Below are 288358 nucleotides of genomic sequence, written 5' to 3'. Positions count from 1 at the left end.
CCTGCATCCAACACTACACTGCTCCAGGCTGGCTGGAGGGGCAACATGCAGAGTGCAGCTGCTGAGCCCTGACCCTGGCTGGAGTGGGGGAACCCAAAGGTAGGGGGAACTAGTAGTGGGTGTGGGTGGAGGAAGTAGTTAGAGGGAGCACTTTGGTAGGAGTATAAAATAGGGAAGCCATCTAAGGAGGGCAGATAGATCAGTTAGGTTCAGTGAAGAGCAGATCAGAAGAACAGCTCAGGACAGTTCAGAAGAACAGTCCGGGGGGCAGAGTCTCATTAGGAGCTCTGCTCCACTAGTAGAGCCAAGTCTGGAGGCCCAGGAGAATGCTCTATTCTGTCAAAAGGGATCCTAGGGGGTATGGCGAGTGCAGGACGGCACCCGGACGCCCCGCATCTGTCAGAAGACAGAGGGATCGTATGCCGCATTCTAATCCCCAGGAGGGTCAAGCACGTCCGGGATCCGACGTACAGGAAAGACTTCAGAGCACCTGAGTAGGATTGAGAGTGGGCAGCGCAGGGCAGGAGGGAGAAATACCCAGTGTGAAGTCGGTCTAGAGAGGAACACGAGAAAGTGGGGTTCTGTCAGGCATTCCTAAATCCCCTGAGGAAGAGCTGAACCCCTGCCTGGTGAATGCAGCGCGACGTGGGATGCTGTAAGCTGACAGTGCACCCTGTGGAACTAAAGAACTGTGAGTAAAGACACGGATGACTGCACTGCACCGCCTTTGTCCAATTATTTCATCTGCGCCATCATTCCCTCCCTGCACTACAACGCCCAGCGCAACCACCATTCACCTACACTGCCCTGGAGCTAGCTTTACCCTTGGAGAGCCACACCATCCCTGATGCCGTAACACCAGCTCCAGAGGACTGCTCCAGAGCGGCTGCTCCCTCTAGCCACAATCCACGGGTGGCATCACGAACACTTTAAATCCCTTATAAATATTCCCCCTTTTGAGTGACCGCCCTGGGCCACGGACCGGGCCAGCCACCGTGATATCCCCTGGCAACCAGAGGCCCGACTGACGAGTACCCCATGGCCCTGGGGGCGTGTCATCTTCTGGCGTCACGAACAGGATGCGTGACCAGCCCGTATCGGGGGGTGAAGTGTGTCTAAAGAATTGTGTTATGTTACTGAATGTGGCGCCGGCCCCAGAAGAACGGGCGCCATTATGTGCGTGCTAAAGGACAACAAAATGGAACCTCCCATCGTGGTCCGGGTCCCGGAATGGCGCCAAAAGCCAACCCTGCCCCTTGAAATAGTGACTGTCCGCATAGATGTGTCCGTCAAGGCAGGGAGGCCATCACAGGGAGTGACCGACAGCAGATTGCCATGGGACTGCCCCCGAAAGAAGAGAGGAGGAGGAGAAAGGAATGGAGACTGGGTGTGGTCTTAACCAGTTTAGACAGATCGCACCTGGCAGCCTGAATGGAAGGAAGCAAAGGTCCAGCCACCATCTCTGGCCTGCCGCAGCGTCAAGTGACCCCCCTCACCCTGGAGGGAGAAGCTGAGAAGTTGTCCCCGAAGGACGTGGAGTTCCTCCAGAGCGAAGTCCTAGAGCTGGGCCAACAAGTGGAGCAAGCCCAGCAAGCAGTGATCGCAAAGTGGAGGAGTGAGCTGCTGGAATATTTGGCAGCACGGCGGAAAGCGACACCGGATGCCAGCAGCGGCACCCCAGCCCCGGTGGAGCTCGCGGAGAACCAGGAGGCCGTATGGAGTACAGGAGCCCCTATCCCGGGCGCTGCCAGTGCCGACCTGCTCCTGGGCCTCTTTTCCCAGCACTCCCCATATGCCGCCATGCCCTCGCTGGAGCAGCTACTCAGCCCGGAGCCTCCACCCCCGAGCGCTGACCCCGAGGATCTGCCATCTAGTGCCCTCCCGGAGCCTCCACTCCCAGGCACTGAAGCCACAGGCCTGCTACTGGATGCCCTCCCGGCGCCTCCACCTCCAGCACCCGAGTGGGTGTGCGGCACACCGGCCTTTGACTGGTCCGCCCGGATGGAGGACCAGCAGCCGTACTTGCTACTCCCGACACCAGCGCCCCCGGTTGCCTATACCAGCGGAGTAGAGTTTTGCTGGGACAACCAGGGGGGGACCTGATGGGGTTCCCGCGGGAGACCCAGGCCGAAGTCCTGCAAAGGTAGGAGTTCTGCAGGCGGGAGCTCCAGCAGTTGGAAAGGGAGTGACGTGCGCGGCAGGCACGCTGTGAACGCCTGGAGGCCCGGAACAAGGCTGCAAAGGCACAGGTCCGTCAGGCGGAGTCGGCCCACCCCAGGCCCCGCGAGGAAGGCTTCGTGGTAAAGTTTAACCTGCAGGCTGGGTGGGGCTTTATCCACAGTCCCGACTTTGAAAGGGACATATTCGTAAACCGGCGGGATGTGGAGCCCGAGCTGGAGGAAGGCCATCCCGACCGGAATCTGTATCCGGGGGACCGTGTCACGTACACACGCCACCACGGGGAACGTGGGTGGTATGCCCTGCATGCGTACCGCGTCATCGAGGACACGCCCCTGCAGGACATATCTTATGACCCGGCTGGGTCAGGGAAGAATCAGAAATACCCCAGGGGGGACCCCACTACTAGGCCAGTAGTTGGGACTGAACGTAATGTAAATAATCACCCGTAAGGGTGCAGTATGTGAAGGTTGAAAATAATGTGTGATTTATAGTGTGTGTTTATAGGATTACCCGTCAGGGTATAGAGAGTCCAGGCTGGGGACTGTGAACAGCCAGAGACTGACTTTGTAAATAGTTCTGCACTTCTTAAAGTGCACTCTATTAGTTTTATATTAATAACCATGACCACAGAACAAAAACCCGTTTGGCGTGGCGGAAGCCGTGGTCCAACTCCAGGATCATCCATGCCCTGCAGCCACGCCCAGGGCCTACATTGAGGGTTTGCAGATGGGCCCCTCATGCTGCTACTTATTGCACCTGTTTAAAGTAAAATGGACACCCGTTTACAGTATGAACTGTAACCTATTATAAGAGACGTTTATGGGAAAAGTGTTTTATAGTGTTTGAAAAAATGTTACCTGCAACGTTAAAGTGATGTGCCTCCCATAAAGGGAAGAAATGTAATGTTTTATAATCTTATATGCGAATGCATTCTTAAAAATTTTGCATGTCATGTATACCATGTTTTACTCTGTTCCAGCCCATGGATGTGCTGTGTTTTTCCAGGGGGGAGTGCAGCGCCCCTGAGGGTTCAGTCGCCACAGAGGTACTGCACCTCACCCAGAGGTGTGGTGTCTCTCTTCTCTCAGGTAAGGAGGGAGTGCTGCCCGGAACCCCAAACTCCTGCATCCAACACTACACTGCTCCAGGCCGGCTGGAGGGGCAACATGCAGAGTGCATCTGCTGAGCCCTGACAATGGCTGCAGTGGGGGAACCCAAAGGTAGGGGGAACCAGTAGTGGGTGTGGGTGGAGGAAGTAGTTAGAGGGAGCACTTTGGTAGGAGTATAAGATAGGGAAGCCATCTAAGGAGGGCAGATAGATCGGAGTTAGGTTCAGTGAAGAGCAGTTCAGAAGAACAGCTCAGGACAGTTCAGAAGAACAGTCCGGGAGCAGAGTCTCATTAGGAGCTCTGCTCAACAAGTAGTGCCAAGTCTGGAGGCCCAGGAGGGGAGCAGGGAGAAGGCTCCGTTCTGTCAAAAAGGATCCTAGGGGGTATGGCAAGTGCAGGACGGCACCCGTACGCCCCGCATCTGTCAGAAGACAGAGGGATCGTATGCCGCATTCTAATACCCAGGAGGGTCAAGCAGGTCTGGGATCCGACGTATAGGAAGGACTTCAGAGCACCCGAGTAGGATTGAGAGTGGGCAGCGCAGGGCAGGAGGGAGAAATACCCAGTGTGAAGTCGGTCTAGAGAGGAACGCGAGAAAGTGGGGTTCTGTCAGGCATTCCTAAATCCCCTGAGGAAGAGCTGAACCCCTGCCTGGTGAATGCAGCGCGACGTGGGAGAATGTAAGCTGACAGTGCACCCTGTGGAACTAAAGAATTGTGAGTAAAGACATGGATGACTGCACTGCACCGCCTCTGTCCAATTATTTCGTCTGCGCCATCATTCCCCACCATCATTCCCTCCCTGCACTACAACGCCCAGCGCAACTGTGGCACCCCAGGGGGTCTGGTTGCCACAGTGGTAGTAATACCATGTCTGGGAGCAAAACAGGAGTTTCCTGGTCAGGGAACACACTACATGCAACACCTCCTGCTCCAGACCAGAAAAGGGGAGGATCTTGCCCTAGATAACTGGATCTGGAGGCGGGGTTAGTCAGTCTAGTCAGTGTCCGGAGTCAAGCAGGACACAGGAGTAAGAAGCCAGGGACTGAAGCTGGAGATAGCTCATCCTGGCCAGTGTACACAGAGGACCGGACACCGGAGTCAGAGGCTGTGGGACCCTTCAAGCCCAGCAGTAGATACCGCTAGGCAGGAGATTGCAGATCTCCTGGCCCACAGAACCCCGAAGGCTCAGCCACACGAAAGGACCAGTACTGCCACAGAGGAGCGAGGAATGCACGGGATCCGAGTCGCCAGCCATATGGGTGAGCACAGCACGTCACACTCAGGGACGTGGCCTACAACACGACTATAAGCGGGATAGCCAAAGAGTACAGTCAGAACGGCAGGCCTACAACTCCACCTGGCCAGGGGAATTCTAGGATTGCTCCCAGACTGACCAGGCCCTCATCCCTAGCAAGTACTCCCGTTGGGGCTTATATAATTGCCACAAGTAAAGACCCTAGGACTGCACTGCAAAGACTCTGTGTTATCATTACTGATCCCGGCACTATCACCACCATCATCCATACACACTGCCCTGAAGCTCCACTCTTCCTGTGGGGAGTCACATCACCTTGCTGCACACACCATCAGCTTCAGTGGACTGCTACGCAGCGGCGGTTCCCAATAACTGCATTCCACAGGTGGCGTAGTCGGACTATAAAAACAAATTCACATAAACTACCCTGGTTTGACCGCCCTGGGTTACGGACCGGGTCACCGCCACGGTGACTACAACCCCCAGCATCTACAAGGCCCGTCTCCGGGTATCCCGACAGCCCAGGGGGCACGTCAAAACCACCATTCACCTAGACTGCCCTGGAGCTAGCTCTACCCGTGGAGAGCCACACCATCCCTGCTGCAGTAACACCAGCTCCAAAGGACTGCTCTGCAGCGGTGTCTCCCTCTAGCCGCAATCCACGGGTGGCGTCAAGAACACTTTAAATCCCTTATAAATATTCCCCCTTTTGAGTGACCGCCCTGGGCCATGGACCGGGCCAGCCACCGTGACATCCCGCGGCAACCAGAAGCCCGGCTGCCGAGTACCCCACGGCCCTGGGGGCGCGTCAATTATTATTTTTGTATTTGCTCATTTTGCTTTTTTTGTATCCTGACAGCCCTCCTGGTGATGATGCCTGGCCTCTTTTCTCTTAGGAACATGACATGGGCATTCCTGAAGGCTCTATACACCTTAGGCTGCAGTCATCTGTGCCAGCAGATATTGGCAGTGTTGGCTGACAGTCAATAGTTCATGGTGGCTTCCCAACTCTTCCCATGACTGATGTTGGGAGAGAAAACAATCTGGACTACTACATTGGGTCATTTTATTCTCCCTTGTCAAACTCTTCTGGCTGTGGTTTTCTTGAAGAGAAAACACAAGAGCGCTTGGCCGAGCATTCTTGTGTATAGGAGAGTAAGGAACGATAGCTGTTGACCAACATCATTCAGTCAACAGTCATCTAATGTGTATGGTGGCATTTAGGCGCTGCAGCAGTGTCCACAAAGTGACAAATTGCATTTAGGATCCACTTTTTCAAGAAGACCCAATCATTGATGTATAATAGGAAGTCAACCTGCGCTCGTTTAGTTCTGTTTACATATAACATTAAAAGGAAAGGTGTTATACCAATGAGTTTTCATTGGTATGACCTATCATGTACTTTACTTCATTGATTGCGGCACATCACCTATTTACCTATTCTGATGAGCTATGATAATTTGAGGTGCAGCAAGGTATTCTGTGATCAAATCAGGAATAGTAAACCTTGCTGCACTGCCCTGGAAGTACAAAGCAACCGCGCATGTGCAAGATCTGAATGAGTCAAGTGGTAAATATACAAGGGCTGGGGAAATGAAAACTGGATGGGTAAAATTGGACACTGAACTTCAGAACTCTTACATACAATGTAAATGCCCACTTAACTCTTCATAGGTCTCTAGCTCTAGCGTATGCAGAGTTTGAATTTTTTTTTATTGCTTTTGCTGCTTCTGAAAAAACAAACAAAGCTTATCTGTACCGGCACCATGTAGCCATCGTCACTGATTGTTAATTAAAAAACTACTCCATTACCAGACTCCATAACCAGCTGGGACACTCCACTCTCATGTCGTCCACCCATGGAACCAGACTCCGAAACCTGTCAAACTGAAAACGGGACAATGCATCAGCTACCTCATTGAACACCCCAGCACATGTCTAGCTATAATGCACACATTCCATTCCAAACAACCCGATACCAGATGGCGCAAATAAGCTATTATAGGAAGTGATTTAGAGAATTAATTGCTCAAACCACAGTCAGGTTATCACAATGAAAACAAACCTTTCTATTTCTGAATTCCAAACCCCAAAGTTCAATCTCTAATCCACTATAATCGGAAAAACAAGTTTTTCACAAAAACAGTATCGCGCCAAGATGTAGGCCACTGCCCTGCGCAGCAATGTCTTTGAAAAAATGCCCCAAAACCAACCGATACTGCCGAATCTGTACACAGCTGCAAGCCACCATTAGCCACAACCTTCTCCATCCACAATGACGTCCGTTATATTTTGGCAAAAAAAAATCCCAGACCTCCAAATCGGCCCTAACCTCTTGACTGATTCTCACAAAATGTGCCGAAGTTTTAATACCGTCCCTGGCAGCTGCCAAACGCCTATAAACATATGGCCCATAGGCATAATACGACACGCAAAATTGAGCTTACCCAATAATGACTGAACCACCCTCAAGTGAATCTGCTTAGCCCGCCTAAGCGCAGCTACTGCCAACTTCAAATACGCTTACTTATCCACTGGGAGCCTTCATTCCATCACCACAGAGTCAATCTCAATTCCCAGAAAACACATAACTGTAGCTGGGTCTTTAGTCTTATCTGGGGACAAAGGAATCCCAAATGCTGAGACTACTTTCTTCAAAGTGAGCAACAAGATTGAATAAACTGCCGAACCAGAAAGGCCTACAAGGAAAAAAATTATCCAAGTAATGGTCCTGAAATATGAACAATAGGTAGAACAACCATTGGTAAACAATAGTGTTGAGCGAGCATGCTCGACACTGCTCGGTACTCGCCCGAGCATCACGCTACTCGGGATGTTCGGCGAGCACAGAGCATTTCCGGGTTACTCGGGCGGGAGCTTGGGTCTCCGCCCTGCATGTTTGGCGCTCTTTACAGAGCCAATGAACATGCAGGGATTGCCAGCCAGTCACTGTAATGCTGCAGCCATGTTGGTTGTGGGCATTACAGTGATTGGCTGGCCACACAGCGTCACCTCGAGTATTTAAAACCGGGCGCCGCCATCTTGGACACAGTCGCTCCGGATTAGACAGTGTAGGGACAGCGCTGCTGATTTAGGGAGAGATATAAACTGCAAAATAGTTAGTGTAGGGTCTGTAAAGGCTGCCAGAACAAACAAACAGTCCTTTTCAGGACTAATATCCATCCCAGATACCAGGCAGGCAGGCTGTATAGGAGACACAGTGGTTATACCAGCAAACGCTGCATTACAATCCTGTGTGCTCCTGTTGCTGAAATTGCTGGACTTAGCACCAGGTGTCGGGGGCCAGGAAAAATCCTTTTTTTTTATCTAAATCCTTCTTTTTTTTTCCTCCTTCACACTGTACAAATACCCGTCTTATTAACCTTTTGGTGTGTCCCCCTCCCCAAAAAAAAAGCGTGTCTCTGATTTTTCAGACACAAATATAACTGTTGAAAATAGTCTGGTGTAGGCTAGAGAAACAGAAGTGTTGTTTTGCACTTCCATGGTTCAAACATCTGTATTATCCATTTTGGGCCATTTGTATCTAAAAAAAAAAAAACTGTTTGAGTGTGTCACTCACTGTTCAGCCGCAAATATCTCTATTTAAAAAAGTGTGGTATACCCAAGTAAACAATAACTGTGGTTTTGCCATCCCACGGTAAAAAATCTCTATTTTTCAGCTTTTGGTAGTTTTTTCCGTAAAGAAAAACAGTAGTGTCTCCTGACTGTGGTGACACAAAAATATATCTGTTGAAAATAGTCTTGTGTAGGCCCGACATCCCAGTGTGGTTTCGCAGTTCCACGGGTCAAATCGCTGTACTATCCAGTTTTGGGCCTTTGGTATCTAAAAAAAAAGCAGTTTGAGTGTGTTGCTCACTGTTCAGCCGCAAATATCTCTATTTAAAAAAGTGTGGCATACCCCAGTAAACAATAACTGTGGTTTTGCCATCCCACGGTAAAAAATCTCTATTATTCAGCTTTTGGTAGTTTTTTCCGTAAAGAAAAACAGTAGTGTCTCCTGACTGTTGTGACACAAAATATATCTGTTGAAAATAGTCTTGTGTAGGCCTGACATCCCAGTGTGGTTTCGCAGTTCCACGGGTCAAATCGCTGTACTATCCAGTTTTGGGCCTTTGGTATCTAAAAAAAAAGCAGTTTGAGTGTGTCGCTCATTGTTCAGCCGCAAATATCTCTATTTAAAAAAGTGTGGTATACCCCAGTAAACAATAACTGTGGTTTTGCCATCCCACGGTAAAAAATCTCTATTATTCAGCTTTTGGTAGTTTTTCCGTAAAGAAAAACATTAGTGTCTCCTGACTGTTGTGACACAAAAATATATCTGTTGAAAATAGTCTTGTGTAGGCCCGACATCCCAGTGTGGTTTCGCAGTTCCACGGGTCAAATCGCTGTACTATCCAGTTTTGGGCCTTTGGTATCTAAAAAAAAAGCAGTTTGAGTGTGTCGCTCACTGTTCAGCCGCAAATATCTCTATTTAAAAAAGTGTGGTATACCCCAGTAAACAATAACTGTGGTTTTGCCATCCCACGGTAAAAAATCTCTATTATTCAGCTTTTGGTAGTTTTTTTCCGTAAAGAAAAACAGTAGTGTCTCCTGACTGTTGTGACACAAAAATATATCTGTTGAAAATAGTCTTGTGTAGGCCCGACATCCCAGTGTGGTTTCGCAGTTCCACGGGTCAAATCGCTGTACTATCCAGTTTTGGGCCTTTGGTATCTAAAAAAAAAGCAGTTTGAGTGTGTCGCTCACTGTTCAGCCGCAAATATCTCTATTTAAAAAAGTTTGGTATACCCCAGTAAACAATAACTGTGGTTTTGCCATCCCACGGTAAAAAATCTCTATTATTCAGCTTTTGGTAGTTTTTTCCGTAAAGAAAAACAGTAGTGTCTCCTGACTGTTGTGACACAAAAATATATCTGTTGAAAATAGTCTTGTGTAGGCCCGACATCCCAGTGTGGTTTCGCAGTTCCACGGGTCAAATCGCTGTACTATCCAATTTTGGGCCTTTGGTATCTAAAAAAAAAGCAGTTTGAGTGTGTCGCTCACTGTTCAGCCGCAAATATCTCTATTTAAAAAAGTGTGGTATACCCCAGTAAACAATAACTGTAGTTTTCCTCTTCCACGGTTCTAATCTACTCTTTATTACCCTTTTTCCATTGATAGTGCAAGTGTAAGCTATTTTACTTCATTTACAATGGGCAAGGCGCGAGGCAAGGGACGTGGAAGTGGACGTTCTGGTGATGGTTCGTGCAGAGGACGGGGCCGTGGCCAAGGTGAAAATGTGCCACAACCAACAGCCACATCTTCTCGCTCCCACTTCTTGAGCGAATTACTAGGGAATTCGCTCAAGAAGACTGGAGAAGAGCAAATGTTGTTCCTATCTTTAAAAAGGGGAAGAAGGTGGACCCAGGGAACTATAGGCCGGTGAGTCTGACTTCTATACCAGGAAAGATCTTTGAACAAATTATTAAACAACATGTAGGTAAGTACATGGATAAGAATGAAGTGATTAACCAGAGTCAGCATGGGTTTGTAACTAACAAGTCATGTCAGACTAACTTAATTTCCTTCTATGACAGAATCACTGACTGGGTGAATCAGGGAAATGCTGTAGATATAGTATATCTTGACTTCAGCAAAGCATTTGACAAAGTATCTCACACCATCCTTATTGAAAAAATGACCAAGTATGCAATGGACCAGGCAACTGTTAGGTGGATTCATAACTGGCTTAGTGATCGGACTCAAAGGGTGGTTGTAAATGGCTTCACATCCAGCTGGATGAATGTCTCAAGTGGGGTACCACAGGGCTCCGTCCTGGGACCTGTATTGTTCAACATCTTTATCAATGATTTAGATGAAGGAATTGAGGGTAAACTGATTAAATTTGCTGATGACACAAAGCTAGGAGGGATAGCTAATACTAGAGAAGAGAGAGAGAGGATTCAAAAAGACCTAAATAAACTGGAGCAGTGGGCAGCAACCAACAGAATGGTTTTTAACAGGGAAAAATGCAAAGTACTACATCTGGGCAATAAAAATGAAAAAAGCATATACAGAATGGGAGGAATAGAGCTAAGCAACAGTACATGTGAAAAAGACTTAGGTATACTAATAGATCATAGACTGAACATGAGTCAACAGTGTGATGCAGCAGCAAAAAAGGCAAATACAATTCTGGGATGTATTAACAGAAGCATACAGTCTAGATCACGTGAAGTCATTATCAGACTTTACTCCTCTTTGGTCAGACCTCATCTGGAATACTGTGTACAGTTTTGGGCACCACATTTTAAAAAAGACATAGACAAACTGGAGCAAGTTCAGAGAAGAGCAACCAGAATGGTGACTGGTCTGCAAACCATGTCCTATGAGGAACGGTTGCAGGATTTGGGAATGTTTAGCTTGCAAAAAAGAAGACTGAGAGGAGACTTAATAGCTGTCTACAAATATGTCAAGGGCTGTCACATTGTAGAAGGATCATCTTTATTCTCATTTGCACAAGGAAAGACTAGAAGCAATGGGATGAAACTAAATGGGAGGAGACACAGATTAGATATTAGAAAAAACTTTTTGACAGTGAGGGTGATCAATGAGTGGAACAGGCTGCCACGAGAGGTGGTGAGTTCCCCTTCAATGGACGTCTTCAAACAGAGGCTGGACAGACATCTGTTTGAGATGATTTAGTGAATCCTGCTTTGAGCAGGGGGTTGGACCAGATGACCCAGGAGGTCCCTTCCAACTCTACATTCTATGATATGAAGCACAGAACAACACCAGTATTGAGAACTGATCAGTGTGAACAGGTTATTAATTGGATAGCAGATAATACTTCCAGTTACCTGGGCACCACCACCTCCGGTCTGTCTTCCACACGGTCAACTCTTAGTAGCCGTGAGTCTCGACCGCATACTCCTCCTCACCCTGATGCTCCTTCCTCCCACCATGCCGAGTGTCGTCAGACAGCAAGTGATCCCACACTTGGACACTCTGAAGAGCTGTTCACTGGTCCATTTCCATATTTGGGCCCCTCGCCTGAAACGCTTGAAGTGGTGGAAGAGGAGATCTCATGTTGCCATGCCCAAATATTTGAACAGCCACGGCCACAGGAAGTCGACGTTGGCAATCTGTCACAAGAGGTGGACGATGACGAGACACAATTGCCAGGAAGTGAGGAGGAGGATCGTGGTGCGCAAGTGGAAGAGGAGGAGGTGGTGGATGATCTAGTAACTGACCCAACGTGGAAGGAGGACATGCAGAGTGAGGCCAGCAGCACACAGGGGGAGGGAGGCAGAGTACCCCAACAGGCAGGAAGAAGCAGTGTGGTGGCCGCAGACAGAAGGCAGGCAACCAGTACAAGCGGTAGGTCTTCCAGAGTCTGGAATTTTTTTAAAGACTCTGCTGATAACCCCAAAAAGGCCATATGTTCCACCTGCCATGCCAGCATCAGCAGGGGTGACAAAACTACCAGCCTGACCACCAGCATGATCAGGCACATGGCAGCAAAGCACCCGACTTTGTGGGGCGAAACCAAGGGTCCACGACCAGTGTCAGCGGGTGTCACCACTGCTTCTTCCACTGTTGTGCGTGCAATAGAACCCCCTGTTGTGTGTGCAAGGCAATCCCCTGTCCATACTGCATGTAAAGATGCCCCCTCCTCTCAGTCTTCACTTGTTATGGCAGTTTCTCAAGAAACAGCATCAACGTCCACGTCCACGTCCCACCGCAGCGTTCAATTGTCCATATCCCAGACCTTTGAACGAAAGCGGAAATTCGCAGCTAACGCCCCACAGGCCACAGTCCTAAATTCGCACATTTCACGACTGCTTGCATTGGAAATGCTGCCTTTTAGGCTGGTGGAGACGGAATCCTTCCGCAATCTTATGGCGGTGGCCGTCCCTCGGTACTCAGTCCCCAGCCGACACTATTTTGCCCGGTGTGCCATCCCCACACTACACTAGCACGTGTCCCAAAGCATCTGCCGTGCCCTCAACAACACAGTTACTGGGAGAGTCCACCTGACAACGGTCACGTGGACAAGTGCTTGTGGCCAGGGACGGTACATCTCTCTGACGGCACACTGGGTAAACATAGTGGAAGCCGGGACCCAGTCAGACCTTGGGACGGAACACATCCTCCCCACACCGAGGATTGCGGGCCCTATGTCAGTCAGAGTTGCCCCCACAGTGTACAGCTCCTGCGCATCCTCCTCCTCCTCATGCTCAGCCTCCATCTCAGATATCACCACATCAGTTACAAGCTGGAAGCATTGCAGTACTGCCTCCGCCAAGCAGCAACAGGCTGTGCTGAAACTCATAAGCTTAGGTAATAAACCTCATACTGCTTGGGAGTTGTGGACAGCTGTGAAAGAGCAGGCAGATCTGTGGCTGAGACCGCTGAACCTACATCCCGGCATGGTCGTGTGTGACAATAGCCGTAACCTGGTGGCGGCTCTGAGGCGAGGTGAGATCACACACGTACCATGCCTGGCTCATGTGCTTAACCTCGTGGTTCAGCAGTTTCTTAAATCGTTCCCCGAGTTGCCAGATCTGCTCGTGAAAGTACGCCGCCTGTCAGCTCTTTTTCGCAAGTCGGCTACAGCTTCCGCCGCCCTTGCTGTGTTGCAGCAGCGTTTGCAGCTTCCGGCACACCGACTGGTGTGTGATGTCCCCACACGTTGGAACTCTACCCTCCACATGTTGCGAAGGATTTGTGAGCAGAAGAGAGCCGTTGTGGAGTACCAGCTGCGACAAGGCCGTCGATATTCAAGTCAGACTCCACACATAAGACCTCAGGAGTGGACCTGGATGTCTGACATATGTACCATCCTGACAAACTTTGAGGAGGCCACCAAGATGGTGAGTGTCGATGACGCCATCATTAGTGTCAGCATCCCACTTGTCTGTCTTTTGCAACGCTCTCTGCAGAGAATTAAAGAGGAGGCATTGCAGCCAGAGTATGATGAGATGGATCAAGAAGCCATAGCGGGCGATTACACACAGCCCAGCCTCATCTCATCCCAACGTGCATTGGGGGACAATGAGGGAGAGGAGGAGGAGGAGGAAGAACAGGAGCTGCTATCATGCGTTGTAGACGGTAGTACCTGTACAAGTGTCATACCGTTGGTTCAGCGTGGGTGGCCTGAGGACAGGGGGGAGGAGGAAGAGGAGGAGGAGGAGGAGAGCATGGTCAGTCGTCATCTTGGTGAGAACACGGAAATCTTGCCCGTTACCAGTCTGGCACGCATGGCTGACTTTATGTTACGCTGTCTTAACCGTGACCCTCGCGTTGTCAAAATGTTGGGTGACAGTCATTACTGGTTGGTGACACTTGTAGACCCTCGCTACAAGGAGAACTTTCACTCTCTTATTCCTCAGGTGGAGAGGTCTACAAAAATGGGGCAGTACCAGAAGGCCCTTGCTGCAGAAATCTTAAAAAAATTCCCATCTGAACACGCTAGCGGCAGAGGTCACAGTTCGTTGCCCAACCAAGGCGTACAGGCGAGAGAGATGCAACTCCAATCCAGCAGAGGCAGGGGAACACAGTCAACGTTCTGGGACAGTTTTCTGACACCCGCCCAGCTTACAGGCCCTGAGGCGCGGGGTACTCTCACAAGGAGTGGAAAGTTTCAAAAGATGGTGAGGGAGTACCTTGCCGACCGTACCAGCGTCCCCCGTGATTCCTCTGTGCCTTTTAATTATTGGGTATCCAAGCTGGACACTTGGAATGAACTCGCTCTGTACGCCTTGGAGGTCCTGGTCCGCCCTGCCGCTAGCGTGTTATCGGAGCGTGCTTTTAGTGCCGCTGGGGGAATTATAACTGATCAGCGCACTTGCCTGTCAACTGACAATGCTGACAAGCTGACCCTTATCAAAATGAACAAGGGCTGGATTGGGCCAGACTTCTCATCACCACCAAATGACAGCAGAGTAACATAAAGTCAAATCCACTGTGTTATTTCGGGAGGTGTATTCCCATGCACCGCTTCACACCCACACATGGGTATACGCTTCCTCGTTTCGGCTGTTTTATCTTCTTCTCCTTATCCTCAGCCTCCACCACCACTATACCACCAGGGTGCCAGCATTGCAAGTTCCTCCGTCCTTATTTTTGGCAGCTTTTGCTTGCAAGGCATAAGCAAATACTATGGGACACCCACTCCCCAATAATGGGACTTATGTTTGTAATATGCTGTACTGCATGGCTCTTGTAAGGGGCATTGCAAGTTGCTCCGTCCTAATTTTTGGCAGCTTTTGCTTGGAAAGCATAAGCAAATACTATGGGACACCCACTCCCCAATAATGGGACTTATGTTTGTAATATGCTGTACTGCATGGCTCTTGTAAGGGGCATTGCAAGTTGCTCCGTCCTAATTTTTGGCAGCTTTTGCTTGGAAAGCATAAGCAAATACTATGGGAGACCCACTCCCCAATAATGGGACTTATGTTTGTAATATGCTGTACTGCATGGCTCTTGTAAGGGGCATTGCAAGTTGCTCCGTCCTAATTTTTGGCAGCTTTTGCTTGGAAAGCATAAGCAAATACTATGGGAGACCCACTCCCCAATAATGGGACTTATGTTTGTAATATGCTGTACTGCATGGCTCTTGTAAGGGGCATTGCAAGTTGCTCCGTCCTAATTTTTGGCAGCTTTTGCTTGGAAAGCATCAGCAAATACTATGGGAGACCCACTCCCCAATAATGGGACTTATGTTTGTAATATGCTGTACTGCATGGCTCTTGTAAGGGGCATTGCAAGTTGCTCCGTCCTAATTTTTGGCAGCTTTTGCTTGCAAGGCATAAGCAAATACTATGGGAGACCCACTCCCCAATAATGGGACTTATGTTTGTAATATGCTGTACTGCATGGCTCTTGGAAGGGGCATTGCAAGTTGCTCCGTCCTAATTTTTGGCAGCTTTTGCTTGGAAAGCATAAGCAAATACTATGGGAGACCCACTCCCCAATAATGGGACTTATGTTTGTAATATGCTGTACTGCATGGCTCTTGTAAGGGGCATTGCAAGTTGCTCCGTCCTAATTTTTGGCAGCTTTTGCTTGCAAGGCATAAGCAAATACTCTGGGACACCCACTCCCCAATAATGGAACTTATGTTTGTAATATGCTGTATTGGGCCGTGTGTACCCGTATGTGGGATACCCGGTGCTGGGTCTCTGGGGTCTGTAGTCTCCGTGGCGGTGACCCGGTCCCGTGGCTCAGGCTGGTCAAACCAGTGGCAGTCTTTCTTAGGTTTTGAGGTTAATTGTCCGACTGCGCCACCCGTGGATTGCGGTCAGGGAGTACCACCGCTGCGAGGCAGACCGCTGAGGCTGGTGTTGTGTGCGCAGCAGAGAATGGGATAACTCCTCACGGGAGGAGTATAGCCTCAGGGCAGTGAGTGTGGATGATGGGGGTGAAGGTGCATGAGCGCAGCAGGAATGACTCAGAGTCTTTGCAGTGCAGTTCAGGGTCTTTACTGATGATCCCGGGATTGCTGGCTAGCATAAGAGGCCTGGTCAGTCTGTGAGCAAGCAGGAGTTCCCCTGGCCAGGTGGAGTTGTAGGCCTCCCCGTCTGTCTGCACTCTTCCTGGCTACCTTGCTGTAAGCGGGTAGAAGTAGCCCACATCCCTGAGTGTACCGTGTAGTGCTCACCCGTATGGCTGGTGACTTGGAGCCTTCTGTTAGCCTCTGCTCCACGACGGAGGTGCTGGTCCCTTGCTTGTGACTGAGTCTCCGGGCTTCTATGGCCAGAGGACCAGAAATCCCCTGCCGGCTGGTTTCTGCTGCTGGATATATAAGTCCTCACAGCCTCGGACTCCTGTGTCTGGTTCCTATTGTCTTCTTCCAGGGCGAGCTCTGCTCAGCTTCCAGCCCCTGGTCTTTAGCTCCTAGCTCCTACAGAGCTCCTTGCTGTTACTTTCCCTTGCTCTCACTCTGACTCTGACTGTTCTCTGTTCTCTGACTCACTCAACCCCGCCCCAGATCCAGTTTATAAAGGCAGAATTCTCCCCTCCCAGGACTGGGGCAGGAGGATGTTGCATGTTTAAGGGATCCTGACCAGGAAACTTCCCACTTGCTCTCCGACGTAATATCTCTAATACTGTGGTGACCAGACCCCTGGGGTGCCACACATGGCTCTTGTAAGGGGCATTGCAGTTCCTCATAATTTTTGGAAAGCCTTCCATTCACTGCTTAGGCCAACAGTGCACAGGAGACCCAGTTGCTATAAATGGAAAAAAAGGTTTAGTTAACGCCCTCTGACCTCCATGTCATTTCCAAGGGGCATTGGAGTGCCTCGAAATTTTTGGTAGGCATTGCACTCACTGTATGCCCTATAACTGTGTAGCCGAACCGCTCCTTTTGTTACAGAAACATATCCTACAAGACATATCTGGTTGACTGGCCTGATATTGATGTGAATGGTCCCTGTTCCTCCTGCTCTTTCTCCTTTGCCACTACCTCATCCATCATTTATCACCTGAAGCTTTGTTTTAACGGGAGTCATAGAACTTGGATAGTAGCAGGAAAACATCCAGCAATCCTCGGAGGTAGGATATGCGCCAAAACGCTGACCACCTCAGGCCTAGCCGCTACTACATACATGCGCTTGCATTACAACAAAACAAAGCAGATGCTAACTTCTATCATCCTCATCATGCTCCTCACCTTGGCACTCTCAACTCCCCTGATGGAGAAGCCAGGGCCCACCGGACGAGTCTGATAGTCCGGTGGGCTCGGCCAATGCTGCCCTAAAGCAGGCCAGGCTAAGAAAAGTGTGCAAAAGGTTACCGGGACAAATAGGGGTGGCTGGGGACCGAGTATGGACACCCAGCCACCCCCTGGAGGCTGGGGAGCAAGCGGGGACACCGGCCACCAGGCGGCTGGGGACTGAGTATGGATACCAGGCCGCCGACACAGCCATGGCGTGGTGGCCAGATTCCGCCTCCGCATGCCTAAAAGGCCCAATTTAAAGTGCAAGCAAGCAAGCAGTATGGTATTGCAGCCTGGGGGTGGGTGGGTGGCAGGCTGCATACTTGCGCTTGCATTGCAAGGAATGGGAGAGGTACAATTGAACACTGCCCTGGGACAAGGACTTGAATGGGGATAATTGCAAGTCTGCAACGACAGGTGCAAGGTGGGAGGCATCTTCGCATGTACCATGAACAGGGGTTTGGCATGCACACACTACAGCGGAATAGGCTCTCCTTCCCACTAAATACACTGGGGAGGGCACAGGTAATGTTTTGGTATACGCGCTTAATCTTATGTATAAGGCACACTAGGACAAATAGGGGCGGCTGGGGACTGAGTATGGATACCTCACTGCCGAAGCAGCCATGAGGTAGTGGCCAGCTTCGGCCTCCTCCAAACTAAAAGGCCCCATTTCAAGTGCAAGCTAGCAGTATGGAATTGCAGTCTGGGTGTGGGTGGGTGGCAGGCTGCACACTTACACTTGCATTAAAAGAAAACATAGCAGATGCTAATGACGCGCCCCCTGGGCCATGTTGTGTAGCGTTGCGCACGCGGGGAATACCCGGAGCCGGATCCGATAGGGGTAGTAGTCCTCGTGGCGGTGACCCGGTCCGTGCCCAGGGTGTCAAACTAAGTGGCGTTATTGGTATGATGGTATTAGTGTCCGACTACGCCACCCGTTGAATGCGGCTATGAAGCCGCCGCTGCAGGGCAGTCCGCTGAGGCCAGTGGTACGGATGTGCAGCGTGGATGGTATAACCCCCAACGGGAGGGGTATGGCCTCAGGGCAGAGGATGAGAATGATGTTGGGAGAGATGGTGTGTATGTCCCAGCACTGATGGTACCGGTGCGACAAGGAATCACTGAGACTTGCAATCGCAGTTTTCACAGCTTTACTCACAGTTCTTTATCAGGTCCCTTGTGCACAGTTAGGACCACCCGAGCCGTGCTGCGTCCACCAGGTGCGGGACTCGGCCAACTCCCAGGCAGTTCCAGAGCGTGGTCCTGAGCTCCCCTCTCTTCCTTCCTACTGGCCGTCCCCACCAGGGATCCACCTTTGTCCAGCTCCCTCGGGCCTTCTAGTGGTGAAACCTTTCCCGGTTTCCCTGACCCTATATGGTATGCCTTCCTGATAGATATGGCGAGGGGTCGCGCCAAAACTTGTCCACGACCTCCGGTTCCTGGCTAAGGATAATTGGCCTCCACCAGTTTGGGATCCGGCACCCTGTTCTGCCAACCCTTCACCCGTTATTCCTTGGGATCTTAGGGTTCCCTCTTTTCCTGCGTCTCTGGGCCTTTCCTGGTGTTTCTGTTCCTTCTTCCTCTTACTTCTCTCTCTCTCTGCTTCAAGCCTCCACTCCAGGCCTGGCTCTGGAGCTGGGCCCAGACTGAGCCACAGCTCCCTGTCAGCCCTCTCTGGCTGAGCTCCTCTCTGAACAGACCTTGATCTAAGATGGTGCCCACCTTATATACTCCCTTCTGACACCCGAGCCCAGGTGACCAGCACCCAATGGGCTCCTACCTATGCCCAGAGTCCCTCCCCTGTCTGCTCCTACACCACTGGGATGTTCCTCCCCCCCCCACTCCAGCCAGGGACAGAAGCTGTCGTACCTGCACATCTATCTGGTGGGAGTACCGTTGATCTGTCCCCCGGAAATGGGGTGAGTGTAGTGCATGCAGCTAACTGAGCCCAGTTCCACACTCCATCCTTACCCGGGAGTGGAATACCACACCTCTGGTCTGAGGTGCAATACCCCTGTAGCAGCCGAGTCCTCGGGGTGCTACATTAACTTCTGTCATCATCATCATGCTCCTCACCTTGGCACTCTCAACTCCACCGATGGAGAAGTCAGGGCCCACCGGAGGAATCTGGTTCTCTGGTGGGCTCGTCCAATGCTGCCTAAAGCAGGCCGGGATAAGAAAAGTGTGTGGGGGGATGTTCCAAGGAGAAATAGGGGCGGCTGGGGACCATTTATGGACACCCTGCTGCCCCCAGGTGGCTGGGGACCATGTGTGGACACTCGGCCGCGGGGCGGCTGGGGACCGAGTATGGACACCTGGCCACCGGGCGGCTGGGGACTGAGTATGGATACCAGGCCGCCAACACAGCCATGACGTGGTGGCCAGATTCCGCCTCCACATGCCTAAAAGGCCCAATTTCAAGTTCAAGCAAGCAAGCAGTATGGTATTGCAGCCTGGGGGTGGGTGGGTGGCAGGCTGCATACTTGCGATTGTATTGCAAGGAATGGGGGAGGTACAATTGAACACTGCCCTGGGACTAGAACTTGCATGGGGATAGTTGCAAGTCTGCATCTTCTGATGCGGCAAGGATCACTTATGATGGGCACACTTTTAGACAGTGACCTGGGAGTCAGAGATGCTTCCAGGGGTCTTCCCCATGCTGTTCCCATGTCTTTTCAGCACTTTATGCATGTGTCACACAGCACATGGCCAGATAAGGTTGTAAAATGTTAAAATGACATTTCCCGGTGAATGCATTTGTCATAGTTGAAAGCAATACAAAAGTGCAAAAACGCATAAAAAATGCTACTTGTGAACATAGCCGAAGGTGTGGAGGAGTATTTTTGTTTTTGGTCATTTATTTTAACTTATACACAAGTCTTTTCCCTGGAAAGGATGTTCCTTAACATATTTCACAGGAAAAAAGTTTCACTTTCGTTTTTGAACGTTTTATTGTGAGCCTGTAAAAGTGGCTTAATACCTTTGACCACGTTGTTGACAGCAGTGACCTGGGGGTCAGAAATGCTTCCTGGGGCGATCTCCATGCTGTCCCCATGTCATTTAAGCACTGTCACTATCGTTTTGGGCACTTGTTAGGCTTTTAAAAGACTGCCGGAGGTGCCACCGCAAAAATGCTCGAGTCTCCCATAGACTAACATTGGGCTCGTTGCTCGGGTCGAGCACCCGAGTATCACGGCGAGCTCGGCCCGAGCTTCGAGCACCGGAGCATTTTAGTGCTCGCTAAACACTAGTAAACAACAGTCTAAATACAGTGGGGGAAAAAAGTATTTAGTCAGCCACCAATTGTGCAAGTTCTTCCACTTAAAAAGATGAGAGAGGCCTGTAATTGACATCATAGGTAGACCTCAACTGTGGCGCCCCTGAGGGTTCGACCGCCACAGGGATGCTGCACTTCTCTAATGGAGTGTAGTGTCCCTCCTCTGAAGTAAGCCCAGTGTGATAGTCCTGACCTAACCTTTCGCATCCAACACCACACTTCTCCACCAGAGGGAGCTCTTATGCACTAGGTGCTGCTCCCCTGGTTACAGGGAGAATGGGGAACACAAAGTGGTAGGAACCAGTTAGTGGGTGAGGGTGGAGGACTTACAAGTTAGTGACACTTTAAATTTGATATTTAATTGAAAGCCATCTTTGATCTTGGTCTTTTTGGTCATCTTCTTTGCCTATCAAGCAGGCTATTAGCTAGCCTGTGGTGCACCTTGGCACAACCTGGCTAGTCGGCCTTGGTTGCTGTGAGTTGTCATGTACTATGTGTTAATGTGACCTCCCTCCGGGAGCGCAGATCCTGTGTGGGCCTGCACCGGCAAGGGACACAGCCCTCGTACCCTGGCCTTGGGACGAGAGGTAGGTTGCAGACGGGGAATGTCTCAACCCGGCCAAGGACCAGGATCAAGAAGGCCCGGAGCTTAAGAGTGTGGCTCCACAGCAAATGGATCCCAGGCAGGATGCAGACGGAGCGGTATACGCCACCTGTCCTCGCCCACCTGATATATTCAGAGGGACTCCGGCTGCAAATTGGGGTACCTGCCCCCGACACCCGACCTTGCTACTCTACGTCCTGGACGGGAAAGCCCTGTTAGGCCCAGAGGATCCCACCGGGTATCGGACGGAGCGGAGCTGCCACCAGTATCCTTGTTCTGAGAGGAGTTCAGAGGGAGACCCGGCCTATTTGCACACACACGGACAGGAAAGGATTCGGTCTGTAGTTTAGGAGCACTCTGCTGTAGGGTCGCGACCGAATGCTGGACTTACTCAGAGGTTGTCGGACCCCCGTCCCTGGTGACCGCAAGACTCTGCGAGGAGCAGGGAGTCGCCTTCCTTCTGCCATCTCTAAAGTGAGTAAAGCCTTGGAAGTTCACCCCTATGGCCTCCGGACTGTTTATTCTGCGCTACACCGTGAGACGCGGTGCCCATCCTCCTCAACTACTACCCCCCTCCATCCTGTCCCTCTGCCCTGAGGCCACGCTCCGCCTGTGGGGAGCAGTAATAACCTTGGCCGCCATGACACCGGGCTTCAGTGGACTGTAGCGGCGCTGGTGACCCTTCACCAGGCACCACAGGTGGCGTAGTCGTTAATCAGCCACTCAACCCGGACAAGCCCATACCATCTCTTTTAATGTGACGGCCCTGAGCACGGGTCGGGCCCGGGCCACGGCTGCATCCCACCTCTCCATCACAGGGCCCGACACCAAGTCCCCCAACACCCAGGGTAAAACACGGGCTTTACGAGTAGAGGACGTAACAACCTGGCGTAGTCGGCAGGATCGCGTGCCGGAAGCAAAGGAAGAAGTACCCATTGGTATCGGGTACTGTGTGCCTTATACCTTGAACTGTTGTTTTACACTTAAAATGGCGCCCGCCCAAGAAGAACAGACGCCATAACACTGTGAAAAGACTGTCTTTGAACGCCTCCCATCGTGGGCTGGGCTCCCGCTTGGCGCCAAAAATGTGGACTGCCCCTTCCATCAGAGACTGTCCGCGGGGTAATGCCCGTCAAACTGGATGGGCTGAACGAAGCCGGGCCTGTCAGCATTTCGCCCAGGAACCGCCCCGAAAGAGGAGGAAGAAGAAAAGCAACAAGGTGCGGCCATTGCAGTCGGAGCTTGGAAATCAACAGAGGCAGACATGGATGCCTCTGGGGAGCAAGTCCACGCATCAATTGAACCCGGTTCAGGCCCTTCACCCGGCAGAGAGCAAGGCGGCAGCGTGTTGACACCGGGAGATTTTGCATTTCTCTGGCAGGAAGCTCCGGGACTCTTAAAAAGGCAAAGAGAGGCCCAGGAGGCGGCGACGGCTGCATGGCGGGAGGAGATGCTGCTGCGTATCCGGGACCGCCGCCAAGGAGTTGAGGTTCCAGGACAAGTCGACTCGGTGATAGAGGTCGAGGGCGGCCCAGTGGCGGGTGAGTGTGCAACTCCTGCTCCGGCTGCAGAGCCTACCGTGACTATCCTGGACCTCATGACGGAGTACCTAATCCCCCACGCAGTCACCTGGGAGCAAGCGTTGGCTCCAGAGCTGCAATCGGCAGCTATGGGTGGGGACCTGCGATGCCGCCCAAACCCTGACTCGGAGGTGCCTGAAGCTGCGGAGGAAACTACCAGCTCCAACCCGGACTGGTCCGCGCCTACAGAGGACTCGCAGCAACCCGTTCTTACCCCGCTACCCGCACCAGCAGTGACTTGGCCCGAGGCTGAGGAGTGGGCCTGGGAAAACCAAGGGGGTGACCTGATGGGCTTCCCCTGGGAGACCTGGGCTGAAGTGCGGAGGAGGAGCCAGTGGTGCAGCGATCAGATCTTCCAGCTCGCTCGGGAGCAGCATCAGCGGGAGCAGCACTGCGAGCGCCTCGAGGTACGGGCCAAAGCTGCTAAATCTCGGGAGCGTCAGGAAGAGGCCACCCATCCCAGTCCCCGAGTGGAAGGCAAAGTCGTCCGTTTTCACCATGAGGCGGGGTGGGGGTTCTTCCGAAGTCCCCAGTATCAGGACGATGTCTTCGTCAGCCGGCGGGACGTCGAGCCGCGTTTAAGGAGGGGACACCCCGGTCGAAACCTCTTTCCGGGCGACACAGTGACTTTCTCTCGCCACCAGGGGGAGCGTGGGTGGTACGCCGTGGACGTACACAAAGTGTCCAGGAACGACGCCACCCCGCGCTCAGCCTCAGGGGACCAGCTAGCCTCCGTCGGGAGGAATGAGCCCTTTCCAAGAACAGAGCCCGAGGTTTAAAGCAGCCCCCGGCTGTTTCTGTTTATGTTTACAAGTTTGAAAAGTTTACTTTTTTCTATTATTGCTTAATTTCTTACCTGGTTTTCTAGAGACATGTGTCCCTGCGAACTGGCAGCAGATAGACTCTTTACATTGTACATAGTTTGCATCTCTTTAGGTGCTCCATATTGGTTTTATACAAAACCGCGGATAATGTCTACCTCAAGATCTCAGACGAAAAACCTGTCAGGGTGGCTCTCCGGGAGGTCCAACTCGGGATCTTCAAGCCCTGCAGCCACCCCAGGGCCCACGTGGAGGGTTTAGGGCAGGTCCCTCGCACTTCTGAACTGACTCTATATCCTTGCACTTTTACCTGTCTGTTTACACAAAATGTCTCTGGAAAAATGCTAGCACTTTTATAATTTTATACTTTTATACTATATACTTAATTATGCAACTTTTAAGAAATGTGCCTCCCATAAAGGGATGATAGTTTTTTTGTCATGTTAAAAAGAAAATTTCCTGGGTGTTACTTCTTTTGCAGCCCGCGGACATGCTGTGTTTTACCAGGGGGGAATGTGGCGCCCCTGAGGGTTCGACCGCCGCAGGGATGCTGCACTTCTCTAATGGAGTGTAGTGTCCCTCCTCTGAGGTAAGCCCAGTGTGATAGTCCTGACCTAACCTTTTGCATCCAACACCACACTTCTCCACCAGAGGGAGCTCTTATGCACTAGGTGCTGCTCCCCTGGTTACAGGGAGAATGGGGAACACAAAGTGGTAGGAACCAGTTAGTGGGTGAGGGTGGAGGACTTACAAGTTAGTGACACTTTAAATTTGATATTTAATTGAAAGCCATCTTTGATCTTGGTCTTTTTGGTCGTCTTCTTTGCCTATCAAGCGGGCTATTAGCTAGCCTGTGGTGCACCTTGGCACAACCTGGCTAGTCGGCCTTGGTTGCTGTGAGTTGTCATGTACTGTGTGTTAATGTGACCTCCCTCCGGGAGCGCAGATCCTGTGTGGGCCTGCACCGGCAAGGGACACAGCCCTCGTACCCTGGCCTTGGTACGAGAGGTAGGTTGTAGACAGGGAATGTCTCAACCCGGCCAGGATCAAGAAGGCCCGGAGCTTAAGAGTGTGGCTCCACAGCAAATGGATCCCAGGCAGGATGCAGACGGAGCGGTAAGCGCCACCTGTTCTCGCCCACCTGATATATTCAGAGGGACTCCGGCTGCAAAGAGGGGTACCAGCCCCCGACACCCGACCTTGCTACTCTACGTCCTGGACGGGAAATCCTGGTTAGGCCCAGAGGATCCCACTGGGTATCGGATGGAGCGAAGCTGCCACCCGTACCCTTGTTCTGAGAGGAGTTCAGAGGGAGACCAGGCCTATTTGCACACACACGGACAGGAAAGGATTCGGTCTGTAGTTCAGGAACACTCTGCTGTAGGGTCGCGACCGAATGCTGGACTTACTCGGAGGTTGTCGGACCCCCGTCCCTGGTGACCGCAGGACTCCGCGAGGAGCAGGGAGTCACCTTCCTTCTGCCATCTCTAAAGTGAGTAAAGCCTTGGAAGTTCACCCCTATGGCCTCCGGACTGTTTATTCTGCGCTACACCGTGAGACGCGGCGCCCATCCTCCTCAACTACTACCCCCCTCCATCCTGTCCCTCTGCCCTGAGGCCACGCTCTGCCTGTGGGGAGCAGTAATAACCTTGGCCGCCATGACACCGGGCCTCAGCGGACTGTAGCGGCGCTGGTGACCCTTCACCAGGCACCAAAGGTGGCGTAGTCGTTAATCAGCCACTCAATCCGGACAAGCCCATACCATCTCTTTTAATGTGACGGCCCTGAGCACGTGTCGGGCCCGGGCCACGGCTGCATCCCACCTCTCCATCACAGGGCCCGACACCGAGTCCCCCAACACCCAGGGTAAAACACGGGCTTTACGAGTAGAGGACGTCACACAACTATGAGAGACAAAATGAGAAAACAAATCCTGAAAATCACATTGTTTGATTTGGAAAGAATTTTTTTTCAAATTTTGGTGGAAAATAAGTATTTGGTCACCTACAAAAGTTCATCTTAATACTTTGTTATATATATTTGTTGGCAATGACAGAGGTCAAACGATTTCTGGAATTCTTCACAAGATTGGCACACACTGTTACTGGTATGTTGGCCCATTCCTCAATGCAGATCTCCTCTAGAGCAGTGATGTTTTGGGGCTGTCGATGGGAAACTCAGACTTTCAACTCACTCCAAAGGTTTTCTATAGTGTTTAGATCTGGAGACTGGCTAGGCCTATCCAGGACCTTTAAATGCTTCTTACAAAGCCACTCCTTCGTTGCCCTGGTGGTGTGCTTGGGATCATTGTCATGCTGAAAGACCCAGCCACGTTTCATCTTCAATGCCCTTGCTGATGGAAGGAGATTTGCACTCAAAATCTCACGATACATGGCCCCATTCATTCTTTCATGTACACGGATCAGTCGCCCTGGTCCCTTGGCAGAGAAACAGCCCCAAAGCATGATGTTGCCACCCCCATGCTTCACAGTAGGTATGGTGTTCTTTGGATGCAACTCAGCATTCATTCTCCTACAAACACGACAAGTTGTGTTTCTACCAAACAGTTCTTCTTTGGTTTCATCTGACCATATGACATTCTCCCAATACTCTTCTGGATCATCCAAATGCTCTCTAGCTAAGTTCAGACGGGCCCGGACATGTAATGGCTTAAGCAGGTGGACACGTCTGGCACTTCAGGATCTGAGTCCCTGGCGGTGTAGCGTGTTACTGATGGTAGCCTGTGTAACGTTGGTCCCAGCTCTCTGCAGGTCACTCACTATGTCCCTCCGTGTGGTTCTGGGATTTTTGCTCACCGTTCTTGAGATCATTTTGACCCCACGATGTGAGATCTTGTGTGGAGCCCCAGATCGAGGGAAATTATCAGTGGTCTTGTATGTCTTCCATTTTCTAATTATTGCTCCCACAGTTGATTTCTTCACACCAAGCTGCTTGCCTATTGCAGATTCAGTCTTCCCAGCCTGGTGCAGGGCTACAATTTTGTTTTTGGTGTCCTTCGACAGCTCTTTGGTCTTCACCATAGTGGAGTTTGGAGTGTGACTGTTTGAGGTTGCGGACCGATGTCTTTTATACTGATAACAAGTTCAAACAGGTACCAGTACTACAGGTAATGAGTGAAGGACAAAGGAGCCTCTTAAAGAAGAAGTTACAGGTCTGTGAGAGCCAGAAATCTTGCTTGTTTGTAATTGACCAAATACTTATTTTCCACCAAAATTAGAAAAAAAATTCTTTCCAAATCAGACAATGTGATTTTCAGCATTTGTTTTCTCATTTTGTCTCTTATAGTTGAGGTCTATCTATGATGCCAATTAGAGGCCTCTCTCATCTTTTTAAGTGGGAGAACTTGCACAATTGGTGGCTGACTAAATAGTTTTTCCCCACTGTAAAACTCACCATCTCATATGCAACCCAACAAGTGAAAAATTGTCATTGTGCACTAGAAGCAAACAGAAAGCCACTTTGATGTGTGATATTGCCGTCATAGCTCCATTCCCATTTGATTTTAGTAAATCCACTGACACATATGACACTGAAGACAGTCCAGGAAAAATGCCGTCATTAACTGACGCACCAGCTGAATAAGACAAAAGATGAATAAGCCTAAACTTATTGGGTTCACATTTTGGAACCCAACGGAGACACCCTCAAATTTGGCCATGGGGAGGTCTGAAAATGGACCCGCCAAGCGTCCAACTTCCACTTCCTTGGCTATTTTTTCATTCACTACCTCTGGATAGTCCCTGGCTGATTTCAAATCACCTGGCCTAAAAACTGAAGTGGATGCTTCACTGACCTGCCTCCTATTTTATCTAGCCCCGCACTACTAGATGCATTATGTAAAATAGGAGACAGGTCAGTGAAGGCACAGTGAGCTGTCATAAGAGAATACAGATGAATATGTAAGCAGAGCACCAGATAGAGCGCCCCCCACAGGCCGCCCCAAAGCACGAGCATATCATTATCTCAAAACTGAAAGTAAAGATTACACAAGAACCACAGGACAGATTTCATCAACCAAAGTATCATTTTAATCAGTATAATGTCGCCCACCTGACAGTGTATGTAGTTTCCTGAGCACAATCCTGCTGACAGGTGTGCTTTAATATTTGGTGGGGTCACAGAAGAGCATATCTCACAACTTTTAAGCCCTTATAAAGTAATTTTCCCCCTATTGAAACCCCTATTTCATTGCTCCTATGAAGTATGATGCACCCAAAGATAGTATGATATCCCCCCAGTAAATTCCTCCACAATACACTCCACACGCAACGTATGATGATCCTACTGTACCCCTCCCCCCTCAATTCTCCTGGCAAAGTATGGTGACCTCAACACAGTATGATGCCACAACTGTGATCCCCATACAACTCTCCATACAGTTTTATGGGTCCCACATAGTCCTCCATCTATATATATAATCGTCTTATCCCGTCTGTCTGTCTGTCTGTCTTGGAAATCCCGCGTCGCTCATTGGTCCAGCAGCGGCCAATCAGCGCCGCGGGATTTCTGAAAAAAGATGGCGGCCGTTAGCGGCTCATCTGTGGGACGGAGATGCAGCCGGGAGATGACCGGCGCGAGGCGCTCATCTCCCGGCCGGTAGCAGCAGAAGGACCTCGACCATCGGCGCTGCTGACCTCCATGCGGAAGGGAGGACCGGGGAGCGGCGCTGCGGGTCGGGATACTTCTGCTGCGAGCAGCCGCTCATCTCCCAGCTGCTCGCAGCGGAAGTAGCCGCACAGGCAGTGGCGCTGATATCCATGCGGCTAGGGTGTCAAGGGAGGACCGGGGAGCGGCGCTGCGGGTCGGGATACTTCTGCTGCGACCAGTCGCTCATCTCCCGGCTTCTCGCAGCGGAAGTAGCCGCACAGGCAGCGGCGCTCCCCGGTCCTCACTAATACAATTCAGCTCCCCGGTCCTCACCAATACGATTGGCTGATTGGTCGCGGGCGGAGAGCACGACCAATCAGTGATCTTGGCGCTAAAGTTAAACACCGCTCTGCTGATTGGTCGCGGCCGCTGCCCGCGACCAATCACCGATTTGGGCGCCACATTTAAATAGCGGCCGCGACCAATCACCGATCTTAGCACCACATTTAAACACTGCTGTGCTGATTGGTCGCGGATGCTGCCCGCGACCAATCAGCGATTTTGGCGCCACATTTAAACACTGCTGTGCTGATTGGTCGTGGACGCTGCCCGCGACCAATCAGCGATCTTGCCGACACATTTAAACACTGCTGTGCTGATTGGGCGCGGACGCCAGCCGCGACCAATCAGCGATTTTGTCGCAAAATTTAAACAACGCTCTGCTGATTGGTCGCGGCTGCCAGTCGCGACCAATCAGCGAGATTGGCGCCAAATTTAAACAACGCTCTTCAGCGAGATTGGCGCCAAATTTAAACAATGCTCTGCTGATTGGGCGGGGCTGCCAGCCACGACCAATCAGCGAGATTGGCGCCAAACTTAAACAACGCTCTGCTGATTTGTCGCAGCTGCTAACCGCGACTAATCAGTGAGATAGGCGCCAAATTTAAACAACGCTCTGCTGATTGGTCGCGGACTCCAGCCGCGACCATTCAGCGAGATTGCTGCCAAATTTAAACAACGCTCTGCTGATTGATCGCGGACGCCAGCCGCCACCAATCAGCGAGATTGGCGCCAAATTTAAACAACGCTCTGCTGATTGGTCGCGGACTCCAGCCGCAACAAATCAGCGAGATTGGCGCCAAATTTAAACAACGCTCTGTTGATTGGTCGCGGCCGCCAGCCAACCGCAACCAATCAGCGAGACTGGCGCCAAATTTAAACAACACTCTGATCTCCCGACAGCAAGTGTGAACGGAGGACCAAGTAGCGGCGCCGCCGGTCGGGATGCTTCTGCTGCGAGCAACCGCTCATCTCCCAGTTGCTCGCAGCAGAAGTACCCGCACTGGCAGCGCCGCTCCCCGGTGAACAATCAGCGATATGGGCGGCAAATTTAAACCCCGCTCTGCTGATTGGTCGCGGTCGCCGGCTGCGACCAATCAGCATTATTGGCGCCAAATTTAAACCCCGCTCTGCTGATTGGTCGCGACCGCCGTGCGCGACCAATCAGCGATTTTGGCACCAAATTTAAACAACGCTCTGCTGACTGGTCGCGGTTGCTGGCCACAACCAATCAGCAGTATTGGCGCCAAATTTAAACCCCGCTCTGCTGATTGGTCACGGACACCGGCCGCGACCAATCAGCAGTATTGGCGCCAAATTTAAACACCGCTCTGCTGATTAGTCGCGGTCGTCGGCTGCGACCAATCAGCAATATTGGCGCCAAATTTTAACACCGCTCTGCTGATTGGTCGCCGTCGCCGGCCGCGACCAATCTGCAGTATTGGCGCCAAATTTAAACCCCGCTCTGCTGATTAGTCGCAACCACCGGCCGTGACCAATCAACGATATTGGCGCCAAATTTAAACACCGCTATGCTGATTGGTCGCGTTTACCGGTCGCAAATAATCAGCATTATTGGCGCAAAATTTAAACACCGCTCTGCTGATTGGTCGCGGCCCTGACCAATCACCATTATTGGCGCCAAATTTAAATAACGCTCTGCTGATTGGTTGCGACCGCCAGCGGCAACCAATCAGCATTATTGGCGCCAAATTTAAACCCCGCTCTGCAGATTGGTCGCGTTCGCTGCCCGCGACCAATCAGCATTATTGGCGCCAAATGTAAACCCCGCTCTGCTGATTAGTCGTGACCACCGGCCGTGGCCAATCTGCGATATAGCCGCCAAATTTTAACACCGCTTTGGTGATTGGTCACGGTTGCCGGCCTCGACCAATCAGCGATTTTGGCGCCAAATTTAAACACCGCTCTGCTGATTGCGCCCTGTCGGCCGTTTACATATTCTAGAATACCCGATGCATTAGAATCGGGCCACCATCTAGTCTATATATATAATTGTCTTATCCCGTCTGTCTGTCTGTCTGTCTATCTGTCTGTCTGTCTGTCCAGGAAATCCCGTGTCGCTCATTGTTCCGTCAGCGGCTAATCAGCGCCGCGGGATTTCTGAAGAAAGATGGCGGCCGTTAGCGGCTCATCTGCCGGACGGAGGTCAGCGGCGATGCAGCGGGGAGATGAGCGGCGCTAGCAGCACAACTACCCCGACCGGCGCCGCTGACCTCCATGCGGCTAACGTCAGAAGATCAGCGACTTGGCCCGCTGATCTCCCGACTAGAGATGAGCGGTGTTCGACTAGAACTGTTCGCCAATCTCAAATTCGAGCTGTTTTGGGCGGTGTTCGAGTTGTTCGACGAACCCGAACGATTTGCAAAAAATTCGGCTGTTCGAGGTTATGTTCGATAACTGTTCGTGCACCAAAAGCGTGTCCTGCATGTCTGGCGCTATTTAGAGCACCAATCATGCAGGGATTGTCTGCCACTCACTGTAATGCCACAGCCATGGTGGTTGTGGCATTACAGTGATTGCCCAAATCGATGGGAACAGTGCCAACAGTGAAACATGAAAAGCCGGCAATTCAGCAGCGGCATACACCGGTACCCGACAATTTAGAACCGAAAGAATAGAGCTTCACACATAGATTAGATAGATATAAACATGTCAGCCACATATATACGAAGTACAGTGAAAGTGCTGCTTACTGTACTTGTCATTTAGCGTAAAGGATTTATCAAAAAAAATAATAGGGTTTTCATGCACCGTCTCTTTAAAAAAGCCGGCCGGCAATTCAGCAGCGGTACCTGACAATTTATAACAGACAGAATAGAGCTTCACACATAGATTAGATAGATAGAAACATGTCAGCCACATATATACGAAGTACAGTGACAGTGTTGCTTACTGTACTTGTCATTTAGTGTAAAGGATTTATCAAAAAAAATAATAGTGTTTTCATGCACCGTCTCTTTAAAAAAGCCGGCCGGCAATTCAGCAGCGGTACCCGACAATTTATAACAGACAGAATAGAGCTTCACACATAGATTAGATAGATAGAAACATGTCAGTCACATATATATGAAGTACAGTGATAGTGTTGGTTACTGTACTTGTCATTTAGTATTAAAATAAAGGATTTATTATTAAAAAAATTGGCGTGGGGTTCCCCTTAATTTTAGGCTCTAGCGGAGGTTAAGCAGACGGCTGGGGCAGATGTTTGAAGCCTGGGAAGGGGGTAATACCCACGGAGCTTCCCAGGCTACTAATATCAGCCCCCAGCTGAATACATAGCCTTTACTAGCTATTAAAATGGGGGACCCCCCAAAAAAAATGACGTGGGGTCCCCCCTAATTTAATAGCTAGCAAAGGCTAGGCAGACAGCTGGGGGCTGATATTAATAGCCCAGGAAGGGAGCCATGAATATTGGCCCCCTCCCAGGCTAGAAACACCAGCCGTCAGCCGCCCCAGAAATGGCGCATTCATAGGATGCGCCAATTCTGGCATTTAGCCTCGCTCTTCCACGCTGCCCTGGTGCGGTGGCAGGGGGTAATAGGGTTGGGGTTGATGTCAGCTTATAATGCCAGCTGACATCAAGCCCAGGTTAGTAATGGAGAGGCGTCTATAAGACACCCCCATTACTAACCCCATAGTCAAAGTTAAAAAAAACACAAACACCCAGAATAAAGTCCTTTAATTGAAATAAAGACACAATCCTTTATTGTTCTAAATTAAACCATACTTACCGTCACGCCCATTCCAGCTGAAGCCAACGATCTCCTGCAATAAAAGAAAAATAACAAAGCAACCTCATCCTTACCTTTCCATGGTTCCCACGACAGCTTCAGCTCTGCTACATCGAGATGACAGGCTGGACCGCAGCAGAACGCTGCCATCCAGCCTCTCATCCCGCAGACACTGAGAAGCGCAGGCTTGCTTGCGCTGCTCAGCGTCTCTCTGTGACGACATCCAGATGAGCCGAGTTCATGTCCAATGAACTCGGCTCACCTCATGCACGTCACTGACAGCGTGGGAAAATTCTCACGCTGAAGCGGTGAGTGCAGGAGAATTCTCCCACGCTGTCAGTGACGTGCATAAGGTGAGCTCATGTCCAATGAACTCAGCTCACCTCCTGCACGTCACTGACAGCGTGGGAGAATTCTCCTGCACTCAGCGCTTCAGCGTGAGAATTCTCCCACGCTGAAGCGCTGAGTGCAGGAGAATTTTCCCACGCTGTCAGTGACGTGCATAAGGTGAGCTCATGTCCAATGAACTCAGCTCACCTCCTGCACGTCACTGACAGCGTGGGAGAATTCTCCTGCACTCAGCGCTTCAGTGTGAGAATTCTCCCACGCTGAAGCGCTGAGTGCAGGAGAATTTTCCCACGCTGTCAGTGACGTGCATGAGGTGAGCCGAGTTCATTGGTCATTAACTCGGCTCATCTGGATGCCCTCACAGAGAGACACTGAGGAGCGCAAGCATGCCTGCGCTTCTCAGTGTCTGCGGGATGACAGGCTGGATGGCAGCGTTCTGCTGCGGTCCAGCCTGTCATCTCGATGTAGCAGAGCTGAAGCTGTCATGGGAACCATGGAAAGGTAAGGATGATGTTGCTTTATTATTTTTCTTTTATTTCAGGAGATCGTTGGCTTCAGCTGGAATGGGCGTGATGGTAAGTATGGTTTAATTTAGAACAATAAAGAATTGTGTGTTTATTTCAATTAAAGGACTTTTTTCTGGGTGTTGTGTTTTTTTTAAATACTTTACTAGAAATTCATGGTGGTCATGTCTAATATTGGCGTGACTCCATGAATTTCGGGCTTAGGGCCAGCTGATAATGCCAAGCTGGCCCTAACCCCTTTATTACCCAGTGAGCCACCGCATCAGGGCCCTGGATGAGTTGGGTACAGCGCCAGAAGATGGCGCTTCTATGAACGCGCCATTTTCCGGGGTGGCTGCGGACTGCAATTTGCAGCGGGGGTGGCCCAGAAAGCTTGGGCCTCCCTGCGCTGCGGATTCCAGCCCCCAGCTGCCTAGTTGTACCTGGCTGGACACAAAAACAGGGCGAAGCCCCACGTCAATTTTCTTTAAATTATTTCATGAAATAATTAAGAAAAAAAGGGCTTCCCTATATTGTTGTGTCCGGCCAGGTACAAATAGGCAGCTGGTGGTTGGGGGCAGCCCGTTCCTGCCTGCTGTACCTGGCTGGACACAAATATAGTGCGAAGCCCCACGTCAATTTTTTTTAAATTATTTCATGAATTTCCTGAAATAATTTAAAAAAATTGAAGTGGGGCTTCGCACTATATTTGTGTCCAGCCAGGTACAGCAGGCAGGAACGGGCTGCCCCCATCCACCAGCTGCCTATTTGTACCTGGCCGGACACAACAATATAGGGAAGCCCTTTTTTTCTTAATTATTTCATGAATTTCATGAAATAATTAAAAAAAATTGAAGTGGGGCTTCGCACTATATTTGTGTCCAGCCAGGTACAGCAGGCAGGAACGGGCTGCCCCCAACCACCAGCTGCCTATTTGTACCTGGCCGGACACAACAATATAGGGAAGGCCTTTTTTTCTTAATTATTTCATGAATTTCATGAAATAATTAAAAAAAAAGTACGTGGGGCTTCGCCCTATTTTTGTGTCCAGCCAGGTACAACTAGGCAGCTGGGGGCTGGAATCTGCAGCAGAACGCTGCCATCCAGTCTGTCATCCCGCAGACACTGAGAAGCGCAGGCATGCTTGCGCTCCTCACTGTCTCGCTGTGACGGCATCCAGATGAGCCGAGGTCATGTCCAATGAACTCGGCTCACCTCATGCACGTCACTGACAGCGTGGGAAAATTCTCACGCTGAAGTGCTGAGTGCAGGAGAATTCTCCCACGCTGTCAGTGATGTGCATGAGGTGAGCTCATGTCCAATGAACTCAGCTCACCTCCTGCACGTCACTGACAGCGTGGGAAAATTCTCCTGCAATCAGCGCTTCAGCGTGAGAATTTTCCCACGCTGTCAGTGACGTGCATGAGGTGAGCCGAGTTCATTGGACATGAACTCGGCTCATCTGGATGTCGTCACAGAGAGACGCTGAGCAGCGCAAGCAAGCCTGCGCTTCTCAGTGTCTGCGGGATGACAGGCTGGATGGCAGCGTTCTGCTGCGGTCCAGCCTGTCATCTCGATGTAGCAGAGCTGAAGCTGTCGTGGGAACCATGGAAAGGTAAGGATGAGGTTGCTTTATTATTTTTCTTTTATTGCAGGAGATCGTTGGCTTCAGCTGGAATGGGCGTGATGGTAAGTATGGTTTAATTTAGAACAATAAAGGATTGTGTCTTTATTTCAATTAAAGGACTTTATTCTGGGTGTTTGTGTTTTTTTTAACTTTGACTATGGGGTTAGTAATGGGGGTGTCTTATAGACGCCTCTCCATTACTAACCTGGGCTTGATGTCAGCTGGCATTATAAGCTGACATCAACCCCAACCCTATTACCCCCTGCCACCGCACCAGGGCAGCGTGGAAGAGCGAGGCTAAGTGCCAGAATTGGCGCATCCTATGAATGCGCCATTTCTGGGGCGGCTGACGGCTGGTGTTTCTAGCCTGGGAGGGGGCCAATATTCATGGCTCCCTTCCTGGGCTATTAATATCAGCCCCCAGCTGTCTGCCTAGCCTTTGCTAGCTATTAAATTAGGGGGGACCCCACGTCATTTTTTTTGGGGGGTCCCCCATTTTAATAGCTAGTAAAGGCTATGTATTCAGCTGGGGGCTGATATTAGTAGCCTGGGAAGCTCCGTGGGTATTACCCCCTTCCCAGGCTTCAAACATCTGCCCCAGCCGTCTGCTTAACCTCCGCTAGAGCCTAAAATTAAGGGGAACCCCACGCCAATTTTTTTAATAATAAATCCTTTATTTTAATACTAAATGACAAGTACAGTAACCAACACTATCACTGTACTTCATATATATGTGACTGACATGTTTCTATCTATCTAATCTATGTGTGATGCTCTATCTTTCTGTTCTAAATTGTCGGGTACCGCTGCTGAATTGCCGGCCGGCTTTTTTAAAGAGACGGTGCATGAAAACACTATTATTTTTTTAAATAAATCCTTTACACTAAATGACAAGTACAGTAAGCAACACTCTCACTGTACTTATTATATATGTGACTGACATGTTTCTATCTATCTAATCTATGTGTGAAGCTCTATTCTTTCTGTTCTAAATTGTCGGGTACAGATGCTGAATTGCCGGCCGGCTTTTTTGAAGAGACGGTGCATGAAAACACTAATATTTTTTTTAATAAATCCTTTACACTAAATGACAAGTGCAGTAACCAACACTGTCACTGTGCTTCTTATATGTGTGACTGACATGTTTCTATCTATCTAATCTATGTGTGATGCTCTATTCCTTCTTGTCTAAATTGTCGGGTACCGGTGTATGCCGCTGCTGAATTTGCCGGCCGGCTTTTTTAAAGAGAGTGTCTTCTGAGCAGTTTGTCAGCTTTTGGACACCTTTGCAGGTGTTTTCTATGTGTTTCTATGTGTTTTTGTTTGCCTGCCATTGGTTTTAACGGTGTTCGACGGTGTTCTAAGGTGTTCGACGAACAGTTCGACGAACAGTTCCTCGAACATCCCGGTGTTCGACGAACCGAACCGAACCCGAACACTACGGGGGTGGCTCAACACTACTCCCGACAGCAAGTGTGAACGGAGGACCGGGGAGCGGCGCCACCGGTCGGGATGCTTCTGCTGCGAGTAGCCGCTCATCTCCCGGCTTCTCGCAGCAGAAGGAGCCGCACAGGCAGCGCCGCTCCCCGGTCCTCACTAATACGGAGCCGCACAAGCAGCGCCGCTCCCGGGCCCACACTAATACGACGCTGATTGGTCACGGTGGCCGGCCGCGACCAATCAGCGGGATGGGTGGCAAATTTAAACGCCGCTGTGCTGATTGGTCGCGGGTGGCCACCGCGACCAATCAGCGAGATAGCCGGGAAATTTAAACGCCGCTCTGCTGATTAATCGCGGCCAGCCACCGCGACCAATGAGCGAGATGGGCGGCAAATTTAAACGCCGCTCTGCTGATTGGTCGCGGTGGCCGGCCGTGACCAATCAGCGAGATGGGCGGCAAATTTAAACGCCGCTCTGCTGGTTGGTCGCATCTGGCATCAGCGACCAATCAGCGAGATTGGCGCCAAATTTAAACAACACTCTGCTGATTGGTCGCGGACGGCAGACGCGATCAATCAGCGAGATAGGCGCCAAATTTAAACAACGCTCTGCTGATTGGTCGCGTTCGCTGGCCGCGACCAATCAGCATTATTGGCGCCAAATTTAAACCCCGCTCTGCTGATTAGTCGCGACCGCCGGCCGTGACCAATCTGCGATATAGGCGCCAAATTTTAACACCGCTTTGCTAATTGGTCGCGGTTGCCGGCCTCGACCAATCAGCGATTTTGGCGCCAAATTTAAATACCGCTCTGCTGATTGCGCCCGGTCGGCCGCATACATATTCTAGAATACCCGATGCGTTAGAATCGGGCCACCATCTAGTTTAAATATATAATCGTCTTATCCCGTCTGTCTGTCTGTGTGTCTTTCTGTCTGTCTGTCTTTCTGTCTGTCTGTCCAGGAAATCCCGCGTCGCTGATTGGTCCGGCCGCGGCCAATCAGCGTCGCGGGATTTGAGAAAAAGATGGCGGCCGTTAGCGGCTCATCTGCAGGACGGAGGTCAGCGGCGATGCAGCAGGGAGATGACCGGCACGAGGCGCTCATCTCGCAGCCGCTAGCAGCAAAAGGACCCCGACCGGCGGCGCCGCTGACCTCCATGCGGCTAGGGTGTCAAGGAAGGACCGGGGAGCGGTGCTGCCGGTCGGGATACTTCTGCTGCGAGCAGCCGCGCATCTCCCGGCTTCTCTCAGCTGAAGTAGCCGCATCGGCAGCCCCGCTCCCTGGTCCTCACCAATACGATTCCGCTCCCCGGTCCTCACCAATACGATTCGCTGATTGGTCGTGCTCTCCGCCCGCAACCAATCAGTGATCTTGGCGCTAAAGTTAAACACCGCTCTGCTGATGGGCAGCGGCCGCGACCAATCACCAATCTTGGCGCCACATTTAAACACTGCTGTGCTGATTGGTCGCGGATGCTGCCCGCGACCAATCAGCGATTTTGGCGCCACATTTAAACACTGCTGTGCTGATTGGGCGCGGACGCTGCCCGCGACCAATCAGCGATCTTGCCGACACATTTAAACACTGCTGTGCTGATTGGGCGCGGGCGCCAGCCGCGACAAATCACAGAGATTGGCGCCAAATTTAAACAACGCTCTTCAGCGAGATTGGCGCCAAATTGAAACAACGCTCTGTTGATTGGTCGTGACTGGCAGCCGCGACCAATCAGCGAGATTGGCGCCAAATTTAAACAACGCTCTGCTGATCGGGCGCGGCTGCCAGCCATGACCAATTAGCGAGATTGGCGCCTAACTTAAACAACGCTCTGCTGATTGGTCGCAGCTGCCAACCGCGACCAATCAGCGAGATTGGCGCCAAATTTAAACAACGCTCTGCTGATTGGGCACAGACTCCAGCCGCGACCATTCAGCGAGATTGGCGCCAAATTTAAATAACGCTCTGCTGATTGGTCGCGGACGCCAGCCGCCACCAATCAGTGAGATTGGCGCCAAATTTAAACAACGCTCTGCTGATCGGGCGCGGCTGCCAGCCGTGACCAATTAGCGAGATTGGCGCCAAACTTAAACAACGCTCTGCTGATTGGTCGCAGCTGCCAACCGCGACCAATCAGCCAGATTGGCGCCAAATTTAAACAACGCTCTGCTGATTGGGCGCGGACTCCAGCCACAACCATTCAGCGAGATTGGCGCCAAATTTAAATAACGCTCTGCTGATTGATCGCGGACGCCAGCCGCCACCAATCAGTGAGATTGGCGCCAAATTTAAACAACGCTCTGCTGATTGGTCGCGGACTCCAGCCACAACCAATCAGCGAGATTGGCGCCAAATTTAAACACCGCTATGCTGATTGGTCACGTTTACCGGTCGCAAATAATCAGCATTATTGGCGCCAAATTTAAACACCGCTCTGCTGATTGGTCGTGGCCCTGACCATTCACCATTATTGGCGCCAAATTTAAATAACGCCCTGCTGATTGGTCGCAGCTGCCAACCGCGACCAATCAGCCAGATTGGCGCCAAATTTAAACAACGCTCTGCTGATTGGGCGCGGACTCCAGCCGTGACCATTCAGCGAGATTGGCGCCAAATTTAAATAACGCTCTGCTGATTGGTGGCGGCTGGCGTCCGCGATCAATCAGTGAGATTGGCGCCAAATTTAAACAACGCTCTGCTGATTGGTCGCGGACTCCAGCCACAACCAATCAGCGAGATTGGCGCCAAATTTAAACACCGCTATGCTGATTGGTCACGTTTACCGGTCGCAAATAATCAGCATTATTGGCGCCAAATTTAAACACCGCTCTGCTGATTGGTCGCGGCCCTGACCATTCACCATTATTGGCGCCAAATTTAAATAACGCTCTGCTGATTGGTCGCGACCGCCAGCCGCAACCAATCAGCATTATTGGCGCCAAATTTAAACTCCACTCTGCTGATTAGTCGCGACCACCGGCCGTGACCAATCTGCGATATAGCCGCCAAATTTTAACACCGCTTTGGTGATTGGTCACGGTTGCCGGCCTCGACCAATCAGCCAAATTTAAACACCGCTCTGCTGATTGCGCCCTGTCGGCCGCATACATATTCTAGAATACCCGATGCATTAGAATCGGGCCACCATCTAGTTTATAAATATAATCGTCTTACCCCGTCTGTCTGTCTGTCTTTCTGTCTGTCTGTTTTTCTGTCTGTCTGTCCAGGAAATCCCGCGTCGCTGATTGGTCCGGCCGTGGCCAATCAGCGCCGTGGGATTTGAGAAAAAGATGGCGGTCGTTAGCGACTCATCTGCAGGACGGAGGTCAGCGGCGATGCAGCAGGGAGATGATCGGCGCGAGGCGCTCATCTCGCGGCCGCTAGCAGCAAAAGGACCCCGACCGGCGGCGCCGCTGACCTCCATGCGGCTAGGGTGTCAAGGAAGGACCGGGGAGCGGTGCTGTCGGTCGGGATACTTCTGCTGCGAGCAGCCGCGCATCTCCCGGCTTCTCTCAGCGGAAGTAGCCGCACAGGCAGCCCCGCTCCCTGGTACTCACAAATACGATTCCGCTCCCCGTTCCTCACCAATACGATTCGCTGATTGGTCGCGGCCGCTGCACGCGGCCAATCAGCGATTTTGGCGCCACATTTAAACACTAATGTGCTGATTGGACGCGGTTGTCGGCCGCGACCAATCAGCATTTTTGGCGCCAAATGTAAACAACGCTCTCCTGATTGGTCGCGGTCGCCGGCCGCGACCAATCAGCATTATTGGCGCCAAATTTAAGCAACGCTTTCATGATTGATCGTGGTCGCCGGCCGCAACCGCTCTGCTGATTGGTCGCCGGCCGCGACCAATCAGCATTATTGGCGCCAAATTTAAACACCGCTCTGCTGATTGGTCGCGACCGCCAGCCGCGACCAATCTGCGATATTGGCTCCAAATTTAAACACCGCTCTGCTGATTGTTCGCGACCACCGGCCACGACTAATCAGCAATAGTGCCGCCAAATTTAAACATTGCTCTGCTGATTGGTCGCGGCCGCGACTAATCAGCGAAATTGCCGCGAAATTTAAAACCCCACTTCTCTGATTGGTCACGCCCAGCCGGCCGCGACCATTCAGCGACTGCCGCAGCACGGCTGCGAATTGGCGCCGGATTTTAAACACGCAGGCCACCTTTTGGAGATCAGCGACGAAGCAGCCGGGAGATGAGCGGTGCTAGCCGCTCATCTCCCGGATACTCGCAGCAGAAGTACCTCGACCGGCGGCTTCGCTCCCCAGTCCTCCCTTCACCCTAGCTGCTGATCTCCCGACTGTAGCCGCATGGAGGTCAGCCGCGATGCAGCCGCTGATCTCCCGACGGCAAGTCTGAAGGGAGGGCCGGGGAGCGGCGCTGCCACTCAGGATACTTCTGCTGCGAGCAGCCGCTCATCTCCCGGCTTCTCGCAGCGGAAGTAGCCGCACAGGCAGCGCCGCTCCCTGGTCCTCACTAATACAATTCGCTGATCTTGGCGCAAAATTTAAACACCGCTGTGCTGATTGGTCGCGGCCGCTGCCCGCGACCAAACAGTGATTTTGGCGCCAAATTTAAACAGCGGCCGCGACCAATCAGCGATCTTGGCGCCAAATTTAAACACCGCTAGGCTGATTGGTCGCGGCTGCTGCCGGTCAGGATACTTCTGCTGCGAGCAGCCGCTCATCTCCCGGCTTCTCGCAGCGGAAGTAGCACTAGCCGCTCATCTCCCGACGGTAGCCGCATGGACGTCAGCACCGATGCAGCCGGGAGATGACCAGCGCTAGCCGTTCATCTCCCGGATGCTCCCACCGGAAGTACCCGCACAAACAAAGCCACTCCCCGTCCTCACTAACATGGTTCGCTGATTGGTCACAGCCACCGGCTGCGACCAATCAGCGATATCGGCGCCACATTTCAACACCGCTCTGCTGATTGGTCGCGGACACCGCCCGCGAGCAATCAGCGATTTTCGCGCCAAATTTAAACACGCTCTCCGGCCAATTGCCGCAGGATTTCAAATAAGTACGCCACCTTCGGGAGATAGCAGGGCTGACTCCGCCCATGTGGTCATGTGACTCACCAACTGGCCATAACGTCCTGAGCATGTTTTCTCAGTCACACTGTGTGAGGGACTTCAGTCACACTGTGTGAGGGACTTCTGTCACACTGTGTGAGGGACTTCTGTCAGTTTTACTGAATATGTTCTGCCAGTGACAGCGCGCTGAAGAGATACTTCTTTACGCTTCCTGTTTTATAATGGGTCGTAAGCGAAAATACGCCACTGAGGATGACAGAAAAGCAGCAGAAGCAGCAAGAAAACGACAACATCGAGAGCAACAGACACCACAACACACTGCTGTCAGACAAGCCGAGGATGCGGAATCTCACAGGCAACGTCGGAAACGGGAGACACCGCAACACACTGCCGCCAGACAAGCCCAGGATGCGGAATCTCACCAAAAAAGCTGGGAACAGGAGACACCACAACACACTGCCGCCAGACAAGCCCAGGATGCGGAATCTCACCAAAAACGCCGGGAACGGGAGACACCACAACACACTACCTCCAGACAAGCCCAGAATGCGGAATCACACCAAAAACGCCGGGAACAGGAGACACCACAACACACTGCCGCCAGACAAGCCCAGGATGAGGAATCTCACCAAAAACGCCGGGAACAAGAGACACTGCAACACACTGCCGCCAAACAAGCCAAGGATGCTGAATCTCACCAAAAACGCCGGGAACAGGAGACACCGCAACACACTGCCGGCAGACAAGCCCAGGATGCGGAAGCTCACAGAAAACTTCAGAAGCAGGAGACACCACGACACACTGCCGCCAGACAAGCCCAGGATGCGGAATCTCACAGAAAACGTCGGGACCAGGAGACACCACAACACACTGCCGCCAGACAAGCCCAGGATGCGGAATCTCACAGACAACGTCGGGAATAGAAGACACCACAACACACTGCCGGCAGACAAGCCCAGGATGCGGAATCTCACAGACAACGTCGGGAACAAGAGACACCACAACACCCTGGCGCCAGATAAGCCCAGGATGCGGAATCTCACAGACAACGTCGGGAACGGGAAACACCGCAACACACTGCGGCTGGACAGGAACACGATGCGGATTCCCATAGACAATGTCGGCTGAAGGAATCTCCAGAATCCAGGACAAACCGAGAACAACACGATTGCCAAATTTATGAAAAATTAATGTTCTACCAACTAAGGCAAACGCAGCAGAACATTCAACAACTTGCACATTACATAACAGACAATGAAACTATAATTATTCAACACTACTGTGGGAATATGAATGTAGTTTGTTCTAAATGCGACTCTCTGAATTTCATCGAGGAAAAACCATCTGACTATCAGTTTACTCAATGCTGTCAAAAAGGAAAAGTTATGCTACCAAGACATCACTACTCAGATCTGTTTGAGCAGTTGATGAAAGGAACGCATGAACACAGTAGAAATTTTATGGAAAATATCAGAAGTATCAACAGTTCTCATGCGTTTGCTTCATTTGGTGCCAACATTGCACCGCCCCCTGGATTTGGCCCGTATTGTTTTAAAATTCATGGCCAGATCTACCACCGCACTGGAACACTTCACCCAGAACTAGGACAACCACCAAAATTTGCACAATTATACATCTTTGATCCAAATGAGGCTACAGAACAAAGGATGAACCTGAAAGAAAATGAAAAGTGTAATGCAGAACTGATGAACCTAATTGCCATACATTTACAAACAATCAGCCCATTTGCTGCCGCATATCGCATGCTAAAAGATGTCAAAGCTGAGGAGGAACAGAGAGCTATACAAAATGGGACGGAAATGCCTTCTATTATCATGGCCATTAAACAAGAACGTCAACAAGATCCCTGATGTTACAACAAACCACGTGTAAGTGAGGTCACAGTTGTTTTTCAAAACGATGGTGGAGAGCCTCCTTTTCAAAGGGATATATTAGTCCATCTTAAGCCAGACCAAAACAACCCTTTTGTTCCTAAAACACAACGAATTATCATTTTGCACAGCAACCTTGATGCTCTTCTGTATCCGCTATTCTTTCCAAGCGGTGATCAAGGGTGGCATGAAAACCTACACCAGCAAGGAACTTCCAGAAGAATTACACAACTACACTACTACACTTTTCTTCTGTCTGTCCGAAATTACTTCAATCCTATTTTAAACGGTGGGAAACTGACACAACAGTACTTAGTCGACGCATACGTTAAAATTGAAGCTAATCGGCTCAATTTCATATGAATGAACCAAAAACAACTTAAAGTTGAAGACTACTGCGTTCTTCAAGAACATTTGCAAAAACAATTCATTCAAAAAGGAATTCCAATTGGAAAAACAGTAATTCTCCCATCGTCATTTGAAGGTAGCCCCCGCAACATGCAACAGCATTATCAAGATGCAATGGCAATAGTAACAAAGTATGGAAGACCTGACATTTTTTTAACAATGACCTGTAATCCTAAATGGCCGGAAATTACCGAAAATCTACAACCCTGGCAGCAAGTTGAACACAGGCCGGACTTAGTTGCATGTGTATTTCGACTAAAACTCAGCAGCCTTTTTAAAGACATCAAAAATGGGCTTTTTGGAACAGTCGTAGCAATAGTACACATCATAGAGTTTCAGAAACGAGGTCTCCCACATGCGCATATACTAATTATTTTAGACGCGGATTCCAAGTTTCACACGGAGGACGAAATTGACAACATAGTGTGGGCTGAAATTCCTAACCAACAAAAGTATCCTGAATTGTATAATATTGTAATCTGTAATATGGTTCATAGCCTATGCGGTGTAGCAAATCCAAATAGTCCATGCATGGAAAACGGAAACTGTACCAAAGGGTTTCCAAAGCAGTTGAAACAGCACACTGTTAAAGATTTGGATGGCTACCCATCCTACCGGCGACAACTGATTGATAACATTGTACACAACAAAAAGATTATAAATAACTCACTGATAGTTCCATACAACCCGTACTTATTAAAACGCTACAACTGTCACATCAACGTTGAAATCTGCGCTTCAATAAAAAGTGTTAAATATGCTTTCAAGTACATCTACAAGGGGCATGACAAAGCTAACGTTGAAATACAACAGAAAACAGTCAATCACGATGAATCATCACGTTTTGTTGACTCAAGATATGTCAGTGCTCCAGAAGCTGCTTGGAGAATATTTGCGTTTCCAATGCATTCACAGTCCCATGCCATTATACGTTTAGCTATTCATTTACCAAATCAACAACAGCTTTATTTCTTTGAAAATGCTCAAGTCGAAGATGTCTCAAAAACTTTAAGCACAACGTCAACATCAATGGAATGGTTTTTGCTGAACCAACGTGACTAAAAAGCAAGGCAGTATTTGTATCGAGAGATTCCAGAGCATTACGTTTGGAATAAAACTTGGAAGCCAAGACAACGAGGACTTAGCAGAATAATTGGATGCATGTATACTGTTAGTGTCAAGGATCAAGAAAGATATTGCCTTCGGCTGTTACTACTGCATGTCAAAGGAGCTAGAAGTTACGAAGATTTGAAAACAGTTAATGGAGTATTGCTCGATACATTTAAAGCTGCAGCTTTGGCTTTAGGACTTCTATTGGATGATACTATGTGGACACTTACTTTAGAAGACGCAGTTACCCTACATATGCCTAAGAAACTTCGTGAATTGTTTGCCTACATTTGTGTCTTTGGACCGCCTACAAATCCGGCTCAACTTTGGAAAAATTTCAAAGAACATATAATTGAAGATTACTGCTTACGTCTTCACAACAAAAGTGGAAATTGTCAAATTGCGAATTTTATGCCATGCAAGATGTCCAAAATGTCCTACTACTGCATGGAAAAACGTTTTCTGACTTTAATTTGCCACAGCCTGCAAGTCAAGTTGCACAAATTCAAGAGTATGACGAAGCTTATGAATTATTGTTGGCAACAGAGAAGAAAAACTCCTTAAATCAACAACGACGGATTGCATATGACACTATTGTGAGCGCTGTAGAAAACCAAGCTGATCCAACGCCAAAATGTTTCTTTATTGACGGTCCTGGAGGCAACGGTAAAAGAAACCTCTATGAAGTTTTAATGCATCACGTTAGAGGGTTGGGAAAAGTCGTATTGCCATCGGCTACAACAGGTATTGCAGCAAACCTTTTACGAGGAGGTCGCACTATGCATTCACTCTTTGGGATACCAGTTCCAGTCAATGAAATCTCCGTTTCCAGAATCAAACAAGACACATTTGCAGGAAAACAGTTAAACAGTGCAAATCTTATGATACTTGATGAGTGCACCATGGCACCCAAATATGCTTTGTGCTTAATTGACAGACTTCTGCGTGAAGTTATGACTACAAATGTTGCAGAAAAAAAATGAAATTCCTCTTGGAGGTAAAGTTTTTGTCCTTGGCGGAGATTCTAGGTAATGCCTTCCAGTTGTACCAAATGGAACAAGAACAAATATTATTGAGTCCACCTTAAAAATGTCTGACCTTTGGAAAGAGTTTAATAAACTCCAACTAATTAACAACATGCAATCTTCTGACCCAGACTACAGCAACTGGCTTCTTAAACTTGGTAATGGTGAACTTAGCAATGAATATAACCTTGGAGAAGACATTATTGAAATACCAGAAGACATATTGTGCACTGACTGCATCGTAAGTGATGTTTTTGGACAACGTGTTGAAATTGATGTGAACGACCCAAAGCAGTGTTGAGAGGGCCTCTTCCTATGCAATTCTCTGTCCCAAGAACGATGATGTAGCTCTGCTAAATTCCCATGTGATGGATAGAATGCCTGGAGAGTATAAATTGTACAAAAGTGATGATTCGGTGGATGTAGACAATGAAGATGAACGATAGCATTATCCAGTTGAATTTTTAAATAGTGTTACGCCATCAGGAATGCCATCCCACAGACTACAACTTAAAGTTGGAGCAATCGTAATGTTGCTGCGGAATCTGAATACAAGAAATGGTCTATGTAATGGAACTCGCCTTATTGTTACTGGACTCCATTCCCACATAATTCAATCAAGAGTGATCACTGGATCTGCAAAAGGAGACGAAGTGTTCATTCCACGCATTGATTTATGTCCTTCAGACACCGGTCTTCCATTTAGGCTTCGACGTCTACAGTTTCCAGTAAAACCAACATTTGCCATGAAAATAAACAAGTCACAAGGTCAAACTCTACACCGTGTTGGCATATATTTACCGGAGCCCGTTTTTGGTCATGGACAACTCTATGTTGCATTTTCAAGAGTTAAAATGAGATCCAATGTCAAGGTGCAAGTTTTGGATACCCATTTACAAGGAAAGTTGCTTACAGATAGTCCAAAAGTATTCACCAAAAATGTGTACAAAAATATTTTAGGTTGATATTGTTAAGAAATATATTCTAGAGTCGTACTTCTTTTGTCCGATGATTTATTGTAAAATATTGTTACATATTCATGGAATGGTTTATATATTTTGATCATCTGTTTAATAATTTTGTTCCGTTGTATTAAGTTCTATAACCAATAATAGTTAATAAAGTATTATTCTGTGTATTCATTGTATTATTGTTAAATGTTCATAGCGACATCTGCAGCATGTGCTACTAAAGTGAATGCAGATTTGTGCCTCTCCACGCACTTAGTCCCGGCGTGGAAAGCAGCGAATCTACAGACAGCAGCTAATCACAGCAGTATCTGAGAGCGCGTGCTGCGCCTCACATCCTGCGAGGAGCTGCTGAAAACAGGACAGACAGCGCTGGAGCAGAGAAAAGGAAACAAGGGGAGGATTAGGGTTTAGTTTTTTGACTGTGCTGGGGGAATGGGAAAATGAGTAGGCCATAAAAAACCAGGATGAGAGGGCCATACAAGCCAGGATGAGGAAGCCGTACAATCCAAGATAAGGGAGCCATACAAACCAGGATTAGGGAAATGATGCAGCCATACAAACCACAATTACAGAATAAGGGACCATACATACCAGCATATGGAAATTGAACAGTAGGTGCTGCATTTCTCACCCTAGGCTTATACTCAAGTCAATAAATTGTCCCTTTTTTTTTGTTCAAAAATTAGAGGTCTCGGCTTCTACTCGGGTCACCGCACACAGGCAGCATGTACCCCCGGCTGCAGCTGGCTCTTGCTTCCGCTTATGTGATGACTGTTTGCAGCAGCAGCCAAGGAGTCTCCTGTTTCGCGTTCCACGGTGAGTGATGGACTGTGGCCGGGGTTATCCTCCATCCCGTCACACCCAGCATTCACCGCACGAGCATTCATTGACAGAGCGCGCGGTGGATGCTGGATGTGACACGATGAGAGATAACCCCGCCCACAGCCCGTCATTCACTGTGGTACACGGAACAGAAGACCCCTGGCTTCAGCGGCAAATACTGTAGTCGTGATGTAAGCAGAAGCAAGATCCAGCTGCAGGTGGGAGAATTACGTGCTGGCTGTGCGTCATCTGCGATGTTGTCACAAGCAGGATTGACAACATGACGTAATGACAAAATTGATTAGGGGCCCTGGGGGGATGCATTGTGAGGTTAATTTAAAGTAGTGCACAACCCATTTAAACACTGCTTCGCTGCTTAGTCGCGCCCGGTCGGCCGCATACATATTCTAGAATACCCGATGCATTATAATCGGGCCACCATCTAGTGTTACATAATAGTCAGTACACAGCTGCCATCATTTACAGTGATTCTGATTAACCCCATGTATAGTTTAGCTGTTTTAGTAGGATCTTCTTAGTTGCATTTTACAACAAAACTTATAACCCATAAACAGATTACAACACAGCAAAGGGATCTCATTGTTAAAAGTTATCAGTCAGAAGAAGGGTATAACATTTTTTCCAAGACATTAGATATGCCATGGATCACTGTGAAGATCGTCATCAAGAAGTGGCTTAAATTTGGCACAACAGTGACATTACCTAGAACTGGATGTCCCTCAAAAATTGAAGAAAAATGGTCTAGGAGGTTGAGACATTTACAGCAACATTGCCATATTCTGAGAACCATGAGTTTTACAATTTTACATCAGTGGAACTGTTTGAGGGCTTATTTTTTGTGAGACAAACTGAAGTTTTTTTTTGCATCCTTTTTTATATCATTTTTGGTTGTAGGCATGGCCAAAAAACAAATCTGAAATTGCTTTTTAATTTAAAATTGTATGGAGTTGACTGTGCAGTATAATTGACATGTTAACATTATTCTGCAGGTTACCAATTGATATATTTTTTATCTTTTACTACTTTTGCACAAGAAAAGCATTTTTTTAAAATAATTTCTATGGTCGTCATATTTTAAGAAACCTAACTTTTTTATTTTTATGAATTTAAAGCTGTATGACAGCTTATTCTTGCATAAGATGATGTAGATTTTTTGGTACCACTATGGGATACGTATGTTTTTTTTTTATCACTTTTTATTGAATTGTCTGTGAGGCATGATGAACAGAAACAGCAATTCTCTCAGAGTTTTATCATTTTTATGGCATTCACCATGCACACTAAATGATAAGATAGTTTTATAGTTTGGGTCATTACAAACGCAACAAAACACAAGTAAAAACACAAAAAAAGCACAAAAAACACAGCAAAAACTCACTGTAAGGTTGCAGCTGGACAGGTTGTGGGCGGGAGGTATGTGTCCCCAAGGGGCTAAGCTTTGGTGATGTAGGACCTGGAGAAGCAGGCTCCAGCACACATAGTGCTGAGAGGTAGTTAATGGGCTCGGATTAAAGGGTTGAGTTTTACGAGCAGCTGAAAGAGCTGGGGGGGATCACCTGCTCACTTACCTCCAGTCCAGGTCTTGGAAGGCCTGATTTAAGACAGCTGCGCCTGTCTGAGTCTGTCTGTGTGTTGTGCAAGGTGAGCAGGCTTGCTTGTGCTGCTCAGACCTTGCTGAAGGCAGAGAAAAGTATCTGCATTTAAAAGGCCGAGGCCGTGCTGTACATGGACTTGTTACTTTGTGTTTTTTTCTGTTATACCATTTTGGAACCTGAAAGAGGCTGTAATATCTTTGTTTCCTGCCTGGTTTATGGACATTTAATAAACCACCAGTTTGTCTGAACCTACAGACTGCATCCCTGTGTGAACCAACGCCTACCACAGATCGGACCCCTTACAGCACACACACTACATTATACTGTTTTTTTTTTCAGCCGACACACTGTCACCAAAAATCTGCTGCAAATACTAATCGTGTGTGCACATACCATTAGGTGATGCAGTAACAAGACAGCTTATCAAACTTGGGGTTATTTAGTTTAAAAATGCAAAGGCTTAGTGGTGATCTTATTATAATGTTCAAATATATGTAAGGTCAGTATAATAATAATCTTTTTATTTATATAGCGCCAAGATATTCCACAGCGCTTTACAATTCAGACATTATCATCACTGTCCCCATTGGGGCTCAAAATCTAGATACCCTATTAGTATGTCTTTGGAGTGTGGGAGGAAACCGGAGAACACCCACGCAAACATGGGGAGAACATACAAACTCCTTGCAAATGTTGTCCTTGGTGGGATTTGAACCCAGGACTCCAGCGCTGCAAGGCTGCAGTGATAATTACTGAGCCACTGTGCTGTATAGATAGCTTTCTGATGATCTTTTTACACCTAGACCTGCGACAGGGACAAGGGGGCATCCTCTATGTGGCGCCCCTGTAGGTTCAGTCACCACAGAGGTACTGCATCTCACCCAGAGGTGTGGTACCCCACTCTCAGGTAAGGAGGGAGTACTACCTGGGACCCACAGACCCGCATCCAATACACTCCACTTCAGTAGGGAAGAGCAAGATTGCTCCTAAGAGCACAGTCCCTGGTCCCTAGCTGAAGGGTGGAACCATGTAGTGGGTGTGGGTGGAGGAAGTAGATGAGGGGAGCACCGTCAGAAGGAGTATAAGAGGGAAGGGAACCATCTAGAAAGAGTTCAGTTCAGTCAGACATGTACAGAGGAGAGAGAGTTAGGAGCAGGAGCTCTGGAGGAGCTTTGCTCAGGAGGAGTGGAGAAAGGAGCAAGGCCCAGGAGGAGAGACTGAAGAGAAGAGAAGAGAGGAGCAGTGAGGAGGGCTCCAGGAGGAACAAAGGGGATCCCAGGGGCACGGTGAGTGCAAGAAGCCACTCGTGCGCCAGAATCTACACGGACATGGAGGGATCAGGCCGCAGAGGGGACCGGCCCCTAACTAGCAGGCTCAGCTAGATAACCGGTGGCTGCTGCATTTTCAAGGTGCTGCAGCGAACAGCCACAATTACATCGCCGAAAAGGTGTCCGCATAGGGTCCAGGGGACTGCACGTTGCCCGACAAGACCCGAGGCTACTGGCTTGGGACACTGATTGTGAGGCACAGGGCAGAAGGGTGAGAGCCAGCACAGGGAAGACGACCGGGAAAGGCACACAGAAAGGGGTCCCGATTAAGTTTTAAGTGCTCTTGAGAGACTTGAGAGATTGCTGAACCCCTTCCCTGGAGGACACAGGATGACGTGGGAGGTTACACACTGGCCCTTGTAATCTGGAGTCTTGAACAACTGTGAGTAAAACCTGAAGACTGCACCCCATTGTCTCCTGGAATTATTGCTGCGCCATCACCAGCCCAGCACTACACAGCACCAGAGACATCTACCTCATAACATCACTATATCCTGCCCTGGAGCTTAGCTCTACCTGTGGAGAGCTGAACCAACTCTGCTGCGTCACCATCAGCTCCAGTGGATCTGCACCGCAGCGGCGTCCCCATATAGCCGCATACCACAGGTGGCGTCACGAACATTATCTCTAAAAACTTTTTTCCTCTTTTCTTTAATCTTTAATTGACCGCCCTGGGTCACGGACCGGGTCACTGCTACCGTGACATCCCCCAGCACCGACTGGCCCGGCTACCGAGTACCTCATGGCCCAGGGGGTGCGTCATCTATGTCTAGAGGAAAGGTTTAATCATCATCACAGAACATTCTTTCCATAGTTTTGATGGATAGTATTCTTCCCCATATTATTCTAGGAGGCTGTGCACATTTCTGATTTTTCCCTTGGATAGAGCCAGTCGGATGAAAAAATTGCTGCATGTCTCAGTTTGATCCGATATTTGGATCGCACTCGGCCATGCAAGTCAGTGAGTCCATGGAAAACATCGGACTGCACTCAGATGACATCTGAGTGCAGTATGAGTGCCACGGACTGACAGAATGGAGAAGATGTAGAAATTATTTTCTCCATCTTCTCATCTGAGAGAATCAGCCCACACAATGATCACGCTCTGATTAGTTTGATCAGAGTGTGATTTGCATAATCCTCCCGATTCTCTCAGATGATAGAAAATACGCTTGTGTGACCCTAGCCTAATATGTAGCAAATAGCATCTGCCTCATGGAGTTAGTGCCTTCCTCTGGATCAACATACTATGCTATAAATTTTATAAACTATATACTTCTTGTCATCCCAGCATACATAAAATACATAACATCTCACCTAAGTTAAGTGGTATTCAAAATCTTTACCAAGCCCCTATTGGTATCTTCTTGTTTGGCAGACAGGCCTTTTGCCCCTTTACAACCATGATTTTACTGCTACCTCTGCAGTTCTATAGTTATGTCCCTAGTGTTATATTATAGTGCCTACTAGGTGGCAGATCATTGCTTCATTTACTCCTCTATGGCCTACAAAACTTATTTTCCTCTCCTTCCTCAGATCTCCTACATTTGTTTCAAGCTGTAATACCACTCTTATCTCAGGCCTCCTATGTCTTAGGCCACCAGACAATGTCTTCCTCCGCTTTCCTATTTGTCTAACAACATGTTTCGGTGATGTATAGAGACAGGAGGGCAGGAGTCCCTCATGTTTCTGTTTGCTGTGTATAGTACTGGAATAAAATGGGTTAAATCTGTGCTGCCAGCTAGAAAGTGATGAGGAGTCAGGAATCCAAGAATGCCGTTTATTGATCAAAGTATCAAACTTCTTTATCAGGACAAACCACAGCGATTGTTCTGATGAAGAAGTTTGATACTTCAAAACGCGTTGACCAATAAACCGCATTCTTGGATTCCTGACTCCTCATTACTTTTCCTCAAGTAGAGCAGATATCATAGAATCATATAATGTTAGAGTTGGAGGGGACCTCCAGGATCATCTGGTCCAACCCCCTGCTCAATGCAGGATTCACTAAACCATCTCAGACAGATGTCTGTCCAGCCTCTGTTTGAAGACTTCCAGTGAAGGAGAACTCACCACCTCTCGTGGCCGCCTGTTCCACTCTTTCATCACCCTCACTGTCAAAAAGTTTTTTCTAATATCTAATCTATATCTTCTCCCTTTTAGTATCATTCCATTGCTTCTCGTGTTTCCATGTGCAAATGAGAATAAGGATGATCTCTCTACACTGACATCTCTTCAGATATTTGTAGACAGCTATTAAGTCTCCTCTTAGCCTTCATTTTTGCAAGCTAAACATTCCCAGATCCTTTAACCGTTCCTCGTAGGACATAGTTTACAGTCCGCTCACTATCCTGGTAGCTCTTCTCTGAACTTGCTCCAGTTTTTCGATGTCTTTTTTAAAATGTGGTGCCCAGAGCTGGAAACAGTATTCCAGATGAAGTCTGACAAAGGAGCAGGGCCTGCTCCAGGTTTTCATGGGCCCCGGGCGAAAGAGTCTCAGTGAGCCCCTTTAGCACATACCACCATTTATGATGCACACAGAAATATAGGTATACAACTCAGGGCTTAGGCTGTCCCCTCATCCTTCACATATGCAAAAATGCACACATGCACAGCATGCAGATATGCACGCACACGCACAGTAGGCTGACATGCACACACAGTACGCAGACATGCACATGCACACAGTACGCAGACATACACGCACACACGCACGCAGTACGCAGACATATGTGACACCCCAGGGGTCTGGTTGTCACAGTGATAGAGATATTACGTCTGAGAGCAGGTGGGAGGTCCTTTGGTCAGGGATCCTGTGCATGCCACACCTCCTGCCCAGCCTTGGGAGGGGAAGAACTTCCCCTGTATAAACCCGGGGCTGAGGCAGGGTTAGTGAGTCCAGGAAGAGTAGAGACAAGAGCAGCATAGGAAGCAGCAGAGTCACAAGGAGTCAGGGGCTGGCAGCTAAAGAGCTCGCCCTGACTAAGAAGATTCTTTACCGGACCCGGAGTCCGAGGCTGTGGGGACTAACTTCTACCCAGCAGCAGAATCCGTCAGGCAGGGGATTTCAGGTCCCCTGGCCCAGAAGCCCGAAGGCCCGGTCACACGCGTGGGACCAGCACCGCCATCGTGGAGCGGAAGCCATTAGAAGGCCCCGAGTCACCGGCCATACGGGTGAGCACCACACGGTACACTCAGGGACGTGGGCTACTTACATCAGCTTCTAGCAAGGTAGCCAGAAGAGTACAGTCAGCTTGGGAGGCCTACAACTACGCCTGGCCAGGGGAGATCCCATCTGCTCAAGGACTGACCAGGCCCCGTTCGCTAGCAAGTACTCCGGGAGGGTCTATCGTTGTTACCAGTAAAGACCCTGAACGCTACCATACCGTCTCTGAGTGGTTCCTGCTACCCCCATCATCCACGTCGGCTGCCCTGAGGCCAAACCCCTCCCGTTGGGGGTTATACTATCACGCTGCACCATCCTTCCACTGGCCTCAGCGGTCTGCCCTGCAGCAGCAGCCCCCTGGCTGCATTCAACGGGTGGCGTAGTCATCAACCATTTTCTACCGCTAACAGACTGCCGTCCAGTTTGACTCCCTGGGCACGGACCGGGTCACCGCCACGAGACTACAACCCTAAACAGATCCGGCTCCGGGTAAGCTCCCGCGTGCGCAACGCAGCGCGACACAGGCCCAGGGGCGCGTCACATACACATACATGCAAACATGTACACACATACACACATACACATGGTACACAGATATGCACACATACAATTCGCAGACCTGCACATACTGTATACAGCCATAACGTATATATTTGAACACAAATTCTTAAAAACATATATAAAATGGACATAAATATATATACACAGTCATACAAATTGACATACACAGACATTTACATCATACATACACACACACAGACAGACACATTAGAAATATTTTTAATATGGGGACTGGGGAAGCTGTCAACAAGCCTCGCTCACCTGCCCCCAGCCTGTGTCCTGTCCAGCTCCTCAGGCATGAAGCTGTGCAGGGCTGCCAGCGTGTCCTTGATGGCCATCACAGACATGGCCCTGGACCATGGGGGGGTCCACTCACCGTCGGGGCCCAGACTGCTCCTCCAGCATCAGTGTAGGGCCGCCGGCGCTGCTTGATTGCTGTCACTTTACTAGACATGGCTGTCCGCAGTGCGCTGCGTCTGCTAGTAATGATGTGGCGGGTGCGACACACAAGCAGAAATAAAGGTGCAGTGCCGACCCTGCAATGTCATTACTACCAGACACAGCCGTACAGAGCTCGGCCATGTCTGGTAAAGTGCCGGCAATAAAGCAGCGCCGGCGGCCCTGCATAGATCCTGGGGGAGTGGCCCGAGCCCTGATGGCGAGTGGGTCCAGGGCCCCGGCACTTGCCTGGGTACGTCGGGTACTGACACCGGCCCTGCCAAGGAGGATTAGAGGGGCATAATTACTTCACGTGATCTGGACTCTATGGTTCTCTTAATACATCCCAGAACTGTGTTTGACGTTTTGCAGCAGCATCACAAAAAATTAACCCATTTTATTCCAGTTCTTCATGTTTCCATAACCATTGGTCTGCAGCAGCCTAACCCTTTTTAGCGGTTGTGAGCGCACAACCCAACCAGGTGAGCACCTTTACCCACATTCTTCTACTTATTTACTAGATAAGACCCTATTGCGGATATTGTCCTTCCAGCTTCATACTTTGCTGTGTATAGGCATAGCGGCAAGTCTCCACTCACTAGCTCAGAGACAGTTGAAAATTTTAGATAGAGCCTGGAGAGGGGAAATTATTGAATAATGAAGAATTCAGGTCATATATTGGCCAGAAATAGTCTTATTCCTCGTTCACACGCACAACAGCTTAACCTGAAAAGTCACCTGAAACAACTAGTGCGCAAACAATAATAATGATAAGTTATATTATTTTGCTATAGTAGGTGTAAGATAAATGAGCAATGCATTTGGTAAATAAATATGTGTTGAAATCCCATCCCACCACTGCAAGAATTCTATGCACATAATGACATTCAGCTAATTGGACAATCAATCCATGAAGAAACTAACATAAGCTCTTCTTCAGGAAAATATAATAGTAGAGAATTTCTGGTCTTACACAAAGAGACAAAGCAATTATTATTTTAATATTTTTTTCTTTGCATTTTTGAAGGCAGCAAATCATTCACAGAAATAAGATGAAGGAAAAAAAGCTGTTTTACAAAAGAATAAAGTCTTTTTACACATTCCTCCTCCCCACCCCCATACAAGAGCAGGATGGATAATTGAGCGCACTGTGGAAGCAGAAAGGTGTCCTCTGTAGATAGCGCGGTACCACCTCTTATCTATGTGGCCCTTTGGTGTAGTGTGTGCATTAATACACTGGGCTTAGTGCTTTCAATCAGTACAAAAATACAGCATTTATATACCAACAGTAGAACTTTGTTACATAAAAATACATTCTCCATGTAAATTACATCGTGCCGTCATTTAAATTAGTTGAATTTTTTTGTCTGCAAGTTTTACCAAACTACACTCCTGAACATTGAAATTTAAAAGAAAAATAGGAAAGGTCGTGAAATTCTGGAAATCACAAGACCGGTAGCAGGGCCAGCTCCAGGTTTTCGTGGGCCCCGGGCGAAACAGTCTCAGTGGGCCCCTTTAACACATACTACCATTTATGATGCACAGATACGGCGGAGAAATATAGATATACAACTCAGGGCCCAGGCTGTCCCCTCATCCTCCACATATGCAAACATGCACACACGCACTGTAGGCAGACATGCACAAGCACACAGTACGCAGACATACACACAGTACGCAGACATGCACACGCACACAGTACGCAGACAAGCACACACAGTACGCAGACATGCACACACGCACACTGTACGCAGAAATGCACATGCACACAGTGCGCAGACATGCACACGCACACAGTACGCAGACATGTGGGGGTTCAGTCGCCACAGAGGTACGGCACCTCACCCAGAGGTGTGGTGCCTCCTTCTCTCAGGTAAGGAGGGAGAGTTGCCCGGGACCCCAACACCCACATTCAACACTACACTACTCCTGGAAGGGCAAGATTAGTGTTGAGCGATACCTTCTGAAATCGAGAAATATCGGATCGGATTGTATCGGACCGTTACCCAAAAAATATCGGATATCGCCGATTCCGATACCAGAAACCAATGCAAGTCAATGGGACACAAATATCGGAATGAAAATAAACCCTTTCTTTCCTTGTAGGTTAATTCTAGATGAAGGAAAACAACTAAGAATAATGTAGAATGTATTGGGGGAGGTGGGGGAGACAATAAAGGCATAGAGGTTTAGCCCAATCAAATGGAATAGCAGGAATTAATATTTTTTTTAAGACGTTCTGAGTTACAAAAATATTGACTATGTTAAGTATTTTTATATTTTGTCAGATATTTATGTTTCACTACGTCCATGCTCTTCACCTTCTTTTTTACTTCTCCCACACTTTCTCCTTCATCATCCTCAGCATCAGCATCTTTTTCATCAACTTTTTCTTCACCTTCTTCATCTTCTTCTTCTTCACCTTCTTCGTATTATTCTTTTTTTTTTTACATTCTTCATATTCTTCTTATTCAACTATTATTCTTCTTCATATTCTACTTCTTCATCTTCTTCATATTCTTCTTCTTCATCATATTCTTATTTGTGACAGGCATTCCTGTAGTTGTTATCTATAAAAGTTTGAAGATTACACCTTTCGTTCTGCCTGTCGCAAAAGATTTACAACAGGATTTGTCCGCGTTCAGTTTGGCCTGCAGCAGCAGGTCTTTTCCAGGGGCACCTCAAGGAGGAAGGACTCACCCCCATACACTGCTTAGTCTTCTTCTGCTTATAATTTAGATAATATCTTTTGCTCTTATTTTTAGTCTTATGCTTTGTTACGGGTCCGGGTGGTGGAACCTCTGTGCCGTGGTGCAAGGAGGGACCCAGAGGGGCGTGACTAAGTATCAACTCAGACCGACCCTGGTTGTACGGCGGCTAACGACTCCGTGACCGAGGGAGGGACCGAGCCGAGGGACCAGGTGCTACTCTGGGGACGACCTTGTAAGAGAGCAGGTGGCTCCCACGGGTCAGATGACTGGGACTGACCGGTATAGTGGGTAGGCACGACAAGCAGGTAGATGTCTCTGGGTTAGCTGACGGGTGGTCACTAGTGTTGAGCCACCCCCGTAGTGTTCGAGTTCGGTTCGGTTCGTCGAACACCCGTCTGTTCGCCGAACTGTTCGTCGAACTGTTCGTCGAACACCTTCGAACACCGTTAAAACCAATGGCAGGCAAACAAAAACACATAGAAACACATAGAAAACACCTTCAAAGGTGTCCAAAAGCTGACAAACTGCTCAGAAGACATAACTAACACATGGAAAAGTGACAAGTACATATAGTCATGCGAAAATAAAAGAGGTGGAGGAGTAAAAGGAGGGGGAGACACAGATATAGGCATGTCATGCCCTTCTAAAATCCAAAAAGTGAGAAGCCGACACGGCCAGTCCGCTCCTGCCCGTGCCACCTCCGTGTCGCCGGGTTTGTGCCAGAGCCGCGGTGAACCCTGATGGCCAGCCCCCCTCTCCCAATACTGGTGCCTGTCCGCTGGTGGGTCGAGCGAGCCCCCCTGTGGTGGAGGCAGCTCTAAGCTTTTTAATTTAAATTGTCTCTCTAATTTGAATGAATACACTTTAAATCCATTTACAAGGATCTATTGGAGGGCAAGTCTCATGCCAGCAGCCGCGTAATTCCAGCTCCAGTAGCGTCCACTAAAGCTGCTGCAGTTAAAAAGCTTTTATAAGGATCGAGCTCGGCTGTCCACCGCAAGGCATCCTACTGCCAGTCCCAGCCCCTATGCCTTGGGGTGCCTCCTGATGCTCTTCACTGAGTATCCCGTGGTCCCGAAGCATTTCCTTTGAAAAAATGAAGTGTCCAAACTACAGGTGGTGTAGCGTGCTTAACAGCCGGGATAATCCGCTGACTAGCAGACCCTGCTACTAGGCACAAAGTATTTCCTGGGCTAGATGCAGTTAAAAATTTGTAATTAGATACTCTCGTTGGATGCTGAGAAAGCATTCCATAGAGTCTCCTGGCACGCCATATATGATTCTCTTAAAAAGCTTGGGGTAGGGATTTGGGGACCCTTTTATAGCCAAAATCACGGCCCTGTATCGCAATACGTCAACTAGGCTGAAGATAAATGGAACTGTAGCACCCTGAGGGCTCGGTTGCTACAGAGGTATTGCACCTCACCCAGAGGTGTGATATCTCACTCTCAGGTAAGGATGTAGTGTGGATCAGGACCCGACACCTGCATGCATTACACCACATTGCCGTGGGGCAGGGCGACCAATATGCCCCTGAGATGGGCACGACAGTCCCTGTCCCTGGCTGGAGTGGGGGGAGGGAACACTGAGGAAGGGGAACCCTGTAGTGCAGGAGCAGGGAGGAAGCAGTTCCTGGGTGCATTGAGAAGGGAGTATAAAAGGTGGGCACCATCTTAGTTCAGTGCAGAGAAGTCTGAGCAGAAGTGGCAGGGAGCAGGGGCTCTGCATGACCTCTGCTCCGGAGGCGGGCCTAGTAACAGAGGCCCAGGCCTGGAAGAGGGAGAAGGAAGGAAGAGGAGCGGAGAAGGCTCCAGGAACGAGGAACGAAGGGATCTCAGGGGTGCGGACGGGCGAGTCGCCACCGCACGCCAGAATCCACCTGCGTGGAGGGGTCAGGCCAAAGGGGGAGACCGGTCCCCGAAACTAGTGGAGGCAGGAAACGACCCTCAGCTAGAAACAGGAGGCTGTGACATTTTATGTGGCGCAGCCCCTCGCTACACCCGCTAGGAAGGCACCACATAGGGTCAGGGAAACTGGCGCCAAGTTTACCAAGAGGAGGCCCGAGGCAGCCGGACAGAAGGGTTGGTAAGAAAGGCCAGACAAAGGACACACAAAGGGGGTCCTGTGAAGCACTCCAAAGTTATCTGGGAGTTGTCTAAGCCCCTCACCTGGTGAGCACAGTACGACGTGGGCAGCCGTTACCTGCAGACGTGGTCTGGATAATAAGAACTGTGAGTAAAGGCCCTGGACTGCATCACTGACTCCGTGTCATTACTGCTGCTGCCCTGCACCATCACCCCCATCCTCCGATACACTGCCCTGAGGCTATACTCCTCCCGTGGGGAGTTATGCTACGCTCTGCTGCATCCACAACACCATCCTCAGCGGTCTGCCCTGGAGCGGCGGTTCACTCTGACCGCAATCCACGGGTGGCGTAGTCGGACATTTAAACATCAAAACCACATAAATAGTTCCGCCACTGGTTTGACTGCCCTGAGCCACGGAACCGGGTTGCCGCCACGGAGACTACAACCACCAGCATCCACCAAAAAGGGTCCGGCTCCGGGTGTCCCAAGGCCCAGGGGGCGCGTCAGAACATTTTCATCACCTTTCACAATCACCAATGGGACAAGGCAGGGATGTTCTCTGTCCCCTCTCTTATACATCCTAGTGACGGAGCACCTGCTCTCATCAATTCGCCATAACCCCAATATTAGGTGGATTGAGGTGGGAGGCACCGAGTACAAGTGCTCTCTATTTGCTGATGATGTCCTAGTATATATCACTCAATCACATATATCCATCCATGCTGTTATGGCTGAAATAGATCACTTTGTTACATGGTCAAATTTTAAAATCAATGCAGCGAAGTCTGAGGCCCTCGATGTCTCCCTCCCCAAATCCATATAGGATTCCATCCAGTCCAACTTTCCCTTTGCCTGGCCCTCACAGGGTATCAAATACTTAGGAATTCCTATTCATAGAGACCTCTCCCATCTATGTTATCTTAATTTTGGGCCCTTTATTGAACAACTCCATACAGACCACGGTTGGCAAGTTAGAACTGTAAGATTCACTACGTGAACCACTGGTGTTTTGTGGAAAAGCACATGTACACTGTGTTCCAAATTATTATGCAAAAAGTGTTTAGGAGTGATAAGGGAAGAATTTGTTTGTTTGTCAGTTAAACTCATTGATGGTGATGTGTGTCAGGGCTCTTTATATCACTGTAAGCAATTGCAGACACCAGTGCTAATTAGTTTGTCAGGTGTGTCCAATGAAAGGCAAGACTACTTAAGAAGGCTCTCTCACATTATTCAGCAGCCTACATTTTCTGCCAAAATGGGAAAGAAAAAGGATGTGTCGGCTGCTGAGAAGCAACAAATTGTGGAGTGTTTAGGTCAAGGCATGACTACAATCAACATTGTGCGATGATCAGGATGAAGTGTCTTGGCAATCAAGAAGTATGTAGCTGATTCACAGTACACACGTGTGCGTGCTGATAAGGGCAAATTGAGGACTCTTTCCTACAGGCAATTACGTCAGGTTGAAAGAGCAGCGGCAAAAAAGCCTTGTCATAGCAGCAGACAAGTTTTTGAAGCTGCTTGTGCCTCCAACGTCCCCCGAACAACAAGATGCAGGGTCCTTCAGAGGTTTGCAGCTGTGCATACGCCATCCTGTCGACCTCCTCTATCCACTTCACACAAGCAGAAACGGCTCCAGTGGGCCAAACATTACATGAAGACTGATTTCAAAACTGTTTTGTTCACGGATGAGTGCCGTGCAGCGCTCGATGGTCCAGATGGATGGAGTGGAGGATGGCTGGTTGATGGACACCCCACGCAAACACGGCTACAGCGCCAACAAGGAGGAGGTGGAGTAATGTTTTGGGCTGGAATCATGGGGAGAGAGATTGTCGGCCCCTTTAGGATCCCTGAAGGCGCTAAAGATGAACTCCATAATGTATGTGGATTTTCTCAAACAGCACTTCCTGCCATGGTTCAAGAAGAAGAACCGTGTATTTCACAGCAAGATCATTTTTCTGCATGATAATGCACCATCTCATGCTGCACATAAAACATCTGCATCTCTGGCTGATATGGGCATAAAAGGGGACAAACTTATGGTGTGACCCCCATGCTCCCCTGACCTCTACCCCATTCAGAACCTTTGGAGCATCATTAAAAGGAGTGTCTATGATGGCGGGAGGCAGTTCACATCTAAGCAACAGCTCTGGGAGGGTATTCTGTCCTCATGCAAAACAATTGAAGCAGAAACCATCCAAAACCTGACAAATTCAATGGACGAGAGAGTTCAGAAGCTCCTTTCGAACAAGGGGTCCTATGTGAAAATGTAACATCACCTAGAATAAAGTTTTGAGTTGAAAACTGTTTGATTTCAGTTTCTAACAACCTGCTAATGCTTATAATTTCAAAAATGACCATTTTTTTGGTCTTTATTAAAATGAAAAGGTTGATCGAAAAGTTTGGGGGATCTAAGAGTGTGGCAACCCAGTAGTCATGATTACTTCGAATTCTAACAATATGAGGGTCATGCTGCAGGTAGTGCAGCAAGAAGGCACTTATGTGTCTTGCGCATCTCGGAGCCCCAAAATTATTTTCCGGGCTAGATGCAGCTAAAAATTATTTTTAATTTTAAATCTTGTGGAGCTTATTATAGATGGCCTAATAGGATCAGTGCTGCACACTGCTACAAAGCCCAAATTATTTTCCAGTCAAGATACAGATAAACATGATTAGTAATTTGAAAGCTTAAAACGGTTGGTAGGGTGATTTTAAACAATCATCAAGCTTTTACTCTCCCCAGGATGACACAGGGGTAGAAAAGTCGTTTCGGATCCATGATTTGTTCATCTTTATGAACGTGAGTCTGTCTACATTATCAGTGGAGAGCCGCGTGCGCTTATCTGTCAGCACACCACCAGCAGCGCTGAACACACGTTCAGACAGAACGCTGGCTGCGGGGCATGACAAGATCTCCAAGGCGTAAGTGGCTAGCTCCGGCCATTTATCCAGATTGGAAGCCCAAAAAGAGCAAGGGTCCAGTGACACAGTCGTGGCTTCAATGTTTACTTGGAGATACTCCTGTACCATCGTCTCTAGGCGTTGACTATGTGTCAGACTTCTTGTCTCCTGTGGCCTTGCAAAGGATGGGCTAAAAAAGTGGTGAAATGATTCCGCAAAATTGATGTTACCACCAGATACTGTGGTTCTGTTACGGTTTGAGTGCTGAACACTTGACGGTCCCACGGTTGGCAAGTTGGAACTGTGAGATTCACTATGTGCACCACTGGTATTTTGTGGAAAAGCACATGTAAGATTCTGCAACAGTCTCTGCTGATACTCCTGCATGCGTGCATCCCTTTCTATGGCAGGAATAATTTCTGCAAATTTACTTTTGTACCGGGATCTAACAGTGTGGCAACCCAGTAGTCAGGATTATTTCTAATTCTCACAATTCGAGGGTCATGTTGCAGGTAGTGCAGCAAGAAGGCACTCATGTGTGTTGCGCATCCAGGAGCACCAAGTCCCTGTTGTGTTGGTGGCGAGGTAACAATCATGCTTCCTTCCTCTGTCCTCTCCCCCCAACCTCGCACAACAGAAATGTGATCAAGGTCTCCCTCATCTGATGAGTCTTCCATCAGTTCGTCCTCCACTTCTTCCTGGGCTCCTGCACCTTCCTCACTAGTTTGGCTGCTACCATGCGCCCTGGTAAAACCATCTCCCCCACCCTCACATGCCTGCCGCCTTGGTGCTGCCGACCGTCTGGACCTTGCAGATGTTAGCCCTTCCGCATACAACTCCTCCTCCTCTACTTCCTCCACCTCCTCTTGTGCCACCACCTGACTCCGAATTCTGTTTAACATGTGCTCCAGCATGTAAATCACCGGAATAGTCATGCTGATAATGGCATCGTCAGCACTAAACATCTTCGTCGCCATTTCAAAACTGTGCAGAAGGGTGCATAGGTCCCTGATCTGAGACCACTCCTCCAGCGTGATTTGCCCCACCTCTGAATCTCGTTGGCCCAGGCTATACGTCAGAACGTATTGCACCAGGGCTTGTCGGTGCTGCCACAGTCGCTGCAACATGTGCAGAGTTGAAATCCACCGGGTAGGCACATCGCATTTTAGCCGGTGAAGTGGCAGGCCCAACGACTTCTGTAGAGATGTAAGTCGCTGAGCTGCGGGATGCGAACGGCGGAAGTGAGCACACAGCGACCGTGCCCTCTGCAGAAGGCCATCTAGTCTGGGATAGTGGGCTAAAAATTGCTGGACAACCAGGTTCAACACGTGAGCCATACAAGGCACGTGTGTGACATTGCCCCGGCGAAGGGCCGCACCCAGGTTTGCAGCATTGTCGCACACGGCCTTCCCTGGTTTCAGGTCCAGTGGAGACAACCATTCATGAAATTGGTTCTCCAGAGCTGACCACAACTCCTCAGCTGTGTGACTCACATTTCCCAGACATTTCAATGTAAAAACCGCCTGATGACGTTGAGCCCTACTGCCAGCATAGTAAGGAGGTGTGCAGGATCCCTTCTGCGCAGTTAGAAAGCTTGTGGCATGACCAGACAGGCTTTGGGTGCAGGTGGAAGACCGAGAGGAGGTTGAGGAGGCAGAAGCAGTGGAGGAACTTTGACATAAAGAGGATTGACGCACAACTCGTGGGGACGGCAAGACTTGGACAGCAGCCCCTTGTCCTGCTGTCACCATAGTTACCCAGTGCCCAGTCAGCAACATGTAACGCCCCTGTCCATGCCTACTCGTCCAAGTGTCTGTGGTGAAATGCACCCTGTCACACACAGAGTTTCTCAAAGAAGCGGTGATGTTGTGTGCGACATGCTGGTGGAGCGCAGGCACACCTTTCTTTGAGAAGTAGTGCCGACTGGGCATCTGGTACTGGGGCACTGCGACGGACATAAGGTCTCGAAAATCCTCTGTGTCCACCAGGCGGAAAGGCAGCATTTCTGTAGCCAAGAGCTTGCAGATGGTGAAATTCAACCTCTTAGCTTTCTCATGGCTAGGAGGAAATGGTCTTTTACTTGTCCACATCTGAGGGACCGAGGGCTGGCTATTGTGCTTAGACGGGGTTGATAAGGGTGTCCCCGGCAAACTGCCGGTCTGTGAGGAAGATGCAGGCGGACATGTTAGGTTGCCTTGATCCAAAGGTGGTGCTATCGATGTCGGACAGCGCTCAACACCAGCTGCTGTTACCACCTCCAAAGAAAATGATGACCTGCCAATCACGCTGGCTGTTGCGGGTAAAGAGGTGGCAGGTCTGCGCCCCAAAACAGGTGTGACTGCTGTCCCCCCAGTCACAGAGGATGAAGAGGCCGCGGATGCACAAGATATGGCAGACGGTGGTTGGCCCGGCCGGCTAGGCCGCATTGTAGCACACTGAGCTTCCCACTGCAACTTATGCTTCATGTCCATGTGCCGGTTCATGCATGAAGTACTCAAACTATGTATTTTTTGGCCTCTACTTATCTTTTGCTGACAAATGTTACAGATAACACGAGTTGGGTCATCTTTATCGATCTGAAAAAATGCCCAGGCTATGCAAGGCTTAGCACCCATGCGACCTGAAGAGCCACCACGACTTGTGGTGAGAGGCAGAGTTGTGTTTGAGGATGCAGTTGTTGACGTGCTTCCAGTACTACGTCTCTGTCCAGGAAGGCGCAACCTGACCTCGTCGTCACTAGCATCTTCCTCCACCTCCTCTGCTGACCTCATCTCTTGGCTGACTGTGGGTTGACAGTAAGTGGGATCTCCAACCTCATCATCATCACCCTGTGTGTTATCACACCCGTCGTCCTCAGAGCCAACCTGTTCCTGCCCTGACAAAAAACTAAAGTTGTCGCTCCAGTCAGGTATTTGAGTCTTATCATCGTCTTCCTCATTGTCTCCACCAACAGGAGTTACAGTTTGGGAATGAGGGTCTACATTATGGTCAGAACCTTCTGCGTCTGGTCCTGGATCCGACTCATAAAGATTCTGGGCATCAGTGCAGATCATTTCCTCGTCTGGAATCACAGAAGCGCTGGAGTCGACCTCTGATTCCCAGGCTATAGTATGAGTAAACAGCTCTGCAGACTCAACCATCTGTTCTACCTCATACTCAGACGGGCAGCTGGAGATTTGGGAGCTGTGAGGAAGCAAGTGCGATTTGGGTGACACCTTTGAGGACTGGAGTATTTGTGATGTTGAAGTTGATGTGGAGGAGAGCCCACTTAAAGGAGCACTTGATATCCGTTGAAGCACCTGCTGTTTTTGTGCCTCATCTGGAATTTGTAGCGATTGGCGTGGCCGTAAGAAAGGGATCTTATCACATTGTCCGCTAAAAGAAGTAGACATTTTAGTTTGGCTGGAAGATGGTCTTTCTTCTGCAGATGTTACTGTTGCTTTAACACCTACCCCACGGACACAACCTTTTTTCCCCTTCCCAACACGCCTATTCCCCTTTCCACCAGCAGCAGGCCTTTTTCCACTCATTTTGGTGGTTAACTAATTCACAACTCTGGAGTTGTTTGCACAAAAAAACAATGGATAGTAACCGAGCAGAGCTGAGTGGCCAAACTGTGGTATTAGGCCAAAACTATTGGCTGGGTTAGATGCAGAAAAAAATATATTCAGTTTGCAACCTGATGGAGGTCAGTATAGATGGACTAATAGAGAAAGTCCGACACACTGCTAGAAGGCCAAATATTTTTTCAGAGCTAGATGCAGAAAAAAATTATATTCAGTTTGCAACCTGATGGAGGTCTGTATAGATGGATTAATAGAACAAGACCCACACACAGCTAGAAGCCCAAATATTTTTTCAGAGGTAGATGCAGAAAAAAATATATTCAGTTTGCAACCTGATGGAGGTCAGTATAGATGGACTAATACAACAAGTCCCACACACAGCTAGAAGCCCAATGTTTTTTCAGAGGTAGATGCAGAAAAAAATATATTCAGTTTGCAACCTGATGGAGGTCAGTATAGATGGACTAATACAACAAGTCCCACACACAGCTAGAAGCCCAAATATTTTTTCAGAGGTACTGTAGATGCAGATACAAATTATTTTTAATTTGCAACCTGATGGAGGTCAGTATAGATGGACTAATACAACAAGTCCCACACACAGCTAGAAGCCCAAATATTTTTTCAGAGGTACTGTAGATGCAGATAAAAATTATTTTTAATTTGCAACCTGATGGAGGTCAGTATAGATGGACTAATAGAGAAAGTCCGACACACTGCTAGAAGGCCAAATATTTTTTCAGAGCTAGATGCAGATAAAAATTATATTCAGTTTGCAACCTGATGGAGGTCAGTATAGATGGATTAATAGAACAAGACCCACACACAGCTAGAAGCCCAATATTTTTTCAGAGGTAGATGCAGAAAAAAATATATTCAGTTTGCAACCTGATGGAGGTCAGTATAGATGGACTAATACAACAAGTCCCACACACAGCTAGAAGCCCAAATATTTTTTCAGAGGTACTGTAGATGCAGATAAAAATTATTTTTAATTTGCAACCTGATGGAGGTCAGTATAGATGGACTAATACAACAAGTCCCACACACAGCTAGAAGCCCAAATATTTTTTCAGAGGTACTGTAGATGCAGATACAAATTATTTTTAATTTGCAACCTGATGGAGGTCAGTATAGATGGACTAATACAACAAGTCCCACACACAGCTAGAAGCCCAAATATTTTTTCAGAGGTACTGTAGATGCAGATAAAAATTATTTTTAATTTGCAACCTGATGGAGGTCAGTATAGATGGACTAATAGAGAAAGTCCGACACACTGCTAGAAGGCCAAATATTTTTTCAGAGCTAGATGCAGAAAAAAATTATATTCAGTTTGCAACCTGATGGAGGTCAGTATAGATGGATTAATAGAACAAGACCCACACACAGCTAGAAGCCCAATATTTTTTCAGAGGTAGATGCAGAAAAAAATATATTCAGTTTGCAACCTGATGGAGGTCAGTATAGATGGACTAATACAACAAGTCCCACACACAGCTAGAAGCCCAAATATTTTTTCAGAGGTACTGTAGATGCAGATAAAAATTATTTTTAATTTGCAAACTGATGGAGGTCAGTATAGATGGACTAATACAACAAGTCCCACACACAGCTAGAAGCCCAAATATTTTTTCAGAGGTACTGTAGATGCAGATACAAATTATTTTTAATTTGCAACCTGATGGAGGTCAGTATAGATGGACTAATACAACAAGTCCCACACACAGCTAGAAGCCCAAATATTTTTTCAGAGGTAGATGCAGAAAAAAATATATTCAGTTTGCAACCTGATGGAGGTCAGTATAGATGGACTAATACAACAAGTCCCACACACAGCTAGAAGCCCAAATATTTTTTCAGAGGTACTGTAGATGCAGATACAAATTATTTTTAATTTGCAACCTGATGGAGGTCAGTATAGATGGACTAATACAACAAGTCCCACACACAGCTAGAAGCCCAAATATTTTTTCAGAGGTACTGTAGATGCAGATACAAATTATTTTTAATTTGCAACCTGATGGAGGTCAGTATAGATGGACTAATAGAGAAAGTCCGACACACTGCTAGAAGGCCAAATATTTTTTCAGAGCTAGATGCAGAAAAAAATTATATTCAGTTTGCAACCTGATGGAGGTCAGTATAGATGGATTAATAGAACAAGACCCACACACAGCTAGAAGCCCAAATATTTTTTCAGAGGTAGATGCAGAAAAAAATATATTCAGTTTGCAACCTGATGGAGGTCAGTATAGATGGACTAATACAACAAGTCCCACACACAGCTAGAAGCCCAAATATTTTTTCAGAGGTACTGTAGATGCAGATAAAAATTAGTTTTAATTTGCAACCTGATGGAGGTCAGTATAGATGGACTAATAGAATGATGCTATGCCCAAAAGATTTTACTTCACTAGGTGCAGTAAAAAAATTGGTATTCTATACACAGGTGGTATATCTTGCAGCACAGATAGGCTACTCCACTGACTAACACACTCTGCAATAGGCCAAAAAGGATTAGCTTTGCTAGATTCAGCCAAATGCTGTGAAAAAAACTTGCACAACACTGGCACAGACCTGCCTGGCAAAAACTGATAGGAACTGATGTAACCTAGTCCTGAAAAGGACTCCAATTACAATTAGTCTTTACTCCCACAACCTATCTATTTAAGAGCACAGACCTCCCTGATAAAAGTCGTAGGAAATGCTGTAACCTAGTCCTTAAAAGGACTGCAATCACAACTATTCCCTACTCCCAAGCTATCTGTATATTTGTGCGAAAATTGGCTTGAAATTAACAAGGTATAGCGCACACAGCAACAGCGGTGCCGTCTAACACGCAGCTGCAGCAGTGAGAAAATGGTGGCGACGGGGAAAATGGCTTGGTCTTATAGGGCAAGGACATGTGACATACACTGCCAATGACACATGCCCTTGCTTGTGTGAAAAAAAGCACTTCGCTCCGTGTGTGCGCTGCTGATAAGCTGACAGATTGCACCTCCCCACTGCAAATGCGGGAAAGAGAAAAAAAAATGGAGATCTTCATTGTTCCTGCAGAGATCCATCCCCTGCCCCTCCCCCCACCCCGCTGTACACTCAAACTGCGTATTAACATTAATTTTCATCATTACTGAGAAAAAATCCAGTTATGATTTTGGTGCACGAACAGTTATCGAACATAACCTCGAACAGCCGAATTTTTATCAAATTGTTCGTGTTCGCCGAACGGCTCGAACACCGCCCAAAACAGCTCGAATTTGAGATTGGCGAACAGTTCGAGTAGAACAACGCTCATCTCTAGTGGTCACGGCACGTGACGGCAGAGCAGGCTAAAGACTCTAGGTTAGCAAACGGGTGGTCACGGCAAGTGACAGCAGGAGCCTCCAGGTAGGCTATCAGGTGGTCACGGCAAGTGACGGCCAAGCAGGCAGGAGTCTCTAGGTTTAGCCGCCGGGTGGTCACGGCATGTGACGGCAGAGCAGGCTGAAGTCTCAGGGTTAGCAGACGGGTCGTCATGGCAAGTGACAGCAGAAGCCTCCAGGTAGGCTAGCTGGTAACAGGCAGGTAACAGGTGAGTGCTCCCAGGTGAGCAGGCTAGCAGGCACGGCAGGTAGCAGGCAGGTAACTGGCAGGTGCTTCCTGTTAAGCAGGCGGGCTTGCCCATAGACAGACTCGCGGATAGAGCAGAAGGCAGACTGTCGGGCTGGAGAGTAGTCAGGCTGGCGGACTGGAACAGTAGTCAGGCTAGCAACGGGACCTGAGGGCTGAAGCAGAGGTAATATACTGTGCAACAACTTTTGCTCCTGAACCTCCATTTTGGAGGAGGTGCCTTATATATGGGAGGTCCTCCGGCAATTGGCCGGGGACTCCTTAGGACGGGGCGCGCGGCCCCTTTAAGAGAGAGGAAGCGCGCGCGCGCCCTAAGCTCAGTGCCCGGGAAGCTGTGCGCGCCGACAGCAGCAGGAAGAGGAGCGCGGGAGGACGCCACGCGGGGAGCTGGGAGGTGAGAGGGACGGCATCTCTGCCTGGCAGGGGGCAGAGACGCCAATGCTACATGCTTAATGTTCTTCCGCTTTTTGCTCTTCAGCTTCTTGTTCTTCTGCTTCTTGGTTTTCTGTCTCTTGTTCTTCTGTATCTTGGTGGTTGTCTTCTTGTTCTTTGTCCTCTTGGTCATCTTCTTCAGGGTCATCTTCTTGGTCTTCTTCGGGGTGGTCTTCAGGGTCGTCATCTTCAGGGTCGTCGTCTTCGGGGTCCTCGTCTTCTTCGGGGTGGTCTTCAGGGTCCTCGTCTTCAGGGTCCTCGTCTTTGGGGTCCTCGTCTTCTTCGTGGTGGTCTTCAGGGTCGACGTCTTCAGGTTCGTCATCTTCGGGGTCCTCGTCTTCTTCGGGGTGGTCTTCAGGGTCCTCGTCTTCAGGGTCCTCGTCTTCGGGGTCGTCGCCTTCGGGGTCCTCGTCTTCTTCGGGGTAGTCTTCAGGGTCCTCGTCTTCAGGGTCCTCGTCTTCTTCGGGGTGGTCTTCAGGGTCCTTGTCTTCAGGGTCCTCGTCAGGGAGATCCAGAGTGATTACCAAGAACCATTTCAAAAAGCTTGAACTTGGAAATGTAGCAGAAGGTACAAGAAGGCTGAGGAACTGCCGAGAACCAGCTGACGGTACTGGAACCCGGATGGGTAGCAGAAGGCACTAGAGCCAATGGAACTAACGATGACCAGCTGACGGCACTGGAACCCGGTTACTAAGCAGGAGGTACCTGTGCCAGAAAGCACTACCAAGGACCAGCAGACATTGGTGGAACTTGGATACCGAGAAGGAGGCAACTAAGCCAAAGGCACTGCCGAGAACTAGCTGACGGTACTGGAACCCGGATGGGTAGTGTAACATACCTGGTGGCGGGCTTGTATGGTGCACCATCTCTCACCATGCAAGATCGCAAACTTGATCTTCGGTCCAGTCTGCTAGCCTGGCTTCTATTCATGCTGTCTGTTTGTCTCTGTTCTGACTGTTTAGGGCGGCGGCCCGGTTACTTCCTGTTTCTTGTGGCTGCTGTGGGCACACCCCTAATGCTGTCTCTCACTGGATATTTAAACCAGCTCCACCTGGAAGCTGGTGCCTGAGCAACGTTTATCCTCAGAGGGCTTTTTGCCTCTGAGGTGCCATGTCCTGATCTGTTTTTCTTGCCTGTCCGCCTTCCTGGAGGCTGTATTTCCAGGCCTTTCTGAACACGCTCCTAGCCTGTTCATTTCTGCCTCTGGGGGCTGTATACCCAGGCTCGTTCCTGTATTTCGCTGCAGTAACAGTTCCTGTCTGAACTGTCTCCTAGCCTCTTACCTGTTTTGTCTCTATGTCTGTTTCCTCCCTTTTGCTGCAGTTTCTGAACCAGCACTTGGCTATACATAGGCTCGTTCCTGTATTTCGTTGCAGTAACAGTTCCTGTCTGAACTGTCTCCTAGCCTCTTACCTGTTTTGTCTCTATGTCCGTTTCCTCCCTTTTGCTGCAGTTTCTGAACCAGCACTTGGCTATACCTAGGCTCGTTCCTGTATTTCGTTGCAGTAACAGTTCCTATCTGAACTGTTTCCTAGCCTCTTACCTGTTTTGTCTCTATGTTCGTTTCCTCTCTTTTTCTGCAGAGTCTGAACCTGCACCTAACTCCTACTCGTTGTCGCTGTACTTCCATTTGTAAGTTTGTAGTCCACTCGCTACTTCTTTGCAAGTACCTTGTGTGTATCTGGTTCTGCCTTTCCCTTCCTGTCTGTTCCGTGTGAACAGAGCCCTGTCCACCGCACCTGCGGTTTTGCTCTGCTCAGCCTTGTCCACCGCATCTGCGGTTTTGCTCTGCTCAGCCTTGTCCAACGCATCTGCGGTTTCGCTCTGCTCAGCCTTGTCCACCGCATCTGCGGTTTCGCTCTGCTCAGCCTTGTCCACCACATCTGCGGTTTCGCTCTGCTCAGCCTTGTCCACCGCATCTGCGGTTTCGCTCTGCTCAGCCTTGTCCACCGCATCTGCGGTTTCGCTCTGCTCAGCCTTGTCCACCGCATCTGCGGTTTCGCTCTGCTCAGCCTTGTCCACCGCATCTGTGGCTTCGCTCTGCTCAGCCTTGTCCACCGCATCTGCGGTTTCGCTCTGCTCAGCCTTGTTCACCGCATCTGCGGTTTCGCTCTGCTCAGCCTTGTCCACCGCATCTGCGGTTTCGCTCTGCCCAGCCTTGTCCACCGCATCTGCGGTTTCGCTCTGCTCAGCCCTGTCCACCGCATCTGTGGTTTCGTTCTGCTCAGCCTTGTCCACCGCACCTGCGGTTTCGCTCTGCTCAGACCTGTCCACCGCACCTGCGGTTTCGCTTTGCTCTGCCTTGTCCACCGCATCTGCGGTTTCACTCTGCTCAGCCTTGTCCACCGCATCTGCGGTTTCGCTCTGCTCAGCCCTGTCCACCGCACCTGCAGTTTGGCTTTACTCTGCTTGATTACCGCATCTGCGGCTCTGAACCCGTGTCCCAGTCTGTACTGGACCCTACCCAGCCTGTGCTCTAACCTGCCTGTTCCTGTATTCCCCGGGGTGGGTCAACAGCCGTGTCCGGGGTCTGACTTGGAGTGGCACCTGGTCCCTCTGCTCGGTTCCTCCCTGGTGCACGGCGTCGTAGCGACCTGTGTCAGATCGGGTTGATACTTAGTTACGCCCCTCCAGGCATTCTCCGGTTCATGGCACAGTGGGATCACTAATCACACACACGCCAGTCAGTCCGGGCGTGTGCAATACAGTTTGCTCAGGCCATGGTTCCCGTTGAGCCCCACGGCTCTTCGCTCAGAAACAGTCAAAAGATGTCTGTACAAATTAAGCTCCCGATTGGAGCATTACACTTGAAGAAGCTTTCGCTTCAGATGCTGACTGGTTTACCCACAAGTCGTCCAGAGCCAAGAGATGTAGTGCCCGCTCAGGTCTGTAGACCTTGTATGGTGTATCTTGTGGGACTGTTAAGGTACAAGGGGTGTCCAGTCCCCATATCTTCAGGACAGTCAGCAATGTCTTCTTCTTCACCCGATCTGCTAGTCGCTGACTCGCTGTGCGCTGAAGTCTCCGAAGGAAGAGAAGCGGAGGCAATGTCCCCACACAGACTCGACGATTGTACCAATGATTTGGCTTTAGGTACCGTCCCGCCTCACAGACATGTCATCTCTGAAACCAGTTTGAGGATGGTCCCAAATGATGGACCCTCCATCTCTAATAAATCTGGCCTTGTGTCCATCGAGGCGGTGGATACCCCTAAGTCTCTGCACCCCTCAAACCAGGCGGAGGACCTCCAGTTGCCTCCTGAATCCTCCGGGGTGCTACCTGATAATAAATGGAGAGAGACTTTCCTACACCCTGTACCTGATACCTCGCTCACTTTGTCCAGTGAGCTTGACCAAGTGTACCCCTAAGCAGTGGTTACTCCCGAGTCTCTGCACCCCTCCAACCAGGCAGAGGACCTCCAGTTGTCTCTTGAACCCTCCGGGGTGCTTCCTGATAACAAATGGACAGAGACTTTCTTACACCCTGTACCTGGTACTTCACCCACTTCATCCGTTGCTGAGGATGGCTTGATGGGAGGAAGCATCCTAGTTACCAAGATGATGAGACCAGTTTCGTTTCCTCTAGTGGACAGAAAAGGTAATCCTCTTGAAGAGAAGGATTGGCCTCCCAATTCTCTGCGGAACACTCTTGCAGGCTTGAAGAAGAGGGGGCGTAAGGGGGGGGGTACTGTAACATCTGGTGGCGGGCTTGCATGGTGCACCATCTCTCACCATGCAAGATCGCAAACTTGATCTTCGGTCCAGTCTGCTAGCCTGGCTTCTATTCATGCTGTCTGTTTGTCTCTGTTCTTACTGTTTAGGGCGGCGGCCCGGTTACTTCCTGTTTCTTGTAGCTGCTGTGGGCACACCCCTAATGCGTCATAAGCCTATTGCTGTCTGTCATTGGATATTTAAACCAGCTTTACTTGGAAGCTGGTGCCTGAGCAACGTTTATCCTCAGAGGGCTTTTTGCCTCTGAGGTGCCAGGCCCTGTTCTGTTTTTTCCTGCCTGTCCGCCTTCCTGGAGGCTGTATTTCCAGGCCTGTCTGAACACTCTCCTAGCCTGTTCGTTTCTGCCTCTGGGGGCCGTATACCCAGGCTCGTTCCAGTATTTCGTTGCAGTAACAGTTCCTGTCTGAACTGTCTCCTAGCCTCTTACCTGTTTTGTCTCTATGTCTGTTTCCTCCCTTTTGCTGCAGTTTCTGAACCAGCACTTGGCTATACCTAGGCTCGTTCCTGTATTTCGTTGCAGTAACAGTTCCTGTCTGAACTGTCTCCTAGCCTCTTACCTGTTTTGTCTCTATGTCCGTTTCCTCCCTTTTGCTGCAGTTTCTGAACCAACACGTGGCTATACCTAGGCTCGTTCCTGTATTTCGTTGCAGTAACAGTTCCTGTCTGAACTGTCTCCTAACCTGTTACCTGTTTTGTCTCTATGTTCATTTCCTCTCTTTTTCTGCAGAGTCTGAACCTGCTCTGCTCAGCCTTGTTCACCGCATCTGCGGTTTCGCTCTGCTCAGCCTTGTCCACCGCATCTGCGGTTTCACTCTGCTCAGCCTTGTCCACCGCACCTGCGGTTTCGCTCTGCTCAGCCCTGTCCACCGCACCTGCGGTTTCGCTCTGCTCTGCCTTGTCCACCGCATCTGCGGTTTCGCTCTGCTCTGCCTTGTCCACTGCATCTGCGGTTTCTCTCTGCTCAGCCTTGTCCACCGCATCTGCGGTTTCGCTCTACTCAGCCCTGTCCACCACACCTGCGGTTTCGCTCTGCTCAGCCCTGTCCACCGCACCTGCGTTTTCGCTTTACTCTGCTTGATTACCGCATCTGCGGCTCTGAACCCGTCTCCCAGTCTGTACTGGACCCTACCCAGCCTGTGCTCTAACCTGCCTGTTCCTGTATTCCCCGGTGTGGGTCAACAGCCGTGTCTGGGGTCTGACCTGGAGTGGCACCTGGTCCCTCTGCTCGGTTCCTCCCTGGTGCACGGCATCGTAGCCGGCGTGCGACCTGGGTCGGATCGGGTTGATACTTAGTTACACCCCTCCAGGCATTCTCCGGTTCATGGCACAGTGGGATCACTAATCACGCACATGCCAGTCAGTCCGGGCGTGTGCATAACAGGTAGCAGAAGGTACAAGAGCAAATGGAACTACCGAGAACCAGCTGACGGTACTGGAACCTGGCTGGGTAGCAGAAGGTACAAGAGCCAATGGAACTACCGAGGACCAGCTGACGGTACTGGAACCCGGTTACTAATCAGGAGGTACCTGTGCCAGAATGAACTACCAAGGACCAGCAGACGTTGGTGGAACTTGGATACCGAGAAGGAGGCACCTAAGCCAAAGGCACTGCCGAGAACCAGCTGACGGTACTGGAGCCCGGATGGGTAGCAGAAGGTACAAGAGCAAATGGAACTACCGAGAACCAGCTGACGGTACTGGAACCCGGATGGGTAGCAGAAGGTACAAGAGCCAATGGAACTACCGAGGACCAGCTGACGGTACTGGAACTCGGTTACTAAGCAGGAGGTACCTGTGCCAGAAAGCACTACCAAGGACCAGCAGACGTTGGTGGAAATTGGATACCGAGAAGGAGGCACCTAAGCCAAAGGCACTGCCGAGAACCAGCTGACAGTACTGGAACCCGGATGGGTAGCAGAAGGTACCCATGAAAAAAAAAGTTGCAAGGCCGCGAGCCGGCCAGAGTTACCGAAACCCACAGTCCTACAGGGGGTGCTTGTCCTATTGGCACTATGGAACCAGCCTTCATTGCCAGATCCCGCAGCCCACATAGGAGTCACCTAAACTGCAGGCACCATAGAGTCGGCTAACCCGACCGCAACACGACAGGACAATGTATTGGAGGCAAAGTGACGTTGACACTACCTGGAAACAGCTGGCGTGCTGGAACCAGGCTGGGTAGGAGGGAGTACCCGTGCCAAAGACACTGCCGGGAAACAGCTGGCGGGGCTGTAACCCAGGGTAAATACTGAAAAAAGAGTGAAGCCAGAGGTGTAATTGGAGCAAGTTTTAAATCTGTAGTAGAGTGGATGTGGACAGAGCAGGAGAATTTGCCGGACACACAGCTGGGGATCAGCTGACGTTACTGAACCCCAATAACCCTGGACCAAGTGTTGACTGTGCAGACAGCACTTCGGAGCAGCAACTGGCGGTGTTGGAGCTCTGGGATAATACTGAAAAAAGAGTGGAGCCAGAGGTGTAATTGGAGCAAGTTTTAAATCTGTAGTAGTAGTGAGAATGTGGACAGAGCAGGAGAATTTGCCGGACACACAGCTGGGGATCAGCTGATGTTATTGAACCCCAATAACACGGCAGCAAGTGTTGACTGTGCAGACCGCACTTTTGAGCGGCAACTGGCGGTGTTGGAGCTCAGGGATAATACTGAAAACAGAGAGGAGCCAGAGGTGTAATTGGAGCAAGTTTTAAATCTGTAGCACAGTGCAAGTGGACAGAGCAGGAGAATTTGCCGGACACACAGCAGTAGATCAGCTGACGTTACTGAACCCCAATAACACGGCAGCAAGCTTTGACTGTGCAGACGGCACTTCTGAGCAGCAACTGGCGGTGTTGGAGCTCAGGGATAATACTGAAAACAGAGAGGAGCCAAAGGTGTACTTGGAGCAAGTTTTAAATCTGTAGTAGTAGTGAGAATGTGGACAGAGCAGGAGAATTTGCCGGACACACAGCTGGGGATCAGCTGACGTTACTGAACCCCAATAACACGGCAGCAAGTGTTGACTGTGCAGACGGCACTTCTGAGCAGCAACTGGCGGTGTTGAAGCTCAGGGATTACAGTTCAGGTGGTAGAAACATGAACACAACAGGAGACCTGGATACTGTTGCCAACCAATTATTTATTCTGGAAGAGGACTGGCAAATTCATTCGAGATCCAGGCCTTGTTCATTTTCAGAAAAGTAAGCCGGTCAACGTTATCGGAGGATGGGCGCATGCGATGGTCTGTTAGTACACCACCTGCGGCACTAAAGACGCGTTCCGATAATACACTAGCAGCAGGGCAAGCCAGCTCCTCCAATGCATACTGGCTAAGCTCTGGCCATGTATCCAGCTTAGAGACCCAAAACTTGAAGGGGGAAGAGCCGTCTGGGAGTACACTGAGAGGGCAAGACATGTAGTCTGTCACCATCTGACGGAAATGTTGCCTCTTGCTGACTGGACCCTCCTGTGATGGTGTAGACATTTGTGGCGGCGGGGACACAAAACTTTGCCACATTTGGGCCATACTGGTTTTGCCTTGTGCTGAGGCGCTGCTTCTGCTCCCTTTTTGTGCAGAGCTTCCTCCACTGCCTCGACGCACTGAGCTGCTTTGTAAAGCACTAGCAGCACTGCTCTCGGGTGGAATGGAGAACATGATGGAATGCACCAGTGCGTCTTGGTACTCCCGCATTTTACGCTCCCGGTTCAACGGTGTTATGAGGCTTTGTAAGTTGTCCCGGTAGCGAGGATCTAGGAGGGTGGACACCCAATAATCAGCCGTGTTGAGAATGTGGGCGATGCGGCGGGCGTTTCTCTGGCACTGCAGCATGAAATCAACCATGTGCTGCAGACTGCCAACTGGCCAAGAAACGCTGTCCCCTGCTTGAGGCGTGATCTCTGCCTGCTCTGCATCACCCCACCCTCGCTCTAGAAACTGACCACTAGCGCAATGTGTACCTCCCTCCTCTGGACAGATGTCTTCCTCCTCCATTGACTCCTCCTCATCCTCCTCACAAAGTGTCCCCTGCCTAGGCCTTTGTGAGGAACCACGTTGCACAGACTGTACAGAAGCAGATGGCATTTGTGACTCCTCATCCTCCACCTCTTCCAAAACCTCCTCCCTTAGTGCTTGCACTGTTTTTTCAAGCAGGCAGATAAGCGGGATAGTCATGCTGACTAGTGCCTCATCTGCAGTCGCCATCCGCGTGGAATAATCGAAGGCACGCAAAACGTGGCAAATGTCCTTCATAGAGGCCCACTCAGTGGTGGTGAAGTGTGAACGGCGCGCACTGCGACTTGTTTGCGCCTGCTGCAGCTGGCACTCCATTACTGCTGCATGCTGCTCACACAACCTCTCCAACATATGTAACGTTGAATTCCACCTGGTGGGTAGGTGACATATGATGCGATGTTCCGGAAGACGTAATCGGTGCTGCAGAGCTGCAATGCGCGATCTTGCGTTGCTGGAATGCCGCAAGTGAGTGCACTCTATGCGGACCTTGTGCAGCAGTGCATCAAGATCCGGATGGTGCCTCAAAAAACTCTGCACGACCAAGTTGAGCACATGTGCCAGACATGGGTTGTGAGTGAGGTTGCCTAGGCCCAGAGCTGCCACCAGATTTCGGCCATTGTCACACACTACCATGCCTGGCTGGAGATTCGCTGGCACAAACCACACGTCGCTCTGCTGCTTGATGTCATTCCAGAGCTCCTGCGCTGTGTGGCTTCGATTCCCCAAAGAAATAAATTTTAATACGGCCTGTTGACGTTTGGCCACGGCTGTGCCCATATCAGTCATCATAACAGGTAACCGTTCACGGGTAGTGTTGAGCATTCCGATACTGTAATATCGGGTATCGGCCGATATTCGCGGTATCGGAATTCCGATACTTAATTCCGATACTTTTACAATATCGGATACCGGAATCGGAAGTTCCCATAATGCCTGCGCTCTGCAGTGTTTGTGAAGGATGACAAGTTGGATGTCAGCGCGATCCAGCCTGTCATCAGAATGCCATCCCAGCGTGGGAGAATTCTCCTGATTGTTTAAAAGCCGGCGGGCGGTAAAAAGCCACCGGCTTTTAAACAATCACACAGCCCCATACTGCTTCCCCGCAGCCTCCCACCCCGATCCTCCGCTCCCCTCGCCACCTCCAATCCCAATCGTAAATTAGGACCGGGCGGGGAGCGCAGCACCAAGGAGCGAAGGACCCGGGCGGGGAAGCCGGCAGTGAAAAGACTTCACCGCCGGCTTTCCCGCCGGTTATTTCAAATGAACAGCTGAGGTATCAGGTGATGCCGATCAACTGTTCATTTGAAGTCGCCGCGGTGCCCTCAGAGGGTTCATGTGAGTTCATGCTTGACTGCATGAACTCACATGAACTTTCCCACGGCCGCACAGGTCAGCCTCACCTCCCAGACCCGTCATGATTAGTGTGTGTGCGGGGTGTGTGTGCGGGGTGTCTGTGCGATGTTTGTGCGGGTGTGCGCGGTGTCTGTGCGATGTGTGCGGGTGTGTGCGTGCAGGCAGACATAGGCCGATGTGACACTACTACTCCCATCGGCCTATGTCTGTCCCCCGTCCACTCCTGCCAGCAGGATCAGCTCGATGGGAGCAGTAGTTCCCATCAGCCTGATCCTGCTATTTAAACTGCCCTACTGTGTCCCCAATAAATGTTAGATACATGTCATTGGTGGCCAGTGGTTACCTACAATAAATTAGTTCATACATTACCTGTCCCCGCCGATCGCCACCTAAAATAAAGTAAAAAATAAAAAACTACACCTATACTCACCTAGACACCTAATTCCCCGAAGCCATCGATCTCCTGTAATAAAATATAAAATAATAAACCACAACCTTATCCTTACCCCTCCGTAGCAGTCCACGAGTGTCCCACGAAGATCTCCAGTTCAGAGCAGCCACATAGAATGTGACCGCTCTGAACCGCTGCTGCCGCTAGAATGACGGGGCCGTAAGGGTTCACCGGAGTTCAGGCAGCGCTGCTCCGGTTAGCTGCTTTACGGCCCTGCTGTATCGTGAGAAATTCCCACGGTACAGCAGTGCCGTAAAGGAGGTCTCCGGAGCTGCGCTGCCTGAATGCACTCCGGTGACCTCAGTCAGTGGCTCCCGCTGCCGGGAGCGGACGTGTTCCCGGCAGCGTGAGCTTACAGCAGCCATGACAGCTGTCACCATCTCCAGATGTGACAGCTGTGCATGGGAGATCAGCGCAGGAACGTGGACAGGTAACTATTATTTTTAGTAAACTAAGAATTAAATAAAATTGTGTGTTTTATTTCAAATAAATTATTTTTTTCTGGGTGTAGTGTGTGTTTTTTCTTTTTAACACTTTGTAGGTTAGTAATGGGGGTGTCTTATAGACGCCCATCATTACTAACCTGGGCTTCATGGCAGCTGGCGCTGACATGAACCCCACCACTATTACCCCCTGCCACCGCACCAGGGCAGCGTGGAAGAGCGAGGCTAAGTGCCAGAATTGGCGCATCCTATGGATGCGCCATTTCTGGGGCGGCTGACGGCTGGTGTTTCTAGCCTGGGAGGGAGCCATTATTCATGGCACCCTTCCTGGGCTATTAATATCAGCCCCCAGCTGTCTGCCTAGCCTTTGCTAGCTATTAAAATAGGGGGGACCCCACGTCATTTTTTTTGGGGGGGTCCCCCATTTTAATAGCTAGTAAAGGCTAGGTATTCAGCTGGGGGCTGATATTAGTAGCCTGGGAAGCTCCGTGGGTTTTACCCCCTTCCCAGGCTTCAAACATTTGCCCCAGCCGTCTGCTTAACCTCCGCTAGAGACTAAAATTATGGGGGATCCCACGCCATTTTTTTTTTAAATAAATCCTTTATTTTAACACTAAATGACATTTGAGGAGTTAATAAAGATGCAGTCCCTAAATTATTATTTATTTTTTAATTAATTTTTCCCAAAACTTTTGACGTGGGCTTTGCTATATTTTTGTATGCCAGCCAGGTACAGCATCCAGCTTCTATGAACGCGCCATTTTCCGGGGCGGCTGCAGACTGCAATTTTCAGCGGGGGGGCAGAAAGCTTGGGCCTCCCTGCGCTGCAGATTCCATCCCCCAGCTGTCTAGTTGTACCTGGCTGGACACAAAAATAGGGCGAAGCCCCACGTTTTGTTTTTTTTAATTATTTCATGAAATTCATGGAATAATTAAGAAAAAAAGGGCTTCCCTATATTGTTGTGTCCAACCAGGTACAAATAGGCAGCTGGTGGTTGGGGGCAGCCCGTTCCTGCCTGCTGTACCTGGCTGGACACAAATATAGTGCAAAGCCCCACGTCAATTTTTTTTTAATTATTTCAGGAAATTCATGAAATAATTAAAAAAAAATTATGTGGGGCTTCGCCCTATATTTGTGTCCAGTCAGGTACAGCAGGCAGGAACGGGCTGCCCCCAACCACCAGCTGCCTATTTGTACCTAGCCGGACACAACAATATAGGGAAGCCCTTTTTTTCTTAATTATTCCATGAATTTCATGAAATAATTAAAAAAAAAATACGTGGGGCTTCGCCCTATTTTTGTGTCCAGCCAGGTACAACAAGGCAGCTGGGGGCTGGAATCCGCAGCGCAGGGAGGCCCAAGCTTTCTGGGCCCCACCCGCTGCAAATTGCAGTCCGCAGCCGCCCCGGAAAATGGCGCGTTCATAGAAGCGCCATCTTCTGGCGCTGTACCCAACTCATCCAGGGCCCTGGTGCGGTGGCTCACTGGGTAATAAAGGGGTTAAGGCCAGCTTGGCATTATCAGCTGGCCCTAAGCCCGAAATTCATGGGGTCACGCCAATATTAGACATGACCACCATGAATTTCTAGTAAAGTATTTAAAAAAAACACAAACACCCAGAAAAAAGTCCTTTAATTGAAATAAAGACACAATTCTTTATTGTTCTAAATTAAACCATACTTACAGTCACGCCCATTCCAGCTGAAGCCAACGATCTCCTGCAATAAAAGTAAAATAATAAACCAACATCATCCTTACCTTTCCATGGTTCCCAGGACAGCTTCAGCTCTGCTACATCGAGATGACAGGCTGGACCGCAGCAGAAAGCTGCCATCCAGCCTGTCATCCCGCAGACACTGAGAAGCGCAGGCATGCTTGCGCTCCTCAGTGTCTCGCTGTGACGGCATCCAGATGAGCCGAGGTCATGTCCAATGAACTCAGCTCACCTCATGCACGTCACTGACAGCGTGGGAAAATTCTCCTGCACTCAACGCTTCAGCGTGAGAATTCTCCCACGCTGTCAGTGACGTGCATGAGGTGCGCCGAGTTCATTGGACATGACCTCGGCTCATCTGGATGCCATCACAGCCAGACACTGAGGAGCGCAAGTATGCCTGCGCTTCTCAGTGTCCGCGGGATGACAGGCTGGATGGCAGCATTCTGCTGCGGTCCAGCCTGTCATCTCGATGTAGCAGAGCTGGAGCCGTCGTGGGAGCCATGGAAAGGTAAGGATGAGGTTGCTTTATTATCTTACTTTTATTGCAGGAGATCGTTGGCTTCAGCTGGAATGGGCGTGATGGTAAGTATGGTTTAATTTAGAACAATAAAGAATTGTGTGTTTATTTCAATTAAAGGACTTTTTTCTGGGTGTTTGTGTTTTTTTTAAATACTTTACTAGAAATTCATGGTGGTCATGTCTAATATTGGCGTGACCCCATGAATTTCGGGCTTAGGGCCAGCTGATAATGCCAAGCTGGCCTTAACCCCTTTATTACCCAGTGAGCCACCGCACCAGGGCCCTGGATGAGTTGGGTACAGCGCCAGAAGATGGCGCTTCTATGAACGCGCCATTTTCCGGGGCGGCTGCGGACTGCAATTTGCAGCGGGTGGGGCCCAGAAAGCTTGGGCCTCCCTGCGCTGCGGATTCCAGCCCCCAGCTGCCTTGTTGTACCTGGCTGGACACAAAAATAGGGCGAAGCCCCACGTATTTTTTTTTTTAATTATTTCATGAAATTCATGGAATAATTAAGAAAAAAAGGGCTTCCCTATATTGTTGTGTCCGGCTAGGTACAAATAGGCAGCTGGTGGTTGGGGGCAGCCCGTTCCTGCCTGCTGTACCTGACTGGACACAAATATAGGGCGAAGCCCCACATAATTTTTTTTTAATTATTTCATGAATTTCCTGAAATAATTAAAAAAAAATTGACGTGTGGCTTTGCACTATATTTGTGTCCAGCCAGGTACAGCAGGCAGGAACGGGCTGCCCCCAACCACCAGCTGCCTATTTGTACCTGGTTGGACACAACAATATAGGGAAGCCCTTTTTTTCTTAATTATTCCATGAATTTCATGAAATAATTAAAAAAAACAAAATGTGGAGCTTCTCCCTATTTTTGTGTCCAGCCAGGTACAACTAGACAGCTGGGGGATGGAATCTGCAGCGCAGGGAGGCCCAAGCTTTCTGCCCCCCCGCTGAAAATTGCAGTCTGCAGCCGCCCCGGAAAATGGCGCGTTCATAGAAGCTGGATGCTGTACCTGGCTGGCATACAAAAATATGGCGAAGCCCACGTCAAAAGTTTTGGGAAAAATTAATTAAAAAATAAATAATAATTTAGGGACTGCATCTTTATTAACTCCTCAAATGTCATTTAGTGTTAAAATAAAGGATTTATTTTAAAAAAAATTGATGTGGGGCTTCGCCCTATATTTGTGTCCAGCCAGGTACAGCAGGCAGGAACAGGCTGCCCCCAACCACCAGCTGCCTATTTGTACCTGGCCGGACACCACAATATAGGGAAGACCTTTTTTAAAAAAATTATTTCATGAAATAATTAAAAAAAAATTGACGTGGGGCTTCGCACTATATTTGTGTCCAGCCAGGTACAGCAGGCAGGAATGGGCTGCCCCCAACCACCAGCTGCCTATTTGTACCTGGTTGGACACAACAATATAGGGAAGCCCTTTTTTTCTTAATTATTCCATGAATTTCATGAAATAATTAAAAAAAAAAATGCGTGGGGCTTCGCCCTATTTTTGTGCCCAGCCAGATACAACTAGGCAGCTGGGGGCTGGAATCCGCAGCGCAGGGAGACCCAAGCTTTCTGGGCCACCCCCGCTGCAAATTGCAGTCCGCAGCCGCCCCAGAAAATGGCGCGTTCATAGAAGCGCCATCTTCTGGCGCTGTACCCAACTCATCCAGGGCCCTGGTGCGGTGGCTCACTGGGTAATAAAGGGGTTAAGGCCAGCTTGGCATTATCAGCTGGCCCTAAGCCTGAAATTCATGGGGTCACGCCAATATTAGACATGACCACCATGAATTTCTAGTAAAGTATTTAAAAAAACACAACACCCAGAATAAAGTCCTTTAATTGAAATAAACACACAATTCTTTATTGTTCTAAATTAAACCATACTTACCGTCTCGCCCATTCCAGCTGAAGCCAACGATCTCCTGCAATAAAAGTAAAATAATAAAGCAACCTCATCCTTACCTTTCCATGGCTCCCACGACAGCTTCAGCTCTGCTACATCGAGATGACAGGCTGGACCGCAGCAGAACGCTGCCATCCAGCCTGTCATCCCGCAGACACTGAGAAGCGCAGGCATACTTCCACTCCTCAGTGTCTGGCTGTGACGGCATCCAGATGAGCCGAGGTCATGTCCAATGAACTCAGCTCACCTCATGTACGTCACTGACAGCGTGGGAAAATTCTCCTGCACTCAGCACTTCAGCGTGAGAATTTTCCCACGCTGTCAGTGACGTGCATGAGGTGAGCTGAGTTCATTGGACATGACCTCACCTCATGTATGTCACTGACAGCGTGGGAGAATTCTCACGCTGAAGCGCTGAGTGCAGGAGAATTTTCCCACGCTGTCAGTGACGTGCATGAGGTGAGCTAAGTTCATTGGACATGAACTCGGCTCATCTGGATGACGTCACAGAGAGACACTGAGGAGCGCAAGCATGCCTGCGCTTCTCAGTGTCTGCGGGATGACAGGCTGGATGGCAGCGTTCTGCTGCGGTCCAGCCTGTCATCTTGATGTAGCAGAGCTGGAGCTGTCCTGGGAACGATTGAAAGGTAAGGATGATGTTGCTTTATTATTTTTCTTTTATTGCAGGAGATCGTTGGCTTCAGCTGGAATGGGCGTGATGGTAAGTATGGTTTAATTTAGAACAATAAAGAATTGTGTGTTTATTTCAATTAAAGGACTTTATTCTGGGTGTTTGTGTTTTTCTTTAACTTTGACTATGGGGTTAGTAATGGGGGTGTCTTATAGACGCCTCTCCATTACTAACCTGGGCTTCATGTCATCTGGCATTATAAGCTGACATCAACCCCAACCCCATTACCCCACTGCCACCGCTACAGGGCAGTGGGAAGAGCGAGGCTAAGTGCCAGAATTGGCGCATCCTATGGATGCGCCATTTCTGGGGCTGCTGACGGCTGGTGTTTCTAGCCTGGGAGGGGGCCAATATTCATGGCACCCTTCCTGGGCTATTAATATCAGCCCCCAGCTGTCTGCCTAGCCTGTGCTAGCTATTAAATTAGGGGGGACCCCACGTTATTTTTTTGGGGGGGTTCCCCCATTTTAATAGCTAGTAAAGGCTAGGTATTCAGCTGGGGGCTGATATTAGTAGCCTGGGAAGCTCCGTGGGTATTACCCCCTTCCCAGGCTTCAAACATTTGCCCCAGCTGTCTGCTTAACCTCCGCTAGAGCCTAAAATTAAGGGGAACACCACGCCATTTTTTTTTAAAATAAATCCTTTATTTTAACCCTAAATGACAAGTACAGTAATCAACACTGTCACTGTACTTCATATATATGTGACTGACATGTTTCTATCTATCTAATCTATGTGTGATTCTCTATTCCTTCTATTCTAAATTGTCGGGTACAGATGCTGAATTGCCGGCCGGCTTTTTTAAAGAGACGGTGCACGAAAACACTAATATTTTTTTAAATAAATCCTTTACACTAAATGACAAGTACAGTAACCAACACTGTCACAGTACTTCATATATATGTGACTGACATATTTCTATCTATCTAATCTATGTGTGATGCTCTATTCTTTCTGTTGTAAATTGTCGGGTACCGCTGCTGAATTGCCGGCCGGCTTTCTTAAAGAGACGGTGCACGAAAACACTAATATTTTTTTAAATAAATCCTTTACACTAAATGACAAGTACAGTAAGCAACACTATCACAGTACTTCATATATATGTGACTGACATGTTTCTATCTATCTAATCTATGTGTGATGCTCTATTCTTTCTGTTGTAAATTGTCGGGTACCGGTGAATGCCGCTGATGAATTGCCGGCTTTTCATGTCATTCTACATTATTCTTAGTTGTTTTACTTCATGTAGAATTAACCTACAAGGAAAGAAAGGGTTTATTTTCATTCCGATATTTGTGTCCCATTGACTTGCATTGGTTTCCGGTATCGGAATCGGCGATATCCGATACTTTTTGGGTATCGGCCCGATCCAATCCGATACGATATTTCCTGATATCGGAAGGTATCGCTCAACACTATTCACGGGTCGATGTGGAGATGGACCGTGACGGCTCCTGCAGCGCTGATTCAGAGGAACTGGAGTATGAGGAGGAGTCAATGTGTACAGACTATATTCCTGCAATCCTTGGAGTTGGCAGAACACGTACAGCGCCACTCTCAAGATCTGTACCCAGCTCCACAACATTTACCCAATGGGCAGTGAGGGAAAGGTATCGTCCCTGTCCATGCTTACTGGTCCACGCATCGGTGGTCATTTGGACCTTGCTGCTGACGGCGTTTTGTAGCGCATGTTTAATTTTTCCCTCCACATGCTGTTGCAGGGCAGGGATGGCTTGCCTGCTGAAATAAAAGCGGCTGGTCATGTTGTATTGTGGGACTGCCAATGCCATAAAGTTACGGAAGGTGTCAGTCTCCACCAGCCTGAATGATAGCATTTCAAGGGCAAGTAGTTTTGCAATGCCAGCATTCAGAGCCTGTGCTCGGGGGTAGTTTGCCGAGTATGGGCGCCTTTTCTCCCATGCCTGTGATAACGATGGCTGTAGAGTGGCCTGGGAGTGTGAGGATGACAGGGAACGTGGTGCTGTGGGTGGAATGACACTGTACAACAGTGCCAAAGTTTCTTCCATGGCGATCCTGTGAGGAAGCGGAACCAGCTGTGTGTGAGCTGGAGGAAGAGGCTACAACACGAGCTGAAGAGGTGGTAGGTGGCGCTGTAGGTTGGCCGAGGTCTTCAGTGTGTCTTTGTAACTCCACCACGTGCTTGGTCCGCACATGTTTCCACATATTTGTGGTATTGAGGTTGCTGACACTTTTCCCTCTTTTCACCTTCTGATTACACAGCTTGCATTTGACAAAGCAAATGTCATCTGCAACTGTGTCAAAAAAGGACCAGGCACTGCAAGTCTTGGGAGCGCCCGCTTTGGGTTTTGGAAGAGCCATGCTCCTAATGGGTGCCGAAGTGGAGGCTACAGGCAACCAAGTCTGTCCCCTCCCTCTCCCTCCTTTTTGGGCCGTTCGGAGAATCTCTTCCTCAGAGCTGCTCCCACCACCTTCCTGTCCCTCACGCCATGATGGGTCAAGGACCTCATCATCTACACCACCCTCTTCAAACAACTGCTTCTCCTGGGTAGTCTCGACAGCAAAGTACGCACCAGAAAGTGGCACCTGAGTCTCATCATCAGATGCGTACTGAGGTGTGCTGCTGACCATAGGCACTGGCCCATCCGCCTCTTCAGATTCAGAGAGACAAAATGGTTGCGCATCACTGCATACTACCTCTTCTTCAAATTCTCGAATTCTGCTTGGCTGGCCCCCTCTTTGCAAGCCAAGAGATTCAGAGAACAGAAGTAGAGATGGCTCCTGTCCAGGGCTCTCTGACTGCCTGGGCAATTTGGCATGTGGTGAAGAGACAGATGGGTGCACTTCAGTGCTCAGGACCTGAGAGGATCTGGAACTAATTGAAGTCGATGCGTTAGCTGCCACCCATCCGACAACGGCTTCAATTTGGTCCTCCCGCAGCAGTGGGGTACGGCTAGCTCCTACAAAGCTGCGCATAAAGGACTGTTCCCTGGTAAAACTGGGGGATGCTGAGTCACTGGTGCCTGAAGCAGGCACAGAATCCCCACATCCTCTCCCTGCAGGCACAGAATCCTCACGTCCTCTCCCTGCAGAAACTCCACGCCCACGACCACGACCACATGCCTTACTCCCTGCCTTCTTCATCTTGGTAGACTGATAAAGATAGGCAGAAAAGTACTAAGGGCTTAGTGTGCTTATTCCTGAACAGCTGCTAACAGGTATAAGAAACACTAATTTTATAAAGTGTGGACTAGACTTTAATATGAGCTAATGTGGCATACACAACTGTAAAGTGGAGTGTTTGGTCAACTTTATTTAGGTTTTTTTGTCACAAAAAGACACTGGATTTGCCCAAAGATATAATACCGATAGTATCACAAACTTTTTGTAGCTATTACCATGCAGGAAGGTAACCTACAATGCAATAGATGAGGCTACAAAAAATAGTCTAATACTAATCTGGCTGGGGCTGCAAGGCACAAGGCTGCAGAAAGGCTCCTCTATCTACTCCTATATAGTGTATTTGGAACCAATGTAGCTGGATACGGATGGAACCACCACACTAATAGGAGAAATCAGGAAAAATGATCAATTAGCAAAAAAGGACAATGTATGAGGCAGTGACGCATGCTGAGCACACTACAACCAGACGTGGCTGAAGCACACACTACAGCATGAGCTGCACTCACACACAGAGACCTTGCAGACAGCCGTGAACAGTGCAGATGCAGAGCACTGTGCACTAGCGCTGCAAGACAAAATAAAACTTCTCTATCTACTTCTATATAGTGTGTTTGGAAACAATGTAGCTGGATACAAATGAAACCACCACACTAGTAGGAGAAATCAGGAAAAATGATCAATTAGCAAAAAAGGACAATGTATGAGGCAGTGACTCACGCTGAGCGCACTACAACCAGACGTGGCTGAAGCACACACTACAGCGTGAGCTGCACTCACACACAGAGACCTTGCAGACAGCGGTGAACAGCACAGAGAACTGTGCACTAGCGCTGCAAGGCACAGCGGTCTATAAAGTAGCTTGGGTAAAGCAGAATAGAGCAAATAGGTAGCTAAAACTGTCCCTCAGAACAACTGCGTCCTATCCCTAACTGAATTCACAGCAGAGTGAGCTCAAAATGGCGGCGGCCTCTTTTATAGTGCATCATGACATCATTTCAGCAGCCAATCACAGCCATGGCATTAGTTAACATGCCTACATGCCTAACAGGATGTGCCCACACTTCTTAGGATCCTCATTGGCTGAATAAAATGAAACTGGCTCATTGCATTATGGGAACTTCCGATTCCGGTATCCGATATTCTAAAAGTATCGGAACTAAGTATCGGAATTCCGATACCGCGAATATCGGCCAATACCCGATATTTCAGTATCGGAATGCTCAACACTAGGCAAGATGCATTGTGTTCCTGCTGAGCAATGTCCCTGGCTGGAGTGGGGGGAACCAAAAAGAGGGGTAACCAGTAGTAGGTGAGGGTGGAGGATGTAGAGTAGGGGAGCACCATAATAGGAGGTATATAAAGGGAAGCCATCTTAGGGTGGCAGGACAGAGAGTGAGAGTGGATTCAGTGAAAGGAGAGGAGGGGAGCAGAGTCTCTTCAGGAGCTCTGCTCCAGAGTAGGGCCTAGCAAGAGAGGCCCAGGAGTGAGAGGGGAGTCAGGGAGGAAGGCTCCGTTAACAGAAGGGATTCCAGGGGGTACGGTGAGTGCAGGACGGCACCCGTACGCCCGAGCCTGCCAAGTGTCAGAGGGATCAGCCCGCAAGAAGGGAACTGGTCCCTGGACCAGCTGTGTTACTCCAGGTCTCGGCTGGAAAACCGGAGGCTTCTGCACTTCCATGGTGCAGTTGCCACAGTCTCACCCTAGTCACCGTGAAGGGCATCAAGTAGGTCCGGGAACTCAAGGTTGCCCAGAGGGACTTCAGAGCACCCGATCGGGACTGTGTGTGGGGAAGTGCAGGGCAGGAGGGAGAAGACTCGGCGCCAGAAGTCGGTCTAGTAAGGAACATAAAGAAAGCGGGGTTCCATCAAGCGCTCCTGATATACTTGAGAAAGTGCTGGACCCCTTATCTGGTAGACGCAGTGCGGAGGCTGACAACCGTACAGTGTACCTGAGAAACTTGATCAAGAACTGTGAGTAAAACTCGGATGACTGCACTGCACTGCCTCCGTCAGTTATTTCTGCTGCGCCATCTCTCCTGCACTACAAGCCCCAGCATCACCATTTGCACCTACACTGCCCCGGGGGCCCGCTCCGCCTGTGGGGAGCAGAAACATCCCAGCTGCCATCCCATCACCCCCGGAGGTCTGCAGCAGTTACCATTACCGGAAACCACAGGTGGCGTCACGAGACAAACTGTATACTAAAACCCCTTTTTAAAGAGAGACCCAGAGTACGGGCCAGGGAGCCGACTGCCGTGACCTCCTAAACAAGGTAAAAGGCCCGGGTACCGAGTCCCCTATATTCCCCCTGGGTGACACAGCTCTCTTTCCTGGCGTCACGAACAGGATTTCGTGCCCGATGCCACTGGGTACTGTGTGCCTTATTTGAACTGTATATCTTCACTGAATGTGGCGCCCGCCCCAGAAGAACGGGCGCCATTATGTGTGTGATTAAAGACAACAGTATGGAATCTCCCATCGTGGGCCGGGTCCCAGAATGGCGCCAAAAGCACAACCCGCCCCTTGCAACTGTGACCGTCCGCATAGATGTGTCCGTCGATGCGGGGAGGACGTCCCTGGGAGTGACCAACAGCAGACTGCCATGGAACCGCCCCTGAAAAGGGGGGGGGGAGAGAGAAGGAATGGAGACAGGGTGTGGTCTTGACCAGTCTAGACAGACCGCACCCGGCAGCCAGAATGGAAGGAGGTCAGGACCAAACCTCCGCTTCTGGCCCCCCAGAGCTGACGACCCCCCTCACCCTGGAGGGAACTGACGTCAAACTGTCCCCGGAGGATGCTGAATTCCTCCAGAGCGAGATCCAGGAGCTGAGCCAGCAGGTGGAATGGGTCCAGCAAGCAGCGGTCGCCAGATGGAAGAAAGAGCTGCTGGCGAAGATAGCAGCTCGGCGACAGTCAGCGCCGGGTACCGGCACCCCAGCCCAGGCGGAGCCAGATGAGCGCCGGGAGGCCATGTGCAGCACAGGAGCAGGTAGGAAGAGTTCCCCTATCCGGGCGCTGCAAGCGCCGACCTGCTCCTGGGCCTCCTACAGCAGCACCCCCTGTACCCAGCCACGTACACCCTGGAGCAGCTGCTAAGCCCGGAACCTCCACCACTAGGCGCTGACTCCGCGGGACTGTTGCTCGGCTCTCTCCTGGAACCTCCACCCCCGGGCGATGACTCCGCGGACCTCTTGCTCGGCTCCCTTCCGGAACCGCCATCCCCGGCACCCGAGTGGGTGTACGGAGCGCCCTCTTTTGACTGGTCCGCCAGGTTTGAGGACCAGCAACAATGCCCGCTACTCCCGACACCAGCACCCCTGGTTGCCTGCCCAGGAGGAGAAGTGTTTAGGTGGGACAACCAGGCAGGGGACCTGATAGGGTTCCCGCAGGAGACCCAAGCCCAAGTGCTAGCAAGAAAGGAGTTCTGCAGACGGGAGCTCCTACAACTAGAAAAGGAACGGCGCACCCGGCGGGTGCGCTGCGAGCGGTTGGAGGCCCGGAACAAGGCCGCAAAAGCCCAAGTCTGGCAAGCAGAATCTGCCCATCCTAGTCCCCGTGAAGAGGGACTGGTCGTCAAATTTGACTTGGGGGCTGGGTGGGGCTTCATCCATGACCCCCACTTCAGCAGAGACATATTTGTTAACCGGCAGGATGTTGAGCCCCAGCTGGAGCAGGGCCATCCCGACCGGAATTCGTACCCCGGTGACCGTGTCACCTATACTAGGCACCACGGGGAACGCGGGTGGTATGCCCTCCAGGTATACCGCGTAGTCGAGGAGGAAAAGGACATGCCCCCGCAGTTCATGACTGATGACCCGGCTGAGTCAGCCAGCAAAAATCAGAAGTACCCCCGGCGGGGACCCCACTACTAAGTACCAGTAAGTGGGACTGAACATTGTAAATAAGTTACCCGTAAGGGTGCAAACTGAAAATTTTGTGTGCACAATTACCCGGTAAGGGTATACAGACTTCAGGCTGAGGACTGTGAGCAGCCAAGAACTGATCTTGTATATAGTTTGCACTTCTTAAAGTGCCCTCTATTGGTTTTATATTTGCAACCGCAGACCTCAGAGCAAAAACCCGTTTGGAGTGGCCGAAGATGTGGTCCAGCACCAGGATCACTTAAGCCCTGCAGCCACTCCCAGGGCCTACATTGAGGGTTTTCGGACGGGTCCCTCATGCTGCTTGATTTGCACCTTTACCCGTGAGATGGACACCCTGTTTGGGATCTCACTGCAATTTGCTTGAAAAATGTTGAAAATGTTTTACATGAGAAAATATGTATCTGTAAGTGAAAAGTTTTATATTGTCTGTAATAATGTTACCCAGTAACGTTCAAGTAATGTGCCTCCCTTAAAGGGAAGAAAAAGTTTTATGATCTTCTAAGCGAATGCATTCTAAAAATTTTGTATGTCTAAAATACCGTGTTTTTGCTCAGTTCCAGCACGCGGCCGTGCTGTGGTTTACCAGGGGGGAGTGTGGCGCCCATGGGGGTTCAGTCGCCACAGAGGTACTGCACCTCACCCAGAGGTGTGGTGCCTCCTTTTCTCAGGTAAGGAGGGAGTGCTGCCCGGGACCCCAACACCCACATTCAACACTACACTACTCCAGGCTGGCTGGAAGGGCAAGATGCATTGTGTTCCTGCTGAGCCCTGTCCCTGGCTGGAGTGGGGGGAACCAAAGAGAGGGGGAACCAGTAGTGGGTGAGGGTGGAGGATGTAGAGTAGGGGAGCACCATAATAGGAGGTATATAGAGGGAAGCCATCTTAGGGTGGCAGGACAGAGAGTGAGAGTGGATTCAGTGAAAGGAGAGGAGGGGAGCAGAGTCTCTTCAGGAGCTCTGCTCCAGAAAGGGGCCTAGTAATAGAGGCCCAGGAGGGGAGCAGAGGAGAAAGGCTCCGTTAACAGAAGGGATTCCAGGGGGTACGGTGAGTGCAGGACGGCACCCGTACGCCCGAGTCTGCCAAGTGTCAGAGGGATCAGGCCGCAAGAAGGGAACTGGTCCCTGGACCAGCCGTGTTACTCCAGGTCTCGGCTGGAAAATCGGAGGCTTCTGCACTTCCATGGTGCAGTTGCCACAGTCTCACCCTAGTCACCGTGAAGGTCATCAAGTAGGTCCGGGAACTCAAGGTTGCCCAGAGGGACTTCAGAGCACCCGATCGGGACTGTGTGTGGGGAAGCGCAGTGCAGGAGGGAGAAGACCCGGCGCGAGAAGTTGGTCTAGTAAGGAACATAAAGAAAGCGGGGTTCCGTCAAGCGCTCCTGATATACTTGAGAAAGTGCTGGACCCCTTATCTGGTAGACACAGTGCAACGCTGGAGGCTAACGCCAATACAGTGCACCTGAGGAACTTGAACAGAACAGTAAACTCGGATGACTGCACTCCACTGCCTCCGTCAGTTATTTCCGCTGCGCCATCTGTCCTGCACCACAAGCCCCAGCATAACCACCATTTGCACCTACAATGCCCCGTGGGCCCGCTCCACCTGTGGGGAGCAGAAACATCCCAGCTGCCATCCCATCACCCCCGGAGGTCTGCAGCAGCGCCGGTTACCATTACCGGAAACCACAGGTGGCGTCACGAGACAAACTGTATACTAAAACCCCTTTTTAAAGAGAGACCCAGAGTACGGGCCAGGGAGCCGACTGCAGTGACCTCCTAAACAAGGTAAAAGGCCCGGGTACCGAGTCCCCTATATTCCTCCTGGGTGACACACATGCACACACACACAGTACGCACACATGCACACACACGCACACAGTACGCAGACATACACACTGTATGCAGACATGCACACACATGTAGGCATGCACACACATACACATACACACACACATGGTACACAGATATGCATACATACAATACGCAGACATGCACATATACAGACATACGTACATATTTGAACACAAATTCTTAAAAACACATATAAAATGGACATAAATATACAGTCATACACCGTGACATACACAGACATTCACATCATACATGTGCACACACACATACAGACACATTAGAAATATTTTTAATATGGGGACTGGGGAAGCTGTCAACAAACCTCGCTCACCTGCCCCCGGCCTGTGTCGCGTCCAACTCCTCAGGCATGAGGCTGTGCAGGGCTGCCAGCATGTCATTGATGGCCATCACAGACATGGTCCTGGACCATGGGGGGGTCCACTAGCCGTCAGGGCCCAGAATGCTCCCCCAGCATCAGTGCAGGGCCGCCGGCGCTGCTTGATTGTCGTCACTTTACTAGACATGGCCGCGCGCAGTGTGCTGTGCAGATGTGTCTGCTAGTAATGACACGGCAGGGGCGACACACAAGCACAATTAAAGGTGCAGTGCCGACCCTGCCGTGTCATTACTACCAGACACAGCCACACAGCGTGCGGCCATGTCTGGTGAAGTACTGGCAATCAAGCAGTGCCGGCGGCCCTGCACAGATCCTGGGAGAGCGGCCTGGGCATCGACAGTGAAGTGGGCCCCCCGATGGTCCTGGGCCCTGGCACTTGCCCGGGTACACCGGGTGCTGACGCCGGCCCTGAACGGTAGACAAGTTAATGTTATGGAAATTATCAAAAAAAGAAAACTACATTTTCAAAACATCTCGACTTATTCAGAGTCATTCATGAGCACCACGTGGAGAAATCCCCGCACTTACACACGTTACATTGAATTGGTGGTGCAACAAGTAGAACCGCCATTTCTCCAAAGTGTCCCTGGAGATGTTTTTTAACATACCAATGACGCGCCCCCTGGGCCGTGGGGGTTACTCGGCAGCCGGGCCTATGGATGCCGGTATGGCGGGGATATCACCGTGGCTGGCCCGGTCCGTGACCCAGGGCGGTCAATAAAAAGGGGAATTATTTATAGGGAATTTGGAAAGTTTGTGACGCCACCTGTGGAATGCCGCAAAAGGGCAGGGGCCACCGCCGCGGAGCAGTCCTCTGAGGCAGATGGTAGGGCAGCTTGTGATGGAACGGCTCCCCACAGGTGGAGCGGGCCTCAGGGCAGCGTGGGATGTAATGGGTGGTGGTGCAGGGGAGAGAGACGGCAGGACGGTCCCGGAGGAAAGACGGACACTCACACGGGGGTAAGCTTAAGTACCTTTACTGGTGAAGATGCAGGCACGGTCCAGGGTACTCCGGATGAAGGGCGCACTTTTGGACTCTCCCCAGTGAGCGGGTATAGGGCCTCCTGATCCGTGGCTTTACTCGCTAAGCTTCTGGCCTGCCTGGAGCTAGGCCTAGCTTGGTTACTGTCTCTCTCTTGCACCTGCTGACCTGGTGGTAGGGCCTTCTCCTGGAGATCACTCTCCCTGGTCGCTGGGGCCTCCGTGACTCCTTACCCTGGTACTGTAGTCAGCGTTTGGTAAACCTGGGACCTATAGTCCTCCAGGGGTTCCGATGGTCCCTACTGGGTATAAGGCGTGGACCCGGTGTCCGGTATATATCTCGGGGTGAGCCTGGTATGCTCCTCTGCCCCCTCGCTACTTCTTCCTTCTCCTCTCGCCTTCGGCCACACTCAGGGCCCTCACTAGGCCTTCACTCGTGCTGTAGGCCTTGGCTCGCCTAAGCACAGCAGCCAGCGCGCTGCCTCTTCGCTGCTCTCTGAGTGTCAGCACGCTCTCAGACTCTATCTGTCTGACTGATTTGAACTAACTAAACAACTAACTGAGCTGCTTGGCTCCACCCTCCCTATATATATCCCTAACGGGCTCCCTCTGCTGGTCTGAGGTGGTAGGGTGGAGGTGTGTGAATGTGTGAGGGCCTCTTGTGGAGAAGTCCATCCATGCACCCTTCTGGGTTCTGTGGCACCAGTGCACAGCAGGGCGCCACATCCCCCCCTAGTAAAACTCAGTACTCCTGGACTGAAGCATTTTTCTCAAAACAGATTAAACAATAACAATTATAATAATAACAATAATTCAGTTACAGTAAGTCCGGTAACCTGGTGTCCATTTCACCGACGAAGGAACATGAGGGACCCGCCTGAAAACCCTCAACGTAGGCCCTGGGCGTGGCTACGGGGCATAGGTGATCCAGGTGCTGGACCACGTCTTCGGCCACGCCAAACGGGTTTTTGTTCTGTGGTCACTTAAGGGGCACTCCAGGGAGTGCAACTATGTACAGGAACAGTTTTTGGGTGGCTCACAGTCCTCAGCCTACGAGTCCTTGTACCCTCACGGGTAACTAAATAAACACATATATTTAATTTCAGTTTATACAATAAACATTATGCAATACCCTACTGGGTAACTATTTACACTGCAGGTATTTTTAACTTACTCCTGATACCTGGCAGGGGTCTGGCCTTTTGTGCTACACGTTGACCTACGTAGTACTGGGATGCGTGTAGTGTGGATGCTTGTGCTATTTTCCGCTCTATCAGCTCTATGTGTTGGTGGACTGCAAGACTGTCTTAACCTCTCTACGGGACTGGCAAGTACACTGGTTACTGGGCCTACTGGCTCTGCTTCTACCGGTTGTTATGGGTCCGGGAGGTGGAACCTCTGTGCTGCGGTGGAAGGAGGGACCCAGAGGGGCGTAACTAAGTATCAACTCGGACTGACCCTGGTCGTACGGCGGCTAATGACTCCGTGACCAGGGAGGGACCGAGCAGAGGGACCAGGTGCTACTCTGGGGATGACCTTGTAAGGGAGCAGGTGACTCCCACGGTACAGATGGCAGGGACTGACCGGAATTGCAGATGGGCACAGCAGGCAGGCTGGCGAGCAGAAGCCTCCAGGTAGGCAATCAGGTAGACATGGCAAGTGACGGCAGGAGTCTCTAGGTAGGCTGGCAGGTGGTCACAGCAAGTGACGGCAGGAGCCTCCGGGTAGGCTCGGCAGGTGGTCACGGCAAGTGACGGTGGGTGCTTCCAGGTAAGCGGGCTGGCAGGTAACAGGCAGGTAACAGGCAGGTGCTTCCAGGTAAGCGGGCTGGCAGGCATGGCAGGTAACAGGCAAGTAACAGGCAGGTAACAGGCAGGACTAGTCAGGCTAGCAGTGGAACCTGAGGGCTGAAGCATAGGTAAGTATACTGTGCGACAACTGTTGCTCGGGCACCTCCATTTTGGAGGAGGTGCCTTATATATGGGAGGTCCTCCGGCAATTGGCCGGGGACTCCTTAGGATGGCGCGCGCGGCCCCTTTAAGAGAGAGGGAGCGCGCATGCGCACGCCCTAAGCACAGTGCCCGGGAAGCTGCGCGCGCCGGCAGCAGCAGGAAGAGGAACTCTGGAGGACGCCGAGCGGGGAGCGAGGAGGTGAGAGGGACGGCGTCTCTGCCTGGCAGGGGGCAGAGACGCCGATGCTACAGTACCCCCCCATTTACGCCCCCTCTTTTTTAGGCCAGAAATACATTTTTCAAGGAGAAGCGGGGCATGAATGTTCTCCCTGGGTTCCCAAGTTCGCTCCTCTGGGCCAAACCCCTTCCAATCCACCAGAAAAAAGGTTTTTCCTCTTACCCTCTTGGTGGCCAGAATGTTCTCTACCTCAAAAACGTCCTCAGCAGAAACCGGAGCAGGGGGAGTTCCTGGATTGTGGGAAAAAGAATTAAACACAACTGGTTTGAGGAGAGATACATGGAAGGAGTTGGGAATCCGTAAGGTGGCCGGGAGTTTTAACTTGTAGGCCACTGGGTTGATTTGTTTGAGAACTTCAAATGGACCGATGAACCGAGGACCCAACTTATAGGAGCGTATTTTGAGTCGGACATGTTTGGAAGAGAGCCAGACTTTATCTCCCGGGCGGAATTGAGGCGGATCCAGATGTCTCTTGCCAGCATGTTTCTTCATCCGCTCGGAGAACTGAAGAAGTGCGGACCTAGTATTTTCCCAAATGGGAAATGGTGGAGAATTTGCTGACAAGAGCCTCCGCGGCAGGGTTGTCCACCGAGGCGGAGATGGGAAACGGAATCCAGGGAAGTTGACCACGAAGAACGGGGATTTAGAAGTAGATTCGCTCTCATGGTTGTTGTAGGAGAATTCGGCCCATGGTAGGAGCTCCACCCAATCGGTATGGTGAGCGTTAACAAAGTGCCGGAGGTAGCTGGTAAGGATTTGGTTGATACGCTCCACTTGGCCATTGGACTGTGGATGGTAGGCGGAGGAGAAATCCAGGGTGACATCCAGTAGCTTACAGGTAGCTCTCCAGAAACGTGAGGTGAACTGAACCCCTTGATCCGATACAATGTGGAGGGGTAGGCCATGGAGACGGAAGATATGACGGAAGAAATCCTTGGCCAGCCCCGATGCAGACGGGAGACCAGGCTGAGGGATGAAGTGGGTCATCTTAGAGAAGCGGTCGGCGACCACCTGAATGACTGTACAACCGGCAGAAACAGGGAGATCAGTAATAAAGTCCATGGCAATGTGCTGCCATGAGGCAGCAGGTACGGGAAGAGGCAGGAGGCGACCGGCTGGAAGATGTCTGGGAACTTTGTTGCGGGCACAGGACGAACAGGCTGAGACGAAGTCTACCACATCCTTGTGCAGGGTAGGCCACCAGTAATGCCGAGTAATGAGTAGGAAGGTTTTATTTTGGCCAGCACGGCCGGCTAGTTTAGATGAATGACCCCAGTGAAGAACCTTCACACGATCTGGTACCGCTACAAACGTCTTACCAGGTGGAAGACGAGCCAGATCCAAGGGGGCCACATTCATCACTTTGGAGGGGTCGATGATGTGCATAGGCTCCTCCTCTTGATCGGGACAAGGCGTCGGCTTTGACATTCTTGTCCGCCGGGCGGAAATGTAGGATGAAGTCGAAGCGGGCGAAGAACAAAGACCACCGGGCCTGACGCGGATTGAGTCTTTGGGCATTCTGGAGATATGCCAGGTTTTTGTGATCCGTATAGATGATCACCGGGTATAGAGCCCCTTCAAGCAGGTAACGCCACTCCTCCAGCGCCAATTTAACGGCTAACAGTTCTCGGTCTCCTATGGAGTAGTGGCGCTCAGACGAGGAGAAGAGTTTGGAGAAGAAGCCGCAGGTTACCAATCTCCCGGAAGAAGACTTTTGGGTGAGCACCGCTCCGGCTCCGGAGGAGGAAGCATCAACCTCCAGGTAGAACTGTTTGTTGCAGTCTGGACGGCGCAGCACTGGGGCAGAGGAGAAGGCTTGCTTTAAGGAAAGGAAGGCCTCCTCAGCTTCGGGCGACCATTCCTTGGGATTTGCTCCCTTACGGGTGAGCGCAGATATGGGAGCAGTCCGGGAAGAGAAGTGCGGGATGAAGAGACGATAGTAGTTGGCGAAGCCCAGGAATCGCTGAATCGCCTTCAACCCCTCCGGACGGGGACACTTTAGGACAGCAGAGAGCTTCTCAGGATCCATTCGTAGGCCTGTCTGGGAGATAACATAGCCCAGGAAAGGAAGAGATGTCTGCTCGAAGAGGCACTTCTCGAATTTTGCATAGAGGTGATTCTGCCTGAGCCTAAGCAGGACCTGACGAACATCCCTCCGGTGTGTGGGAAGATCCGGAGAGAAGACCAAGATATCGTCCAGGTACACCACCACGCAAGAGTAAAGAAGATCACGGAAGATGTCGTTGACCAATTCTTGGAAGACGGCAGGAGCATTGCAGAGACCGAAGGGCATCACACGGTATTCATAGCGACCGTCCCGGGTATTGAATGCCATCTTCCACTCGTCTCCTTGACGGATTCGGACCAGGTTATACGCCCCACGTAGATCTAGCTTGGTAAAGATCCTAGCTCCCTTAAGACGGTCAAACAACTCGGATATGAGCGGCAGGGGGTATTTGTTCTTTACCGCGATTTGGTTGAGTCCTCTATAGTCAATACAGGGGCGTAATGAACCATCTTTCTTCTTGACGAAGAAGAATCCGGCTCCAGCCGGGGAGGTAGATTTCCGGATGAATCCCCTGGCCAGATTCTCCTCGATGTACTCCGACATGGACCGGGTTTCAGCCGACGACAACGGGTAAAAACGCCCACGGGGTGGAGTGGCGCCGGGTACCAGGTCGATCGGGCAATCATATGGCCTATGAGGTGGCAGTGTCTCTGCTTCCTTTTTACAGAAGACATCTGCATAGGACCAGTAAGGTGCCGGTAGACCGGGTAAATTAGCCGGGGTAGGCGGGGGACGAGCCGGGCGAACCGGAACCAGGCAGGTCCTATGGCAATCCTGCCCCCACCGGAGTACTTCACCGGATTGCCAGTTCAGCACGGGTTCATGTGTCTGGAACCAGGGTAGACCTAGCAAAAGGGAGTGAGAGAGTCCGGACAGCACATGGAAGGAGATCTTCTCAGAGTGCAGCATTCCCACCTGCAGGGTTATGGGTTCAGTGATGAGCAGAATGGTCACCGGAAGGAGTCTTCCATCCACGGAGGTGACTGACAATGGTTCAGCCAGAGGTTTGGTGGGAATCTGGTATCTCTCTACCAGGGACGGGGAAATGAGGTTTCCAGCAGCTACAGAATCCAGGTGAGCAATTTCAAAGTGACGGTTCTCTCCCCAGGAGATAGAGACAGACAAAGTCAGGGACGGAGAGGGCTTACTTTTGCCTAGGACGACCTCTCCGAGCGGTCCTAGACACTGGAGTTTCCCGGCTTCTCCTGGCAGGTATGGATGAAGTGCTCCTTATTGCCACAATAGAAACAGCTCCCCTCGGCTCGGCGTGACTCTTGGTGAGATTTGACCATCTTGGTCTGGTCGATCTGCATAGGTTTGGGCGAGTGCGCCCGGGGAGTGACTGGTTGAGAGGCAGGTCTCTGGAAAGTAGGAGCAAGGCGAGGAAACTTTCTCTCCCGGGTAGTCTCTTTGGTACGTTCTTGGAACCGGATGTCAATCCGGGTAGCTAGTGACACCAGGTCATCCAGGGTGGTAGGAATGTCCCAACCGGCTAACTCGTCCTTAATCCGACCGGAAAGACCATCCCAGAAGATGGACACCAGGGCCTCGTTGTCCCAGGCAAGCTCAGAAGCGAGGGTATGGAACTGTATGACATATTGGCCCACGGTGAGACTCTCTTGGCGGATACGAAGCAGGGAGGAGGCAGTAGAGGATTTACGTCCTGGTTCATCGAAGACTTTCCGGAAAGCAACGAGGAAAGACGATAGATCGGACAACACGGGATCCCCTCTCTCCCACAGGGGATTTAGCCATGCCAGTGCTTCTCCCGTGAGGTGAGACATGATGAACGCCACCTTGGCCTGGTCGGAGGGAAACTGATATGCCAAAAGTTCAAAGTGCAGGGTGCACTGGTTTATGAAACCCCGAGCTAGAGCGGGGTAGCCTCCAAAACGAGGAGGTGCAGAAAGTCGGGGGCCTGGGTTGGATGCCGTGGTATTGGTGGGCAGCGGCGCTGCCGGAGCGGGTGTTGATCGACTTGGGGCGGACACAGGTGGTACAGACAGCGTGTCCAGGCGAGTGTTGACAGACCGCAGGTTGATTTTTACTTTAGAGCTCATAGCAGTCAATGAGACATCTTTATGAAAACCTGATGAAGGAAGATTTGATTTGGAACAGTGCCACCTGTAGGCTAAGGTAAGGTATTGCAGCCTAATAAAACATCCCAAAAATTTAATTTGAGAGTTAGAGTATAGGTAATTGGGCGTACTTATAAAAAAAACCTTCTACAATGAAGTTATAGTGTTGATGATTTTTAAGCAAGCCAATGTGACACCCTGCTGCGCTTGGTATCACAGATCCTAGAAGAGTGCATTGATGGATTCCTCCACAAGAGGCCCCCATAACCATTCACACATCTCCACCTTCCACCGCAGACCAGCAGAGGGAGCCCGTTAGGGATATAAAAAGGGAAGGTGGAGCCAGGCAGTTCAGTCTGTTGAGAGAGTTCCTGCAGGAGATGAGCCAAAGAGAGGTCAGTCTGCAGTGGAGCTCAGTGATTCAGCAGTTCCTCTGGAGAGTTCAGTTAGTATACATCTGAATACAGAGTCGAGCTCAGTGGAGTCGTAGCTCAGAATAGTGAGCTTTAGGTGTGCCGGCGCCATAAGATCAGTAAAGCGCGGCAAGCTGCCGTTAGTGTGCATAGCCTAGTGAGGGCCCGAGTAGGCCGAAGGCGAGTGGAGAGTTAGTACCTAGAGGGGGCAGAGGAGCTTAACTAGCTCACCCCGAAGCATTTACCGGACACCGGGTCCGAAGCTTACCGGGATCTCTATGACCCAGTAAGGTATAACCGGAATCCCTGGAGAACTACAAGTCCCAGGATCGCTAAAGTGCTGATACGTAAAAGAGCCAGGAAACACATAGGCCCCGCAAGCTGAGGAGCGTGTATTCCATGAAAAGGCCCTACCACAAGGTCAGTCAGCACAGGACAGAGACAAAGTTAGGCCTAGCTCCAGGCAGGTCAGAAACTTACTACGCAGAGGCAAGAAACAGGAGGCCCTACACCCGCTCATTGGGGAGGATCCTGATATGTACCCTTCACCCTACAGTGCTCCGGGATGTGCCTGAATTTCCACCAGTAAAAGGTACTGAAGTGACTATCGTGTCTGTCCCTGTTCTTGCTCTGACCCAGCTGGGTCCCCTCTGTCCTGCATCCCCCTTTCCGTACGCTGCCCTGAGGCCTAGTTCCACCTGTGGGGAGCGATACCATCTAAGCTGCCTCATCACCGGCCTCAGTGGACTGCCACAGCGCTGGTGAATCTCACCAGAAACCACAGGTGGCGTCACGAACTTTAATAAAACTAATAAACAAACAAATACCTTTTTAAAAGCTGACCCCAGAGTATGGGCCTGGGAGCCGACCACCGCGACATCCCCAAGGTCAGGCAAAAAGGCCCGGGTACCGAGTCGTCCCCATTCACCCTGGGCGAGTCACCAAGAAATCAATTCAACTGACAAACAAGCATTTTGCTTTTTCATTGGGTGACCGGCAGCATGTTTACACCACATGATTATTGGGAAACGAGTGTTCCTAGGAAGCTTGATACTGATACTTACGTAGTGTAAATGCACCATAACGGGAAAATCATGGAGAGAAAGCCGTATATTCTTGTGTGAAAAGGCCATGGGAGTAAAAAAACACCAATGGCACTAAGCAATGACCTAACCTAATCCCAACTTTTTAAATTGATCATGTAACGAGGTGGCACAGAGTGGTAGTCGTGGGCGAGTCTACTGAGCAACTTTCAGCGAGCACCCCGGCACCTCGTACATGAATAAACGGATAGAGTCAGTGCTTTTAAATAAAACCAACTTTACTGACAGATTGCAGTGCACAGGCAGGTGCAGCAGATATTCTCAGGCCCAGGTCTTATGCAGGGACAATAAGCCGTTTCTCTACCTTCCGACTCAGTTTATCACAGCAGGCAGACTTTCACCTTCAGCACACCCTCTGTCCTGGTTGCCGCTTGTCCTAGGGAAGCTGTGCTACTCGGTTAAGGCTCCTATCCCTTTTCCACAGTCCCTGTTCTCTCTCGCTGTGCTACTCGGATATAGATATATATATGTACATCCCTTTTCCACAGCCTCTGTTCGGTCCTCAGCTCCTGCTGAGGGCTGTCGACACTCCCTCTCTCCTCCGCGCACTTTCTAACCCTGGCCTGGGTCTATGGCTGCCGGACTCTGCTTAGTGCCTAGTCTCTGTCCTCGGATCCGCGCACCTTCTAACCCTGGCTCGGGTTTCTGGCTGCCGGAGTCTCTGGTACTCACATGGACCCTTGATGTCTCGTGTACTGGCCTCTTCTCTGAGTGCATTTACACCATCACTGGTCCTTACTCATGGGCTTACGGCCCCAATGCCTCGACCTGTCCTCGGTCCCGACCTGTCACGAGCAGGTCCTCACTCGTGGGCTTACGGCCCCCACTGCCTCGACTCCTTCTTTGTGGGGACACCCCCGTCTTCACACAAGCTCCCTTTCTCTGGAGCTCTTCTCTGACACCTTGTCCTGGGCATGGCCGCCCGGACACTGCCCCTTGACTTCCTGTCTCCTGTCTCTAAGCTCACTGCCTCTGCTCCTCCCTGCTACGCTCCTCCCCCGGCCAGCTCTGCCATGCTGCTGTAACTAGGCAACCACTGCACTGTACAATACAGGGAGAACACATAAAAGCATCAACATTAAATTAGACATTACACTCACACGGGGACAACTACTGCTGCACGTGGGAATAATAACAGGGAAAAGTACTTCTTAATGGTGTGGTGGCGTCCATCCCCCTTACACTGCCCCTCTTCTTAAACATGGCCATCCTCAGACATGCAGGGGCCCTGTAAAGAAACACAGCATAAACACAGTTCCCACGTGCGCATCTTAAAGGGGTAGCCCACACACACACACACACACTCTGCTCCGGAGGAGTCGCAACAAGTCCACTACTGTGAAGCACAGAAGTCCAAAACATGCAAAATCCAGCCTCACTTGACGAGGCAACAAAACAAAAGAAAGACCCCGTGAAAAATCACTTCCCCTTTAAGGGACAAAAATCGATACTGTCCCTTTAAGAAATGCAAAAATTACTGCAAAGTGTCCTTAGCATACCCAACTGCATCCGGGCACAGTCCATTACATTCCCTGTGGCAAGAGGGACGCGATTCCTTCTCCAATGGTACTAAAGCATTTAAAGGGGTAACACACACGTGTGCCTGCTCCTGCAAGGCAGCACCGATCCAGACCCCAGCGGCAATTGCTGAGGTAATCAAAGTCCAAGTCCATAACAGGCCTCCAATGTCGAGGCTCCAACTGGTATAAGGGAGAAAACAACAACTGCCATCGCGGCTTCACTTCGGTCCAGTTTGACAGGCTTCAACGTCCTCAACTTGCGGGGCAACGTTCTTTTTCAGCAAAGAAAAATTCTCTTCAACTCTGAACGGCCCTCACTGGAAGTATCAGGAGGGCTCGGCAACATCGGTCTTCCACTCAGATTCACTCTCCAACTTCCAAATGGCGACAGGCCACCTGCACTGCTCCACATGAGGATCCGCCTACCCCCATCATGCTGCTTGGGGCGAGCCTTCTTCCACTTTTTCCTCCATCTGCCGGCCTGCAGATACAATCCTGGGCAAAGCCTCCTTCTCTCAGGCCGTCCCCTCAGCACACACTTGCTCTCGGAGGGCGGGCCACTTCTTTGCGCGCTTTCTCTGCCTCCCCAGGATTGCGCACCACTGACCGCCATCTTCTTGTCAGTGTTCGGCGCCATCTTGGACCACAGCATGGTCGCCACTGCAATGCGCCATGCGGGCGCCGTCTCACAGGCCTCAGGGGTCCTCCCCACTAGTCAGGTGGGCACAGGACGTTTGGATACGATCCTGCTGACTACGCCAAGTGTAACAAGGTGGCACGGGGTGGTAGTCGTGGGCGAGTCTACTGAGCAACCTTCAGCGAGCACCCCGGCACCTCGTACATGAATAAACGGATAGAGTCAGTGCTTTTAAATAAAACCAACTTTACTGACAGATTGCAGTGTACAGGCAGGTGCAGCAGATATTCTCAGGCCCAGGTCTTATGCAGGGACAATAAGCCGTTTCTCTAACTTCCTACTCAGTTTATCACAGCAGGCAGACTTTCACCTTCAGCACACCCTCTGTCCTGGTTGCCGCTTGTCCTAGGGAAGCTGTGCTACTCGGATAAGGCTCCTATCCATTTTCCACAGTCACTGTTATCTCTCGCTGTGCTACTCGGATATAGATATATATACAGTTATATGAAAAAGTTTGGGCACCCCTATTAATCTTAAGCTTAATGTTTTCTTAAAATTGGTGTTTTTGCAACAGCTATTTCAGTTTGATATATGTAATAGCTGTTGGACACAGTAATGTTTCTGCCTTGAAATGAGGCTTATTGTTCTAACAGAAAATGTGCAATCTGCATTCAAACAAAATTTGACAGGTGCATAAGTATGGGCACCCTTATCATTTTCTTGTTTTAAATACTCCTACCTACTTTTTACTGACTTACTAAAGCACTTTTTTGGGTTTTGTAACCTCATTGAGCTTTGAACTTCATAGCCAGGTGTATGCAATCATGAGAAAAGCTACTTAAAGTGGCCACTTGCAAGTTGTTCTCCTGTTTGAATCTCCTCTGAAGAGTGGCATCATGGGCTCCTCAAAACAACTGTCAAATGATCTGAAAACAAAGATTATTCAACATAGTTGTCCAGGGGAAGGATACAAAAAGCTGTCTCAGATATTTAACCTGTCAGTTTCCACTGTGAGGAACATAGTAAGGAAATGGAAGAACACAGGGACAGTTCTTGTTAAGGCCAGAAGTGGCAGGCCAAGAAAAACATCAGAAAGGCAGAGAAGAAGAATGGTGAGATCAGTCAAGGACAATCCTCAGACCACCTCCAGAGAGCTGCAGCATCAACTTGCTGCAGATGGTGTCACTGTGCATCGGACAACTATGCAACGCACTTTGTACAAGGAGAAGCTGTATGGGAGAGGGATGCGAAAGAAGCCATTTCTGCAAGCACGCCACAAACAGAGTTGGCTGAGGTATGCAAAAGCACATTTGGAGAAGCTAATTTCTTTTTGGAAGAAGGTCCTGTGGACTGATGAAACCAAGATTGAGTTGTTTGGTCATACAAAAAGGTGTTATGCATGGCGGCAAAAAAACACAGCATTCCAAGAAAAACACTTGCTACCCACAGTAAAATTTGGTGGAGGTTCCATCATGCTTTGGGGCTGTGTGGCCAATGCCGGCACCGGGAATCTTGTTAAAGTTGAGGGACGCATGGATTCCACTCAGTATCAGCAGATTCTTGACAATAATGTTCAAGAATCAGTGATAAAGTTGAAGTTACGCAGGGGATGGATCTTTCAGAAAGACAATGATCCAAAACACCGCTCCAAATCTACTCAGGTATTCATGTAGAGGAACAATTACAATGTTCTGGAATGGCCATCCCAGTCCCCAGACCTGAATATCATTGAACATCTGTGGGATCATTTGAAGAGGGCTGTCCATGCTCGGCGACCATCAAACTTAACTGAACTGGAAATGTTTTGTAAAGAGGAATGGTCAAAAATACCTTCATCCAGGTTCCAGGAACTCATTAAAAGCTACAGGAAGCGACTAGAGGCTGTTATTTTTGCAAAAGGAGGATCTACTAAATATTAATGTCACTTTTCTGGTGAGGTGCCCATACTTATGCACCTGTCAAATTTTGTTTGAATGCAGATTGCACATTTTCTGTTAGTACAATGAACCTCATTTCAAGGCAGAAACATTACTGTGTCCAACAGTTATTACATATATCAAACTGAAATAGCTGTTGCAAAAACACCAATTTTAAGAAAACATTAAGCTTAAGATTAATAGGGGTGCCCAAACTTTTTCATATAACTGTATGTACATCCCTTTTCCACAGCCTCTGTTTGGTCCTCAGCTCCTGCTGAGGGCTGTCGGCACTCTCTCTCTCCCGCGCACCTTCTAATCCTGGCCTGAGTCTATTGCTGCTGGACTCTGCTTAGTGCCTAGTCTCTATCCTCAGATCCACACATCTTCTAACCCTGGCTCAGGTCTCTGGCTGCCGGACTCTCTGGTACTCACATGGACCCTTGATGTCTCGTGTACTGGCCTCTTCTCTGAGTGCATTAACACCATCACTGGTCCTTATTCATGGGCTTACGGCCCCACTGCCTCGACCTTCCTCGGTCCCGACCTGTCACGAGCAGGTCCTCACTCGTGGGCTTACAGCCCCCATGCCTCGACTCCTTCTTTGCGGGGACACCCCCGTCTTCACACAAGCTCCATTTTTCTGGAGCTCTTCTCTAACATCTTGTTCTGGGCATGGCCGCCTAGACACTGCCCCTTAACTTCCTGTCTCTTGTCTCTAAGCTTACTGCCTCTGCTCTTCCCTGCTACGCTCCTCCCCCTGGCCAGCTCTGCCATGCTGCTGTAACTAGGCAACTACTGCACTGTACAATACAGGGAGAACACATAAAAGCATCAACATTATGTGGCGCCCTGCTGAGCATTGGTGCCACAGATCCTAGAGGGGTGCATGGACAGATTCCTCCACAAGAGGCCCTCATAGCATCCACACACCTCCACCTTCCACCTCAGACCAGCAGAGGGAGCCTGTTAGGGATATAAAAAGGGAAGGTGGAGCTAGGCAGTCAGTCAGTCTGGAGCTGTCAGTCTGGAGTCTGCAGTCTGGAGCGTACAGTCAATCTGCTGCAGCCAGATAAGTTGCCAGTCCAGCCCCAACTCAGGGAGCTCAGGTTAGTGAGCCCAAGGCGTGCCGACGCCATAAGAGAGGTGAAGAGTAGCGAGGCCTACTGCCAGTGTGAAGCCTAGTGAGGGCCCCGAGCGTGGCCGAAGGCGAGTGGAGTAAGCGAGCTACATAGGGGTCAGAGGAGCTTAGCCAGCTCACCCCAAGACCATATACCGGACACCGGGTCCGTGTCTGCAAGGATCTTTAGGACCAGCAGAAAACAACCGGAACCCCTGGCGAACTACATGTCCCAGGAACACCAGAAGCTGACCATTATCCCAAGGTCAGGAATTACAGAGGCCCAAGAGACCAGGGAGTGTGATCTCCAACAGAAGGCCCTACCACCAGGTCAGCAGGTGCCAGACAGAGACCATGTTAGGCCTAGCTCCAGGCAGGTCATAAACTTACCAGGAAAAGGCAAGAAACAGGAGGCCCCACACCCGCTCCCTGGGGAGAGTCCTGAAATGCACCCTTCACCCTACAGTGCCCTGGATCGTGCCTGAAACACCACCAGTAAAGGTACTGAAGTGAACTGTTGTGAGTGTGCCTATTCTTCTCCTGACCCGGCTGGGTCCCCTCTGTCCCACATCCCTTTCCCTACACTGCCCTGAGACCCCGCTCCACCTGTGGGGAGCCACACCAACTAAGCTGCCTCAACACCGGCCTCAGAGGACTGTAGCAGTGCTGGTGATCCTCACCAGACACCACGGGTGGCGTCACGAACATTCCCCTTTCCCATATACCTTCCCCCCATTATCCCCCCCTTTTTAAGAGTGACCCCAGGGTACGGGCCCGGGAGCCGGCCACCGCGGCATCCCCAAAACCAACAACAAGGCCCGGGCGCCGAGTCGTCCCCCATTATCCCCTGGGCGCGTCATCTCCATTAGACATTACACTCACACGGGGAAAACTACTGCTGCACGTGGGAATAATAACAGGGAAAAGTCCTTCACAAAGGGGTGGTGGCGTCCATCCCCCTTACAATCACACTCAATGCTGATAGTGGTAATTGCAGGGGGTACCCTCTTACAAGTTTTGCAATGTCACCCTGGGGGGGGGGTGTATAGATCCCTGGGAAAAGTAATGTTTTCAAACTTTCAATTATCTCAATTATTTTAGCACAGTCAGAATCATTGAATAAAAACCTTATCATTGTCTCAATATTGATTATCTAGAGAGCTTAGCAAAAAAGCACATCCCTTAGAGGTGTTGTGCCAAAAAAACTATATTTATTTGTAATGAAAATTGCATTTTTTACTCTTTTTCAATGTACTGCTATTAAAAATATTATTAATGGTTCTAAAGATATTCATGTTTTTTGGTAAGTATGGTGCCCTACACCAGGGCCGGCTCCAGGTTTTTCTGGGCCCCGGGCGAAAGAGTCTCAGTGGGCCCCTTTAACACATACCACGATTCATGATGCAGAGATACAGCGGAGAAATATATATATATATAAATATATATAATATATATATATATATATATATATATATATATATATATATATATATAGTACAATGCAAAGATTTCACTTCTTACATTATATGAGTGATATCTATTGTAAATTCCTCAGAAACCGGTGAATCGCTCCACACAGAATACTGGCCCCCATATAAGGCTCCATACGGAATACTGGCCCTCATATAACACTTCATACAGGATACTGGCCCCCATATAACGCTCCGCACAGAATACTGGCCCCCATATAACGCTCCATACAGGATACTGGTCCCCTTATAAAGCTCCATACAGGATACTGGCCCCCATATAACGCTCCATACAGGATACTGGTCCCCTTATAAAACTCCATACAGGATACTGGCCCCCATATAACGCTCCATACAGGATACCGGTCCCCTTATGACGCTCCATACAGGATACCGGTCCCCTTATAACTCTCCATACAGGATACTGGCCCCCATATAATGCTGCATGCAGGCTGTTACCCCCCACATAATGCCCCATACAGACTGTCCCCCCCTTATAATGCTCCATGCAGGCTGTTACCCCCCACATAATGCCCCATACAGGCCCCCCCCCTTTTAATGCTCCATGCAGGCTCTTACCCCCCACATAATGCCCCATACAGGCCCCCCCCTTTTAATGCTCCATGCAGGCTGTTACCCCCCACATAATGCCCCATACAGGCAGCCCCCCCCTTATAATGCTCCATGCAGGCTGTTCCCCCCCACATAATGCACTATGCAGGCTGCCCCCCCTTTATAATGCCCCATGCAGGATGTCATCCCCCCCTTTATAATGCCCCATGCAGGATGTCCCCCCCCTCTTTATAATGCCCCATGCAGGATGCCCCCCCTTCTCTTTATAATGCCCCATGCAGGCTGTTCCCCCCCCTCCTCTATATAATGCCCCATGCAGGATGTCCCCCCCCCTTTATAATGCCCCATGCAGGATGCCCCCCCCTTCTCTTTATAATGCCCCATGCAGGCTGTTCCCCCCCCCCTCCTCTATATAATGCCCCATGCAGGATGTCCCCCCCCCTTTATAATGGCCCATGCAGGATGCCCCCCCCCTTCTCTTTATAATGCCCCATGCAGGCTGTCCCCCCCCCTCTATATAATGCCCCATGCAGGCTGTCCCCCCCTCTATATAATGCCCCATGCAGGCTGCCCCCCCCTCTATATAATGCCCCATGCAGGCTGCCCCCCCCCTCTATATAATGCCCCATGCAGGATGTCCCCCCCCTCTTTATAATGCCCCATGCAGGATGCCCCCCCCTTCTCTTTATAATGCCCCATGCAGGCTGTCCCCCCCCCTCTATATAATGCCCCATGCAGGATGTCCCCCCCCCTCTATATAATGCCCCATGCAGGCTGTCCCCCCCCTCTATATAATGCCCCATGCAGGCTGCCCCCCCCTCTATATAATGCCCCATGCAGGCTGCCCCCCCCCTCTATATAATGCCCCATGCAGGATGTCACCCCCCCTCTTTATAATGCCTCATGGAGGATGCCCCCCCTCTCTTTATAATGCTCCATGGAGGATGCCACCCCCCCCTTCTCTTTATAATGCCCCATGCCTCCATACATTAAAAAAATAAAATCAAATACTCACCTCCCTTCTCCTCACCTGCTGCCGCTGCCCGCTGCTCGCTGCTCAGCTCCGAACTCCAGCGTTGTCGGCGTCTTCCCGTTCAGCGCTCCCTGTGACGGCTCAGGGGAGGGCGCGGTGAAAAGACGTCACCGCGCCCTCTGACCTGAGACGTCACAGGGAGCGCACAGCAGGAAGACAGCTGATCTGCGGAGGCACGGGGAGAGGTAAGTATCGGGCTGCCGGGGCCCTGAGCAAGCGGCGGAGAAGGGCGGGCACTGACACCGCTCTCCTCCGCCCATAGCCCAGCGGGGTGAGCGACCACCAGTGGGCCCCTCTGCCTGCTCAGGGCCCCGGCATTTGCCCGGGTGCGCCGGGTGCTGACGCCGGCCCTGCCCTACACAGTAACTAATGATGCCTGCCAACTGGTTCTGTGTATGCAACTGCTCGTAGGTGGCCGAGCATCTTTATTCTCTTGACACTATCTGCGCTCAGCTGTAAAAAAAATAATTCTCTGTACAAGTCATGGGAGTATTTACAGAGCCGGAAGGACTGGAGAGATCTATTTTTATGGCTTTGGATTTGACCTAGAGTTTTTCCAGACTCTATCTTTTGTTTTCTGCCTTCCCTGACCAATACCTGTTGCAAGAAAGCAGCCAGCTCTGGCCCTGAATTTGTATGACCATGCTTCTGTTTATCGATGGTCCGTGTAAAAACATGGACATGTGCATAGCACCATAGGTTATAATGAGTATGTGTGGCATCCAAGAAGTACTGGAAACACGGACGAATAAAGGAGACCTAAGGTGGAGCTAGTAAAATCTTCTAGAAGATGTCCACTTGTGTCAGATTTTTCTTTATTATTGGTGCAAAGGATAAAATCTGCAGTATATCTGCAGCATGTCCACAGATGCATCTGCACTGATCATACTGATTCTCAAAACTCTAAATTCAGAGGTAAAATCTGTCTTCAGTGAATAAAGACTTTCCTATTACTAATATAAGAGATGACAGTTGGTGCCTATAAAGTGCTATGAAACTAGCAGCAGAATGTCTGTGTCAGCCTCTAGCTCCTCCATCTATAGAATTTTAAAAAGCACCAACTGCCGTCTCCTATCTCAGTAATGGGAAAATCTGTCTTCACTGATTACAGGAGTTAGCTGTGAATTGAGAGTGAATGATCAATCCAGGAGGTGAAAGAAGCAGATTTCTCTGATAAGATAAATTACAAAGTTGCGTATTCTCATGTGTACTGTTGATTTATGAAATAAAAATTAAAACAAGGATTACTCTTTAAGATTTCATCCTTGGTGAAAACGTTAAAAATAAGACAATTTATTTGCAATGATAGAAAATACAGCTTGGGCCATTTTTATAAATTGTTGAACCTTCAAGCGTCTATCAGCTTCTTTCAGATTTAACCCGGAGTGCTGAAGATAGTCGATGGATTAAATCTGTCTCAAGAGCAAAGTCTGGACACGTCAATTGTCAGCGAGACCTAAAGCAATTATATTTTATAGTAGCTTCATTCATGTGCATGGTTGATGGTCTCAGGGACCAGACCACACCGCTGAGAACGTCTGCCATGTATCTAATGTACACTACTCAAAAAAATAAAGGGAACACTTAAACAACAGAATATAACTCCAAGTAAATCAAACTTCTGTGAAATCAAACTGTCCACTTAGGAAGCAACACTGATTGACAATCAATTTCACATGCTGTTGTGCAAATGGAATAGACAATAGATGGAAATTATTGGTAATTATTAAGACACCCTCAATAAAGGAGTGGTTCTGCAGGTGGGGACCACAGACCACATCTCAGTGCCAATGCTTTCTGGCTGATGTTTTGGTCACTTTTGAATGTTGGTTGTGATTTCACACTCGTGGTAGCATGAGACGGACTCTACAACCCACAGAAGTTGCTCAGGTAGTGCAGCTCATCCAGGATGGCACATCAATGTGAGCTGTGGCAAGAAGGTTTGCTGTGTCTGTCAGCGTAGTGTCCAGAGGCTGGAGGCACTACCAGGAGACAGGCCAGTACACCAGGAGATGTGAAGGGGGGCCGTAGGAGGGCAACAACCCAGCAGCAGGACCGCTACGTACCTGAGGAACAGGAGGAGCACTGCCAGAGCCCTGCAAAATGACCTCCAGCAGGCCACAAATGTGCATGTGTCTGCATAAATGGTTAGAAACCGACTCTGTGAGGGTGGTATGAGGGCCCAACGTCCACAGATGGGGGTTGTGCTCACAGCCCAACACCGTGCAGGGCGCTTGGCATTTGCCACAGAACAACAGGATTGGCAAAGTCGCCAATGGCGCCCTGTGCTCTTCACAGATGAAAGCAGGTTCACACTGAGCACATGTGACAGATGTGACAGAGTCTGGAGACGCTGTGGAGAGCGATCTGCTATCTGCAACATCCTTCAGCATGACAGGTTTGGGATTGGGTCAGTAATGGTGTGAGGTGGCATTTCTTTGGAGGGCCGCACAGCCCTCCATGTGCTCGCCAGAGGTAGCCTGACTGCCATTAGGTACCGAGATGAGATCCTCAGACCGCTTGTGAGACCATATGCTGGTGCGGTTGGCCCTGGGTTCCTCCTAATGCAGGACAATGCCAGACCTCATGTGGCTGGAATGTGTCAGCAGTTCCTGCAAGATGAAGGCATTGAAGCTATGGACTGGCCGCCCGTTCCCCAGACCTGAATCCGATTGAGCACATCTGGGACATCATGTCTCGCTCCATCCACCAACGTCACGTTGCACCACAGACTGTCCGGTAGTTGGAGGATGCTTTAGTCCAGGTCTGGGAGGAGCTCCCACAGGAGACCATCCGCAACCTCATCAGGAGCATGCCCAGGCGTTGTAGGGAGGTCATACAGGCACGTGGAGGCCACACACAATACTGAGCCTCATTTTGACTTGTTTTAAGGACATTACATAAAAGTTGGATCAGCCTGTAGTGTGTTTTTCCACTTTAATTTTGTGGGTGACTCCAAATCCAGGCCTCCATTGGTTAATAAATTTGATTTCCATTGATGATTTTTGTGTGATTTTGTTGTCAGCACATTCAACTTTGTACAGAACAAAGTATTCAATGATAATATTTCATTCATTCAGATCTAGGATGTGTTATTTGAGTGTTCCCTTTATTTTTTTGAGCAGTGTATATCTAAGTTTTCTATTATTTGAGGTATTCGTTCCTCTAACTCCCACTTTAAACAAGCACATGATTGACGTGCAGTCCAGTGTCAGGCCACTTGCCACCGTGGGTGGGTGGAATTTCGGTTGAGCAGCCAGTCCGACCTTGTGGTCTCACCCTAAGCATGGTTTCACACATCTGTAAAACATGGGTGATACACAAATGGAAGACTGCCCGAACACTAGGGCTCTCAACTTAAAGAGTAACCATTGTTTTAATATTTATTTAATAAATCAATACTACACGTGAAAATAAGTAACTTTGTCAGAGAAATCTGCTTCTTTCTCTGCCAGAATTGATCAGTTATTATCAAAAGTCTCAATTCTGAGGTAAAATGTGTATTCAGTGAAGACCGACTTTCCCATTACCGAGATAGGAGATGGCAGCTGCTACTGATAAGATTCTATGTAGATAGGAGGGGGAGGAGCTCTGCCTTTAGCTCCTCCATACTTCCATCTACATAGAATTGTATCCGTAGCAATTGCCATCTCCTATCTCAGTAATGGGAAAGTCAGTCTTCACTGAATACACATTTTACCTCAGAATTGAGAATTTTGATAATGACTGATAAATTGTGGCAGAGAAAGAAGCAGATTTCTCTGATGAGATATATTACAAAGTTGCTTATTTTCATGTGTACTATTGATTTATGTAATAAAAAATAACACGACGTTTACTCTTTAAGAAAACAGCTTCATAGCCATATATAAAGCAGTTAGCTCAGGCCAGAAGATGCGGCGATTATGATACGAGTCTTACGATACATCATCGGTCCATGTTTCACACGTGTGAAACCGGCCTATGGACAAGACCACACGGTGTGGCTGGTTATTCGGCCGAAATTCCACCTATCCATGGTAGCCAATTGCTGCTTGACTTCTTTCCATGTTTCTTTGCAACTATTGTATCTGGACTAGGGTCGGCCCCACGGCTAGCCACACAGTAACTTTTCACCCTAGGATGCTATTACAATTGCAGATGTTGTTGATCAGGTTTTTTTGTGCAGGTTTTGGAAGCCAAAACCAGGTGTGAATCATAAAGGGAGAGACGTGTGAAGGGCAGAAAGAAATTTTTATATTTTTCTAATCAAATCCTGATTTTGATCCAGAAGCTGAACAAAATAGAGAACAAAGGGTCAATTATACAAGTTTGCCCCAATCTTATATTTTGAACCATGTAGCCCTTTCTATAAGCCTCCTAGAATTGAAAAACAGATTTCCCGTGAAAAATGTTTTTCTACTGGCAAAGGCTGATGGATGATTCTGGTCACATGCTCCTCCATCAGCAGTCATTGTGTGGACAGAGGAACTGTGCAGTCTGTAAGGAAGGCGGAGGAGAACCTGTAAAACATATATATTTTTAAGAGCCACAAAATCATGACCCCGACACATTTGTTAAAGTAAAGCTAGTGGTCAACCCCCTTAAAAGTGTATATCATAAAAGATTGTTTGTAATATTGGAATGGAGTTTCCATTTACCGTATTTTTCGGACTATAAAATACGACGGCCCATAAGACGCACCCCAAAAATATGGTGTGGAAAATAGGAAAAAAATATATTTTATAAGATGGGGGTCTGTATTATAATCCGAATAGGTATCTTACCTGGGAAGCGGTGGAGCAGGGGTCACAAGCGGCAGAATCCCTCAGAAAGCTGGCGGAAGGGGAGAAATGCTGCAGACCCTGGGTGGGAGAAGGGGGTGTCCCAGCAGCGGGGGGTTGCAGTGGTGGTCGAGCTGCATCGTAGAAAGCAGTGGCAGCAGCAGAAGCAGTGAGATTCTGCAGGGCCGGTGTCCGGCTGTCGGCGGTCAGGCAGAGGGCGTGAGCTGCTTTTCCAGCTCCGTGGCCATCTTCTTGAAGCCCTGATCTACAGGAAAATGGCCTGCCCAGCCGGCGCATGCGCAGACTGGGATTTCGATGGCCATCTTCCTGTAGACATGAGCCTCAGAGAAATGGCCACCAAGTTCCCAGTCTGCACATTCGCTGGCTCAGGAGGCCATTTCCCTGTAGATCACAGCTTCAGGAAGATGGCTGCAGCCGCTGGAAAAGCAGTGCGCACCGCTCTACCTAACCGCCGACACCGGCCCTGCAGCATCTCACCGCTTCTGCAGCCGCCGGGTTCCTGAGGGAGGGAACGGAGGGACCCTGCTTCCTGCGATCCCGCTCCACCACCACCGCAACTCCCCAGTAAGCTACATTTCGACCATAAGACAACCCCCCCATTTTCCTCCCAAATTTGGGGGGAAAAAGTGCATCTTATGGTCCGTAAAATACAATAGTTTATTATACAAGAATTAAAGGGGTCAATTGGCACTTATGTGTACTTTTGTGTAGAGGTGTAACTTGAAGGTAGATGAGACCCCCAGCTATCACATAATTTTTAGAACACTGGTTTCTTCTTAAGAGATGAAATAGCTACCTCTGCACCCCCATAGCTGTGCCCTGACATTTAGGAGCATTCTATTGATAAGGGGGAAAGATGAAAAAATCAACCATTTACCAATATACAGTAATAATTTTAAAAATTGAGCTTCTGTTCATCATCAGGGTAACCCATGGACACGTGTAAATGTGCTGTTTATAGTGGCCCCAGAGATGTAACATGTTATGCAATGCTATTAGTCGAGACAGCAACCTTGGAGACCAGAATTTTAATTTTTACACATAACTGAAATACAGTAGCAATGTATAGCTGAAACGTGAAAGAAACCATCTCTTGTTGGCTAGAATGACGCAACCAATAATTCTCTATTAATTCAAACATTTTAAAAATATACATTTTCTGTACATTGGGTCTAATATACACAAATAATTTAATAAAAATAATACTGCAGTCTCTGCTCGGAAATATTTGGTAACAATAAATTTGATGAATTGAATGTGTTGATGAATTAGAGATTTTAGTTGTAAATGTACTTGTTTGGCTACCATATTAACATATGTACAACTAAATTACTCATAAGGTTTTCGGATCTATGTATGTCATAGAACCCTTAACTCTAATGGCTTACAAAACAGATTCATTGACCCCTATTCATCAAGACCAGCAATTTTCTCACTGGTCTTGATGGCGGGCATGTTGGAGTCAAATGCTTCAGATTAGTTAAGAGACGCATGCTTTTTAATAAATCAAGAGCATCTGACAAATTGAATATGCCTCCATGTGTCACGCCACAACTCTGACCCCATTACCTAGTTGGAATAAGGTTTCTTTCGTAAGGAATCCGACGTCAATGTCATGAATTAGGATGCTTTCATACTGCGTTCTTTGCCACATTGCCATGTTGAATGGTCCCGTCAGGGCTTACAGTAAGTCCAAACAACCTGAAAACCAGGATTCAGGCGTAAGCGCTAATGGGGCCATTGACTTTAATGGTGCAGACGTGTGCTCTGTCGTGCATCATTTTTGGCCATATACGCCCACTGGAAGCATAGTAAACATAGTAGACTACGCCTGGATGTTCGCCTCCAATAGGTGGAAATGCCTAAAAATTATGCACGAATCCTGGTTTGCGGAGGACTGAACGTGGCGAAGAACGCAGTGTGAAAACATCCTTAGACAAACTGTTGAGTCACACCCCTGCCACGTCCCGTCCCACCCCAGCTCTGTCCATGTTGCGGAGCTAAGAGAAACTGGCAGTAAAGTCAAATGCAAAATGTTGCAACATTTTTGCGCAGTTACAGGTTGCGCAAAAAAATTGCACCTTTCAAATCAATTTATGCCAGAATTCTGGCCATGGATGAATCGATATCATAGTGTTTATTGGATATTGTACAGTGACCAAATGGATTTTGAAAGAGATTTTGGGAGTAGCCGGGAAACTTGTTACACATGAGTTGGAGGATGTCCATTTTCTCCGCCATTCCGAAAACTACCATGATAAGTGGTGGCACGGAAAGTATAAGAATGACCCCGGAGGGAGCCATCAGGTTGGCCGTTATGCAGTTTATTTTTGCATCCAAAAAACATAAGAAACCCATTTCTGTAATTCTTATTCATCCATCCATAGAGGAGAGGGTTGGCAAAAGTAGAGCACATGGCAATAACATGAAAGATGGAATAAAGAAGTTTGTACTCTTGGAATACAAGGACCCAATCCAAGTCTATGGCCAACTGGAAGACATGAAAGGGAAGCCAACAAACGGCAAACACAATGACCATCATCACCAGCATTTTAGTTGTGTTTTTTCTCCGCTGATGGGTGTCACTTCTTGGTGTTGGACTTATGTGGTTCCTCAGCTTCAACCATATTCTGGTATAAGCAAAGCATATTACAATGAGGGGCAAGACGTACTGTAGAAGAAGCATTGAAATACTATAGATAGCAGCATCCCTGCTGTTATTTGAGGGCCACTTCTCTGCACAAACAGCTATTTTGAGTTTCAAGGCTGGCAAGTCCTCGAACCTATACTCTCGAAAAATAGCTAAAGGAATAGCAAAAATGGAAGCCACCACCCATGTGACTGTAACAATTAAGAAGCTGAACTTTTTGGAGATCCGGCTGCTTAGGTGAAATACAATACACCAGTATCTATCCAATGCGATGACAACTAAGGTCAGAGTTGAGACATTGACACTCATGGCTTGAGCATATGGTAACAAATGACAAAGAACCGATCCAAATTTCCACTCATCCATCAATGTGTAAACCAAGGTGAAAGGCAGGCAAAGACTGTCCACCATAAGATCAGACACAGCTAAATTGGCTATGAAAAAGTTTGTTACTGTCCTCATGTTTTTGTATTTCACAATCATGTAGATAACCAAAGAGTTGCCAACAAGTCCCAAGAGGATAATCAAAGAATATGCTGTGATGAGGATCACCTGAACCCAAATGAGATTGGTGCTATCCGTCATGAAACTGGAGCCATGAAAAAACTGGATGGGGGAAACTGTGCTCTTTACATGCCGTCCTCTCAAATGAAGCTCTTCCGTCATGTTGCTTTGCTTTAATGTCCCCATTTGAGATGAGAACATTCCTTGATTTTACCTACAATACAAAGTGAGAGGGACAATCTTTAAATTGAACTTGGAATTTCCAACAGCAATAATATACAGTATATACAGTATGTATTACCTCCACTACAAATCTTCCCATCATAAATTGGGTGTTGACAGTTGAGGGGGTGTCCCTGAATAATGTCCAATCAAAGTGGACACTGTCCTTCTGACAAAGCCTAGTTGTCAATTTATTCATAAATTTCTAGGAGGAATCACAGAAGAATAGACCAACACGGAGTTCTAAAAATATATGTTCAAGAATAATTATTTCATGCCCTGGAAAAATGAGAGTCATTGACCAGAAATTAAACAACTGCCCATAACCAAACCTCCAAAAAATACAAAAATATGTCCTCCTCATAAGTGCTTTATTGCCAGCCTTGACCCAACTACCCTAAGGCTATATTCCCACAATGAGTATTTGGTAAGTTTTTGATGTTGCAGGTTTTCTGCAACTATTAGATAAATTAGGTTACTTGCGTTTTTTCATTGTTTTTTTTATTGTGTTTTTTTAACTTGCATTTTTGACGCCGCAGTTTTTGTCTCTTTTTGGTATGGTCATGTTTTAAATAAAGCTGCTTTGTTTTTGATACTTTCTGGTATTTGGCTTTAGCAAACCTTTATTGATACATCATCATGTATCATGATGAATAATGTGCGGATTACATGTGTTTTTAGTGAGTTTCCGTAGCAGAAACACCCTAAGAACGTACCGTATTTTTGGACTATAAGACGCACCGGACCATAAGACACACCCCAAATTTAGAGGAGGAAAATAGGAAAAAAAAAATTTTAATGTAAAAATGGGGGTCTGTCTTACAGTCTGAATTTAGCTTACCGGGGGGAAGCGGCAGTGGTGGAGTGGGGTCACAGGAGGCAGGGTCGCCGGTGGTGGCAGAAGTGGGGTGATGCTGCGGGCCCTAGTCTGGGGGTAGGGGGTGTCCCAGTGATGCGAGGTAGGAGCCATTGATTTCCCTGTGTGGGCTTCAGGAAAATGTCAGCAGTGCAAGGCAGGAGCAGAGTCTTCGCTGCACACATTGATCTTCCGGCAGTGGGCTTCATGAAAATGGAGTAGAAGGAGGTGCATGCGCAGATTGAGATCTCAGCTCGTCATTGAGCCAAGATCTCAATCTGTGCACGCCAGGAGATCAATGGTTCCTCCCTCGCATCACCAACATTTTCCTGATGCCCACGCCGGTGAGATCAATGGCTCCTGCCTCGCACCGCTGGGCCACCTCCTCCACCAAGCCCATGGCCCACAGCATCGGCCCACTTCTCCCACCACCGGCTTCTTGCAGCAATGACCCTGCCTCCTGTGACCCCGCTCCATCGATGCCAACCTCCCCAGTAAGCTATATTCGGACTATAAGATGCACCCCAATTTTCCTCACAAATTTTGGGGAAAAAAGTGCATCTTATAGTCCGAAAAATACAGTATATGTGTTTTTTATCTGTAGATTTTTGGCATCTAATGCCACTCTATGGGGAAAATCTGCACATAAAACTCAGTGCACCCGCAAGAGAAATTGAAGTGTTGTGGATTTCAAACTCACACCACAGGTCAGTTTGCGCTGTGTGAAAAAAAAATCACAGTGGGCAGGAGATTTCTATAAGTCCCATCCACTTTGATGGGACTGGAAGCCTGTAAGATGCTGCATTTTTTGCTTAGCGAAAATACAGAGTCAAAAACTTGCCAAAAACTAATTGTGGGAACTTAACCTAATTCTATAGAGTCCATAATCAATTAAAGGAATTGTGCTGAGTAAGCCCTCATTCATGCGTCCGATTTTCGCATACGAGTGCTATCCATGGTGTTCCTCGTACCAGTGATCATCCATGGGGCCAATCACATGTCTGTAATTTTTCGGAGACATTTCACAGCCCCACTATCTGTATTTTGTCAGTATTTTTTCTCAGGAGTGGGAGCCAAAACCAGATGAGGAACAATCTGAGAAAAGGTATAACAGAAACAAGTCACCAATTCTGCATTTATCACCCACTCCTAGTTTTGGCTCCCACTCCTGAGAAAAAATACTGACAGAATACTGATAGTGGGGCCGTGGCCTTAGAGAGAGAGAGAAAGAGATTTAGGCTACGGTCACACTATCAGTATTTGCTCAGTATTTTACATCAGTATTTGTAAGCCAAAACCAGGTGAGGGACAATCAGAGTAAAGGTATAATAGAAACAAGTCACCAAATCTGCATTTTTGACCCACTTCTGGTTTTGGCTCTCACCCCTGAGAAAAAATACTGATTGAATACTAACCAAAATACTGAATGTGTTAACGTAGCCTACTAGTTAAACTAAGAATCATCTTAAAAGTATATTATTTTTACGGTATTTTAAAACTAAAAGCCTAGTCTTTCTAAAAAACTGAATAACTGATATATAACTATATAACTATATAACTATATATATATATATATATATACATATATATATATATATATACAGTATATATATATATATATATATATATATATATATATATATATATATACACTACCATTCAAAAGTTTGGGGTCACCCAGACAATTTTGTGTTTTCCATGAAAACTCATACTTTTATTTATCAAATGAGTTGCAAAATGAATAGAAAATATAGTCCAGACATTGACAAGGTTAGAAATAATGATTTTTATTTGAAAGAATAATTTTCTCCTTCAAACTTTGCTTTCGTCAAAGAATGCTCCCTTTGCAGCAATTACAGCATTGCAGATGACGCGCCCCCTGGGCCGTGGGGTACTCAGTAGCCAGGCCGGTGGTTGCTAGGGGAGATGTCACAGTGGTGGTGACCCGTTCCGTGACCTAGGGCGGTCAATAAAAGAGGATTTAAAGAAAAGGATTATAGTTTTTATGTTTAGTGTTTGTGACGCCACCTGTGGTATGCGGCTAAAGGGAGCCGCCGCTGCGGAGCAGGTCCTCTGGAGCTGTTGGCAATGCAGCAGAGTTGGTTCAGCTCCCCACAGGTAGAGCTAAGCTCCAGGGCGTTGCTGTGGTGATTTTAGATGAGGCAGATGTTGTTGTGCAGTGTGGTGCAGGGGATGATGGTGCAGCAATAATTCACAGAGACAGTGGGGTGCAGTCTTCAGGATTTACTCACGGTTATCATGTTGCTCCCGGTTACAATGGCCGTTTACTCAGGGAGGGGTTCAGCAAACCCTCAGGTAATTCAACAGCACTTAGCAGGACCCCTTTCCGTGCGCCTCTCCTGGTCGTCTTCCTGCGCTGGCTCTCACCCTCCAGCCCTGCGCCTCGAAAACAGTGTCCCAAGCTGGTAACCTCAGATCTTGGCGGGCAACTTGGAGTTCCCTGGATCCTGTGCGGCTACCTTTTTGGCGATTAATTGCAGCTGAAGCAACTACACCATGAAAATGTAGTAGCCTCCGGTTTCTAGTTGAATATACAATTCTCACTAGTTAGGGGCTGGTCCCTTCTGCAGCCTGATCCTTCCACTCCTGGTAGATTCGGGTGTATGGGTGGCCTCCAGCACTTCCCGTACCCCTAGGATCCACTCTTTCCTTCTGGAGCCTTCCTTCCTGCTCCTCTCCTCTCTTCAGTCTCTCTTCCTCCTGAGCAGAGCTCCTGCAGAGCTCCTGCTCCTCCTCTGACTGAACACTCTGACTGGACTGAACTCCCAAGATGGCTTCCCTTTTTATATCCTTCTTCTCAAGTGCTCCCCTGAACTTCTTCCTCCTCCCACACCCACTACATGGTTCCCCCTCTCTTTGTTCCCCCCACTCCAGCCAGGGTCAGGGCTCAGCAGCGCAGCAGTGCATCTTGCCCCTCCTGCCGGTCTGGAGTAGTGTAGTGTTGGATGCAGGTGTTGCACCGGGGTACAAATCTCGGTCAGGATGTCCCTGTTGGAGATGGGACTCCACGTCCCGCCGGTTGACGAAAAGGTCGGTGCCAAGTTGGGACTCGCGGATGAACCCCCATCCTCCATCCAAGTCGAACTTGACCACCACTCCTTCGGCACGTGGCTGGGGTGTAGCTGGCTTTGCCTTGTGGGCCCAGGCCTTCTCCTCCTTGTTACGGGCCTCCATTCTCTCCCAGCGCACCTGTGGCGCCCCTGAGGGTTCAGTCGCCACAGAGGTACTGCATCTCACCCAGAGGTGCGGTATCCCACTCTCAGGTAAGGATAGAGTGCTGCCCGGGACCCTAACACCTGCATTCACACATCCACTTCAGTAGGGCAGGGTGAGATTGCTCCTATGGGAGAGCACAGTCACTGGTCCCTGGCTGGAGTGGAGGGGATCCTAGTGAGTGGGAGCCATGTAGTGGGTGTGGGTGGAGGAAGTAGATCGGGGAGCACTTGAAAGGAAGCTGTATAAAAAGGGGAGCCATCTTAGAAGGACAAGCCAGTCAGAGGAGGAAAGTGTGGGGAGCAGAGGCTCTGCAGGAGCTCTGCTCCGGAGGCGGGCCTAGTGAGAGGCCCAGGACTGAGAGAGGAGAGGGAGCAGGAGAAAGGCTCCAGGAACAGAAGGGATCCCAGGGGTACGGGCAGTGCTGGAGGCCACCCGTACGCCCAAATCTGCCAGGCGGTGGAGGGATCGAACCGCAGAGGGGACCGGCCCCTAAACTAGTGGAGAACTACAAGGCTCAGCTGGGAACCGGAGGCTGCTGTACTTGTAGGGTGCAGTGGCCACATACGCAATTATATCGCTGAGAAGGTGGCCACAGAGGGTCCAGGGGACTGCAGGTAGCCCGACAAGACCCGAGGCTACCGGATTGGGACACTGATTGTGAGGCGCAGGGCAGGAGGGCGAGAGCCAGCGCAGGAAGACGACTGAGGAAGGCACATAGAAAGGGATCCTGTCAGGCATTCTTGAACCACCTAAGGGATTGCTGAACCCCTTCCTGATGAACGCAGCATGACGTGGGAGTTTGTAGTCCGGAACCTGTAACTAGAGATGAGCGTTGTTCTACTCGAACTGTTCGCCAATCTCAAATTCGAGCTGTTTTGGGCGGTGTTCGAGCCGGTCGGCGAACACGAACAATTTGAGAAAAATTCGGCTGTTCGAGGTTATGTTCGATAACTGTTCGTGCACCAAAATCATAACTGGATTTTTTCTCAGTAATGATGAAAATTAATGTTAATACGCAGTTTGAGTGTACAGCGGGGCGGGGGGAGGGGCAGGTGATGGATCTCTGCAGGAACAATGAAGATCTCCATTTTTTTTTCTCTTTCCCGCATTTGCAGTGGGGAGGTGCAATCTGTCAGCCTATCAGCAGCGCACACACGGAGCGAAGTGCTTTTTTTCACACAAGCAAGGGCATGTGTGATTGGCAGTGTATGTCACATGTCCTTGCCCTATAAGACCAAGCCATTTTCCCCGTCGCCACCATTTTCTCACTGCTGCAGCTGCGTGTTAGACGGCACCGCTGTTGCTGTGTGCGCTATACCTTGTTAATTTCAAGCCAATTTTCGCACAAATATACAGATAGCTTGGGAGTAGGGAATAGTTGTGATTGCAGTCCTTTTAAGGACTAGGTTACATCATTTCATACGACTTTTATCAGGCAGGTCTGTGCTCTTAAATAGATAGATTGTGGGAGTAAAGACTAATTGTAATTGGAGTCCTTTTCAGGACTAGGTTACATCAGTTCCTATCAGTTTTTGCCAGGCAGGTCTGTGCCAGTGCTGTGCAAGTTTTTTTCACAGCATTTGGCTGAATCTAGCAAAGCTAATCCTTTTTGGCCTATTGCAGAGTGTGTTAGTCAGTGGAGTAGCCTATCTGTGTTGCAAGATATACCACCTGTGTATAGAATACCAATTTTTTTACTGCACCTAGTGAAGTAAAATCTTTTGGGCATAGCATCATTCTATTAGTCCATCTATACTGACCTCCATCAGGTTGCAAACTGAATATAATTTTTTTCTGCATCTAGCTCTGAAAAAATATTTGGGCTTCTAGCAGTGTGTGGGACTTGGTCTATTAGTCCATCTATACTGACCTCCATCAGGTTGCAAATTAAAAATAATTTTTTTCTGCATCTAGCTCTGAAAAAATATTTGGGCTTCTAGCAGTGTGTGGGACTTGGTCTATTAGTCCATCTATACTGACCTCCATCAGGTTGCAAATTAAAAATAATTTTTTTCTTCATTTATCTCTGAAAAAATATTTGGGCTTCTAGCAGCGTGTGGGACTTGGTCTATTAGTCCATCTATACTGACCTCCATCAGGTTGCAAATTAAAAATAATTTTTTTCTGCATCTAGCTCTGAAAAAATATTTGGGCTTCTAGCAGTGTGTGGGACTTGGTCTATTAGTCCATCTATACTGACCTCCATCAGGTTGCAAATTAAAAATAATTTTTTTCTGCATCTAGCTCTGAAAAAATATTTGGGCTTCTAGCAGTGTGTGGGACTTGGTCTATTAGTCCATCTATACTGACCTCCATCAGGTTGCAAATTAAAAATAATTTTTTTCTTCATTTATCTCTGAAAAAATATTTGGGCTTCTAGCAGCGTGTGGGACTTGTTCTATTAGTCCATCTATACTGACCTCCATCAGGTTGCAAATTAAAAATAATTTTTTTCTGCATCTAGCCCTGAAAAAATATTTGGGCTTCTAGCAGTGTGTGGGACTTGGTCTATTAGTCCATCTATACTGACCTCCATCAGGTTGCAAATTAAAAATAATTTTTTTCTGCATCTAGCTCTGAAAAAATATTTGGGCTTCTAGCAGTGTGTGGGACTTGGTCTATTAGTCCATCTATACTGACCTCCATCAGGTTGCAAATTAAAAATAATTTTTTTCTTCATTTATCTCTGAAAAAATATTTGGGCCTCTAGCAGCGTGTGGGACTTGTTCTATTAGTCCATCTATACTGACCTCCATCAGGTTGCAAATTAAAAATAATTTTTTTCTGCATGTAGCTCTGAAAAAATATTTGGGCTTCTAGCAGTGTGTGGGACTTGGTCTATTAGTCCATCTATACTGACCTCCATCAGGTTGCAAATTAAAAATAATTTTTTTCTGCATCTAGCTCTGAAAAAATATTTGGGCTTCTAGCAGTGTGTGGGACTTGGTCTATTAGTCCATCTATACTGACCTCCATCAGGTTGCAAATTGAATAAAAAAATTTTCTGCATCTAGCTCTGAAAAAATATTTGGGCTTCTAGCAGTGTGTGGGACTTGGTCTATTAGTCCATCTATACTGACCTCCATCAGGTTGCAAATTGAATAAAAAAATTTTCTGCATCTAGCTCTGAAAAAATATTTGGGCTTCTAGCGGTGTGTGGGACTTGGTCTATTAGTCCATCTATACTGACCTCCATCAGGTTGCAAATTAAAAATAATTTTTTTCTGCATCTAGCTCTGAAAAAATATTTGGGCTTCTAGCAGTGTGTGGGACTTGGTCTATTAGTCCATCTATACTGACCTCCATCAGGTTGCAAATTAAAAATAATTTTTTTCTTCATTTATCTCTGAAAAAATATTTGGGCTTCTAGCAGCGTGTGGGACTTGTTCTATTAGTCCATCTATACTGACCTCCATCAGGTTGCAAATTAAAAATAATTTTTTTCTGCATCTAGCCCAATCAATAGTTTTGGCCTAATACCACAGTTTGGCCACTCAGCTCTGCTCGGTTACCATCCATTGTTTTTTTGTGCAAACAACTCCAGAGTTGTGAATTAGTTAACCACCAAAATGAGTGGAAAAAGGCCTGCTGCTGGTGGAAAGGGGAATAGGCGTGTTGGGAAGGGGAAAAAAGGTTGTGTCCGTGGGGTAGGTGCAGAAGAAAGACCATCTTCCAGCCAAACTAAAATGTCTACTTCTTTTAGCGGACAATGTGATAAGATCCTTTTCTTACGGCCACGCCAATTGCTACAAATTCCAGATGAGGCACAAAAACAGCAGGTGCTTCAACGGATATCAAGTGCTCCTTTAAGTGGGCTCTCCTCCACATCAACTTCAACATCACAAATACTCCAGTCCTCAAAGGTGTCACCCAAATCGCACTTGCTTCCTCACAGCTCCCAAATCTCCAGCTGCCCGTCTGAGTATGAGGTAGAACAGATGGTTGAGTCTGCAGAGCTGTTTACTCATACTATAGCCTGGGAATCAGAGGTCGACTCCAGCGCTTCTGTGAATCCAGACGAGGAAATGATCTGCACTGATGCCCAGAATCTTTATGAGTCGGATCCAGGACCAGACGCAGAAGGTTCTGACCATAATGTAGACCCTCATTCCCAAACTGTAACTCCTGTTGGTGGAGACAATGAGGAAGACGATGATAAGACTCAAATACCTGATTGGAGCGACAACTTTAGTTTTTTGTCAGGGCAGGAACAGGTTGGCTCTGAGGACGACGGGTGTGATAACGCACAGGGTGATGATGATGAGGTCGGAGATCCCACTTACTGTCAACCCACAGTCAGCCAAGAGATGAGGTCAGCAGAGGAGGTGGAGGAAGATGCTAGTGACGACGAGGTCAGGTTGCGCCTTCCTGGACAGAGACGTAGTACTGGAAGCACGTCAACAACTGCATCCTCAAACACAACTCTGCCTCTCACCACAAGTCGTGGTGGCTCTTCAGGTCGCATGGGTGCTAAGCCTTGCATAGCCTGGGCATTTTTTCAGATCGATAAAGATGACCCAACTCGTGTTATCTGTAACATTTGTCAGCAAAAGCTAAGTAGAGGCCAAAAAATACATAGTTTGAGTACTTCATGCATGAACCGGCACATGGACATGAAGCATAAGTTGCAGTGGGAAGCTCAGTGTGCTACAATGCGGCCTAGCCGGCCGGGCCAATCACCGTCTGCCATATCTTGTGCATCCGCGGCCTCTTCATCCTCTGTGACTGGGGGGACAGCAGTCACACCTGTTTTGGGGCGCAGACCTGCCACCTCTTTACCCGCAACAGCCAGCGTGATTGGCAGGTCATCATTTTCTTTGGAGGTGGTAACACCAGCTGGTGTTGAGCGCTGTCCGACATCGATAGCACCACCTTTGGATCAAGGCAACCTAACATGTCCGCCTGCATCTTCCTCACAGACCGGCAGTTTGCCGGGGACACCCTTATCAACCCCGTCTAAGCACAATAGCCAGCCCTCGGTCCCTCAGATGTGGACAAGTAAAAGACCATTTCCTCCTAGCCATGAGAAAGCTAAGAGGTTGAATTTCACCATCTGCAAGCTCTTGGCTACAGAAATGCTGCCTTTCCGCCTGGTGGACACAGAGGATTTTCGAGACCTTATGTCCGTCGCAGTGCCCCAGTACCAGATGCCCAGTCGGCACTACTTCTCAAAGAAAGGTGTGCCTGCGCTCCACCAGCATGTCGCACACAACATCACCGCTTCTTTGAGAAACTCTGTGTGTGACAGGGTGCATTTCACCACAGACACTTGGACGAGTAGGCATGGACAGGGGCGTTACATGTCGCTGACTGGGCACTGGGTAACTATGGTGACAGCAGGATAAGGGGCTGCTGTCCAAGTCTTGCCGTCCCCACGAGTTGTGCGTCAATCCTCTTTATGTCAAAGTTCCTCCACTGCTTCTGCCTCCTCAACCTCCTCTCGGTCTTCCACCTGCACCCAAAGCCTGTCTGGTCATGCCACAAGCTTTCTAACTGCGCAGAAGGGATCCTGCACACCTCCTTACTATGCTGGCAGTAGGGCTCAACGTCATCAGGCGGTTTTTACATTGAAATGTCTGGGAAATGTGAGTCACACAGCTGAGGAGTTGTGGTCAGCTCTGGAGAACCAATTTCATGAATGGTTGTCTCCACTGGACCTGAAACCAGGGAAGGCCGTGTGCGACAATGCTGCAAACCTGGGTGCGGCCCTTCGCCGGGGCAATGTCACACACGTGCCTTGTATGGCTCACGTGTTGAACCTGGTTCTCCAGCAATTTTTAGCCCACTATCCCAGACTAGATGGCCTTCTGCAGAGGGCACGGTCGCTGTGTGCTCACTTCCGCCGTTCGCATCCCGCAGCTCAGCGACTTACATCTCTACAGAAGTTGTTGGGCCTGCCACTTCACCGGCTAAAATGCGATGTGCCTACCCGGTGGAATTCAACTCTGCACATGTTGCAGCGACTGTGGCAGCACCGACAAGCCCTGGTGCAATACGTTCTGACGTATAGCCTGGGCCAACGAGATTCAGAGGTGGGGCAAATCACGCTGGAGGAGTGGTCTCAGATCAGGAACCTATGCACCCTTCTGCACAGTTTTGAAATGGCGACGAAGATGTTTAGTGCTGACGATGCCATTATCAGCATGACTATTCCGGTGATTTACATGCTGGAGCACATGTTAAACAGAATTCGGAGTCAGGTGGTGGCACAAGAGGAGGTGGAGGAAGTAGAGGAGGAGGAGTTGTATGCGGAAGGGCTAACATCTGCAAGGTCCAGACGGTCGGCAGCACCAAGGCGGCAGGCATGTGAGGGTGGGGGAGATGGTTTTACCAGGGCGCATGGTAGCAGCCAAACTAGTGAGGAAGGTGCAGGAGCCCAGGAAGAAGTGGAGGACGAACTGATGGAAGACTCATCAGATGAGGGAGACCTTGATCACATTTCTGTTGTGCGAGGTTGGGGGGAGAGGACAGAGGAAGGAAGCATGATTGTTACCTCGCCACCAACACAACAGGGACTTGGTGCTCCTGGATGCGCAACACACATGAGTGCCTTCTTGCTGCACTACCTGCAACATGACCCTCGAATTGTGAGAATTAGAAATAATCCTGACTACTGGGTTGCCACACTGTTAGATCCCCGGTACAAAAGTAAATTTGCAGAAATTATTCCTGCCATAGAAAGGGATGCACGCATGCAGGAGTATCAGCAGAGACTGTTGCAGAATCTTACATGTGCTTTTCCACAAAATACCAGTGGTGCACGTAGTGAATCTCACAGTTCCAACTTGCCAACCGTGGTCTGTATGGAATTGTTCAATAAAGGGCCCAAAATTAAGATAACATAGATGGGAGAGGTCTCTATGAATAGGAATTCCTAAGTATTTGATACCCTGTGAGGGCCAGGCAAAGGGAAAGTTGGACTGGATGGAATCCTATATGGATTTAGGGAGGGAGACATCGAGGGCCTCAGACTTCGCTGCATTGATTTTAAAATTTTACCATGTAACAAAGTGATCTATTTCAGCCATAACAGCAGGGATGGATATATGTGATTGAGTGATATATACTAGGACATCATCAGCAAATAGAGAGCACTTGTACTCGGTGCCTCCCACCTCAATCCACCTAATATTGGGGTTATGGCGAATTGATGAGAGCAGGTGCTCCGTCACTAGGATGTATAAGAGAGGGGACAGAGGACATCCCTGCCTTGTCCCATTGGTGATTGTGAAAGGTGATGAAAATGTTCTGACGCACCCCCTGGGCCTTGGGACACCCGGAGCCGGACCCTTTTTGGTGGATGCTGGTGGTTGTAGTCTTCGTGGCGGCGATCCGGTTCCGTGGCTCAGGGCGGTCAAACCAGTGGCGGAACTATTTATGTGGTTTTGATGTTTAAATGTCCGACTATGCCACCCGTGGATTGCGGTCAGAGTGAACCGGCGCTACAGGGCAGACCGCTAAGGCTGGTGTTGTGGGTGCAGCAGAGCGTAGCATAACTCCCCACGGGAGGAGTATAGCCTCAGGGCAGTGTATGCGGAGGATGGGGGTGATGGTGCAGGGCAGCAGCAGTAACGACACGGAGTCAGTGATGCAGTTCAGGGCCTTTACTCACAGTTCTTATTATCCAGACCACGTCTGCAGGTAACGGCTGCCCACGTCGTACTGTGCTCACCAGGTGAGGGGCTCAGACAACTCCCAGATAACTTTGGAGCGCTTCACAGGACCCCCTTTGTGTGTCCTTTGTCTGGCCTTTCTTACCAACACTTCTGTCCGGCTGCCTCGGGCCTCCTCTTGGTAAACTTGGCGCTAGTTTCCCTGACCCTATGTGGTGCCTTCCTAGCGGGTGGAGCAAGGGGCTGCGCCACATAAAATGTCAGAGCCTCCGGTTTCTAGCTGAGGGTCGTTTCCTGCCTCCACTAGTTCGGGGACCGGTCTCCCCCTTTGGCCTGACCCCTCCACGCAGGTGGATTCGGGCGTGCGGTGGCGACTCGCCCGTCCGCACCCCTGGGATCCCTTCATTCCTCGTTCCTGGAGCCTTCTCCGCTCCTCTTCCTTCCTTCTCCCTCTTGCAGGCCTGGGCCTCTGTTACTAGGCCCGCCTCCGGAGCAGAGCTCATGCAGAGCCCCTGCTCCCTGCCACTTCTGCTCAGACTTCTCTGCACTGAACTAAGATGGTGCCCACCTTTTATACTCCCTTCTCAATGCATCCAGGAACTGCTTCCTCCCTGCTCCTGCACTGCAGGGTTCCCCTTCCTCAGTGTTCCCTCCCCCCACTCCAGCCAGGGACAGGGACTGTCGTGCCCATCTCAGGGGCATATTGGTCGCCCTGCCCCACGGCAATGTGGTGTAATGCATGCAGGTGTCGGGTCCTGATCCACACTCCATCCTTATCTGAGAGTGAGATATCACACCTCTGGGTGAGGTGCAATACGTCTGTAGCAACCGAGCCCTCGGTGCTACAGTTCCATTTATCTTCAGCCTAGGTGACGTATTGTGATACAGGGCCGTGATTTTGGCTATAAAAGGGTCCCCTAGACCCCTACCCCAAGCTTTTTAAGAGAATCATATATGGCGTGCCAGGAGACTCTATGGAATGCTTTCTCAGCATCCAACGAGAGTATCTACTTACAAATTTTTAACTGCATCTAGCCCAGGAAATACTTTGTGCCTAGTAGCAGTGTCTGCTAGTCAGCGGATTATCCCGGCTGTTAAGCAAGCTACACCACCTGTAGTTTGGACACTTAATTTTTTCAAAGGAAATGCTTCGGGACCACGGGATACTTAGTGAAGAGCATCAGGAGGCACCCCAAGGCATAGGGGCTGGGACTGGCACTAGGATGCCTTGCGGTGGACAGCCGAGCTCGATCCTTATAAAAGCTTTTTAACTGCAGCAGCTTTAGTGGACGCTACTGGAGCTGGAATTACGCGGCTGCTGGCATGAGACTTGCCCTCCAATAGATCCTTGTAAATGGATTTAAAGTGTATTCATTCAAATTAGAGGGACAATTTAAATTAAAAAGCTTAGAGCTGCCTCCACCACAGGGGGGCTCTCTCGACCCACCAGCGGACAGGCACCAGTATTGGGAGAGGGGGGCTGGCCGTCAGGGTTCACCGCGGCTCTGGCACAAACCCGGCGACACGGAGGTGGCACGGGCAGGAGCGGACTGGCCGTCTCGGCTTCTCACTTTTTGGATTTTAGAAGGGCATGACATGCCTATATCTGTGTCTCCCCCTCCTTTTACGCCTCCACCTCTTTTCTTTTCGCATGACTATATGTACTTGTCACTTTTCCATGTGTTAGTTGTGTCTTCTGAGCAGTTTGTCAGCTTTTGGACACCTTTGAAGGTGTTTTCTATGTGTTTCTATGTGTTTTTGTTTGCCTGCCATTGGTTTTAACGGTGTTCGAAGGTGTTCGACGAACAGTTCGACGAACAGTTCGGCGAACACACGGGTGTTCGACGAACCGAACCGAACTCGAACACTACGGGGGTGGCTCAACACTACCTGTAACCTGAGGAACTTAATAACTGTGAGTAAACTCGGAAGACTGCACCCCACGGTCTCTGTGATTAATATCTGCGCCATCACCCCTGCACTACAACACCCAGCACAACCTATAACATCTACACTGCCCTGGGGCTAAGCTCTACCTGTGGAGAGCCACACCAGCTTTGCTGCACTAACATCAGCTCCAGAGGACCTGCTCCGCAGCAGCGGCTCCCTTTAGCCGCATACCACAGGTGGCGTCACGAACTTTGTACATAAATCCCCTGTAAATATTCCCCTTTTGAATGACCGCTCTGGGTCACGGACCGGGTCACCGCCACTGTGACATATTCCCGAGCAACGATAGGCCCGGCACCGAGTATCCCACGGCCCAGAGGGCGCATCACACCCGCCGGATGCGCCGTGCCATCTCCAGCTGCAGGAGCTCCCGCCGGCAATGCTCCTCCCGGTGTGCAGCCTCCCTACGGGTCTCCTGGGGAAAAAAAACCCATGAGGTCCACCCCCGGGTTATCCCACAGGAATTGGTCTCCCTCTTCCTGGTGGGCGACTGAACGACTCAGGAGCGGGCAGTAACGGGAGGCTCTGATCCTCCACTTCTGCAGACCAGTCCCAGGGCGTGCGTCCGTACACCCATTTGGGTGTACATAGTTACATAGTTTATAAGGCCAAAAAAAGACAAGCGTCCATCCAGTTCAGCCTATTTCTTGTGTACTGCAGCTATTCCGCAGCGTTGATCCCGGGGAAGGCAAAAAAAACCCATGCGGTATAGGCCAATTTACATCATTGAGGAAAAATTCACTTCCCGACTCCAATCTGGCAGTCAGATTAAATCCCTGGATTAATTAACTATCACTAAGCATAAGATGTAATTTTATTGTTCTCAAGAAAGGCGTCCAGGCCTCTCTTGAACTCATTAAGTGAGTTGGACATCACCACTTCCTCACCCAGAGAGTTCCAGAGTCTCACGGCTCTGACCGTAAAGAATCCCCTTCTATGCTGGTGCAGGAACCTCCTTTCCTCCAGACGCATAGTGTCCCCCCTCGTCTTTGTCACCATCCTTGGTATAAACAGGTCATGGGAGAGATCTCTGTACTGCCCCCTGATGTATTTATATGTTTATGAGGTCTCCCCTCAGCCTTCTCTTTTCCAACGTAAATAGGCCTAATTTTGACAACCTCTCTGGGTATTCTAGTCCCTCCATTCCCTTTATTACCTTAGTCGCCCTCCTTTGTGCCCTCTCTAGCTCCAATATGTCTGAGCACCAGAGCCCAGAACTGTGCACAATATTCTAAGTGCGGCCTTACCAGCGCTTTATACAGAGGAAGAACAATGTTCTCATCATATGCCCCTATTCCTCTTCTGATGCATGCCATGACTCTATTTGCCTTCGCAGCTGCTGCCTGACACTGGGCACTCCAATTTAATTTGCTGTTAACCAAGACGCCCAGGTCCTTCTCCATGTCAGATTTCCCCAACGGTTTCCCATTTAATATGTATGGGTGACTGCTGTTTTTCTTTCCCATGTGCATGACCTTACATTTATCGGCATTGAACCCCATTTGCCATTTTTTGGCCCAACTCCCCAATTTATCTAAATCCTCCTGTAGCTGTGCCCTATCCTCATCTGTATTAACTACTTTACAAAGTTTAGCATCATCTGCAAATATTGCTATTTTACTATGCAACCCTTCCACTAGATCATTAATAAATATATTAAATAATATAGGGCCCAAGACAGACCCTTGAGGCACCCCGCTAGTAACCCTGACACACCCTGAGCTTACTCCATTGATAACCACCCTCTGCTTTCTATCACTCAGCCAGCTATTTACCCACTTGCACACATTATCGCCCAGACCAAGCATTCTCATTTTATATACCAACCTTTTGTGTGGCACGGTATCAAAAGCTTTGGTGAAGTCAAGGTATGCAACATCCACTGACTCTCCCCGGTCCAGCTGTGAGCTCACCTCCTCGTAGAAGGCGATCAGGTTTGTTTGGCAGGAGCCATCCCTCATGAATCCATGTTGATATGGAGTTAGACAGTTAATATCATTAAGATATTCTACAATAGCATCTCTAGGGGCAGGTGGCTCTTGCAGGGGGCCCAGGAGCAGGTCCGCCTCACCAGTGCCCGGGATAGATGGTTCTGGGCCCAGGAGCAGATCTGAGGCATGAGCGCCTGGGGACAGAGATTGCTGCAGGGAAACCAGAGATGGAGCAGCGTCAGCCGCGTCCGGGACAGGGACTTCATTCCTACCTGCTCCCGCGACCGCTTCCGCTCGGCCTGACACCTCCCGGTCCATGCGCAGCTCCGCCGGGGTGCTGCCGGTCTCACGCAGCGCCGACTGCTGCCGGGTCACCAACTTCTCCAGCAACTCGCTTCTCCATATGGCGACGGCAGCTAGCTGGGCTTCCTCCATCCGCCGGCCCAGCTCTTGTACCTCATCACGGAGGAATTTTGTATCCTCCAGGGACAGTTTAGCCACGATTCCCTCCAGGTTGAGGGATACTGCTCCAGGCGGCAGACCACGGGCCGGAGTTTGAGGCTGGTCTCCCTCCATCGTGCCTGCCGGGTGCGGTCTGCCTGCTCTGCTGTCTCCCAGGTTTCTTCTCTCTCACCTTTCTGGGGCAGTCCCATGGCTGTTTGCTGTTGTCGGCCACACCTGGGGGCGGCTTCCCCAGACTGATTCACAGATCCAGGTATATGGCCACAGGCGCATGGGGCGGGTTGCGCTTTTGGCTCATTCTGGGACCCGGCCCACGATGGGAGATTCCTTGTTGTCCTTGACGCCACATTCAGTATAGAACACAGTCTCTAGGTGGACAATACCCAGTAATAACGGGTGGTTTCCTATCCTGTTCGTGACGCCAAAAACATGACGCGCCCCCTGGGCCGTGGGGTACTCGGTAGCCGGGCCGGTCGTTGCTAGGGGAGATGTCACAGTGGCGGTGACCACGCCCGTGACCCAGGGGGGTCAATAAAAGAGGATTTAAAGAAAAGGATTATAGTTTTTATGTTTAGTGTTCGTGACGCCACCTGTGGTATGCAGCTAAAGGGAGCCGTCGCTGCGGAGCAGGTCCTCTGGAGCTGTTGGTAATGCAGCAGAGTTGGTTCAGCTCTCCACAGGTAGAGCTAAGCTCCAGGGCGTTGCTGTGGTGATTTTAGATGAGGCAGATGTTGTTGTGCAGTGTGGTGCAGGGGATGATGGCAATAATTCACAGAGACAGTAGGGTGCAGTCTTCAGGGTTTAATCACGGTTATCACGTTGCTCCTGGTTACAACGGCCATTCATAACCACCCACGTCGTCCGGTGTTTACTCAGGGAGGGGTTCAGCAAACCCTCAGGTAATTCAACAGCACTTAGCGGGACCCCTTTCCGTGTGCCTCTCCTGGTCGTCTTCCTGCGCTGGCTCTCACCCTCCAGCCCTGCGCCTCGCAAACAGTGTCCCAAGCCAGTAACCTCAGATTTTGGCGGGCAACTTGGAGTTCCCTGGATCCTGTGCAGCTACCTTTTTGGCGATTAATTGCGGCTGAAGCAACTACACCCTGGAAATGTAGAAGCCTCCGGTTTCTAGTGGAATATGCAATTCTCACTAGTTAGGGGCCGATCCCCTCTGCGGCCTGATCCTTCCACTCCTGGTAGATTCGGGCATATGGGTGGCCTCCAGCACTTCCCGTACCCCTAGGATCCACTCTTTCCTTCTGGAGCCTTCCTTCCTGCTCCTCTCCTCTCTTCAGTCTCTCTTCCTCCTGAGCAGAGCTCCTGCTGAGCTCCTGCTCCTCCTCTGACTGAACACTCTGACTGGACTGAACTCCTAAGATGGCTTCCCCTTTTTATATCCTTCTTCTCAAGTGCTCCCCTGAACTTCTTCCTCCACCCACACCCACTACATGGTTCCCCCTCTCTTTGTCCCTCCCACTCCAGCCAGGGTCAGGGTTCAGCAGCGCAGCAGTGCATCTTGCCCCTCCTGCCGGTCTGGAGTAGTGTAGTGTTGGATGCAGGTGTTTGGGTCCCGGGCTGTACTCCATCCTTACCTGAGAGTGGGATACTACACCTCTGGGTGAGATGCAGTACCTCTGTGGCGACTGAACCCGCAGGGGCGCCACACAGACCTTTGGCATTCTAGCTGTTAATTTGCTGAGGTAATCTTCAGAAATTTCACCCCAAGCTCCCTGAAGCCCCTCCGACAAGTTATATTGGCTTGATGGGCACGTTTTGCGTACCATACGGTCAAGCTGCTCCCACAACAGCTCAACGGGGTTGAGATCTGGTGACTGTGCTGGCCATTCCATTACAGATAGAATACCAGCTGCCTGCTTCTTCCCTAAATAGTTCATGCATAATTTGGAGGTGTGCTTTGGGTAATTGTCCTGTTGTAGAATGAAATTGGCTCCAATCAAGCGCTGTCCACAGGGTATGGCATGGCGTTGCAAAGTGAAGTGATAGCCTTCCTTATTCAAAATCCCATTTACCTTGTACAAATCTCCCATTTTACCAGCACCAAAGCAACTCCAGACCATCACATTACCTCCACCATGCTTGTCAGATGGCGTCAGGCACTCTTCCAGTATCTTTTCAGTTGTTCTGCGTCTCACAAATGTTCTTCTGTGTGATCCAAACACCTCAAACTTTGATTCGTGTGTCCATAAAACTTTTTTCCAATCTTCCTCTGTCCAATGTCTGTGTTCTTTTGCCCATATTAATCTTTTCCTTTTATTAGCCAGTTTCAGATATGGCTTTTTCTTTGCCACTTTGCCCTGAAGGCCAGCTTCCTGGAGTCGCCTCTTCACTATAGACGTTGACACTGGCGTTTTGCGTGTACTATTTAATGAATCTGCCAGTTGAGGAGCTGTGAGGCGTCGATTTCTCAGACTAGAGACTCTAATGTACTTGTCTTTGTAGCATCGGCATCTCTGCCTCCTGCTAGGCAGAGACGCCGTCCCTCTCACCTTCCTGTTCAGCGCGCGGCGTCCTCCAGCGCTCCTTCCCTCGCTGCTGCTGGCGCGCGCTCCTCCCCGGGCACTGTGCCTTGTCCCGGTCCTTCCTGTCCTCCGATCAAGAGGAGGAGCCTACGCACATCATTGACTCCTCCAAGGTGATGAATGTGGCCCCCTTGGATCTGACTTGTCTTCCACCCGGTAAGACTTTTGTAGCAGTACCAGATCGGGAGACGGTTCTTCGCTGGGGACATTCCTCTAAACTAGCTGGCCATGCTGGCCAAAAGAAGACCTTCCAGCTCATTTCCTGGCATTACTGGTGGCCTACCCTGTGAAAGGACGTCGTGGACTTCGTCGCGGCCTGTTCATCCTGTGCCCGTCACAAAATTCCCAGACATTTACCAGCTGGCCATCTCCAGCCCCTTCCCGTACCTGCTGCTCCATGGCAGCACATTGCTATGGACTTTATCACCGATCTTCCTGTTTCTGCTGGTTGTACAGTTATTTGGGTGGTCGCTGACCGCTTTTCTAAAATGGCCCACTTCATTCCCCTGCCTGGTCTCCCATCTGCACCCGAGCTGGCTAAAGACTTTATTCGCCACATCTTCCGTCTCCGTGGCCTACCCCTCCATATTGTGTCGGATCGTGGGGTTCAGTTCACCTCTCGCTTCTGGAGAGCCACATGTAAGCTGCTAGACGTCACCCTGGATTTCTCCTCCGCTTACCACCCACAGTCCAATGGTCAAGTGGAGCGGATCAATCAGATCCTGACCAGCTACCTCCGGCACTTCGTTAATGCCCACCATTCGGATTGGGTGGATCTCTTACCATGGGCTGAATTCTCTTATAATAACCATGAGAGCGAATCCTCTTCCAAATCCCCGTTCTTTATAGTCAGTGGCCAACATCCCCGGATTCCAGTTCCTGTCTCCATTTCTGTGGACAACCCTGCCGCGGAGTCTTTTGTTAGCAAATTTTCTACTATTTGGGAGAGTACCAGGTCCGCTCTTCTTCTGTCCTCCGAGCGAATGAAGAGATATGCTGATAAGAGACGTCAGGATCCGCCTCAATTTCGTCCGGGAGACAAGGTTTGGCTCTCTTCCAAACATGTGCGGCTCAAAGTACCCTCCTACAAGTTGGGGCCTCGATTCATCGGACCCTTTGAAGTCCTCAGGCAAATTAACCCAGTGGTTTACAAATTAAAACTCCCGGCCACCCTACGCATTCCCAACTCCTTCCACGTATCCCTCCTCAAACCCGTTGTCCTTAACACTTTTTCCGACAATCCAGGTACTCCTCCTACTCCGGTTTCTGCTGAGGACGTCTTTGAAGTGGAGAGTTACCTGGCCACCAAGAGGGTAAGAGGGAGAACTTTTTTTCTGGTGGATTGGAAGGGGTTTGGTCCTGAGGAAAGAACTTGGGAACCCAGGGAGAGCATCAACGCTCTGCTTCTCCTTGAGAAATTTCTCTCTGGCCTAAAAAAGGGGGGGCCTAAAGGGGGGGGGTACTGTAGCATCGGCGTCTCTGCCTCCTGCTAGGCAGAGACGCCGTCCCTCTCACCTTCCTGTTCAGCGCGCGGCGTCCTCCAGCGCTCCTTCCCTCGCTGCTGCCGGCGCGCGCTCCTCCCCGGGGACTGCGCTTAGGGCGCGCGCGCGCGTGCTCCCCCTCTCTTAAAGCGACCGCGTGCGCCGTCCTAAGGAGTCCCCGGCTAATAGCCGGAGGACTTCCCATATATAAGGCACCTCCTCCAAAATGGAGGTGCCCGAGCAAAGTTGTTGCAAAGCATACTCATCTCTGCTTCAGCCCTCAGGTCCCTTTGCCAGCCTGACGTTCAGTCCTGTCTGCCTGCTGTTAGAACCTTGCTGTTAGGTTTTTTTTTTTCCTTTGCTGGTCACATGACCTTGTTGGCCTATTTAGTCCTGCTCCGCCCTTCTGGCTTTGCTGGACTTCATTGTATATCTACTTTCTAGCTAGCCTGTGCTCTGTATCTAACTCTGTTAGTTTGCTTGGTCTACGGACCTCTATGTTCTATCTATTTTGTTTGTTCGTCTGTCTGCTACTATTTCTGTTAGGAGGTGTCCCATATTCCTCCCAGTCCTTAGTACTTGTAGGGATTCCCTCCCCACATCTATAGGTCTTCGTACAGACTAGATTAGGACTTTAGCAGGTCTGATCGCAGGATCAGGTTCCCTGTTACATCGTAGGGATTCAGCTGAGTCTCATAGTAGGGACAGATCTCCTCTCTTTCCTTAGCTTTGGTAGCAGAACATAACAGTAAGTCCAGCCAGCAAATTCTCTAAGGAAAGATTTTTCTGTTCCATCATGGTGTCGGTTCAGGATTTGGCTCATCGCCTGCAGGGACTCTCTCTGGAGGTGGCCGAGCTCCATCAGCACGTGAGTAACTGTCCTGGAGCACATTTCTTGGAGCCTAAGGTATGTTTGCCGGATTTGTTTTTTGGTGAACACCGAGAATTTTTTTCATTTAAAAATGCTTGCTTATTGTATTTTCGTTTGAGACCTAAGTCCTCTGGGGATGAATCCCAGCGCGTAGGGTTCATAATGTCACTTTTGCGCAAAGAGCCTCAGGAGTGGGCCTTTTCTTTGCAACCTAGTGATTCATGCTTCAGATCAGTGGATAGTTTTTTTTCTGCTTTGGGACTATTATATGATGATCCTGACCGTGTCGCATCAGCTGAGACTGAGTTGAGACGTCTAAAACAAGGATCGGGTAATGTGGAAAAATATTGTACACATTTTCGTCGTTGGTCCACTCAAACAGGGTGGAACGATTCTGCTCTGAAAAGTCTATTTCTTGCTGGGCTCAGTGAAAGGGTTAAAGACCTGCTAATTGCTTATCCTACACCTGAAGATTTGCAACAGGCTATGCAATTAGCTATACGGGTGGATAGAAGACTGCGTGCTAGGGTTAATGAGAGCAAATCCTCTGCTATGTCAGTTTCTGGTTATGATAATGTGTGTACTAACAGTGGTGAACCGATGGAGATTGGATCGGTGGCACCTCGCTCTCAAGAAAAAGACCGTCGTTTTTCGCAAGGCTTGTGTTTCTATTGCGGAAAATCTGGTCATTTGATTAAAGGCTGTGAGCTTCGTATGAAGAAAGAAAAAAAAATGGTCAGTCACGCCCGTATTGCCTGTTTAAATTCCAAGGGTATATTTTTAGCTGCTTCCACGATTGCTCAGGAAAAATTAATGGAATTTCGGGTGTTTGTTGATTGCGGGTCTACACTGAATGTAATTGATGGGGGATTCGTGGAAAAACTCAATTTAAAACCTGAACCTTTGTCATCCCCCATTGCTGTGGTTTCTGTGGATGGCTCCCCTTTGAAGAATATTACTCTCAAGGTCAGTGAATTTCCTCTCACTATTAATGGTGTTCACCATGAGAAATTGGATTTGGTAGTGTTGAATAACTTGCCTTCTCCAGTAATATTGGGTTTGCCCTGGTTAAAATTTCACAATCCTGTACTGGATTGGTCTACCAGTGAAATTAAATCCTGGAGCCATAAATGTTATGACAAGTGTTGTAACGGGCGTATTGCAGCTTTGGATAGGGGAGAATTGCCTGTTCCTATTCAGGATTTTTGGAGAGTTTTTTCTGAGAAGGAATCGCAGGTTTTGCCTCCCCATAGAGACTATGATTGTTCTATTGAATTTGTCCCTGGAGCGACTCTTCCTAAGAGTCGTTTATTTAACCTTACTATTCCTGAGAGGAAGGCTTTGGAGGAATACATACAGACAAGCTTGGCCGCCGGTCACATTAGGCCCTCTAAGTCTCCTGTGGCGGTTGGATTTTTTTTTGTAAAAAAAAAGGACGGCGGTTTACGTCCTTGTCTGGATTTTCGTGAGATTAACAAAATTACGGTACGCAATCCTTACCCACTGCCATTGATTCCTGATCTGTTTAACCAGTTATTGGGGGCCAAGTGGTTCTCTAAAATTGACCTTAAGGGGGCATACAATCTGTTGCGCATGAAGGAGGGTGATGAATGGAAGACTGCTTTTAACACTCCTGTGGGTCATTTTGAGAATCTGGTTATGCCTTTTGGTCTTACTAATGCTCCTGCATTTTTTCAGAATCTGATTAATGACATCCTTAGACCTTTGATCGGTAAAAATGTGGTTGTGTATTTGGATGACATTTTGATTTATTCGCCAGATCTGGAGTCTCATTGGCGGAGCGTGCGTGAGGTATTACAGTTATTAATGGACAATTCGCTTTTTGCTAAGCTGGAGAAATGTGAGTTCGCTGTACAGAGAATTAGTTTTTTGGGCTACATTATCTCCAGCAAAGGTTTTGAGATGGATCCGGTTAAGGTTCAGGCTGTGCAGGAATGGCCTAGGCCTATTGGTTTGAAATCGATACAGAGGTTTTTGGGTTTCGCCAATTACTATAGAAAGTTCATAAAAAATTTTTCTAGTATTGTCAAACCTCTGACTGATCTCACCAGGAAAGGTGCTGATGCGGTTCAGTGGTCTTCTGAGGCCATTGAAGCTTTTGTGTATCTCAAGGAGAGGTTCACCTCTGCTCCCATCCTTATGCAGCCTGATGTTACTAGGCCGTTTTTGGTTGAGGTTGATGCTTCCTCTGTGGGGGTTGGCGCAGTATTGTCTCAGGATAACGGGGATGGATTACATCCCTGTGCCTTTTTTTCAAAAAAATTTTCGGAGACTGAATTGAATTACGATATTGGTAATCGGGAATTATTGGCTATTAAACTCGCATTTGAACACTGGCGCCACTTCTTGGAAGGTGCGGAATTTCCCGTTCAGGTTCTTACGGATCATAAAAATCTGATATATCTTGATGCTGCCAAGCGCCTGAATGCCCGTCAGGCTAGGTGGGCACTGTTTTTCTCGCGGTTTAATTTCTCCGTTACTTACATCCCTGGTACTAAGAATGTTAAGGCGGATGCCTTGTCTCGCAGTTTTTCTCCCATAGTCGGTGCTGAGAAAGAGGAAAACATTTTACAAGAAGGTGTTGTGATAGCTGCTTTAGACTCCGTTTTGGAAGATGAGATTCTTAAAGCTCAGGAGAATGCCCCATCTAACACTCCTCATGGGAGGTTGTTTGTGCCTGAGACCTTTAGGAGAGATTTGTTTGTTGAGTGTCACGAATCTCGGTTGGCAGGTCATCCCGGAATCTCTGAGACCAAGAGACTGGTGGGTCGCAGTTTTTGGTGGCCTGGATGGCAGAAGGAAGTCATTAAGTGGGTGCGCCAATGTACTATATGTGCTAGATCTAAGTCCTCACATACTCCTGCTGCGGGGTTGCTTTGTCCTTTGGAGGTCCCCAGTGCTCCTTGGACACATTTGGCTATGGACTTTATAACTGACCTTCCCCCCTCTGAAGGTTTTACTGTCATCTGGGTGGTCGTGGACCGTTTTAGCAAGATGTGTCACTTGGTTCCCTTCGTCAAACTGCCCTGCGCTAAAACTCTCGCTAAGGCCTTTGTCAAGGAAATTGTCAGACTTCATGGCGTTCCTACTGACATTGTTTCTGATAGGGGTCCTCAGTTCGTGGCTCGTTTTTGGCGTGCCTTTTGTGACAGGTTGGGAATTCATTTGTCGTTTTCGTCCGGATATCATGCTGAATCTAATGGCCAGACAGAAAGGAAAAACCAGGATGTTGAGCAGTTCTTGCGTTGTTTTGTGGCAGACAATCAAGAGGGGTGGTCTGAGTTTCTGCCACTTGCCGAATTTGCTCTGAACAATCATACATCTTCTTCTGCTGGTTGTTCGCCTTTTTTTTGTTGTTCTGGGAGACATCCGTCGTTTGGGTCGTTCTCCAAGTTGGGATCTGCCGTGCCTGAGGAGGAGAATTTTTCCGGTGATTTGGAAAGAGTTTGGACGGATGTGCGTGGTAATCTTCAGGAGGCCAACAGAAAATCTAAAGACTACTTTGATAGGAAACGACAGGAGGTTTTGTTCGCTGTTGGTGACATGGTTTGGTTGTCCTCTAGGAATCTGCGGTTGAGGATTCCTTCTAAGAAATTGGGTCCCAAGTTTGTAGGGCCCTTTAAGGTGCTTCAGGTTGTCAACCAATCTGCTGTTAGGTTGGAGGTTCCTACCTCCTGGAGAATTAATCCGGTCTTTCATGTCTCTCTGTTAAAAAAAGCTGTTGTGTCGGATGGTGACGCCTCTGCCTCTGTTCCTCCGGTGGTGGAGGACGGGGAATATGAAATTTCTCGCATCCTTGACTCTAGACGGTATAGAGGTAGTTTGCAGTATCTTGTGGCCTGGAAAGGTTTCGGACCCGAGGATAACTCTTGGGTGAGGTCAGATGATGTTTCCGCGTCCAGACTTATCAGAGCGTTTCACAGGAGATTTCCTGATAAGCCTGGTCCTAGGGGATCCGGAGGATCCTCTTAGAAGGGGGGGTACTGTTAGAACCTTGCTGTTAGGTTTTTTTTTCCTTTGCTGGTCACATGACCTTGTTGGCCTATTTAGTCCTGCTCCGCCCTTCTGGCTTTGCTGGACTTCATTGTATATCTACTTTCTAGCTAGCCTGTGCTCTGTATCTAACTCTGTTAGTTTGCTTGGTCTACGGACCTCTATGTTCTATCTATTTTGTTTGTTCGTCTGTCTGCTACTATTTCTGTTAGGAGGTGTCCCATATTCCTCCCAGTCCTTAGTACTTGTAGGGATTCCCTCCCCACATCTATAGGTCTTCGTACAGACTAGATTAGGACTTTAGCAGGTCTGATCGCAGGATCAGGTTCCCTGTTACATCGTAGGGATTCAGCTGAGTCTCATAGTAGGGACAGATCTCCTCTCTTTCCTTAGCTTTGGTAGCAGAACATAACACCTGCTTGTCTTCCCTTCAGCCCGACAGTCTGTCTCCTGCTTCCGCCAGTCTGTCTATGGGCAAGTCCACCTGCGGTACAGGAAGCACCTGCCAGTTACCTGCCTGCTACCTGCCGTACCTGCTAACCCACTCACCTGGGAGCGCTCACCTGCTACCCGCCTGCTAGCCTACCTGGAGGCTCCGCCGTCACTTGCCGTGACCACCTGCCTGCCAAGAGACTCTTACCCGCTCAGCCGTCACTTGCCGTGACCACCTGCCTGCCAAGAGACTCTTACCCGCTCAGCCATCACTTGCCGTGACCGCCTGCCTGCCAGCCAAGAGACTGTTACCCGCTCAGCCGTCACTTGCCGTGACCGCCTGCCTGCCAGCCAAGAGACTATTATCCGCTCAGCCGTCACTTGCCATGACCGCCTGCCTGCCAGCCAAGAGACTCTTACCTGCTCTTCCGTCACTTCCCGTGATCACCCGCCTACTCACCCAGAGACTGCTACCTACCAGCTGTGTCCACCCGCTACTCCGGTCAGTCCCAGCTACCTGACCCGTGGCAGCCACCTGCTCTATTACAAGGTCGTCCCCAGTATAACATCTGCCCCTCGAGGTTCCGCCTTGTTCCTGGGCACAGAGGTTCCACCACCCGGCCCCGTTACAGTCTTGCTGCTCAGTTGTGCAGCGGGGCCTCCCACTTCTCTTTCTACTCTGGTTAGAGCCTGTTTGTGCTCTCCTCTGAAGGGAGTAGTACACACCGTTGTAGGAAATCTTTAGTTTCTTGGCAATTCCTCGCATGGAATAGCCTTAATTTCTAAGAACAAGTATAGACTGTCGAGTTTCACATGAAAGTTCTCTTTTTCTGGACATTTTGAGAGCTTCATAGAACAAATAAATGTAATGTTCCAGATTCTCAACTAGCTCAAAGGAAGGTTAATTTTATAGTTTCTCAAATCAGCCAAACCGTTTTCAGCTGGGCTAACATAAAACACTGGAGTGGTGGTTGTTGGAAATGGGTCTCTATACACCTATGTAGATATTGCAATAAATGTATAGAGTGTATTTATGATTCATTTAATGTTAGCTTCATTGAAAAAAAATGTGCTTTTCTTTCAAAAATAATGAAATTTCTAAATGACCCAAAACTTTTGAATGGTAGTGTGTATATATATATATATATATATATATATATATATATATATATATATAAAGACACAGACTATGGACAAGATTAGCCATATACAAATATTCCTTATAGATGGACGGATATTTTATGGATCCAACAAGGAATTGACACAAAAAAAAACGTTTTGCACTATGCTCTTGTCACTTTAATTCAAATAGAACTGAGAAGCAGGGGTTTGAGGCAATTATTTACAAAAATAGTATATATTTTAAATGTACCCTAATTATGTACCCTTGACTCTTTGCATGTACCTTAATCACGTCCGACTGTGACTAAAAGAACATTGGAGTAAGCAGTGTCCTCCCTGTGTAGCACTATGATATTTTAATCATATAATAAATGTCTAAATAAAGTAATAATTTTTTGTTTAAAAAACTTTGGTCACTTGAGCTATCTTATTTGTGGGGCTCATTTTCTTCTTTTTTGATTTAGTCTCAGCCAGGTATGTCTGACTCTATAACGCTGCGATGTTTCAAAGAAAAACACACTTCAAAAGCTGCCAGGGACCAAGTCGGACAGAACGGTTCTGACGGCGTCTCCCTTGAGTGACAGGTCTCTTTCTGTGTGTGTGTGTAGTAGTGGTGGAGGTGATAGTTTGCCCCTGATACTAAAAAGGGTTAAAAGCACATTCCCGAAGTTAGAGCCCTCTATGGCTGCAGTTTGGCCTAGGGTAGGGTAGGGTTAACTGCGACAGCCGGCCCAGTAGAGGGAGGGGGAACTGAATGCTAGTTTCTAGTGCAGGAAGTTCAGTCAGTGTTGTGCAGTACTGCAGAAAGCTAACAGACTCTGTAAGGGCTGCTAGGGTAGATGTGGGTCTAGTATCCCGGACAGTGGATCGCCAGAGAATCCCTTCACAAGAGTCCCCTTAGCCGGCCTGGGAACCTCGAGAAAGTCGTCGGGGGCCTGGGGGCACATTCTGTCTGCGAGGCTGCAGAAGAAGTCAGGACTCAAGCTCCAGGAGGTGGAGTGAATTGGGATCCAGATATACTGTCATTCGTGAGGAAGAGTCTCTAGGGCTAGAGAAGAAAGCAACAGAGATGCTTCACCTAGATCGGGAACCAGGGCTGAAAATGTATCCGGTACCTGTGGGAAAGATGACAACCCATTGGGACTTATCCTTTATACCTGCCTGTAAATACTGTAAATACTGCCAGTTACCAAGTACAGTTCTGGTTGTTTTCATAAACTCTGTGTCCTGTGAATTGATTGCTGCCCTGGCCCCAGAAGAGGAATTCTTGGAGTCAGAAGAGGCCGGTTGGCTAGAAGTAAGTAGGAAACACCACATACACTGCAGCACACCAGAGCGAGGACACACTTTGTCTGTAGGGTGCCAAAGATAGCATGGGCTACAACTCGTCAAAGACTACCTCGTTTTGGCACCTTACATGTGGATAGGGACAGACCTGTCAACCATTGTAAGTGCATGAAGAGAAGCTGCCAGGGAACGGCCTTTTCAACTAATCTCATTCCTTAGCATCTTTTAAAGTATGTGTTTCTCTAAAATGCGTTTCAGTTTCAGAGTGAAACTTATATGGCTGAAATTATATAGCCAGTGTCTGATACATGCTGCCCAAATCTGTTGTCATACTCTCTTTAAGAAAATAAAGGCTCCCATACACATTATACTAATGTTGGCAGAACTTGCAAATGTCAACTAGTTTGGCTAATAGTCTAATGTGCATTGGGGCCCCAACGGATAATTGTTGGGGAAGATAAGAATCCGGGATGTCTGATTTTGGACTGCACATCCTTTGTTATCAGAGAGATAAGCCACCACCAGAAATATCTGGCAGCGGCTTTCTCATGGGGAACAAAGGAGCACTCGTTAGAGTGAGGTCACCTGTGTCTGGACGAGTCAGGTGAGATACTGTTGCATCTCACTAAATTAGAATATCATCAAAAATTTATTTATTTCAGTTTTTCAATACAAAAAGTAAAATTCATATTATATTGAGTCATTACAAACAGAGTGTCCTATTCTATTCCATTCTGTTAATGCTGATGATTATGGCTTACAGCCAATGAAAACACAAGAGTCATTATCTCAGTAAATTAAAATAATTAACAAAAAACACCTGCAAAGGCTTCCTAAGCGTTTAAAAAGGTCCCTTAGTCTGTTTCAGTAGGCTCCACAATCATGGGGAAGACTGCTGACTTGACAGATGTCCAGAAGGAAGTCATTGACACACTCCACAAGATCCCGGAGTTCCAATTTTCATTTGGAAATCAAGGTCACAGAGTCTGGAGGGAGAGGCACACAATCCAAGCTGCTTGAGGTCTAGTGTGAAGTTTCCACAATCAGTGATGGTTTGGGGAGCCATGTCATCTGCTGGTGTAGGTCCACTGTGTTTTATCAAGACCAAAGTCAGCACAGATGTTTACCAGGAAATTTTAGAGCACTTCATGCTTCCCTCTGCTAACAAGCTTTTTGGAGATGGAAATTTCATTCTCCAGCAGGACTTGGCACCTGTCCACACTGCCACCTGTCCACACTGCCAAAAGTACCAATACCTGGTTTAACCACTTCGCACCAGAGCCTGTTTTTGCCTTCGTGACTGGGCCAATTTTTTCAATTCTGACCACTGTCAGTTTATGAAGTAATTACTCTGGAACGCTTCAATGTATTCCCCTGATTCTGAGACTGTTTTTTCATGACATATTGTACTTCATGATAGTGGTAAAATTTCTTCGATATAACTTGCGTTTATTTGTGAAAAAATCGGAAATTTGGTGAAAATTTTGAAAATTTAGCAATTTTCAAACTTTGAATTTTCATGCGCTTAAATCAGAGAGATATGTCACACAAAATAGTTAATAAATAACATTTCCCACATGTGTACTTTACATCAGCACAATTTTGGAACCAAAATTTTTTTTTGTTAGGGAGCTATAAGGGTTAAAAGTTGACCAGCGATTTCTCATTTTTCCATCAAAATTTACAAAAACATTTTTTTAGGGACCACATCATATTTGAAGTCACTTTGAGGGGTCTTTATGACAGAAAATACCCAAAAGTGACACCATTCTAAAAACTGCACCCCTCAAGGTGCTCAAAACCACATTCAAGAACTTTATTAACCCTTCAGGTGCTTCACAGGAATTTTTGGAATGTGGAAGAAAAAAATTAACATTTAACTTTTTTCACAAAAATGTTACTTTAGACCCAATTTTTTTTATTTTCACAGGGGTAACAGGAAAAAATGGACCCCAAATTTTTTTGTGCAATTTCTCTTGAGCATGCTGATACCCCATATGTGAGGGAAAACCACTGTTTGGGCGCACTGCAGGGTTCGGAAGGGAAGGAGCGCCATTAGACTTTTTGAATGTAAAATTTGTCTGAATAATTAGCAGACGCCATGTTGCGTTTGGAGAGCTCCTGATGTGCCTAAACAGTGGAAACCCCCCACAAGTGACACCATTTTGGAAACTAGACCCCTTAGGGAACTTATCTAGATGTGTGGTTGGCACCTTGAACCCCAAGGTGCTTCACAGAAGTTTATAATATTGAGCCGTAAAAATAAAATTTTCACATTTTTCCCACAAAACCGTTTTTCATCCCTTAATTTTGCATTATCATAAGGGTAATAGGATAAATTGCACCATGAAATTTGTTGTGCAATTTCTCCTGAACACGCCGATACCCCATATGTGGAGGCAAATTACTGTTTGGGCACATGGCAGGGTTTGAAATGGAAGGAGCGCCATTTGACTTTTTGAATGTAAAATTTGTTTGAATAATTAGCGGACGCCATGTCACATTTGGGGAGCCCCTAATGTGCCTAAACAGTGGAAACCCCCCACAAGTGCCACCATTTTGGAAACTAGACCCCTTAGGGAACTTATCTAGATGTGTGGTGAGCACCTTGCACCCCCAGCTGCTTCACAGAAGTTTATAATATTGAGCCGTAAAAATAAAATTTTCACATTTTTCCCACAAAAAATGTTTTTCATTCCCTAATTTTGTATTATCATAAGGGTAACAGGATAAATTGCACCATGAAATTTGTTGTGCAATTTCTCCTGAACACGCCGATACCCCATATGTGGAGGCAAATTACTGTTTGGGCACATGACAGGGTTTGAAAGAGGAAGGAGCGCCATTTGACTTTTTGAATGTAAAATTTGCTTGAATAATTAGCGGACGCCATGTCACATTTGGGGAGCCCCTAATGTGCCTAAACAGTGGAAACCCCCCACAAGTGCCACCGTTTTGGAAACTAGACCCCTTAGGGAACTTATCTAGATGTGTGGTGAGCACCTTGCACCCCCAGCTGCTTCACAGAAGTTTATAATATTGAGCCGTAAAAATAAAATTTTCACATTTTTCCCACAAAAAATGTTTTTCATTCCCTAATTTTGTATTATCATAAGGGTAACAGGATAAATTGCCCCATGAAGTTTGTTGTGCAATTTCTCCTGAACACGCCGATACCCCATATGTGGAGGCAAATTACTGTTTGGGCACATGGCAGGGTTTGAAAGGGAAGGAGCGCCATTTGACTTTTTGAATGTAAAATTTGTTTGAATAATTAGCGGACGCCATGTCACATTTGGGGAGCCCCTAATGTGCCTAAACAATGGAAACCCCCCTCAAGTGCCACCATTTTGGAAACTAGACCCCTTAGGGAACTTATCTAGATGTGTGGTGAGCACCTTTTGTTGTACAATTTCTCCTGAGTACGCCGATACCCCATATGTGGGGGAAAACCACTGCTTTGGTGTACGGCAGGGTTCGGAAGAGAAAAGACCGCTATGTATGTGTAGCACCCTGAGGACTCGGCTGCTACAGGGGTATTACACCTCAAGCCAGAGGTGTGGTATTCCACTCCCGGGTAAGGATGGAGTGTGGGACTGAGCTCAGATAGCTGCATACACTACATACATCCCATTTCCGGGGGACAGACCGACGGTACTCCCACCAGTATATGTGCAGGTACGACAGTGTCTGTCCCTGGCTGGAGTGGGAGGGGGGTGGAACATCCCAGTAGTGTAGGGGCAGATAGGGGGAGCAGTCTGGGTAAGGCTAGGAGCTCATTGGGTGCTGGTCACCTGAGCTCACACATAGAGGGAGTATATAAGGTGGGCACCATCTTAGATCAGGGTCAGTCTTCTGTAGAGGGTCAGTCAGTCCTGAGAGAGGTCCAGGAGCGCCTGCAGAGAGAAGAGAGAGAGGAGAAGAGAAGGACCCAGAGGGGGAGAAGAAGGAACCCCAAGAACCCAGTATACAACCAGAAGGGTGAAGGGTTGGCACGCAAGGGAACCGGATCCCAAATTAGTGGAGGAGAGAAACTACCCTCAACTAAGAACCGGAGGCTGCGACATTACATGTGGAGCAGCCCCTCACCAAGTCCACTAAGAAGGCACACCGAGCATAGGGTCAGGGAAGCCAAAGAAGGTTCACCCAACAGGAGACCCGAGGGAGCCGGACATAAGTGGACCCCTGGTGGGAACGGCCAGTAGAGAGGACAGTCAGAAAGGGAGCTCAGGACCACGCTCCAGAATTGCTTGGGGGTTGGCCGAGTCCAGGACCTGGTGGACGCAGCACGGCTCGGGCGGTCACTCAAGGCCAGAGTGACCAACAGAACAGCAGTAAGTAAAAACCCTGAACTGCACAGCCCGACTCTGAGTCTTCTTACCATCCACACTGCACCACCACTACCACCATCCTCTACACCTGACCCCCTGAGGCTATACCCCTCCCGTTGGGGGTTATACTACCACAGCTGCACATATACCACCAGCCTCAGCGGACCCTGCTGCAGCGGCGGCCTTTTGACCGCAAATCAACGGGTGGCGTAGTCGACACTAAGAACAACTAATAACATCTGTAAAGACTGCCACACACTGAGTTTGACACCCTGGGCACGGACCGGGTCGCCGCTGTTAGAACCTTGCTGTTAGGTTTTTTTTCCTTTGCTGGTCACATGACCTTGTTGGCCTATTTAGTCCTGCTCCGCCCTTCTGGCTTTGCTGGACTTCATTGTATATCTACTTTCTAGCTAGCCTGTGCTCTGTATCTAACTCTGTTAGTTTGCTTGGTCTACGGACCTCTATGTTCTATCTATTTTGTGTGTTCGTCTGTCTGCTACTATTTCTGTTAGGAGGTGTCCCATATTCCTCCCAGTCCTTAGTACTTGTAGGGATTCCCTCCCCACATCTATAGGTCTTCGTACAGACTAGATTAGGACTTTAGCAGGTCTGATCGCAGGATCAGGTTCCCTGTTACATCGTAGGGATTCAGCTGAGTCTTATAGTAGGGACAGATCTCCTCTCTTTCCTTAGCTTTGGTAGCAGAACTTAACAGTAAGTCCAGCCAGCAAATTCTCTAAGGAAAGATTTTTCTGTTCCATCATGGTGTCGGTTCAGGATTTGACTCATCGCCTGCAGGGACTCTCTCTGGAGGTGGCCGAGCTCCGTCAGCACGTGAGTAGCTGTCCTGGAGCACATTTCTTGGAGCCTAAGGTATGTTTGCCGGATTTGTTTTTTGGTGAACACCGAGAATTTTTTTCATTTAAAAATGCTTGCTTATTGTATTTTCGTTTGAGACCTAAGTCCTCTGGGGATGAATCCCAGCGCGTAGGGTTCATAATGTCACTTTTGCGCAAAGAGCCTCAGGAGTGGGCCTTTTCTTTGCAACCTAGTGATTCATGCTTCAGATCAGTGGATAGTTATTTTTCTGCTTTGGGACTATTATATGATGATCCTGACCGTGTCGCATCAGTTGAGACTGAGTTGAGACGTCTAAAACAAGGATCGGGTAATGTGGAAAAATATTGTACACATTTTCGTCGTTGGTCCACTCAAACAGGGTGGAACGATTCTGCTCTGAAAAGTCTATTTCTTGCTGGGCTCAGTGAAAGGGTTAAAGACCTGCTAATTGCTTATCCTACACCTGAAGATTTGCAACAGGCTATGCAATTAGCTATACGGGTGGATAGAAGACTGCGTGCTAGGGTTAATGAGAGCAAATCCTCTGCTATGTCAGTTTCTGGTTATGATAATGTGTGTACTAACAGTGGTGAACCGATGGAGATTGGATCGGTGGCACCTCGCTCTCAAGAAAAAGACCGTCGTTTTTCGCAAGGCTTGTGTTTCTATTGCGGAAAATCTGGTCATTTGATTAAAGGCTGTGAGCTTCGTATGAAGAAAGAAAAAAAAATGGTCAGTCACGCCCGTATTGCCTGTTTAAATTCCAAGGGTATATTTTTAGCTGCTTCCACGATTGCTCAGGAAAAATTAATGGAATTTCGGGTGTTTGTTGATTGCGGGTCTACACTGAATGTAATTGATGGGGGATTCGTGGAAAAACTCAATTTAAAACCTGAACCTTTGTCATCCCCCATTGCTGTGGTTTCTGTGGATGGCTCCCCTTTGAAGAATATTACTCTCAAGGTCAGTGAATTTCCTCTCACTATTAATGGTGTTCACCATGAGAAATTGGATTTGGTAGTGTTGAATAACTTGCCTTCTCCAGTAATATTGGGTTTGCCCTGGTTAAAATTTCACAATCCTGTACTGGATTGGTCTACCAGTGAAATTAAATCCTGGAGCCATAAATGTTATGACAAGTGTTGTAACGGGCGTATTGCAGCTTTGGATAGGGGAGAATTGCCTGTTCCTATTCAGGATTTTTGGAGAGTTTTTTCTGAGAAGGAATCGCAGGTTTTGCCTCCCCATAGAGACTATGATTGTTCTATTGAATTTGTCCCTGGAGCGACTCTTCCTAAGAGTCGTTTATTTAACCTTACTATTCCTGAGAGGAAGGCTTTGGAGGAATACATACAGACAAGCTTGGCCGCCGGTCACATTAGGCCCTCTAAGTCTCCTGTGGCGGTTGGATTTTTTTTTGTAAAAAAAAAGGACGGCGGTTTACGTCCTTGTCTGGATTTTCGTGAGATTAACAAAATTACGGTACGCAATCCTTACCCACTGCCATTGATTCCTGATCTGTTTAACCAGTTATTGGGGGCCAAGTGGTTCTCTAAAATTGACCTTAAGGGGGCATACAATCTGTTGCGCATGAAGGAGGGTGATGAATGGAAGACTGCTTTTAACACTCCTGTGGGTCATTTTGAGAATCTGGTTATGCCTTTTGGTCTTACTAATGCTCCTGCATTTTTTCAGAATCTGATTAATGACATCCTTAGACCTTTGATCGGTAAAAATGTGGTTGTGTATTTGGATGACATTTTGATTTATTCGCCAGATCTGGAGTCTCATTGGCGGAGCGTGCGTGAGGTATTACAGTTATTAATGGACAATTCGCTTTTTGCTAAGCTGGAGAAATGTGAGTTCGCTGTACAGAGAATTAGTTTTTTGGGCTACATTATCTCCAGCAAAGGTTTTGAGATGGATCCGGTTAAGGTTCAGGCTGTGCAGGAATGGCCTAGGCCTATTGGTTTGAAATCGATACAGAGGTTTTTGGGTTTCGCCAATTACTATAGAAAGTTCATAAAAAATTTTTCTAGTATTGTCAAACCTCTGACTGATCTCACCAGGAAAGGTGCTGATGCGGTTCAGTGGTCTTCTGAGGCCATTGAAGCTTTTGTGTATCTCAAGGAGAGGTTCACCTCTGCTCCCATCCTTATGCAGCCTGATGTTACTAGGCCGTTTTTGGTTGAGGTTGATGCTTCCTCTGTGGGGGTTGGCGCAGTATTGTCTCAGGATAACGGGGATGGATTACATCCCTGTGCCTTTTTTTCAAAAAAATTTTCGGAGACTGAATTGAACTACGATATTGGTAATCGGGAATTATTGGCTATTAAACTCGCATTTGAACACTGGCGCCACTTCTTGGAAGGTGCGGAATTTCCCGTTCAGGTTCTTACGGATCATAAAAATCTGATATATCTTGATGCTGCCAAGCGCCTGAATGCCCGTCAGGCTAGGTGGGCACTGTTTTTCTCGCGGTTTAATTTCTCCGTTACTTACATCCCTGGTACTAAGAATGTTAAGGCGGATGCCTTGTCTCGCAGTTTTTCTCCCATAGTCGGTGCTGAGAAAGAGGAAAACATTTTACAAGAAGGTGTTGTGATAGCTGCTTTAGACTCCGTTTTGGAAGATGAGATTCTTAAAGCTCAGGAGAATGCCCCATCTAACACTCCTCATGGGAGGTTGTTTGTGCCTGAGACCTTTAGGAGAGATTTGTTTGTTGAGTGTCACGAATCTCGGTTGGCAGGTCATCCCGGAATCTCTGAGACCAAGAGACTGGTGGGTCGCAGTTTTTGGTGGCCTGGATGGCAGAAGGAAGTCATTAAGTGGGTGCGCCAATGTACTATATGTGCTAGATCTAAGTCCTCACATACTCCTGCTGCGGGGTTGCTTTGTCCTTTGGAGGTCCCCAGTGCTCCTTGGACACATTTGGCTATGGACTTTATAACTGACCTTCCCCCCTTTGAGGGTTTTACTGTCATCTGGGTGGTCGTGGACCGTTTTAGCAAGATGTGTCACTTGGTTCCCTTCGTCAAACTGCCCTGCGCTAAAACTCTCGCTAAGGCCTTTGTCAAGGAAATTGTCAGACTTCATGGCGTTCCTACTGACATTGTTTCTGATAGGGGTCCTCAGTTCGTGGCTCGTTTTTGGCGTGCCTTTTGTGACAGGTTGGGAATTCATTTGTCGTTTTCGTCCGGATATCATCCTGAATCTAATGGCCAGACAGAAAGGAAAAACCAGGATGTTGAGCAGTTCTTGCGTTGTTTTGTGGCAGACAATCAAGAGGGGTGGTCTGAGTTTCTGCCACTTGCCGAATTTGCTCTGAACAATCATACATCTTCTTCTGCTGGTTGTTCGCCTTTTTTTTGTTGTTCTGGGAGACATCCGTCGTTTGGGTCGTTCTCCAAGTTGGGATCTGCCGTGCCTGAGGAGGAGAATTTTTCCGGTGATTTGGAAAGAGTTTGGACGGATGTGCGTGGTAATCTTCAGGAGGCCAACAGAAAATCTAAAGACTACTTTGATAGGAAACGACAGGAGGTTTTGTTCGCTGTTGGTGACATGGTTTGGTTGTCCTCTAGGAATCTGCGGTTGAGGATTCCTTCTAAGAAATTGGGTCCCAAGTTTGTAGGGCCCTTTAAGGTGCTTCAGGTTGTCAACCAATCTGCTGTTAGGTTGGAGGTTCCTACCTCCTGGAGAATTAATCCGGTCTTTCATGTCTCTCTGTTAAAAAAAAGCTGTTGTGTCGGATGGTGACGCCTCTGCCTCTGTTCCTCCGGTGGTGGAGGACGGGGAATATGAAATTTCTCGCATCCTTGACTCTAGACGGTATAGAGGTAGTTTGCAGTATCTTGTGGCCTGGAAAGGTTTCGGACCCGAGGATAACTCTTGGGTGAGGTCAGATGATGTTTCCGCGTCCAGACTTATCAGAGCGTTTCACAGGAGATTTCCTGATAAGCCTGGTCCTAGGGGATCCGGAGGATCCTCTTAGAAGGGGGGGTACTGTTAGAACCTTGCTGTTAGGTTTTTTTTCCTTTGCTGGTCACATGACCTTGTTGGCCTATTTAGTCCTGCTCCGCCCTTCTGGCTTTGCTGGACTTCATTGTATATCTACTTTCTAGCTAGCCTGTGCTCTGTATCTAACTCTGTTAGTTTGCTTGGTCTACGGACCTCTATGTTCTATCTATTTTGTTTGTTCGTCTGTCTGCTACTATTTCTGTTAGGAGGTGTCCCATATTCCTCCCAGTCCTTAGTACTTGTAGGGATTCCCTCCCCACATCTATAGGTCTTCGTACAGACTAGATTAGGACTTTAGCAGGTCTGATCGCAGGATCAGGTTCCCTGTTACATCGTAGGGATTCAGCTGAGTCTTATAGTAGGGACAGATCTCCTCTCTTTCCTTAGCTTTGGTAGCAGAACATAACAGCCGCCACTCGGAGACTACAACCCCCATCAGATCCGGCTCCGGGTAATCCCCAAACAGCACTGGCCCAGGGGGCGCGTCATATGCTGGGATAGGTTGCAGACACCATGTCACATTTGAAGAGTCGCTGACATGCCAAAACAGCAGAAACCTCCACAAGTGACCCCATTTTGTAAACTACACCTCTCAAGGAATTCATCTAGGGAAGTAGTGAGTATTTTTTAATTTTTAAATTTATACCATTGGGCAGTGAAAAAAGCATAATTATAGTTTTACCACAAAAAAATGTTTTACTCTCAGATTTTACATTTTCACACAGGGCAATGGGTAAAAATGGTGCCGAAATGTGTCACACAATTTCTTCTAAAAGTGTCAATACCCCATATGTGGCTGTATCGTACCGCTCAGCCATACGGCGAGGTCTGGGGGGGACGGAGCGCTATTTGACAATTGGAGAACAAATTATTGTAGAATAGGCATTTGGATTTGGGAGCACAAAATTTTCTGAATTTCTTTTGGGGGGCAAGGGTCATTTTGCTTTTCCAGAGCCTTTCTGCTACCAGTAACTTGGAAGTCCCTTATATTTTTAACAGATGACGGACCTGAGTGGGGACTAGCTTTTTTTGAGGACTGAGTTGAAGCTTTTATTGGGAACATTTTACGTAACATTTATCCGGCGCTCTAGGCTGAGAACTTACATCGGGGTTTCCATCTAAATTTCCAAGTGATGTAATTCAGATGAAACCCCTGCGGGATCCATTCACTGTAATGAGGCAGCGGAGTTACTCTGGATTCCGTCTGGCCTCTGTTTAGCGGTGTCCTTTTTTTCAGAAGTGCACAAAACTGTGGCCAACCGCACTTTTGTGCACGCATAAAACAAATGACACCGTGGGATCCCAGGCTAGACGGCGTCCACAGTGGCCTATATCTGCCTCATTACAGGGAATCTTCCGTCATGGGTTCCGGCTGAATCATGTATTTCAGAGATTTACACGGAAACTCTGGTGTAAGTGCTCAGCGCAGAGCACAGGATAAATGTTGGCAGAGCCTTACTGGGATCTTTGGGAGACATAATAAACAAATCAGTAGCAGGTGAAGAATTGGTTTTATTTATTTTTTACGCCGTTCCTAGTGTGATATAACTGATTAGATTACTTTATTCTTCGGGTCGGTGCGATTACAGAGATACCAGATTTATATCGGGTTTTTATGACTGACAGTTGTCACACACTAAAAGACGCTTTTTTTTGCAAAATCTAGTTTTTGCATCACCATATTTTGAGAGCTATAATTTTTCCATATTTCGGCCGACAGAGTCATGTGATGGCTTGTTTTTTGCGGGACGAGTTGACATTTTTATTGGTACCATTTTTGGGTACGTGACATTTTTTGATCGCTTTCTATTCCGTTTTTTTTTTTTTTATTCAGGAATTGTTTTTTGAGGTTTTTTTTTATGCCGTTCTGCGTGTGGTAAAAGTGTTCAGGCAGCGTTATTCTTCGGGTCAGTACATTTACAGCGATACTACACTTACTGTATTTTTTTTATGTTTTGGCGCTTTTACACAATAAAACAATTTTATAGAAAAAAATATTTTTTTTGCATTGCATTATTCTGAGCGCTATAACTTTTTTATTTTTCGGCTGATGGAGCTGTATGGTGGCTTTTTTTTTGTGGAACAAGATGACGTTTTCAGTGGTACCATTTTTATTTCTATTTTGTTTTTTGATCGCATTTTTTTCCACTTTTTGTTTGGCGATATGATGAAAAAGCATATTTTTTTGCTCCGTTTTTTATTTATTTTTATTACGGTGTGCACAGAAGGAGTTAATTAGTGTGACAGTTTTATAGCTCGGGTTGTTTCGGATGCGGCGATACCAAATATGTGTACTTTTTTTGGTTTTGTAAAAATATACGGATTTATTGGTTTAATATTTTATTTATTTATTTTTATTTATTTTGTGATTTTTTTTTTAATAGTTTAAAAACTTTTTTTTTACTTTTTTTTACATTTTTTCTTAGTCCCTGTATGGGACATTAATTTTTATTTTTCTGATCACTGATCTCATGTAATGTAATAGACATGTATTACATTACATTACATGAGATCTTCTCTGACTGTTTCAGTCAGAGTCTCCTGTCTGACTCAGCTGCAGCTGAGCCAGACAGGACACCATATATGGCAGAGCTGGAGGCGGTCATGTGACCTCCAGCTGCCATAGCAACCCCAGGTCCTGGAAGGACTCGGAGGTCTTCGGAGAGGTAAGTAAGACGACCCCCTCTCCTCCTGCTGTCTCCTATATGCCGCGATCACTATAGATCGCAGCATATAGAAGACAGCAAAGGGTTAACATCACTGGGACCTGATCTAATCAGGTCCCGATGATGTTCCCTGTCAGAGCTAACGCTCTGGGGGTCCTGAGCGCTGCAAGACCACCCACCGTTTTTAAACGTCGGCGCTGCACAGAGCCCAGCAAGCGCCGACATTTATCTACAGTGGGCGGTCGGGAACTGGTTAAAAACAACAGTTATCACTGTGCTTGATTGGCCGCAAACTCGCCTGACCTTAATCCCATAGAAAATCTATGGAATATTGTCAAGAGGAAGATGAGAGACACCAGACCTAACAATACAGATGAGCTGAAGGCTGCTATCAGAGCAATCTGGGCTTCCATAACACCTCAGCTGTGCCACAGGCTGATTGCCTCCATGCCACCTCGCACTGATGCAGAAGGAGCCCCGACCAAGTCCTGAGTGCATTTACTGAACATACATTTCAGTAGGACAACATTTCAGATTTTAAAATCATTTTTCAAGCTGTTGTTATAAAGTATTCTAATTTACTGAGATAATGACTTTTGTGTTTTCATTGGCTGTAAGCCATAATCATCAACATTAACAGAAATAAACACTTGAAATAGATCACTCTGTGTGTAATGACTCTATAATATATGAGTTTCACTTTTTGTATTGAAGTACTGAAATAAATTAACTTTTTGATGATATTCTAATTTAATGAGATGCTGTAGCTACCGGCCAAGGACCATCATTCGGGCTTAAAGCTATCTAAAGTGTATGGGAGGCTTAAGAATGCATTTTTCTAACACAGTTTAAGTTTTACAAGGTTAGAGGTAAATGTACATTCTGAGGCCGGATTCACACAAGTTCTTGGTTGGTCTATATACATCCTGAAATGCATGGACTGACCATTGGTCTCCTGACCCAAACTTACAGCCTCCTAGGAATTGCAGTCCTTGTACTGCACAAGTAATTTGTCCACCTGAACCAGGGCTTAAAGGAGCTGGTGCTGTACATCCTAAATTACAATCAGCAATCAGCTACACCTAAGGAAATGGTGATACTTATGAGAAAACAAGTATGGTACTAATGACTGTTTTCTGCTGCAGCCTTCTATACGGTTTTATTATGAAATGTAAAGAGGTTTATTTTCAATGTGGAATGTAAAAAATCAGCAGGGAACAAATGGAGGTGTTTTATGAAAGTGTAACGTGGCGCGGGGCGGTAGCCGTGGGCAAAGCACTCGTCGGTGGCGCCCCGGCAAATTACATGAAAGTGAGGGTCCTGGCTGGATGTGTGAACTTGAGCTGTGAGGGAGCTATGCCCGTGCAGGCTGCATATAATCGATGTTGTGGGTTTGTCAGGACCAGATGTTTCATAGTTCAATGAGTGAGACCCCCATTCACATATAAACTCTTTACTGAATGGGGATTTGGAAAGGGATATATACAAGGAATAGCAGGTACAAGTATTATAAATGTTTCCTTTACAACTTGAAACATTTTCCACACAGTTTCTTTCCTTAGTAGTTTAGTCCATGGTTCTCTATGCCCACTGTTTCTCCCTACTTCACCACAAACCAGCTTTAAACACAACAGTCCTGATCAACAAATGTTATTTACTTGTTCAGCGGTTCCACATCCTCTTTTCCCTTCAGCTTGCTACTATGGCCAATAAAGCTGGTGCTCTGAAACTCCCTCCCGGGAGGCTCTACTCGTCCCATGTACACAGTCCTGCTTTAGGTCCGCTACCTTCTAGTGTTATCAGCTCAGGGTCTCGTGACTAGGTCTCCTCTCCTAAGACCCGTTTCCGTAAGATCACTCTTTCTCTTAGCCACTTATGCTCAGGATCTCCATATCCCTTTTCATCGGTCTCCTCTCACTTAGAGTCACCCCAGAATGCGGCACTGCTCACCTTGGACCTTTAGGTCCACTCACTATGGACTCCAGGCCGTATCTGACTCTCTGACAGGAATTTGTAATTTTCCCCTGTAACTCATCCCCTCCCACTCTGGCCTAGTCCCAAACATTAACTCTAGCTATGGTAAAACTACACATATTACTTACATTACTAATGCACATCATAATTCACATTATACATCAACATAGCACATCACTCCACAATAAAACTTGTTTCGTCAAGAGGGAAACCTAGGCAGCCTGTCCATACCCTTACAAAAGTACGGTGAGAGAAATTGTAGATATAGTGTTCAGGGTTGACAAGCTGATTTTTTTTATATTTTCTGGACAGCTTATCAACAAATCACAGACAGCAAACAGTTTTTACAGACGCATTAAAAAACTACAATAAATCATAAAAAATTAAAGTTATCTGTCTACAACCCGTAAGGCTAATGTCTGAAATGTAGATTAAGGAGAAAAACCAGCCATACTGTCCTTATGTTTAAAAAATATAGTGTACTTGAGGAAGGGACTGGTGGTCCAGATTAATTGAAGTGGGAACCTCAGCACCACAAAAGAAAATGAGACTGTAGGTCTTGCTGCAGTGTTAATTGATTTGATTCGGCAACGAGTCAAAAACAGATATGGGCAATGTTTCGTCCTAGACCGGTCTTTGTCAAGGACATCTGTGTATAGCAAGAGGTGGGAACGAGGAAATGTGGCAAGCAGGGTGTGAGCCGTGGGTCAAAATGTTGGACCATATTTTTTTTCACTTCTTGAGCTTCCCACTTTAATGATATCTGATATGTAGATATTAGCTGCATTCAAGAACCGTAAAATGTAGAGGGTTTTTTCAGTGTAATGAGATAATGTATCGAATTTGTATAGTGGGAAATGGAATGCTTCTGCATTATTTCTTTATATAGTCTAGTTACAGCAGCTGGCACCAGTTCACACTAGGAGGTGCTGATCAGGTTTTTCTACTTTGTATTGCTATAAGAGAGTGTAACTACTTCTTGCCTGACTATGCACTCCTCCCACTAACTAGCAGGTGATGCACAAACAGTTCTACTTGCCCATTTAAATGTAGGTGTTTTAGCCCATAAGAATACAGGGACTTCTTGCTAAGAGATTAGCTTCACACAGGCATCTTCTAACTGTCACAGTACTCACAGGTAACTTGAGACTGTCTTTGATCATCCTGGAGCTGATCATTGGCTGAGCCTTTGCCATTCTGGCTATTCTTCGATCCATTCGAATGGTAGTCTCTGGTTTTCCTTTCCATTTTAAAGCATTGTAGATAATTTTAGCTGAACAGCCTATCATTGTCTGAGACGCGCCCCTGGGCCTACTTAGTGTAGCGTTGCGCACGCGGGGACTACCCGGAGCCGGATCCGATGGGGGTAGTAGTTTCGTGGCGGTGACCCGGTCCGTGCCCAGGGAGTCAAACTGTGTGGCTGAGTATTAGCAGTAGATGTTGGACGACTACGCCACCCGTTGAATGCAGCTATGGAGCTGCCGCTGCAGGGCAGACCGCTGAGGCCGGTGGTACGATTGTGCAGCGTAGATGGTATAACCCCCAACGGGAGGGGTATGGCCTCAGGGCAGCCGACGTGGATGATGGGGGTAGCAGGAACCACTCAGAGACGATGCGGTGTAGTTCAGGGTCTTTACTGGTGATAAAGATAGACCCTCCCGGAGTACTGGCTAGCGATCGGGGCCTGGTCAGTCTTTGAGCAGATGGGATCTCCCCTGGCCAGGCGGAGTTGTAGGCCTCCCCAACTAATTGTACTCTTCTGGCTACCTTGCTAGAGGCGGGTAAAAGTAGCCCACGTCCCTGAGTGTACCGTGTGGTGCTCACCCGTATGGCCGGTGACTCGGGGCCTTCTAGTGGCTTCCGCTCCACGACGGCGGTGCTGGTCCCACGCGTGTGACCGTGCCTTCGGGTTTCTTGGCCAGAGGACCTGAAATCCCCTGCCGGGCGGTTTCTGCTGCTGGGTCTGGGTTAATCCCCACAGCCTCGGACTCCGGGTCCGGTGGTAACTCTTCAATCAGGGCGAGCTCTACAGCTGCCAGCCCCTGATTCCTTTTAGCACGACTTCCCCAGAGCTCCTGATCTCTCTTTCCTATAGCTGCTTCTCTTCTTCTCTCTCTCTACTCACTAACCCTGCCTCAGCCCCAGCTTTATATAGGGGAAGTTCTTCCCCTCCCAGGACTGGGCAGGAGGTGTGGCATGCATAGGATTCCTGACCAAGAGACCTCCCACCTGCTCTCAGATGTAATATCTCTATTACTGTGGCAACCAGACCCCTGGGGTGTCACATTTGCACTTCTTTATAAGTTTTACCCTCTCCAATCAATTTTTTAATCAAAGTACGCTGTTCTTCTGAACAATGTCTTGAACAATCCATATTTCTCAGGCTTTCAAGGAGAAATGCATGTACAACACGTGCTGGCTTCACCCTTAAATAAGGGCCACCTGATTCACACCTGTTTCTTCACAGAATGATTGACCTCACTAATTGAACTCCACACTGCTATTATTTTGAACACTCCCCCTTTCAATTAACTGGTCGATTGTTTGACATGTGGTAATATAATTTATACCAAAAACAGTGATTAATCTGGTTAGTCATATAGGACTCCTATTATTTTGAACACTAATGTATCACTGTTTTATGTCCGCTTATGTGTGTATTTATTTCGCTGGTACGGATTTTTTTCCCATTCAATGAACAACATGCTTTACTCTTTATTTTTTAACAGTTGTGGTGCCCCACTTTTTTGTGGGATATATTCATGTTTTATTGATACACACCTATTTGTCTTGATTTGTGAATCGGTTCTCTGATTTATAGTCAGAAGTGTAACTTGAAGCTTGTGAGATCTAATGCAATATCTTTACCAGATATTGTTAATTTCGACTTTACGCCAAATTCATGAATCGTGTATGCAATATTGATGAGGTTGGCATAAAATAATGGCAACTAATACCACAAAACAAAAGAAGGAAAGTGACTTAAAAAACATGAATCAGGGACTTCATGTGTCAATTTTTGAAGAGTCAGTAGAGTGGGATCCACCTTAATTTATAGACCTCTTCTATAACTGAAGGACATTCTAGTTTACAAGACATTTATTACTTTGGTTTGCTACATTAATGATCTTGCTTTGATCCTAAATCTTATTTCTTTGCAATGCCTTGAACTACAGGTCACTTTCAATGACAGGAATAACCAGACCATTATCCAGCTCCAGTCTGCCTTTGTTTAACTAGCGCTATCTCTGAGATCTTTAATTATGGAGCGAAAGTGGGAAAAAAGGGTCTTTACTCAAAGTTCTGTTTAACCCAGTACATGCCGGAAAGCGAATAACTAATGACACAGTGGATATACAGTGGCTTGCAAACGTATTCACCCCCACCTTGGCTTTTTACCTATTTTGTTACATTACAACCTATTTACATATCTTTTTAATCTGATTTGTGTGTGATGCATCAGCACTATATAGTCTAAATTGATTAAGTGAAGTGAGAAAAATATAGGCATAAATTAAATTTATGGGATCAAATACCGTATATACTTGTGTATAAGATGCCCTTTTCAGCACATTTTTATGCTAAAAAAGCCCCCCTTGGCTTATACTCGAGTATATACTTACATTCCGGCTGTGGATGGTGGGGTAGGGGGGAGCAGGGGTGAAGAGCGGGGCACAGGCAGTAGCGGTAGCCGGCTGCTGCAGCAATCGCTGAGCCTCATCTCCTGCTGCGGCTTAGCGATCCTGTGTGCCTGCTACTAAAGTGAATGAATATTCACTCCTCTCCATGCCCATGGGAGTGGAGAGAAGTGAATATTCATTATCCTTAACAGTGCACACTGTCAATCGCAGCTGCCGGCTCCAGCAGTGGCTCAGCGATCCTCTGTGCCCGCTATTAGAGAGTATGAATATTCACTCCTCCCCACTCCCATCAGCGTAGAGAGGAGTGAATATTCATTCTTTTTAGTAGCGGGTACACAGGATCGTTGAGCTACAGCAGGAGCCGCAGCTGCGACTGACAGTGTGCGCTATTAAAGAAAATGACTATTCACTCTTCTCCACACCCATAGTCTCGGCGTGGAGAGGAGTGAATATCCCAGCAGATCACCTCAGCATCTGAAGGCTCATGGCAGTGACATCATGCGCTGCTCAGATGCTGAGATCAGCTGCTGGCAGAACAGGACGCAGTGCTGGAGAAGAGGGAAGAAAGGTCAGTAGAAGTGTTTATTTTTTTCATGTGTGCAGTGATGGGGGGCCATGAATACTAGGATAGGGGATGAGGGGGCCATGCATACCAAGATTGGTGATGAGGGGGCCATGCATACCAAGATTGGTGATGAGGGGGCCATGCATACCAGGATTGGGGATGAGGAGGCCATTCATATGAGGATTGGGGATGAGGGGGCCATGCATACCAAGATTAGTGATGGGGGGCCACGCATACCAGGATTGGGGATGAGGAGGCCATGCATACCAGGATTGGGGATGAGGGGGCCATGCATACCAGGATTAGTGATGGGGGGCCATGCATACCAGGACTGGGAATGAGGGGGCCTTGCATACCAATATTGGGTATGAGAGGGCCATGCATACCAGGATTGGAAATGAGGGGGCCATGCATACCAGGATTGGGGATGAGGGGGCCATGCATACCAGGATTAGGGATGAGGGAGCCCTGCATACCAGGATTGGGGATGAGTGGACAATGCTTACCAGGATGGGGAAATGTACCAGTAGCTGCTGCATTTCCCACCCTATGATTATACTCGAGTCAATAAGTTTTCCTATTTTTTTGTGGTAAAATTTGGTGCATAGGCTTATACTCAAGTACAGTGCCTTGTGAAAGTATTTGGCCCCCTTGACCTTTTCTACCTTTTGCCACATTTCAGGCTTTAAACATAAAGATATAAAATTCTAATTTGCTTGGGAAGAATCAACAACAAGTGGGACACAATCGTGAAGTGGAACGAAATTTATTGGATATTTTAAACTTTTTTAACAAATTAAAAACTGAAAAGTGGGGCATGCAATATTATTCGGCCCCTTTACTTTCAGTGCAGCAAACTCACTCCAGAAGTTCAGTGAGGATCTCTGAATAATCCAATGTTGTCCTAAATGACTGGTAATAATAAATAGAATCCACCTGTGTGTAATCAAGTCTCCGTATAAATGCACCTGCTCTGTGAAAGTGTCAGGGTTCTGTTTCAAGTGCAGAGAGCAACATGAAGACCAAGGAACACACCAGACAGGTCCGAGATACTGTTGTGGCGAAGGTTAAAGCCGGATTTGGATACAAAAAGATTTCCCAAGTTTTAAACATCTCAAGGAGCACTGTTCAAGCAATCATATTGAAATGGAAGGAGTATCAGACCACTGCAAATCTACCAAGACCTGTCCGTCCCTCTAAACTTTCATCTCAAACAAGGAGAAGACTGATCAGAGATGCAGCCAAAAGGCCCATGATCACTCTGGATGAACTGCAGAGATCTACAGCTGAGGTGGGAGAGTCTGTCCATAGACAACAATTAGTCGTACACTGCACAAATCTGGCCTTTATGGAAGAGTGGCAAGAAGAAAGCCATTTCTCAAAGATATCCATAAAAAGTCTCGTTTGAAGTTTGCCACAAGCCACCTGGGAGACACACCAAACATGTGGAATAAGGTGCTCTGGTCAGATGAAACCAAAATCAAACTTTTTGGCCACAATGCAAAACGATATGTTTGGCGTAAAAGCAACACAGCTCATCACCCTCAAAACATCACCCCCACTGTCAAACATGGTGGTGGCAGCATCATGGTTTGGGCCTGCTTTTCTTCAGCAGGGACAGGGAACATGGTTAAAATTGATGGGAAGATGGGCGGCGCCAAATACAGGACCATTCTGAAAGAAAACCTGTTGGAGTCTGCAAAAGACCTGAGACTGGGACGGAGATTTATCTTCCAATAAGATAATGATCCCAAACATAAAGCAAAACTACAATGGAATTGTTCAAAAATAAACATATCCAGGTGTTAGAATGGCCAAGTCAAAGTCCAGACCTGAATCCAATCGAGAATCTGTGGAAAGAGCTGAAAACTGCTGATTACAAATGCTCTCCATCCAACCTCACTGAGCTCAAGCTGTTTTGCAAGGAAGAATGGGCAAGAATTTCAGCCTCTCGATGTGCAAAACTGATAGAGACATACCCCAAGCAACTTGCAACTGTAATCGCAGCAAAAGGTGGCGCTACAAAGTATTAACTCAAGGGGGCCGAATAATATTGCACACCCCACTTTTCAGTTTTTAATTTGTTAAAAAAGTTTAAAATATCCAATAAATTTTGTTCCACTTCACGATTGTGTCCCACTTGTTGATTCTTCCCCCAAAAATTAGAATTTTATATCTTTATGTTTGAAGCCAGAAATGTGGCAAAAGGTAGAAAAGTTCAAGGGGGCCAAATACTTTCACAAGGCACTGTATATACGGTAACTAAAAATTGGCATGTGCATATGTATTCACCTTTTTTGTTATGAAGCCTCTAAAAATTTCTGCGGAAAGCAATGCAAGCAAATACCTCCATAAGTCACATGCTTAGTGAAAGGAAGTCCACCTGTGTGCAATCTAAGTGTCACGAGGTCTGTCAGTATATACACACCTTTTCTGAAAGGCCACAGAGGCTGAAACACTATACCATTAAGCAAGAGCAACCACCAATCAAACAACACCATGAAGACGAAGGAGATCTCTAAACAAGTCAGGGACAAAGTTGTTGAGAAATACAAGTCAGGGTTGGGTTATGAAAAAATATCCCAATCTCTGATGATCCCCCGGAACACCATCAAATCCATTATCATCAAATGGAAAGAACATGGTACCACAACAAACCTGCCAAGAGAGGGCCACCCACCAAAACTCTCAGCCTGGGCAAGGAAGGCATTAGTCAGAGTGGCAGCACAGAGACCAAAAGGTAACCCTGAAGGAGTTGCAGAGTTCCCAATCAGAGACTGAAGTATCTGTCTATATGACCACAATAAGCCATACACTCAATAGAGGTGGTCTTTATGTAAGAGTGGGCAGAAAAAGCCTTTACTTACACACAAAAATTGTATAGCACATTTTGAGTTTGCCAAAAGACAGGTGAGAGACTCCCCATATGTATGAAGGAAGGAACTGTCATGAGATGAGATCAAAATTATTATTTTTGGCCAAAAAGGTAAACGCTATGTCTGGTGCTAAACCAACACAGCTTATCACCCCAAAAACACCATCCCCACAGTGAAACATGGTGGTGGCCGCATTATGCAGTGAGGATGTTTTTTCGGCTGCAGGGACAGGGAAAATGGTTCTAGCCGAGGGAAAGTTGGATGGTGTGAAATACAGGGACATTCATGAGCAAAACCTGTTTCAGTCTGTCAGTGATTTGAGACTGGGACAGAGTTTCATCTTCCAACAAGACAATGACCCGAAGCATACTGCTAAAGCAAAACTTGAGTGGTTTAAAGAAAGGGAAACGTGTAAATGTTTTGGAGTGGCCTAGTCAAAGCCCAGACCTTAATCCAATTGAGAATCCGTTGTCAAACTTGAAGTTTGCTGTTCACCAGAGAAAACTTCTCTTTCACACGTCCAGATATTTCCGGTACTGGTAAAAGCAACCGTGTGCCGCATGAGTATAACACGTATCGGCGCCTGGGAATCAGCGGTATAGTTCGCGCTGTTCCCAAGTGCCGGGTGCTGAAGGCATCTGTCATCATTGTCCCATGCTGGTGCTGCAATCAGCGCCAGCAGGGGACAATGTTGAGAGTTGTATTCAGTCCCTGCTGTATCCAACACGTGTAAAAATAAGATTAAAATAAAAAACACATTATACTCACCTTTACACTTTATTCCCTTCTCCCCTGTAAACAGGACACCGCTCAGTGAGCTCAGCACAGTTCAGGGGTCCATTCGCTTCAGCGAGTCATTCTCCCCTGCTCCTCAGCATGTGCGGTCGCCTCAGAAATGTCGGTCAGATGGATTGCGGCATGGGACACTGGATTATTTACACTTCGGCCAGGTGAGGTATATTGTACTTTTTTATTTTTGGTTTGCTTACAGGGGACAATGGCTTCAGGGAATTAGGTGTAAAGGTGAGTATAATGTGTTTTTTATTTTATTCTGATTTTTACACTTGTTGGACACAGCGGTGGCTGAATGCAACTCTCAACATTGTCCCTTGCTGGTGCTGATCGCAGAGCAAGCAGAGGACAATGATGACAGATGCCTTCAGCACCCGGCGCTTGGGAACTGCGCTAACTGTACCTCTTATTCCCAGTCGCTGGTACGTGCCACACTGATGACGCACGGATGTCATCCGTGTGGCATCAGTGTGGAAGTTTTGCGGCCCTTGCTGCTGATTAAAAATGGACATTGTCAGCTTGTTTTACTCATGGATGCACGGTCTGTGGAAACACACTGACATGTGTGCAGTCCCATTCATTTGAATGTGTCTGTATGTGTAAGTGTCAACAGTGCGTGTGAAAACTGTCGCCACACGTACCAGAGACATTGACCTGTGAAAGAGGCCTAACTTGAAGGATCTGGAGCAGTTTTGCCTTGAGGAATGGGCAAAAATCCCAGTAGCAAGATGGGGAAAACTCAAAGAGACATATCCAAAGCGGCTTGCAGCAGTAATTGCCGCAACAGGAGGTTCCACAAAGTACTGACTTTAGGGGGTGAATAGTTATGCACATGGAGGTTTTCAGTTATTTTGTCCTACTTGTTTGCTTCTCAAAAAAAATAAAACCAAATGTTCACAGTTGTAGGCATGTTCTTTACATAAACTGATGCAAACCCTAAAAAAAACAATGAAATTCCAGTCTGTGAAGTACCAAAACACGAAAATGCCAAGGAAGGAGGGGGAGTTGAATACTTGTGCAAGCCACTGTAAATAGGAAGATTTGGTTGTGGTCCTATCCTAATCAACATCTTGTATCTATCTATCTATCTATCTATCTATCTATCTATCTATCTATCTATCTATCTATCTATCCTGTATAGACATGTGAAACATTGTCAATGTGGCAATGTGTGAATTTACAGCGCTAAGGAATGATTCACACATAAAAAATAGTTGCCAGCATTTCAGATTCTCATCCAGAGACAATCTGCTGCTCAGTCAGTGCGTCTACACTAAACTTCATCTTCTCAGCGTCACAAAGACGTGAAATACTAATTTTAATTCTCAAATAGATTTTATTTCAGCTAATTCTTCATGAACTGATAACTGCACAAAGACTAAATCTATAGTCATATTAATAATTAATTGCTCCCGTCCAATTGCCCCCATTTAGTCACAGCATTACAAATGAAATGTAATAAACCTGGACAGTTTTTTTTTTATTATTGAAATTATATTGGGAAAGTTGTTTTTCGGCACTATATTACCCCTGTAAGTTCCTCTGCAAATGAGTTGTCCAAAATGTAACATTAATATGAAATTTCTAAGGCTATGTTCAGACTGCAACCAAAACCTACTCTCTTGGCCAGGGGTGGGCAATTAATTTTCCAGAGGGGCCACATGAGAGACCATGAGTGTTGTGGAGGGCCGAACCAGTAGGCTGAAATTAACTCTGCTCAATATTAAAATTACCAAATTAATTATAATGACTCTATATTAATATTAATTGCATCACTTAATATACCCTATATACCGTTTAAGCCCACACACACCCTCTATATACCACGTGGACCTCTATACAGCCTTCCCATGATCAGCAACACTCTCCCCATGTCCAGCAACAGACCCCCATAGGCTCCTCTTGTCCAGCAACAGACCCCTATAGGCTCCCCATGTTCAGAAACTGACCCCCATAGGCTTCCCATGCCAAGCAACTGACCCCGCAAAGGCTACCCATGTCCAACAACTGACCCCCATAGGCTCCCCATGTCCAACAACAGACCCCCATATGCTCCCCATGTCCAGCAACAGACCCACATCAGCTCCCCATGTCCAGCAAAAGACCCCCATAGTCTCCCCATGTCTTGTAACGGACCCATATAGGCTCCCCATGTCCAGCAACAGACCCCCCCATGTCCAGCAACAGACCCACATGTCCAGCAACAGACCCACATGTCCAGCAACAGACCCCCCATGTCCAGCAACAGACCCCCATGTCCAGCAACAGACCCCCCCAATGTCCAGCAACTGACCCACATAGCCATTAAAAAAAACACATACTCATCAGTTCCCGTTCCCCGAGCGCTGTGCCTCTCTCTGCTATCTCCGGTCTGCAGTGCACCGCTCAGCTGAGCCGACGCGATGACATGACGTCATCGTGTCAGCAGTCTCACTCGCTGATTGGAGGAAGAAGGGGCCGGCAGCGCCATCTTCCACCAATACAGTCCTGAGGATGCAGATAGCGATGACAGTGGGCGGCAGCGGCAACAGACAAGCGGGGGAGGGTGCGGTGTTTTCTGCCCATGGCTGTCTCAGTCCACAGGCCGGACAGGGACAACCAAAGGGCCAGATGTGGCCCACGGGCCGCACTTTGTCCGGGCCTGCTCTTGGCAGTAAAAAAAAAGCTATGTTCAAAATGCCTGTTTGCCAAATTCTTTTACTTGCCTTTTTCAGCGTTTTTTGGGTGAGGATTATGTGTGTTTTTTCTACAGCACATGTTTAATAAAGTTAGTTTTATTCCTCAAAAACACTTCAACACCCAAAAACTGTCTGTTTCACTTTTTTGCAGCGTTTTTTCACTTTCTTATTGTTTTCTACAGGTGAAAAACTGCCAAAAGAATTGACCTGCTGCAGATTTCAAAATCACTGCATTTCTCAAATTCAGTCAGGAAAAAAAAAAAAAACAAGCGTGTGCATGCGTTTCTGAAATCTCATAGCTTTAGCGGATACTGTAAAAAGCAGATTTTAATTTGCATAAAAAATACAGCAAAAAAGACTGCATGTGAATGTAATAGTGGGGAAGGACGTAGCCTTCCCTTGGCACTGAAATAGTTAAAAGAAGTGTTCCTGTAGTCAGACTTCTCTGTATTGTTGGTAGGCCAAGCTAAGGGGTTAGCTTCAGTGGGCCAGTTAGCAGAGTAAAGGGGGAACTTAGTGCCCTGATCAAGCCTTGAGTATGGTAGAGCTTGTTCCTGACATAATTCCTTGTGGGCTGCAGTACCTGTAATCAGCCACAATGATGCCACTGTCCTGGGTGCAGGTGTCAGGTTGAGTCTGCCAGCAGTGTTACAGGCAGTGATGGGGTTAATGATGTGTTATGACAGTCCACAGAGGGTGGGCACTTTAGAAAATTCCTGCTTAGCTTTCAAGAAGCAGGAAGTGAAGTTCAGTAAGAGATAGGACAGTGAACCGGGTGGGCAGCCTGAATATATGGTGGCTGCTAGGGTAGATGGGCGCTCCATACCCTCAGACAGTGGGATCACTAGTGTGAAAGTCTCCCTACGCAAGAGCAAGAGTCCTGTTAGCCAGCCAGAGAAACTCAAAGGAAGTGTTGAGGACCCAGGGCACTTCTAGTCTGCAGGAAGCAGAGGAAGATAAATAGGACTCCAGGCTAAGACGTGGGGGAGAGATCGGATCCAGATCACTGATGGTATTGCAGAAGAGTCTCTTGGGCTAGAGATTAGAGTCACAGAGATGCTTCACTTAAAGAGGGAACCAGGGCTGAAGATGTTGCCAGCGCCTGTGAGAGAGATAATAACCTGTCGGGCCTTATCCATTATATCTGCCTGTAAATATTGTACATATTCCTCTTCCCCAAGTAAAGTTCAAGTTCTGTTTAAGAACCTCGCGTCCTCTGAATTTATTGCTGCCCTGGTCCCGGAAGAGAAATGCCTGGAGACAGCCGCGATCGGATGGTTTGAAGTAAGTGGAGAGCCCCACATACACAGCCACACATCAGAGGGAGGACACGTATTATCTGTAAGGTGCCAGAGCGAGAGAGGGCTACAGCTTGCCCATGACTACCTCGCTGGGGCACCTTACATGAACATGGCCTAAAAGACAGCATCATTGCTTTATCTTTAGGTGTGACAGCTGGAATGTCAATTGATAGCTTCCATCCTTTTACAGTTTTCCAGACGAGTGGCCAGTATCATCCATGAATTAACTGTGCCTGGAACTGAAATGTCCAATTTAACCCCTGCATATCCAACGTCCAAGGTCATATCCCTGCCTTTGATATGATCAGCTGTCATATGCCTCTAACAGCCGCAGGTGCATCCGAGATCCACCCACTGATGTTAACCAGTTAAATGCTGCTGTCAATTACTGACAGCGGCAATTAACACATGCCGGGTGGAAGCATGTCTTAAGTCCAGCCCATTGGCGCCCCTGTCACATGAATGCAGGGTGCCATTGGGTTGTCATGACAGCCAGGGGTCTGCAGAAGACCACCGTGCCTGTCCTTGTAAATCTATGAACACCGGCTTGTGGCCGGCGTTCATAGGAGATTGTGATTTTTGCTACACATAGCAGGGCTGAAGCAGCCCTGCTATGTGTAGCAGAGGCGTTCAGATGATCACAGCTTCAAGTCCCCTAAGGGGACATTTGAAACCAGTAAAAAACAAATGTTTAAAAAAAAAAAACATAAAAGTTCAAATCACCCCACTTTCGCCCTAATGAAAATAAAACAATTAAAAAAAAATAAATACACATATTTGGTATCGAAATACAAAAAAGAAGGAATGGAGTAAACTACCCTCACCAAATAGATGGTAGGAGAATATATAAAAACAAAAATATGCACAGATAGGCATCCAGAACCATTATAGGTGATGTAAAATATCAACTAGACAGAATTATGCCCAAAGTATATATAGAATGCCAAAATATGCAAAAAGCATTATCACAGAATGGAGAGTTCAAAAAGTTTGGCATATGCATTGCGTACATGTCCATGGTTCCAAACAAATAAAGTGGCATCAGAAGTATACTTTACATCCAGTGAAATTCAGGTGCAATAATTCGTCAATCACCTGAATAGGAAGTTCAGAACTTTGGCATATAAATATGTATATGATGTTCACAATTCCAAAAAGGGTTAAAGTGTCAAGTTCAACATGGTAATATAAGAGATAGGTAGACGATAGTAATTCTAACCAATTGAGTGCATAAATTGTTCACAGAAAAACTTCACAGGGTTCTGGTATAGAAGCGCATGTTAAACAGCCTCAAAAGTGTAAACCAACATTGCTTACCAATGTAGAAGAGAAGGGGGAGATCACCTGCCCGGGCCCCAACGCGCGTTTCGCCTGCTGCTTTTACGACCCCTCATAAAAATGATTAGAAGTAGATTAACCCCTTTTATGCAAGATTTCCACAAGACTGACTGTTATAGGATTATATACGATTATAGAGAAGAAAGCAAAATAAAGTACTGGAGTATATTATAAAGATTCATTACTTTGCAAAGGCTGATCAATTATTAAATTTTAACAAAGTTTAGTTACTTTTTAACTTTATGGGAAAATATATCAAGTATTATACACCATGTTTCTGGTTTAAAAAAAAAAGTAATCTGCTTCTTAAAAATGTGAACATCTTACACCAGCACAACTAAGAATAAGAATGGTGAAGATACATTGGTATAGGTTGTTTCTCCCTATCACTTACACTTAGGACACCAATATCTCTAGGATAAATATTTGCACTGAAACTACAGTAGTACATACTAGGAAGGAATCCTATTTAGTGATACAATTAAATAAAAAAGCTACATATCTTCAAATAAAAGCTGATCCTGAAAGGGGTTGTACAGGATAAGAAAAACATGGCTTCTCTTTTTCAAAAACAGTGCCACCTCAGTTCATGGCTTATTATTATTATTTATTATTATAGCGCAATTTATTCCATGGCGCTTTACATGTGAAAAGGGGTATACATAGCAAATACACTTACAATAATCTTGAACAAAACATGACTGGTACAGGAGGAGAGAGGATCCTGCCCGCGAGGGCTCACAGTCTACAAGGCATGGGTGAGGATACAATAGGTAAGGGTAGGGCTGGTCGTGGAGCGGTATGATGGAGCGATGGTTAATGCAGGATGTAGACTTGTCGGAAGAGGTGGGTCTTCAGGTTCTTTTTGAAGGTTTCCACGGTAGGCGAGAGTCTGATGTGTTGGGGTAGAGAGTTCCAGAGTAGGGGGGATGCATTGCAGAAATCTTGTATGCGATTGTGGGAGGAGGAGATAAGAGGGGAGTAGAGAAGGAGATCTTGTGAGGATCGGAGGTTGCGCACGGGTAAGTACCAGGAGACTAGGTCACAGAAGTATGGAGGAGACAAGTTGTGGATGGCTTTGTATGCCATGGTTAGGGTTTTGAACTGGAGTCTCTGGGTAATGGGGAGCCAGTGAAGAGAATGACAGAGAGGAGAGGCTGGGGAATAGTGGGGGGACAGGTGGATTAGTCGGGCAGCAGAGTTTAGGATAGATTGGATAGGTGTGAGAGTGTTAGAAGGAAGGCCACAGAGCAGGAGGTTGCAATAGTCGAGGCGGGAGATGATGAGGGCGTGCAGTAGTGTTTTTGCAGAGTCTTTGCTGAGGAATGCACGGATCCGGGAGATATTTGGAGTTGGAGTCGGCAGGAAATGGAGAGGGCTTGGATATGTGGTTTGAAGGAGAGATCAGAGTCCAGGGTTACACCAAGGCAGTGAGCTTGTATTACTGGGGAGAGTGAGCAGCCATTGACATTGATGGATAGGTCAGTTAGAGTTGAGTGAGGTGGGGAAGAGATGATGAATTCAGTTTTGTCCATGTTAAGCTTTAGAAATCTGGCAGAGAAGAAGGATGAAATAACGGACAGACATTGTGGGATTCTGGTTAGTAGGGAGGAGATGTCTGGTCCAGAGAGGTAGATCTGATCTGTGTGTCATCAGCATAGAGGTGATACTGAAAGCCATGAGACTATGAGCTGTCCCAGGCCAAAGGTGTAGATAGAGAAGAGCAGGGGCCCTAGGACTGAACCATGGGGGACACTGACAGATAGGCGGCGAGATGAAGAGGTGGTGTGTGAGTGGGAGACGTTGAATGTCCGGTCTGTTGGGTTAGATTGGGTTGGATCTGATATTGCAATTCATTTTAATTGAAGCTAATGGGACTGAGTTGCAATACTACACACAGCCTGTAAGAAGATATGTTGCAAAAAGAAACAGGGACTGACCAGAAACTCCCAATACAAGGAAACAAAGGTGAACAAGTGGAGTAGTGAAGCAGCACACAGTGTCCGCAAAGATATATGCAAACACTGAATATATGAATTCTAAATGGCATGAATGCCAAATAGACTAAACTTAGAAAATTGAGGTATTTAGTGTACAAATTGGACTGACCAGAACCTCCCAACTGAATAAAAAGAAGATGAAGAGGTGTAGTGGGGAAACAGCATACAGTATCCACGAAGATATATACAAACATTGAATATATGAATTCTAAATGGCATGAATGCCAAATAGACTATACTTAGAAAATGGAGGTATTTAGTGCACAAATTGGAGAATTTGTATGTGACCACCAGCTATGACAAGGCAACCTTTCCTTGATGGGACCCTAACCTTTTTAGATGTGCCACTGTTCTTAAATAAATAAAAAAATCAGCCATATTTTTTCTAATTCTGTCCAACCCTTTGATTTACAGACTTGGACATCAAATCAAATGATAAACAAATATTGAACACAATATTTGACATACACTGTGACTAGATAGAGGTTAGAGCTGTGAGATGAGGATTAAGTTCTCCATCAAGCTGCAGCTTGGAAGTACATCGGGGTCATATGGGATTGATTAGTTGGGATTTTTGCTTTATTTTGCTGCTGAGTTTATCTCATCTACCAGATGGAAACGACTCCATAACACTTTCCTCTCAGCCAGTTGGCTGTTTATAAAATATATTTGTCCTGCAATTTATGACCTTCTGAACGGGAGGCAAACAGAGCAGAACGCTTTGTGAGTGACAGTATACAACATTGATTTTAGTTACTCCATGTTTTGATAGTTGGGAGTCCAAACACAAGCAGGGTGATATGACATATTAATAACAAACCCCATAAATAATAAGACAACTGAATACAATAAAGTTGTAAGGTGCCCACAGCAAGAACATAAGAAAGTGTTTTTTGTATGGAAGGTAGATAGAAAAAAATATTGCCTCTGATTCAATAAGACTGTTTTTTTGAACGCCAGTCTTAATGAGGGTCATTCAGGTGTCAGATGCACCAAATTTATGAATTTGGTGCATCTTACTTGTAGTATGCATTTCCATGCACTTCTCTAGAAATATTACTCCAGTCAGGGATTACTAACGAATATTGACCAAAAGTACCAGGCACCAGGACCCAAGCCCCAGGTACCAGGCCCCCAGCCTCAGGTACCAGGTCCCCAGCCCCAGGCACCAGGCCCCCAGGCCACCAGCCCCAGGCCACCAAGCCCCCAGTGCCAGGCCCAAGACCCCTGGCACCAGGACCCCAAAACCAGGCCCCAGACCCCCAGCCCCCAGTACCAGGCCCCCAGGCACCCAGCACCAGGCCCCAGACCCCCAGCACCAGACACCCAATGCTAGGCACCAGGTCCCCAGGCACCCAGCCCTAGGTACAGGCCCCCAGCCAGACACCAGCCCCGCAGCATCTCACCTCTTCTGCTGCAGCCGCCGGGTTCCTGTGGGAGGGAATGGAGGGCCCTGCAATTCTGCTTTACCACCACCACAACTCCCCGCTGATGGAGCATCAGCTTCTCGGATCCAGGGTACGTAGCATTCCTCCATTGAAGGACCTTGCCTCCTGTGACTCTCACTCCACCGCCTTCCCCCCAGGTAAGATACCTATTCAGACTATAAGACGGACCCCCATCTCATTAAAAATATTTTTTTTCCTATTTTTCACCCCAAAATTTGGGGTGCTTCTTATGTTCCGGTGTGTCTTATAGTCCGAAAAATACGGTATTTCCTGAAATATAAGCTGCATCTAGTGCTCAAATGTTGTGCAAGCTAATACCTGGCACATTTCTGGTGTCCTTCTTCTGGTGTCTTTTTTTCTGACAAAGAAAAATAAAAACTTTTGGATAATTTGCCCTTAATAAAACAGGTTGTTCAGAATTAGGACAAGCTTAGTCCAGTGTCCAAGTCCCATGCGCCATTGATAAATTCTTTGCTTGCTTGGTAGGGATTCCCACTAGGGCCAAATAATAGTATTAAAATATCACAACAATAGGAAGACAAGGCAACGTTTCGGCCATTTCTGGTCTTTCTCAAGCCATCATAGCTGTATTTTGAGGCTTGACAAAGGCCAGATGTGTCCGAAATGTTGCCTTGTCTTCCTATTGTTGTCTTCCTATTGTTATTATTTTATTATTACTATGGAATAAAGATCAAACTTTTTAAGGATTATCCTCTGGTGCCTCAGGATTCTTGGATATTCTACAGAATTAGGACAAGTTCATACATCCGCGAAACACCGACCATGCTCAGATCGGTCTAAGACATGGCCTTAGAAAAAGATGGGGTCCAGAACTTGAAACCATAACCATTATATGTCTTCCTTGTATTTTAAAATATAAATACTTTTAGAAATGATGAAATCAATTCTACCTGAGGCTCGTTACAAATATATCACCCACAAATCTAATTTTTGGGAAAAATCTACTGAAGCTGGCAAATTTAAGTTGCAAAAGGTCTGAGCATCTCTACTTACTATTTATTAGAAGAGTCTCCAAAAAACAGATCACTGGGTGCTCCATTGTTGGGAACCTTTGGCTGTAATCTGTAGGGAAATCTGGCAGTAGGTGTTTAATTTACCTCCCATCCCACAATAAGAGAAAGGAAGCATTAAATGGTATCCATTGTGATCAATGAGCTATCTATGTAATGCATAGGAAAGATGGGTCCTCCAAAGTGAGAGATTCTCTTTGTAACCACTCTCCATTCTGGAAAACAGATGAGAATCCCAATTGATATTATTATCTGAATTAACACAGAGTTTTCTTTTAAGGATTAAATTGAAATGTTTTTTAACCTTTTTAATAACTGGTTAACCACTTTCTCCCTTGTTTCAAACGCAACACAAACCTGAAGGGCAAACTGGTGTGGATGAAGGCTCACAAATTAAAATTCCCCCACAAATTGTCTTGAAATGCAATGATACATATCCAACAGGGCCGGTATGGGACTGAAAATCAGCCCTGGCACACATGTAAAGTGACCGCAGGCAATAGCTATGACCAAGCTGCTGTTTTATAATGCCCTGGCATTTTACATGAAAATCGTGTCACAGTCAATGCGCTATTATGTGTGGGGTGGATCACACTCACTTGTAGGCCGCAAACCATCGCCATCTCTAGGCCTCCATCTTCAGGAGCTGTGACACCCTCCCTGAGCAGATTGGGGGGATACTCGGAGCCGGGCCTTGCAGATGTTGTGGGGATGCAGTTGTGGCCTAGACCCGTTCCGTGCCCAGGGCTGTCACATGAAAAATGGGCTTCTGGATGAGTGGTTGTTCGACTACGCCACCTGTGGTGTCTGGTGAAGGCCACCAGCGCTGCAACAGTCCTCTGAGACTGATGTTCTGGCAGCTAGGTTGGTGCTACTCCCCACAGGCGGAGTAGGCCTCAGGGCAGTGTTCGATGAACTGTGTGGAGGTATGACGGGTGCAGTGCCGCGCAGGAATAAACAAGCGGAGGCGGTACATGAAGTCATCCAGGTCTTTTCTCACTTTAGATGCACTTTCAGCCGCAAAGCTTCTCTCTGCTACACACGGCGTACTGCGGTCACCAGAAAGGGATTCAGCGCTCCCCAGGTAGACCAGGAGCACCTGTCAAGATCCCGCTGGTGTGTTTCTCTCCTTAGTAAGTTCTCCCACTGAGTCTTCTCCTGACCGTGTGTGGTATGAACATGGTGTAAGGCCGGGTCCCACTGGGTAAACGCACGTTGAGAGATACAGGTGGCGACTCCGCTCCGTCCGTATCCCCCTGGGATCCACTAAGCCTCCGGGCTTTTCTGACTGAGACGTGAAGTGACAAAGTCAGATATCGGAGGCCGGTTACCCCTTTTGCAGCAGGACACCCTCTGGCTAGGCCAGAGTGAAGAATACAGGTGGCGACTCCGCTCTGTCCGTATCCCCCTGGGATCCTTTTGCCTGTGGAGCCTATCTCCTCTGCTCCCCTCCAAGGCCTTCTTAGAACGGGACCCTGACCGGGCAGAGACACTTGTTAACTCTGACCCGCTCCTCGCCTCAAGGCCAGAGAGCGAGGACCGTGAATCTTCAGCCAGCTTCAGACTCTTGCTGGACCCTGACAGAAGACCCACAATCAAAGACCTTGTACTAAAGATGGCCAAATATTATATATGATTCTATAAGTGCTTCCTGTAAGTGTTTCCTCCACCCTCACCCACTACTTGGTTCCCCCTATCTTTGGTTCCCCCCATCGCCTCTATCCCGGGCTGGGGCAGCACCCTGGTGCATTTAGACCCCCTACAGGACAGGAGTGGTGTAGTGTTGAGTGGTGAAGTGGGGTCCTGTGTGATGCTCCATCCTTACCTGGAAGAGGAGATACCACACCTCTATCTGAGGTGCAGTACCCCTGTGGTGACTGAACCCTCAGGGGCGCCACAGAGCCACAGCACATAGATCAGAACATGCAGTATTGGGCACCACACTTCTCATTCCTTGTTTCCTTAACAAGCACACCCTCAGCATGGCTATCCGCACCTCCTGGACTATCCCCACGTTCAGGGTCGGACTGGGGCACTGGGACACTGGAGAATTTTCCGGTGAGCCCGAATCCTCAACGGGCCCCCGAGCAGGACACATGGGGGCCCCTGGTTAACATGGCCACCGGTGCTCCGCACTGCAAGGGCCCGGAGGGTCAGGAGGGCCCTTGCAGTACGGCTGATGAGGGCAATCTGGCCTGCTTCTCGGACTCCCAGACTCCGGGTGGCCAATGGCCAGATTGCCCTCATCCTGTGCGGCGGGCAGGGAGCGATCTCTCCAGCTTCACTGCCGACAGGAGGAAAATGGCAGCGGAGCTGCAGGGATCCGTCCTCACCTCTGCTTCTTGCCCGGCGCTTCCTCCCTCACACAGGGTCGCGCTGCTTGATGACGTCATCATGCAGCGCGGGCCTGTGTCAGGGAGAAAGATGCCGGGCAGCAAGCAGAGGACGGTGCTGCGGGGGAGCGCACTGAGAGGTAAGTTTTTTTGTTTTTTTTGAGGGAGAGCAATGATGATTGAGGAGGTGGGGGGAGATATGATTTGGTGGGGGAATATATGGCATGGCAATGGGGGAGGTGGGGGATTTATGACATGGTGGGGGAAGATATGGCATGGCAATGGGGGAGGTGGGGGGAGATAAGACATGGTGGGGAAGATATGGCATGGCAATGGGGGAGGTGGGGGGAGATATCACATGGTGGGAGAAGATATAACATGGCAATGGGGGAGGTGGGGGGTGATATCACATGGTGGGGGATATATGGCATGGCAATGTGGGAGGTGGGGGGAGATATCACATGGTGGGAGAAGATATAACATGGCAATGGGGAGGAGGGGGGAGATATGACATGGTGGGGGATATATGGCATGGCAATGGGGAAGGTGGGGGAGATATGACATGGTGGGAGAAGATATAACATGGCAATCGGGGAGGTGGGGGGAGATATGCATGGCATGGTGATGGAGGAGGTAGGGGGAGATATGGCATGGCAATGGAGGAGGTGGTGGAGCTATGGCATGGTACTGGGGGATGTGGGGAGAGATATGACATGCTGGGGGAAGATGTGGCGTGGCAATGGGGTAGGTGGGGGGAGATATGACATGGTGGGGAAAGATATGGCATGGCAATGGGGGAGGTGGGGGGAGATATGACATGGTGGGGGATATATGGCATGGCAATGGGGGAGGTGAGGGGAGATATGCATGGCATGGTGATGGAGGAGGTAGGGGGAGATATGACATGGCATTAGTGATAGAGGAGGTGGGAGATATATGTGAATGATGATGGAGCAGGTGGGGGGAGATATGGCAATGATGATGGAGTAGGCAGAGGAGATATGGCAATGATGATGGAGCAGGTGGGGGGAGATATGGCAATGATAACAGAGCAGGTGGGGGGAGATATGGAAATGATGATGGAGGTGGTGGAGGGAGATATAGCAATGATGGAGAAGTTGGGGGAGATATGACAATGTTGGAGAAGGTGAGGGAGAGCAATGATTTGGATGGGAGGGAGCAATGATGAAGGAGGTGGGGGGAGAGCAATGATTGGGATGGGGGAGAGCAATTATGGAGGTGGGGGAGAGAAACGATGGGGAATTATTAGGACGCTATATGCTATTAATATCTGGTTTGGTCATGGCGTGGTGGTATTTCTCCCTTGTATGTAGTATTATTCGGTCAATATGGGGTAGTAATATCTGGTCTGGTCAAGGTGTGGTGGTATTTCTCCCTTGTATGTAGTATTATTTGGTCACTATGTGGTCTGGTCATGGTGTAGTGGTATTTCTCCCTTGTATGTGGTATTATTCGGTCATTATGTGGTGGTAATATGTGGTCTGGTCATGGTGTGGTGGTATTTCTCCCTTGTATGTAGTATTATTCGGTCACTATGTGGTGGTAGTATGTAGTCCAGTCATGGTGTGGCAGTATCTCTTCCTTGTATGTGGTACTATTTGTGTTGGCACAGTAGATTGTGTTGTGTATAGCGGTCATTTGTTCTCTCTGATATTAATTAGGACAAGATTCTTTATTTCCATTAGTGATTAAATACTTGGAACCACTTACAGGGGTTCTCTGATGAAAACAAGTAATCACCTCTCCACAGGATAAGTGATAAGTTATTGATTAATGGGGGTCTGACTGCTGGGACCCGCACCGATTGGTAGAGTGTGGAGCTTTTATCCCCATTAGACTGGAGCTCATATGCGACTTGACCACTGATCCACTCATTCCCTCAGTGGCTGTTCTTGTTTTTTTCTGGAAACCCCAAAGAGAATGAATGGAGTTGCGGTCAGACGTCCCACCTGCCGCTGCATTTTAAAATGGGGATAAGTGTCCTGACAGGGATAAAACTTCCCCATTCTTCCTATCGGTGCGGTTTCCAATGTTCGAACCCAAACGATCAGTAAGTTATCACCTATCCGGTGGAGCCCTTGGATCGGTGATAACTTGTTTTAACCAAAGAACCCCTTTACTGCAAACTACCGTAATTGTACATCCCAGTTATAGTGGCGCACAGTAGATGTGCAGGAGCCACCTGTGATTTACAGCAGACTCTCCACTATAACGGGGATATCGGCTATCAGGTATTTGCATATAGCTGTAGGGTGGGCCCTGAGGATCAATTCCTCCTGTGGGCCCCAGACACCCCAGTCAGACACTGCCCACATTTACTGGCTCTCTCAGCCTCTGGGATTTCCCATCCAGTCCCGCAGTCCACCCGGGATCCTTTACCTTCCTTTCCTGCGTTCATCATCCTCTGTACGCCAGAGGATAAGGCACTCTCCATAGTACCTATACCAAGCCCTGACCTCCGGACGCTGCAGGAATGTCCGCAAGGAATCTAGTAAAGCCTCCCACTGCCATGAGCGATAGTTCCTTGCTGTCGCCAGCAGCCCACTGCACTTGAACTTGACCTTGGATACTGCACTTCCCTATCTGACTATCGGGAAGTGCCTGCTTTTCACTACCACAACCCCTCCCACTGTGGGCTAGTCCCAAACAGTATCTGTCTCTTATCCTATACCTTAAACTAACTACAGTTACTATCTTATACCAGCATGTACTAAGCCTATTGTCCTTATCTTATGTCCTAGATCCTAATCCCTACCCTTTGCTGTACACTACCATATCACAGTCTATTCACAATATACACTAAAACCACAGTACCTAGTTCACATTTCACATATCACATTATATGTACAAAACGTATTAAACTATATACAGTACATGATGCGATTGTTGTCTTCAGGGGTAGGAATACAATAGTACAGTCCACCACTCTTACACACATTTGCAATTTTTTTTTATATGGGAGTGTATCTTTTCTATGCAACCTTTTCTGTACTGTTTGTGGGTGAGAACACTAAGGGAGCACAGAAGGGAAAAAATACTTTATGTTATATATGTTCCTCTCTCTGTCATTAAAAGTTGGGAGGTACATCTTTCTGTGACTGCGCCTATGTGCTGCGACCCCACTGACAATTTTAGGTTTTGAAAGAGGAAAACAGAATTAGGACTGCTGCTATGGGGCTCCATGACTTCTATGTATGTCCCTAGCTGCAGGAGGACCTAAGGTCAGTGCATATTATAATAATTAAAATTTATACACTCAGCCCATCCTCCCACATTGTTAAAGGAGTTTTCCACTCACTGCAAACTTTTAGTCAACAGTGCAGCTTGCAGAATACTAACAGAGTGTAATGTTCGGATTCAGCTTTATTACGCGGTTCAAGCGGTTGTCACCTGACCATAAATATGTAATTTGCCAAGCAGATTTTCATCTGCTTCTCATCAATTTCTCTTCATTTTCTATTGAGTGAAGCAGATGAGAATGTGTCATGTGTCAGGAAAGATGCAGGCTCGGCGCGTGAGCCTGCATCAAAGTCAGGGACACGACATATGACATAAACATACATTATATGTCGTGAAAGGGTTAACATAATGGACAATCCTTTTAAATTTACTGTGTGTTGTCTCCTATCTGAAACACTAACTCACCTTGTAACTCAGATTATGGTAGATGGCGTATGTAGGAGGTGAGTAAATCACACTGTGGCTGACTGCTGGTCTGGAGCTGCTTCCCTCTTGTTTTAGATTCATTGGCTGCAGGCAAAACCAGGGATTGAAGCTTGAAGAGGACAATTTGCATATTCCAGGTGCCTTCTGGGAAAAGCGAAGAGTCTCCTTCAGCTAGAAGATCGTTGGGTACAGCCGGGATCAGCTGCTTGGAAAGCATCGCCAAACCAGGGATTGAAGCTTGAAGAGGACAATTTGCATATTCCAGGTGCCTTCTGGGAAAAGCGAAGAGTCTCCTTCAGCTAGAAGATCGTTGGGTACAGCCGGGATCAGCTGCTTGGAAAGCATCGTCAAACCAGGGATTGAAGCTTGAAGAGGACAATTTGCATATTCCAGGTGCCTTTTGGGAAAAGCGAAGAGTCTCCTTCAGCTAGAAGATCGTTGGGTACAGCCGGGATCAGCCGCTTGGAAAGCATCGCCAAACCGCGCGCCGGATGGCGCGCGAATTTGTTTAATTTGTTTATCCTAGGGTATCACAAGAAAGAAGACAGACATCCAGTCAGCAGGGACAAGGAGCAGCATGGCAGATGTGACAACCTACATGGTGAGCTGCAACATGTGCTACATGTTCACAGATCGACCAGAAGCTGAAACCAACTTCACCTGCCAGAAGTGTAGACTACTGGCTCTTTTAGAAGAAAAGGTGCGGGGACTGGAAGAAAGAATTGCGACATTAAAACTCATCAAGGAAAATGAAGACTTCCTAGACAGAACAGAAGCGTCACTACTGGTCACGGAAAGTGAAGGAAGTGTCAGAGAACCTCCAGAGGCAGACAAATGGAGGCAAGTGACCAAAAGAAGCAAGAAGACCATGGAGACACCACCAACCACACAACTGAGAAACAGATTCCAAGGACTTGTGGAGGACGAAGATGGCACACCTAAGGATGAGGAACTACCAGCAAGCAAAAAAGAAAAGAGCACCCAGAGACACCCAGAAGAGACAAGAAAAAGGACAGCCAAGAAGGGAAGAAGAGTGGTGGTGGTGGGAGACTCACTACTGAGAGGAACAGAAGCAGCTATCTGCAGACCGGACATAACCGCAAGAGAAGTATGCTGCCTCCCAGGGGCGAAGATCAAGGATGTTACCGATAGGATACCGAAGCTCATCAGTTCCAAGGATGTCCACCCATTTCTTCTGATACATGTTGGCACCAATGACACGGCAAAGAAGGACCTAATGACAATCTGCAAGGACTTTGAAGCATTGGGGAAGAAAGTAAAAGAACTGGATGCGCAGGTAGTTTTTTCTTCTATCCTTCCAGTAGACGGGCATGGCGTCAGGAGATGGAACAGGATCCTTGATGTGAACAACTGGCTGAGACGATGGTGCAGACAACAAGGATTTGGATTCCTGGACCACGGTGTGAATTACCTCTATGACGGACTCCTTGCCAGAGACGGACTACACCTCAACAAACCCCGGAAACACACATTCGCCAGGAGACTCGCAACACTCATCAGGAGGGCGTTAAACTAGAAGAAGGGATGGGAAGAAAAATGCCGGACACGAACATGCAACCAGGGAACATACTAATGAAAGATATGAAGTGCGACAAAGAAGGTCCAAGACAAGATACTTGGAAGGGAGGTAAGAAAATTTCTAATACAATCCACAGGGAGAAGATTGGAACAAAACAAAATCGTGTAAACTGCATTCTAGCAAATGCCAGGAGCCTGACAAACAAGATGGATGAACTGGAAGCAGAAATATCTACAGGTAACTGTGACATAGTGGGAATAACCGAGACATGGTTAGATGAAAGCTATGACTGGGCAGTTAACTTACATGGTTACAGTCTGTTTAGAAGGGATCGAAGAAGTCGGAAAGGGGGTGGAGTCTGTCTATATGTAAAGACGTGTCTAAAGCCTACAATACGGGAGGATGTATGGGAGGGAAATGAGGAGGTCGAGTCCTTATGGGTGGAGATACATGGGGCAAAAAACAATAATAAAATTATCATAGGAGTCTGTTATAAACCACCAAATATAGCAGAAGCCACGGAAAGTCTATTAATGAGACAAATAGACGAAGTAGCAAAAAATAACGAGGTGATTATTATGGGGGACTTCAACTACCCCGACATAGACTGGGAAACTGAAAGCTGTTGATCTCAGAAAGGAAACAGGTTTCTGTCAATTATCAAAGACAATTATTTGTCACAACTTGTGCAGGAACCAACTAAAGGGACGGCCCTTTTAGACTTAATATTAACTAACAGGCCAGACAGAATAACTGAGGTGCAGGTCGGGGGGCAACTGGGAAATAGTGACCACAACATTATACAATTCCACATGTGCTTCAGTAGGGTGCCCAGCAAGGGAGTCACAAAAACACTGAACTTCAGGAGGGCAAAGTTTGATCAGCTAAGAGATGCCCTTCACCTTATAGACTGGGATAGTATCTTTAGTAATAGGAGCACGGATAGAAAATGGGAAATTTTCAAAACAGTCCTACATAGTCACTGTAGAAGGTACATACCTTATGGGAATAAAAGGGCTAGGAATAGGAGGAAGCCAATGTGGCTAAATAAGGAAGTCTAGAGGGCAATGAAAAACAAAAAAAGGGCTTTTGGTAAACTTAAACATGAAGGCAGCAAGGAAGCGCTAATATCTTATAGGGAAAAAAACAAAATCTGTAAGAAACAAATAAGAATAGCAAAAGAGGAGACAGAGAGACTAATTGCCAAGGAAAGTAAAAAGAATCCCAAACTGTTCTTTAACTATATAAACAGTAAAAGGATTAAAACTGATGGAGTTGGCCCATTGAAAAATAACCTGGGTAAAATCATAGAGGGCGATGAGGGTAAAGCAAACCTACTCAATAGCTTCTTCTCCACTGTTTTCACAAAAGAAAACAATTTATCGGAGGAAATGCAGAGTGATAAAGTAAATCCTCCGCTAAATATCACCCACCTAACCCAGGAGGAAGTTCAGAAACGCCTAAATAATATCAAAATAGACAAGTCACCAGGCCCAGATGGCATACACCCCCGGGTACTAAAAGAATTAAGTAATGTGATAGACAGACCGCTGTATCTTATATTCAAGCACTCTTTATGGACAGGGACTGTCCCACTAGACTGGCGCCAAGCAAATGTGGTACCAATATTCAAAAAGGGGTCTAAAAGTGACCCTGGGAACTATAGACCAGTCAGCTTAACGTCTGTTGTGGGTAAATTGTTTGAAGGATTTCTTAGAGATGCTATTGTAGAATATCTTAATGATAATAACTGTCTAACTCCATATCAACATGGATTCATGAGGGATCGCTCCTGCCAAACAAACCTGATGGCCTTCTACGAGGAGGTGAGCTCACAGCTGGACCGGGGAGAGTCAGTGGATGTTGTATACCTTGACTTCTCCAAAGCGTTTGATACTGTGCCACACAAAAGGTTGGTATATAAAATGAGAATGCTTGGTCTGGGGGATAATGTGTGCAAGTGGGTAAATAGCTGGCTGAGTGATAGAAAGCAGAGGGTGGTTATCAATGGAGTAAGCTCAGGGTGTGTCAGGGTTACTAGCGGGGTGCCTCAAGGGTCTGTCTTGGGCCCTATATTATTTAATATATTTATTAATGATCTAGTGGAAGGGTTGCATAGTAAAATAGCAATATTTGCAGATGATACTAAACTTTGTAAAGTAGTTAATACAGATGAGGATAGGGCACAGCTACAGGAGGATTTAGATAAATTGGGGAGTTGGGCCAAAAAATGGCAAATGGGGTTCAATGCCGATAAATGTAAGGTCATGCACATGGGAAAGAAAAACAGCAGTCACCCATACATATTAAATGGGAAACCGTTGGGGAAATCTGACATGGAGAAGGACCTGGGCGTCTTGGTTAATAGCAAATTAAATTGGAGTGCCCAGTGTCAGGCAGCTGCAGCGAAGGCAAATAGAGTCATGGCATGCATCAGAAGAGGAATAGGGGCATATGATGAGAACATTGTTGTTCCTCTGTATAAAGCGCTGGTAAGGCCGCACTTAGAATATTGTGCACAGTTCTGGGCTCCGGTGCTCAGGAAAGACATATTGGAGCTAGAGGGGGTACAAAGGAGGGCGACTAAGGTAATAAAGGGAATGGAGGGCCTAGAATACCCAGAGAGGTTGTCAAAATTAGGCCTATTTACGTTGGAAAAGAGAAGGCTTAGGGGAGACCTCATAAACATGTATAAATACATCAGGGGGCAGTACAGAGATCTCTCCCATGACCTGTTTATACCAAGGATGGTGACAAAGACGAGGGGGCACACTATGCGTCTGGAGGAAAGGAGGTTCCTGCACCAGCATAGAAGGGGATTTTTTATGGTCAGAGCCGTGAGACTCTGGAACTCTCTGGGAGAGGAAGTGGTGATGTCCAACTCACTTAATGAGTTCAAGAGAGGCCTGGACGCCTTTCTTGAGAACAATAAAATTACATCTTATGCTTAGTTAATTAATCCAGGGATTTAATCTGACTGCCAGATTGGTGTCGGGAAGTGAATTTTTCCTCAATGATGTAAATTGGCCTATACCGCATGGTTTTTTGTTGCCTTCCCCTGGATCAACGCTGCGGAATAGCTGCAGTGCACAAGAAATAGGCTGAACTGGATGGACGCTTGTCTTTTTTCGGCCTTATAAACTATGTAACTATGTAACTATGAGTGCAGAGTGCATGCTCTCCGTGCACTAAAGAATGTTCTGATTATCTGACATGTCAGAGCATCCCAGCTGTCACAGCATTCAGTTAAAGAACGCAGCATACAAGCGCCCAACCCCAGGTGATGCTGCACCACCCGATGCTCAAAAATTAAAGGGGCTGGCGGCTGGTAAAATGGGCTTTGGTCCCTCAAGCAATATCACACCACAGCCCACTTGGCTTTTTTTTAATCTGTGACTCCTACATGGTGTGCATCTCAAGTATCTGTACAGTCTTGTATATGTTCAAACAGCAGCGAACACAGACCAGAAAAGGGCCTGTATGCAATAATATTATATGGGTCTTTTGCAATCCAATTGTTCATCAAAATGCACAGCAGGTGGATGTGGGTCCCCTTACTTGGGCCCCTGTGCGGTTGCACCAACAGTATGTGACAGGAACCATTTGGTGACCCGAACATTCCTCTCCTTGGCGTTTCTCATCCAAACCAAGGGTGAGTGGTCCGTCACCAAGCAAAAGTGTTGCCCCAGCAAATAATAGCGTAGGGACTCCAAGGCCCACTTAATAGCCAAGCACTCCTTCTCCACTACGCTATAATTTTTCTCTTTCGGGGTAAATTTCCTGCTCAAGTAGGTGACCGGATGTTCATCTCCGTTCACCTCTTGCGACAGTACCGCACCTAGGCCTATCTCAGGGGCATCCATTTGCACAATGAAGCCTTTCTTGAAGTTGAGGCTGATGAGGACTGGCTGTCCACACAACGCCGACTTCATGGATTGGAATGCTTCCTCCGCTTGAAGGTTCCACCGAACCATAACCAACTTCTTACCCTTTAACAGATCGGTCAGGGCTTCCAGCAAAGTTAGGTATAAATCGTCACCAGGAACCAACGATGATGAGGAACGCTCTCAACTGTTAGGTAGTCACAAGCTTGGGCCAGTTTTGAATGGCCTCGATCTTGTTATTTGGGGTTTGATAACCCCATGGCCAATTACATACCCCAAGTACTGGTCTTCCTCGAGATCTATCGCACATTTTTTTGGGTTCGCTGTCAGACCCGCTTCTCTGAACGAATCCACTCATGCTTGTACCTAGGACAAGTGGGTATGCCAATCTGTACTAAAGATGATAATATCATCTAAATATGCGAACGCATACTTCTGATGAGGCTCTAACACTATGTTCATCAACCTCTGGAAGGTGGCCGGAGCCCCATGTAATCCAAAAGGCGAGACCCTCTTGTGTTATAAAGACAGTTTTTTCTTTCGCCAACTCTGTCAGAGGCACCAGTAACCCTTGGTAAGATTGAGCGTGGTGAAGTACTGGGCCTGCCCCAGTCTCTCAATTAGCTCGTCTACCCGGGGCATTGGATAAAGGTCAAACTTTGATACCTCATTCAATTTTCGAAAGTCATTACAGAATAATGACCTGTCTGGCTTCAGAATCAGCACTATGGGGCTATCCCACTCACTCCTAGATTCCTCGATGACTCCAAACTGGAGCATTTGCTTTACTTCAGCCACGATGGCTTGCCTCTGGGCTTCTGGTACATGATATAGGGTTTCATTCGTACCCTTACCCGCGGCTTGGTGACAATGTCATGTTGGATCACCAAGGTTCGGCCGGGCAGTTCTGAGAATATGCCGGTATTCTGCTGCACCAGATTCCGAGCCTCCCGTCGCTGCTGTTTAGTGAGAGTGTCACTGATCTTAACCTCACCCCCGGCCGCATCCCTGGCCAGAGACAGAGGGTTCCCCGATGGTACGACCGGAGTCGCATCCATAACCAAATATTCCTGGTCTTTCCAGGCTTTTAGCAGGTTCACATGATACAGTTGTTCCGGTTTTCTCTTTCCTGGCTGGTACACTCTGTAATTCACCTCCCTCACCTTTTCCCATACTTGATATGGCCCTTGCCACTTGGCCATGAGTTTACTCTTGGCTGAGGGCACTTACACTAACACCGATCCCCTTCTTTAAAGGACCTGACCGTGGCTCTTTTATTATACGTTCGGCTCTGCGCTGCCTGGGCATCCATTAGATGCTCCTTTACTATAGGCATGGCTGCTGTGATCCGATCCTGCATGCTTGCCACATGCTCAATTACACTCCTATGCGGAGTTGGCTCCTGTTCCCACGTCTCCTTGGCTATGTCCAGCAGCCCCCTAGGATGCCTGCTGTACAATAGCTCAAAGGGTGAGAAGCCTGTGGAAGCCTGTGGCACCTTGCAGACAGCGAACATCAAATAGGGCAGTAACATCCCTAATCCCTCCCATCTTTGGAAACCACTGTTTTTAGCATAGATTTAAGGGTCTTATTAAATCTCTCCACCAACCCATCGGTCTGTGGGTGGTACACCTATATGTGCAACTGTTTAATCCGAAGCAGCTTACATAGCTCCCTTGTCACCTAGGACATAAAAGGAGTCCCCTGATCTGTAAGGATCTCCTTTGATAGCTCAAGGCGGCAGAACATTGCAAAAAGCTCGCGGGCGATAAGTTTTGCTGAAGTGTGGCAAAGCGGTATTGCCTCCGGGTAACGGGTGGCATAATCTACTACTACCAAAATATGTTGGTGGCCAAGGGCGGATTTTACTATGGGCCCCACCAGATCCATCGCAATCCACTCAAATGGTACCTCTATAATGGGTAGAGGTACCAATGGACTCCAGAAATTTGCAGTGGGTGTGGTAAGTTGACACTCGGGACATGACACACAATATCTGCTGTACCTCATTGTAAATCCCAGGTCAAAAGAACCTCTGCAGAATACGTTCTTGTGGTTTATTTACCCCTACGTGTCCACCCAGCAGGTGTGTGTGGGCCATCTCTAGCACTGCCCGACGGTACGACTGAGGCACCACTAGTTGTCCAACGACCTCGTCCCGGATTTTGTCAACCCAATAAAGTAACTCTTGGTTGACCGCATGGAAAGACAGACTCTGCACCCGGTTGCTGAGCCACCCCATTTACCTCTATTACCCTTTCCCGTGCCCGGGTCAGGGTAGGATCCTGTAGTTGAGCTGTCCCAAACGCTCCCCGGGACACTTCCAGCTCTGGGATCGATAGGGTCTCCTTGACCTCTCCTTCCAATACCTCTAGGGGAAACCTATCAGGTTCACACTCTGTCTCTAGGTTGGTGACCCCTACGGCAGGTATCCCTGACTCAGGATCTTCAGGTTCCGCACCCGGACACATCTTTATTCTGGGAGGGTTAATTTTACTCTCCCACAAGGACCAAAACAGTGGCAAATCCCTTCTCAGCACAGTCCCGTAAGGAAGAGTCTTTACCACATGGAGTCTTTACCACATGGAGTGGAAAAGGTAACCCGTGCGGTCGGATACTCGCGGAGTTCACCATGTATGCACACGACCCCGACTTTACCCTCAGTGGGCTCTAACCTCGAGAACAATGACCCATGGACTAGGGTCAATACGCTCCCTGAGTCCAAGAGAGCCTCCGCTCGATGTCCATTGACGCGCACCTGGTACAGATGGGGCTCACTTGTTGGACCTACAGGGTTCACTTGTTGAACCTACAGGGTCTGCGGTATAGACCGTCCGGGCATACATAGACGACCTGCGGTTCTACCCAAAGTCCATGGGTTCAACAGGCAGGGGGCAGTTGACAACCATATGTCCTGGCACCTGGCATCGCCAGCATCTAATAGCGGTGTCACCGCTAGTCCTGGAGGCCGATTTAGGGGAAGCTGGTCTCCTGCCACCCTCACTCCGGGGTACCCCCTCAGCATGGGCTCGGTGCTGACTGTCCCCAGCAGAGGGACGTGACCCTTTCCCAGATTCCCAGGCTTGCAGGGGCTGGCATGCCATTCACATTGGGGAAGAGTCCCGTACAAAGTCCTGGGTGTCTGTATATCGCTCAATCAGGCTAACCACCTGGTCCAGGTTACCCGGGTCCCATTGCCCCACCCAACGCTGTATAGCGGCTGGCAGAGTTCTCACAAGCCGGTTGACCACCACCCTCTCTACCATCTAGGACAGAGTCAAGGTCTCAGGCTGGAGCCACTTTTTAACCAGCTGGAGGAAGTCATATGCCTGAGACCTGGCGGGTCGGGCCTCCACAAAGGTCCATGAAAACACCCGTTGGGCACGCACATATGTATTAACCCCCAGTCGGGCAAGGATCTCACCTTTTAGCTTCCCATAGTCCTCGGCGTCCTCCTGACTGAGGTCAAAATAGGCTGCCCATCAGGAATGGAGCCACCACTTCAGCACACTGGTCAGCCGGCAAGTTCTCTCTCTCCGCGGAGTGCTTGTAGACGGTGATGAAGGCTTCCAAGTCGTCCACCGGACTCAGCTTCCTAAACGCTGAACGGACTTTGTCCTGGGCCTCATGACATTCCGGGGTCGGTTATGGTGGCGTCTCTCGCAGAGCCGCAATCTGCTGCACAATCAGGGCATTAGTGCGCTACTGCTGCTGGAACTGCTCCTGCTGTTGACCCTGAGTGAGGACCAATTGACTTAGCAGTTCCTCCATTTTGTCTGCGGACCTGGGCTGCAATGTGGCAGGCTTAATAACAGACATGCAGCTGGCGTTGGGGTATGCCTCAGTTCACACTGCCCGCATTCTCCACCATAATGTAGTGCGGCGATGTTCACACTGTGCAGTAATGAGGCAGTGACCCAAGGAAAGTCCAGCTTAAACGGTTTTATTTAGCAAAAACTCACACTGCAAAGCAAAAGCTGTCCTCCGGATCGCAGCCGGGATATCCACACAGTCCGTATAACCCTGTTGTCGTAGGAGATGGCTGCGTCGTGTCACTTAGGGTGCGTCAGATGTGTTGCCTTCACAGGCCTGCGTTCAGCCTCACACAAGCTTGCAGAGCTTCCTGGTCTGCTGCTAGCAATCCCAACACTGACACACCCAAACCTTTACTGCAGGTTTTAAAAAGGAATCTGTGGCCATGAGCCACTTGTAAGACCCGGGCAGGAGGGAGTGGACCACCCCACTGCCTCACACAAGTCACTGACCTCAACCTCGCATGTCGTCAACCACAATGCAAGATGTGCGCTTTGGATGTGATGTCACCACTGCAGCCAAAACACCGGGAGTGAAGGACTGACGGGAAGCCAGTGCTGGACCCAGGTAAAGTGAGTTTAATATTCTATGTATTCTATGTATTTTACACAATTTGAGTCCCATTTTCCTGAAAGTAGACAAACCCTCTAACTTGATCCTACTAGCCATTATGACTCATTTGCATATGCCCTCCCTTTAGTCCCGCCTACCAGTTACACCTGATTATCCATTTACACTGACGAGCAAAAGAGTAACAATGTTTTGAACCTTTGACTTTCAGGCTCCATATCTCACCATCCACTACTGCTTCGAACGTGAGACCACCATCATTTTATAGGCAATCATCTTGGCTATCTCATACATAAGTTTGACTTGCAGCTATTTAGCATATGATTAGTTATGCAGATTGCTCGTCAATAAATTTTAATGTTCAACCAATACATTTTTGAATTTTATTACCTTGGTGGATGTTCCGGAAAAAAATCCTTTTTTCCTCTATATTGGCTGCACTCACCAGCGAGATCGACACCCTCCACTGAATTTCCAACCTCAGCAGGCTTATTTCACAGAGTGGTGAGCTTTTCCAACAATAGAAAATAGCAGTCATAACAGATCCTGAGAACTTTTACATATATATGTCACATGGCTAAAACATTTTCCATAGAAAACTGTAATGCAGAAAATATTTGACCCCCATTGGATTTGTAGTATTTTATTTAAGACGGTCCTGTATGTTTGTTCCACTTGTACTCCCAAGTAACCAAACAGAGCCCAGACTCCAGGGTGCTTGTAAGAGGAGGATGTTACTTTGTTTCAATCATATTACGCATTTGATAATTGTCACCGTGTAAATATTTACTTGAAGGATTATGGGGCCGTGCAGGCTGGTCTGCGAAACGCGATAATCCAAATAAAGTTTTCTCCATTTCCCGTGGCAGGTTGTTTTTCCGCTCTGTGATTACAACAGCAGGCAAAAGCAATTGTCAAAGTAATCTACTAAACGGGAGCACACCTCAGGGAACATTACAGAACGAAAAAAAAACCCTTTGTGTGAAATGAATATAGAAATGTAGGTAAAACAAGTGGATTGCTCGATGAGAATCGCCTGCCTCTCAACATATTGCAATGTAAGCATTACCCCGCTTACTTAGGTAATTCCATCTTTCACAGTCAATACCTTCTAGTTAAAATCAGTAGGTGTGCAAACAACAGCTATATGCACGCTCCATCACTCACCAGTGTGTTGGTGTGCCAACCTTTTTTTTTTCCTCTCCAGGTTATATATGTAAAAAAAATGTAGCTGACCCCTTAGACTATGCGCTCACAGAGTTGTTTGAAAAGTTTTTAGAGAGGTTCCACTCCAAAAAAATCGCCTGAAAATTTTCTTAAAAAATACTTGAGAGACTCTTTTTATTCATTTCTATTGTAAAACCACTTAGCTGATGATATTTTCAGTGTTTTCAGCTTTTACGTTATGCTTCAAGTTTGAAAAATGCCTAGTGAGGAAAAAAAAAAGAGAGTGCATATTACATTTTTGAAAGGTCTCTTGATGGGAAAACGCTCCAAACTAGGCACTGTCCAATTAAAAGGCTGTAAAAAAAAAATGCTTCAGGAAAAAAAACAGCTTCCAAACGTTTCAAAATATCTTCAAAACCGCTTTGGAAAAAAAATAAAAACTCCTCCAAAAAAGGAAAGCTTTCCTTAACGGGGCTGTCCAGGCTTGGGGTACAAGTCTGTAGTCACTCTATCACTCTATGTGACTGCAAACTTGTGAATCCTTATAGTGTGTACACTATACACTGTAATGATTCTCCGGTGCGAGCTCAGGGAGTGGGTGGTCACATTTCCAGCCACATTCCAACTAGACTTGTATTAAGTAAGAATGCGCATGTCTAGTTGGCACCAGACCGCATGTATGCTAATCACATACTTTCGGTCACGCATCCGCCCATGCAGGAACCGCAGAATCCTAACAGTGCAAACACTACACGCTGTGAGGATTCCTATAGAGTGACTACAGACTTGTGCCTCTAGCCTGGACAACCCCTTAAAGTGGTTTCTATTTGGGAAAAAGTGTTGTTTTTGCCCCTGCCCCTAAAATACTCTGTGTGCACATAGCCTTAAAAGTGTTGTCCAAGATTATAAAATTATGACTGTTTTTTTCAAAAAATACGGCCACATCTGAAATGTTGAAGTAATAGGACTGAACTACAAAATCACACACAACTGGAGTATAGGTTTTAGGGAGAAAGTATGCAATATCTTCTGATTCTGTATAACCTTTTAAGGGGACTGCCATTTTCTTACAAGGATTCTTTGGACAAAAGTTAATCACAGGATGTCCCACTGCTTGGAACTTCCAAAACACCACCTGTAATATGTGGAGAACGTACTAATAAGCGCTTAATACCCCTGCTGGGCAAATAAGGCACTACATAATGTCAATTATGAGTAATCCATAAAACTAAAGAATTTGCCAGGTCCTCCAGAGAGAAAGATATTTAAAGCTGCTCTTTATTTACTGCTGAAAATAAGTGCCCTGAATAGGGGATTTTTTATGAGAGGTTTATTGGTTTTATCAAGTATCAAGCTTAAAGAAGTCCTCTCATCAAAGTTTTTATCCTTTTAATATATTGCAGTCATCATACTATATGGCACTGTGTACTTACAATTGCTCATTTTCCCTTTATACCCAGTTAATTCTTCTGTTTTCCATTGGGTCTATGACATTGTGTGATTGAAAACAAAGTAGCTGAATCCTTCTAAGCTCTATGTAGAAACAGGAAGTCTACTTTTCCTGCATGGTTCATCTCCTTCTTCAACTCCTGACCTAGCTTCTCCGCTTCTCCCTCCTGTCAGGCATTTTGCAATTAGTAGAATTGTAGTTCTAATGATGACTCGTGCAGGGAAAATTGACCTCATCAAAACCCTTGATATTTGCTCACAAAAATTGAATACAGAGGAATATTTTTAGTCATATCTACTAAGATATTTCCCTTCTTCACATTATGCTTTTATGTTAAATTCAGATTTATTTTTTAGCAGCCTAATGTCTGCCTGTCTTTCACTCAAAACTTGTAAAAAGGCATGGTCTTACTTACCTTATTCCCCACAAGCTAGAAATGTTGAAAAAAGTAATTCCCAATCTCTATGTTATGCCTGTTTGTAGACAGGAGAGCAGGAGCAGAGAGAAAGAACCGCCTCCTTCCTGTAATCCATCCCCGGGTAGAGATGGATTATACTTGACAACAGGCAGTGGAGTGGATGGCTGTACGAGAAATGAGACAACTAGTGGCCAGCGCTTTGAAGAGATTTTACATGGGGAGGACAACATAATAAAAATGATTTGAGATGACTGGTTCACTTTAAGATGGGGGGAAGTTTAGACACATGCAGCAACAGCAAGATGTAAGATGTGTCATCACCCTATAAGATCAATAATGGGTTAAAGGTTTGGGGCTCAAGTTGACAGTCGCTCTATGTGATTGCAGAATTGTGAATCCTCAGTGCGCACAGAGTGCATGCTATTAGGATTTTCTGGTGCCGGTGCCAAGAGCGGGCTGGTGTGTGACCTCAAGTATGAGGTTTGCATACAGTGGAAAGAATTTGCCCCTTCCTGATTTATTATTCTTTTGCATGTTTGTCACACTTAAATGTTTCAGATCACAAAACAAATTTAAATATTTGACAAAGATAGCACGAGTAAACACAAAATGCAGTTTTTAAATGAAGGTCTTTATTATTAAGGGAAAAAGAAATCCAAACCTACAGAGCCCTGCGTGAAAAAGTGATTGCACCATAAACCGAATAACTGGTCGGGCCAAACTTAGCAGCAACAGCTGCAATTAAGCGTTTGCGATAACTGGCAATGAGTCTTTTACACCGCTCTGGAGGGATTATGGCCTACTCATCTTTGCAAAATTGTTGTAAGGCTATGTGCCCACGATGCAGAAATGCTCTGGATTTTTTCCTGAGCGTTTCTGCATCTCCCTGGCAGAAAAAAAACGCATGCGGATTGTAGATGCGTTTTCCTGCCAGGGACATGCGGAAATGGAGCGTTATTCACTGACCTTTCCGCATGTGGATTGACAAGCGCTTTCCAAGCGATTTTAGCATCACTTGGAAAGTGCTTTTGACATCTAGGTCACACTATATAAATCCATGCAAACGGCATGGATTTATATAGTGTGACCCGAGAGAGTGGTAAAAATAAAAAAATAAATATATACTTACCCTCCGATGGCCCGCGCTGTCTTGTTTCGCTCGGCCCGGCTGCCGGCAGCAGTGAATTGAAAGACCGCTTCGCGGGCCGCCCGAAGGTAAATATACATTTATTTTTTATTTTATTCTTTTTTTACAGATTTTTTAATGGTGCCTGGGTGTGGATGAGACTCTCGTCTCCTCCACACCCGGGTACCATCCGCACATTAGAACGCTTGGATTACGCATCTACATATACAGTGATGCGTAATCCATGCGGTCTAATGCAAGTCAATGGCGGCGAAGATGCAGCACTTCCGCAAAATAATTGGTAGTGCTGCGTTTTTTTCCGCAATGATAATCCGCAGCGGAAACTTCCACAGCATGTGCACAGCACATGCGGATTACCATTGGGGAACATTGCTTCCCTTCTACCATGCATTTTTAATGCGTTTCTGCAGCCGCAAAAACGCTGCAGAAATGCATTAAAAACGCATCGTGGGCACACAGCCTAATTCTGCCACTTTGGAGGGTTTCTGAGCATGAACTCCCTTTTTAAGGTCATATCACAGCATCTCAATCGGATTAAGGTCAGGACACTGACTAGGCCACTCCAATGTCTTAATTTTGTTTTTATTAAGCCATTCAGAGGTGGACTTGCTAGTGTGTATTGGATCATTGTCTTGCTGCATAACCCAAGTGCGCTTCAACTTGAGGTTACAGACAGATGGCTGGACATTCTCCTTCAGGATTTTTTGGTAGACAACAGAATTCATGGTTCCATTTACCACAGCAAGTCTTCCAGGTCCTGAAGCAGCAAAACAGCCCCAGACCATCACACTAGCACCACCATATTTTACTGTTGGTATGATGTTCCTTTTCTGAAATGCTTTGTTACTTCTATGCCAGATGTAATGGGACATAAACCTTCCAAAAAGTTCAACTTTTGTCTCGTCAGTCCACAGAGTATTCTCCCAAAACTCTTGGCGATCATCAAGATGTTTTCTGGCAAAACTAAGACGAGCCTTTATGTTCATTTTGCTCAGCAGTGGTTTTCATCTTAAATCTCTGCCATGCATGCCATTTTTGCCCAGTATCTTTCTTATGGTGGAGTCATGAACACTGACCTTAACTGAGGCAAGTGAGGCCTGCAGTTCTTTGGATGTTGTTGTCGGGTATTTTGTGACCTATTGGATGAGTTGTTGCTGCGCTGTTGGGGTAATTTTTGTTGGCCAGCCACTCCTGGGAAGGTTCACCACTGTTCCATGTTTTCACCATTTGTGGATAATTGCTCTCACATTGGTTCGCTGGAGTTCCAAAGCTTTAGAAATGGCTTTAGAACCTTTTCCAGACTGATAGATCTCAATTACTTTGTTTTTCATTTGTTCCTGAATTTCTTTGGTTCACAGCATGATGTTTAGCTTTTGCGGATCTTTTGGTCTACTTCACTTTGTCAGGCAGGTCCTATTTAAGTGATTTCTTGTTTGAGAAGAGGTGTGGCAGTAATCAGGCCTTTGTGTGGCTACGGAAATTGAACCCAGCTTCCCAAAGATGTGATAAAGCACAGTTAATTTATATTTTAAGGACAGGGGGAAATCACTATTTCACACAGGACCCTGTAGGTTTGGTTTTATTTTTCCCTTAAAGAAGTTGTCCGGTAGCTTTTTTAAATTGCCTGATGTATTCAGCATGTGGGCATAAGTATATTTGTAAATACCTTGTGTTGCTGATAATGCCTGTGAGCGGCGCTATCGGTGGCCGCTCACGGGCATCACGTGACCCCGTGTTGATGTCACGACAAGTGAGGCATGACTCAGCGCTTGGGTCCCCGCGGTAGCTGCTGGGTTGTGGGCGGGATTATTCCCCTCGTCACACCCAGCATCCACCGCGCGCTTTCCCAATGAATGGGGAGAGGGAGAGTAGGAGGTGGATGCCGGGTGTGACGCAGGGGAATAACCCAGCCCACAGCCTGGCATCCACCGTGGAACGCGGAAGAGAGACCCTTGGCTGCAGCCTGGACTTGTCATGACATCAGCGCCGGATGTCAGCGCCGGCTGCAGCCAGGGGTCCTGTGATGCCTGTGAGTGGCCAGTGATAGCGCCGCTCACAGGCATTATCTGCAACACAAGGTATTTACAGAGAAACTTATGGCCACATGCTGAATACATTGGGCAACTTAAAAAAAGTACTGGACAACCCCTTTAATAATAAAGACAATCATTTAAAAACTGCATTTTGTGATTACTTGTGTTATCTTTGTCTAATATTTAAATTTGTTCTGTGATCTGAGACATTTAAGTGTGATAAACATGCTAAAGAATAAGAAATCAGGAAGGGGAAGACACTTTTTCACTCTGCTGTATATATACAGTACAGACCAAAATTTTGGACACACCTTCTCATATAAAGATTTTTCTGTATTTTCATGACTATGAAAATTGTACATTCACACGGAAGGCATCAAAACTATGAATTAACACATGTGGAATTATATGCTTAACAAAAAAGTGTGAAACAACTGAAAATATGTCTTATATTCTAGGTTCTTCAAAGTAGCCACCTTTTGCTTTGATAACTGCTTTGCACACTCTTGGCATTCTCTTGATGTGCTTCAAGAGGTAGTCACCGGAAATGATCTTCCAACAATCTTGAAGTAGTTCTCAGAGATGCTTAGCACTTGTTGGCCCTTTTGCCTTCACTCTGCGGTCCAGCTCACCCCAAACCATCTCGATTGGGTTCGGGTCTGGTGACTGTGGAGGCCAGGTCATCTGGCGTAGCACCCCAACACTCTCCTTCTTGGCCAAATAGCCCTTACACCACCTAGAGGTGTGTTTGGGGTCATTGTCCTGTTGAAAAATAAATGATGGTCCAACTAAACGCAAACTGGATGGAATAGCATGCCGCTGAAAGATGCTGTGGTAGCCATGCTGGTTCAGTATGCCTTCAATTTTGAATAAATCCCCAGCACTGTCACCAGCAAAGCACCCCCACACCATCACACCTCCTCCTCCATGCTTCACGGTGGGAACCGGGCATGTAGAGTCCATCCATTCACCTTTTCTGCTTTGCACAAAGACACGGTGGTTGGAACCAAAGATGTCAAATTTGGACTCATCAGACCAAAGCACAGATTTCCACTGGTCTAATGTCCATTCCTTGTGTTCTTTAGCCCAAACAAGTCTCTTCTGCTTGTTGCCTGTCCTTAGCAGTGGTTTCCTAGCAGCTATTTTACCATGAAGGCCAGCTGCACAAAGTCTCCTCTTAACAGTTGTTGAAGAGATGTGTCTGCTGCTAGAACTCTGTGTGGCATTGACCTGGTCTCTAATCTGAGCTGCTGTTAACCTGCGATTTCTGAGGCTGGTGACTTGGATAAACTTATCCTCAGAAGTAGAGGTGACTCTTGGTCTTCCTTTCCTGGAGTGGTCCTCATGTGAGCCAGTTTCTTTGTAGCGCTTGATGGTTTTTGCAACTGCACTTGGGGACACTTTCAAAGTTTTCCCAATTTTTCGCACTGACTGACCTTCATTTCTTAAAGTAATGATGGCCACTCGTTTTTCTTTACTGAGCTGTTTTTTTCTTGCCATTATACAAATTCTAACAGTCTATTCAGTAGAACTATCAGCTGTGTATCCACCAGACTGCTGCACAACACAACTGATGGTCTTAACCCCATTTATAAGGCAAGAAATCCCACTTATTAAACCTGACAGGGCACACCTGTGAAGTGAAAATTATTTCCGGTGACTACCTCTTGAAGCTGTATATAAACACAAACCCGCCATCAGGGCATTACTGCCCTTACTGGCGTATGGGGCCGGTAAGCAGAGGGATCCGGTCGGACCCTTGTTATTCTGCTCACCGTGCCCCAGCGGCAGAATTCTGCTGCTTCAGTTACTGAACATGCGTCCACTGCCGTGTGGGAAGCTTCTACCGGAGACCACCGGAGCAGATACCAAACGGACTCGAAAGTGTCTCCATCCGCCTCATTATGGTGGGTGGTTCTGTCAGGGGTCTCGTCTGAATCACATTTTTGTGAGATTTAAACGGAAACCCCAAGTTCTCAGCATAGAACACAAAAATGTGATTCCAACATTATACTGTAAGAGATCAAAAAACTATTATGTACCCCAAAATGTTACCAATAAAACCCCTAATTTATCCCGCACAAAACCAGCCCCCACTCAGGTCCGTCATCTGCCACTGGAACTATTGGGATTTCCACATTAATGGTAGAACCCGCCCCCTCAAATAAAATCCAGTGAAATCTGCGATCCCAAATCCAAACGTCCCCCTCCTTCTGAGACCCACTATGCCTAAACCACAGTAAGCGGCCACATGTTTGGCATTATAGTAGTGGAGAGAGTCCAATTAACAATTTAGGGTTGCGTGTCTCCAGAAGCACAAGCTGGGCACAATATATGGGGGCGCTACAATAAATGGAGGACTATACTGTATGGGAGCACAATGTATGGGTACTAAACTGGTACATTTGCAATTCTCCAGAATAAAGCAGGCTGTTGATGTTACAAAATAGTCACTTCAGCCATAGCTGAATTCATTGAGAGGTGCAGTTCCTAAAATAGGGTCACTTTTGTGATGCACCTGTGGGTTCAAAATGTGCAATAAACTCCTAGATGAAATCTTTGAGGGGCCTAGTTTCTAAAACTGGATCACTTGTGGGAGGTTTATGTTGTTCTGACACCTCAGGAGCTCAGGTAATGGAGCCCACAATCTATTCAAATGGAACCTGCATTTTAAAAGTCAAGTAGCGCTGCTTCCCATCCAATCCCCGCTGTGTGCTCAAACAGTAGTGTACAACCACATACTGTGGTCCATGGGGTCCATTTTCTCTTATTACCTCTCAGGGAAATGATACATTTGGTGCTAAAGCAATATTTTAGTGGAAAAAATGTACCGTATATTCCGGCGTATAAGACGACTTTTGAAGACTGAAAAATCTTCTGTCTAGTCTGGGGTCGTCTTATACGCCGGTAATGCTTTTGAACTTTCAGAAATTGACATGCGGGGATACTCTGGGGGTGTTAATAAGCTGCCGTGGCCGTATCCCTGCCATGTCGGAGTTAATATAAGGTGGAGGGAGTTAAAATACGGCGGCGGTAGGTCCAGACAGTCAGCGCTTCTTTGCTGAAACTGACACATCGCTGCGTATTCCCAGCTCCGGACACAGCGCAGGGCTTCTGTGCCGACAGCTTTCACTTGTCACAGAAGCGCTGCGCTGTGTCCGGAGCTGGGAAGTTCGCATCGCTTCTGTGACAATATATGAAAAGCCGGCAATTCAGCAGCGGCATAAGCCGGCACCCGACAATTTAGAATAGAAAGAATAGAGCTTCACACATAGATTAGATAGATAGAAACATGTCAGTCACATATATATGAAGTACAGTGACAGTGTTGCTTACTGTACTTGTCATTTAGTGTAAAGGATTTATTAAAACAAATAATAGTGTTTTCATGCACCGTCTCTTTAAAAAAGCCGGCCGGCAATTCAGCAGCGGTACCCGACAATTTATAACAGACAGAATAGAGCTTCACACATAGATTAGATAGATAGAAACATGTCAGTCACATATATATGAAGTACAGTGACAGTGCTGGTTACTGTACTTGTCATCTAGTGTTAAAATAACGGATTTATTAAAAAAAAAATTGGCGTGGGGTTCCCCTTAATTTTAGTCTCTAGCGGAGGTTAAGCAGACGGCTGGGGCAGATGTTTGAAGCCCGGGAAGGGGGTAATACCCACGGAGCTTCCCAGGCTACTAATATGAGCCCCCAGCTGAATACATAGCCTTTACTAGCTATTAAAATGGGGGATCCCAAAAAAATGATGTGGGGTCCCCCCTATTTTAATAGCTAGCAAAGGCTAGGCAGACAGCTGGAGGCTGATATTAATAGCCCAGGAAGGGTGCCATGAATATTGGCCCCCTCCCAGGCTAGAAACACCAGCCGTCAGCCGCCCCAGAAATGGCGCATTCATAGGATGCGCCAATTCTGGCACTTAGCCTCGCTCTTCCACGCTGCCCTGGTGCGGTGGCAGGGGGTAATAGGGTTGGGGTTGATGTCAGCTTATAATGCCAGCTGACATCAAGCCCAGGTTAGTAATGGAGAGGCGTCTATAAGACACCCCCATTACTAACCCCATAGTCAAAGTTACAAAAAAACACAAACACCCAGAATAAAGTCCTTTAATTGAAATAAAGACACAAATCTTTATTGTTCTAAATTAAACCATACTTACCATCACGCCCATTCCAGCTGAAGCCAACGATCTCCTGTAATAAAAATAAAATAATAAAGCAACCTCATCCTTACCTCTCCATGGTTCCCACGACAGCTTCAGCTCTGCTACATCGAGATGACAGGCTGGACCGCAGCAGAAAGCTGCCATCCAGGCTGTCATCCCGCAGACACTGAGAAGCGCAGGCATGCTTGCGCTCCTCAGTGTCTGGCTGTGACGGCATCCAGATGAGCCGACAATGAACTCAGCTCACCTCCTGGACGTCCGTCACTGACAGCGTGGGAAACTTCTACTGCGCATGCGGGGAGCAGGAGAATTCTCCCACGCTGTCAGTGACGTGCATGAGGTGAGCCGAGTTCATTGGACATGATCTCGGCTCATCTGGATGCCGTCACAGTCAGACACTGAGGAGCACAAGCATGCCTGCGCTTCTCAGTGTCTGCCGCATGGCAAGCTGAACGGCAGCGTTCTGCTGCGGTGCAGCCTGTCATGTGAATGTAGCAGAGCTGGACCGGTCCTGGGAACCATGGAGAGGTAAGGATGAGGCTGCTTTATTATTTTACTTTTATTGCAGGAGATCGTTGGCTTCAGCTGGAATGGGCGTGATGGTAAGTATGGTTTAATTTAGAACATTAAAAAATTGTGTCTTTATTTCAATTAAAGGACTTTATTCTGGGTGTTGTGTTTTTTTTAATTACTTTACTAGAAATTCATGGTGGTCATGTCTAATATTGGCGTGACCCCATGAATTTCGGGCTTAGGGCCAGCTGATAATGCCAAGCTGGCCTTAACCCCTTTATTACCCAGTGAGCCACCGCACCAGGGCCCTGGATGAGTTGGGTACAGCGCCAGAAGATGGCGCTTCTATGAACGCGCCATTTTCCGGGGTGGCTGCGGACTGCAATTTGCAGCGGGGGGGCCCAGAAAGCTTGGGCCTCCCTGCGCTGCGGATTCCAGCCCCCAGCTGCCTAGTTGTACCTGGCTGGACACAAAAATAGGGCGAAGCCCCACGTATTTTTTTTTTTAATTATTTCATGAAATAATTAAAAAAAAAAGGGCTTCCCTATATTGTTGTGTCCGGCTAGGTACAAATAGGCAGCTGGTGGTTGGGTGCAGCCCGTTCCTGCCTGCTGTACCTGGCTGGACACAAAAATATGGCGAAGCCCCACGTCAACATTTTTGGGAAAAATTAATTACAAAATTAATAATTTAGGGACTGCATCTTTATTAACCCCTCAATTGTCATTTAGTGTTAAAATAAAGGATTTTTTAAAAAGAAAATTGGCGTGGGATCCACCATCATTATAGTCTCTAGCGGAGGTTAAGCAGACGGCTGGGGCAGATGTTTGAAGTCTGGGAAGAGGGTAATACCCACGGAGCTTCCCAGGCTACTAATATCAGCCCCCAGCTGAATACCTAGCCTTTACTAGCTATTAGAATGGGGGACCCCCCCAAAAAATGACGTGGGGTCCCCCCTATTTTAATATGTTTATGAGTGACAGTTTTCCTGCTATATACCTGCATGTCATAAGAATTTAAATTAAAAAAAGGACCATGTTAAATTCAAATCTGTTTTTTTTTAATTTTTACCGGTGTTTGGTATGCGTTGGAAAAGGGGTAGTCTTATACGGTGAATATATCCTAAACTCTATATTTTAACAGGAAAGTAGGGGGGTCGTCTTATACACCAGGTCGTCTTATACGCCGGAATATACGGTAATTGTTTGTTTTCACCTGTAGGTTAAAAATGCTCAGTACACCCTTAGATGAATTTCTTGAGGGGTCTAGTTTCCAAAATAAGGTCACTTTTCAGGGGGTTTCTGCTGTTTTGGCATTCTAAGGGCTCTGCAAATGCAACATGGCATTCACTTTCTATTCCAGACAAATTTGCGCTCCAAAAATCAAATAGTGACCTTTCCTTTCCGAGTCCTGCTATGTGGTAAAACACACATGGGGTATCTTTGTGTTCGGAAGGAATTGCAAAATAAATTATGTGATCCGTTTTTTCTTATTATTCATTGTCAAAATTACAAATTTGGGGCTAAAACAACATTTTAGCAGAAAAAAACAATTCTCTTTTTCACATCCACATTTTAAAAAGTTCTGTGAAGCACCTACAGGTTCAACAAGCTTAACACCTCCCCTAGGGTCACTTGTGGGGGTTTCTGTTGTTTTGGTACCTTAGGTGCTCTACCAATGAGATATAGTGTATGCAATCTATTCTAGCCAAATTTGCGTTCCAAATACCAAATATCGCTTCTTCCCTTCCGAGTCCTGCTGTGTGTCCAAACAGAACTTTTTGACAACATGTGGGTATTGCTACGCTCAGAAGAAAGTGGGTAACAAACTTTGTGGTCCGTTTTTTCATGTTGTTCATGTTTTTCATGTTGTCCTAAAAAAGTGAAAAATCTGGCAATAAAGCAACATTTTTGTGAAAAAAAATCTAAATTTTCAATATGACGACCTAATTTTATCAAATTCTGTGTAGTACCTATTGGTTCAAAATGCTCACTATACCCCTGGATAAAATCCTAGAGGGGTGTAGTTTCCAAAATGGTGTCACTTGTGGGGGTTTTCTGCTGTTTGGGCACCAAATTTCAGTCAAATTTGTGCTTCAAAATTCAAATGGTGCTCCTTCCCTTCTGACCCCTGCCGTTTGTCCAAACAGAGGTTTCTAGCCACATGTGGGGTATCAGCACACTCATTAAAAACTATGTAACAAATTGTGGGGTCCATTTTCTTTTGCTATTCCTTGTATAAGTGAAAAAATTGGGGCTAAAACAACATTTTAGAGTAAAAATTAATTTTTTTTTTTCATTCGACATTGCAATAATTTCTGTGTAGCACCTGAAGGGTGAAAAAAATTCCTGGCAGCAGTTTTGAAGTATTTGAGGGGTTTTTAAAAAAATGGTATCACTTTTGGGGAGTTTCCAATATATAGGCCCTGCAAAGTCCATTTAAATTTGGATAGGTCCCTAAAGAAACAGGTTTTGTAAATTTCTTGAAAAAATGAGAAATTGCTGCTAAACTTTTAACCCTTCTAACATCCTAACAAACTAAAATTACGTTTGAAAAATGATGCAAATGCAAAGTAGTCATTTGGAAAATGTGATTTATTTATTATTTTGTACAGCATGACTAACTGGTTTAAGGATATAAAGATTGAAAGTCTGAAAATTGGAAATTTTTCAAACGTTTTGTCAAAATTACAATTTTTTCACAAATAAGCGTAAAACATATCCACCTAAATTTACCATTAACATAAACCACAATGTGTCACAAAAAAAAACAATCTCAGAATCACTGGGATCCGTTGAAGTGTACCAGAGTTATTACCTAATAAAGTGACACTGGTCACATTTCAAAAATTTGGCTTAAAAATGGCTAAGGGTTTACAAAGCTCATTGCTTGGGAATGCAGCAACAGATAGAAGATATAAAGGTGTCTATGGATTTACATTTCAAAGAACTGTATAACCATATATACAGATTGGGGGGTTTAATCTTACTGACAGATTCCCTTTAATGAATAGGCAACGCTCAGAATTTTGATAATAAAAATGGGTGAAGCAAGGATTGTAAAAACTGACACATGAACCAAAAATGGATTAAGGAGAATGAAAAATTTACAAACTGTTTTTCAAGAATGAGGAAAAAAGAATTAAGTGTGAAAACGGCCGAAGGAACAGTTTTAATAATCTCTTTTGAATTGCTCAAGTTAATAGGTGTTTTCATTTAGTGCTGATTTGCATACAAACGAGTTGTTTTTCCAGAGTTGTCACTAGGAACACATTCTCCTTGCAGTGCTGTTAGACGTTCACAGTAAACCTAGGAGCGGGTGAATTCTCCAACACCCGGCGCGGCTCCGGCTTATTATCTGACAAAATGTGGCAAATTCTTATCTACAGAAATAAATTCAGCAGGCAGCGAAAATGCCGGAATATATAAATAGACGCTAACAGATAGCAGGAAAGTTACAGGTTGTATAAATAGCGGTACTTTCCTCGGTATTAAATAATGAAGTCTGTTTTGTATTAGGCAGATATACTGTACTGTATTATAGCATTGTGTGGGAATTATATAGAGAAATGTATCAAGACTGGAGAAGATTTCAGCTGCAATGTACGCCAGTTTTCTGGCATAGGGTAATTTTTTGTGTGGCCCTGTTCCCTTTAATTAGGCACTGTCCACTATTAATAATAGTGTAAAAAAGGCAAAAAAATGCAACATTTTGCAAAAAAAATCTTGTTTCAAATCTTGAAACTTTTGATCCCAGAAAACTGGTGTAGAGGGAATGATCAAATTTTCCCCTATGGCTGTACAATGTGGCCTCTCTACAAGATTATTATGTAAATACTGCATGTTATGTGGACTCTATATGGAAGTAGTATTTTGGCATTACATGGCGGTATACTGGTATAATGAGGATTGAAAAATTATGAAAAATAAAATGTCCCAATTTTCAAAGAAATATTGCAGTGAAATCAAAATACCGTACTTGGGCTGGTTTATACCTATGCTCCCTATTTTCACTTTTGTTCGTCCACTGGAGTTTTGCAAATTGAGACAAAAGCAAGGATAAATCAATACCAATAATTAAAATCAAACCTGTAGCCAATTCATTTTGTAATAAATAATTAAGAGCTGGAGAAAAATAAAATAATAAATTGCTCCAAATAGATATAGAGTTATATGACAACATATTAGTAAACTGATGGCACTAATAAGGGGTCAACGGTAATAAAAGAATACAGGAATCTCCTAAACTCCCTCTAGTGGTTGTAGCAGGCGGATGGGACAGCGGTACACCCAGAACATCCACAGGAGTTGATAAATCATTATATCAGACTATTGGTCTCTATTAGAGATGAGCCAATACATTTGCAGGACACTGGACCAGTAGCCAGGTCACTATTCCGTGGACGGGAGCCTTGTGAGGTTCCTCCTACTTCTCAGAATCCCTGTTTTGATTGGCTGGCCCGGCATAACGTTGTGGGTTTCACTCTGCAACGATGATGGTGTTCCATGCAGGAAAATCAAAAGAAAAGCCAATTAGTATTTATAAACCAGGAGTTTTTCATTTATTATGCCTATGAGTAAGGAAAAGTATGGTTCGAAACACGTAAGCTGCCACTGTCCTGAGCTCCTGTGTTTTTTTTAGCCCTTGTGTTTTTATGCATTTTTGAATGAACGTTGGAAATTTTTATCAGTTTCGATACTTGATTACATTCCTCCATGTTTTGTTCTTCTGTCTTCTCGTGAATACCAGTCCTGAAGATCCATGCATCAGACATCCTCTGAATCAATGATCATTTGAACATTTCCTGTGGCGTTTTGGTAAGTTGATGGTTTCCTTTTTATTGGATAAGTATTCTGTGGCCGCTGGATGGGAGCCTTGTGAGCTTCCTCCTACCTATCTATTGATTAGCCGGCCTGGCATGACGCTGAGGGCTTCACTCCGCAACGATGATGGTGTTCCAGGCAGGAAAATAAGAAGAAGGGCCAGTGGGTAGGAGACAGTTTGTAGGACTTGCAGCTAAGCTCATTGAGTGGACGCAGCACTATCCAAATAACGACAATGGGATGCAGACAATAACAGGTAGCGAGAGCAGCAATGGGGAATCAGTGCTGGACCTGGGGAGAGTGAATAATGCACAGTTTGTTTTTTAACAAACTGCATCTGGGGACAGGGTTTTTTTGAAAATGTAATTCCCTTTGGACTATGTGCACACAACTTTTTTTTCAGGCTGATTCTGCCCAGAAAAATGACATTCCTGTGCACATGTTCCATCTTAATGTAGTAGTGGGGAAGGAAGTACTCCCCTTTGGCACTAAAAAGGTTAAAAAGAATGTTCCCGACAGTTAGATCTCTCAGGGCTTCAGTTAGGTCCAGTTAAAGGGTTAGCTGTGATGATCCAGCCCAGCAGAGTAGAGGGGAACCCAGTGCTATGGTTGAGTATAGAATGTGAGTTTCCTTGTGGGCTGTAGTATTGGTAACCAGCTACAAGATACCACTGTCCCAGATGCAGATGACAGGTTAAGTCTGACAGCAATATTGCAGACATTTAAGACAGTGAGGGGGTTAATCGTGTGTGATGACAGCCCACAGAGGGTGGTCACATTAGGAAAATCTCTGGTTAATTTCCAGGAGCAGGAAGTGATGAGTCAGTGAGAGATAGTACTTGGAACAGTACAGGCAGCCTCGGTATAGTGGCTGCTAGGGCAGACATGAGCCCTGTACCCCAGACAGTAGGATCAACAGAGTGAAGATTCTCTCCACAAGAGTCTCCTTAGAAGGCCGGAGAAACTCAAGAGAGCTATTGAGGACCCGGGGGCACATTTTGTCTGCAGGCTGCAGAAGAAGCTGGGGCTCAAGTCTTGGACGTGGGGAGAACTAGGATCCAGACATACTGTCATTGGTGAGGAGTATTCTCTAGGGCTAGAGAACAGAGCAACAGAGATGCTTCACTTAAAGAGGGAACCAGGGCTGAAGTTGTATCAAGTACCTGTGGGAAAGATGACAACCCGTTGGGCCTTATCCATTATATCTGCCTATACATATTGTACATATTCCTCTTCCCCAGGTAAAGACCCAGTTATTGTTATGAACCTCGTGTCCTTTGAATTTATTGCTGCCCTGGTTCCAGAAGAGAAATGTCTGGAGTCAGACGTGACCGGCTAGTCTGAAGTAAGTGGAAAGCACCACATACACTGCAGCACATCAGAAGGAGGACACACCTTGTCTGTAGGGTGCCAGAGCAAGCAGGGGCCACAGCTCGCCCAAGACTACCTCGTTGGGGCACCTTACATTAATGTCATATTTTTAGCCACTTCAGGGTTTGAAAAGCTTGGAGCAGATAGTAGAAGTGACATGCTCATTCTTGGGCAGCTTAGTTTGGTAGCCGCCCGCTCTGTATGGCTATGTGTCTGTGCTTAGTATTTTTTAGAGGAAACTGAGCAGAAATTCTAAGTTTTTGAGGAGCTTTGCATTTCTGAATAGGGTTTGAAGAGTATCCTCTCAGTTTCCTCTCGTCTTCTGCTCCAAAACTGTTATGATCTGCAACAAGTACTAAGGAAAGATAGGGGAAAGCTGTCCCTACAGTAAGACTAAGCTGAATCCCTACGATGTAGCGGGCTGCCTGTTCCTAGTGAACAGACCCGACTTTGTCCTCGGCTAGTCTGAATGAAGACCTATTGCATAAGGGGAGGGGTACCTAAAAGAACTAAGGACTGGGACAAAAATGGGACACCTCCTAAACAGAGAAGTTGTTGCAGAACACAAAAAGACAAAACGAAAAAAAGGTACTAGAGGTCCCAGAAGGACCAAGCGAACTGACAGAGAAAGGCACCGAAGCACCTGGCTAGAGAAACAGTCAAACACTGAAGTACAGCACAGCCAAAAGGGCGGAGCTGGAATATAAAGCCAGATGGTCACGTGACCGCAAAACACAAGATGGAAAAAAACAAACAGGAGGGTTCTAACAGTACCCCCTCTGTTATGAGGGTCCTCCGGATCCTCCAGGCCCAGGCCTATCTGGAAGCCACTTGTGGAAAGCTTTAACAAGCCTAGGAGCAGAGACATCATCCATCCTTACCCAGGAGTTGTCTTCGGGACCGAAACCCTTCCAGGAGACAAGATACTATAATCTCCCTCTATGCCATCTAGAATTCAAGATACGAGAAATTTCATATTCGCCGTCTTCCACCACAGGAGGAACTGTGACAGTGGCATCCCTATCTGACACATCAGCCTTTTTCAACAAGGAAACATGAAACACAGGATTAATCTTCCAGGAAGTAGGGACATCCAACCTAACAGCAGACGGGTTAACAACCTGAAGCACTTTAAATGGACTCACAAACTTAGGACCCAGTTTTTTAGAGGGAATCCTCAACCACAGGTTCTTTGAGGACAACCAAACCATGTCACCCACAGTAAACAAAACCTCCTTACGTTTCCTGTCAAAATACTTCTTGGACTTCTTGTTAGCCTCTTGAAGGTTGCAACCTACATTATTCCAAACTCTCTCCAAATCATCGGAAAAATTCTCCTCCTCCGGCACCGCCGACCCCAATTTGGAGAACGAACCAAAAGACGGATGTCTCCCAGTACAACAAAAAAAAGGAGAACACCCAGCAGAGGAGGATGTATGATTGTTAAGAGCAAATTCTGCGAGAGGCAGAAACTCAGACCACACCTCTTGATTGTCCGCCACAAAACAACGCAAAAACTGTTCTACATCCTGGTTCTTTCTGTCTGTCCATTAGACTCAGGATGATACCCAGACGAAAATGACAAATGGACTCCCAACCTGTCACAAAAAGCACGGCAAAAGCGAGCCACAAACTGAGTTCCTCTATCAGAAACAATATCCGTGGGAACACCATGAAGCTTGACAATCTCCTTAACAAACGCCTTAGCGAGTGTCTTGGCGCAGGGCAACTTAATGAATGGAACCAAATGACACATCTTACTAAAACGGTCCACAACCACCCAGATGACAGTAAAACCCTCGGACACAGGAAGATCAGTAATAAAATCCATTGTGAGATGCGTCCAGGGCGCGCTAGGAACCTCCAGAGGGCAAAGCAACCCTGCAGCAGGAGTATGTGAAGCCTTTGACCTAGCACACACAGTACATTGACGCACCCACTTGATGACCTCTTTCTGCCATCCAGGCCACCAAAAACTGCAACTGATAAGTCTCTTAGTCTCAGAAATTCCTGGATGACCTGCCAACCGAGACTCATGACACTCCACAAACAAATCTCTCCTAAAGGTTCTAGGCACGAACAACCTCCCATGGGGAGTGTTAGATGGAGCATCATCTTGAGCTTTCAGAATCCCATCCTCCAAAACGGAGTCCAATGCCGCCACCACAACTCCTTTCTGTAAAATGCTCTCCTCCTCCTCGGCACCGACTGTAGGAGAGAAGCTGCGAGATAAAGCATCGGCTTTAACATTCTTAGTATCAGGGATATAGGTAAAAGAAAAATGAAACCGAGAAAAAAAAAGTGCCCACCTAGCTTGACGGGCATGCAAGCGCTTGGCAGCATTCAGATAGATCAAATTCTTATGATCTGTGAAAACCTGAATAGGAAATCTAGCGCCTTACAAAAAATGACGCCAATGTTCAAACGCGAGTTTAATAACCAGTAACTCCCGATTTCCAACATCATAATTCAGTTCGGTTTCCGAATTTTTTTTCGAAAAGAAGGTACAAGGATGTACTCCATCCCTGTTCTCCTGAGACAAAACTGCTCCGACCCCCACCGATGAAGCATCGACCTCGACCAAAAAAGGCTTGGTCTCATCAGGCGGCATAAGGATAGGGGCAGAACTGAACCTCTCTTTGAGATACTTAAACGCTTCAATGGCCTCAGTAATCCAATGGACCATATTCGCACGTTTCCTGGTGAGATCGGTTAGAGGTTTAACAATTACAGAAAAATTCTTAATGAATTTCCTGTAATAATTGGCAAAACCCAAAAATCTCTGTATAGATTTCAAACCAATAGGCCTAGGCCAATCCTACACAGCCTGAATCTTCACAGGCTCCATCTCAAAGCCCTCACTGGAGACAATGTTGCCCAAAAAACTAATTTTCTGCACAGCGAACTCACATTTCTCCAGCTTAGCAAAGAGTGAATTATCACTCAATAACTGCAAAACTTCACGTACACTCTGCCAATGGGACTCTAGATTTGGTGAATAAATCAAAATGTCATCCAAATACACAACCACATTCTTACCAATCAAAGGTCTCAGGATGTCATTAATAAGGTTCTGAAAAAATGCAGGTGCATTGGTAAGACCAAAAGGCATCACCAGATTCTCAAAATGACCTACCGGAGTGGTAAAAGCAGTTTTCCATTCATCACCCTCCTTCACTCGTAACAAATTGTATGCCCCCCTGGAGATCAATTTTAGAGAACCACTTGGCCCCCACTAACTGGTTAAACAAGTGAGGAATTAATGGCAATGGGTAGGAATTGCGTACGGTAATCTTATTAATTTCCCGAAAATCCAGACATGGACGTAAACCCCCGTCCTTTTTTTTAACAAAGAAAAATCGAACTGCCACAGGCGACTTAGAAGGTCTAATGTGACCAACAGCCAGGCTAGTCTGTATGTATTCCTCCAAAGCCTTTCTTTCAGGGATAGTCAGATTAAACAAGCGACTCTTGGGAAGAGTAGCTCCCGGAAAAAACTCAATGGCGCAATCATAATCCCTATGAGGAGGTAAAACTTGCGACTCCTCCTCCGAAAAAACACTCCAAAAATCTTGAATAGGTACCGGTAATTCCCCTTTTTCCACAGCCGCAATGCGACCATTACAACATTTATCATAGCACTTCGGACTCCAAGCCTTAATCACAATAGTAGACCAGTCCAGTAAAGGATTGTGCAGTTTTAACCAAGGCAATCCTAGAACAACTGGAGAGGGTAAATTATCTAATACAACCAAGTCCAAAATTTCTTGGTGAACTCCATTGATAGTGAGGGGAAATGCAGCAATCTTGTGAGTAATACATTTCAAGGGAGTGTTATCAATTGCAATCACAGAAATAGGTGATGACAAAGGTTTGGATTTCAAGTTAAATTTTTCCAAAAACCCTTTATCAATCACATTAAGTGTTGAACCACAAGCCACAAGTACCTAAAATTCAATCAAATCTCCCTGCAAAGTAGTACTCCCAGAAAGAAATACTCCTGCAGAGCGTAAACAAGCAATACGGGCGTACCTGACCTTTTTTTTTTTTTTACTTAAACGAAGCTCACAATACTTAATGAAATGGTCAGCTTTACCACAATAAAGACACAATCCCTCAGCGAACCTTCGGTCTGTTTCCTGAGAGCGGAGTGACATCACCCCAACCTCCATCGGTTCTCCGCTGCCTGAGCAGATTTTCTGGGGACTAGGACCTGACATTACAGTAGTCTTTAACTCATTCAGCCTGAACCTCAGCCTCCTGTCCACACGAACAGCTAATTGCATGGCATTCTGCAGAGTCTCAGGTGCAGGGAATGCAGTTAGCAGATCCTTAACCCTTTCACTCAGACCAGCAAGAAATAAACATTTTAGAGCAGGATCATTCCATAAGACTTCTGAAGCCCATCTTCTGAAGTGTGTGCAATAATTTTCAACATCACCTGACCCCTGATTCAAACTCCTGAGTTCTGCCTCAGCAGATGAGATTCTATCAGGATCGTCATATAATAGACCCATAGCAGAAAAAAATTCTTCTACAGACCTTAAGCATGGATCATTAGGTTGGAGAGAAAAGGCCCACTCCTGTGGTTCATTGCGCAAAAGTGACATAATAAAACCAATGCACTCTGATTCATTCCCAGAGGACCTTGGTCTCAAACGAAAATATAACAAACAAGCATTTTTAAAGGAAAAAAAATCTTGCTGTTTACCGTAAAAAACATCAGGCAGTCCTACCTTGGGTTCCACAAAATGCGCTCCAGAAGAGCTACTCACATGTTGCTGTAGCTCGGCCACCTCCAGAGACAATCCCTGCAAGCATTGAGCCAAATCCTGGATGGAAACCATACTAATCCCTGAATTTCTTTCCTTTTAGTTTTTTGGGCTGGACTTACTGTTATGATCTGCAACAAGTACTAAGGAAAGATAGAGGAAAGCTGTCCCTACAGTAAGACTAAGCTAAATGTAGCGGGCTGCCTGTTCCTAGAGAACAGACCCGCCTTTGTCCTCGGCTAGTCTGAACGAAGACCTATAGCATAAGGGGAGGGGTCCCTAATAGAGTTGAGCCCCCCCCCTTAGTGTTCGAGTTCGGTTCGGTTCGTCGAACACCCGTATGTTCGCCGAACTGTTCGTCGAACTGTTCGTCGAACACCGTCGAACACCGTTAAAACCAATGGCAGGCAAACAAAAACACATAAGAAACACATAGAAAACACTTTCAAAGGTGTCCAAAACCTGACAAACTGCTCAGAAGACACAACTAACACATGGAAAAGTGACAAGTACATATAGTCATGCGAAAAGAAAAGAGGTGGAGGACTAAAAGGAGGGGGAGACACAGATATAGGCATGTCATGCCCTTCTAAAACCAAAAAAGTGCGAAGCTGACACGGCCAGTCCGTTCCTGCCCGTGCGACCTCCATGCCGCCGGGTTTGTGCCAGAGCTGCGGTGGACCCTGACGGTCAGTCCCCTTCTCCCAATACTGGTGCCTGTCCGCTGGTGGGTCGAGGATCTATTGGAGGGCAAGTCTGATGCCAGCAGCCGCGGGAATTCCAGCTCCAGTAGCGTCCACTAAAGCTGCTGCAGTTAAAAAGCTTTTATAAGGATCGAGCTTGGCGGTCCACCGCAAGGCGTCCTACCGCCAGTCCCAGCCCCTGTGCCTTGGGGTGCCTCCCCGATGCTCTTCACTGAGTGTCCCGGGGACCCAAAGCATTTCCTTTGAAAAAATTAAGTGTCCAAACTACAGGTGGTGTAGCTTGCTTAACAGGTGGGATAATCCGCTGACTAGCAGACACTGCTACTAGGTCCAAAGTATTTCCTGGGCTAGATGCAGTTAAAAATTTGTAATTAGATCTACAGGCGGTGGCTACTCCGCTGACTAGCAGACACTGCTACTAGGCCCAAAGTATTGCCTGGGCTAGATGCAGTTAAAAATTTGTAATTAGATACTATCGTTGGATGCTGAGAAAGCATTCCATAGAGTCTCCTGGCACGCCATATATTATTCTCTTAAAAAGCTTGGGGTAGGGGTCTAGGGGACCCTTTTATAGCCAAAATCATGGCCCTGTATCGCAATCCGTCAGCTAGGCTGAAGATAAATGGAACATTTTCATCACCTTTCATAATCACCAATGGGACAAGGCAGGGATGTCCTCTGTCCCCTCTCTTATACATCCTAGCGATGGAGCACCTGCTCTCATCAATTCGCGATAACCCCAATATTAGGTGGATTGAGGTGGGAGGCACTGAGTACAAGTGCTCTGCATTTGCTGATGATGTCCTAGTATATATCACTCAATCACATATATCCATCCCTGCTGTTATGGCTGAAATAGATCACTTTGTTACATGGTCAAATTTTAAAATCAATGCAGCGAAGTCTGAGGCCCTCGATGTCTCCCTCCCCAAATCCATACAGGATTCCATCCAGTCCAACTTTCCCTTTGCCTGGCCCTCACAGGGTATCAAATACTTAGGAATTCGTATTCATAGAGACCTCTCCCGTCTATTTTATCTTAATTTTGGGCCCTTTACTGAACAACTCCATAAAGATCTTACTTCTTGGACGGTGAAGGATTTTTCCTGGTTCGGCAGAATAAGTATACTAAAAATGAACGTCCTACCTAAACTCTTATACCTCTTCCAAACCATTCCCGTGGTAATTCCCTCAAATTTTTGGAAAAGATTACGCAGTAGCTTTTAGTCTCCCCAGGATGACACAGGTGGGGCAGATGGTGGTTGTCCCCGCCCGCTAGGCCGCATTGTAGCACAGTGAGCTTCGCACTGCAACTTATGCTTCATATCCATGTGACGGTTCATGCATGAAGTACTCAAACTATGGATTTTTTGGCCTCTACTTAGCTTTTGGTGACAAATGTTACAGATAACACGAGTTGGGTCATCCTTAGCGATCTGAAAAAATGCACAGGCTATGCAAGGTTTAGAGCCCATGCGACTCTGCTACTAGCAATACTATCAAATGATTGGCTGGGTTAGATGCGGAGCGTCTGGGTTTGGTTGGGGGTCCCCACAGTCTGCCTAGGCTAGATGCAGTTAAAAATTCTCATTAGATACACAGGCGGTGCAGCTTGCTTCGCAGCTGGGCTAATACGCTCAAAGTATTGGTAGACTCTATACTAAATAAGGAAGGATTCACTGACTGTGGTGGCCCCTCCGTGGGCCGTGGCGATTGGTGGAGATTTGGTGGATGATTATAGGAGAAAGATCCTTAATAGAGAAAGTTGGTGGATTTATACTTTAAATACACGTGTACCAGCGGGTTTAAACATCAGACATGATTTGATGTATCATTATGAGTGATCATTTATAGATTATTATTATATATATGTTCCTTTTTTCTTCTTTTCTTTTTGATTATTTACATTTATATGCATTGTTTCTATGCTATACGATTTTAACATGGTATGTGTGTTTAAATTTCTGATTAACTCAGCCTTGAACAGGTGCATAGCAGGACATGACATATAAATACCACTTCCTTGCTGTTTTTTTGCTATGCAATGATTAAGAACTCGTATATATATTGTGCAGAAAGAAGGGTGAAAGTCCGCCCAGGCGGGAGGAAATTGGAGTTTCATAACACTTATTTGAACTGGAGAGGTATTAGAGGCCTGCAATGGCCACAGGTACTAATGGAGGTAATCAAGGTAGGGAGAGAGGCAAGAGGTCCGGTCATCTTAGTTATACAGGCCGGGGGAAATGACATAGCTTATCACAAGAGCGCATAACTAATGGCAATAATGAAACTAGACACTGAGCGCTTCAGAGAATTTTTCACAAAACTAACTATAGTATGGTCAGAGCTTGTGCCGAGAAAGGTATGGCAAGGTGCGTGAGACATCACGGCCATCGAACGGACAAGGCAGGTAATAAATATTCGGATGGCAAAATTTATAAGAGACAGAGCCTGTGTAGTGATACGACACCGACAACTGGAAGGAGATAAAGCAGGCCTCATACGGCCCGACGGTGTTCACTTAATGGATATTGGACTGCACATATTACTGTTAGGACTCCAGGACGGAGTGGAACAAGCGTTAAGAGTGATGGATGGGGGTCGGAGTCCTGCATACGAGTAAGCAGGATCCTCCGTGGCCTGGAAATAGAAAGGACATGTTGGAGAGTTACACTTGTTGGCCAACTTGCCGTTGTGGAGACTGGAGACACAGGGCATGCTGCAACAAGCTGAATTATTTTAGAAATAAAATGCATTTCTAATGGAATGAGTATAAACAGTTAATAAAGCTGTGACCGATCCTCACCCATCCAGTTATAAGAGTTACATTATTGCATTGTCAATGAAAGGGGGGCGTTAGGGGGCTGAGCGTCTGGGTTTGGTTAGGGGTCCCCACAGTCCGCCTAGGCTAGATGCATTTAAAAATCATTATTAGATACACAGGCGGTGCAGCTTGCTTCGCAGCTGGGTTACTACGCTGACTAGCAGACACTGAAGCTTTGGAGCAGACCTCTGAGTAAACAACTCTTCAGACTCAACCATCTGTGTTACCCCAAGCCATAGTGTATGAATTTTCTTACGGTTAAAAGGGGGGGGGGGACCCAACCCACCTATAATTGACGATGGCAACGTCACGTAAAACAAAGCAAGGGGACTCCAAAAAGTGTCTCCATTTTTTCCAAAAATTTGTGGCACAGACACCACTTAAGTGGCATCAATTGCCCCAGAGTTGCTTAAAACGGTTGGTTAGAATGAGTACCACACACTGCTTCTATGCCCAAAATTATTTTCCAGACAAGATGCAGCTAAAAATTATTAGTAATTTGCAAGCTGGTGGAGCTTAGTATAGATGGCATAATAGAATGAGTACCGCACACTGCTACAGGCCCAAAATTATTTTCCAGACAAGATGCAGCTAAAAATTATTAGTAATTTGCAAGCTGGTGGAGCTTAGTATAGATGGCATAACAGAATGAGTACCGCACACTGCTACAGGCCCAAAATTATTTTCCAGACAAGATGCAGCTAAAAATTATTAGTAATTTGAAAGCTTAAAACGGTTGGTGAGGTGATTTTACGAAATCCTCAAGCTTTTACTCTCCCCAGGATGACACAGGGGTAGAAAAGTCCTTGCGGATCCATGATTTGTTCATCTTTATGAACGTGAGTCTGTCTACATTCTCAGTGGACAGCCGCGTGCGCTTATCTGTCAGCACACCACCAGCAGCGCTGAACACACGTTCAGAGAGAACGCTGGCTGCAGGGAATGACAAGATCTCCAAGGCGTAAGTGGCGAGCTCTGGCCATTTATCCAGATTGGAAGCCCAAAAAGAGCAAGGGTCCAGTGACACAGTCATGGCTTCGATGTTTACTTGGAGATACTCCTGTACCATCGTCTCTAGGCGTTGACTATGTGTCAGACTTCTTGTCTCCTGCGGCCTTGCAAAGGATGGGCTAAAAAAGCCGTGAAATGATTCCGCAAAATTGCTGTTACCAGCAGATACTGTGTTTCTCTTACGGTTTGAGTGCTGAACACTCGACAGTCCCACGGTTGGCAAGTTAGAACTGTGAGATTCACTACGTGCACCACTGGTGTTTTGTGGAAAAGCACATGTAAGATTCTGCAACAGTATCTGCTGATACTCCTGCATGTGTGAATCCGTTTCTATGGCAGGAATTATTTCGGCAAATTAACTTAGGTACCGGGGATCTAAGAGTGTGGCAACCCAGTAGTCAGGATTATATCGAATTCGGACAATTCGAGGGTCATGTTGCAGGTAGTGCAGCAAGAAGGCACTCATGTGTCTTGTGCATCCAGGAGCACCAAGTCCCTGTTGTGTTGGTGGCGAGGTAACAATCATGCTTCCTTCCTCTGCCCTCTCCCCCCAACCTCGCACAACAGAAATGTGATCAAGGTCTCCCTCATCTGATGAGTCTTCCATCAGTTCGTCCTCCACTTCTTCCTGGGCTCCTGCACCTTCCTCGCTAGTTTGGCTGCTACCATGCGCCCTGGTAAATCCATCTCCCCCACCCTCACATGCCTGCCGCTTTGGTGCTGCCGACCATCTGGACCTTGCAGATGTTAGCCCTTCCGCATACAACTCCTCCTCCTCTACTTCCTCCACCTCCTCTTGTCGCACCACCTGACTCCAAATTCTGTTTAACATGTGCTCCAGCATGTAAATCACCGGCATAGTCATGCTGATAATGGCATCGTCAGCACTAAACATCTTCGTCGCCATTTCAAAACTGTGCAGAAGGGTGCATAGGTCCCTGATCTGAGACCACTCCTCCAGCGTAATTTGCCCCACCTCTGGATCCCGTTGGCCCAGGCTATACGTCAGAATGTATTGCACCATAGTCGCTGCAACATGTGCAGAGTTGAATTCCAACGGGTAGGCACATTGCATTTTAGCCGGTGAAGTGGCAGGCCCAACGACTTCTGTAGAGATGTAAGTCGCTGAGCTGCGGGATGCGAACGGCGGAAGTGAGCACACAGCGACCGTGCCCTCTGCAGAAGGCCATCTAGTCCGGGATAGTGGGCTAAAAATTGCTGGACAACCAGGTTCAACACGTGAGCCATACAAGGCACGTGTGTGACATTGCGCCGGCGAAGGGCCGCACCCAGGTTTGCAGCATTGTCGCACACGGCCTTCCCTGGTTGCAGGTCCAGTGGAGACAACCATTCATGAAACTGGTTCTCCAGAGCTGACCACAACTCCTCAGCTGTGTGACTCACATTTCCCAGACATTTCAAAGTAAAAACCGCCTGATGACGTTGAGCCCTGCTGCCAGCATAGTAAGGATGTGTGCAGGATCCCTTCTGCGCAGTTAGAAAGCGTGTGGTATGACCAGACAGGCTTTGGGTGCAGGTGGAGGACCAAGAGGAGGTTGAGGAGGCAGAAGCAGTGGAGGAACTTCGAGATAAAGAGGATTGACGCACAACTCGTGGGGACGGCAAGACTTGGACAGCAGCCCCTTGTCCTGCTGTCACCATAGTTACCCAGTGCCCAGTCTTCGACATGTAACGCCCCTGTTCATGCCTACTCGTCCAAGTGTCTGTGGTGAAATGCACCCTGTCACACACAGAGTTTCTCAAAGAAGCGGTGATGTTGTGTGCAACATGCTGGTGTAGCACAGGCACACCTTTCTTTGAGAAGTAGTGCTGACTGGGCATCTGGTACTGGGGCACTGCGATGGACATAAGGTCTCGAAAATCCTCTGTGTCCACCAGGCGAAAAGGCAGCATTTCTGTAGCCAAGAGCTTGCAGATGGTGAAATTCAACCTCTTAGCTTTCTCATGGCTAGGAGGAAATGGTCTTTTACTTGTCCACATCTGAGAGACCGAGGGCTGGCTGTTGTGCTTAGACGGGGTTGAGAAGGGTGTCCCCGGCAAACTGCCGGTCTGTGAGGAAGATGCAGGCAGACATGTTAGGTTGCCTTGATCCAAAGGTGGTGCTCTCGATGTCGGAGAGTGCTCAACACCAGCTGGTGTTTCCACCTCCAAAGAAAATGATGACCTGCCAATCACGCTGGCTGTTGCGGGTAAAGAGGTGGCAGGTCTGCATCCCAAAACAGGTGTGACTGCTGTCCCCCCAATCACAGAGGATGAAGAGGCCGCGGATGCAGAAGATGGGGCAGACGGTGGTTGGCCCGGCCCGCTAGGCCGCATTGTAGCACAGTGAGCTTCCCACCGCAACTTATGCTTCATATCCATGTGACAGTTCATGCATGAAGTACTCAAACTATGGATTTTTTGGCCTCTACTTAGCTTTTGGTGACAAATGTTACAGATAACACGAGTTGGGTCATCCTTATCGATCTGAAAACATGCCCAGGCTATGCAAGGCTTAGCACCCATGCGACCTGAAGAGCCACCACAACTTGTGGTCAGAGGCAGAGTTGTGTTTGAGGATGTAGTTGTTGACGTGCTTCCAGTACTACGTCTCTGTCCAGGAAGGCGCAACTTGACCTCGTCGTCACTAGCATCCTCCTCTACCTCCTCTGCTGACCTCATCGACTAGCTGACTGTGTGTTGACAGTAAGTGGGATCTGCAACCTCGTCATCATCACCCTGTGTGTTCTCACACCCGTCGTCCTCAGAGCCAACCTCTTCCTGTCCTGACAAAAAACTCAAGTTGTCGCTCCTATCAGGTATTTGAGTCTCATCATCGTCTTCCTCATTGTCTCCACCAATAGGAGTTACAGTTTGGGAACGAGGGTCTACATTATGGTCAGAACCTTCTGCGTCTGGTACTGGATCTGACTCATAAAGATTCTGGGCATCAGTGCAGATCATTTCCTCGTCTGGATTCACAGAAGCTCTGGAGCCGACCTCTGATTCCCAGGCTATAGTATGAGTAAACAGCTCTGCAGACTCAATCATCTGTTCTACCCCATACTCAGACGGGCAGCTGGAGACTTGGGAGCTGTGAGGAAGCAAGTGCGATTGGGGTGACACCTCTGAGGACTGGAGTATTTGTGATGTTGAAGTTGAGGTGGAGGAGAGCCCACTTAAAGGAGCACTTGATATCCGTTGAAGCACCTGCTGTTTTTGTGCCTCATCTGGAATTTGTAGTGATTGGCATGGCCGTAAGAAAGGGATCTTATCACATTGTCCGCTAAAGAAGTAGACATCTTAGTTTGGCTGGAAGATGGTCTTTCATCTGCAAATGTTACTGTTGCTTTAACACCTACCCCACGGACACAACATTTTTTTCCCTTCCCAACATGCCTATTCCCCTTTCCACCAGCAGCAGGCCTTTTCCCACTCATTTTGGTGGTTAACTAATTGACAACTCTGGAGTTGTTTGCACAGAAAACGATGGATGGGAACCAAGCAGAGCTGAGTGGCCAAACTGTGGTATTAGCCCAAAAGGATTGGCTGGGTTAGATGCAGTAAAACAATTTTATTACATACACAGGTGGTGGAGCTTAGTATAGATGGACTAATAGAATGAGTCCCACACACTGCTACAAGCCCAAAATTATTTTCCGAGCAAGATGCAGCTAAAAATTATTTGGAATTTGCAAGTGTAGTGCCCCGAGGGTTCGGCCGCTACAGGGGTATTGCACCTCAGACCAGAGGTGTGATATTCCACTCCCAGGTAAGGATGGAGTATGGGCCAGGGCTCAGTTAGCTGCATACAGCACACACACCCCATTTCCGAGGGACAGCTCAACGGTGCACCCACTAGACAGAAGTGCAGGCACAACCGACTATGTCCCTGTCTGGAGTGGGGAGGGGGGTGGAACACCCAGTGCTGTAGTGGCAGATAGGGGTTGGTTCCTGAGCATAGGAAGGAGCCCATTGGTTGCTGGTCACCTGGGCTCATGGTCAGAGGGAGGTATAAAAGGTGGACACCATCTTAGATCTAGGTTCAGTCCAGAGAGGAGAAGACAGGGAGTAGAGGCTCCGTAGGAGCTCTACTCCAGGAGGGCCTAGTGAGAGGCCGAGGAGGAGGTGAAGGGGAGCTGTGGTGCCACCTGAGCCTAGCTCCACGAGAAGGGAGGATAAGAAGGAACAGGAAAGACGGAGGAGAGACAGAGAAACAGAAGGGCTCAGGAACAAGAAGGTGGAAGGGACCCTAAGAACCCACGAGAATCCAGGGTGAAGGGTCAGTCAGATTAAGGGTACCGGATCCCAAGTTGGTGGAGGAGAAACTACCCTCAGCCAAAGACCGGACGTCGTGATCATTTATTGGTGTGACACCTCATCAAACCTGCTAGGAAGGCACCATATAGGACAGCGGAGGACGGGGCCCACGTTTAACAGCACAAGTCCGCGGCAGCTGGACAAAAGTGGGTCACTGGTGAGGCAGGCCAGAGAAAGGACAAAAGGGGGTCCTGAGCCATACTCCTGAACTGCCTGGGAGTTGACCGAGCCCCACACCTGGTGGACGCAGCACGGCTCGGGCGGTCACTATGTGTACAGAAGTGACCCGGAGTACCTGAACTGTGAGTAAAAGACATTGGACTGCAGTACGTTGTCTGTGTATTCTTTCGCTCCTCCAGCACTAACGGTACTGGGACTCTCACCACCATCACTCCCACCATTCACCACACTGCCCTGGGGCCGCACTCTTCCAGGGGGGAGTCACACCATCCCAGCTGCTCACATCATCGGTCCCAGCGGTCTGTCCTGCAGCGGCGGTTCCTAATAACCGCAATCCACGGGTGGCGTAGTCGGACATCTCTTAAAACATCTAAAAGACTGCCACTGGTCTGACCACCCTGAGCCACGGGACCGGGTCGCCACTACTACCCCCACCGTCTCCCTGTCGCCCGGTTCCGAGTGCCCCAAGGCCCAGGGGGCGAGTCACAAGCTGGTGGAGCTTAGTATAGATGGACTAATAGAATGAGTAGCACACACTGCTACTATGCCCAAAATTATTTTCCAGACAAGATGCAGCTAAAAATTATTTGCAATTTGCAAGCTGGTGGAGCTTAGTATAGATGGACTAATAGAATGAGTCCCACAAGCTGCTACAAGCCCAAAATTATTTTCCGAGTTAGATGTAGCTAAAAATTATTTGTAATTTGCAAGCTGGTAGAGCTTAGTATAGATGGACTAATAGAATAAGTCCCACACACTGCTACAAGCCCAAAATTATTTTCCGAGCTAGACGCAGCTAAAAATTATTTGTAATTTGCAAGCAGGTGGAGCTTAGTATAGATGGACTAATAGAATAAGTACCACACACTGCTACAAGCCCAAAATTATTTTCCGAGCTAGATGCAGCTAAAAATTATTTGTAATTTGCAAGCTGGTGGAGCTTAGTATAGATGGACTAATATAATAAGTCCCACACACTGCTGCAAACCCAAAATTATTTTCCGAGCTAGATGCAGATAAAAATTATTTGTAATTTGCAAGCTGGTGGAGCTTAGTATAGATGGCCTAATAGAATGAGTACCACACACTGCTACTATGCCCAAAATTATTTTCCAGCCAAGATGCAGCTAAAAATTATTTGTAATTTGCAAGCTGGTGGAGCTTAGTATAGATGGACTAATAGAATAAATCCCACACACTGCAACAAGCCCAAAATTATTTTCCGAGCTAGATGCAGCTAAAAATTATTTGTAATTTGCAAGATGGTGGAGCTTAGTATAGATGGACTAATAGAATAAGTCCCACACACTGCTACAAGCTCAAAATTATTTTCCGAGCTAGATGCAGATAAAAATTATTTCTAATTTGCAAGCTGGTGGAGCTTAGTATAGATGGCCTAATAGAATGAGTACCACACACTGCTACTATGCCCAAAATTATTTTCCGAGCTAGATGCAGCTAAAAATTATTTGTAATTTGCAAGCTGGTGGAGGTTAGCATAGATGGACTAATAGAATAAGTCCCACACACTGCTACAAGCCCAAAATTATTTTCCGAGCTAGATGCAGATAAAAATTATTTGTAATTTGCAAGCTGGTGGAGCTTAGTATAGATGGCCTAATAGAATGATGCTATGCCCAAAAGGTTTTACTTCGCTAGGTGCAGTAAAAAACATTGTATTCTATACACAGGTGTTGTAGCTTGCAACACAGATACGCTACTCCACTGACTAACACACAATGCAAGAGGCCAAAAAGGATTTGCTTAGCTAGATTTAGCCAAATGCTGTGAAAAACACTTGCACAGCACTGGCACAGACCTGCCTGGCAAAAAGTCCTAGGAAATGCTGTGTAAGGTGCCCTAGCGAGGTAGTCGTGGGCGAGCTGTAGTCCCCACTCGCTATGGCACCCTACAGACAATACGTGTCCTCCCTCTGAAGTGTGGCTGTGTATGTGTTGCTCTTCACTTACTTCAAGCCATCCGATCGCGGCTGTCTCCAGGCATTTCTCTTCTGGGACCAGGGCAGCAAGAACTTCAGAGGACACAAGGTTCTTAACCAGAACTTGAACTTTACTTGGGGAAGAGGGATATATACAGTATTTACAGGCAGATATAATGGATAAGGCCCGACAGGCTATCATCTCTCTCACAGGCACTGACAACATCTTCAGCCCTGGTTCCCTCTTTAAGTGAAGCATCTCTTGTGACTCTATCTCTAGTCCACGAGACTCTTCTGTAACATTAACAGTGACCTGGATCAAATATCTCCCCCACGTCCTAGCCTGGAGTCCTATTTATCTTCTTCTGCTTCCTGCAGACTAGAAGTGCCTCGGGTCCTCACTAGCTCTGATGAGTTTCTCCGACCAGCTAACAGGACTCTTGCTCTTGCGTGAGGGGACTTGCACAGTAGTGATCCCACTGTCTGAGGGTGTAGAGCTCCCGTCTACCCTAGCAGCCACTATAGTCAGGCTGCCCGCACGATTCCCCGTACTGCCTCTTACTGGCCTCTGGACACTAAAACCGAGGCTTTTTGTCAATGTGCCCACCCCCTGTGAGCTGTCATCACACAGCATTAACTCATCACTGCCTGCAACCCTGCTAGCAGACTCAACCTGACATCTGCACTCAGAACAGTGGCATCTTGTGACCGTTTACAGGTACTGCAGCCCACAACGAATTATGCCAGGAACAAGCTCTATATATCTCAAGGCCTGATCCGGGTACTAAGTTCCCCCTTTACTCTACTGACTGGACCAGTAAAGCTAACCCTTTAGCTTGGTTTACCAACAGTTCAGAGAGATCTGACTTCCGGAACACTCCCTTTAACTATCTCAGTACCAAGGGAAGGCTAAGCCCTTCCCCACTATTACAGCTGTAACCTAGTCCTCAAAAGGACTGCAATTACAAGTAGACCCTACTCCCAACCTATCTATTTAAGAGCACAGACCTGCCTGCTAAAAGTCGTAGGAAATGCTGGAACCTAGTCCTCAAAAGGACTGCAATTACAACTATTCCCTACTCCCAAGCTATCTGTATATTTGAGAGAAAATTGGCTTGAAATTAACACTGAAAGTATAGCGCACACAGCAACAGCGGTGCCGTCTAACACGCAGCTGCAGCAGTGAGAAAATGGTGGCGACGGGGAAAATGGCTGGGTCTTATAGGGCAAGGACATGTGACATACACAGCCAATGACACATGCCCTTGCTTGTGTGAAAAAAAGCACTTCGCTCCGTGTGTGCGCTGCTGACAGACTGCACCTCCCCACTGTAAATGCGGGAAAGAGAAAAAAAAATGGAGATCTTCATTATTCCTGCAGAGATCCATCCCCAGCCCCTCCCCCCGCCCCGCTGTACAGTCAAACTGTGTATTAACATTAATTATCAGCATTACTGTGAAAAAATCCAGTTATGATATTGGTGCACGAACAGTTATCGAACATAACCTAGAACAGCCGTATTTTTTTCAAATTGTTTGTGTTCGCCGAACGGCTCGAACACCGCCCAAAACAGCTCGAATTTGAGATTGGCGAACAGTTCGAGTCGAACACCGCTAATCTCTAGTCCCTAAAAGAACTAAGGACTGGGACAAAAATGGGACACCTCCTAAACAGAGAAATTGTTGCAGAACACAAAAAGACAAAACGAAAAAAAGGTACTAGAGGTCCCAGAAGGACCAAGCGAACTAACAGAGAAAGGCACCGAAGCACCAGGCTAGAGAAACAGTCAAACACTGAAGTACAGCACAGCCAAAAGGGCGGAGCTGGAATATAAAGGCAGATGGTCACATGACCGCAAAACACAAGATGGAAAAAAACAAACAGGAGGGTTCTAACAAAAACCTTCTTGAAAAACTCTGTGTGCTCATAGGCACTAATAGAAGTAATAGGAAAAAGACACTGGCAACAGACTTTACTTGAAAACGTCCGTAAAACTGCTGTGGGCTTTTTACTGATGCAGCTTTATGAAAGAAAACTCCATCGGCTCCTCCATCGGATTAAAGATGTTGTGTGTACATAGGGTCAGTGCCGGATTGGGGTGCCAAGGGCCCACCAGTAACATTGACTCTGGTGGCATACTGTTCAGCTACATGCAAATATCACATTACTCTCATTCACAAATGTTTCTTTACAATAATAAATAGGGTAGTTTGTTATATTAATGTTGAGATGATGCCCTTGTCTGTACAAAGTGAAACAAATGTATTGTGCCAACTACTACTTCTCAGCAAAAAGACTCTGTGTTTCCATAACAGAACTCTTTTTTCAATCTCATTAAGTACAGTATACAATGATACATGATCCCAATTGAACACAATGTCACACCAGCCATCCATCAGACATACAACCCCTGGCAAAAATTATGGAATCACCGGGCTCAGAGGATGTTCATTCAGTTGTTTAATGTTGTTGAAAAAAAGCAGATCACAGACATGGCACAAAACTAAAGTCATTTCAAATAGCAACCTTATGGCTTTAAGAAATACTAAAAGAAATCAAGATAAAAAAATGTGGTACTCAGTAAGGGCAATTTTTTTCAGACCAAGCAGAGGGAAAAAAATATGGAATCACTCAATTCTGAGGAAAAAATTATGGAATCATGAAAAACAAACACACAAAAGAACACTCCAATAATACATCACTAGTATTTTGTTGCACCACCTCTGGCTTTAATAACAGCTTGCAGTTTCTGATGCATGGACTTAATGAGTGACAAACCGTACTCTTCATCAATCTGGCTCCAACTTTCTCTGATTGCTGTTGCCAGATCATCTTTGCAGGTTGGAGCCTTGTCATGGACCATTTTCTTCAACTTCCACCAAAGATTTTCACTTGGATTGAGATCCGGACTATTTGCAGGCCATGACATTGACCTTATGTGTCTTCTTTCAAGGAATGTTTTCACAGTTTTTTCTCTATGGCAGGATGCTTTATCATCTTGAAATATGATGTCATCATCCCCAAACATCCTTTCAATTGATGGGATAAGAAAACTGTCTAAAATATCAATGTAAACTTGGGCATTTATTGAAGATGTAATGACAGCCATCTCCCCAGTGCCTTGACCTGACATGCAGCCCCATATCATCAATGACTGTGGAAATTTGCATGTTCTCTTCATGCAATCATCTTTATAAATCTCATTGGAATGGCACCAAACAAAAGTTCCTGCATCATCATCTTGCCCAATGCAGAGTCGCGATTCATCACTGAATATGAATTTCATCCAGTCATCCACAGTCCACGACTGCTTTTCCTTAGCCCATTGTAATCTTGCTTTTTTCTGTTTAGGTGTTAATGATGGCTTTTGTTTAGCTTTTCTGTATGTAAATTCCATTTCCTTTAGGCGGTTTCTTACAGTTCGGTCACAGACATTGACTCCAGTTTCCTCCCATTCGTTCCTCATTTTTTTTGTTGTGCATTTTCTGTTTTGAAGACATATTGCTTTAAGTTTCCGGTCTTGACGCTTTGATGTCTTCCTCGGTCTACCAGTATGTTTGCCTTTAGCAACCTTCCCATGTTGTTTGTATTTGGTCCAGATTTTAGACACAGCTGACTGTGAACAAACAACATCTTTTGCAACATTGAGTGATGATTTACCTTCTTTTAAGAGTTTGATAATCCTCTGCTTTGTTTCAATTGACATCCCTCCTGTTGGAGCCATGATTCATGTCAGTCCACTTGATGCAACAGCTCTGCAAGGTGTGATCACTCCTTTTTAGATGCAGACTAATGAGCAGATCTAATTTTATGCATGTGTTCGTTTTGGAAATGAAAATTTACAGGGTGATTCCATAATTTTTTCCTCAGAATTGAGTGATTCCAAAAAATTTTCCCTCTGCTTGGTCTGAAAAAAAATACCGTTACTGAGTACCACATTTTTCATCTTGATTTCTTTTAGTGTTTTCTTAAAGCCCTAAAGTTGCCATTTGAAATTACTTTAGTTTTGTGCCATGTCTGTGATCTGCTTTTTTTCAACAACATTAAACAACTGAATGGACATCCTCCAAGCCCGGTGATTCCATAATTTTTGCCAGGGGTTGTATTAATTTTTTTTCTCATGTTAAAATGATGTGGACACTATCAGAACATTTGATTTTTGTTGTTTAATAAAATTCATGTATTTTGGGGTAAAAATAATTTTTGCAATTGAGTTTCATTAAAAATGTTGCACCATTTTCAAAGTGAAGCACTTTGAAAAATCGCAAAATTTGTGCATAGCTCTGCGTGGCACGAAAATTTTGTGACTTCCATAGAGAGTTAAAAATTCCCCATCAGAACGAGTTCACTGATGGATTCCTAGTTACCCCATTCTGCAGCTGGCAATATGCAAAGAAACAAAAAGCCTGTAAAAGTAGTGCACAATTTGTAATTAACCAGGTTGCAAAAATTATTTTTAGCCCATAAAACTGTACAAAAAAAGAGAAGGGGATGCGCAGGAGGATGAGGTTCCTCAGCGTTGTACAGCATTTGTGACCAGAGATCAGCACCTACTGTCCAAACTGAAGTTAGCGGAACCAAAGGATGATAGAAGTGTTTCTGGAAGGATGGGTCTAAAGAGAGCACCAGGTCAGCTGTAGCGCAGCTCCACAATATAAAAAGTTAGAGCGACAAGGCGGTAAGTTGCCAACAAGTGAAACCAGCTGGACAGCTGTGCAGAGGGATGCTGCGGTTGAGTCACCGGGATGCACTTGAATAACGAGACAGACGGGACATCGTGAACCAGTGAGCTATATCCCGATGATGCCAGTCAAGGCATAGGATCCAGACTACACCAGTCAAGACAGGAGGCCTAGCCTTTATCTGTCACAGCCCGAAAGTCGACTGTCGCAGGTTAAGCACGGAATACTGAATGCGGGCCGCCATCCAGAAGTGGACGTCCACTGTGGTGATCCAGAAGCACGAGTGAACCGGGCCATTACTTCCAACGCTGATGTACGGTATAGTGTTTGGTCAAGGGCTGTGCTGTAGGTGGGACAAGGACCGGCCAGTGTCAGGAAGGCCCGTAGAACAGACTTTGTCAGGAGGACTTGTGGACTAGCGGGAAATACCGGTGATCTCTGTTAGCGCCTATAACCTAAGTGGAGACATGCTGAAGAGACATTCTGGTGTGGTCTTATAGTTGTGAGCACCATCCTTGGGAGTTATCACACTAGGGACATTAGGGCATCGCTCCTACTGGAAATTAGTCAGAATCTGTACGGAAACTGTTAAAGTGTTTATTGTCATATTCGCTAATATTGTATTACTTAATATCCTGTCTTTGAATAATTGACAGCTTGCAAAAATAACCCCTTCATTTCTGTGTTAAGAGACTAAATAGTTTAGTTGGTTACTTCTGCCTTGTCTTTGTCTGCATGTTGCATCCTAGTAACAAACTAGGTACAGATATCTGAAGGGATGTCACAGTGTAGAGGGATCATCCTTATTCTCATTTGCACATGGAAACACGAGAAGCAATGGAATGAAACTGAAAAGGAGAAGATACAGAATAGATATTAAAAAAAAACTTTTTGACAGTGAGGGTGATGAAAGAGTGGAACAGGCGGCCACGAGAGGTGGTGAGTTTTCCTTTAATGGAAGTCTTCAAACAAAGGATGGACAGACATCTGTCTGAGATGGTTTAGTGAATCCTGCATTGAGCACAGGGTTGGACACGATGACCCTGGAAGTCCCTTTCAACTCTAACATTCTATGATTCTAAGATTCAAACCTGTTAATGACGCGCCCCTGGGCCTGTGTCGCGCTGCGTTGCGCACGCGGGAGCTTACCCGGAGCCGGATCTGTTTAGGGTTGTAGTCTCGTGGCGGTGACCCGGTCCGTGCCCAGGGAGTCAAACTGGACGGCAGTCTGTTAGCGGTAGAAAATGGTTGATGACTACGCCACCCGTTGAATGCAGCCAGGGGGCTGCTGCTGCAGGGCAGACCGCTGAGGCCGGTGGAAGGATGGTGCAGCGTGATAGTATAACCCCCAACGGGAGGGGTATGGCCTCAGGGCAGCCGACGTGGATGATGGGGGTAGCAGGAACCACTCAGAGACGGTATGGTAGCGTTCAGGGTCTTTACTGGTAACAACGATAGACCCTCCCGGAGTACTTGCTAGCGAACGGGGCCTGGTCAGTCCTTGAGCAGATGGGATCTCCCCTGGCCAGGCATAGTTGTAGGCCTCCCAAGCTGACTGTACTCTTCTGGCTACCTTGCTAGAAGCTGATGTAAGTAGCCCACGTCCCTGAGTGTACCGTGTGGTGCTCACCCGTATGGCCGGTGACTCGGGGCCTTCTAATGGCTTCCGCTCCACGATGGCGGTGCTGGTCCCACGCGTGTGACCGGGCCTTCGGGCTTCTGGGCCAGGGGACCTGAAATCCCCTGCCTGACGGATTCTGCTGCTGGGTAGAAGTTAGTCCCCACAGCCTCGGACTCCGGGTCCGGTAAAGAATCTTCTTAGTCAGGGCGAACTCTTTAGCTGCCAGCCCCTGACTCCTTGTGACTCTGCTGCTTCCTATGCTGCTCTTGTCTCTACTCTTCCTGGACTCACTAACCCTGCCTCAGCCCCGGGTTTATACAGGGGAAGTTCTTCCCCTCCCAAGGCTGGGCAGGAGGTGTGGCATGCACAGGATCCCTGACCAAAGGACCTCCCACCTGCTCTCAGACGTAATATCTCTATCACTGTGACAACCAGACCCCTGGGGTGTCACACTCCCCCCTAGTGAAATTTAGTACTCCGGGACTAAACACTTTTTAGAAACATATAACAAGGTATATCAAAGAACAATAAAATACAATAAGGAAACACAATAAGATGGTCACGGATGTCCGCAACCGGGTGCAGTCTTTGAAGAAAAGCAAAGGTGTCCATTTCACCAACACAGGGAGACGTAACCAGGTAGGGGTCTGTCCTACCCCGAGTCCTTAACAGTCTCTAGTCCATCCTGGGTTACGCTCCAACTATATACAAAGGATTCCCGGTAAATCCACCAAGGTTTCCTAAAAATAACTAGAAACACAAAATTATACACAAGCAACAATAAACAGGTAAACATTGTAAAACAACTTAAACATTTAGATCCTCCAACGTGCGGGTAACTGGCCTCTAGTGGCCCTAGTGGACCTACGGAGCTGACTGTCTGGCCCTGAACTACAGGGTGTAGGAGCTGTCAAGGGTAAACTGGGCAGCTGTCTACCGGCTCTTTGTCTCACTAGGGGTACGGCAGGCTCACTATAAGCAGAGGGTGGATTCTCCTGTTCCGCTTGGGTGGAGTCTTCTGCCTCCTGGACCGGCTGCTCTTCCAGCTCTACCTGTTGCTCCGTAGGTTCTTGGGATGATGGTTGGAGGAAGGTGAGTACGGGTACCACAACTGCACCATTGACTTGAGTCCAAGACCGAGGGAAGTCCCCGAGCACGGTACTAACCATATCTTCCCTTTCTTCCACGGGTCGATGGTCTTCCTGTTCCTCCTCAGGGTTCCTCAGTTGTTCGGGGCACTTCTTCAGGTGGTCCCGGGATACAATGGCTGTGGTTTCCCCTCCGTCTTTACTGATGGTACAGACCTTCGGGTTCTCGTGGCTTGAGGGCAGTACGGTGTACGGGTCCTTCTCCCACTGGTCGTCCAACTTGTGGAGCCGTCTCTTCCTCTTCAAGACCTGCTCTCCGGGTACCAGGGGAACAGCGGGAGCATACTGGTTGTAAGTCTTCTCTTGTCTTTCCCTAGCCTGACAGAGACTTCGCTCCACGCTCTCCTGTACTTTCCGGTACTGCTGCTGCCTCTCTGTGTCCCAGTCTGTTTCTGGTGAAGTGTCCTCGGGCGTCAGGACTCCCATTTCCAGGTCAACAGGTAACTTACCAGGTCTTGCCCTCATTAGGTAAGCCGGGGTACAGTTGGTGGAACCTACCGGGATGTGGTTGTATAGGTCCACCAGATCGGGCAACTTCTCAGGCCACAGACTGCGTTCTTCCAGGGGCAACGTTTTTAGAAGATCCATTACCACCTGGTTCATTTTCTCACAAAGTCCATTCGTTTGCGGATGGTAGGGTGTCGTCCTTATCTTCCGGCAGCCATACAGATTGCAGAATTCCTGGAAGACCTCCGCTTCAAAGGCAGGTCCCTGGTCCGTCAGCACTTGGTCCGGGTACCCGTGTGGACGGCAAAAGTGCTGCTGGAAGGCTCTAGCTGCTGTTCGAGCCGTTAAGTCCTTGACGGGGACGACAACCAGAAACCGGGAGTAATGATCCACGATGGTTAACGCGTAGACGTAGCCACTTCTGCTGGGGGTCAGTTTTACATGATCCAAGGCTACCAGTTCCAACGGTTGCCGGGTGACGATGGACTGCAGGGGAGTCTTCTGGCTGGCCCGGTCCTTCCTTCTCAGATTGCACGGGCCACAGTCTCTGCACCACTTCTCGATGGTTCCCCTCATGCCTACCCAGTGGAACCGCTCGCGCAGCAGGAACTCCAGCTTTTTCCACCCGAAGTGTCCAGCTCCGTCGTGGTATGCCTCCATCACCATGGCTGCGTCTCTTCGTGGCACCACTACTTGCCAGAGTAGTTCATGCGTCCTGGAGTTAACCATTCTGCGGCACAACTTCCCCTTGTAAAGGAACAGTCGACTCTTCTCTGCCCATAGTTGTTTGGCTTCCTCTGGAGCGTCTGATTCCAGGCTAGCCTCCGGGCGAGTCAGCATCTCCTTCACCAGTCGGACGGCAGGGTCGCTGTCTTGCGTTTCCGCCCAGTTGTAGTGAGGTAAGGGGTTCAACGTAGCAGCCTGCTTACTCCTTACCCGGTGGGAATACTGGATAGTCCCATGACGGTGGAACGCAGGGAGTTCAACTTCTTCCAGTCCCTCCGGATCTTCTCCTCCGTCCGGCAGGTTGGGCATCCTGGACAGGGCGTCCGCGTTGGTATTGGAGCGCCCTGCCCGGTATTTAATTGTGAACTCGTAGTTGGACAGACGGGCCATCCACCTCTGCTCCAGGGCACCGAGTCTTGCCGTGTCCAGGTGTGTCAGCGGGTTGTTATCCGTGTATACGGTGAACCGGGAAGAAGCGAGGTAATGCTTAAAGCGCTCGGTGACTGCCCATACCACGGCCAGGAACTCTAGCTTAAATGAGCTATAATTCTCGGGATTCCTTTCGGTGGGTCGCAGTTTTCGGCTGGCATAGGCGATTACTCGCTCTTTCCCCTGCTGAATCTGGGACAGTACGGCTCCTAGCCCGACGTTACTGGCGTCGGTGTAGAGGATGAAGGGCTGGCTATAGTCCGGATACGCCAAGATTTCATCCCCCGTGAGGGCCATCTTCAGCTGGCGGAAGGACTCTTCCTCTAGCTCTTCCCATTTGAAGGGCGGCTTCTGGTTCTTGGCCTTCCGGGACTGGCCTATCAGGAGGTCCTGCATAGGCGCCGCCTTTTTGGTGAAACCGGGAATAAACCTTCGGTAGTAGCCTACCAACCCTAGGAACTGCCGCACTTCTTTTACGCTGGAAGGGCTTGGCCATCCTTTGATTGCGGTGATCTTATCGGGGTCGGGAGCCACTCCGTCAGCGCTCACCACGTGTCCCAGGTATTGCACCTTTGGTTTCAGGAGGTGACACTTGGAGGGTTTCACCTTTAGGCCGTAACTCGCCAGAGCTTCGAACACCTCCGCCAGGTGTTTCAGGTGGTCCTCATAAGTTTTGGAGTATACGATGACATCGTCCAGGTACAACAGGACCGTCTCGAAGTTTCTGTGGCCCAGACAGCACTCCATTAATCGTTGGAAGGTTCCTGGGGCGTTGCAGAGTCCGAACGGCATGCAGGTGAACTCGCTAAGTCCCATCGGGGTGGTGAATGCGGTCTTCTCCCGGGCCGCCTCTGCTACAGGAACCTGCCAGTACCCGCTAGTGAGATCCAAGGTAGAGAAGAAGTTAGCAGATCTTAAAGCAGCCAATGACTCCTCTATCCTTGGTAAGGGGTACGCATCCTTGTGTGTGATACGGTTGATTTTCCGGTAATCTACACACATCCTCATGGTGTTGTCTTTCTTTTTGACTAAAACTAGTGGGGCTGCCCAGGGGCTACAGCTATCCCGGATTACCCCAGCCTCCTTCATGTCTCTAAGCATCCCCTTGGCGTGTTGGTAATGTGCAGGGGGTACGGGTCGATACCTCTCTTTTATGGGAGGATGATCTCCCGTGGGGATGCGGTGTTCTACCCCCTTGACTCGCCCGAAGTCTAACGGGTGTTTACTAAACACTCTCTCATATTCTTGAACCACCCGATAGACTCCTTGTTTCTGGTGTGAGGGAGTGGAGTCAGTACCCAGATGTAGTTGCTGACACCAGTCCTCCATGTCTTTCTTAGAGCCGTTACCTTCCTCCGGGTGAGATGGAGGCAAGGGTTCCACAGATTGTATAGAATTTTGATTAGTGGTATATAATTTGGCTAGCGTGGCATACCGGGGCAGGTACACTTCCCTCTCCCCGATATTTATTATGCGAACGGGCACCCTCCCATGGCGTACATTGACCACCCCCCGTGCTGTCAAAATGGTGGGCCTACTGTCTGAGTAAACTGGTTCTACCATTGCCTGGTAATCTCTACCTCTCAGACCAATAGCTGCCCGGCACCAAATCATCATTTCACTTTTTGGGGGCATGGCAATAGGAAAAGGGTCACACATTCTTACGCTACCAATCTCACCGCCGGAGAGTTCCACTTGTTGCCGTTGCATCAGTGCCCGGATCTCTTTCTGGAGCACCCGCTGCTCGCCGGAGCTGGCATTCTTGGCAACCTGCTGTAAAAGGAAAATCACCTCTGCAAGACAATTTTCAATTACATTAGTTCCTAGAGTTATTTTTGGGTGACTCTCATGTTTGTCAATATCTACAATGATCAGTCCCTGTGCGGCCAGTTCGACTCTACCAATTTTGATGGTCACCTCTTTAAATCCGATCTGTGGCACGGGCTGACCATTGCTGGCGATGATACTCAAGTCGTCGTCAGGGTAGCGGGTAATATCCGAGTCATTCCAGTACTGCTTGAAGAGCACGTACGGGATGGTGGTGACCTGTGACCCGGTGTCCAGTAGGGCACTCATAGGAATGCCATCCAGTACCACAGGCAAGACTGGACGTCCTCCCACATATCTGTCGCGCCAGTTCGATGGGCCTGGTGATCTTTTTCCTGGGGGTTGGCCCTCTACCCCAGGTTGTGCCCGTTTAAAGAACAGTACCTTTCCATATGTCCGGGTTGATTGCAGCGGCGGCAGATGGGTCGTCCGTCCTCGCTGTATCGGTCACTGGGTCTTCCTCTGGCCGGTGGGGTCCTCCTTGGTCGACGCCACGGGATGTCCTCCGGTCCGGATGCCAGCTGGATCTTCCCTGGAGTGGAAACCTGTAAAGACTGCACAGTTCGGGTTAGCGCAGCAACGCTTTTAGCTAGCTCTTGGACCTGATGGTGTAGGTCTGGAGCCGGGTCATTGTCCAAAGCCTGCGCATCAGCTCCCACAGGCCCTGCTGACAAGGGCGCCGCCTCCTGGTAGTAAGTGGTAGTGGGGCGTCTGTGGGTCACAACGCCACCTGGTGCCGGTTCTCGGAGCACCCGGATGGCTCTGTCCTTGAACTGTGCAAATTCTAGATGAGGGTCCTGTAAGGCCATTGCCCGCAACTGGGTGCGGTGGGCATTGCAATATAAACCCTCTATAAATTGTTCGGTCAACAGCCTGTCCTCGTTTCCCACTCCATTAGGGTCGGTCTGCTTAATGGCCCTCAGGGCCTCTTGTAGGTTGAGTGCATAGTCCCTTATACTCTCATGCGCTCGCTGCTTGCACCCGTAGAATCTAAGTTTAATCTCGGCTGAGGTGCGGGTATCAAAAGTGTCCTTCAGCCGGGTTAGTATCCCTGCGACAGTCTTCCTCCCAGGTGGCCAGGATTTTACTTCCCTTTTGGCTGCCCCAGTTAGTTGGGCCACCAGGATGCTCACTTTTTGCTCTTCTGTGAGGGGGTACACCTGGAAGAGGCTATCCAGCTTTTCTCTAAAGTCATGCAGGGTATGTGACTCCCCTGAGTACTGGGGTAGCCAAGCTGCTCCCGGGATATAGGGCATGGTGAAGGGCATAACTGCAACAGCGGTAGCGCTGGCGGGGGTTGAGGCAGTGGAGCTCTCCTCCGTATCCGACATCTTCCTCCCCCCTAGTGGACCGTGGCCTACCTTGCGATGATCCTGTTCCGTAGGCCGCGGCTCCGCAGTGGATCGTCAGGGTTGAGGACCTTCCGTCGCGCTCCTGTGACGTCGGCGTCTGCTGGGCTCCTTCCAGGACCTTACGCAACGTCCGGACGTGAGGCGGGGCTTCAGTTCTCGCGCGCTTTCGGAGTCCACGCCCCTCTTCTTCCCGCGCGGCGTCCTCAAGATGGCGTCCAATGGCGGGAAAACTCCACGGATGGCGGGAAGAAGGCTGAAGATGGCGCCGGATGGCGGGAAACTTCACCGATGGCGGGAAGAAGGCTGAAGATGGCGCCGGATGGCGGGAATCTTCACCGATGGCGGGAATCTTCACCACTGGTAAGTTTGAACAGTCTTTGCTTTTCAGGCACGCAGTACCCGGTGGTTGCGGGCACGTGATCCTGCCGACTACGCCAAAGTTGACGCGCCCCTGGGCCTGTGTCGCGCTGCGTTGCGCACGCGGGAGCTTACCCGGAGCCGGATCTGTTTAGGGTTGTAGTCTCGTGGCGGTGACCCGGTCCGTGCCCAGGGAGTCAAACTGGACGGCAGTCTGTTAGCGGTAGAAAATGGTTGATGACTACGCCACCCGTTGAATGCAGCCAGGGGGCTGCTGCTGCAGGGCAGACCGCTGAGGCCGGTGGAAGGATGGTGCAGCGTGATAGTATAACCCCCAACGGGAGGGGTATGGCCTCAGGGCAGCCGACGTGGATGATGGGGGTAGCAGGAACCACTCAGAGACGGTATGGTAGCGTTCAGGGTCTTTACTGGTAACAACGATAGACCCTCCCGGAGTACTTGCTAGCGAACGGGGCCTGGTCAGTCCTTGAGCAGATGGGATCTCCCCTGGCCAGGCATAGTTGTAGGCCTCCCAAGCTGACTGTACTCTTCTGGCTACCTTGCTAGAAGCTGATGTAAGTAGCCCACGTCCCTGAGTGTACCGTGTGGTGCTCACCCGTATGGCCGGTGACTCGGGGCCTTCTAATGGCTTCCGCTCCACGATGGCGGTGCTGGTCCCACGCGTGTGACCGGGCCTTCGGGCTTCTGGGCCAGGGGACCTGAAATCCCCTGCCTGACGGATTCTGCTGCTGGGTAGAAGTTAGTCCCCACAGCCTCGGACTCCGGGTCCGGTAAAGAATCTTCTTAGTCAGGGCGAACTCTTTAGCTGCCAGCCCCTGACTCCTTGTGACTCTGCTGCTTCCTATGCTGCTCTTGTCTCTACTCTTCCTGGACTCACTAACCCTGCCTCAGCCCCGGGTTTATACAGGGGAAGTTCTTCCCCTCCCAAGGCTGGGCAGGAGGTGTGGCATGCACAGGATCCCTGACCAAAGGACCTCCCACCTGCTCTCAGACGTAATATCTCTATCACTGTGACAACCAGACCCCTGGGGTGTCACATTAACATATTTACCTTGAGAAGAACATGATAAAATGATCCACCGTCAGAGTGTCACTATAGATCGCTGCCTGCCAATTGGGCTAGACAAAAGCTATGAAATGCAACCAAAGAGTTAACTTATTATTTTCTATCATAACATAAAAATGTTTATTACCAGTTATAAATGTTCACAAATGGGGTCACAATATCTGCGTCCGGTAAATTTTCCGAAGCTCATTTCCAGTTATTTACAATTTCTTGCAGGATACTTAGAAGAAAAACTGTTTAGTTCTCATCCCAGGAAAAGAAAATTTGGTTGGCGTAATAGATTTGCTACAATTAAGCAATTGCATGGTGTCAGGCGGCATAACCGGAGTACAGTAGTGAATGTTAGGAGTGAATTACCGATCGCTGTCCTTGTGTTTATTAAATCACATGTTATTAATTGTCTACAGCATAATGGCAATGTAATTTCCTTAATTTGCTTCTGTTTTTTTTTTACCAGGACTGGAGAAATGTAGATCAGCTACTAATGTTATAGCCTATAAAATACCATATAATGCCTTTATAAATACTAATAAGGATTTATCCAATCTAGAAAAACTACTTTATGATGGCCGCCATATTGAATTACTGGGGCAATGAACTCCTGACTGTCATAGATGGAGTTATAATTAAACAGATCAAAGGTTGGGGGCATTGGATCACTGTTTGCACCCCCAGATGGGAACAGGTAATTGAAGTAGGTTATTTGATGAAGAGCAGACATGAAGTGTGTACAGTAATTAACAGGCAGCTGTCAATGTTGGAGAACCATCCGGGCCAACCAAGGTGTTCTGTAGGGTTCCACTGGTAAATAGGTGTTAAACGCAGGAGTCAAACTTTTCACCATGTGTAGAAATTCTGACTGTACTCCATAGAAAGCACAAGGTAAAACTATATTTTAAGTTTTTCGTATTATAATTCTAATTTTACAGAATCTGTGGATCTAACCATGATCAGGAAACATTAATTTCTGTGGGTACAATAGCAAAAGTTTTGGTATCTGGCAACCCACAGGAACGCAATATCTCCCTAAATTATGGATATATTATATTCAGGCATGGTATGTATGGAAGGCTTGACGTGTGTTCGGTACAATGACGGCAATATTGTTTCTCTAGGAGGATCCTGTGGAATAATATGACCCTTTTTCTATATCCAGTGGCATATCTTGAGGCTCATGGGCTCCAATACAAAATATCCAATAGGGCCTCAACTATTGCAGGTATTGAATAGTAACAGTCTTTTTATATGGGTCAAAGGGACTTTTTCGGTCCCCCTAGGCTCTAGGGCTCGGGTGCGTTTGCAGCGCCTGAACCTATTTTAGTTATACCCCTGCCTACATCTAACTGTGTAATTGCTCCCCCTGTTTAGCCTCATTCCTAAAGTACACCACTCTTTTGCATGGCTGTGGGGGTGTCGCCATTGGCCAAAGTACCGTGTCCAGGCCCTGGCACTTACTAATAATACAGCACTGGTTTATGCCACCATACGGCCTGATTCACATTGCCTGCACTTTCTTTACCACTTATTTATATGATCTTCTCACGCTACCCCATGTCAGTGTCACCCTCTGTCTGGCTCCTCTTCTTCCTCACTGGAAGCCAGACATTTTGGGGGAGTTAGGCAACAAGAACAAAGTCACATAAAACTAAGGGTTACCCCATTCCAAAGTGATGCAAATGCCAAAGACTAAAGCTCCAATCTGTGTGTATCAGAGGGTGGTGATCCCAGGTATGACATCTTCCTTTCCGGCCATGTGCTTGAAAGAGTAGAGCCTTTCCTGTGTCAGTACATGTCCAGAGATGTTTGATTAGGGTTGACTGATCTTTTTGAATCACATAGACATAAAATAGGGCATGCTTAGCTAAAGAAATGATCAGGTCAGCCAGCCCCCTTCTAACAATGCTCCCATCACCTGCCAACACAAAAAAACTGTCTTGTGTTGAGCATAATGATGGAAGTTGGGCTGGCAAACTAGAAACCACCTTGTCAGCCAGCCCCTTCTGACAATGCTCCCATCACTTGCCAACACAAAAAACTGTCTTGTGTTGAGCACAATGATGGAAGTTTGCAGGTAAATTAAAAATCACCTTGTCAGCCAGCCCTCTTCTGACAATGCTCCCATCACTTGCCAACACAAAAAACCTGTCTTGTGTTGAGCACAAGGATGGAAGTAGGGTTGGCAAACTAAAAACCACCTTGTCAGCCAGCCCCCTTCTCACAATGCTCACATCACTTGCCAGCACAAAAAAACTATCTGATGGAAGAAGAGCTGGAAAACTAGAAGCCGCCTTGTCAGCCAGCCCCCTTTTGAGAATGCTCCCATCACTTGCCAACACAAAAATCCTGTCTTGTGTTTAGCAAAGGGAAGAAAGTTGGACTGTCGAACTGGAACCACCTGTGATACGAGAAGTATTTAGTAAAATATATAACTTTCTGAATGAATTAACTTGACAACCCCTTTCATCCACCCCACTGCCCCCCTATAAATGCTGTATGTATTGATAAGAACCACTTTTAGACACCATGTAATGATTTTTTTCCTTTTTTATAGCAAAGGGAGAGGGGTATGAAAAAATCGGAAATATGAGGGGGTGTAGATGGCAACATAAAAAAAAATCTGTTCCTCTTCACAATGGAGAGAATGAGCTCCTGTTGTGTCGCTTTCAGCGTCTCAGTTTTTCTCTTCTCACCTGCACATGCCGGCAAGAGCACTAATTTATTCTCATCAGTGCCATTGTCCTCCAGCTCAATTAGCCATTTTTTTTCTCAGCGCAATTACACCAGGGAGGGAGCAAGTTGCAGCTTAAGTAGACACTAGTTCTGTGATCCCTAACCCAATGCCTCTTCTTGTCCATCACCGGGGCAGAACGGTAAAAGCTTTGCAGATATTCCCTGGTCACAAACTTCATAATTATGAGTTAGAATTTAGCAGAGTCTGCAGCTGTTCTGCTCTTGTCACCGCTTTGCATTTGCTAATTTGTAATTCAGTATAAAGTACATTTCAGATCAGCTGAGGATATGAGGCAATAATAGGGATACAGCTGATGGCACTGCAGAAATAATAATATTAAAGGGGTTGTCTGATGAAGGAAACCACTTCATATGCTCTTATTGGGACATATTGACATCATGAATTGGGATCCTTTGCTCAAGACCCCCTCCATTAGTCAGAGATGAAAGCCGCTAACAAAAAGCTGCTCTTGTCTGTACATTTGTTACATTGATGGCTATTCATTCACTTAAAGGAGTGTCTAATTAAATGAATTAATCTTGGCTTGGTGCAACCTTTATTAGTCTACTGCAAATAAAATGTATTATTACTATATCCAGGCCTCCTTTATAAAGGACCTATTGTTTCCCAAAAATATAAAAAAAATGTACTTGTTGTTAACGAAGTTGTTCTCCTGAATCCGGCGTTATTTTTCTTTTGTTCCTGCTCCTCTCCATTCCTAAGATATGGCCACATCTTCATTGTATGTGAATCTGGTCCTTTTGGCCAACTAAAAAAATGACATACGATATATATGGCAAGTGACAGGTCCTCTTTAAATTCATTCTTTTAAATCAAAGGCTGTGCCACATATAAAAAATAATTTATTCTGTTAGATTATGCAAAAGTTTTCAATTGGAACAATTAAAAAAAATGTTTTGAGTCTGGATATTGACTTTATAGACTTGCTGTGGCGCCTCCTGGTGTTTGTTTGATTCCCTCTCAGAACGTCCACCTAATGTGTCCAGTGCCAGGGAACACACATGCTCAGTAGTTCAATCACACAGCTTGAATCCGCTTATAAACTAACATATTAGATGGTCATTTAGAAAAGGAATCAACCAAATAGCAGGAGGGCACCATCAAATGTATGTAACAAAAATTATTCTAAATGAAAAATTGTCTTATTTTGTGTTTTCTAATTAAAACACATTTTGATCATGGAAGAATCACTTTAACCATTATGCGAACCTTTGGCAGAGATTTAAATAGTCTCCTTGCTCTTACAGTAAAGAATCCCTCATCCATCGACTTGGAAACTTTCTTTCCAGTAAATGTATTCCATGTCCCCTTGTTACAGCTACAGCGCCTCTTTTAATTATTGTTCCTTTATTCAAAACTTTAATCCATAAAATGTGGCTTTGTAAAGAACTAACCAGTAAAGGTCCTAACGTTCTTTCACCTGTGACCCAGTAGCCACCTTCTCGCGAGACCTCAGGAATCAGGTCATTCCTGGATTATAGGAGTAGAGGCTACCAAGGTACCAGGTTAGATGTCTTACCTTTTGGAGAATTTTATTATCTCTATTAGAAGGATGGAAAATGAAGTATTACTGTAGTATAGACTAAAATTAACATGGTTAAACCTTTGTTCATGTAATAATGAATGTCTCTGTAGTCGAAAGCGCTTATTATCAACCTCATACAAAGAATCACAGCCTGATCAGATAAAACTCCAAATTAAATTCTCCCAAATTAAATAAAAGGGACTCTGGAATATTAATTTTAAAGATGCAATAAAAACAGATTACACTCATACCATATCATAAACTGGGCAACCATAACAACAATCAGCCTTCTAATGTAAGATACAACATAATCAAGGGGTAGGGACAGAGGGTGCATCATAGCCCTGGGGCCTGATGGGGCTAAAGTCCACTCAGATACACATAAGCGAATCAGAGTTATAAATGGCTTATGGTACATGAGCGACCCTGTAATAGAATATGCATCAGGGCCAAGGATCTATATTAATATGGGCATACAGGTTATAGATTCCTGAAAAATAGTCATACCTGTGTAAACAGGTTACTTAGATGCAACAGTGCAGACAATGAGGAGGCGGTGGTAATCAACCAACACTATTTATTTGTCTACCACAGAAAGAAAATCTATCTATAGGTGTATATATATATATATATATATATATATATATATATATATATATGTGTGTACATATATAAATGTATATGTATGCAAGTAAGCACAATATTGTGGGTAACAGCAATAAAGGTAATACAGTATATTTATGTCACTATCTGAACTAAATGCGATACCTTATTCATCGTTCTATTTATGTACACTGTCCTTATTATCTAGCAGTTAAACGACTGTTAATGAGTAATGCTTAGCGTTTATGTCTCAGCTTAATGTGCGTCACTCTCAATTCGAGGTCCGTCAACATCGTATTCTCTTTAAGCGCCTCTGATCATTACACTGGCCCTAATGGGGATCACCGATATTTCCCACTAGGCCGCATGTCCTAAATATGTGAGTCACTTGGTATACAGTGTGCTCCTCGCACTGGCCATCTTCGTTATCTGAAGCCCTGACCCGGCCCACACCCTTTACCGTATTACTATGCTGGAAGTAACAGCCTGTTCGTTCTTTAACATCTGGTCCTGGCCTACCAGATACAGCAGCACCATGCAGTCTGCAGAGGTGTGTCACCCGGGTAGCAAGAGCACACACACACAGCTAGGACCCCCATTTTCATGTAGTGTGGCGGGGCATGAAAGATGAGTACCTCGCCCACGGCTACTGTTACACTTCCACAACAAAGCATCTGATATGAGACATATAAGTAGGACTTTCTTTCAGCAGTCTATAACCTGTATGCCCATATTACTAGGTTAGATAGGTCAAATATGGTGATAGATTCATTTTAAGTTACAAAGCTGTTATAATCTAATATCAGTGGAATACACTGAAAGCTGGAGGCATGGAATAATGAAGGTATGAGATAAGGTAAGATATTCATAGACAGTGATGAACAACTTCACAGTAATTAATTTTAATAAAGACTATAATCTGATAGGGAACAGACAAGTGCAAACCTAATTACAGACATTTTCCTAATAAATATTCTTTCCATTATACAAGCAGTGAAGATCATTACAATCTTACAAAAAATGAATCTTATATTCGGCCCAGTTTCAGACAGCCATAAATTAAGGTTCATATGAGCTCTAAGTCTAATCCAACAGCGGACTCTAGGTGCCACTGTAAGAGGGACCCTACTACAGCCACCTGACATGGGTTTTACCAACATGGGAAATCCTGATTTGATATTTGTTAAACAGTAGCGAACAATACAGGCTCTTCTCAGACTCTGTCTTTCTCTAGCTCAACACCATCTACTGAGCTAACCAAGCTGCCTGTTATTAGGCATGTAAGACCTGCACTGGAGTGTGGGAGTGACCTTTCCCACCCAGGCTCTTTTGGTCACTCCTAAATCCTGGATCCAAAATCCAGTCAAAAATAAAACCATCTCAGTAACCAGTTGTTACTGGTGCACTTTCTCCCGGGACTTACATAACCGAGGCCAGCCACCTTAGTGACACGTATCTGCCATCCAGGACCTTAACTCCTGCTTTTTTTCCAATATATACAACAATCTGCATGAAAGGACTAAGTGGACAAACCCTTTAAGTAAAAGAACTTCATGTGATAAATTTGTAACAGGGAATCCTGAGTAAGACACAGATATTGCTGTTCAGCAGAATAATTGATCTTTGTGATTATCTGTTCAGCAGATAATTGATCACTGTACATTCCTGAGTGATCTACACTCCTCCTTGTCTATACAACATACCACTTGTACCAGTCACTTTAAAGGGAACTACTCAGCTCCTCCTTGCGCTCACTAACACTTGCCAAGTAACAAACCATAATTTGATCACACGACTTGGTGACAGACACTCTAGGAGAGGTGTAATGATTCTCTTTGCCTGCCCAGCTTATACATAATAGGGGTCTCCACTGGATGGTAACTTTATGCCACTGACTAATTATCAACATTCCTTAACTTTATAGACAGATCTCCCTTTTGTTGCTGACTTTAACATAGGTGCATTTCTCTTCATTCTGGCACATCAGGTGGGGGCTGTTTCATTCCTATCAAAACATTAGTCCTTTATTAGGTTCCTCTGACTGCACACATGGCTGGAGCTGCACTCTCAGCACTTCATGTCTCCACTTCCTAATATCTTCTCCTCCTGAGTCCTCTGTGCCACATTGTTGCCCCTGCCAATCATTACCTGCATCATCTCAACACAGAGTTTAACACAAAGAACAAAGAAAACTGAGAGGTCACGCTGTTCTCTCTAGAGAGTATCTACACAAATATCAGCAAAGTGTAACACTTAACACAGAACGATCTGCTGTCTACTAAACACATTCCCCCTCTCAAGCATAAGCCAGCAGCTGTTGTATACGGAACAAGTTAACACTTTTCTGGAATTTATTTGCAATTGGTCAAACAAACACAAGCCAAGGTCAAGGAAAAAAAAGCCAATGACAGAGGACAAAAAATGTCACATTTATTTGCCGTTTTAAAAATGTACCTCAAGCCAGATAACCTAGGATAGACCATAAACCTCGAATGTACTGTACACAATAATCATATTCATTTATCATCAGTCAATTTGAAAATAACATGAGTATGGATTCAAAAGAGGAAATAGAGATCCACATGTATGGATTACTTTGTATAGATAACTCATTTCTTTTCATGAAGACCTGAAGAAGGTAAATCATGCGAAACATGTGACCAGCTTATAAAGTATACAGGACAGACCCTTGACAAATTGCCCTGGTTTATATCTGTTCTTCTAAGTAATTAGTTTTCTCCAGCTGCTGAGGATCTATCAATACAGTCAAATAATTATTTTTCCCGAGTATCATCCTTTCAATGTGGTCAGCCGACCGAGGCCATAATGACTATGCACAGAAATGTCGATTTTCTCAAGTGAAAAGTCCATTTACCTGAAGTCTTCTACGATGTTTGATAACAAAGTCATCATCGCAAAAGCAGAAAAGTTGATATATTTACAGAAACAAGAGCACTACCTACTCATTTCATGTAGAAGTGTTGGCACGTCTAATATTTGTCCTAAAGGAGAATGTCAATTAAGGGCTTATTCACACATTGCGTCTTGGCAGTGTTTTTTACATGCGTTTTTTTAAGGGTAAAAAAAATGCTGCACTTTACAGTACCAGCAAAGTGAGTGAGATTTCTAAAATCTCATTCACATGTTGCTGTTTTTTTTTCTTTGGAAATTTGAACGATCTGCAGCATGTCAATTCTTTCAGCATTTTTGCAGTATTTTTCACCCTTTCATATCAATTGGAAAAAACGCGTAAAAAATTTACGTAAAAACACATGTATTTTCTGCAGCATTTTTCCTGCCAGGACTCATGATAAATAACTGGGGGTTCAGTAGCTGAGGACCTCCAATTTCCAATTTTATGGATAGAGATTCCAAGTGCTGACCATTGCCAAGACAATTTGGTTGTCAGAGTCCTTAACTTTTTAAGGACCAGGCATTTTTTTTTATTTTTGTGCTCTTGTTTTTTCGGCTGTGTGCCCACGTAGTGTTTTTCAAGCGTTTATGCTGCGGAATTTCCGCAGCGGAAACGCTTGTAAAACGCTAGGTAATCCGCACCCCATGATCCCCAAGGGGATTCCGCATGTTCTATGCACATGCTGAGGATTTTTCCGCAGCGTTTATGCTGCGTACAAAAATCCGCAGCATGTCATTTAATTTTGCGGAAGTGCAGCGGAACTCCCGCCATTGACTTGCATTGAGACGCACAGAAACCGCGACTGTACATTTTTACAAGCGGCTTCTATGCGTCTCTATGTGCGGATGGTACCCAGTTCTGGAGGAGAGGAGACTCTCATCCACACCTGGGTACCATTGTACCTGTAAAAAAAGTATAAAATAACAAATAAAGTTTATACTCACCTGTCCGGCGTCTTCTCTCTGAATGCCAGCAACGCTGAAGGACCTTCGGTGACGTCACAGTCATGTGACCGCAGGCCCTTCACCGCTCTGTCTCGCGATATGCCGGCAGCCGGGAACCAGCCAGGAAGCAGCGCTGCAGCCACGCCGGGGCCTCGGGGGTGAGTATAGCTTTATTTGTTTTAATTTTTACGGTTCACACTGTATAAATCCATGCTGTTTGCATGGATTTATACAGTGTGACCTAGTTGTCAAGCACTTTCCAAGTGATGCTATCGCCTGGAAAGTGCTTGTCAATCTGCATGCGGAAACGCATGTGAACCCGCATGTGGATCAGCATGTATTCTGCAGGAAAAACGCATGCACAATCTGCATGCGTTTTTTTCTGCCAGGGAGATGCAGAAATGCTGCAGAAATTTTCTGCTTCATTTCTGCATCGTGGGCACATAGCCTTCCTCCCCTTGTTCAGGACAAGTTGTAGTTTTGAAAGGCACCACTAATTTTACTATATATTGTTTTGAAAAATGTTGAAAAAATAATGCCTAAACTGGGTGAAATAGTGAAAAAAAATTCAATTCCGACGTCGTTTTTAGAGCTTTGTTTTTACGGTGCAATAAAAATGACATGGCAATAGGATTCTCTAAGTCACTATAATTATGGTTAAATGGAATCTGTCACCAGATTTTTGCCACCTAATCTGAGAGCAGCATGACGCAGAGATAGTGACCCTGATTCCAGTGATGTGTCACTTACTGGGCTGCTTGCTTTAGTTTTTTATAAAATCAGGGTTTTATCAGCAGAAGATTATCACTAGATGACTAGTAAACCTGCTGTCAGGTAGTCTAACCACACCCCCACCACTGATTGGCAGCTTTCAGCCTATGCACAGTGTACACAGAAAACCCAGTGGTGTCGGTGAGTTATACAGAGCTCAGCATTCAGAGAACTGGTAGATCTGCATCAGATAAAACTGATTTTTTTTTTGCAAAACTACAGCAACTAGTAAAGTATATGACACAAGACAGGTATCAGGGTCTCTGCCTCTACATCATGCTGTTCTTAGATGGGGTAGCCAAAACCTGGTGACAGATTCCCTTGAAACCAAAGTTTTTTTTATATATTTCAGTGGTCAAAAAATGTCAGAACACTGAAAAAACAAAATGTTTGCGTCACCATTTTCTGAAATCTGTTTTATTTTTCTATCCATGTAGCTGGGTGGAGGCTTGCTTTTGTGTGCTGAGCAGTAGGTTTCATTTGTACTATTTTGGGGTTTATATTAGAGATGAGAGAATAAATTTAAGTTGGAATTTAATCTACTTGAATTTTACAAAAATCCGCCTTTGCCAAAACGTGCATTTTTTTCTAATTTGCTTCTGCAAAATGGTGGACATCACAACGTTACGAAAAAATCCTTATACTCACCTCACTGCTCACCTTTCCAGACTCCCCTCCCCGTCATCCGTCTGATCTTCGCCTCTCACACTGGGCTTTGATGAGGACTCAGGAGAGTTCTGCGAATGGTCACGTATGCGCTCCCACGTGCAGAATCCTCCCATTTGAGTACGAGCCGCGGTGATCTGAAGACTGGATGGATGACAGTCACGGTAACTTTTCCAAATTTCTTCTTTTAAATTTCTGGGAAAATCGCGTAAGCCAGCGGTAATTACAGTTCTCCTATGAAGTCCTGACTGAGCTTCACAGAAGGACTAAGATGGCAGCCATGGGGTCTTTTAGCAGGCCCCCCGCTGCCATGGTAACCTATAATCTTCCCGTGATCATGTAGGGGATCGGCTCTTTTATTGGACATTGAATACACTGTGACTTTAAGGCATCATGCTCCCCTCTGAGTCTTGTGTTTGGACTAGTCGCCTCCCCCTGCTGCGGTTGGTATGTGCTGAGAGAGAGAAAGAAGAACCAGGAAGTAGACATCTCATGTGTGTCTGAGGTAGCAGGGAGAGACTCCTGCAGAGTTCTGATTGCAGAGACTATAAAGAAGAAAGAGAAGATTATGGACTATAGCAAATTTTGTTGTTTGGGACTGTGTCAAGCAGAAGTGAAATTTATCCTTTTCCTGAAGAACGTTTTCCCTGGAGATTGAGGACTTGAGATAACACATAACACAGCGTGTCAGGCATATCTGTGAGTGTGAAACAAGGTTTGCCTGCCGTCTGCAAGAAAGAGATCTTGTGTACAAGGAAAGGACTCAACTGAATTCATCCGGCTCTTTCACCCCAGGAACAAGCGGCGGCCGCCATCTGCACCTGATTTGCGCAACCGTGAGTGACTGTTAGGGTTTAGCGTAGTTTGCTGTAGCTAGTACGCTGTAACAGCGTGGCCCGACTAGCGGAAAGCCAGATAGGGAATTAGCTCAGAGTAGTTTGTGAAACTTGTAGTTCACTGTTTGTTCTGAGCTTTCTTTGCCATAGCTGGATCATAGTTTGTGACTCCCTCCAGCTATATCTTCCTATGTTCATATTGATAATATCATTATTCTAAATATTGTTATTTTCATCTCGCGGCATATAATTCCTTTGTACATAATAAAGCTGGAGTTTTGCTTCAGTCTTCTCGTCTGCTTTTCCGTACTTGAATCTGCCTTGCGGTGTTCTTTGGACACCACTACAATCATGTGTCAGGGTCGGATCGGAGCCGGTGTGGAAGTACAATTTATGCTAAACAGCAGTGATCCGAGCTCACTTCGACAACTCCTGTTACATGTACCTTCCAACTTTTACAGAAGAGAAAGAGGAACAAACCATGTGGCAGGCACAGCATGGCGCGTCAAATTTTGACCACACCCCTGGTCACATCCCAGGCCACCCCCATTTACCATTTCTTTCTACCCTGGCAGGAGAAGATGTCAGGTGGTAATGAAGGAGACGCCCTCGACTGCAGGGCGCAGACTCAATTCCGGGACTGTCCACTGTATCCATGACGGTTGGGACTAGAGATGAGCGAATCGATTCACTGGACTTTGATCCAGGTACCTGGCAACTGGACGGGAGGCCAGCGAATCTCTTACCTTCTGGCGTCCCCGGCGGCTTTTGATCACCCAGGACAGCGCGATATCATCTGTGCGTCCTGCTCATCTCTAGTTGAGACCTGTGGATTATTTTTTGTTCCTTTATTTACAGCCGGAGCCGCCAGAACTTTCTCAACCGTATGTAGCTTCATTATACGACATCTGGCTTTTTGGTGCCTGTAAGGCCGTGTTCACACGTTGCAGAAATACTGTGTTTTTTGTTTTCTGCATGTGTACGCACCAAACTACACAGGAACAATCTTCTCTGATTATTGCATTTTTGCTGTATTTTTTATGCCTTGTTTGATGCATTTTTGGTGCAGATGTGAAGCAGCATTTTTAATGTGTTTTCCGTAGTACATAAAAGCTTTGATTTTGTACTTAAAAAAGTAATTGCAGTTTTTCAGGTTTTTTTAGGCTTCACATAGAAGCCTCCAGAGAAAAGAAAGCACCAAAACCCCACAGTTCAGCTGCATCCTTGGACGCACAGTGGGTGCAGTTTTCATGAAATCACATCCACTTTGCTTCAACAGTTCAACACAGCAGAATTTCTATGTAAAAAAAGCAGCAGAAAAACACAGCATTTACATTACATGTGAACACAGCCTAAATGTCCAAGCAAAGTGGATGTGATTTTATGAAATCTCCACTCTCGGTGTTGAACTGTGCGGTTTTGCTGCATTTTTTCTGTATATTCTTCTATGTGGAGCCTGAAAAATGGATGTGAAAAAAACTGCCGTTGCATTTTTAAGTGCAGAATTACAGCTGAATCGAACGGAATCTGCAGAGTTCTATCTGAGTTGAATGGAGGTGGAACATGCGCAACACTGCTGCATTCATATGCTGCAACACTGCTGGAGATAGGCTAAGGGTATGTGCACACGATCGGTATTTGCAGCACTTTGAACGCAGCATACTGTACTTTATGCTGTGTCCAAAGCGCTGCATGCAGGTGATTCTGCATGTGTTCATTGAACCATGCGGATTAACCGCATCCTATACGTTACAGTGATCTAATTTCTCTTGCGCGTCTGCAAGAGAAATTAACATGCTGTGGTCTGGAAAGACGCGCCGCATGTCCGTGTCCGCTGGTGATCCACAGGCGCACGGAGACGCATAGTGGGCATGGGATTTCTTGAAATCCCATCCACTATGCTGTAACATCTGTTATGCTCCATTATACAGGACAGGAACATTATTACAGGTAGGGGTTCTGGAGAAGGGACATTATTACAGGATGGGGAACATTATTACCGAGTAGTGGCCAGGACGGGGGACATAGAGCCAAGATGGGGACATTATAACATGATTGGGGCCATTATTACAAGAAAGGGCCCGACAGACGACATTATTACAGTATAGGGGACAGGATGGGGTAGTTTATTACAGAAATGAGCTAGGCTAGCGGACTTTGTTACAGCACGGTGGCCAGCATGGGGGATATTATTACAAAAATGGTCCAGGATGGTGGACATTACTACAGGATGGGGGCCATCATGGGGGACATTATTATGGGATGGGGGACATTATTATGGGATGGGGGACAAAATTACAAGAAAGGGCTAGGAGGGTGGACATTATTACAGTATGGTAGCAATGTGGGGGACATTATTACAATTTGGGGCCAGGATGGGGAACATTATTACAGGAAGGGGCCAAGACGGTGGATATTATTACAAGAAGGGGCGAGGATAGAAGACACTATTACAGCATGGGGGACATTAGTACAGGATACATGAAATAAATTACATACCTAGAGAATAAAAAAAATGTAAAGTAATTCATATCAATTGTCTTGCTGCTTGACCTGAAGATTAAACAACATAATCTGGATTTGTATTGACCTCTTTGCATTGGTATATATCATGGTATCTGAATTCATCGACAGTACATGTAAAATTTCAGTAGGTATTTGGATCACAGTTTGCATAAATGCCCCCAGCGTGACATCCAGCTGCTGTGTATCACCTGTCAAAGTCTCAGACACTCCAGCGCAGAGTGTAATTCCATCTCTCATCTTTTCCTGCCTTCGGGTGCTACCATTTTCTGCTCCACTAAAATCTTAGTTCCGCTACAAATTAGAAAAATGCTGATTATCGAACCAAGAAGAATAACCCATCTCATGCAAAAGGACTTTTCTTAAGCTAACAAATTGAATTTACCTGTTTCTTTTTGTAACAATTGCATTATAGGAATTTATTGAATCATCCTAAGTGACCTATACAGCCTTTGAAGGCAAGCACGATCTGATTATCCAATACCGGAGCCATTGAATGTAACCTCTGTAACCCGTCTCCATAGAGATCAATATTATGGAGGAAGGGTGCATACCACAAGTCTACATATATCATAAGCTGTTTGCAGTATAGATTTGCACATAAAATGCCAATGTCTAAAATTGTTCTTATGAGCACCATTTTTCCCATCAGGTTTAGATGGGAAATGTTCTCAAATGCTCTATGGAAAAATAACCCTAATGTGCATGTTCACTGCTGAAGACCAATTTAATTTTTCTTTTTTAATATATCTTTATAATAGTTTTAGTCTAGTTTTCAAGTATAAATATAGCTAGAAAGATGAATTTTAAAAGAGTTCTCTGGGAACAGAAAAAAATAACTAGAGGAAATGTCATTAGAAATCAATTCTAAAAAAAAAATAAGTAATATTAAATAGCAGATTACAATTATTTTGCCTAGAGAGTTAGTCTATATAATTAAAATGTTTTCCACCTTGTTTCACTGACATTGGCTGCTAACACTGCAGTTCACCTTGTCTATCTGATCTAATACTGGAGATACCAGGGGTGCTGAGGTTAGAAGAGTCCGCTCACACTGCTGTCCACCTTGTCTATCTGATTTAATACTGGAGATACCAGGGGTGCTGAGGTAAGAAGAGTCTGCTCACACTGCAGTTCACCTTGTCTATCTGATCTAATACTGGAGATACTAGGGGTGCTGAGGTTAGAAGAGTCTGCTCACACTGCTGTCCACCCTGTCTGATCTAATACTGGAGATACCAGGGGTTCGGACATAAGAAGAGGCCACTCACACTGCTGTCCTCCCTGTCTGATCTAATACTGGAGATACCAGGAGTGCTGAGGTAAGAAGAGGCCGCTCACACTGCTGTCCACCCTGTCTATCTGATCTAATATTGGAGATACCAGCGGTGGTGAGGCAAGAGGAGGCTTCTCACACTGCTGTCCACCTAGTCTATCTGATCTAATACTGGAGATATCAGGGGTGCTGAAGTAAGAAGAGGCTGCTTATGCTGCTGTCTGCCCAGTTTATCTGATCTAATGCTGGAGATACCAGGGGTGCTGAGGTAAGAAGAGGCGTCTCTCACTGCTGTCCACCCTGTCTGATCTAATACTGGAGATACCAGGAGTGCTGAGGTAAGAAGAGGCCGCTCACACTGCTGTCCACCCTGTCTATCTGATCTAATACTGGAGATACCAGGGGTGCTGACATAAGAAGAGTCTGCTCACACTGCTGTCCACCCTGTCTGATCTAATACTGGAGATACCAGGGGTGCTGACATAAGAAGAGTCTGCTCACACTGCTGTCCACCCTGTCTGATCTAATACTGGAGATACCAGGAGTGCCGAGGTAAGATGAGGCTGCTCACACTGCTGTCCACCTTGTCTATCTGATCTAATATTGGAGATACCAGCGGTGGTGAGGCAAGAGGAGGCTTCTCACACTGCTGTCCACCTAGTCTATCTGATCTAATACTGGAGATATCAGGGGTGCTGAAGTAAGAAGAGGCTGCTTATGCTGCTGTCTGCCCAGTTTATCTGATCTAATGCTGGAGATACCAGGGGTGCTGAGGTAAGAAGAGGCGTCTCTCACTGCTGTCTATCCTGTCTATCTGATCTAATACTGGAGATACCAGGGGTGCTGAGGTAAGAAGAGGCTGCTCACACTGCTGTCCACCTTGTCTATCTGATCTAATACTGGAGATACCAGGGGTGCTGAGGTAAGAAGAGACTGCTCACACTGCTGTCCACCTTGTCTATCTGATCTAATACTGGAGATACCAGGAGTGCCGAGGTAAGATGAGGCTGCTCACACTGCTGTCCACCTTGTCTATCTGATCTAATATTGGAGATACCAGGGGTGATGAGGCAAGAGGAGGCTTCTCACACTGCTGTCCACCTTGTCTATCTGATCTAATATTGGAGATACCAGGGGTGCTGAGGTAAGAAGAGGCAGCTCACACCGCTGTCCACCTAGTCTATCTGATCTAATACTGGAGATATCAGGGGTGCTGAAGTAAGAAGAGGCTGCTTATGCTGCTGTCTGCCCAGTTTATCTGATCTAATGCTGGAGATACCAGGGGTGCTGAGGTAAGAAGAGGCGGCTCTCACTGCTGTCTATCCTGTCTATCTGATCTAATACTGGAGATACCAGGGGTGCTGAGGTAAGAAGGGGCTGCTCACACTGCTGTCCACCTTGTCTATCTGATCTAATACTGGAGATACCAGGGGTGCTGAGGTAAGAAGGGGCTGCTCACACTGCTGTCCACCTAGTCTATCTGATCTAATACTGGAGATATCAGGGGTGCTGAAGTAAGAAGAGGCTGCTTATGCTGCTGTCTGCCCAGTTTATCTGATCTAATGCTGGAGATACCAGGGGTGCTGAGGTAAGAAGAGGCGGCTCTCACTGCTGTCTATCCTGTCTATCTGATCTAATACTGGAGATACCAGGGGTGCTGAGGTAAGAAGAGGCTGCTCACACTGCTGTCCACCTTGTCTATCTGATCTAATACTGGAGATACCAGGGGTGCTGAGGTAAGAATTGGCTGCTCATACTGCTTTCCACCTTGTCTATCTGATCTAATACTGGAGATACCAGGGGTGCTGAGGTAAAAAGAGGCTGCTCACACTGATGTCCACTCAGTCTTTCTGAATAACAATATGTGGTATAGACACCTGTCTTAAAATTCCATGACAGATTTTTGTCAGTGCAAAAAGTGGTGGCCATTCTAATTCTAAAATGATTCTCTCTCTAGACAAAACAATTGTAATTTGGTAATTAAAAGTCTTAAGGAATTAATTTTTAATGGCATTTGTTTAAGTTATATTTATATTATTCTATTTCTGGAAAACCTCTTACAATTCTGAATTCCTGTAGCCACCATTAGGGGAAGCCTAAGCGTTTACTGCATACTGTCATAAATTGACCTCGACAATAAAGCACTATGAAGGAATTTTTATGGCTGAAGTTATAGACTCAAATCTTGAACAAAAAGCGTGGTGGAGAAGAATGCTCTAAATCTACACCTCTTAATTAATTTGGTCTATCTATTGGCTGTCCATGTACCAGAAAATAAAATCTATGGATGGCATAGAATTGATATGAAACACAATTAGAACAATGTTCTGCAATTATAGTAAATTTGTGGAGAGATAGATTTTCCAGCTCCAAAGTTTGGGTCCCCATTGATTTCTATGGGGATTTGTGTTCAGGTTCAAGTTCGGGTACATTTCTGCTACCTGAACTGAACTTTGGACTACAGTTCGGTCAAACCCGACGAACCTGGACTTTTATGGGCCTGCTCATCCCTAGTCCTGAGGGTTGGCCGGTAAAGTCTCCAGAACACCTCCTCATGGTCTTGACTGACAGCTTTAGTGTGTCGTCCAGTAGTGATCTGGCGCATGCTCAGTGCCTCTCTTCTTTCTGGGCATTGATTTCAGTCTCTCTTACTGATTGACGTCTCAGTTGAAGTTGCCCATGAAGACCAGAGAGGAAGGGTTTAGGATAGGAACTTTTACTGGACAAATCTTTGGGCACTGCCTAGGCTTGAGTAATTTCCAGAGAAAACTTTTCTCCTTATGCTAACTTTATGAATAGGAACATACTTTATTTAATGGATTATTTCAGGTTTCTAATGACAAAGCCTGCTTACTTTCAGAAATAGCTCCACTCCTGTCTATTGTTTGTTTCCAACATTGCAGCTCAGCTCCATTTACCTTAATGAGACTAAACTGCAGTACCAGTCACAACCTGTAGACAGAGGTGGCACTGTTTTTGGAACTAAGGATCAGTGTTTGTCAAAAACTGAAACGATCCTTTTAAATTAGCTTTTAAGGCACCTATCTAGTGGAGAGAGCTGTTTAGTGGGGTAAAACATCTTGAAAGACTCTATTTAACTTCAAGTCTATGTCCTGGAGCTGAGAGGACTGGAGCAAAAAAGAAAACACAGAGATTTCATCATTCTAAAAAAAATTCCCATTTTGAATGAAAGTGACCTGACTGGTGAAAGAGTGACCGCTGCAGGGTCAGATGACTGGTAAAGAGCACATCAGCCCTCAAAGCAGCCGCGCCGAAGCTAAGTATTGACTGTTTCCTTCTTTCTAAACTTTAAAGAAGGAGCAGAAATCCCCCTTAAACTTTACAATGATCTCAGAGTCCCAGGAAAAAAAAGAAACATTTTATCTTGTATAATAATAAAATGAAAGGGCAACACGTGAAGATCAGACTACACAAGGGTTTGTTAGTAATCTGTTACCTTGGAGACACACAGATCAGCATTTGAGCTGCTTACATAAAACGATGGAGTATTTTGTTTGAAGACTATTTGCAAAGTTGTGTTAATTTTTTACATTACATATTTTACATGGACTGAAGCAACTAAATATAGTTGAAAAAGTAAACATACCCCAGAAAAAGTATACATACCCTATAAACTTACACATGGCATTAGGAGTCACATGCAGATCACATAGATATAATAATGATACAAAGCAGTATGTAGTGATAATGGACTTCTTAATATACAAGAGTAGCCGGGAGGCTACTGCCCAAGCGCAAAATCTCGATTTGCTATGTGTGTGATGCAGGACGCGTCATCCACATCAATGAAAGCCAGAGGATGGGGTTAGGAGCAGAGAAGAGGCACGGACGCCGCGGCGAGGACGCCCATCGGACCGGACCATCCTCAGGAGCAATTAAAATGGTATTTTGGGGTCATACAGGGGCAGTCAGGTGATGATAGATATGTTTGTGGAATTCAGCGCACGAGCAGATAATGGTGGTGGCTAGTGTTGAGCGAACATGCTCGACACTGCTCGGTGCTCGCCCGAGCATCACGCTACTCGGGATGTTCGGCGAGCACCGAGCATTTCCGAGTTACTCGGGCGGGAGCTCGGGTCTCCGCCCTGCATGTTTGGCGCTCTTTACAGAGCCAATGAACATGCAGGGATTTCCAGCCAGTCACTGTAATGCCGCAGCCATGTTGCTTGTGGGCATTACAGTTATTGGCTGGCCGCACAGCGTCACCTCGAGTATTTAAAACCGGGCGCCGCCATCTTGGACACAGTCGCTCCGGATCAGACAGTGTAGGAACAGCACTGCTGATTTAGGGAGAGATATATCCTGCAAAATAGTTAGTGTAGGGTCTGTAAAGGCTGCCAGATCAAACAAACAGTCCTTCTCAGGACTAATATCCATCCCAGATATCAGGCAGGCAGGCTGTATAGGAGACGCAGTGGTTATACCAGCAAACGCTGCATTACAGTCCTGTGTGCTGCTCCTGTTGCTGAAATTGCTGGACTTAGCTCCAGGTCCCGGGGGCCAGGAAAAATCCTTTTTTTATCTAAATCCAATTTTTTTTTTCCTCCTTCACAATGTACAAATACCCATCTTATTAACCTTTTGGTGCCCCCCCCCCCCCCCCCAAAAAAAAGTGTGCCTCTGATTTTTCAGACACAAATATATCTGTTGAAAATAGTCTGGTGTAGGCCAGAGAGACAGAAGTGTGCTTTTGCTGTTCCACGGTAAAAAATCTCTATTATCCTGCTTTTTGCATTTTTTGCTGTAAAAAAAAAAAAAAAAAATAGTGTCTCCCTGATTTTTCAGACACAAATATATCTGTTGAAAATAGTCTGGTGAAAGCCCGAGAAATACAAGTGTGGTTTTGCAGTTCCACGGTACAAACCTCTGTATTACCAACTTTTGGGCCATTTGTATCTAAAAAAACCAGTTTGAGTGTGTCGCTCACTGTTCAGCCACAAATATATATATATTTTAAAAAGCCTGGTATACACCAGTAAATTATTACTGTGGTTTTGATGTTCCATGGTAAAACATCTCTATTATCCTGTTTTTGTCATTTTTTGCTGTATAAAAATAATAAGTGTCTCCCTGATCTTTCAGACACAAATATATCTGTTGAAAATAGTCTGGTGTAGGCCAGAGAGACAGAAGTGTGCTTTTGCTGTTCCACGGTAAAAAATCTCTATTATCCTGCTTTTGGCATTTTTTGCTGTAAAAAAAAAAAAAAAAAAAGTGTCTCCCTGATTTTTCAGACACAAATATATCTGTTGAAAATAGTCTGGTGTAGGCCAGAGAGACAGAAGTGTGCTTTTGCTGTTCCACGGTAAAAAATCTCTATTAACCCCCTGCAGATTTAGCTGGTTGACACATGCGGAATTAACTTGGCATTGTGACATTTGTACTGTAGATCAGCCTGGAAGTGGGAAATGCACTGCAGCAAATTTTTTTTTTTTAAAACGATAAAAGTTAATTCAGAGTGTCATTTATTATTCAACCCCTCAAACCACAAGAATTCTGTTTGGTCCCCCAAAAGTATTAAGAAGTAGTTCAGGCACCAAGAATAATGAGCTTCACATGTGTGGATTAAAGATCTCTTTTGCCAGCCTTTTCTGACTATTTAAGACCCTCCCCAAACTTGTGAACAGCACTCAGACATGGTCAACATGGGAAAGACAAAGGAGCATTCCAAGGCCATCAGAGACAAGATCGTGGAGGGTCACAAGGCTGGCAAGGGGTACAAAACCCTTTCCAAGGAGTTGGGCCTACCTGTCTCCACTGTTGGGAGCATCATCCGTAAGTGGAAGGCTTATGGAACTACTGTTAGCCTTCCACGGCCAGGACAGCCTTTGAAAGTGTCCTCCCGTGCCGAGGCCAGGCTTGTCCGAAGAGTCAAGGCTAACCCAAGGACAACAAGGAAGGAGCTCCGGGAAGATCTCATGGCAGTGGGGACATTGGTTTCAGTCAATACCATAAGTAACGTACTCCACCGCAATCGTCTCCGTTCCAGACGAGCCCGTAAGGTACCTTTACTTTCAAAGCGTCATGTCAAGGCTCGTCTACAGTTTGCTCATGATCACTTGGAGGACTCTGAGACAGACTGGTTCAAGGTTCTATGGTCTGATGAGACCAAGATCGAGATCTTTGGTGCCAACCACACACGTGACGTTTGGAGACTGGATGGCACTGCATATGACCCCAAGAATACCATCCCTACAGTCAAGCATGGTGGTGGCAGCATCATGCTGTGGGGCTGTTTCTCTGCCAAGGGGCCTGGCCATCTGGTCCGCATCCATGGGAAGATGGATAGCACGGCCTACCTGGAGATTTTGGCCAAGAACCTCCGCTCCTCCATCAAGGATCTTAAGATGGGTCGTAATTTCATCTTCCAACAAGACAACGACCCAAAGCACACAGCCAAGAAAACCAAGGCCTGGTTCAAGAGGGAAAAAGTCAAGGTGTTGGAGTGGCCTAGTCAGTCTCCTGACCTTAACCCAATTAAAACTTGTGGAAGGAGCTCAAGAATAAAGTCCACATGAGACACCCAAAGAACCTAGATAACTTGAAGAAGATCTGCATGGAGGAGTGGGCCAAGATAACTCCACAGACCTGTGCCGGCCTGATCAGGTCTTATAAAAGACGATTATTAGCTGTAATTGCAAACAAGGGTTATTCCACAAAATATTAAACATAGGGGTTGTATAATAATTGACCCACACTTTTATGTTTAAAATGTAATAAAATTCAACTGAGCAACATAACTTTTTGGTTTGTAAGATTTATGCTTCTGTTCATAAAACCTACTCTCGTTTGCAGTTTGAAGGCTCTAACTTATTTGCATCTTATCAAACCAGCTAAATCTGCAGGGGGTTGAATACTACTTGTAGGCACTGTATATCTGTTGAAAATAGTCTGGTGTAGGCCCGAGAAATACAAGTGTGGTTTTGCAGTTCCACGGTACAAACCTCTGTATTATCCACTTTTGGGCCATTTGTATCTAAAAAAAACAATTTGAGTGTGTCGCTCACTGTTCAGCCGCAAATATATATATATTTTAAAAAGCCTGGTATACACCAGTAAATTATTACTGTGGTTTTGATGTTCCACGGTAAAACATCTCTATTATCCTGTTTTTGGCATTTTTTGCTGTATAAAAATAATAATAGCGTCTCCCTGATTTTTCAGACACAAATATATCTGTTGAAAATAGTCTGGTGTAGGCCAGAGAGACAGAAGTGTGCTTTTGCTGTTCCACGGTAAAAAATCTCTATTATCCTGCTTTTTGCATTTTTTGCTGTAAAAAAAAAAAAAATAGTGTCTCCCTGATTTTTCAGACACAAATATATCTGTTGAAAATAGTCTGGTGTAGGCCCGAGAAATACAAGTGTGGTTTTGCAGTTCCACGGTACAAACCTCTGTATTATCCACTTTTGGGCCATTTGTATCTAAAAAAAACAGTTTAAGTGTGTCGCTCACTGTTCAGCCGCAAATATATATATATTTTAAAAAGCCTGGTATACACCAGTAAATTATTACTGTGGTTTTGATGTTCCATGGTAAAACATCTCTATTATCCTGTTTTTGGCATTTTTTGCTGTATAAAAATAATAATAGTGTCTCCCTGATTTTTCAGACACAAATATATCTGTTGAAAATAGTCTGGTGTAGGCCAGAGAGACAGAAGTGTGCTTTTGCTGTTCCACTGTAAAAAATCTCTATTATCCTGCTTTTTGCATTTTTTGCTGTAAAAAAAAAAAAAAAAATAGTGTCTCCCTGATTTTTCAGACACAAATATATCTGTTGAAAATAGTCTGGTGCAGGCCCGAGAAATACAAGTGTGGTTTTGCAGTTCCACGGTACAAACCTCTGTATTATCCACTTTTGGGCCATTTGTATCTAAAAAAAACAGTTTGAGTGTGTCGCTCACTGTTCAGCCGCAAATATATATATATTTTAAAAAGCCTGGTATACACCAGTAAATTATAACTGTGGTTTTGCTGTTCCACGGTAAAAAATCTCTATTATTCAGGTTTTGGTCGTTTTTTCCGTAAAGAAAAACAGTAGTGTTTCCTGACTGTTGTGACACAAAAATATATCTGTTGAAAATAGTCTTGTGTAGGCCCGACATCCCAGTGTGGTTTCGCAGTTCTATCCAGTTTTGGGCCTTTGGTATCTAAAAAAAAAGCAGTTTGAGTGTGTCGCTCACTGTTCAGACGCAAATATCTCTATTTAAAAAAGTGTGGTATACCCCAGTAAACAATAACTGTGGTTTTCCTCTTCCACGGTTCTAATCTACTCTTTATTACCCTTTTTCCATTGATAGTGCAAGTGTAAGCTATTTTACTTCATTTACAATGGGCAAGGGACGTGGAAGTGGACGTTCTGGTGATGGTTCGTGCAGAGGACGGGGCCGTGGCCAAGGTGAAAATGTGCCACAACCAACAGCCACATCTTCTCGCTCCCACTTCTTGACCAAATTACTAGGGAAGCACAGAACAACACCAGTATTGAGAACTGATCAGTGTGAACAGGTTATTAATTGGATAGCAGACAATACTTCCAGTTACCTGGGCACCACCACCTCCGGTCTGTCTTCCGCACGGTCAACTCTTAGTAGCCGTGAGTCTCGACCGCATACTCCTCCTCACCCTGATGCTCCTTCCTTCCACCATGCCGAGTGTCGTCAGACAGCAAGTGATCCCACACTTGGACACTCTGAAGAGCTGTTCACTGGTCCATTTCCATATTTGGGCCCCTCGCCTGATACGCTTGAAGTGGTGGAAGAGGAGATCCCATGTTGCGATGCCCAAATATTTGATCAGCCACGGCCACAGGAAGTCGACGTTGGCAATCTGTCACAAGAGGTGGACGATGACGAGACAAAATTGCCAGGAAGTGAGGAGGAGGATCGTGGTGCGCAAGTGGAAGAGGAGGAGGTGGTGGATGATCTAGTAACTGACCCAACGTGGAAGGAGGACATGCAGAGTGAGGCCAGCAGCACACAGGGGGAGGGAGGCAGAGTACCCCAACAGGCAGGAAGAAGCAGTGTGGTGGCCGCAGACAGAAGGCAGGCAACCGTTCCCCGTAACACCAACACGAGGGACGTTGCCAGTACAAGCGGTAGGTCTTCCAGAGTCTGGAATTTTTTAAAGACTCTGCTGATAACCCCAAAAAGGCCATATGTTCCACCTGCCATGCCAGCATCAGCAGGGGTGACAAAACTACCAGCCTGATCACCACCAGCATGATCAGGCACATGGCAGCAAAGCACCCGACTTTGTGGGGCGAACCCCAGGGTCCACGACCAGTGTCAGCGGGTGTCACCACTGCTTCTTCCACTGTTGTGCGTGCAATAGAACCCCCTGTTGTGTGTGCAAGGCAATCCCCTGTCCATACTGCATGTAAAGATGCCCCCTCCTCTCAGTCTTCACTTGTTATGGCAGTTTCTCAAGAAACAGCATCAACGACAACGTCCACGCCCCACCGCAGCGTTCAATTGTCCATATCCCAGACCTTTGAACGAAAGCGGAAATTCGCAGCTAACGCCCCACAGGCCACAGTCCTAAATTCGCACATTTCACGACTGCTTGCATTGGAAATGCTGCCTTTTAGGCTGGTGGAGACGGAATCCTTCCGCAATCTTATGGCGGTGGCCGTCCCTCGGTACTCGGTCCCCAGCCGACACTATTTTGCCCGGTGTGCCATCCCCGCACTACACAAGCACGTGTCCCAAAGCATCTGCCGTGCCTTCAACAAAGCAGTTACTGGGAGAGTCCACCTGACAACGGACACGTGGACAAGTGCTTGTGGCCAGGGACGGTACATCTCTCTGACGGCACACTGGGTAAACATAGTGGAAGCCGGGACCCAGTCGGACCTTGGGACGGAACACATCCTCCCCACACCGAGGATTGCGGGCCCTATGTCAGTCAGAGTTGCCCCCACAGTGTACAGCTCCTGCGCATCCTCCTCCTCCTCCTCATGTTCAGCCTCCATCTCAGATATCACCACATCAGTTACAAGCTGGAAGCATTGCAGTACTGCCTCCACCAAGCGGCAACAGGCTGTGCTGAAACTCATAAGCTTAGGTGATAAACCTCACACTGCTTGTGAGTTGTGGACAGCTGTGAAAGAGCAGGCAGATCTGTGGCTGAGACCGCTGAACCTACATCCCGGCATGGTCGTGTGTGACAATGGCCGTAACCTGGTGGCGGCTCTGAGGCGAGGTGAGATCACACACGTACCATGCCTGGCTCATGTGCTTAACCTCGTGGTTCAGCTAGTAGTAGTAGTAAAGTAAAGCCGAATAAAGACTTGCGTCCATCAAGTTCGACCTGTTAGTTCTGTAATTGCTAAGGTTGATCCAGAGGAGGGCAAAAACCCCAAATGATTTGGCCAATCTTCACCTGAGGAAAAATTCCCTCCCGACTCTGAAACCAGCAGTCAGAATAAATCCCTGTATCAACCTACTATTTTATTTTATTTTTAAGTATATGCTGAAATCTGCCTGGTATCTAGAAATGCATCCAGTCCCCGCTTGAACTGGTGTAGTGAATCCGACATTACCGTCTCCTCACTCAGTGAATTCCATATTCTCACTGCTCTTACCGTAAAGAACCCCTTCCTATGCTGGTGCTGAAACCTTTTCTCTTCCAGTCTTAGTGAATGCCCTCTTGTTACCGTAATATCCCTCCTTTTGAACAAATCCCGGCCAAGGTCTCTATACTGTCCCCTAACATATTTGTACACATTTATTATGTCCCCCCTCAACCTTCTCTTTTCCAGGCTGAATAGTCCTAGTTTTGCCAACCTCTCTGGGTATTGCAGTCCCTCCATTCCCTTTATTAATTTTGTTGCCCTCCTTTGTACCTTTTCAAGCTCATTTATATCCTTTCTATATATTGGGGCCCATAACTGAGCACAGTATTCCAAGTGTGGTCTGACCAGTGCTTTGTACAGTGGAAGAACAATGTTCTCCTTTGCAGCTATACCTCTTCTGATACATCCCATTACCCTGTTTGCCCTTACAGCAGCGGCCTGACTTTGGGCACTCCAATTTAGTTTGCTATCAATCAAGATGCCCAAGTCCTTCTCCATCTCTGAATTCCCCAATGATTTCCCATTCAGTGAGTACTGGTGACTTCCATTTTTCCTTCCCATATGTATGACCTTACATTTCTCCTCGTTAAACCTCATTTGCCATTTAATGCTCCACCTACCCAGCTTATCCAAATCCCTCTGTAGGTCTGCACTGTCCTCTTTTGTATTAATTGTTTTATATAACTTTGTGTCATCTGCAAATATTGATATTTTACTATTTATCCCGTTGACTATGTCGTTAATAAAGATATTAAATAACATTGGGCCTAGTACAGACCCCTGTGGTACCCCACTAGTGACGCTTACCCAATCTGAGTATATTCCATTTATAACCACCCTCTGCCTTCTATCCTTTAGCCAGTTAGCTACCTACTTGCAGACATTTTCCCCCAGCCCCATCATTCTCATTTTGTATACCAACCTATTATGTGGCACGCTATTGAACGCTTTTGAGAAGTCGAGATACACGACATCCACTGGTTCCCCCTGATCTACTCGAGAGCTAACCTCCTCGTAGAAGTCAATCAGGTTTGTTTGGCAGGAGCGATTCCTCATGAATCCATGTTGGTTCGGGGTTAATAGATTATTAGCATCAAGATGCTCCATGATTGCCTCATTAATAAAGCCTTCAAAAATTTTGCCCACAACGGACGTCAGACTCACCGGCCGATAGTTTCCGGCGTCACTTTTCGCTCCCTTTTTGAATATTGGCACTACATTCGCCTGTCGCCAATCAAGTGGCACAGACCCAGTCTCAACAGAGTCCTTAAATATAAGATATAACGGTCTGTCTATCACATTACTTAGTTCCCTTAGTACCCGTGGGTGTATGCCATCAGGTCCTGGTGATTTGTTTATTTTAATGTTACTGAGGCGTTTCTGTACCCCAGCTTGGGTTAGATTTGTCATACTTAGTGGAGGATTAAGTTTGTCACTTCTCATTTCGCCTGTTAGTTCTTTTTCCTTTGTGAAAGTTGACGAAAAAAAATTATTTAATAGATTAGCTTTATCCTCATCTTTCTCTATGATTTTGCCTTCATCACTTTTTATCGGTCCAATATTATCCGATTTAATCCTTTTACTATTTATATACGTAAAGAACAGTTTGGGATTTGATCTACTTTCCCTAGCAATACGTCTCTCTGTTTCCTCCTTTGCTATTTTTATTTGTTTTTTGCAGGTTCTCGTTTTTTCCTTGTAACACATTAGTGCCACCTTGCTGTTTTCCTGTTTTAATCTCTTGAATGCCTCTTTTTTGCTATTTAACGCCCCTTTTACGTTCTTATTCAACCATATTGGTTTCCTCTTATTTCTGGCCCTTTTATTCCCATACGGTATATACCTCTCGCACTGAGTATTCAGAATTCTTTTGAAGGTTTCCCATTTACTATTCGTATTTCCTTGATTAAGAACTTTGTCCCAGTCTATAAGTTGAAGGTTTTCTTTCAGCTGATCAAACTTCGCCCTCCTAAAGTTTAATGTTTTTGTTGTTCCCTTATTGATAACCCTACTGAAGGGCATTTTGAAATTGATAATATTATGATCGCTATTACCTAGGTGCCCCCCTATCTGTACCTCAGTTATTCTATCAGGCCTATTAGTCAATATTAAGTCCAACACGGCCTTCCCTCTCGTTGGTTCCTGCACTAGTTGGGAGAGATAATTATCCTTGATATTTGTCAAGAACCTTTTACCTTTCTGAGATCTACAGGTTTCTGTTTCCCAGTCAATATCCGGGTAGTTGAAATCTCCCATTACAATCACCTCATTATGTTTTGCTACTTTGTCTATTTGTCCTAATAGCAGTTTCTCATTCTCCTCTGTTATATTGGGTGGCTTATAGCAGACCCCCAGTAATATTTTATTATTATTTTTTGCCCCCTCTATCTCTACCCACATGGACTCGACCCCCTCTTCTCCCTCTCCTATATCTTCCCTTAGTCTGGGTTTTAGACATGACTTTACATATAAGCAGACTCCTCCGCCCTTCCCCTGTTTCCGGTCCCTTCTAAATAAACTATAATCTAATAAATTTACCGCCCAGTCGTAGCTATCGTCTAGCCAAGTCTCTATTATACCTACGATGTCATACCTCTCCTCCGATATAAGCGCCTGCAGCTCATCCGCCTTATTGGTCAGGCTTCTTGCGTTGGTCAGCATGCAAGATAAAACTTTGGGGTTATTTAGCATCCTATTCTTCTCTAACGATCTAACTGTACTATCCCCACCCCCCTCTCCACCCTCATTATATTCACTTCTCCCCTTCCCCCTTGCTTGCCTCACATCCCACCTATTTCCTTGGTTTCCCCCCCCGTCTCTAGTTTAAAAACTCCTCCAACCTATTAGCCAGCGGTTTCTTAAATCGTACCCCGAGTTGCCAGATCTGCTCATGAAAGTACGCCGCCTGTCAGCTCATTTTCGCAAGTCGGCTACAGCTTCCGCCGCCCTTGCTGTGTTGCAGCAGCATTTGCAGCTTCCGGCACACCGACTGGTGTGTGATTTCCCCACACGTTGGAACTCTACCCTCCACATGTTGCAAAGGATTTGTGAGCAGAAGAGAGCAGTTGTGGAGTACCAGCTGCAACAAGGCCATCGATATTCAGGTCAAACTCCACACATAAGACCTCAGGAGTGGACTTGGATATCTGACATATGTACCATCCTGACAAACTTTGAGGAGGCCACCAAGATGGTGAGTGGCGATGACGCCATCATTAGTGTCAGCATCCCACTTGTCTGTCTTTTGCAACGCTCTCTGCAGAGAATTAAAGAGGAGGCATTGCAGCCAGAGTATGATGAGATGGATCAAGAAGCCGTAGTGGGCGATTACACACAGCCCAGCCTCATCTCATCCTAACGTGCATTGGGGGACAATGAGGGAGAGGAGGAGGAAGAGGAGGAGGAAGAACAGGAGCTGCTATCATGCGTTGTAGACGGTAGTACCTGTACAAGTGTCATACCGTCGGTTCAGCATGGGTGGCCTGAGGACAGGGGGGAGGAGGAAGAGAAGGAGGAGGAGAGCATGGTCAGTCGTCATCTTGGTGATGACAGGGAAATCTTGCCCGTTACCAGTCTGGCACGCATGGCTGACTTTATGTTACGCTGCCTTAACCGTGACCCTCGCGTTGTCAAAATGTTGGGTGACAGTCATTACTGGTTGGTGACACTTGTAGACCCCCACTACAAGGAGAACTTTCACTCTCTTATTCCTGAGGTGGAGAGGTCTACAAAAATGGGGCAATACCAGAAGGCCCTTGCTGCAGAACTCTTAAAAAAATTCCCATCTGAACACGCTAGCGGCAGAGGTCACAGTTCGTTGCCCAACCAAGGCGTACAGGCGAGAGAGATGCAACTCCAATCCAGCAGAGGCAGGGGAACACTGTCAACGTTCTGGGACAGTTTTCTGACACCCGCCCAGCTTACAGGCCCTGAGGCGCGGGGTACTCTCACAAGGAGTGGAAAGTTTCAAAAGATGGTGAGGGAGTACCTTGCCGATCGTACCAGCGTCCTCCGTGATTCCTCTGTGCCTTTTAATTATTGGGTATCCAAGCTGGACACTTGGAATGAACTCGCTCTGTACGCCTTGGAGGTCCTGGCCTGCCCTGCCGCTAGCGTGTTATCGGAGCGTGTTTTTAGTGCCGCTGGGGGAATTATAACTGATAAACGCACTCGCCTGTCAACTGACAATGCTGACAAGCTGACCCTTATCATAATGAACAAGGGCTGGATTGGGCCAGACTTCTCATCACCACCAAATGACAGCAGAGTAACATAAAGTCAAATCCACTGTGTTATTTCGGGAGGTGTATTCACATGCACCGCTTCACACCCACACATGGGTATACGCTTCCTCGTTTCGGCTGTTTAATCTTCTCCTTATCCTCAGCCTCCACCACCACTATACCACCAGGGTGCCAGCATTGCAAGTTCCTCCGTCCTAATTTTTGGCAGCTTTTGCTGGGAAAGCATAAGCAAATACCATGGGACACGCACTCCCCAATAATGGGACTTATGTTTGTAATATGCTGTACTGCATGGCTCTTGTAAGGGGCATTGCAAGTTGCTCCGTCCTAATTTTTGGCAGCTTTTGCTGGGAAAGCATAAGCAAATACTATGGGAGACCCACTCCCCAATAATGGGACTTATGTTTGTAATATGCTGTACTGCATGGCTCTTGTAAGGGGCATTGCAAGTTGCTCCGTCCTAATTTTTGGCAGCTTTTGCTGGGAAAGCATAAGCAAATACTATGGGAGACCCACTCCCCAATAATGGGACTTATGTTTGTAATATGCTGTACTGCATGTGACGCGCCCCCTGGGCCGTGTGTACACGTGTGTGGGATACCCAGTGCCGGGTCTCTGGGGTCTGTAGTCTCCGTGGCAGTGACCCGGTCCCGTGGCTCAGGCTGGTCAAACCAGTGGCAATCTTTCTTAGGTTTTGAGGTTAATTGTCCGACTGCGCCACCCGTGGATTGCGGTCAGGGAGTACCACCACTGCGAGGCAGACCGCTGAGGCTGGTGTTGTGTGCGCAGCATAAAATGGGATAACTCCCCTCGGGAGGAGTATAGCCTCAGGGCAGTGAGTGTGGATGATGGGGGTGATGGTGCACGAGCACAGCAGGAATGACTCAGAGTCTTTGCAGTGCAGTTCAGGGTCTTTACTGATGATTATAAGGTAGACCCTCCCGGGAGTTCTGGCTAGCATAAGAGGCCTGGTCAGTCTGTGAGCAAGCAGGAGTTCCCCTGGCTAGGTGGAGTTGTAGGCCTCCCCGTCTGTCTGCACTCTTCCTGGCTACCTTGCTGTAAGCGGATAGAAGTAGCCCACGTCCCTGAGTGTACCGTGTAGTGCTCACCCGTATGGCTGGTGACTTGGGGCCTTCTGTTAGCCTCCGCTCCACGACGGCGGTGCTGGTCCCTTGCTTGTGACTGAGCCTCCGGGCTTCTATGGCCAGAGGACCTGAAATCCCCTGCCGGCTGGTTTCTGCTGCTGGATATATAAGTCCTCACAGCTTCGGACTCCTGTGTCCGGTTCTTATTGTCTTCTGCCAGGGCGAGCTCTGCTCAGCTTCCAGCCCCTCATCTTTAGCTCCTAGCTCCTACAGAGCTCCTTGCTGTTACTTTCCCTTGCTCTCACTCTGACTCTGACTGTTCTCTGTTCTCTGACTCACTCAACCCCACCCCAGATCCAGTTTATAAGGGCAGAATTCTCCCCTCCCAGGACTGGGGCAGGAGGATGTTGCATGTTTAAGGGATCCTGACCAGGAAACCTCCCACTTGCTCTCCGACGTAATCTCTATTACTGTGGTGACCAGACCCCTGGGGTGCCACACATGTCTCCTGTAAGGGGCATTGCAGTACCTCATAATTTTTGGAAAGCATTCCATTCACTGCTTAGGCCAACAGTACACAGGAGACTCAGTTGCTATAAATGGAAAAAAAGGTTTAGTTAACACCCTCTGACCTCCATGTCATTTCCAAGGGGCATTGGAGTGCCTCGAAATTTTTGGTAGGCATTGCACTCACTGTATGCCCTATAACTGTGTAGCCGAACCGCTCCTTTTGTTACAGAAACATATCCTACAAGACATATCTGGTTGACTGGCCTGATATTGATGTGAATGGTCCCTGTTCCTCCTGCTCTTTCTCCTTTGCCACTACCTCATCCATCATTTATCACCTGAAGCTTTGTTTTAACGGGAGTCATAGAACTTGGATAGTAGCAGGAAAACATCCAGCAATCCTCGGAGGAGGTAGGATATGCGCCAAAACGCTGACCTCCTCAGGCCTAGCCGCTACTACATACATGCGCTTGCATTACAACAAAACAAAGCAGATGCTAACTTCTATCATCCTCCTCATGCTCCTCACCTTGGCACTCTCAACTCCCCTGATGGAGAAGCCAGGGCCCACCGGAGGAGTCTGATAGTCCGGTGGGCTCGGCCAATGCTGCCCTAAAGCAGGCCAGGCTAAGAAAAGTGTGCGAAAGGTTACCGGTACAAATAGGGGTGGCTGGGGACCGAGTATGTGACGCGCCCCCTGGGACATATTCCTTTTTGAGGGGAATACCCGGCACCGGATCAGATGGGGGGTTGTAGTCTCCGAGCGGCTGTGACCCGGTCCCGTGCCCAGGGCGTCAAGCTCAGTGTGATGTGGCAGTCCTACAGATGTTATTAAAGTTCTTTTGTGTCGACTACGCCACCCGTTGTGATGCGGTCACTGTGGCCGCCGCTGCAGCAGGGTCCGCTGAGGCTGATGGTGGATGTGCAGCTTGGTGGGATAACCCCCAACGGGAGGGGTATAGCCTCAGAGGGGACAGGCGCAGAGGATGGGGGTTGTGGTGGTGTAGTGCAGACGGCAGTGAAGACAGAGTCGGGTTGTGCAGTTAAGGGTGTTTACTTACTGCTGATGTTCCGGTCACTCCAGCTGCTAGTGACCACCCGAGCCGTGCTGCGTCCACCAGGTCCTGGATCCGGCCAACCCCCAAACAAGTCCAGAGCGTGGCCCTGAGCTCTCCCTCTGTCCTTTCTTCAGCCGTCCCCACCAGTGATTCACCTAGGTCCAGCTCCCTCGGGCCTTCTTTTGGGACACCCTTGGCCCTGGGTTCCCTGACCCTTCATGTGGTGTGCCTTCGGGGTGAATGTGGTGGGTGACCGTGACAGACACTGCCCACGGTCTCCGGTCTCTGGCTGGGGAATGTCTTTGCCCCCACCAGCTTGGGTTCCGGTACCCTCTTGCTGACTCCTCACCCGGTGTTCTAATTTGGGTTCTTGGGTCCCTTCAGTCTTCCCCCTCTGGGTCTTTCTCTGCTCCACTCTCTCTCTCTCCAGGGCTGCTGTTTCCTTCTCTCTCCTCTCCAACTGACTTGTTCTCAGCGTCTGACCCTGATCTAAGTTGGTGCCCTCCTTATATATCCCTCTATGTGTGAGCTCAGGTGACCAGCACCCAATGAGCTCCTATCACTACCCAGACTGCTCCCCCTATCTGCCCCTACACTACATGGGATGTACCACCCCCCTCCCACTCCAGCCAGGAACAGGCTCGGTTGTACCTGCACATTTCTAAGTGGGAGTACCGTCGGCCTGCTCCTCTGGAATGGGATGTATGTAGTGCATGCAGTCTATCTGAGCTCAGTTCCACACTCCTTCCTTACCCGGGAGTGGAATATCACACCTCTGGGTTGAGGTGCAATACCCCTGTAGCAGCCGAATCCTCAGGGTGCTACATTCCCCCCTGGTAAATCACAGCACGTCCTCGGGCTGTAAGACATAAAACACCAAAACATACAAAATTTTTATATGAACATATAAAACATATAAACATTATATATATATAAAACTTTTTTATATAAACATTCTCGTAGACTTCTCTTGTCTCTGGTTCCTCCTCCGGACACTGTGCAACGTGTGTCCGGGAAAAGTGCGACAGTCTCTTAGAAAATCTGGTTTTCTATAAAACCGGTAGGAGGCGCTTTAGGAAGCGCAACTATATACAGGGGAAGTTGAAAGTTGGCCGCTCTCAGTCCTCGGCCAGGTAGAGGAAAGGGAATGGCTGCTCACAGTCCTCAGCCTGTAGGATGAAGGGGTTAACGGGTAAAACAGTTCACTGGTCCCAACGGGGACTATTTTAGCAGCAGCAACAGTTCCAGTTTCAGTTCCTTTATACCCCGATTGGGTAACTATTTACATCACTTCTCGGCCGCACTCAATGGCGTCTTCCTCCTGCTCTTTCTTGATATGATGTTTCTTCAGACCCGTCCGGGTCCTCTGGCTCCTCCTCTCCGTACCGCAACTCCTCCTCCGTCAAGCGGTGTACGTGGAGGGCATAAGGTCCTTTGGCACACTTGTGCCGGGTGAAAGTGACCTCGTCTCCGACGTAGAGGTCACGGCCTTTGTGACCTTCCGGCAGGTGGGACTCGACGTCTCTGCGAGTCACAAAAACGTCACCGCGGTTGTTACGGTCCCGAATAAAGCCCCACCCATGCTGCGGGTTGAACTTTATCACTGTCCCGATGGTGCGGGGACAATGCGCTGCACGGGGGTTCCTCCTAGTCCGGCTCTTCTGCTCCGCGCTCTGGATTTGGGCCTGTTGTTCTCTGACCCGCCTCTCCTCCCGTTCTCTCTTAAACTCTGCCAGCTGTTGACGGCAACACTCTGTACGTTCAGCTGCGGCTGCCCGAGTTTCTCCGGTGAACCCCATCAAATCTTCTCCCGTGGGGTCCCACACGAATTGGGCTTCTGCTAGAGGAGGCGAGACCCGAGCCACGGGCTTCGGAGCCGGGATTAGGGGCTCACACAAGGGCCCTAGTCTTTGCTGCCGCTCCAGCTCAGGGTACCCTTCGGGCCAGATGAAGGGCCGCCCGTCCGGCCATGTGAGCTGGCCGAAGAGGTCCTCCCCCAGGTGTGGCACCCTAGGTATTGCAGGCGCGGGCGCGGTGGTGGTGGCGCCCGGGTTGCCCAGGCCTTGCGGCCAGGCCTGGGGCACCTGGAAGGTGAAGGGCACCGTTAGGACGGCGGCGCCCTGGGCTACCTGGCCTTGCGGCCAGGCCGGAGGCTCCGCGGAGGTAGGGGGCGCTGTTGGTGATGCGGCGCCCGGGGGTACTAGGCCTTGCGACCAGGCTGGTGGTATTTCCTGCTTTGTCACGCTCCGGGTCGAGGCGCGTGACGTCACAGGGGTCGCTGCGGCGGCTTCCGGTCGGGGCCTAGTCCATGGCGGTGACCTGGCGGCTACGGGCACAGCAGGGGGACTTTCGGGCTCTGCGACGGGGAGCTGGGGCAGGTAAGCGGTGTCACGGCTTGGGGTATAGGCGTCCCCTTTACCTGCCTCCATGCGTTCGGCTCCCTCCTCGGCGCCGTCTCCGGCCTTGGGTCCTCCCGCGCCATCCTCAGAGGCGGTCTGTTTCCTCTTCCAGGGTAGCGTGCTCCGTTGACTGGTCTCTACTTGCTGGGTCATCTCCCGGCCCCACTCCGCCAGTATCTCGCGCTGTACCCGGGCCATCCTCCTTGCGAGGCCCTCCAGGGCAGTTTGTGCACACTCCCGGTCTCGGGGGAGCTGCGCTAGGATCTCCGCTAGACCTAGCGGGGTTGTGGACTCTAGCAGGCTCCTGACCATCGGGTCGGTGCTGCTCTGCTCGGCTTCCGGCAGGCTCCTGGCCAGCGGGCCGGTGCTGCTCTGCCCTCCTTCCTCGGTCTCTAGCAGACTCCTGGCCAGCGGGCCGGTGCTGTTCTGCTCTCTTTCCATCTCCGGGTGAGCTTTTCTGCTGCTCCTTTCCAGGCTTCCTGCCTCCGGGTGCGCTCGCTCCAGACTGCTCCAAGCGACACCCATCTTTTCTCTTCTCTTTCGTCTCCTCCCACTTCGAGGGCGGTCCCGGGGCAACTCGGTGACTGTCAGCTCCAGGGGGAGTTCTTTCACGCTGACAGACACCTCCAGCATCACAGTCTCTGTTGGTGGGGGCGGTTTCCATTTTTGGCGCCATTTTCTGTCCTGGCCCACGATGGGAGGTGGCCTCTTGCCCTCCTTTGGCACGCCCATAATGGCGTCCGCTGCTCTTCCAAGGCGGGAAATCTGCGGTTTTGGCGGGAAGCGTCGCCCAGTGGCGGGAAACTCTGCAGATGGCGGGAACAAGCTGGAAATGGCGGACAATCGGCGGGAAACGACTGGTGATGGAGTCCGATGGCGTGGACCCTCCGGAACCGGCAGGAGTCTTCTTTCTGAGGTAAACTTGCACTTTTCTTCAGGCACGCAGTACCCGGGTGTTGCGGGCACGTAATCCTGCCGACTACGCCAAAGTTGACGCGCCCCCTGGGACATATTCCTTTTTGAGGGGAATACCCGGCACCGGATCAGATGGGGGGTTGTAGTCTCCGAGCGGCTGTGACCCGGTCCCGTGCCCAGGGCGTCAAGCTCAGTGTGATGTGGCAGTCCTACAGATGTTATTAAAGTTCTTTTGTGTCGACTACGCCACCCGTTGTGATGCGGTCACTGTGGCCGCCGCTGCAGCAGGGTCCGCTGAGGCTGATGGTGGATGTGCAGCTTGGTGGGATAACCCCCAACGGGAGGGGTATAGCCTCAGAGGGGACAGGCGCAGAGGATGGGGGTTGTGGTGGTGTAGTGCAGACGGCAGTGAAGACAGAGTCGGGTTGTGCAGTTAAGGGTGTTTACTTACTGCTGATGTTCCGGTCACTCCAGCTGCTAGTGACCACCCGAGCCGTGCTGCGTCCACCAGGTCCTGGATCCGGCCAACCCCCAAACAAGTCCAGAGCGTGGCCCTGAGCTCTCCCTCTGTCCTTTCTTCAGCCGTCCCCACCAGTGATTCACCTAGGTCCAGCTCCCTCGGGCCTTCTTTTGGGACACCCTTGGCCCTGGGTTCCCTGACCCTTCATGTGGTGTGCCTTCGGGGTGAATGTGGTGGGTGACCGTGACAGATACTGCCCACGGTCTCCGGTCTCTGGCTGGGGAATGTCTTTGCCCCCACCAGCTTGGGTTCCGGTACCCTCTTGCTGACTCCTCACCCGGTGTTCTAATTTGGGTTCTTGGGTCCCTTCAGTCTTCCCCCTCTGGGTCTTTCTCTGCTCCACTCTCTCTCTCTCCAGGGCTGCTGTTTCCTTCTCTCTCCTCTCCAACTGACTTGTTCTCAGCGTCTGACCCTGATCTAAGTTGGTGCCCTCCTTATATATCCCTCTATGTGTGAGCTCAGGTGACCAGCACCCAATGAGCTCCTATCACTACCCAGACTGCTCCCCCTATCTGCCCCTACACTACATGGGATGTACCACCCCCCTCCCACTCCAGCCAGGAACAGGCTCGGTTGTACCTGCACATTTCTAAGTGGGAGTACCGTCGGCCTGCTCCTCTGGAATGGGATGTATGTAGTGCATGCAGTCTATCTGAGCTCAGTTCCACACTCCTTCCTTACCCGGGAGTGGAATATCACACCTCTGGGTTGAGGTGCAATACCCCTGTAGCAGCCGAATCCTCAGGGTGCTACATATGGACACCCGGCCACCCCCTGGAGGCTGGGGAGCAAGCGGGGACACCCGGCCACCAGGCGGCTGGGGACTGAGTATGGATACCAGGCCGCCAACACAGCCATGGCGTGGTGGCCAGATTCCGCCTCCACATGCCTAAAAGGTCCAATTTAAAGTGCAAGCAAGCAAGCAGTATGGTATTGCAGCCTGGGGGTGGGTGGGTGGCAGGCTGCATACTTGCGCTTGCATTGCAAGGAATGGGAGAGGTACAATTGAACACTGCCCTGGGACAAGGACTTGAATGGGGATAGTTGCAAGTCTGCAACGACAGGTGCAAGGTGGGAGGCATCTTCGCATGTACCATGAACAGGGGTTTGGCATGCACACACTACAGCAGAATAGGCTCTCCTTCCCACTAAATGCACTGGGGAGGGCACAGGTAATGTTTTGGTATACGCGCTTAATCTTATGTATAAGGCACACCAGGACAAATAGGGGCGGCTGGGGACTGAGTATGGATACCTCGCTGCCGAAGCTGCCATGAGGTAGTGGCCAGCTTCGGCCTCCTCTAAACTAAAAGGCCCCATTTCAAGTGCAAGCTAGCAGTATGAATTGCAGTCTGGGGGTGGGTGGGTGGCAGGCTGCACACTTACACTTGCATTAAAAGAAAACATAGCAGATGCTAACTTCTGTCATCATCATCATGCTCCTCACCTTGGCACTCTCAACTCCACCGATGGAGAAGTCAGGGCCCACCGGAGGAGTCTGGTTCTCTGGTTTGCTCGTCCAATGCTGCCTAAAGCAGGCCGGGCTAAGTAAAGTGTGTGGGGGGATGTTCCAAGGAGAAATGGGGGCGGCTGGGGACCGTTTATGGACACCCGACTGCCCCCAGGCGGCTGGGGACCGTGTGGACACTCGGCCGCGGGGAGGCTGGGGACTGAGTATGGACACCGGGCGGCTGGGGACTGAGTATGGATTTCAGGCCGCCAACACAGCCATGACGTGGTGGCCAGATTCCGCCTCCACATGCCTAAAAGGCCCAATTTCAAGTTCAAGCAAGCAAGCAGTATGGTATTGCAGCCTGGGGGTGGGTGGGTGGCAGGCTGCATACTTGCGCTTGTATTGCAAGGAATGGGGGAGGTACAATTGAACACTGCCCTGGGACTAGAACTTGCATGGGGATAGTTGCAAGTCTGCATCTTCTGATGCGGCAAGGATCACTTATGATGGGCACACTTTTAGACAGTGACCTGGGAGTCAGAGATGCTTCCAGGGGTCTTCCCCATGCTGTCCCCATGTCTTTTCAGCACTTTATGCATGTGTCACACAGCACATGGCCAGATAAGGTTGTAAAATGTTAAAATGACATTTCCCGGTGAATGCATTTGTCATAGTTGAAAGCAATACAAAAGTGCAAAAACGCATAAAAAATGCTACTTGTGAACATAGCCGAAGGTGTGGAGGAGTATTTTTGTTTTTGGTCATTTATTTTAACTTATACACAAGTCTTTTCCCTGGAAAGGATGTTCCTTAACATATTTCACAGGAAAAAAGTTTCACTTTTGTTTTATTGTGAGCCTGTAAAAGTGGCTTAATACCTCTGACCACGTTGTTGACAGCAGTGATCTGGGGGTCAGAAATGCTTCCTGGGGCGATCCCCATGCTGTCCCCATGTCATTTGAGCACTGTCACTATCGTTTTGGGCACTTGTTAGGCTTTTAAAAGACTGCCGGGGGTGCCACCGCAAAAATGCTCGAGTCTCCCATAGACTAACATTGGGCTCGTTGCTTGGGTCGAGCACCCAAGTATCACGGCGAGCTCGGCCCGAGCTTCGAGCACCCGAGCATTTTAGTGCTCGTTCAACACTAGTGGTGGCATTTGTTCAGACACAAAACTGGTGACAGGTTCCCATAAACTATTTCAGATGAGAACAATTTAGTTGCGAGAGAGAACATTCATGTCCCAAAATCAGCACAATACAAAGAATCTGCCAATCACCCAAGTAATCTGCAACTCTGATCCTTCCGAGTGTAAAATAAAGTGCAAAGTGCGAGAGAAAGTCTGATACATTTGTGACTATGCACTGAGTGTGTAAGGTGCCAGGATACTTTCTGTTCCTCGCTTCACATTCCATTCATTGTAAATATATGAAGCGTGCAGCACTGAAAGAGTTAAGGCAGTTTACCTGCAGTCCTATGGAAAGACACTGAGGGCAATGTGATATATAGATGAGTGCTGCCAGATGACAACCCCAGGACTGAAGCATCTATAGGTTTATAGACTTTTCTACATTTGTGGAGGGGGCTACATTGTTAGAGCACATTAATGTCCAAATGTAGGTTTACACATCAGGATATCTATCTATCTATCTATCTATCTATCTATCTATCTATCTATCTATCATCTATCTATCTATCATCTATCTATCTATCTATTATCTATCTATTTATCTAGCTATCTATTATCTATGTATCCCATATCTATAAATCTATCTATCTATCTATCTATCTATTATCTATCCATCCCATATCTATCTATCTATATATCTATCTAGCTATCTATTATCTATGTATCCCATATCTATAAATCTATCTATCTATTATCTATCTATCTATCTATTATCTATGTATCTATCTATCATCACTCTATATATCTATTAGCTATCTATCTATCTATCTATCTATTATCTATCTATTATCTATCTATCTATGTATCTATCTATTATCTATGTATATATCTATCATCACTCTATATATCTATTATCTATCTACTCATGATCTTTACATATAAGTAACTTTATAAATTATCTATCAATATATATTTCAGACATTTATGTACAATCAATCTCTCTAATATCTCTAACGATCTATACTTATCTAAGCATTATCTATACGTTTAAGTAATCACCTAACATGAATCACTCTCACATTTATCTATGTCTTATCTATACTTCTATGTAATTATCTATCTCTCATCCATCTCCTTCTATGTATCCTTCATCAATCTCACATCTATCTATCTATCTATCTATCTATCTATCTATCTATCTATCTCTATCATATCTTTTTATCATATCTATCTATTATCTATGTATCTGTCATTTTATCTATTATGTATCCTAAATCTATCTATTATCTATCTATTATCTATCGATCTCTCTACCTCTCTCTTATCATGACACACCATGCGATGATGTATTATCTGTGGATTTCCACAAGATTACATATTAACCTTTACTACATGAGCATAGATTGACACATTTATCTCCAAGGTATCTACCTCTTACTTAGCTCATTACAATGTGAGATCTTTGACTTTACATAGGACTGCAGGTTAACCCACTGCATTCCCATAACCCTATCAGCACAATGCACAGACCATCCTCCCCTATACAATGTATTTTTTATAAGCCATACAATGTTACTTAGCTTTTTCTGGTAAGTTGCTTTGTTCTTATTGTTCCCCCTGGATCAGTTTTACAGGTATTAGTCAGATTGCACAAGTCACATCATGATTTATCAAATACCCAAAGGCAAGAACTCTATAGTGTGTGATCAGTGCCCTATTCTCCTGGAGGTTTTGCTCCCTAGTAAGATGCAGACAGGTATACAGAATGTACAGAATAAGATATAGTAGATTACCTGTAGGATTTACATCCCTGAGTCCTTGGACCACAGCAAGGAGTAGTTTGGCTTCAGATGTCCAACAGGCACAGAGCCCACCACCAGCCGGATACATGTGCAGAGGCTTAGAGGGAGAGAGCATAATTGAGGGGAGGGAGGTGAACTGAGTCTGAATGCTGCTGCTGCTCACTGTTCCTCCATGCCAGGGGTTGTATCCTCCAGGGAACGCATTTAAATACTTATCTCCATTGTCACCCTCCGGATTTACTGGGGATGACAGGCATGGAGATGATGGAATAGTCAATGAGGTCCTGGAGAGAAGGGACACAATAGATTGAGCGCAGTCAGGTTCAGCGCTGGGGTCCCCAATCAGCTCAGCTCATTTCACACTCTCCCAATTCCGAGATTTCGGTTTCCTCTCCGCAGTCACAATCATTTCATGATAGGACGGAATTGGGTAGGCAACGACGAGAAAACTTCATTTCTAAGAGTGGCGTCTCCTCCGAGAGAATGAAAAAAAAAAGCAGAAAAAAAAAGACCCACGAGAAGCGCCGAAAAGTCAAAAATGAGAAACTAAACTTTTACCATGGAAACAGTGATTGTCAAAATCTAAAATGTCCTTTCTTTCTGATATGTGAGTACTTGGCGAGATTTATCAAAAATGTGAAAAAATGTATTAAAAAAACATCATCGCAGTAAAAAACGTTAATAGGGTCATGTTAAGGAGATTGCTAAAATGGCAGCTATGTTATAGGAATCTTTACTGAAGAAAGAAGGAAATGTTGTTAGAAGTCTCATGTTTCTAGTGGTCACCTGGGCAAAAAAAACAACTCATGGATTGTAAGGGTCTGTCCATGTCTGCGCCGTAATATCTGTTTATAATGGAAACCATGATGCTCGATCAGATCAGTCATAAGAGAAGACCTAGAGTCACATAGCAAACTGTGGGGCTGCCCCCCCAATGTGACCTCCTGTCGCTGACTACTGCAGCTTATTTTTCGGACTATAGGACGCACCTTATAATATGAGCCCCGGTGTGATATATCAGAAAACAAAAAAAAACATGCTTCCTACTAAAAACCTCCCCCGTGCTGTAAATAAATGTAAAGGTTAATACTGCTAATTTTCATACTTTTTGGTAGAATAGTTAATAGTAAGCTCCTGTTAGGCTATGTTCACACATCTTGGTTTTGTCAGCGTTTTTTTTCTGCAGCAAAACCTGATCTCTTGTCAGGAGGTTGTTTAGGATTTTTGTTGCTGTTTTCTTGCTTTTTTGCTTTTTTTTTGGTGCGTTTTTTTCACTGTCCTTTTGTCTCTGTTATGCATGTACATAAAGTTCGGTGAAAAAAAAAAAAAATCTCATTCTGGTTCAGGCACAAAAAAAATGCTGAAAACCACCCATTACTTCCAATGGATGAAAAAACGCTTAAAAAACGCTGAAAGAAGTGACATGCTCTATTTTGCAAAAATACATGCAAAGCACAAAATCCTGAACAAAAAAAAACATGATGTGTACATGAGATTTCTGGAATCTCATAGACTTTGCTGGTACTGCAAAACCTAGCTGAAAATTTGCATAAAAACGCTTCAAAAAATGCTGAAAAAACCATGATGTATGAACATAGCCTTAGTCTTTCTATGCGGCATGTACATTATGCGCACACGGCTCTGCAGCATCCACATTATGTACTCAAACAACTGTGCAGCAGACACATATACACAGCACTACTACATGCACGGTATATGTGCACACACACACTGCAGGAACAGTACATATACACACAGCTCTGCTGCACACATACAGAACTGCTGCACACAGTCTGCTATATATATGCACACTCACAGCACTACAAAACGCATATTACTGTGAGTGTGTACATATGTAGCAGACTCACAGTAGCAGACAGTGCAGACTTAACGTACATACATTAAGATGCACTCACAACAATACAACACACAGCTCTGCTACATACAAGCACATAGCTCTGCTGCATATACACACACTGCAGTAACAGTACTTATACACAAAAATCTCTGCTTCACATACACACACAAAACTGCTGTGCACAGTCTGCTACATATATACAAATTCACAGAACTACAACACACAGCTCTGCTTCATATACACACACTGCAGGAACAGTACATATACACACAAGTTCTGCTTCACACACACAAAACTGCTGCACACACAGTCTGCTACATATATACACACTCACAGGACTACAACACACAGTCTATTACATATATATGCACTCCCAACAATACAACACACAGATCTTCTACATACAAACACACAGCTCTGCTGCATATTCACACTGCAGTAGCAGTACATATATACACAGCTCTGCTTCACACACACACAGATCTGCTGCACACACAGTCTGCTATATATATACACAATCACAGCACTACAGCACACAGTCTGCTAAATATATATATGCATTCCCAACAATACAACACACAGCTCTGCTGCATGCAAACACACAGCTTTGCTGCATAACTTTACACACACAGAACTGCTGCACACACAGTCTGCTACATATATACACCCTCACAGCACTATATATATATGCACTCACAACAATACAACACACAGCTCTGCTACATATAAACACACAGCTCTGCTGTATATACACACTGCAGTAGCAGTACATATACACACAGCTCTGCTTCACACACACAGAACTGTTGCACAAACAGTCTGTTACATATAGAAATTCACAGCACTACAACACACAGCTCTGTGGCATACAAACACAGCTCTGCTACATATGCACACACTGCAGGAACAGTACATATACACACACAGTCTGCTACATATATATACACATCACTACAATGCACAGCTCTGCTGCATATACACACACACTTACACAGCACTGTTGCTATATATACTCAACTTTGCTGCATATACAGTGGAGTGTAAAAGTTTGGGCACCCCAGGTCAAACTAACTGTTATTGCGAACACTTAAGCAAGTTGAAGATGAAATGATCTCTAAAAGGCCTAAAGTTAAAGATGACACATTTCCTTTGTATTTTGTAAATGCACATTTTAAAAATTACAAAAAGGAAAATGGGCCGATACAAAAATTTGGGCATGCTTGGAGATTTGTGTGCTAAGATAACTTTGACGAATCTTTCAGACCTTAATCAGCCTGTTAGGGTTACGGCTTGTTCACTATCATAGTTAGGAAAGGTCATGTGATGTAAGTTTCCCCGCTTTATAAAAACCCAGCCTCCTCTAACCTTGTGCTAAAAAACAGCCATGGGTTCTTCTAAGCTGCTGCCTAGCACTCTGAAAATGGTGGTAGCCCATTAAGCAGGAGAAGGCTATAAGAAGATAGCAAAGCGTTTTCAAATTGCCCTTTCCTCAGTTTGAAATGTAATTAATAAATGGCAGTTAACAGGAACAGTGGAGGTTAAGATAAGGTCTGGAAGACATAGCAAAGTTTCAGTGAGAGCTGCTCGTAGGATTGCTAGACAGGCAAATCAGAGCCCCTGCTTGACTGCAAAAGACCTTCAGAAAGATTTAGCAGACTCTGTAGATGTGGTACATTGTTCTACTGTTCAGAGACACCTGCACAAACCATTTTGGTTATCCCCAGTGGGGTAAGAAATCACCTATATAAATTACCACTCCATTTATTTTTTATAGGAATGCCAGAGACAGCTGAGCCCTGTTCAGCAGTGAGGCATTTAAGACTAGAGATGAGCGTTGTTCTACTCGAACTGTTCGCCAATCTCAAATTCGAGCTGTTTTGGGCGGTGTTCGAGCCGTTCGGCGAACACGAACAATTTGAGAAAAATTCGGCTGTTCGAGGTTATGTTCGATAACTGTTCGTGCACCAAAATCATAACTGGATTTTTTCTCAGTAATGGTGAAAATTAATGTTAATACGCAGTTTGAGTGTACAGCGGGGTGGGGGGAGGGGCAGGGGATGGATCTCTGCAGGAACAATGAAGATCTCCATTTTTTTTTCTCTTTCCCGCATTTGCAGTGGGGAGGTGCAATCTGTCAGCCTATCAGCAGCGCACACACGGAGCGAAGTGCTTTTTTTCACACAAGCAAGGGCATGTGTCATTGGCAGTGTATGTCACATGTCCTTGCCCTATAAGACCAAGACATTTTCCCCGTTGCCACCATTTTCTCACTGCTGCAGCTGCGTGTTAGACGGCACCGCTGTTGCTGTGTGCGCTATACCTTGTTAATTTCAAGCCAATTTTCGCACAAATCTACAGATAGCTTGGGAGTAGGGAATAGTTGTGATTGCAGTCCTTTTAAGGACTAGGTTACAGCATTTCCTACGACTTTTATCAGGCAGGTCTGTGCTCTTAAATAGATAGATTGTGGGAGTAAAGACTAATTGTAATTGGAGTCCTTTTCAGGACTAGGTTACATCAGTTCCTATCAGTTTTTGCCAGGCAGGTCTGTGCCAGTGCTGTGCAAGTTTTTTTCACAGCATTTGGCTGAATCTAGCAAAGCTAATCCTTTTTGGCCTATTGCAGAGTGTGTTAGTCAGTGGAGTAGCCTATCTGTGTTGCAAGATATACCACCTGTGTATAGAATACCAATTTTTTTACTGCACCTAGTGAAGTAAAATCTTTTGGGCATAGCATCATTCTATTAGTCCATCTATACTGACCTCCATCAGGTTGCAAATTGAATATAATTTTTTTCTGCATCTAGCTCTGAAAAAATATTGGGCTTCTAGCTGTGTGTGGGACTTGTTCTATTAATCCATCTATACAGACCTCCATCAGGTTGAAAACTGAATATATTTTTTTTCTGCATCTACCTCTGAAAAAATATTGGGCTTCTAGCTGTGTGTGGGACTTGTTCTATTAATCCATCTATACAGACCTCCATCAGGTTGCAAACTGAATATATTTTTTTCTGCATCTACCTCTGAAAAAATATTGGGCTTCTAGCTGTGTGTGGGACTGGTTCTATTAATCCATCTATACAGACCTCCATCAGGTTGCAAACTGAATATATTTTTTTCTGCATCTACCTCTGAAAAAATATTGGGCTTCTAGCTGTGTGTGGGACTTGTTCTATTAATCCATCTATACAGACCTCCATCAGGTTGCAAACTGAATATATTTTTTCTGCATCTACCTCTGAAAAAATATTGGGCTTCTAGCTGTGTGTGGGACTTGTTCTATTAATCCATCTATACAGACCTCCATCAGGTTGCAAACTGAATATATTTTTTTTCTGCATCTACCTCTGAAAAAATATTGGGCTTCTAGCTGTGTGTGGGACTTGTTCTATTAATCCATCTATACAGACCTCCATCAGGTTGCAAACTGAATATATTTTTTTCTGCATCTACCTCTGAAAAAATATTGGGCTTCTAGCTGTGTGTGGGACTTGTTCTATTAATCCATCTATACAGACCTCCATCAGATTGCAAACTGAATATATTTTTTTCTGCATCTACCTCTGAAAAAATTTTGGGCTTCTAGCTGTGTGTGGGACTTGTTCTATTAATCCATCTATACAGACCTCCATCAGGTTGCAAACTGAATATATTTTTTTCTGCATCTACCTCTGAAAAAATATTGGGCTTCTAGCTGTGTGTGGGACTTGTTCTATTAATCCATCTATACAGACCTCCATCAGGTTGCAAACTGAATATATTTTTTTCTGCATCTACCTCTAAAAAATATTGGGCTTCTAGCTGTGTGTGGGACTTGTTCTATTAATCCATCTATACAGACCTCCATCAGGTTGCAAACTGAATATATTTTTTCTGCATCTACCTCTGAAAAAATATTGGGCTTCTAGCTGTGTGTGGGACTTGTTCTATTAATCCATCTATACAGACCTCCATCAGGTTGCAAACTGAATATATTTTTTTCTGCATCTACCTCTGAAAAAATATTGGGCTTCTAGCTGTGTGTGGGACTTGTTGTATTAGTCCATCTATACTGACCTCCATCAGGTTGCAAACTGAATATATTTTTTTCTGCATCTACCTCTGAAAAAATATTGGGCTTCTAGCTGTGTGTGGGACTTGTTGTATTAGTCCATCTATACTGACCTCCATCAGGTTGCAAACTGAATATATTTTTTTCTGCATCTAGCTCTGAAAAAATATTGGGCTTCTAGCTGTGTGTGGGACTTGTTCTATTAATCCATCTATACAGACCTCCATCAGGTTGCAAACTGAATATATTTTTTTCTGCACCTACCTCTGAAAAAATATTGGGCTTCTAGCTGTGTGTGGGACTTGTTCTATTAATCCATCTATACAGACCTCCATCAGGTTGCAAATTGAATATAATTTTTTTCTGCATCTAACCCAGCCAATAGTTTTGGCCTAATACCACAGTTTGGCCACTCAGCTCTGCTCGGTTCCCATCCATTGTTTTTTTGTGCAAACAACTCCAGAGTTGTGAATTAGTTAACCACCAAAATGAGTGGAAAAAAGCCTGCTGCTGGTGGAAAGGGGAATAGGCGTGTTGGGAAGGGGAAAAAAGGTTGTGTCCGTGGGGTAGGTGTTAAAGCAACAGTAACATCTGCAGAAGAAAGACCATCTTCCAGCCAAACTAAAATGTCTACTTCTTTTAGCGGACAATGTGATAAAATCCCTTACTTACGGCCACGCCAATCGCTACAAATTCCAGATGAGGCACAAAAACAGCAGGTGCTTCAACGGATATCAAGTGCTCCTTTAAGTGGGCTCTCCTCCACATCAACTTCAACATCACAAATACTCCAGTCCTCAAAGGTGTCACCCCAATCGCATTTGCTTCCTCACAGCTCCCAAATCTCCAGCTGCCCGTCTGAGTATGAGGTAGAACAGATGGTTGAGTCTGCAGAGCTGTTTACTCATACTATAGCCTGGGAATCAGAGGTCGACTCCAGCGCTTCTGTGAATCCAGACGAGGAAATGATCTGCACTGATGCCCAGAATCTTTATGAGTCGGATCCAGGACAAAACGCAGAAGGTTCT

General features: G+C 47.3%; 1 protein-coding gene across 4 annotated transcripts; it reads right to left on the bottom strand.

Moving 5' to 3' along the window:
* Window positions 1-116895: 116895 nt before the first annotated feature.
* Window positions 116896-281928, bottom strand: LOC141164151 (neuropeptide Y receptor type 2-like). 4 transcript variants are annotated; one of them, XM_073649292.1, is made up of 3 exons: window positions 281411-281928; window positions 244278-244396; window positions 116896-119241 (listed from the first exon to the last, which is right to left on the bottom strand). In XM_073649292.1, the coding sequence occupies exon 3, from the start codon at window positions 119226-119228 to the stop codon at window positions 118077-118079; it is 1152 nt and encodes a 383-aa protein (XP_073505393.1). In that variant the 5' UTR covers window positions 119229-119241; window positions 244278-244396; window positions 281411-281928; the 3' UTR covers window positions 116896-118076. The 4 variants fall into 4 exon arrangements, with proteins under 4 accessions (XP_073505393.1, XP_073505392.1, XP_073505394.1 ...); XM_073649291.1 differs by lacking the exon at window positions 244278-244396 and adding an exon at window positions 194761-194879; XM_073649293.1 differs by lacking the exon at window positions 244278-244396 and adding an exon at window positions 119329-119454.
* Window positions 281929-288358: the final 6430 nt, after the last annotated feature.

Source organism: Phyllobates terribilis, unplaced genomic scaffold, assembly GCF_046119375.1.
Source record: "Phyllobates terribilis strain yellow unplaced genomic scaffold, ASM4611937v1 Scaffold_10__3_contigs__length_209671492, whole genome shotgun sequence".
NCBI lineage: Eukaryota > Metazoa > Chordata > Amphibia > Anura > Dendrobatidae > Phyllobates > Phyllobates terribilis.
The sequence above is the reverse complement of the archived record's forward strand: the minus strand, read 5'-3'. Positions and strand labels throughout refer to the sequence as shown.

Excerpts from the sequence above, each read along its gene's own strand:
- LOC141164151 (XM_073649292.1), bottom strand. The coding sequence starts at position 119,228 with ATGTTCTCATCTCAAATGGGGACATTAAAGCAAAGCAACATGACGGAA.